Source organism: Mugil cephalus, chromosome 1 (genome assembly GCF_022458985.1).
Source record: "Mugil cephalus isolate CIBA_MC_2020 chromosome 1, CIBA_Mcephalus_1.1, whole genome shotgun sequence".
In the NCBI taxonomy this organism is placed as follows: Eukaryota; Metazoa; Chordata; class Actinopteri; order Mugiliformes; family Mugilidae; genus Mugil; species Mugil cephalus.
The window spans coordinates 8,757,874-8,991,549 of record NC_061770.1 but is presented as its reverse complement, the minus strand read 5'-3'; the positions used below and the strand labels follow the sequence as shown (position 1 = coordinate 8,991,549).

The following is a 233,676-nucleotide window of genomic DNA, read 5'->3' as shown; positions in this document are numbered from 1 at the left end:
TTTTTCTTTCTTTTCATTCTCCAAAAAGGAGGCCCAGTATTTCTCCTAGAGGACCCAGAATCCTTTGCTGCGGCCCTGTCAGGCCTGTGCGTGTCATTTTGGGTCCGGTCTGGTCCGGAGAGCAGGAGGCCAATTACATTTAAGACAGTTAGTTGTCAACCGGAGCTCCTCTCTGCGTCCACGCCGGAGACAATGGGCGCGTTTTACATGAGAGACGCTTAGAATAAAACATCTCTTTCAGGTCATTCGGTCCTCGATGCTGCACAGATCCACCTCTCCCTCCCTCCCTCCCTCCCTCTCTCCCTCCCTCCCTCTCTCTCTCTCTTTCTCTCTCTCTCCGAATAAAACCGACGGTTTCCGCGAATGTGCGAGCTGCCTCCTTGCAAGCAGCCATAATTGGGATTATTCAGGAATAATTCGCCTAATCCTGCCGTGCTGTTTTTTTTTTCTTTCTTTCTGTTTTTTCCCCTCTCATTTTAACATCGTGATTTCGACAACGTGCGCGATGTGAAATCCCGGATCCGTCGCTGGATTTCTAAAAAAACAAAAAAAACAACAAAAACAAAAAAAAACAACAACAATGTATTTGTTCTGTCATGGAGGATTTTATTGTGGACCATTAAGATGTAGTCCATCTGCGCCGGACAGCAAAACAAAGACTGCATATTAACGTTTCGGGGTAAATACATCGCCTTTTTTTTCTGACTGAAAAGATGGGAAAAGAGACGTATCGAGGCGGTTGTCTGTGCGGACTAATTGTCCTGGTGCCACTGGCCAATATACATGCCAAGACGATTCATTTAAGGGATGCGCGATCCTTTTTTTCCTCTCTAACGTTTGTGGGTGGGTTATTATAAGCATTGAAAATCTGACATCATTTGGATACATGAACAGATCGAGATATGTTTTCCATCGTTCCTAGCCTGCTGGAAACCCTTCTTCGACGTGATGCAACATAAAATGTGTTTTCTCGGATCATATTCAGACCAAATGATCCCATCCTTCTCTATGAAACTGTGAAAAAAAACGGGGGGTGGCGGTGGATATATAAATATATATATATATATCTTTTTTTGAACCTATCTCTTAAATATGGCTTAACATCAGCGCTCACCCTGGATTTGTTTGATCAGCTGTTGATTATTAGATAGCCTCTGCCGTCTTATGTTTATTATATGTTGCTCGATTCGATTTCCTTGCGATGGATTTATGCATAACAGGTGTTGTTCGAGCCCGAGAGCACAGCGCAGGCATGAGGCTTTATTGTGTGTTTTTCTCTCGATTTGACAAACGGTGAATCGAAGCGACTGGGAGCATTTTTTTTCATTATTATCATATTTTTTGTGCCATATATTTTTTTTCTTCTTCCGTGAGGGAGCAACAGCTTCAGTAAAACAGAGATGAGGGGATGAAAGGTAGGTTATCTTCTCTGTGTTTCCTTTCTCTCTCAGACACACAGTAAAAAAAAAAAAAAAAACAAAGAAAAGAAAAAATACACAGCAGAGGTGATTTTGACACCTGTTCATCTGTTTTTCACTCCACCCTGTGTTCCCGGCCTAGCTGACATGGCAGCCATTTAATCAGGTGAAATGATGTTTGTCAAGGTGGCAGAGGGCTGTTGTGTTTGAAGAGAAACCCAACAGGCTCACAGTTACAGCAAATCATATCATGTCTCATGGCCTACATAGACAAGGCCCACCCAGACGAGCACGACTGTGCATTGTTGACATCTTACGTCCATAAATTAGTGCCGAGGCCTCGAATTGGGTTTATATTCAGATGTTCTGTTTCTGTTTTGGCTTGGGGCTCATTTAAGGGTCCTCGCTTCTTCGCCGAGGCCTGACTGCGATCACTACGGTCACATTTTTCCTCCTAATGTTGAGTAAAATGCCACATTTCACACGCAGGCCTTCAGCATGAACCAAATGGCTGCCTGCTCTGCCATTACATTCTCATATTTGCGATGTGCTATGAACGGTACACCCTCTGCTCTTTAACTGGCTGTCACGCACAATCACAGGGAGACAGAGGGAAAGCATAAAATGTTCTTTGCTCATTTACAACATCTCTGTTTGTTGGACATGCCCAGTGTTGGTTGTACTGTGTCTGCTCCATCCCCCTGTACACCCCCATGCATTCACTCAAACACCCACACTTGCACAAAGTATGTGAGCTGTTGTATCTTAGCAACGGGCAAGGTAATTACTGAGAGAGCCAAGGAGCTGGCATGCTGTAGAGCTGCTGATCTGATCCCAGCCTTAGAGGAACAGGAAGGCAGAGATTTCCACTGTGTTGTCCAACACAGCACTTCTATATGCCCATGCTGTCAAATGTAGGTTTTCTTTCCATTTAGAGATGATGAGAGGGATGCAACAAGCAGGTCAGACATCTTGTTTTTCATTCTGCAAAATGTGTCTGTGTTCGCAGGTGGCGAGGTTGTGGACAAAGAGGAAAGATGATTCTGTCTTGTGGAAAAGATCCTCACGGCGTCTCCTTGTAAAGACGAGAGAGTCGTGGGAGACAGCGGCAGTAGGAGGACCGGTACTGTTTGTCAAGAGCCCAAACCGGGCAGGCTCTTGTGGAAGGTGATAGAATGTCTAACCAGAGCTTCGCCATCGATGGCCCTGGCAGTTTGCTGGCTGTGCTGGCTTCACAGAGTGGACTGGCTAGAGGCGGCAGCAGCAGCAGTGACAGCAGCAGCAATAGTGGAGGAATCTCAGCCACAGATGTGTCTGCCTACTTTAAGCTGGTCTTCTTGGGGTTGATCATCTGTATCAGTCTAGTAGGAAATCTTTTGGTCTCCCTGCTGGTCCTGCGAGACAGGACACTTCACAAGGCTCCTTATTTCTTTCTCCTGGACCTGTGCCTGGCCGATGCAGTTCGCTCTGCTGCCTGCTTCCCCTTTGTGCTGGTTTCCGTCCACAACAGCTCGGCCTGGACTTACAGTGCCTTGAGTTGTAAAGTTGTGGCTTTTATGGCCGTGCTGTTTTGTTTTCACGCTGCCTTCATGCTGTTTTGTGTGGCCGTCACTCGCTACCTTGCCATCGCCCACCACCGATTCTACGCCAAACGCATGACCATCTGGACCTGCGCCGCCATCATTTGCATGGTGTGGACCCTGGCAGTCGCCATGGCGTTCCCACCTGTCTTTGATGTGGGGACTTACAAGTTCATCCGCGACGAGGACCAGTGCATTTTTGAACACCGCTACCTGAAGACCAACGACACTCTGGGTTTCATGCTCATGCTGGCTGTGGTCGTCCTGGCCACTCACGGTTTCTACGCCAAGCTGCTGCTGTTCGAGTACAGGCACCGCAAGATGAAGCCTGTCCAGTTGGTGCCGGCTATCAGCCAGAACTGGACCTTCCACGGTCCTGGAGCCACAGGTCAAGCCGCAGCTAACTGGATTGCAGGGTTCGGTCGTGGTCCCATGCCACCCACTCTGTTGGGCATTAGGCAAAATTTACACAATCAGCACCGGCGGCTGCTCGGGATGGAGGAGGTGAGGTCAGAGAGGAGGCTGGGCAGGATGTTCTACACCATCACCCTGCTTTTCCTGGTCCTCTGGGCACCCTACATCGTCGCTTGCTTCTGGAGGGTGTTTGTCAAGTCCTGCACCATCCCACATAGGTACCTCTCCATCACAGTGTGGATGAGCTTCGCCCAGGCTGGAGTCAACCCCATCTTCTGTCTCCTGCTTAATGAGGACCTAAGGAAAGTGCTGAGAGCTCACCTGCCCACTTACTGGAGGACTAAACAACACCTGCCCCAGGATGAGGCCTACTGCATCATGTGAGAAGAAACAAGCGTAATGAGGGGAATGTTTCAGGTTTTAAAGGGAAAATTTGGAGAATGGAAGTGTTGAAATGCACCTTGCTAAAGGGTCAGTGTCTGTTTTGTTGTTTTGCACAGCAAGATCCTTTTTTTTTGCTAACAAATGCAGACATGGTGCCGTTGTATGAAGAATGTCGATAACTGAATAAATGTGCCATTTGCAGTGGTTTTGGATGGGGCTATAGCTAGACCTCACTTTAATGGTTTGTATTACTGATGATGTACCGTGTGGTTAATTAATAGGAAAGATCACAACAATCATGACTCCAATTCAAGTGTGACAGATGCCATTTTAAAATAACGTTGCCTTATTTCAGAGGGACACACCCTAGATCTTTCAGCTGAGTTTCTGTGTCATGAAAGGCACAAAACAGACACAGGAGAAGGTTGAAATCCTTGAAGAAATGTGCCATTGCTGTGAATAGAACGTGTTGATCAGAGCGTTACTAACTCTGAAACACATCAAGGAACTCAAAAGGTCTGAACGGATTGATAGACCACCCTGGACGCCTTTTTATGTGATTCAAAGGAGACTGCAGAACATCAAGTGGACCCAGTAACCTTGGATAAAATTAAATAGCTGTTGTGAACCCAGAAGCCCCTAACATGCTTGATTTTTTTGGACTTGATTTAGGGCGTGTCAGGTTTCTTTGTATCATAAAAAAAGAAAAAAGAAAAAAAAAGAAAGAAAAAAAATTGCCTGTTTTCCTTTATTTGTAAATGATACATGTTAAGCAGATGACACTATTTTGAAATATGACTTGATTTCATATTGTATAGACTGTACAGGAATGTCTATTCCTGCTTGTGTGTTTTTATATAGCATTCGTGTGTATGTGTGTGAAAGGGGAAAGGTAGAAAAAGGGGAGGGAGGCAGGAAGAGACCGACAGAAACGATGATGACAGAACAGGTTCCAGTAACACAGAGTCAATATGAAAGCAGCCTCATCTTGTGGTCTCCAAATCCTACAAAACTGAGCGTCCGTCATATGGAAATTCATCCGTCAAATGGATTGCTTTAACTGGCCTGATGTTTTAAATGCTAATGTGCAAGTAAATGTGAAGTACAGATGGAAAATGAAAAGGCAGACAGAATAATTAGAAAAACAACACTTGTACTCTGCAAACAGGCCATGGGATTTAATGACTTGAATGATGATGTATTTTTAAAAAATCATTAGCAAATCTATACATTTGTTTGCAAATGATCATCTTGGGAATGTTTTAAAGTACTGTTACGCTCTCATAAGAATACAAAAAAAAAAAGAAGAAAAAAAGGAATTGAAATGGCATTTAATGTGAAGGAAACTTGAATGTTACCATTGTCCTCTTACATTTTCCCTCAGCATAAATGTCACCAATGGAGTGTCTGGATTACAGTATGTTTAAAATCAAAACCTCTTCGGGCAGGAAACGACCCCCGCGTGTAATGTACGGAAACCGGCTTAGACTACACAGAGCTGTCTCTCCAAATTAAGATTCATGTAATGCAAACGTCTGACTTACAGTATGTTAGGCATAGATATATTTGTGCAGTCAATTTTCTAAATGTGGACACTTGCACAGCATACTGTATTAGCATGCATTCCACTGCATTTCATAGATTCAAGACTGGGGATTACAACTTGTACAGATGTTGACGCGGAAGTGAAACGTGAACAGAGGTCCATAATTTTTACGTCTGGCATTCCTTCGCGAGATGATATTCTGTAACTGTACAGTTTAACTGAGGTGGTTCTTTTACCCACTCATCAATAAAGACTCTACTTTTGATGCACTCTGAGTTATGACCTGGCTTCACCCTGACATGGCCTGTGGAGATCACTTCACAGCTAAAGTACACTTGAAGGTACATGCAGCACTGTTTTACATCTTGTGTGCATTTGAGTCATTGGATATATACAAAAAAAAAGAAAAGAAAATCTGAGGCATTGCAGAGTCAAAAGGATTAGTTATTTCTTTCTGTGTAGGTGGGTGTCTAACGATGCACAAAACCTGAGAAGATATCAACAAATCTGCATTGTCTTACAAGGCTTGTACTTAAGGGAACTCTAAATGTGGCCGGATCCAACAAATGTTACTGGTCCAACATAAACTACTCTTATACTGATGTATTGTACTTATGAATTTAACTTTTTATACGTAAGGCAGAGACTATGTTCTTTCAGTTGTTTCATAGACTCACATCACAATATAGAGTTCAGAGAAACTTGAAATGTGTCTTGAAAACATAGATGAGGAGAAACAAAGAATTAGAGGATTCAGCCATGAAAAAACATGCAGAACAGTAATAAGTAGTTAATTGTCATTCATAAATACATATTTCAAATTTGCCATAACATTTAATGCAGCACGGTATTGAAAAATGGAGTCTGTTAAAACTCATGTAAATAAAAGTAGCTGCTCTTTTCTTCTGGGCTTTTCAAGTGGCAGCTGTTTCATCTTTTGTGCAAACCGAGGAATGGGTTTAAGGCGGTATCCGGGCCCTCAAAAGACCAGAAAAACACATTTTATTCTTTGAAACTGACAAGCCCAGTGTTTATAGTGAGATATTTGGATGAAAGAAGATTAATTCTACAAGCACTGCGCTCTTAGATGAAGAATAACCAAACCGTGAATAATACTGCTGCTCGTAGAAAGCATTTCGAATGTAGTTGTAGGTTAAATCAGGACGAGGGACATGAAAATCCCTATGGTGGTAAAAAGAAATCATACTGATTCCACGTGTACAGCAAACCTTATGCAACCATGCTGCATAATTATTCCTCTGATGTAATAAAATAAAATGGGGAGTACAAGAAATAATAGAAATGTTCTGTTTTAATTAGGGCCTGATTCAAATCCAGTCATTGCAGGATTGTGTAATCTGCCGATAAACAATTAGCCTATATTTTGAATTTGAACGGGAAATAATTTCCTTTGTCTTTATTTGTTCAGATTGCTGCGCAGATGTTTCCATAGTGAACACCCTCTGAATAGTCCAGGTTTGACGTGCGGTATCCATCTGTGCCTTTCTGCCTGCCCAGAACTGGTCCTGGAGGTTCATCTTTCTCTTAGTTTCCCTTCCACTTCTCATCCCTCTATACCACAGCAAAGGCTGTCTCAGTCATTTGTGACCACTGTGCGTTATGAGGATGCCGACTGCTGGAGAGGCCTCGTTGCGGCGTCCACATGGGTTCACACATGGATGGGTTTCTTTTCTTTGATCAGCACCTGTCCGGTCTGTTTCAGACAAAGCCCAGTCCTGACCTTTCCGGGCTGCAACCATTCATTGTGTGTTCCCTCCCACACTGCCGCACATGCACGCTACACAACTCTCACAAACTTTGAGATGAAAGTAACAAGTCTGAAGGTGCTGCATTTTAAATGGGAAACTACAGGGTTTTCTCGAACACCGTGCTTTCTGGTGACCTTTTTCTAACCCATTGTAGCAGTTTTCATTTGATTGTTTATTTTACCAGCACTGCGGTGGAGCTGGAATGGAGGGAATAATGTCTTTCATGGCTGTGAAACGTCAGGCGGACAGTGTGACACTTACGTATCATTATTACAGAAGTTTCTACACAAGTATGTATTCGTTCCAACTCACGAATCAAGGGCCCCTTAAATTTATTTTGTCTGCCAGTGACTTTTGTCACACAAACTAATGCGTATCTTTCTTGTTTTTATATTAGAACATAGTATTTAATCATTATTTCCTCTTAAGGAGTTTCATATCAGGTTTATTTTTATTTTAAATGATGTTCTTTGCTGCAATCATCTCCATCAACCCAGTTACTTCATGTGTCTCGCTCCATTTATGACTATCAAATAGAGACACACTATGCTAAAAATAATCAACAATATTCTCTGCCTTACAAACCAAAACGCAGTCACAAATGATCAGCTACAACATTAAAACCACTGACAGGTGAAATAAATGGACCATTTTGTGGCAATACAATGTTCTGCTGGGAAACTTTTGGACCTGGCATTCATGTGGATGTTACTCAGACATATACCACCCACCTAGACCAGACCAGACACTCCCACAGCATAGCAAAGAGACAGCAGCCACCCCCAGCAGGATGCAGCCTGACACACACACACACAAAAATGGTTTAGGAAAAACTAAAAAAAAAACAAAAAACAAAAAAAACATGAACAGCACAAGGCGTTGACCTGGCCTCCAAATTCACTAGATCCCAAACTGATCAAGTATCTGTGGGATGATCCATAGAGGCCCCTCCCCTCAGAAGACCCATGTCCATTCTCTGATGAGTCACAGCTGTTTTATAGAGAGAACTACACAACATAAGAAATGTGCTCATGATGTTATGCCTGATGTTATTGTGTGAAGCCAGAAGCTTTGAATTTACAGCTAATGCAGTAACATGCATACGGTGACACTCTACATATACTCATCTATGTATTCACCATGTTAGTTTGATGTGTTAGCATGCTAACAGTTACCAATCAGAAGTAAACAAGTGGAGCTGAGGTTCAGGAGAGTCTTGTTAGATTTGGTTATAAAGCGACGAGTTGGGGAAACTGGATTTGGACCAGATGATGATGTAACACAAAAAGTTATGGTGTTTATCCTCTGTTTAAAATAGCTGTAAAACACGTCAAAACAATATATGTCTAAAGACATTTCACTCAAGACTATCACTTTCTACAACTAGGTGGAAAGGTAAGGTCAGCATTCAACCTAAGGGGAAGTCGCAATCAAAATGGTGGACTGACGAATAATCCACTGTAGCCTACTGCAAGGAAATGTTATTATCTGAACATTACTAAATTTTTAAGACCACAGACATGGTCAGTGATATCACAGGAACTCAGATATTATATATATATATATTTCCATGCAGTGTTTTCTTGTAGGGGAGATTCCTGGGTAGATCTCACGCTGCCACACAATGACTAATCTTCTCCTACACCGTTACGTTTGACCACCCTACTACTCCAGGAGCTTCTGACATTGGCGCCTCTACTTTTAAATTGTTCGTTTGTCGTATATTTTGTGAAGGAGGGAAGCGAAGACGTCGACCGACAGTTACAGTAGTTTATTGTGCATGTGTGAAATAAATTATATGAATCTGCAATCAGTATGAACAAACACACGCACAGATAAGTACAAACACGTAAAAACACACTTGTTTATCGTCTGTGATGATCTGATATGCCTACTGACTGTTTCTGATCTCAGTTTCATGCACATGTCTCCAATGCAAACAGGCAACTGAAAGCAAATAAGGCTGGTTTACTACACTTGATTACACTGCTTGAATAACAGTTACATAAATAGTGAACTAGATCTATGCCAGAGGGACTGTCAGTGTGATACAAAGTGTTATTTCTTTTCTGGAAGATTATGCTGCATCCCCTTCGCATGAATTCAGTCACGTCCACACACGTTGGAGGTAAGCCATGACACATGCATGGTAGTAGTGCTCTTTCTTCTCTCAACTGCAGCTGTAGGAGTACTGACACACAACCGCCCTCCAACCACATGAATTTCAAAGACATCCCTACCACCTACACAGCACGGGTTCCTATCTGATTGCACTTGAGTATCATTTACACTTATGCAGCCCCTTACATTCCAGTGAAAATCTACAGACTTGTTATTGGACGGTTAAGGAGGAGCAGGCCTTTAATATGCAGTGGATGGAAGCTTTTTATTGGTGGATCAGTCACTTTTGCTCCCGCCTCCAGATGATGACCATGCCCGTGGAATCGGCCGACGCCAGCAAACTCTCGTCACAGTTGAAGCTGACATCCAAAACCGGTCCCCCGTGACCCTGCAGCTTGTTCACTATCGCCTTGGTGTTGCGTTCGACATCAAAGAAGTAGACGCAGGCGTCCTCGCTGCCAGTCACTGCGACAGAGGGTGAAGCGCAAGAACGGAAAGTTAAATGGCAAGTAGATCTTACAAGGACTACTTGATGAATAAATGATGGCTGGCTCATTAAAACAATTCATTTTGGAGCAAAACCAAGTATCTCAGCAGTTCATCCTCCTTCTAATTGCTCTCAAGAACACAGTTCTTATTGTGACAACATTCACCAAAAATCCCCTGGTGTATTCAGTGCTTATTAGTTCATGTCCTTTTTGAAATAATTAGTCCACACCGAGAGATGGGTCTGTTAGTGTGATGGATGCGCGACTGGTTGGTTTGTAGACGTTGGGTCACGGCGGCAGCCACACATTGAGAATTTGAGCCTTAATTTGTCACACCATCTGAATTTTACCACAGGCGATCTTTGGCAACAATCACTGAGTTCACAGTGAGATCAAAGAGCCCTGGTTTGGACCAGAAACCACAGATTAAACAACATTTCCCCTGTGGTTGTCAAGTAAGATCTCAGACAGATAGAAATTGTATCATTTGTGATGGAAAGATTGTCCAGGGAATTCTTACGAGTGAGACATTACGTAAAAAACAAAAAAAATCAATACTTAAAACAATAAAATGAAGAACTGATTAATAGGGAATGATAGAGGATTAAAAGAGGAGTAATGAGAACTAGATGAGGTGGAGCAGTGCTGATAGTGATACTTTCATGTTAGCAACGTCCTGCATCCTGTAAGGAACGTTCCTGTGTTGCTAAAAGACGGCTAATTTGGGAGTTTTCATCCAAAGGCAGCAGTATGCTATTTTTGTCTGTTTTTTCCCCCTGCTAGATAGCCTGCAGCAACCAATAAACTGTGCTCTAAATTTCTATTCAAATATCACAGCAGGAACACACAGAGACCACAGCAGGAACACTAGGAGGCTTCTTACCCACACAGGCCCCCTGTCTGAAAGACATGAGGGGGCAGAAGATGCTGTGAACATGCTGGGATCCGTGCTGAATGGGGAAGCTTCTCTTCAGCTGTAGTGTTCCTTCATTGTCTACCACCCTGTCAATGGGGAGGTAAACAAAATCCAATGTGAAGTCACAAACGCACATCATGAGCCAAGATGGAAACAAAACTGCTTATTAATAAGCAGTGACTCGCCCCAACCGACTGACCTGTACAGCAGCAGCTTATTGACACAGGCGTTGACCAGCAGGGAGGGGTCTCTGGCCTCTCGGCTAATCCAGGAACGAGCAGATATGCTGCAGATGGAGCTGCCTTCACTCACCACCAGACGCTTGGCTTTGGTTAGCTTCCCTGCGGGTGAGAGAGGTGGGGGTGAGGAGAGACCAGCAGAGGCACATCAACCGGATTCCCTCTCAGACAGAGACACTAAAAATGTATCTGAATTTTAATGTGACCACGTTTCACTCTTTCAAACGGAAGTGCTCTGAGTGTACCTGTGGCCATGTCAAACAGGAAGGAGAAGATGCTCCCCCTGTCGTCCCCGGCCCAGAGGATCCTCCCAGGAGCATCAAAGGAGAGAGACAGCACGCGGCCTGTCAGCTTACTGGAGCCCCCCTTCACCTTCTTCCCAGTGGAGATGTTAACCACCTGCAGGTGGTGCTTGCTGTTTCCCACCTAGAACACAGAACTAGGAGTGAGTACCTCCTTTATTACCACAGTGCAGCACTGCAGAAAGACACTGGTTGTATGGTTTGTTTTTCTTCCTGCTACAATTCAATTCATGTTTGATGAAATGGCTCTATCTGTCCTCATAAAGCAAAGATAAGTTAAAATTACCCAAGACATTTTCCACTTTTGTTTAACTTCAAAAGGTGACATATAAGTTACTGAATACTGATCTACGTCTGTGAATTGTAAACATTCATGTTTATTACTATTATATTCACAAAAAGGCAGTGTTACATTCAATTTATCTCACAGTATTTCATAAACTTTAAATAGGAATTAAAATCTACATATGTTAGACAGACAAAATTTTCTTATTTTTTTCCCAAAATACCACAATTTCTGAACGTTTGCTGGAAAACTGAACTACACCTTTAATGTATGAAGAAAACAAGAAAGATGTTGCAGTAACACAGCAAGCGATCTGTTAGCAGATGCATGACAAGACCTGTATTTAGTTATTTTTCAGGTTTAGCCAGTGACTCTCAGTAGGAGTCCACGCTTGTCTTAACATTATTCTTCTCTTATCTGACACAGGCGCTACTGGCAACGGTTTAAGATCTCTGCATGAAAATAAATCTGCAAAAGTAAATAAATGCATAAAGCTACAACACGTACCGTAGAGTGTGATTAAAGATCAGACCTCTGAAATGTCCAACTTACACGGTAAACACTTTGATTACTGACAAATCAGTGAATTAGAGACCTCAGTGACACATGAAGCAATGCGATGTTGCAGATAATTCAATATTTCTGCTTTTAGATTCATAAAAATACTGAACTATTAATGAAAATATCCCATCTGACAATAAATGCATAAACTGAGCACAAAAGAAAAAATTTTTTATTTGTGTTTGAGGCACTGAAACAAATATTAACAGGATTTGTCCCTGCAAATAAACTGTGGTTTCCTCAAAGAAACCAGTTCAACCAGCCCGTCAACATTTTTATAGTAACACACTGAGTTCTTATCTGTTTAACTGTATAACTACAACTGTTTTTATGGTACCACAGAATCAGTCCCGGAGAATGCAGATTCACTCCATATCTGAAATGTCGACTCACCACAGTAAGGTTATTATTCATGGGCTGGAAGGTGCAGCAGAGCAACTCGCTGGATTCTGGGTCTCTGACCTCTCGGATGCACCGACCATCCTCTGTGTTCCAGATGCGCAGCGTCCCATCTAGCGACGTCGACACAATGATGTCATTGCTCAGGGACCAGGCGAAGTCTGTGACGGGACCTCCGTGACCTTTAAGGGTCACCTTCACACTGGCAGGGGGCGGGGACAACGTCATGATGGACAGGGTGCCGTCCAGTGAGCAGCAAGCGAGGAGGTGCTTGTCATCGTTGGCAAACTGCAACCGTGGGACTTAAAGAAGAAGAAGCGAGTGGAGAGTGAAATTAATCTTGATGTTTATTGTTTACCACTGAATGACCACAAAAAAACAAACTATTTCTTACCAGCGGAGTCTACATGTTGGTCAAATATGTGGTGCATGCCAGCAAAAGCATAATTTTCACTCAAGGTTGTGTCCCCTGCCATAGCGCGACTGGCCTCTGCCACTGAGGTGGGCACCAAGCTGCCCGGAGGCCTGTGGTCAGAAATGAAAGCCGCCACGTACGCATATGATCAATATCACCATCAATACGCGCCTCACATCTCTTGCCCACCGCTGACAACTCAATATAAGAGATCTCATTGCTCAGTGCGCCCGAACCAGAATTACAGCCACTAAATCGTACAAGACGCAACAGCTCAAAAGAGAAGTAAATCAAAAACGACTCGGGAGCTGTAGGCAACGAGACAAGGCGCCGGATGGAAACTGCTGATCTCCGTTTGGCACTATTCTGGGTACCTCTCATCGTAGACGGCTCTGTTCATCTGGGCCTGTAGCTGGTAGGACCCTCTGCTGACAGACCGGCGATGACCACGAGCCCCTTGAGCGCGAGGGTCCTCCTCAAAGTCCTGCCGGAGAGGAGAGTTAGCGGAGCCACGTGGGACAAAACAACTCATTGGAGTGTGAGTGTGAGTGTAGACATCACAGAAATCATTACATGACCATCAGCAACTATTAAAAAACAAAACTTACACACTGTCCATATACATATATGGGCAATGCCAGCCATTTCAACCAAGCTGCTCAGCTTAATATGCAACCAAAGTGTTGCTTGGCTATGCCGCTGATGAAATGTTTATCCTTCCAGATGGCTCTCATATGTTTTCTCCTATAGTTTCATTCCAACAAAAGATATTTTTACAACTCGTGTCCCCAATTAGTACAGACACCCCCCGCCTATTCTTTCTTCCTCTTCTACTTCCCCCCTGTTCCTTTCTGTTTCTTTTGGGTCTGACCTCCATGCGGTCCAGTGTGGTGCGGGAGCTGCGCACACTGCTGGCCCTGAAGCTGCTCTGCTCAGACAGGGGCCCGTAGCGCAGGGCCAGCAGCTGACTGCGCAGCCTCAGGTACTGCCTGCGCAGCCCTGGCTCAAAGCCACACTTGGCGTTCTCTCTGAGCAGCTGGCTGCGTCGGCGGATGTACTGAGTTCGGAACTGTGGGAACGTAGGCGTGCGGTAAGCATTGTACCTGGGGAGGAAGGGAGGGAGGGGAAAGAAGTGACACAGCGCACACAATAACTCACAAATGATCCATAAGCAATTACACAGCTGAACAGCTTCTTCATCAGTTCGGACTGTTAAAGCCCACGGCCCCTACTGAGTCTCACCTTGCGTCCACTGCCAAAACCTGCTGCCAAACTGCTGCCATTCCACAAGCACTCGGGGTTAACAGGAAGCCACTGCCAGGGCAGGCTCCTGTCAAAAACACGCAATTCAGACTTTTAATGCCAACTTTAACAGGTAATATTCACGTTCGGCCATTGTCTGAGAATACAGGTCATGGGTTCTACATTGACAGAAATGCCACATCGCCCACACCCTCCCATCCACCAGCCTTGAATCAAGGGATGCAGAATATAACGACACCATAGCGACAGGACCTTGTTACAGACTTGTGTTACGTGCCGTGAGTTTGACAACAGACAATAACCACTAATGTGACCCGCGATGATCATTTGCGGCCAGAAAAGTAGCGGTTTGGTCAGTTTTAAGCTACATATATTGCTATATTCAGCCTTCTTGACAGTCGGGAAGCTAACTTGGGTTAGCCGTTAGCAATTAGCCACCACATCGTAAGCGATTTCCTCCCGTAAAAAAAATCTGTTTTACATTCATACTCAAATGCAAATGATTAATAGATCAGCTGGCGGTTCGTAAAGAGCATACGGCGAGTGTTGTGAGCGCAGAACAACGAAACGCGGAGGAATATGTTAGAAAGCGGCTCACCTTCCTTAGCTTTTCTCCATCGCTGCTTTTTCTGTCGAGTCACGTGACTCAGAGTCACCAGCCCACTTCCTGGTGTGGAGATGCAATGATTCACAGTGTTTACATCCAGGCTACTGTTATGTCTCCAGAATGACTGGTTTGATTAGATTAAAATATACAACACACTAGGGACCGCTGTTCTATTAACATCATACTTTTATGGTATAGCATCTGTAAAAAATAGCAGAGCATGATTGATGCATTATGCTCAGATTTTTTTTGTTCTCCATACAAAAGTACAGTATCATAACAATTGTACTGCAGGTTATGGTGTATTAGAGACTATAGGGGTCTTCTCAGGGGCAAACCAATCAACTGATTAATATAAGAATACAGAGGATGGCAAATTTATGCAACAATTAATGATGCCTGCCAAAACCTCCTCTCCTGAAGTGCTGACAATGCTAAAGACCTGTTTAATGTAGTCGTGTGTAACAATAAAATCTTCCATTAGGGTTTCGTAGGATAAAATGTTATCCTCTATATAGATCAATGAGAAACAGCATGAATGATGACTGAGTGAAAATCCCAAATAAAAGATAAAATACAATATCCCTCTAACATGATGAAAGTGCTTTCTTGTCATGCACAATAGGTGAACGCACAGTTCCAGTAGGTTCACAATGGCAGTATTACAAGGTCAGCTCCGAGGTTTCGCCTGGCTCAGCAAAGATCTGCAGAGCTGTGGGGCATGCTGCTCAGCTGACAGGGCTCTTTGCTTGTTCATGGCGCTCTTTCTCGAAGGGGCCCCAGTGACAGAGCCATTCACAAGCACGGGCCATAAATGACCGGGTCAAACAGCACATTAAGCACTGCATTCTCAAAGAACGGCATCGACACTGGAGCACAGCCAAAATGCCTGGAACGAAAGGTAAGTTACATGACCCAAAACAAACAAAACAAATTTTGTTCAGTTTATTTGGACAGCAGAAGAGTTATATGTTCAATAAAATATATGAATGTGAAACATTAGTCATTAGCAGACGTGATCTTCTTGTGAAATGCTTGACACGTGAATATTTTCACTATTTTCAGGTAATAAGTCGGACAAGAAGTCAGCTACCAAGGTAGGAAAATTGCTACTAATCCAACATCCAATCTTTCCTTATTATTATCTTTTTTTTTTGCAAAACTTCATTTTTCATTTAATCTCACAGCAACCTCAGAGTCCTAAAGAGCAGCCGAAGAAAGGTGATCAGAAAGGAGATGACAGCAAGAAGCAAGGAGGTAAGCATTTATATTAATTCCTTGGTTTTCTGCGTGTTATTTTTAAATTGAATCAAATATGCGCAGACTATGTTCGTTTCAAACAAAAATAAGCTACAGTTTTGAGCAGAACTGACGTTGGACCTCAATAGGATTGAGACGCTACAATCTGGTACAGAGTGGGGAGATGAGTTGCTGTGATTGCTGTGTCCCCAGTGAAGGTATCTGTCTGTGTTTTATCCCCTCGCAGGACAGCCGAAGGGAGAGAAGCAATAACTTCCAGGCGTTTGTGAAGATGGCTTTGGAGACACTGCTGGGGTCCTGCCGTCGTAAACACGGGGGTCCTCGGGGCAGACAGGGCTGAGCGCACCTCCTCTCCCATCCACATTCTCCCCCCCAAGAGTCCGCAGACTGTGCAGTTGTGTGGCCTTGCAATACAGCATCTGCTCACCTCTCACTGAGGCATAAAGTGAACCTGATCTCTATCCATCACCATCTGTTGTTCAACCTCTGTTCCTGCCCCTCCCTTCTCAACCTTTCTCTGTCCCCTTCCCCACACTGTCCTCTTTCGCTTATTGGATGCTCGGGAATAGAATCCAGGTTAGACGTGGATCATGGCTTTGAGCAAAAAAAACACACACGCACACACACAAAAAAAACTGTTCAAATCCTTCCTCATCTCACTCTCACTCCACAATTAACAGTAAATACACTCTTTTTGTAAATAATGATTCAAATAAATTATTTCTTACAGCAGTCCATGTGCATCCGAATTTTATTCTTACCTCACCTCTTCCATCTCAGAAATGTTCACATCGAATTAAACAAAGACAGCATTCCAGGTTTCATGTAAAATTTTATAAAAATATCACAGGTGTATCAGTGCCTTCACATTTACAGGGACGAAACCTAATATAAATATCGGAGAAATATTTAAAATATTTGCTGTACTGATTGGGCCTGCAGGGACTGAGCGCTTCCTCTCAGGCGTGAAGGAACATTCAGGCTCTAATCTAACACCACATCTTAGTCAAGAAGCAAATCCTTTGTCGTCCAAGTATCTCCGAGAAAGATACAGACAGAATATGATCACGATCTGATGCTCACGCTCATCCATCACGGGATCATGACTTACATAAAGGAATAATTAAAGAAGTTATGTAGTAGAAATCTGTACTCAAGGATGAATATTTAAACACTGCAGCGTACTGCATAAGTTCAATTGAAGTCTGCAATATAAAACTGAAAGAGAAGTTTAAACATTTACACTCAACAGTAGTACCCTGATTCTAAACTTTTATTTTCAGAGGAAAAAAAGTTTTAAATACTATTAAGAACCTCTCTGAGTAAATAATTAGATTTAGGGGAAGTATCAATGTAACACAAAATATAATACAAACACCATTTAAAAAAAACTCCACCACAAAAATGAAAAATTCATTGACTTACTGAATAATTTTCTTTATCTAAAAGTCACTAAAGGGGGAAATCTTTACTCCTGACCGTAAGATCGCCGCCTCATAACCCTAACCTGTGCTCTTCAATTCAAAAGTAAACCTTTGTTGTCTTACGCATGCTCAAGAGACGAATCCTGTCAAAGGGTGCATTGAACATATTTCTCACTTCCAACAAATCCCATGAGAAGACTAAAAAACAGTGAACTGGATCTACTATCCACCATCATCTATGTTATTAAGGACTCAACTCAAAATAATCCACAGCCACTTTAGGATCTTTTAGCCTTTCCCTAAAAATCAAAGCATACAGAGCCTCAGGTAAAAAGCCACAGACAGACGAGCTGGGATAACAGAAAGTATTGCATTATTGATTTGGGTCATTTCATGGGATTTGCTGACTATAAGAAGACTACAGAATACCACCATTTTTTTTTCCGTCAGACCTAAAACTATGATGTAAAACACTTGAGGTGAAGGGGAAAACACATCTGGAGGACATCTGCTGCATTGGAAACCTAGATAATGGGCTCTATCGTGTGTGTGTGTGTGTGTGTGTGTGCAGAAAAGAGCAGCCGATCTCCGCCATGCTGATAGGTATTGATTGTGACTCACAGTGAGACGCTGGTAACTGCTGTCACGACATGAGGGCTCGACAACTGCGGCTCAGACAAAAAGGATGCGTTATGGGGGCAAGTACGGAGAGGCAGGCTATCGTTTCATGGATATCAAAACTAGTCCCCAGCAGGTTAGAATAATAGATTACCCAGCCAACATGCGGCGCGACCTGAACACTGAGTGCCGGTTTATTGTTGCGTACAGGTTGATTCTGTTCTCTTCGGTCCGATGACGGATAAAGTCACAGTGCAGAAGAGGAGAATCGGCTTCACATCACACATTATTGCTTCCTTCACTCTTTCTTTGCCCCCTCCTGTTATTAGAGGATGAGGCGATAAAATATCCAGCATCCAAACGTGACCCAGTGGCTGGTCCAGCTCAGCTCTGACCACTTCTGAATGGTATGATGGGTGATGTCGTCCTGTGGGGGGCAGTACGTACAATGTCAGCTCAATAAGAGGGAGTAGAGTATCACCTAAAAAAGATCCCTACAAATAAATGATAACAAATATTTGATTACAGTCATAAGAACAATATTTCTTCAAAGATTTGATCTTCTGATCAAAGATTCCGACTTATGGACATAGACATTTAATAAAATGATCCGATAATACGTGTGTGTGTACATGAGCCAAAAAAATTTCGACACTTAGTTCTGTGTCATCGTTCATCTATGCAAACAGACCAGATCTGTTTTGCTACTTCCATGTTTCCCACTCTTCCCACATGTGGCGCAAATTTGCAGAAAGATTTGATTCAGTCCAACCAGGAAAAAAAACGATGAGATCAACCATTCACACAGTTATAAAGTGCTAATATTTTCTCATTGGACTGATAGTGACAGCGCTTCACATAGTGTGCTGTAAGTTTTAAGAGAGGCTGTACAGTATATACACTACAGTATGCAGTACAGATTACACTACAGTACACAGTACAGATTACACTACAGTATGCAGTACAGATTACAGTACACAGTAACTCAGTCTTCTGAACAAGTTGCAACTTCCAGTTTCAGCGTGACTCACAGCTATTTGCATATAAGACACAACTCCTGTTTGCCCATATGGTATTTGAGCAGCTTCCCCAAGAATTAATTATTTATGTGTAAGGACAAAGTGTTGTTAATTTTGTCTTCTGAATGCCATTTATATGATTTCTTATTCATTTTCTCATATTTCAAAAAAGGTCCTTTATAGGTTTCCTACATTCTCCTATCTTACCTCATCCTCCTCCATGTAGTCCACACTGGAGTTGAACACGGAGCCCAGGTACGTCAAGTGGAGTATTGCTAAAGCACTGAATGCTACGTTAATGATGTACACCCATAGCTCCTGTAATGAGAGAAGAAATTATGTAAGTACGAGGAACTTCCTTATTTTTCATGTACATATATCCATAGTATTTTCACCGTAACATGTTGTTTTTTGAAATGCTATATTTTCAGTAATTTTTTTTTTACAAACACCTGATAAAGAATATGTATTTTTGCCAAATTTTATTTAAAAATATAAAGTAATACTTCTGATTTGACATCACAATTTTAGGTTTTGGTGTATCTTTGTTTAAATAAGACCAGGCTGCTTTTCCTTGGCATACATCATTATTCCCCGCTGCCTGGGGCTCTGATCTGTGCAATGTAAAGGATTTTTGCTGGACATCTTGCCAGCACCTCACCCCACCCGATGGCCACACTCACTCACTGATAAATTAGGTGCATAGTCATCCATATGATATTCACTTAGCTTTCCATTGTTAGTCCTAAATCAGGTTAAATCACGATGAAATATGATTTAATTCTGATATTTTTATCCATGTGGATGATAACAAAGAGCCAAAGAGCACCTCTGAATGCTAACTAGGCCAGAAGTAGGCTTCCTCTGAGCACCTCCTGCTCTTACAGGAAGTGCCAGTAATCCCTGTGCCATTTGCACACATATAATAGCTGGAAGAAAACCAAGCTCAGTATAGAACATGTTAAAAAAAAAACACCACAGCTTTTTCGGATTTAAGATTTGTATATGTGCATATTGTTCCGGTGGTTTAAAATGAGATGAAAACGAACAGACCAATCAGAAATGAAAATAAACACCATAAAGAAACATATAGCCCGGAAGTAAGGAGTAGCTACGAGCCTAGGCATGTCTAATACTTATAATATATTACAATCCTATAGTGCAGTAAGTAACACTAAAATATGAACAATTTCCACTTTTCCACATTTTTTTCATTACTTAATTAATGTTTGTTTAAGTTGATTAAACAAACACAATTTAATTCTGAAACAAAACCTTGCTGTGTTCAGTCTTTTTTTTTTTTTTTGCTAATTTAAACTGTCTTTGAGCTGTAACATACCCTGAAATTGATATCAGTTTGCTCAACTTACAAATCTCAGTAAGAAAATAGTGCTGTCAAACGATTAAAAATTTTAATGAGATTAATAACAGGGTTGCTGTGGATTAATTTCGATTAATCACGATTAAATATCATTAATTCTTAATCTATATTAATCACATTTCATTTTGCATAAGCAAACAGACTCAAGAAAGAAGGGGATATATCTGCATTTAATGTGTTGATTAAATGGTTTCAACAAAACAACTTGAAACAACTGAACTGCTTTTTGTCTTATTTTAAAGCAACATTTGTCCACATTAATGTGTCCTTGTTGCTACTTATATCCAATGTTGCTGGAACTGAGCAACGCTGTTTGCAGGAGTGGATACATATTTGCAAGCCAGCATTGCCAGCTTGTCTTTGTTTTGGTTTGTCTCTGTGAAGCTGCATTAGCCAAAGTGCTAGCAGAATCCCTGACTAACATATGCTGGGTGTTGATGTGCTATTTTCAGCTGGAAATGCTTCTGTGAAAAGAAAACTCCTTCCCTTCCTGTAAAGCGTGATAATACTTTATGTTGGTCCACTGTTCCGTCTTGTTTTTTTGTTTTTTTTGTACTCAAATGTCCCATGTAGAGGACGAGCGTGCTGTGTGTGTGACAGGCAGCAGAATCAACCAATAAAGATGGAAGACTTAGCGTCTTCCATCTTTATTGATTGGATCAACTGCACATTTGCACATGCGTGATGGTAACTCTACTTGGATAAACTGCCTTAAATGCGGTCAGAATCATTCTGAGCTGCAGATGGATTAACTGCGTTAAAGTTTTTAATCAGATTAATCGTGACGATGGATTAATCTGAGGTAATGCCTTGTGCATCTACTATTCCTTTAACATTCATGGAGATCTGAAGAGCTTCCTGCAAATTATAGCTGTACGGTAACAAGGGTCCTTTGTTTCACCGCAACAGAGAGGTACGTGTTACCTTTTTGTTCTGGTGAGTGCAGTTCGGCTGACACTTCTTTGACAGAATACAGGCGTTAAAAATGGCTGCAAGTCTCTTCCGCAAGACTGAAACACAAAACAAAGCCTTAGAACAAAACCGGGGAACAAGCTCTTATCCAAACAAATTACAATCACGCGACTGTGAGCACAAAACTGCATATCACAGAGAGCACAATTAACTGTTATGACAAAGCTGAGCACGTTCGCTCAATAGAAATGTACTAATGTGAAAGAGGAGAAAAACATTAAACAGACTCTTACCATGCTCGATGTACGTGATGAACCCCAGAGATATGAGCACTGCACCCAGATGAAAACTCAAACCCTGTCAGACACAAAGGAGTTTGGATCAAAACAAACCGCTTGTTGACAGTAATACTGCACATTAACAGAGTTAACGATGTGAGACTTCCAGGTGGTCCTCACATGCAGAAGGGCGCTGGCTGTGTACGTCACCATGATGGCGGAGAACGTGCCGAATCTGAGCGCGCTCTTGAACACATCTGCGAGATGAGACCATCGGCTTGCATGAGAACGTCTGTTTAAACGAGCCATCATCATTCCATTCATGATGACAAAGAAAAACAAAAACTGCTGCCGTCGAGCAACCGCTTCTAAGATTAGGACTCACAGGTGTGCAGAAAGCGAGACATGGGCAGGTTCCACGACGTCACCACCTCCACCATCGACCGAGGAAACTCTATACTGAGGGGCTTGGATACGGTCATATCCCTACGGGAGAAAATGTAAAGGGTTCTGTTATATATGTGAATGAAGAGAAACGCACTTTATCTTAACAGTGCTCACGCAGTTCTGACCATTTGAGGTTTTCCTTCTCTTCCGTGAAGCCGGCCCCGGCGAGAGTAGTAGTAGTCTCGCTCAAGTAGCCAACAAAATAATTGCTGAAGTGGAACGACATTGTGTTCTCATACGCCAGCAACCACCTAATGAAAAGACATGAAAAAGTCAGAAACAACCTAATTTCAGATAAAGCCTAACTACCTACTATATGTGTTCTATAATAAACATGGCCCAGTGCTATTTATAAATACACATTATTATTATTATCATTTTGCATTCAATATTAAGCTATCCCTTTACTAAAATATGTTGTATTCATGTTAATGTCTATTTAAAGAAATTTAAATTTGAGGGGGAAAATTAAAAAACATATAAAAAATGTTTAATCAACCAAAGATTTTGCGACCCCTCTGCAGTACCTCCGCGCACCCCCTGGGGGTCACGGACCCCCTGTTGAACAGGGGGTCTACAATGTAGAAGATTTCACACCAGAATAAAACACCTACTTTGCCACTGTGCCTCTGAGAAGCATTGGAATGAAGAGAGTGTTAGTTAGTGACACGTTTCATTTGAACAAACAAACAGCTTCAGTGACTCGCCTTGTGATGAGCTACATCTCATGAAGTTTTTAAGGATGTGAAACAGTTGTGATAAATGAGACGGTGAGAGGTGGGGCTCCTGGTACGCATGCAGCTGCACACAGAGGGGCGAATGGTGTGGATGCGGGTGAAGGCTTTGCAGAAGACAAGCATGCAGTCGAAGAGTGAATATTATGTGGAGAGAACAATGTTCAGAGTCAATGAGGTGGAAAAGTCATTACCTGATCTTTCTCCTCTTTTTGCTGCAAACAAAGCAGGCAACAGAAACATTACCCTACAGATGAATCAGCCCGAGCCATCAGCGTCGAAGAACACATTTGGGTGTGTGCATCTCTGCGTTCTGCTCACCTTCGTAGCAGCTTGTCCCCATAGACGGGGATGAAATAAGGGAAGAGGTAGGGCGCCACGCAGTTAGAAATCACGAGGCAGATCTGGCTCTTCACCCAGCTAACAGACACTTTGAAAAGCCACGAAAAACTCTGAGGGGAAGATTAAAAACAAAGACTTGAACACCCCTTACATGCCTCCTCTTATAAAAAGATACCGCTTCACACTTACCAGCTTACGTCCTTCTAAAGCCTCTTTGTAGCTGTTGAAGCTGATCCAGGGGCCGAAGATGACCGTGCCCACAAAGTAGATGTAGCCCATGAACTCAATGGGGGAGGGCACGCTGGCCACGACACCTCTGTCCAAGTCGAAGGCCAAAGAGATGGCCTTCATGGCAACCACCATCTGTGAACCTGGTGACAGCAGCAGCGCTCAAATAGTCGCTAAGTATCAAAATAAACAGTCGCATTTATAATTCCCTCAGGAAACATAGTTCACCTCTCATCTTGTGCCAGTTGGTGGTATCCATCATATGCAGCTCTCTGATGAAAACAGATACGATTTTTTACAGTTCTGATGCAGTTCTCATGCAGAATTTAAAGAGTTAGCTTCAAACGGCGACTTGATGTGTGTCACTAAACTCTCAGGTGTCTGAGGAGGACGCGCTTACCCCAGGAGCAGGTAGATGAGCACGGTGATGGAGAGGAAGGTGCCTCTGATGGTAGAATGACGGCACAGGAAGAGGAAGAGGTAGCACAGGAGGCTGAGAAGCACCACCCAGATCATGTGGAGCTCAAAGAACAGGTAGAGGGTGTAGAAACCTCCGGCCATTGTGCCCAGGTGTTTCACAAAAGACGGGAGACCTGGGGTAGCAAGGCAAAAGCAATAAAACACAGGACAGCACACGAGGATGCGAGCAACGTGAAGAGTGAACAACAACGAATGGGTGCAAAATAACTGGACTCTCACCCAACATCCAGAGAAGCCGACACAGCAGGCAGATAACCAGCAGCTGCCATACTTGCTCCAGGCCCTGCTGAGCGGTGGGCAGCAGGCAGCCATGAGCAAGCTCCTGGAAAAACTTCTGTCGGCTGAACGCTCCCATCACTAGACTTTAAAAGCAGAGGGAAGCCAAACGCTGCCTTTAACGTGGATCCATGTTTGTGGCTTGTAACGCTGTAATCCGTGCATTTAGGCAATCATGTGCAGGCAAGCACAATCTGCTCCCTAAACCACTGTCAACACACAATTTCAAACTTCAAGTCCCAGCATGCAAAGCAGCTCGCTTCTCAAATCTGTGCAATAGGTGCAAGAGTTTCAGCAAAGGTCCTTTAATGTTGGTGATAACATTCGTGTCCAAATATAGATCAAATCACATGTCCCTCTTTTAATAAATGAATAGCAAATATGCAAAAATGATGAAGACTGCATCAACAGAAATCAGGTCATGTGATCGCCCACTCTAGGCATATGTATGAAGAATATTAAGACACATGCTATTCTGCAAGGCATGCTCTCTCCGCAATGCAGTCGACCGAGGGGATGAGTTGACTCACAGCTGCTCTCCCACAACAGCTGCATTAAGAGCACCGTGCCTTCAAGCGTATGCATCTTAACTATATGCAGGGAATGGCAGAGGCAAAGGTTCCTAACCATGCCTCAGTTCCCCAGAGGGATTAATAGTCTTTTTTACCAACATGCTTCAGAGCTGTCCCCCAGCCCCCCCTCACATCAGAAACAGCTAACCGGACGCCAACGACTGTGTCAGTAAGTATTCACTGGTAAAAACTCACCCTATCAGAGCAGCAGCAGCAGATTTGTCCCCGTGTCTCCGCTCAGCTGCTTCTCCGTCCCCTTTCCGGTCAGCCGCTGTGTTTTAAGCAAACTCGGTCCAGATGATGCATATCTGGATGACTCCCATTGTCACAGCATCAGCACCACTGGCCTGCCATCTACGAAGCTACGCGAAGACGCGTCGACCAATCGTGTTTGGGGTTTCGGGACGCGAGCCAATCGCTGCTGTCGCTGGGCTTGGATGACGGCCGACACGTCCAATCAGAACCGTCGCCCACCGCCGCCGGTGAGTCCGGACCAATGAGACGTGTACAGCGTGCAGACGGATAGATGGACGGATGGATGGATGTGGTGCAGCAGGCTTCGGGGGAATGCCGTCCGGATATGAGTTATAAAATCAATTTAACTTTGCTTTTGTAGTTTGATAATAGATTCAGTCGTTTTCATTTAACCTATCCCATTTGATTGCATCAATGCAACGCTTCTCAGTTTATTTGCTCCATACAAATAAAGGGAAATGTTTCCACTATCCAACGAGGAACTAATGACCTTCATAACAGGATCTTATTATTTAATAACTAATCACTTATACAGTACAATTATGCAAAGTCACACATAAAGTACAACGACTACTCTTAACAATAACAATAATAACCCATCTGATCCGCAGCTACTGTACGTGTATTAATGCACTGTACTTTAAACATTGACAAGTTACTGCACCATTGTGTCTCTCATTCACCAACCACTCCTGTCACACATCAGGACACTTCAGCATGCGGTAGAAAGCCGGGGATCAAAGCACCAACCCTGCCACGGTCTCTGCCTCAGAGTCTACAACGACCCATCAAGTCAGCAGTTGTGAGAGGCAATAAATGATTAATCAATTCATTTCACCAAGGCGCTGACAGGTTAAAAACACCAGAGAGATTTATCTCAACCTGGCAATGGTTGTTTCTATAAAAGCCTTATGATTAAGACCTTGACTGAAAATTTATTTCTTCCATTATTCATCTTCACAACCAAAGAAGCATTTCACTGCACAGGTTGTATTATTAAGCAGTAGTGCTATGCGGCATTTGGGAGTAAAAGGTACTTTGACATCTATGTTTTGGTTAACAGTAAAGCCAGCAAATGAAAGGACGGACGTGCCTTTCGTCATTGCGCCGTTGTCCTTTTTTGTGCAGTCAGACTGTATCGCAGCTCACGGAACAAACCAGTGATATTAATTCAAGATGACACTCTGATAGGATGAGTCCAGGAAAAGCAGGCAGACACTTTTGGGGTCAATTTAACAATAGTGCCACCACCAGGACAGATCTCAAGACATATAGTGTGGTTATTTCATCAAATGTTATGTAAGGACTATATGTCAGACGTAACGCCTGGTGTACTGTTTATTTCTTTCATCCCTCGTGATGCCCTGTTGCCGTCACAAATGCAGTGCCTTTGTAGTTTAAGGTGTCCTCAACCTCGGAGGACGAAGTATTTTAGACAAATTCACCGACAGTCAACATACAAAAACACCATTCTCAATCTTGATATCATTTTGTTGGTTTAAAAGCTATTTAAAAACTCAAGAGTAGGTCACTGTGTTGCATCCAAAGCTGCACACACTAAAGTGAATGCAATCCAGTGTAGTATGTTTGACACGTGTCTCATCAGAGATTCTAGGCTGCAGATCAGCTGCCCTGCAGCCAGCAGAGAGCTAGTGTGCTGCTTGCTAACAGTGTAGCAGGTTAGACACTTGTTGTACTGGGAAAAACATGTCTCTAAATGGTAGCTTATCACCCTGCCTTCTGCCACTGCTAGATACACACACAAGCCAGCTCATTTGCTGGAACAGCTACATTTGAGCACGTGTGGAAAGACAATAATGCACATTCTGTTCAAATACAGTATATTTCTGTAGTATAAAACAAACAATCTCCGTGTTTCCACTTAGCAGAGGTAGATTAGAAAACTGAATCCAGTGGTAATTCTTACCTGGCTGTCGGGATAATATTATTGGTCCTGTTTGGAGAACAGTTCATCCCCTCACACACTAAAAGGGATTATTACCTCACAAATTGCCAAGTACAGAATATAGTGTGCAGCTCAAATGCCATCGGGTGCAATTTTACAATCCAGGTCAGTTACATTCGACGTAAACAATATTTATACAACCTTAATGTCTCACAGTAAAAAAAAGAAAATAGCAGCAATACAGGTTAAACTAAATAAATCAATGTGCTCTACAAAGTTAGGCCTAACTAACGAAAGAGTAAGCAAAACATGTGCTTCGTGCCCCAAAGGCAGCAGAAGCATAATAGTAAAACAAGCTTATATTTGAGGAATATTTACAGAACAGCTTATAAACTTGTTGATACAAAGAACCATTCCTAGTTTAGTAGTGAAGTGTGAAAGACATGCAAGTCTGAGGGTAAGGTTAAACTGTAGCTGAAGTACAGGATTGGTCCTCAGCTTCAATCTCGATCTCAAGGTCATAGGCAATCCTCCCACTTTCTTCTTGTTTGACCCTGTCCTTGTTTGGAGAAATCATCAGCGGCTCACACGGTTCCTCCTTCACAGTATTTACAATCTTAACAGACGGACGAACCGAGTTTTGCCTCTTTAAAATGTATTCATAATTTCTTTTAACCTCAAGTAGCGCTGATGTGAGGACCTGAGGTGAAAAGATCGTCAGTGATGATGGCAGCTGTGGATGTTGCGGGAGATGGGGCTGAACAAAATTGGCAGGGTAGTCAGGCACTGGCTTGAGCTGAAATATGGTACCTGGTTTCCTTGAGTATCTGAGTTTTGGAGAGGGTGGACAGGGCATAAGAGAGGTTTCCGTCGGCATCAACACGGGGAATTCTGATGAGATTCTTGTGTGTGAGGCTGGAGGTGGCATCTTAGAGTTGTTAGATAAAACTCCAAGGACAGGGGAGGTAGGTTTAACTGTTGGTAGAGAAGAAGTCATTTGAGGTGTAACAGTTTCTGAGCTCTGAGAGTTGTCAAGCATTTCCATCACAATGCTTTGCTCCAGCTCGCTTGGCTCCAGCTCATTCAACTGAGGTTCAGCGATGAAAGACTCATCCTCAGACTTTGCATTAGCTTCAGCTTGAGGCAGATATAAAATGTGTTTGTGGCGCTGGCAGAACAGCATGCCACACCAGATGCACTTCCTGCCATCTTTGACGTGGAGCAGTTTGTGCCGCTTGAGGCGGTGGATGGTGGCAAAAGATCGATCGCACATGTTACACGGAAAGGAAGGCTCATGAGGACAGTGGTGTTTGGTGAAATCAGCGTGACTCGTGAAACACTTTCCACAAATGTCACACGTCAGATCTTCATGCAGTTGCCTGTGTTTTAGAAGCTGGGACACAGTAGCAAATATCTGGTTACAAACCTCACAGAGGTAGCCACCTGTGTGCGCTATTACAGATTTTAGGAGGACAACAGGATTCATTTTGCCAAGCTCTGAGAGGCCTGCAGGTGGTTCAGATGGTAGGAGTTTGGTTTGGTTGGTCGTTTTGTCAGCCTCTTCAGATAACGGTTCAACCTCATCAGATAAGATAATTTTCCCTTCCTGGAAAACATACATAGAAAAAACTTTAATGTGGGAAAGAGAGAGCAAAGAGAGCAAAAGTTTCCTCTTATAACACATCTCATGAAATGACTACATCAAGCCTTCCAAACACAACAGCCACAAAATAAAGTCATGTCCTGTAATCCAAAAGCATGAGGAAATACTAGTTGTGCCTGCTACCTCTGGCAGTGATGGCCTTGGTGGTGTTTGCATTTCTTCTGAATGTTCAATTTCATTTTCCTTTAAAAGCGAGGACGGGAGGTCGTCAGGAGAATCAGATCTAGGTGGAGTTGTTTGTTCTGCTGCATTGACTGTACGGCGGCGACTTTTTCTACAACCGTAAAACCTTTGGGAGAAAAACAAACTGATCTGAACACAGGAGTATAAACATGTTATATATTTTACATTTTAATTTTTTATGGAAATATGTAACCAAAGGAGAAAAGAATGAAGGGATAAAAAGCACGTTGATTAGCTATTCCACCACTATAGAATAGTAATGGTAATGCATATGGCGAGAACAACGATACCTTTTCTAATGTGCATTATGTGCCCCACACTTGGCAAAGTGCTGCAGAAAACGTACACACATTTCAGCTACGATAAATACAAACCCTACTTTTTCTAATGATATCTCATACCGGTATGCAAATAGTTTTCAGTGCATACAAAACCACAATGTGGATTGCAGTGTTGATTGACAGGGATTTTGTGACATGTGATTACGTTGCAATTACTAATAAGTAAACATGTTATTTATCCAGACAGATGGTGAACATTTTAGATGGTATCAAAAAGATGCTTGTTTCCATAAATGCTTTTTTCCCTACTTGTTCTATTGGGCTTGGTTGTGATAATGTAATGTCTCCAGATACAGAAACTGTCCAGATGTGCTTGAGCGGCATTTTCTGCTACAGTGTCAAGTTGCTTTCCACCACTCTCCTGCTCCTTTAGGAAGCTAGCAGCAGTGTTTTACTACACATTTGGAGCAGCCTGTACTGTGTTGTTGTCTTTTACGTTAGAGGCATTTTGCTTTAACGTTTTCTACTTCAATACAGTGTGTGTCACTGCAGGCACTGTGACTTGCATCATAAATACAGTGAGATTTTACAGTGTGTGCTTGAAGACGTTGCCCTATCTCAATAGCAGTCATCTAACAACATTCATTTACTTTTCTTACCATTTCCTTTTTTTCTTGGGACTCTCTTTAACGCGTGTAAACACCGAAGGCACAAAGTCAGGATTGTCGTGATCCATAGACGCTTCTCCTTTAAAACACACACGAAACGTTTTTAGGGAGGGAACACAAGATCTTCCATTAAATCAACCTATTCCAGTCAATATATTTGAGAGCCTGGTGGTTTTCTACTAGTAACGTTACCTGATATGAAATGAGCGCCACAAATACGAGCATGTAGTTTGAGCTTCTCGGTGCTGCCGTTCGCTTGTTGTATTACTTGCAGCCATAAACGTCTCCGGTTGGCTTGAAACGGCCGAGACCCGGACGGTATCCTGTAAAATTTGAGGCTGCTGCCTGTCGAATGTCGACTTTTACAACCAACCACGCAACAAGCCGACATTTTGCTTTAAACGTGTTGCTTAAGTGTTTAGCATTTGTTAAGGAAGTTAAGGAAGAAAACAAAACTCGACTTCCGTTGCCAAGATGCGCGCGCATCCTCGACGTCTACGTCACCCAGGACCATGGTTTATTTTAACGTTGAAGTTAGGTTCAAACAGTAACACTAATCGAGATATTTTACGTTTCCGGTCCGATCTGCCTCAATTATTTGAGAACTACTGACAAAAACAACAGCTTAAGGAGAACTCTATGGTCCCAGTGAGTCTGTTTGTACGTGACACACAGCACCACCACCACCACCACCACACAGTGTCCCACTGAGGACCCCTACTGGTTGGTGCAACACCGACAGCTGTGACCCCTCAGATTCTGTAACCGGAAATGTTTCTTTTAATCAAACCTTACCAAAAACAAAAAGAGACACGCACCGAGCAATAAGACTGAAAACTGTCTGGATCTGTAGTGTTTATTTTTATTGATAGTTTTGAATAATTTAATGTAGTCTTTCTTCTTCAAACCCCTTTACCATACAGTAAAAAGTAATAAACCATTATTTTAAAAAATAGACATCCGATCGATCCTTGAACAGGTATAACACTGTCTGACCTGAGTGACCAAATCACTTTCAATCAAATGTGCTGAAATACAATAAACAATGTTTAAAAAAGATGCACAAATCCTAATTCCTTTATGGAATAACAGCAACAACCTTACAACCATTTTACATATGCATATGAAAATAGCTTCTACAAGGTCAAAGTATGAAGATTAATTCTATTACTTCTTGCATCTGCTAAAAAAAAAAAAAAAAAAAAAAAAAAAAAAAAAAAAAAATCACCAGCTTCTTTACAACAATATATTTTATGTGTGAAGCAGAGTAGAGATGGAAAAAATAAGTGGCATGTTTTTATGTGACATTTTGCAGCCAGATTTTGTTCTGGGGGGCATTAGCATGCAGCTCTGTCTGTTCTCAAGGATTAAATGTCCTTGGTTCTGTCAATAAAGATTTTATTGGCATAATTTTAAATCAATCAATTGAGCAAACCCAGAGTGTCTTCCCAAATAAATCCAAGGAAACTTTAAAAAATGAAACATTTTAATAAAAGATTTCCTAAACAGTGTCACACATAACAGCAGCTTTGGCCATTAACAAACCACACAAAGGTGCCAGTAATTAAGACAGACACTCATACAATGTGAGGTGTACTGATCCAGCTTGTAATTACTGGTGTGATTACCTGTTTCATATTTCCTCTGTTGTCTTCTTATATTTCTGTTACCGGTTAAGCCTTTGTGGTGCTTTACGTTTATCCCTCCCGGTCCCAAGACTCTCTCACCACCACAGTTACTGCTTTTTCATTTAGCATTTCCATTCCAGTTATCACTCAGAAACACATTGCATTTAAATTGTCCTTGGGTTTGAGTTACTGCACATTAACCTGCTTATTTTGGTTAAAGCATGGTTTGAGTTTTCTCCACCTTTAATGGTAACACTTAACAATGAGACACACATAATTCTGAGCAGTTACCAGCTAATTAATGGGAATTAAGCCCAGAATCAATAAGTAAACAACAATTAGGCCCTGAATTACTTAGGACCAGGAATCAAAAAAAATGGTGTGAAAAGGTAATTGTGAAACAGTGACGAATTGATAAAAACTTAAATATAGGCAGCAACCGATGGCAATATGAATGATGCATAAAGAACATATTCAAGTCAGTATAGATAACTAGTTCTTCATTATCAAGCAGTCCTGTCATTTATTATTTGTTACTCTCTAATTCCCTCGTGTTCACTCTTTGTTGAGGTTCTTATGCACCAAATCAATTTCCTACCATATCAAGTCAAAGTCAGAAAGACCTAAGATGATTGGATGACTTTGCCAAAGAAGCATATGCTCCCAAAATCAAATAAAGATAAAGGATTATCCTTCTTTCACAATCAAAAAAGATCAAAATTAACATCAGAGCCCAGCTTACACACACAATATTTTATTTCTTTTTGGACCAAAACAGAGGTCTGCACTACAAGGGAATAACCCCACAAGGCTTTGTTTGCACAGGCATTGCTTGTTATGCGAATCAATTCATTGTTAGAGGATTTGTTCACAACATGAAAAATATACAGTGGAATATGATCTGATTTATCCTCTAAATCAGTAGCGGGATTTCACCAATAGGTGTCACTGTGGTTTAACGTGTTGGGGGAAAGGCTTCTTCTTATCACTTTTAGGATTTTAAAATTACTGTAAAACATCAGAAACACCACTTCATAAAATAATAATTGTAAATAACCTAATTTTACTTTATAATCAGTGGTGCAAAACACAACTTATGATTAATCCTCCCCATTAGAGCAATTCTCAGATTCCAAAGCTGGATCTGCAGCCTTGATAAACATTAAATCCGGGGGAGCTTAAGGACAGCAGTGTTGTGGACTAAAGCGGCCAGGACTTCTCATTGAGTGCGCCTATATCCTGGAATGAAGATCAATCCATGTAGCTGTGCCTGAGAGTTAAATCAATATCATTTCATTTCTACTAGCGCCTCCACTGAGAGAGACAGACCAGAGTCCTACTGACTCCAGTGTTTAGTCCCACGTTTGTACCACAAATAGACATAAATGTCGGCCGTAGCTGGATTGTTCCAGGATTCCACGCGGTTGTTTTGTGCTATAACCTTTTATTTCCACAACTTGTTTCAGCTTAATTGGTCTTTAAGCGTGTTTCTCAGTATGTACAAGCTTATGAACTGAAAAGAAATCCATTGGCATTGCCACCATGTCCCTTCCCTCCTCCTTCCCCTCTCCTCCCTCAAGGTGACTCCTCCATCTGCACCCTCCCTGGTCTTGCCAATCCCTTTCACTGCAGTAACCATGGTACAGTAACTAGGATCTGATATCCTGCATGTTTCCTTGCTTTTTTGTTTATTTTTTATTTTTTTGGGTGTGTGTGTGAACTGTTCCCATTTCATCTCTTCCACTGCTTGTCCAGGAGCTACTGTTCTGCTTTGCACCTGATCATCGCTCATGGGAGAGAGGCAGAGGTTATGCGAGTCATCAAAGCTAGCTATTTCTGCTCCCCATGTAACATGTCCATCTTGAGATCTGAAGCAGTGTATTGTTTACCTTTTCCTGCAGCCTGACGGATACATCAGGACGGATTTGGCGGAGCCCAGGGCAAATGTGTAGGAGTACGTGGGAGGAGAGGAGCCGCGGCTCGCGGATATCTGAAAACACACCGAGTCCTTTTCATTCCATTCACATTTTCATCTGCTCTGTTTGCAGTTGGGGTTGAGGTGTGTCCCTGCGCTGGTTTCATTTCACTGCACAGCGCTCCCATTTTAATTACCCTCTTCTTCACCCCTCCTCGCGTTGCTCTAAGTGGAGGGAAAAAGGAAGGGGAAAGAAAATAAAGAGGGGGACTGAGGAGTGAATATAAAATAATGGTGAGCCGGGCGGGGTGGGCTGTGAGTGAATGGGCGGCCTGTTTTGGGGGGGCAGAGGAGAGGAAATAGAACAGAGAGAGGGAGCCCAATCCTTCACTGTCTCTGTTCACAAATGGCCCAATAATAGAGTCTCTATTTTCAGCCGACAAAATATGGACTGAACTTTTCCCTGCACCTGGTCCGGTAACAAGTTTTTATGCTTTACACGGCTCATTCATGCAAGCCATGTTTGACACTTCGCGGCAAGGGGTGGGCGCGTGGCTACCTGGTGGTAGGTGCTGGGATGCGCACGCGCCTATTCTGACACTCTCCTCTGTTTACTCAGCGGCATAGCACGGGCTCAGACACCTCCGCTGCGGCTGTCGCTCCCTCCAGTCACTCCGTTGTTCAGGGGTTGAGCCACTACAACGCAATTACACATTCATTTCACCCGCACAGTCAGCCAGCCACGCTCCCCTCCCCCCTCCCCCCTTGTGCTCCCCATCTTCCACTCGCTTTGCTCTGCTCTTTCTTCACCCACCCTGCTTCACAGCCCTGCCCTCGCAGCGCCATCTCCATCTCTACCTGATGCGGTTCAAATTCCACCCATACACCTTTAACCCCCCCACCATTCCTCCACCTCCTCTCGGTTTTACCCCTCTCTGTCACGGTTTTCAGCAGTGGATGCAGAGAAATACACAAAGGACAGAAGCAGGTCTGGAAAGAGGAGGAGGGAGAGAGGGTTGGGGGTGGTGGAGGCCAAAGGAGTGAAGATGAGAGGTGAGGTAAAGAAGGGAGGAAAACAGCATGAAATAGTGTGAAATGTGAGGGGATGACAGAGTAAGAGTGGGCTGGGAGGTAGGGGAGGTTTTCTGGAGGCAGAGCGGGGGGGAATGGGGAGGGGGGGCTTTCTAATGATATATTGATTTGCCTGAGCCTGGGGGCAAGTAAGTAGGAGTATGTGGGCGGGGAAGCGTCACAGCCAGCAGATGCCTCAAAAACACCTGGGTGGGATAAGTTTGGCTCATTGTGCGCTTATGCTGAGGGGTAAAGACACACAGACATCATCTGGTATCAGAAAAAGGAAAAGGATAAACTACAGTGTACACAAAAACTCTAGAGCATCATTTTTTTGTTTGTTTGTTCGCTTGTTTTTATAGGCAAACACAAGCTGTCTGGCAGAGGTCTGAGCTTGACCAGAAAAATATCAAAGCTCCTGGCTATAAAAACATTTAGATGGCGGATGGTCATCGGGGATCGCATTAGGTGAGATCCGGAGGGAGTGGGAGATGGAGGAGGGATGGAGTGGAATTAATGGGATTTTGCATCCTTTCTCTTAATGTGTCATGTGTCCTTGCACTTGCGTCCCTGCAGGCAGGCAAGATAGGTGAGGATGTTGATATTGATTATTAAACACATTAATGATATGGTCTTTATTGATTGAAGATGAGGCATCGTAATGGGAAAAACTGTGTGTTAATAAACACAGCCGGCAGGTTTGAGTATTTCTCAAGTCCGACATGTTTAGTCTAGAGTCCACGCTGAGATCTTGTTTACTCGATATTGTCCTTCGCGCCGCGCTAATGTGACGCCAGGTTTCCGCCCATGCTGTTACACAGGCGTTCAGATGTAGCGCTGTGCAGCCATCCAGGCGGAGGAGATGAAGACGCCATGTTGTGACCTCTGTATTAGAGCTCATATTAATTAGGCCACTCTAGCTAAGTCTCCCTCCTCCCCTGGTACCATGGTAATCACCATCCCCTTTGGAAAATTCAAATCAACGCCCACCGCACTTCTTTTGTGTTTTACTCCCTCAAACCCCTGCTTCTCTCCCCTTCAAATTCTCCTTCCTCCCTTTGTTCATGTATTTCTCTTTTAATTGCAAAGATGTCACGAGCGGCTCTCTGAAGGGTCCTCGTTAAGAAGAAGGCGGCCCGGCTGCAGGTTAGCCACAAATCTCTTCGGTCTAAGCCCGCACTGCATTCATTTCCACTTCACAGGTGAGATGGAGTTGTTCCAAAGCAATTCCTTGATTACCTCCTTTAACCTTATCTCTCCTTTATCCCCCTCTCTCACATGTTGCACGACACGTGGGATTTGGGAATAGAGGGTACGCGGTTGCGATGAGTGAGGATTTGAGAAGAGTGATGGATTGACATTGGGGAATAAGCCTTCATCTCCCTGACTACTGCAAAAAGCCATTAATTTGTGTGAGAGCGACTTACATGCCCCACATGACCGCCAGCCCCTTGTGATCGACGGAAAATTCAAGGCTTTATACTTCTCAGCAGCTCCAAGCGTGTCTGCTCGCCTTTGTCTGATTTCTCACTCCTTTCGTGTATTTTTTTTTCTGCGATCAGACCTGTCCTTTCAGCCTACTTTAAATGTGATATTTCATGTTAAAATGAAAATTAAAAAAATCAAGCTAAAAGCTTTTCTTTTGTTTCATTTCTTATTCTGGTAACCTGATTTTATTATCTTTCCCACTGAGATATTATTTTGTAAGAGTCAAAGTAATTTACCAAAAACCTTAACCGAGACCACAATTACAGACACTATGGATACATAGTTTAAACTACAGACTATTAAGATATATTTTTTAAATTTTAAATAAAAAGTAATTTAAGAAAACATCTGTTGCACAACAGTCTTGCCCAGGCCATTGTTGGTATGGAAGTTTTCAGGGCTAACCTACTGTGTCTTGTAGCATCATGACTGTTCATTTTGAACTTGAAAATCACCTAGAGTATCAAACGGGCGTTGTGGAAAAGAGGGTAAACTGCAGGATATCTCCACAAACGTTTTTTTACTTCTGGTCTGAAATGAGACAGAGCCCTGCTGCAGAACAACAATAGCATTTAAAAATTTAAATTCACATTTAAATTCATCTTTTGAGTGCGATTTTTCAACATGCTGTTTTTCCAGACATTTAACCAAATTCCATTCACTAAATATTTGGAGTGTGTTCCTGTACTATCATTTATTGAGTGGGAGCCTCAAAGGTTTGTCTCTCTGGAGTTTGAATGATTAACAGAGGTCTAGAGGTCAATCGCATACGGTAATGTATTCAGAAAGCTAAGTTCACGATACAGTGATTGTACGGTGGATGACTGATAAGTTCACAACCAGTATTTTCAACACAGCCGCCCCCCCCTGCATCTTCACATTATGCAGCAGTCATGGAGCATGGAGATCCCTTCCCTGTAGAAGTCTTGGACCTCGAGAAAACTGAGTTCCTTCTTTGTGAATTCAGCAGCTAACTTCGTTTTAATAAAGGGGCCGACCCAATCGTTGCCACTGTGTTCTTACGGGCGTTGGGTGATGAGCCCTTGAGATTGAGGCGGTGCATGACTTGTAACTTTCAGACAAAACTAAACCCACTCCATACAAAGATTCAACTCCAAAACAATGCAATCTTCTGCCTTTGGCATAAAACCTACCAACCATTGCATTGTTCATTATGAAGACAGTTTGGGGGACCTAATTTTGAAAGGCAAAAGCATAGAAGCGAGAAGAATACCATGCTATTTTAACCATCTGTAAGCAGATTAAGTGGCTGTGTAGCAGTACTCTTTTGTGTATCAGCTGTCAATTCACTGTGGGGTCTGCGTTCTTCAGCCGCTTAATTAGCAAGTTCACCTTTCAGTCGGCCAAAGTTTTATCCACTTGGGTACGGTGAGCTCTCTCCATTCGCTCCTCTTCCCTTCGACTCCTTTTCCACTCTTCATTTACTGTCCTCTTCCACCTCTTAAGTCCCCATTCATCATCTGCCATCTCCCCGCTGCTTTGTGGCAGCTGGCCCTCATCGTTTCCTCTGTGAAATAGCTTTCACACACACAGCGACTTCTCCAGAATATGAATGAAGTGGCTGCGAGGGGTCATTTTTCTACTACCTGTCACTCATAACTCTTACTACTACATGGCAGTCACGCTTCATGCACACACACACACACACACACACACACACACACACACACACACACACACGCATGAATGCACACACACACATATGCAAAAAAACCAAAATGTGGTTCTTCTTGCAGTGTATTTATGTACTGGCAGTCTCCTCCTCACAGTAGTAAATAAATAATGAGAACACTGTTAAAATTCTGCCAGTATTCCACTGCTCCGTTGCTATCAGCCCACTGGCTCCCTGGAAACAAAAGGAACGCCTCAGCGGAAAGAAAGAAACTATTTTTCTTTTTTCTTTTGTTTTTACATATGTCTTTTCCTTTCGTTTTAACAACTCCATTCATCCTTCTCTCCACCTCTTTCACTGCTACTTCTGCCGTTTTATTCCCCTTGAAAAACTTCTCTGCTGAGTCTCTAATGCTGCTGTCGCTACTTTTCCTTTTCCTCATGTGTGCTTAACATTTTTCGTTCACATTTTTTCCAGACGCTCACACTTCTTCCCTCTTGTGCATTGTAACGATGCATCGTGTGGCGCCTTCTCCAGTGGAATAAAACAGGGAATCTCCGATATTAATACCTTTATCTTTTTCTCTGCATTGGTGGTCATTAGTCATGTTGAGTAGAGATCTGTAATGGCCTCAAAGCACAGAGCAGCAACTGGAGTTGGGCAAAAAAGGGATTTTAAGTTTGAAGGCACAAAAGAAAAAGTTATAAAACTTTACTTTTCCTAGTCTCATTGTTCATCAATCTGAAATGAGCAGGAGAAACCCAGTAGGTCATATAAACGCTAAAATCTGGATTTCTTCTACCTGTGTTAAATACGTTTAAGATTTAAATGTACTTATTTAAAATATGCTAAACCTCATGAATTTCACTAGATTCAAAGGCTCCAGTAGCTGTTGCTCAGCTAAGCTAGGCTAGTTAGCATCACTACTGTCAATTGAGCTGTCACATTAGTGTAAAACAACAGGCTGAAAAGATGTAGAAGTGTCTTAACTGTAGTTTTAAATACATGGTACATGGAAAAGAGATCGGTTTGTTTTAGCTAGTTGTCCTACCAGGTAGCTGTACACCAATCAGGCATTACATTTTATTGTGAAGGTCTCCCCTGTGCCTCCAGAACAGTTGTGACTCATCAGATAATGGACATGGGTCTTCTGAGGGTGGCAAGGGTGGTTGAGGGGAGGGGACTCTGCGGATCATCCCACAGATACTTGATCAGTTTGGGATCTAGTGAATTTGGAGGCCAGGTCAACACCTTGTGCTGTTCTTTGTGTTTTTTCAGTTGTTCCTAAACCGTTTTTGTGTGTGTTCCGGCATCAGACTGCGTCTTGTTGGAGACGGTTGCTGCCATCAATGAGTGTCAATGCCAGGTCCAAATGTTTCCCAGCAAAAAGTATTCTCACAAGATGGTCAATGTTATTCACTTCAGTGGCTTTAATGTTTGGTGTCTATGGCAAGTTAAAAGTTAAAAAAGACATCTGATTAATGTCACCTGTGACTGCATTCTGGCGCAGAAGAGGTTCAGCAGCGTCAGGGCAAAGGTGGAGGAACAGAAGGGCGGTGACTTACAGGCTACGCGCCCTTAGTTCAGGAGGAAATGAAAGAAGCAACAGTGGATGATGTGAAACGACAAGCGTTGGTATTTAAGCTTGAAACAGATCACGACGGCTGTTTAAATGTGATGATATCTGCTTTTGTGGAATGGGCAGTTGATATTTCAGAGAATCGTGCTGACCTTTCGTGTTCAGATGAAGATCTGAAGCGGACAGATTGGGGCTGAGTGTGCGTCAGATAACGAGACGAGGAGAAGTCTGTGCACGTGTGAGTAACTGTAAAGTGCGCGGGGTGCTTTCGGCGTCAGCGGCGCGCAGCATTGTGAGACGGGCCAAAATACGTGTAAGCCTGTTGAACCAGACACAGCCAGCGTGAAATCCTGTTTCAGACTGGCTTACAGCAATTACCACCGAAAGGGAAGGTTGGATGTTTGTGTGTGAGCGAGCAGCAGATAAACTAAGTGACACAACAGTGCAAGCTTACAAAGGCTGTCCTTTATTCATTGCAGTCGATAAGTAACTCTGGTGTAATAGAGACTTCGTGCACACAAAGGCGTTTAAAAGAAAAATGGTCGCAAATGGGCACTGAAATCTCCTCAGCATGTTGGTTTCTAATGAATGCCTCTTCAGCCCTCAAGTATTTGGCGTTGCAGTAAATCTGCCAGCAAAGCCGTTTTTTAAAACAGAAAATTAGCCTTTGAGTGATGTTCTGTGTGTAGAGAGAGAGAGAGAGAGAGAGAGAGAGAGAGAAAGAACAAGAAAGATGAATAAATATCTCCTAGGCCGGGCAGATACTTAAAATGAAATGTCTCCATATGCCTCTTCGTCGTCCCCCTTCAGCAGGTCATTTTGATTACTGCAGAAAACCGTTGTTCCACCCCATCTCCGCTTCGCCACTGCTCACCCACACAGTCATTTGCATTTTCTCTCCTGGCTCTCTTCCACATCTTTCAATTCATCCTGTCACACCTGTTATTCACTTGTTTTTCCTTCTTTTTTTTTAAACCCCCCCTCTGTTTCTTTTGTGGCAGCGCAGAACCTCATCGAAATTCACAGCCACTCACGGGCATCTCCACCTGCTTTGGTTAGAGGATTTTCACTGATAAGAAAATACGTCCCACACAAGCATAAGGTGACTCCGACTTGCTTAAGGGCCATATTCCCTGATTTTTGAGATACTGCTGCACATGAAAACCTTAATATTTCATTCTTTTTTTTTTTTTGCTTGTTATCTCGTCCTGTTTTGCTCAGACAGAATGCGTGGACTTTCTAGCACTTGCTCTCTTGCCTGCAGACAAGCACAGACAGAGGCAGCGGAGAGGAGAGAGTAAGGAGGAGGGAGAGGTTAGCAAATGAGGTGTGGGTAAAAATTATGGGGAGCTAGAAGGGAGAGCCGTAGCCCAGCCCTGGGTGTGGAGAAAAAAGAGGGTGGTGGGTGGGGGGAGAGATGGAGAAAAAAAGGAGAGGTTATGCGGTGTAAAATTCAGAAGATTCAGATTCAGTAGTAGTGCGGCGTGCGGATCAGTGAGCTCCTTCACCACTGGGGAACAGCCGCCTTTTGTGTTCCCCCCTCTTCTGCAGTGGGGGAGCGCGTTTACCGCCGTGCCCAAGGGGGAGAAGCCAAGGAGTATCCTCCAATCAGCCGTCAGTGATTTCTCTCATCGTGCGAGGCTGCTCGTGGTGATTTATCACTGACCCGAGACAGGAGCTGCGCTCTGCTCAAGACTCCAACCACCTGGACTAGTCACCGTGTTCTTTTTTTTATGTTATTTCCTACAAAATAAGCACCCTCCTGTGGATATTTCAAAGAGAATGACCTGAAGACAAGCGGATGATTGAAATGGACTTACTGACTGATCCTTTTCCCCTCGCTGCAGACTGAAGATCGACCAACTTTTTTTCCACATGCAGCTCTGCCTCCCGAGGGCGTCTTTTTACATGCAAGGAGTTGTTTTTTCGTGCCATGCCATGTTTTATTCTGAAAGCATGGGGTCAGCACTGTAGTCACTTCACTGCAACAATCATGTAGGATAGCAGGTGGATAGAAGTAGATGATGATGATGATGATCAGGAGATGGAGCGCGGGGACGACAGTTGGTGCACACCTGCCTGCTGAGCATGTCTGGCACCTCACTGTATAGCTTGATAGGCTGCCAGCTCTCAAGAGTTTGACTGTCGGCTTGTTTTTTTTTTATCATGCTTCTCGCCGAGTGGAGATAGCTTTCCCGTGTGCCCGTGTGTGTGCGATATGTGGCTGAATGTGTGTGGTTTCGGAGCCAGACTTTGGGATTACACAGCCTGTGGAAAGGATACAGGCGCAGTGGAGTCTTGAATGAGGATTAGCAGCTCTAACACCTTGTCGCTGGCGGCACCCACAGAGAGACGGACCATTGAGGCAGATCTTCCGAGCCGCGGCTGCTCGGCGGAGGATTGAAGATAAAGGTTTAGCTGACACGATGAGACTCAGAGGGCAAACGAGGGGACGGGAGCACAGCAGAGAAAGTTGCGGTTAGATTCTGTTCCCTTCTCATTCAGGTTGTCCCTGAAGGATGCAGGGTGAGTCTAATCTCAGAGGTCCATGTAAACAGGCCGAGGCCATTTGTAAGAGCTTGACAAGGACAGTTAATATACCGAATCAGGAGGAAATGTATTTCAGTAAATATTAAATTTGAAAATAGAACCTGTTTTTGTTGAGTTAGGGTCAGAAAACAGCTGATGACACATCGATGATATTTGTGATAATTAAGGTTGAGATTTGTAATACGGCAGGAAGCACAAAATCCAATTGATCCACGAATTGGTTTTATATTGATTCCCCTACATGGCCAGGATAGAGTCGTGTCTGATCTCTGCTTAAGAGGTCACTAATTTAATTATAATCCATCATTCAGTCTCACCCTAGAGCTGCTAGTCAGAGTGCTGAGTGGGCTGTAGCCGAGAATCAATATTTGTCATGATATCTGACAGCACATCAGATAACTGCTGCAGTTCCCTGGGACAGTCTGCAAAGTTACATGCTTGGCGTGTGTGCCTTTTTTTGTTCGGAGGGCTTGTATGAAAATTGACTTCTCCACCGGCGGCAGTTCTGCTGACAGTTACAGGAAATTTTGGCAGTTCGTGCTTGTAGCTGAAAGACGTGTGTGTGTTGTTTCCCGTCTTGATGCGTCTGCAGGTGTGCATGTTTTGTGGGCTCGTGTCCCCGGCGCGCCGCTTATCTTAGCCGTCCAGGAAGGGCTTACAGATCCCAGCTAATGTAATGGCCACCACCTTACACCGCGCCTACCTGCCCTCTATCCCCTCCATTTGACGGGGTTCAACAAAGTTAAATTAGGAAATGGCTTCGACAATGCGTTGACGCTTAAGTGGAGGGCCGAGGCAGGTGAAGAGGGTCCTGGCAGACACAGCTTTTAAGGAAGTTATCTCAGCAGCCACAGTCAGCAGTCCTACGGCAAACCTGGAAAGCAGGGAGTGATGTGGGTGGGAAGCTCAGTGTGGCAGCGAGGAAAGCTGAAGGAAAAACAGGGCTGAGGCGAGCTCTTTGATCGTTGTTTGTATCTAACTTGTTCAAACAGCACTCCTGAAAGTGTGCCGTTTGGAGATTTAGCGCCGCTAGTGAGAAGTCGCAGGAACAGTGTGGGGGAGTTCATCTAGAGTTTTTAACATTAAAGAACCAATGTGCTGGGGCAGGATACAGCAAGTGTGCTGTGTGATCATCTTTGACAACCTCCTGGATGAGCACCGGATCATCTGAAACAACTAGCAGGACTCATACAGAGCGTCTTTTTGTTTCTTCTCCAGATCCAATCATCAATCCTTCCTCTTCTAACTATGAGACAGTAACAAGAGCACACGCAAGTTGATTTTCACCTGCGATGGAAGCAGAAACAAATATGTGGGCGTGCTGCTCTGAAAATATCCCCACCTTTGAATTGATTCTGGATTACAATAGCTGAACTGAACTGAACACGACACAAGACAAGAGAACAGTGACGCAGCCAATTAAAGCGAGGTCTTTCCCGGTAGGGATGCACTGTGCGTTACTGTGAGGAGGACCAGTGTAATGTACCAGGGTGGGGCTCTCCCACTGCCTCAGACAAAGACCGCACAAAGAATCCTGGTGTAAGCACTGGTCATCCAGGGCAGCTGTTGAACCCGCACAGTCCAGCGCAGTGTCAAAAGTCACAATGGGGTGCAACATGTGTGTGGTTCAAAAGCCCGAGGAACAATACAGGGTAATGTTCCAGGTGAGTGCCCTGCCTCCTCTCCTTTCTCTGTCTGTCTGTCTGTCTGGCTCAAGTTTCTCTCTTTGAGTCTCTCTCTTATTCTCTCTCTCTTACTAAGTTATATCTACTTAGTATTCTGTGGTGTGCTTTGTTTTCATCTCCGTCTTACAGTGACGCTGCCGGATGAGTGACAATCACAGTTTTTGTGATAAAGTTCCTTTGTGCAGCAGAATTCAGCCCGCCATGTTGGCACAATCAAAACATTCATTATACACGTGTCCTGTAGCAAGTTTGGAATCCAAGCAGACATTTGTACTGATGAACACGACAAAAATAAACGGCATCATCTGGTTATTTCAAATTAAGTAAATCAGTAGCACCACATTATATAATCAAAAACATTAAAATATCATTACAACCACACCTACTGGTTGATGGCAATGTCAAAGATAAAAAAAAATCTGATAATTTATGGATAAATGCAAGTAAGACATTAGCACCACGATTATTAAACATGATAATAACATTATACTGTGTAATTAATGAAATTAATTGATTGAATCAAACCAGTGAATGCATTAAACGTGACAGATTGGATACAAGCGCCAGATCATGTGATGCATGTAATCTGCTGTCTGCTTGGACATGTATTCCTTTTTGTGCATTTTAATTAGCCCAGTACCTCTAGACTGAAGCTATTAATTGCACCGCACTGTAGCAGTGAGGGTATGACAATAAAAGTGACAATTATAATCACGGTACTTGATCATTACGACGACACGGTCGTATGACATGCAGGGACACACTGGCTCCGAGAAAGTAGATCTGTGCTGCAGAGCCACAGAGGCAGAAGGATGGATGAGTTGTTAAACTGGGCTAAAGTGTTATGGGAGAGAGGGGTTGCCACGGTTACAGCCCCAGCACCACCTGCCAACTGGGACCCCGGGCTGCATGTGAGCGAGCTCATCTGGCCGCGCGGAGCCCAGGGTTGGTCCTGCTCGGCAGCTTGATGATGCACTCGTTGACCAAAAGGAGCCCGATGCTTACTAAGCATGAAGGAAATGCTCAGCACTCGTGGGTACGCGGCGCAACACTTTTAGTATCTGTGGCAACAGAAGCCTCGGCCGGGTCTCTGTTGCATGTTGGAGTCGGGGGTCCGGGCCAGTTAACTGGGCTGCATCTGGCGCCAGAGGCGATGCCAAGAGAGGGGAAAACAGGAGGAGAGGCAGAGTCCAAAATAGTGGTAATGAGTCGAAAAGGGAGTCAAAATAAGCAAATTAAAGATGAAGGGGAGAGACGTTTTTTTCTTTTCTAAGTAATTGATTCAAGCGCTTCGAGAAGCTGAGGGGAATATAACAGCTTGAGTGACTTTACAAATCCCTTGGGCGGAGGGTGGAGGGTGGAGGGTGGAGGGCGAGGTGTGCTAGTCTGGTATGTGATCATAAAGCCAGTGTTCACCCAGTGTCCTTATCTAACAGGAGTCAGAGGTAATGACACCAACCGCATGCGGGTCAACGTGGTGCGAAGTGGAAATCAAATGATTTCACTCGTGTGAGGTCAACTGCACGTGAAGGTTGTGTCCCTAGAAACATGTCATCCCAAAGCTCAGACAGACAGGTGTGGCGAGAGGTGAACGGAGACAGACAGGAAGCGCGCTGGAGTTGTCACGTTGAATGCAAAGCCGCCGGGGGTCGTGGAGCAGAAAAAGAAAACGACGTGCACCGCTGTCTGGTAAACCCCAAACAATGCTGAGAACAAATGGAGGCGAAAGAGCAGAGCCAGAGCTGTTGGCTGTGAGAGGTTGGGCAGTGCACGTGCAGTCACAATGAAAACCGGAGGTCTCAGTTAGGAAAGAGGAGCTGTTGCTGCGAAAGCCGTAGAAAATACGTTAAGGGAAAAACAGATAAACTGAGCAGCTGATCAGTAACAACATGCTGCTTTTCCCATAAAATTCAATCTCAGCTATTACAAGTAATGATTACAGACAGTGCAAATCTCGCTGTGCGGATATCTAATCGTTAAAAAAAGAATCATCAGACATAATTACATTTTCTCCGCCACATTTTATGGCTTTCCACGCTGCGTGTTTGTCCCTTCAAAGGTTTTCAGCTTTGAGCTTTTCTCCTTAGCTAACATACAATTACACCTTCCAATTAGATGCAGTCTACTGACTAACAGTGTGTGTCTTCAGATAATAAATACAGCATTAAACAGCTTCTGGCTAAATTGTGCCATAAAAAACAGGCTGTTAAATTTGACGATATCACAACACTTGCTTCTCTTGCCAAAGGAATAAAAGTCATGCATTATACATTGAACCTCTGCTTCACATACGCCGCACACTGATGGTTGAAACACACCCACAGGAGTGTCTCTAATCAATATTACCTCCTATAGCCAGAAGTAAAAAAGAAAAAAGAAAAAAATGGCTGATGAATTACAGACTCGGTTGGCAGAAGCCGTGCGTTCGCCACAAACCGCTCTTGAGTGAGAACTTGCATTTTTCCATACATTTTGCAGCACCACGCAGTGGACCTGCGCCCCTCCCCATCCCCACAGCCGCTCCCTTCTTTTTTCTCTCCGCAGACACTGTAAAGCAGGAGGCTGTTTCCATGGCAACAGGCGTCATTAAACAAACCCTAATGTGCTTTCATTCACAGTGACACGGAGAAACGTGCTGACATTCACAAGAGGGCAACACATCAGAATCAATATAGACCGGCGGCCGGCAGACATGGCCAGATGAGTGCACAGCGGTGTTCACGTGTAACAATGACACCACCTGGCACACACACAAATAAAACGTAATTGTTCCAAAAAAATAAAATAAAATAAAAAATAAAATAAAAGTCCAAGACATGCTGTATATTAGGAATATTGTTAATTTGTCCACTCCTCTTAATATACAGATGATGATATATGATATAGTCTTAGTGATTACTGATCCTTAACTGGTATTTTTTCTATTATTCCAAGTCAATGCCATTGGTAACAGTTGAATTTAACTCATCAATAATCAATGGATTAATGAATATTAAATAGCTTATACATAAAATATATTACAATGCAGTTAGTTCACTTTAATAAATCAAAAATGATGGCTTGTCTGTTATGATGTTCAGTGGATGTTGAAACAGGAAAAAAAAAAGATTTAATTGTTCATCATCATTGTGGAGGATGTAGTTTATGGTGTGGTTAAACTGAATCAAACACATTCTGCTAACCCTAACCCTAATCCTAACCCTAATCCTAACCCTAAACCTAAACCTAACCCTAAACCAAAACCTAACCTACTGCCTAAAATGGGGTTGTCAAAATAAAAGAAACATGTGTACGATACAATCTCCTGAAGATTTCTGATTTAGTATAGATTTAAAGCAGGACTGTTTTGTTTGCACTTAATGAAGTGGCAAGTGAGTGCTAAGATAACAATTTGTTCACGTGCAAAATTATCTCCTACAAATTATATATATACATCCAACTTTATTATACACCAGGCTTCACAAGGCTGATAAATGCTAAATGCCAAGTGTCAAGTGAAGCAAAACGCTAACTGTTTGCAACCGGTTGATCAGATCACGTGACAAGCAGCTTGTTACCTTTTTGAGTATGTGTGTTGTTGTTTGCCAGGTGGACGTGCCAACAGCGTGTTTGTGTACAGTTGCATGAGTTTGTCAAGTTCCTGATATCTGGCTTGCAGATGTCTGAGACATGCGATGGGAAAAAAAGGTCTGTGACGGATGGGATGTCTCTCTCAGCGCTCATTCAATAACACTGGGAGAAAGAAATATGACCTGATGCCTTACTGGTGCTAGGTGATGTAGTCGGTGGCATTGTCCTTCAACGATCAGTTTGGTTTCGCTGCGTGCACTCCTTCGGATGTTCTCACCATCAGCAAAAACATCAGCCCATAACTCATCTTTTGCTCTCACTGATGAACGTATCGACGAACCGGGCGTGCGCCACATACTCCCACTGAGGCTTGTTAGCTGCATCGCCATCGTTTCTGGGATTGTTTGAACAGCCTTTTTAATCAATATCTCCTGGCTGTTATCAGTTTATATTGCTCCCTGCTTGTCTATTTAAATTAGCTCCGTGATATCAAACAATTGGGGTTATACCCGGAGTAGGTCAACTCTGTCTCCAGATTAATTGATTTTCTGAGGAGGTGACTGGCGGAGCCTTCAAAGCGTGGGAGATGAGAAAAATCAATTACCAAACAAGTGGAATTCAATATGTTGGGGGTGCAGGTTTCGGTCAAGCGGGAGATCCTGCATGAATACTGCGAGAATGGCCATAAATTTAATCTCTGGGGGGGAAAAGTGCAGTGAGAAGTGCTGAGAAGATTTAGCATGAGGGCACACTTCAGGTTGTTTGTTTTTACCTACACTGAAGACTATGTGTGCGATATCGCTGAGCGGTTAGTCGTTGCCTTCCCCCTCTTTTTCATCTCAGCCTGTTGTACAGCACACGTGATTAATTTGCTCTTTAAAGGGCTTTCAGATAAAAACTAATTATGCATCAACCACTTAGTGATTCCCCATGAGCACCCATTGTGTGTGTGTTTACATGCAGCTCCTGAACCCGGAGCCAGCCTTGCTCGCTATTTACATTCACCAGACAATTCCTTGAAAGCCTGTTTTCTTTTTTTTTTTTTCCCCACTTTCCTCCTGCATCATTACCCCTCTCCTCACCCCCTTTTCCCCCTCGCTCCCTCCGCACTCGCCTGCCTTGCTCTCACTCCCTCTTCACTTTGAACTCCTCGCATCTCTTTCATCTCAGCCCACATCATCCCCACCCTGAGCTCCAGAGCCGATACCGCCACCGCCCCACCCCCCACTCCCCTTCCACACCCGCTGTGAATTTTGGAAACAATTTTTCTGAATTTTAATTCCGTTTGGAACACAAATATTCCGTATCGGGATGTGCGTGGCTTCATTATTTCCATGGCGTGTGCAACTCATAAATAGTAGATGTGCGTAATGACCTACTAACCCAGAGATAATAGACAACAGTGCAAGGTAAGGGTGTAATGGATTCTCCATCAAGTCAAGTCCAAAGAGCTGTCTAACACACGACAACCATTACCCTGCATTAAGTCATCTTCAAAGCAATCCCGGCACCTCTCATTGATAATGAATGAGAAACCCCCCAACACACACTACCTCAGTATTCATACCTGTCACTCATGACCATGAGGCTGTCTCCTAATCGCCTCTCCGTCTTATTCTTGAGAGCACACGGCGCTGAAACAAATAGATACCTCCCGCTGTTCGGAGAGAAAAAACATCAGAGGGCCGAGATAAAGCTGCATCAAAGTGCAAACTATATATATTTGTTCATGGCCAGTGTGCCATGTACAGAGGAAGGATCTTATTTGCTGCTCATTAAGAAAGACAGGGGGATCTATGGAGGAACATTAGTATCAGGAAGGACAAACACGCACGAGGAGACGAGCCGGCTGAAATAGATGGAACCAGAGGAGGGTTAGTTGTTATCTCCAGGGAGGGGACAGGGCGCGCAGAACTGCTGAGGCAGCACAGAGAAGGAAAAAGAAGAAGGAGCAAGAGAGGGTGTGGATGTGAAGACGGAAGAGAAGGGGGAAATTATTTTGAGGATAAAGGAGCGAAGGTAGACCGGCTGGGTGGCGGTGCTGCAGAGAAATGGAGAAAAAATAAAGGGAAACGGGAGCTGAATGTGGCAAGAAAGTTTTAGTGCTTGGCTACGCAGGGGAACATTGATTTGACATGCAATTACTGGAAGGGGACAAGAGATGAGAGAGGGAGTGGGAGAATGGAGCAGGGCGGTGGAGATGTGGAGAGTTGCAGACAGCCAAGGTCAGCGCAGTGTGCACCATGAATGAAAGTACACAAAGGCTGTCTGGCTCAGTGAGTCGTTGCAACACTCTGTGGCGCACGCATGTCCTAATGCTGCCTAATATCTGTCTCACATAATGAATCAAGGGAAAATGTGCGGCAGCTCGGCGAGGCTGCACTCAGCAGAGCTTTGAGCCAGTGACAATGCTGTCTGATACACACCACTGAAGTAGTTCATTATGCTGCATGATCGCTAACTAACACGAAATGCAAAATAAAGTTGAGGATAATGGGGATAGTTTTAGCAAAAAAAAAAAAAAAATGTTGAATATGAAGGTGGAAAATTAAATTAACCTCCTGAGACCCTGTGTCCTCATATGGGGACAGTTTTGTCATGAAGCATCAATACACTTGTTTATTTATGCTTATTAATTATTTATTTCTAGTTTGATATAACACACAAATTTAACAAATTCACAAGTACTCGTTTGAGGACATTGGGATTTCATCGTTTCTAATTCTAAGAGAAACAGCTTCACATTTTGACTTAAATTGTAATATACAGTGAAATAATCCCCGTGTCCACATAGTTTCTTTTTCAACAACTACGTCCAGTTCAAAGATTATTTTTTATATTTCTTAGGTCCTACTAATCCCAAACATCTAAAGATCTTAATCTTATGTTAAAGAAACTAAGAAGCGTTCCAAACAACCGCTTGGGGCTCAGGAGGTCAAAGGTCACATTGCAGTGCACCATAAATATAAAGTTTTCTTCTCATAGTTGTTGAGAAAGTTTAGTCTGCACCAAATGGACTTATTCCTCAAGTAGCAAAAAACGCGCATAAATACTGAATGAGCCTTTCCCCTTTAGGTCCCGCCAGGTTCGACAATCATTGTTTTGTTTCCGTCACCTTGAAGTTTTGATCCTTTCTCCAGATTCATGTTCGATAATCTTTCATTTTTAATGCGCCTTTTCTCTCCTCTTTTCTGTTTGAACCGGCTGCTCGAGGAGCGAGGGGAGACGTTTTTTTTTTTTTTTTACGAGCCGCATGATTTTAAAACAGCACCGGCAGGAGGCACACACACACACACACACACACACACACACACACACACACACACAGGGATGTAGCACTGATCAAACGTGTTTCAGGATTATTTTCTTCATCATCATGGGCCCAAACAGAGAGGGAGCGAGAGCTCTGAAGAAAACAATGAAAAAATTGTCTCTGGCAAAAATTTGTTCCAGTTAATGCGCCTGGATGTTCCAGCACAAATGACTTCATAGTGTTTTTCAGTGAAGTTCTCCGTCCTCTAAAAAGCACAGAAATCAAAGTCGCTATTCTGGAATGTGTTATTACTGAATGTGTTTGTGGAAAGGAACCGCTTCTAATGTGCCTCATAGAAAAATAAAAGCGCTTTAAGGAGTCTATAAGCACAAGGCTGATGTAGCAGGGAAAGTCACGTTAATCTCTGAGAATACTGAAAGTATCTGAAGCGTTTGTGTTTACCACTTTCCAGCTGTTCACAGGTGCAATTGCTTTCTAAGTCCACCGTCTTTCTGCTTTGCTTCTTTCTTTCTCTCCACAGAAGGGTCACATAAGCAACATGCTGTGCTCTTTTGAGGCCGACGGTCGATTGAAGGTCTCAGTATACAGCTTTGTGTCGAAACCTTTTGTATAAATATGTTTTTTATGGTTTGTGTGTAGACAAGCTGTGTGGCGATTTAAATACTGTTCATGTGTATGTTCACGTGACAGATATTTCTTTTAATTGTTTTCTGTCGACTAACATAGTGTCTTTATTTTAGGCGTGCGTAGCTGTAGTTTCCCTTTTCTCCTGTGATCTAACTATTCCCCATCTGATAGAAACGCTGCAGCCTGACCTCGTGTCGTCTTCTCTTCTTGTCAGTCATAATCATTTTTTGTCCATCTTATAAGTTTCTCAGTTGGCTTTGTGCTTATTCTTTCTCAGTTTCTCGTGTCATGTAGTTAAAACTAAATGTAGAGAATAAGTCACCTCACACAATTTTATTCATTCAGTTTGCTCTCCTCTCGCACTCGTCTCTTTTTAACCCACTCTTTGTGACTTTTCCAGGTAAACGGGAAGGAGCTGTCGCGCCTTTCTGGGGATCCCACCCTGGACATACGGGACCCTGTGCTGTCCAACATACTTAGGAGGGGGGCGCGCAGACGGGCGGGCCTAGCGGGAGCTCCTGGAGGGCAAGTGCCGGTGACCATGGGCATGGCCGACTGTGTGGACAGCTGCACCCAAACAGACATCAGCTTCCAGCATATGTTGACTCTGGGCAAGAGCAACCAGCACCCCTGTGGAGCTCCACCTCCACCCGACCCTCCTCCTTCGCCTCCTCTACCGCCACTCCTAGAGCCATATCTATTCAATGAACTGTGAGTGGAAGCGGTCTAATAGGCCTCTGCTGCATGTCAAACTGTCAGACCAGAGCTCATCCACTGTGCCAGTCCCATTCGCACATTTGAAACCAGTAGCTGCCCCAATTACTGAAATATTTTTCTCCCGGATGTTCTCGTCCTCAGCTTTATAGAGCCTGTGTACTATGACCCCACTGACTACTTCGATATCACTCAGCATGAAGTGGACAGGCAGGATGAGCTGGAGTACGAGGTGAGAGTCCATAAGGTAGCTCATGACTGCGCTACAGAAAGCTGCCCCACTGCTCTCTGCCTAACATCCGTCAACCTTTTCTCTGCGGCAGGAAGTGGAGCTGTATAAGTCTCGTCAGCAGGACAAACTCGGCCTGACGGTGTGTTACAGGACGGATGATGAGGAGGACCTTGGGATCTATGTAGGAGAGGTGGAGATGGTGTTATAGAACCTCAAACTTTAGTAAAGTTTCAGTGAATCGTTTTACTGCGCTAAACTAACTCCCTTTTTGTCAGGTGAACCCGAACAGCATCGCTGCAATGGATGGCCGCATCCGCAAGGGAGACAGAATACTACAGGTAGATATTTCCTTCCTAATTACTTTCCTGGTGTTCACAATCCTTCTCTACGCTGCTATTATATGACTCTTAGATAAATCACGGTCCAAAGCAGACCTGCAGTTTGCTCACGTTTTCAAGAATTAACTGAATATTATGAATCAAATGAATTTTAATACCGAAGCGCTTAAGCTAAAAGGAGATTTCCATTGTAAGCATCTCTAAAGAAAACCCATTTCCCGAAGCCTGCACTTCAATTGAAGCTAGGGTTGGTATAAAGGGTGTTACATAATCGGGTTTATTCTCTTCTTTCCTGTGTCAGATAAATGGAGTGGACATCCAGAACAGAGAGGAGGCGGTGGCAATTCTCACCAGAGAGGACAGCACTAATGTCTCCCTGCTTCTCGCACGACCTGAGATAGAGGTGAGGAAATTGGATGCGCAGTCTTTGGGGAGGGAGGCTGCGAGGCTCGGTGTGAATACTGACCTAAAAAAGAGTTCTCCTCTCCATTTATCTCCCTCTTTATGCGCTAAGAAATTAGCCGGCTGGGAAGTAAAATTCCAGTTCAGCATTTAGCATTGAGACAAAAACAAAAGTTACTGGTAGAAAAGGAACCGGACATGATTCTCTGCTTCATCCTATCCTGGAAGGTGCCTTCTTTAAGGAGGCAGAGAAGCAAAAAGGTGAAAACACGTGATGGGAACTCAGATAGCACAAAGAGAGAGACAAAGACAAATAGGCCTCGTACTCACGGCGCAAACATGGCACCACTTTGTATCCCTCAAGGTCACTCTATTAGCAGATACAAGGGCGCGGTAACACACAGTAACACACTTAGGCCGAATTGCTTATCAACACACAAGCTGACACATGTTGACCCTCTCAAATGGGTTTCTCACTGCACAGCGTTATAAAAGCGTTCTGCAGGTGGAGACGGACTTGGTTCAATTGAGCACTCCAGTAATTTGTATGCTGTCTGAGGTACAGCGATTAAAAAAGGCCCTCATTAAAACGATCCAGGCCAAAGACACACACACACACACAAATAACCTCGTCTCTGTTTAAAGACGTCCTTGTGTTTGAACAGACAAGCGTGAGGTTTACCTGCGGAAGGCTGGTGAGATTTATACGGCTGAGGCATTGTCCCACATTAAGATTCAAGCAAGAGAGGGCAGGACGAAGAATCATCCGAGGGAAATGCACAAGTAGAGATTAAAGCTTGATCTGTTGCCTTGGGGGAGAGAGAGAAAAAAAAAGAGAGTCGAGGGGGTCCTGAAAGAATAAGAATGAAGAAGCAGATAATCAATATCAGCAGTCTGCGTGCAGCACACATTCAAATCAAACCAATTAAGCAACGTCTGCCAAGAGGGGGAGGGTTTCATTGTTTTCTAATTTTAGTGTTGGTAATATGTTTGATTGGCTTTTCAGTGGATGTTAATCGAAACTGCAAAGAAAAAACGTGAGAAATAACTACAGTTATTAAACACATAAAAGACTGGGTCATCTAGTTGAACATTTCATCTTCTAATTCTGACTATTGTTATATTAATTTTATCACAAACAGATGTAGAAACACAGATTTTTGTCCATTACAAAGACAAATAACTCTACACTAAAAACTGAAATTATGTAAAATCCTCACAGAGCACTAGCTCCACCTAGTGATGGAAAGGAGCACTGCATTCATATCAATTCAGACATATACTGCAGACAAGCTGCTATAAACTATATTTACACATTACACATCAAGGGATCAGATAGTATCCTGATGCCATCACCTCATTTATTTGAAGTGTTGAGGTTATTGTTTCTTGCTCTGCAGCATTACTGCTATAAAATCATAGACACCTGAAAGAAAGACAGAAAGTTGGTGACTTCATCAAAGCATCTAAGAAACAGTTTAATAGAAACGAAAGCAAAGTCGTCAGAGTCAAAGTTTTAAATAGACGCTAATGTTACTCCACACATGTCCACCTTAAATTAGTTGTGTTTTATCTGAAACACTTTAAAATATTGTTACATTCACTGTCAAATCTTCACATTGTAACCCTAATGTATGGTTTTACTTTGTCTTTCTCGTCCCTTCAACAACGTCAGAATGACAACCAGCTGGATCCGGATGAGCTGGACTTGGAGCCGCTGGACAATGCAGTCCATCTGGCCAGCAGCCACAGATTAAGGAACAGCCCGTCTATACTCGGTGCTGGAGCAGGCAGTGTCTCAGGTGGAGGTGTGCTGCGTAGCCATGGTCACTCACTGAACAGGGATTCGCCCGATCTGCTCCAGACAGTGCTGAGCAATAGCCAGGAGTTGGACAGTGGGGTTGGCCGCACGGATGAAAGCACACGCTATGAGGAGTCTTCAGAACACGACCTTCTGGGAGACGACCACACCAGTGCCTCCAATACAAATGCCACAAATACCCCGGGCAGCATGCGTAAGTTTTTGTCCGGCGGCAGAGGGGACACTCCACCCTTGCTGCACTCACAGGACCTCCAGTTTAGCACTGACTCCCTCCTAGGACTGGACGGTGTTAATGGAGGAGGGGTGGAACAGGTGGAGCGCCTGGAGAGGGCCTACATGGCAGATCCTGTGAGGATGATGATGCCTGGGCTGACTGAGGAGGAGTGTGAGAGGTACAAAGAGTTACTGGAAATCAAATATTACTACGAGAAGAACGGTAACGCTCTGATGCTACTGGGAGATCAGGGCTCAGCACAAGAAGGAGGAGGCGTGTCCCTGGACGTGAACAGGAATGAGAGTCTGACGCAGCACGAGATGGCCCTCCTGGAAGAGGAACTGCGCCACTTGGAGTTCAAGTGTCGGAACATCCTGAGGGCCCAGAAGATGCAGCAGCTGAGGGAGCGTTGCATGAAGGCTTGGCCTCTTGAGGACAAGAACGGGGCGAGTGCAGGGGCTGGGATAGGAGCTGGACGCATGGACATTAATGGCACTTTGGTCAGTGAGGAGTCCTGTCACCACGCTCTGTCGGATATCAACGAGCTTCCAGAGAGGGAGCGCTCAGATAAGGACAGCACCAGTGCCTACAACACTGGAGGGGAAAGTTGCAGGAGCACCCCTCTGGTCAACGAACAGTACCCATCACACTCCACGCAGAGTCTGGAGCGAGGAGAGTCTCTTTTCCCAGAAGTGGGTTCGCAGTTTTCAACCTCCACAAGGCAGAGAGAGAGAGGAGCCAAGGCCGAAAGAGGGGACGGGACACAGGCAAACCTGAACCAACCCTACTCTCCCCACACTCCCAGGAGAGGAGCTGAGGCTAAGACATCCAGCCCTGGAGCTAAGGCTAGGTCTCTGACCCGAGACGGAGGAAACAGGAGGGGTTCAGACGGAGGAGTGAGGCGTAACCCCAAATCCAACGGGACACCTGAGAAGACAGGCGGACGCAGTGCAGAAAACAGCCCTTATCTGTCCCGCCGTCAGACTGAAACAAAGCCGCCTCAGAGGTACCTGAGCTGCATGCAGCTGAGGTCCCCCTCCACCTCCGATCGGCTGGGTGGGCTCAGAAATGCTGTCAGGGAGGGCACCATGGAGACCGAGGGCGATGCCAGCCCCATGAGCCTGGGCAGCACATGTAGAGATGTTACCCAGGACACATGTGCCGTTTCCTTACCCCTGTCCCCTCCTCTGCTGCCTGCCTCCCCTCGCATGGAGTGGAAGGTGAAGATCCGCAGTGATGGCTCACGCTACGTGGCCAAGAGGCCTGTGAGGGATCGCCTCCTGAAGGCCCGCGCCATGAAGATCAGAGAGGAGCGCAGCGGCATGACAACAGACGACGACGCGGTGAGCGAAATGAAGATGGGCCGCTACTGGAGCAAGGAGGAGCGCAAGCAGCAGCTGCTGAAGGCCCGAGAGCAGAGGCGGCGCAGGGAGTTCATGATGCAGAGCCGTCTCGACTTCCTGAGAGAGCGAGAGCAGGGCGGCGGCGGGGGAAGCCAGCAGGGAGCGACGCAGCAGCAGGAACCCACCTCCATCCTGGAGCTGTGCCACCGCAGGAGCATGAAGAAACGCAGCCGCAGAATCCTGGACAACTGGATCACCATACAGGAGCTACTGGCTCACGGGACCAGGTCTGCTGATGGGAAGAAAGTGTACAACCCCCTGCTGTCTGTAACCACAGTGTGAGATCAGCCGGGAGAGACGGAGGCAGAGGGTTAGGAAGATACTGCCAAAGTGTTTTGAGAGGGCCTGTAGGGATGAACAGTTTACCTTGGCACAAACACTGTAAGTCTGCGGCGGCACAAGTGATGGCAATACGAATTAGCATAGCCAGCTTAAAATATCCAAATTCATGACAAGTCCAGCTGCAAGACAACACACATTTATAATGCCGTCAAACCATTTCAGAAGTGCATCAAAAATGTGCAGCAGTGCATTTTAAATACGCTGCAACCCAAGAGAGACTTAAAGACCTAGAAAACAGAGCACGGATTAGCATTTTTTTTTAACATTAATAGGTGGTTGGAGGGCCGTGACAAGAGAGATGATCACTTTCAACATGTCTTCTAACACAATGTGGAGATGCCGGGAGAGGTCACACTGTTTAGCCACGAGAAATGTCTCACAGCTGAAACTGAACGTTAGCATGGCCTCCATGAAATATTCATGATTGACAGAAAAATCTGAAGCCAGGCCCAGAACCATCCAACTGTGAAAACATGAACAGAAGTCACTTCTGTGCCATTAAACTGTATATTCAGCGTCCACAGAGGACCTTTGATGAAGCACATTGAGTCTGCTAATGTAGTTACATTTCTGTCATTCTTACAGCCTTCATGTACAAATGCTCCTTTGTTTTCGACGCTGAAAAATGCAACATCGCTGTTTTTTTGAGCAGTGCCTTCGTTTCAGGCAGATTTGACTGCACGGCGCAATTTGTTTTCAATAAGATCCAAAAATTACTGAAATGTTGCTGCCAAGAGAATAAATGCCAAAAGCACAGAGCAAACCGAGTTACGGTTTAGTTTCCAGAGAAAGGCACATTGAATCGTCAGAGCACAGGAAACATTTGATATCATTTCATTAGTAAAGGCACGTTTGCCATCTAAAGGGAAGAAACTAGTCAAAATTAGTTTGTGCTCAATTTCAAAATGTGCTACGTTTTCCTCAGATATTTTGGTTAGTATGCAATATAATTTATTTTAATGTTGACTGTGAGCAAGGCTTTTTAATTGCAAATAAAATTATTCTAGGTTTATTATATTAAAAAAAAAAACTTTTTAATTGGGTTCACGCCAACCGTTTTCACGTTTTCCTTAGAGAGACAATTACAGGCGAGACTGGAGAAATAAAAGCTGATTTTTAATTTGGCTCACATGCATGTTTGATATTGAGACTGGTGTTTTTCATGTACTTTTAAGATTGAAGGCCTTTAACATTCTGTAATTGTGTAAACGTGTCTTTCTATGAATTTGCTCAAAATCCTAGCATAGGAGAAAAAGAAAAACCATGGTGTGTTTGTTTGATCAATATTGTGATGTCCAGTGTCTTGCCATTTTACAGTGAAAGCTTTTCTAAATAAACTCTGTCATTATGAAAATGATGCCGCTGCTCTCTGTAATTTAATGTGGAAAAAAAAACATCCAAGGTCAGAAATGACGAGTCGGCGTTTCCTAAACAATTCTAAACCTTTATTTTTCTAACAAGAGTGAAAAGAAACAAAGGCAACATTAAAATGAAAAGTTTATACACAAACTCACAACTGTGTCTCCAATATCAATAATAATAATAATAATAATAATAATAATAATATAATTTGAACCCAGAAAACAAAATGAACAGAGATAAAGTGAGTTACAGTGAAGTTACCTTAATTTGCAAAGAGAGAGAGAATGAAGGAGGGAGCGATAGAGGTCATATTGAAAAGGAATAAAATAAGGAGTCAAAAAGATGGAAACTAAAAAAAAAAAAGAAAAAAAAAGGCATTAAGGGAGAGGAGAGGAGGTACAGATATTCATTTTGGGAAAGTAGCACCAAAAACATTAATGCCTGTTTTTAACACTTCCCAAAATTTACCCAGTTTATTCAAAATCCCCTCTGAACAGCATCAAACACAAGATTCAATACAAAAAAATACAAGTGTAACCACGATGCCGTCGTCTCAGATCAGCAGTCAAAATCCTCCGCTGTGCTTCAGCTTCAGGAATCATGTCCAAATAACTGTGGAAATTAACCCATAGCTTATGCCGCCTCAACGAGTGAGCTCAAAGTGAAGTAAAACTGCAGCTGCAGGCTCCAGTTGATCTAGCATTGAATACAGTTGGGATAACGTAGCATACTGACGGACCTCAGAGACAAGTCTAGACCAAAGACGCTCCTATAACGGTAAGTGTCACATCCGTCCAAACGCGGCCTTTATTATGTTCACAGGAAAGAATGGATCCAGGGAAATGTGGAGAATGAAGTTTGGGTAAGACAGCGAAAAGAAACGATGACGAGTGAGATATGGCTGAGTTAGGGATGAGACAGTGGAGTGTAGCATAAGAGCCGTGGCTCTGTTAGTGTCTGAAGGAGGGATGAGAAGGGCAGCGGGGTACGGGGGAGGGGATGTCCTGCATCTTTTAATAACTCGACACGGTCTTCTGGCACAGAAAGCTCTGTCTCTTGAATTCCTCCCGACTAATCCTTTCAAACAGAGCTCCAGTGTTGACGGCATCACAAAATCTGTCAAAAATAAACAAACAATTAGAAGTCGATATTTATGAATACAGCTTTACGAGTATTTCCAGGAAATGAAAAAAGCTGAGTTACCTCTGAATTGGTCTGAGCAGGTAGGGGAGGGGAGGGGCTGTGTTTAAGAGGACAGGTTTTCTTCGACTCTGAGGAATCCAGTGACCTCTCTCGTGCCCCCTCCCCGCTGCCACCTCGGTGGCTCTTTCGCTTCCTTTTGGTGTCCTTGGTTCGTCCACGACTCGCTCTTCTCTGCTCTTCAAGCTCAATCTGGAAAAACAATGAAAAGCATTTACATCGATTCAAACCAACCTTACACATACATTTCTAAACATTTTTCAACAGATTATGATAGTACACCTAATTAAAAATTTCATTTCCTGTGAATGATGTGTTCACTGTCCCTGACCTGAATGAGCGTGTGCAGTGTTTCTCTGGGAGGAGCAGAGGCAGCTAACAGGACCCTGCTGATGGTGTGTGTCTGGTCCAAGGACACCTCCAGCAGGTCTCCCTCCAGCTGCAGCTCCTCCAGTCGGACCGTGGTGTCTGGAGAAAGCTCCACAACCTGGCCTTTCAGCAAAGGCAGCAGGGGCTGCAGAGACCCCACTCCTGAAAAGTAGGAACAGATGCGGTCAATGCCGTCGTCTGTGGACCTGAGCCAACTCGAGTGGCTACGTTGACATACTCGTGCTGCCTCACCTGTAATATTTGACTTCTTGTTGATACCATTTTCACATTCAGCCTGACAAGTGGGAATAAATGATGATTCAATTATTTGAGGAATTATTACTGAACTGACAATTTTGAAAGCGTTCAGTCTGTTGAACGAGTAAAAAATAAAAGTGTTTACCTGCATGTTGCTTTCTTTCATGTTCTTTTTAGATGAATTCTCCTCTGTTAGATCAATGACTCCATCGTCTCCTTCCCCTCCATCAGAGTCTGACAAAACAATAACTGAACTCCCCTCCGTCTCCTTTTCCACGCCCTCCTCTGCTTCGTGATGGAGAGTCTCTCTGAGTTCTTGCAGCCTCTGAAGTGCCGCCTGCAGCTCTGGCGTCTCCAGTGCCTCCTTGGCTCGGCCCTGCCAGGTGATGGCCCTTTCCGTTAGACACTGCAGGGCTTCTCCTTCAGGCAGGCGGACAGGCAGCCTCTGCAGGGCCACGAGTAACGCCAGGATAGTCTCCAGGCGTGGACGCCGTGACCGCTGGCATCGCGGGCACAGGAAGCGCGAGTCCCAGTCCCACCAGCAAAGGGGGTTAATCGGTGGTCCGGAGGAGGGCAGCAGGGAGGGGAAGGGCACACAGCCACCATGGAACCAGTCCTTACACAGGTGGCAGCGGAGTTGAGGAGCGCGAGGCTGCCCGGAGCACACGCACACAGACTGAGGAGGGGTGGCGCAGGTGTGGTTGCTGTTTCCGTTCTCTTTTACAGAGTTCTCCGAGTGGCTGGATGCGTCCATCTCCATGGCGTCATCCCACCGCCCGTTTTCCTTGTCCTCTTTATTACTCGCGGCGTTAAGTCCTGATTTACACATGTTCACTTTCTGTAACCTCAGCAGTGCCTCTTTCTCCTGGTGCTCCCCTTCTTTGAATGCCAGCACCTAAAGACAAGGCACACTTTCAGACCTCCAGTGGTGTTGACGAACGTGTATCTACTCAGGCAGAAAACGTTAAAACCAACTAATGTTGCTCAGTACACTCACAATAGCCGCAGGGTCCCTCAAATCCTGAGCAGAGAGCCCTAGGGTGTTGGTATCAGAATCATCTAAAGGATCATCCAGCGGCTCTGCTGCATCTCGCCTCTCTCTCCTTTTTGCACAGGGACATAATACCTGCAGGGGAACAGGGAAGTTTAATGAACGCTTTCACACCAGTCACATTACCTGGCTTTTGAGAACAGAGCTGTCCTCTTTACATTTTCAAGTGTTGAGAGGTAACATAATGTTGCATTTTCTTTCGAGTACCTCTAGTAGACTGTGCTGACTGCTCTTCTTCAGGAAGGTCTTGCTGGCCTTGTCCCTCCAGGAGTGAGCGCTGGCCACCTGCAGCTCCAGCTGCCTTAACTCCTCCATGAAGACGGGCAAGTCTCTTCCAATAGCTACCAGGCCCTCGAGGTCATCCAGACATGGGTAATGTTCCCCATTCTGCAGAAAATTTCAGGTATTTCAATTAATTTTCACATCACACACTCAGGGGGCAACAATGGGAAAAAAAAAAAAAGAGCCAGAAATTATTTCTTCACCTGGATTTCCTCCAAGTCTGTTACCCAGGCGCGAGCTCGACTGAGACAGCCCTGTAGGGCCAGAATGTTGGGCAGCGTGACTGGGATAAGTTGGGCCTCATTTACTATGGCCTCCAGGGTGGAGAGAGGATGCTTTTGCCTGGAAGAGCAAAGCCAGTGAAACTTTGAAGTCTTTACAACAGGATAAACTGGCTGTGAAATGATGAAAGCCACAGTGACAGGTGAAGTGAATCGTGCGGTTCCACTCGTCCGTCTTACCGTTGTTCGAGGCAAATCTGAGCTTTCTCCTCCCAGCGTTCAGCGATCGTGAGCAGTTCCTGGAGCTCTGCCATGGCCGTCTCCACGGACGCACTCTGGGGCACATTGCAGCCCGCTTCCATCAGGTTCCTCAACACATCCAGCGTCACCTCCTGCCTCACCCCTCCGTCTGTGCCAAGGGTGCGCCTCACCTCCGCCAGCCAGTGGCCCTGCTCCTTGAGGCCCTGGAGTAAACCACACTCTGGGACCACAACAGGAAGCTGGGCCCCCTGCTCCAACATAGACTGCAGCTGCTCAGGGGGTGGAGAGTCCTTCCTCCAGTCCTTCTCATTGAGCAGCATCTGAGCTTTGCTCTGGAACTCCTCCAGTGTCCGCAAAACCGACTAGAAGATCAGAGGATAGAGCGGTCAGCCTTAAGGTGCTTGAATAATATGTGCTCAAGCTAGGAATGGTCTCTAGAAATGTATGTAGGAAAATAATAAAACATTCGTTACCTGCACTTCCTCCAACTGGTTCATTACACAGGGCAGGTTTTGCATCGTCTCAACCAAGGACTTGAACTCTGCCAACGTCATCTTAGTTTCACTAAAAAAACAGCAGCGACAAGTTAGGGCATGTAACAGAACAGTTAGTGTAGATGTGAAGTGTGTGTTCTGTCTTACCTAGTCTTTAAGTTACTGAGGAGTTCAGTGCTCGTCTTTTGGCAGTGTTTAATGTCCTTAAGAACAGTGTTGAGTTTACGGAGAAGTTCATTGTCTGGAAACTTTTTCTCTGCTGCTTCGCCCTTCAGTATCTCCAGGTCATTAATTTCTGCAAATCGAACAGGTCTATGTGTTAGCAAGCTCTTTTAAAACCCAAAACTGTTTATTTAAGCAATGTCAGACGTTTCAAGGCTTTATGCCGATGTCCCACCTATCTTGTTTCCTTCTTCCTGCTCCAGTGCCTCTTTAACTCTGTTGGCCCAGGAATCAAAGGACTCGGACCGGACCTTTAGTCGATGTAACATGGCTAACAACTCATCCAGGGTGTATCTGTACCTGCAGAGTGAAGAGGTAACCAAAAAAAATGAATAAAGACTGTGCATTTCATTAAAAAAATAACAACATCATTCTCAGCATGCAACAGATGGATACCTGAGGTAGAGTTTTTCAGTGGGACAGTTGCACAGATCCTGAGTGTGATAGAGACACACCAGACGCTCCGGACAGTTCGAGCAGGCCAGAGCAGAAAGGAAGCATGTGGTCTTACATTTATCACACTGTCTCTCATCATCAGGCAGCAGCTCAAACGCCTCGCGCTCTGCCTCTGTAATGCCCTGCAAATGCAACGCACAGATTTTCAGGAATGAGTTTTCCCGCACTCTCATAACAGAGAAACAGATTCACGTGTATCGGGTATCAAACCGAACCTTCATTTACTTACACAGATATTTAGAGACACAAAGAATCGTTAAGATCCATTTCTACGCCTCACCCTTTCCATCAGACTCTTCCGTAACTTCCTCTCCTCCTGAACAATAATGAACATTTCCCGATGAGTAGCTGCTGCCAGGTTGAGGTCTAGTTTCTCCGGGCTGGTGGCCATCTTACAGGTGAGCTCCTCGTGGGAGAACACACAATACCTCCTTAGACGCCGGTAATGCTCAATGCAGGAACGACCGGCAGGAAGCTGAAAGTGGTAGGAAAATGTTACTTTGATGGCGCGGTCTTCAAAAGACAAATGTAAACAGATGAGTTAACACAGCATGAGCAGACATACCCAGTCCGCAGTGCAGAAGTTAACAGCTTCAGCAAAGTTATATCCCTGATTGAATCCACTGTGGTAGGCTCTGGGGAAGGTGATGACGAACTCACCCGCACACTGGTTGGTGCGAACGACCTGACGAACAGAAGCAGTGGGGGGTCAGAGGAAAACTTTAACAAAATAGGTTTCTGGGGACCGTGATCAGTGCAGACATTTAACAGTAGGGAAAAGAACAGGTTACTGAATATGGCTTTTCACTTGCTTCTGCATATTCTGTTAGAGCTTAGTAGAACACTTAGTCGGACAGAGTCACCATTAATTTCTCCAGTTCATTCTTTTACACAATTCAAAAGATTTGTTGATATGAGACTGACCGGTACACCATGAGCCATGAGGATATTGGGGTTCATGATGGTGACCAGCTGATGCAGGAGGTCAGGCTGGTACTCAAACAGCTCTGGCGTCAGCTTCTTCATAACCTCCTCGAGTCGCTCAGCTGCCACAGAGGGAACGCCATACCAAGTCTTGGGTTCACCCCTGCGTGATAGAGACATAGCAGTTAAAAAAAAAACAAAAAAACAGCGCAATGTGTTCACTCGGACGGTCTCTTTTTCTGTTCCACCAAAAACACAAAGCAAACTTGTCGTACCAGTGCAGGTAGTTGATGGAGTAGCTCCAGTGATCCTCGATGTGCCAGCAGAAGGCTGAGAACACCATGCCCACATAAAGCCACGGCACCTTCATCCCAGAGATGTCTCCATTAATATGGCACAGCAGTGACTGCTCCAGCACAGGCATCACGTTCAGGTTCCAGCCACAGCGGGCGTATTCCTGTCAAACAGAAATAATGGTGTCCACTGAAAATGAGGCCCGGGCCTTGATTGCGAACAGCTTTGTAAATAAACAATTACTGCCTACATTTTTTTATAGCTCCATTTACAAGAGACAGGAAATCAGACGATGAGAGATAAAGTGGGGAGCTGACTGAAGCTGAACCTGCATCACTGCAGTGAGGATAAAGAGGCTCAGTTTACGGTGAACCTGCTCAACAAGGTGACCTATTTTCTATACTTTTCTAGAAACATCACTAGAATTGTTTTAGTCCAGCCTATAAATCCCGAATGAGACCTAACACACACGAAGAGAAACCACAATATTTTGAAAGCCAAGAGCTGAAACTATGAGTAGGCACATTTTTTTTATATTTTTTTACACATTTTTAAACTGACATTTTCTGTAGTTTTGTAATGGACACGTTTTAAACATCTTTTTGTAAACTAGAGTAATTTGCCAATGAATCCAAACTGCAAATAACCGTTTCATTTGTTTAATTCTGAGTTTAAAACTTTACCACTGATTTAAATACTGCTGGGTCGTGGGTAATTTCTTCCCCAGGATAAACGGTATCAAAAATATATTTTCCATTATAAGGTGCAAAGTAATTAAAACTGTATCTGACGCGCAGTGGAGTGAGATGGAAAGTAGCAGAGCCATGACAACGGAACGTAAATGTGAGTAAAACACAGAGTTTGTTTAACGCTTGTGAATGAACCACATGAAAGAAAGAAGTAGGACGTCGCAGGTAAAACTAATCCCAGGTGAATGCTGTAGTCATCCGGGGGTGTGTCCAGTAAAGTCAGCTATTGTCTAGTGTGTGTCTAAACCCTGAATATAATACAACCCCTATTTATAGGACATTTTTTTCAGGGAAAAAACGCAGTCTTATATTTGGGGCAATACAGTAGTCAACTTTTTGGTAACTCAATTATACTATTTCCACTAGATTGTGCAGAGATAGTATCAACCAGCAATAATACAACATTGGTGTTTTGTGCTTATTACTTTATTTTAAAATGTACTTCTGCTGGACTTTACTAAATGAGCAGTACACAACATCTGATGTGTATTATAAAGACCTGTTGAGAATACAAGAAAACAATGAACATACCTCCTCTTCCTTTGTGAGCTTCCTCTTGCCATTGTTCATTGGGAAGCCGCTGCCAAACTCTTTGGAGTGTATGTCGGCTCCATACTCCACAGTCACGTCCTCCTCTATACTACTAACTAACCTCCAGAACTCCCTTTCCACAAGCTCAGTGGGAACCATCTGCAAACACAAACACATTAAGACTAGAGATTAGTCTCTTTCCATTAACACCACACAAGGCAAAGGCATGCCTCTTAATCATTAGGTGACAACTTATGTCTGTGTGTGCGTGTGTGCTCACATGGACAGGCATGTTGAAGTAATCTGCTTTGAAGGCGTCTGCCATTTCCCCAAAACTCTGCAGCGTGTACTCTCGCGTAGCTTGCTCAAAGCCAAACGCCTCTGCAGGTTTCTTGCACTCCTGAAAATACAGTGCAGGATGTGAGAAAATCGAGATGGGTATTGAGAGTTAAGTAGCACAAACAAGTTGTTTTAAAGTTTTCCCACTTACTTCTGCCACACACTTTGGGCACCGCCAGTTGCTTTTGGGGGGATCTGTGAGTGGGGGTAGTAAACAATAAGTGTGGTAGTTATCGTCGCAGCCGTCACACAGCAGGAGTTTGTCGTCATCGTCTCCCCGGCCACACATCCGACACACGAAAGAATCCACCTGTGGATGTGAGTGAAAAGGCAAAATGAAATCTATCCACATTCGAATGGCGAGTAACGAAGAGTATAATTACAATCCTGAAAAATCATTTCATCCTGGCTGTTGCCGTTATCTGACATTAAGTTTTGTGACATTTATCTCAAATCTGAGCTGTCACCATGGCTTATCAGTCACTCCACTTACACACTGCGGGTTGTTGAGGTTGCGTCTAAGCCTCATGGTCATCTTGGTGCAGGGTCCGTCTTTATCGTCTACCCCCTCATCAATCCCTTTGCCATTCTCTTCCTCCGGTTCCTCCTTCTTCACCGCTGGCTTAATTGTAACACTATGGGGAGGCAGTTGGGGGCTGGATGTGCTCCCGTCACTCTGCTTCTCTTGAAGGTCCACCGGCTCCGGTTTGACGGACGTATCAGTGGGAGCGGGAGACGGGCTTTCCTTGACAGTAACTGTTTGAGGCAGCTCATCTATAAGATAAGGAAAAAGTGTTCAGAGTCCGAAGTGTTCACTTGTCACAGTCAGTAACGATTATACAGTGGAGGACTTCAATGGAGAAGATGGATGTATCCAAACCAAACATTTGCTGTTTGTGATCTCTCACAATTTATTTGACTGAGCCAGCGATTGAGGAATTGACTCTTTCTCATGAACATAACTGTAAAGGCACAAACAGATTACAATCTTATAGTGAATGCCAAGGAGGACAGTTAAATCGATGTCTGTAATGGTACTCACCCTTCTTCCTGATGCCTTTGTCCCTTGCCACTAGTCCGAGCCCCATCATCTTTGGCCCTGCACCGTAGATCTGCAGCTTCTTCAGTTCGGGGTTCTTCTCTATGTCTTCCTCTGTGGGTTCAGGCTGTGGATGGAAGGAAATGTTTGTCATGAAGGTACAGAGGGACGACAGCCACTCTCCAAAGCACACAGAGCAAAGCAAGGGTTGAGGCCAAGTGCAGAACGGACAGTCAAAACATGAGAGCGTAGCAATGCGTCACAAGAAGGGGTTACGCTAGGTTAGAAAGTAAGGAAGAGTTAACCTACATCACAGTGAAAACTTGAAGGTTAAAACCCACCACCATAACGCACAAATCACCAGCAGATGCAACCATACAGTTAGAGAGTAGGGTGAGATTTTACTTTGTATCATTTACTGTTTCATTTCCAGTGTCTAATTTAAATGACGAAAATACGTCAACAGCAGAGCTGAATTATTTTCAGTAGTTTGTTGGCGCCTTGTGCTCATCTGAGACATCTTTTAAATATATAATATAAACAATCTGAAGGGTAGGTAATGGTGGCGATACGCATTTATGCACAAATGTGTGGAATTACATACTACTGAATAAGCTAGCCTGGCTTCGAATCCTAAAATATTTTAGGCTCCGACATTTCACTTGTGCAACTTCAATTGTACATAATTACCAATCATTAATTATTCTCACAAGGAAAAAACGTGAAATAACAGTGAAAGCATATGCCATTTTCATTTAAAATGGGAACTGTTTACAATAAACATACAGTGGAAACTAAGTCCAAACCACAACCTGTATTGACACAGCACATATATCGTGACAACATTACTTGGAGCTGATCGCAGCACAAAAAAAACAAACATTTACAATGTCAGAAAACTTGCTGATCAAGATCCTTTTTTTTCCAAAATGGGTCACGGAGGAAAGGACGAAGTATGCAGCGGCACTCCCTTGATGTGTTAAGATTAATGTTGACTATACAGTCATCACTCAATAATGTCTGTGAACATAAAAGAGGCACCTTTTCCTGCCACCCAACCTTTGAGGAATAAAAGCAGTAGACATCAAAGCGGATAATTATGGCTTGATGGTGTGGGGCAATCACACAACAGCCTAGCCCTAAACAAACAAATCTAGACAGACTTACAGGCAAATAGCAATTACATATTTGTGGTGGACTAACGTTTTAAACGCTTGGATGGATTAACAATTCAGTATTTTGTTGTCCGTCATTTCACTGTGGCCCAAAATCCTTCTGTTCTCCTGTGAGCGCACTCAAAAGAGCATGCAACCAAACTGAGAGGGGCCACACAGCAGAAGTGCAAAGGCACAAGGACAGCCCAGCAATAAAGCATCAAAAGCCAAGTACAACCACAGGGAAAGAGCATGTGTTGAAGAGAAAAGGCTAGAGAGCACATTCGCTCAATAGCTACACTAGAGACTTTCTTTTAATTACAGCTCAATTTGAAGTTTTTTCAAGGATTCACAGCAAACTGTGATATTATGGATGTTAAACCATTAGTTCTCAACAACACTGGCATCCACATATTCAAATCCAACCCCCTTTATTAGCCTACATAAATCTACCCCCCCCAAAAAAAACGAACCTAGAGCTCTAGTCCTAGAGTTTGCTCGGCCAAATAAGAACAGATGAAAAAAGCAGGGACAATCTGTCCACTGTTGGATCTAGAAGAATTAAGGACTTGCCTTAACTATTATTATTACCGTCATGCCAGAGAAGGCTTTTAAGACATGTCAGCAACATATGTGACCATATTATATAGGCCGGCCTCCCTACACTGAGAATCGCAAAGGGTTATGATTGCATGTTAATGAAAATGTTTTAGTGGTTTATTAAAACAACGTCAAAAAAAGGAACATTTAGACAACGTCAAAAGGGGTTATGGTGGTCTAGGAAAAGAGGCAGGCGGACAGTGGAGGAGGGGGGGGCGGAAAGTGAGCTCATATGCTCGAGAGGCAGTACCGCAGAGATGAGTTGAGAGCCAGTGGTGAGAGGATGGGGGGCCAGATCCTCTGGACCCTGCAAGGGGAGACAATAACAGCAACAATAAACTAAGACAAGAGGAAAAAAAGGAGATGAGAGAGGAGGGGGGGAGAGCCTGGAAAGAATAGCCAGTAGTTTTAGGAAATATATCACTGGGGAACATGATGAGACATCTTATGTAGGATGTACAGATGCAGCAAACCGCCAAGGTTTTGCATACATGTTTAAGACGGTTGGGTTTCGTGTAGTTTGCTTTGAGAAAAACAAACAAAAGTGTTGCTTTTAATGAAAGCTGAACTCATACTTGACCCTATTTGAGGCAAACACTTCACTCACCTCAGTAACGACCTGACAAGATGCTGCCAAGAACTGGTGACTCAGATGTGGCACTAGCATGACTGATTTTAAATGGTGAGAGTGTTTGGTTATGGGAAGCTTTTGCTGACAAGTTTGTTTTAATGCTCAAATTTTGGCACCTCACGTATGTCTTACGTTGAATGCATTTATAAATTAAACATGCGCTCTATACTGGATGCCACGTGTACATTCCTAAAAAGTTCCCAGGGTAGTAAGCCATCACCTTGCTATTGTTCCCATCCATTCAGTATTTACTTAAATGTGCAAAAGAAAATGAAGGCCAGCACAATCAATGAAGAAAATTAAAAATTCACGGGCAAGCATTAGTCTGCGCGTAAATAGAATGGGATAACAGAAGGTAGGCTGTTCCAGTGGTTGCGCTAAGTTTTGGTGACGTTGAATAAAATAAACAAACAGTGATATGTATACGAATGGAAAAAAAAGGAGTGAGAAACAAAGCAGTGAACACAACAACACATGGAGCAGGGAGCGATACCAGCAGAGTTAAGCAGAGCAGCATGACAGGATGGAGAATAAGCAAGCTGGGATGCGCTCTGAGTGCACTGTCACATCTTCCAGACACCACACTGTAACCAATTCACTAGGGCACATGGATGACAGGAAAACATCTGATAACATGACAGCATGGTCCACAAGAGAAGACGTTCGTCCAACAAGCACTTGTTGGGTGGGTTGTTGGCTTGACGTTTTGTTAGCCTGTAGTGATGGAAGCTTTGTTATCATTTGTTTGGCTGATAATACTAATAGCATAAAGAGTTTACGGTGGTAAAAACATTAAATGAAATAGACTTAGAGTGACACTTTCCCAACACAACATATTTGGCACGTCAATCAATGGAACTGGTATGTTGATATTAAAATGAGGGCTGGGTATCGCTAGCGATTCAGGCAAGGTCCAGATTCTATCTGTTTTATATAGAGATATTTCCACTTTGAAACACCTTTGCTTATTCGCAGATTTTTACAAAGCTTATGTCATCATTGGTCTTGGAGATTTGTAGAATTTCCATAAATGTTTTTTCTCAAACTCTGTGTCGTTATACTTAAAACTCAATATGCTGTCACACATCAGCGTTCAGGTCAGGCTGTGGTTGTGGTCAGAGTTGTGACTTCTGTCACATCTTGGATCTTCCTCAAATGTAGACTAATCTTGTTGCACGATCTCGCAAGGCTAGTCATGCAAAGCCGGTTTTGCAACACCATAGCAACATTTCCACTGAGAGGATGCAGGATACGCAGTTTTTAAATTTTGAATCCAAGGTCTTTACGAAACAATACAGTGTAGAGATGATTTTATGTGGAAGACCTCATTTTAAAACCCAGCACTAGATGAATGAATTTAATGTCTGATTAAATGGTGAGCTATTGCTGATAAAAAAAAAAAATAGGGCAGTGAGAATGCCGCATAGAAATTCCCACCTTTTGCAAAATTAACACTGAAACCAAAATAATTAATTTTTTTATTTCTCTCAGATTCAATCTTTTCTAGGAGAAATATTGAATCGATAACGTGCATTTAGAAATGTGATCTGAAAAAGTATATAAGTGACCAAAGTAGAGTTCAGTACAGGGTTGCTGGTCACAATGCAAAAAGATATGCAAATTTACTGAATGATATGTAAGGCCAGGTGCTGCCACTCACATCAGGCTGGCAGCGGTTTGCTCTGCGTCCATAGCTGCTCATTTTGGATGGCTGCACAGACTGTCGCAGGGGAATGGAGTGAGGCTTATACTCTTTGTCCACATCTTCGCCGTCATAATGCTTTGGCTTGCAATGCTATAAATGACAGAACAATAAGAAAGGTTTCATGAAAACATGTTCAAACGTGCTACAGGGGATTTTAAAAAAAAGCGTTAATCATTGTAGATTCTTCAGCCGACCGGCCCTGGCAACGCAGAGAGGAGAGGTAAGAATGTGTAGAGTAATACCGGCAGGCTGGCACCAGACTGGAACATTTCGAAGGGATAGACGATCCTCTCGTAGTGCGAGCGCAGCAGAGAACCAATGTTCTTGCCTGGAGGGTAGCCAAGCCTCTGGGCAACGCGAGCCCAGCGCCGCTCTTTACACACCATCTCAAAACCGCCCTCATCTGTAACAATCTGGAACAGAACACATTTTCTTTTTAACCCACGATCGTAGCAACATGTGTAAAAAGAAAAACTTATTTAAAACTTTTTTTAAGCACTACAGCTTGATTCACACTGACCTTTGACAGGCTGAAAAGATCAAGGATGCGCCTTTCGATGTGTGGGATTTTTAAGGATGATCCCTGGATCTCCCAAAACCGGGCGATGCGGTCCAAATAATTTAGCTTTACTCTGGTCTCCGCCTTAAATGAGATGGGACCAAAATGATTAACATGGCTGTGTGATCAAAATCTTAAGTTATCTTAGAATAAATAAATAAAAAATCTTACCTCCAACTCATTAAGCCTCTGGATGCGGGGTGTGAAGTGGAAGCTATCCAGCTCCACTGAAAACGGGGGTTGCCAGTCCTATTTAGGACCAAAGACACTCAACTTAGGCGTTACAAAAAAACAACAACTGAAGATAAATAGTTAATGACATAGTAACCTCAGTCTGGCTTTAACCCCAGCTTAGATAAGACTTTTGGGTCCAAGAACTTGGCTCAGTTTAAACCGAGATAATCTAGTTCACCCACTCAAGAGCAAGAGCGATTGATGTTATCAAAAATGAAAGAACTGACATAATCTTCTGTGTAGGTCTTATGTTGTGTTAGTGTCTGTAAAGACGATAACTTCTCAATGTTCTTTTCAATTGTTGTTGTAATGTAATTTTCGCCTTTCTAATGACATAAATATCCATCAGCATCAATCATTTGGTGTCATCTTGCTCTAATTTTGTTGATACTGCGCTGTAAGCGAGCCAGACCGGGTTTCCAGGGTTAATTATGTTTTGCGAACTGCTGACTCAAAGCTGACGAATTCAACAATGAAGAATAGACAAGACAACAAGTCCCAACAACAAGAGGAATATGAGAATGTATTTACCGGCGGAGGTCGGATTTTACAGATTCCAGACTTTTCTGCAATGGGACGTATCTTGGCGATGTAGCCCAGGGGATCCTGAAAGTCCTCCCATGACGGCTCAAATACGGGACACTCCGGAGGAGGTACAAACTCTTCCCCTTCCATTGCCCTGACAACAGGAAAGTCAACAATGGAAATAAGTCAACTGGAACGGTAGCATCAATACAGAAAGCGTTATACACATTCAACGCATTCTAATGTAACAGTCCTGCACTAAATCCACCGTCATGACTGTCATAATGTTGAGTTTCCATGAGAACAGTCTCTGAAAGGTGGTAATTCAACTGGACAATCACTTAGGAGGATGTAGTTTGTGGAGCTGTTAAATTGGATTTAATGAAATATAAAAGTTATTTAGCCTAACTTGTGTACTAAAACAGGGCTGGCAAAATAATAGAAACAAACAAGTGTACGGAATAATAGTCTACAGATTGTATGCAGACATATCTTAATTTAAAACCATGCATGCTTTCATATAATCAGTTTAAATAATTGCATTTCGTTAGCTGAAATTATGGACATTTTCTATGCGACCTCCAGATAACATGGGAAGTTATGTGTAGAAACAAAATGAGTCATTGAGGTCACAGTATTATTTACATAATTTCTATCAATGTTTACAGTAAAATAAAATAAATGGATATACTCAGTCCTACAAGTGTTTGCCATTCATATTCATTTGAATTTCCTGAAACCGACCACACATAACAAAACACAAAACAACAAAATATTATGCACTTTCTACAAAAGATGATTGTGTCCGTTTAAGCTTGCCAAGTGACTACTTCCTTATTTCACCGATAGCTCTTTTCATGCGTATGTCACAGAGCCTCTACATGTTTCATAAGTGTCTCAGCAGTTTACAGTGAAGTCAATAAGGAGACACATGGGGAATCACAGGATGAGGATTTTTTTTTGTCCCTGAAGTGGTCCTTGCTAAAACCCCATCCCCCAACATCAGACACAACAAAACAAATGCCACACTCAGGAAAATCCAGGCCCCATGTGGGCAGGGGATACGTTTTAAAGGGATGCTCCATCAAGTGTAGTAAACAACAATAATCAATTTAGTAGCAAAGAAGTGATGGCAACATTTCAGCATGAATGTGAGCAACCAGCACCATTTAAGGTAATTCGGTTGTGTAAGAGTCATAATTTGGATGCAGGGATTTTATTGTTCTTGTTGTTGTTAAATCAAATGACATATTAAAAATGAACACATTCGGAAGTTGGCAATTGATACAAATGTACCCTCATCCATCTGTTTCTTCACGGGCCTTCAGACAAACAATGGCGTGGAGGCCATGAACCCTAAGGTATAGGAGGCCATGGAGGAATTACTACTCAAAAGTGGGCTGGGCTGGATTAATTAATACGCTTTTCCGTGACAGATGACAATAAATATAATGACTAGACGACAGATGCAACGCAGTCTCATCCAAATCTCGATGCTGTGTGGCATCCCAGTAATACATTTAAGTGTTAGCTGACAACTGTTAGCTACTAAACTTGGGAGAAGTGGCGTTAAAACTAACCCTACCTTCACGGGCAGACGGGACAAATGAAATGGAGAAAAGGCCTCTAGCTAAGCTAACCAAAGTGTTTCGGCTATGTGTAATTCCCACCTCTTCTTCTGCCAATCATGAGCTCTCTTAGCGTCTATTGTCCGGCTACCAGAGGCGATAACGCCGCTTACAGCTAACATTAGCATGGAGGCCTCTACTTTTTCCCATCGCCTCCCACGGCTCTAGGTAACTAGCACTGGTTGGCTAGCGTTAACTGGGTGACACGGGAAACCAAGTCAACAACATACCCACAGACCAGCTAACCTACATATGTTGACTCAAATCGACGCTAACAGACCCCTGGTTAATAATAGTCATATTATATGCGAGTCAAAACAAACGTTTTTGTTGTTACACTGTGATGTCTCGTAGCGCTCCTGTGACTGACCCGTAGACACCTCGATGTCCTGGGGTATGACAGAGGGATAGTGGCCGCTCTCCTTCCTCCTCCTGTTGTTGTGATGGCTGGTGGTTAGCTAACGCTGGCCAGCTGTGCTCGGTCCAGTCAGCTAGCTACCGTTGCCAGCAAAGTTGACCGATTTCAGCGTCAATCCGCCATTCACTCCGCTCTGTCAAACACACGGGCTCAAAGCATGGGTGGCCGATATTCGCTTAACACCAAACGAGCGTATCAAACTTTCTCAGTTAGGTCGTTATTAATCATTTCCAGATCTACATCATCAGTCTCTTCAGGCCATCCTATCTTTCTTGACGAGACGCCATCTTAGTTTTTTTTTTTTCTCACGACCGAAGTACAACCTCAAATCTTCACACCGCACGTCTCTCACGTTTACTCCCTGAAAGTAGTGCCCACGTATACGCACATAATTACAAGGGGACCGTCCACGGAGGGTGTAGTAGGCCTTAATTATTTTACGTAAGTACAACGCAAACGTAATCTTGTTACGTAAAAGTGTTTTAATGTGCTAATTCAATTAAATTGCATTTAAAAGAACACCGTGGCCCTACGGAAGAGTATAAGGGCCACCCATGAGAAAAAAAGAAAAGGTTGGGTTTTTTTTTCATCGTACAATTCAGAGAGAATGTGACAAATAAAATCGAAATGAAAGGTAGGCATTTTGATTATAAAAGTGCATAATGAAAAAAAATCTACCTCCTCTATTTATTTTTATTTATTTTATTTTATTTTATTTACGGTCGACCCCATATTTGTTCTCCTTGTGTGAGGAGGTATGTGTGAGCAAAAACGTCCCAAAAATGCGATCATCCCTCTAACTTCAAAACAAGGCAGTCTATGGCAAACTAAATTTAATATATGTCACGTTATGGCTTTTGTATCAATAAATATGTGAGCAGATATTTTAAATTATGATTCATGCTCTTGTTATAGCAGTTTATAAATAACTGCATGATTGCTGACTAATTTTATGAGGTTTCTTAATTTCTGTTCTTACCATATACAATTATACTGTTGTTCTTGAATTATAATATGTATACGGATAGTAATATTTGAGCAGACATGATATTGTTACACTAAAAATTGCCTTCTTTATGTTATTGTTATAAAAGAGCATAATATTTTTTTATACTGTTATAAAACTATATTGTAGTTGTAATATGTTCACCAATCAGCCACAACATTAAACCACTGACAGGTGAAGATGAAAATACAATGTTCTCCTGGGAAAGCTTTGGACCTGGCATTCATGGCGTTGTTATTTAAACATGTAGCACTCACCTACACCACACCAGGCACCCCCACCCCACAGCAATAAAACTCCTTGATGGCAGCAGCCGTCCCCAGCAGGATACAGCCTGACACAGGAAGACACACAAAAACGGTTAAGGAACAACAACAAAAAAAGGAAAAAGATCTAGTATCTGTGGAATGATCCACAGAGGCCCCTCCCCTCAACCCATAGGACCTAAAGGCCCCCATGGACCCATGTCCATCCTCTGATTTTGGAGACACAAGGGAGACGTAGATAATATTAGCTAGTGTTGTGTGAGGAGAAATGAACCAGATGGGCTGACGTACATTTTTCATGTTATTGTTATAACAATAAATTTACATGTTTTCTGGACTCACATGGTTGAAGTTAAAGTAATATACTTTACGTGAAAACCCTATTTGATTTCCTTCATATCCAGTGAATATTATTTGTATTATCTTTACCACTCAATAGTAAATGAATGGTGAAAGTAATTATTAAAATAACAATTAAGGGTACATGGCTAATTATCCCTCCTTATTTTCTAACAACGAAGCCTATGATTAACTCAATGTTATTTAAATCATTTTAAATGTTATATTAATAATAATATATTAGTATTTTAATATGTGAACAGAGCGGATCCATTGACGTGTATATTCTTCAGGCTGGTGTTATAATAATGCATGATTGGATGTTTTCTAGTTCGTGTGCAGGCAGGTTGAAGTCAAAAGCAAGTGTATTTCCTATTCAAGTACAAATGAGCCTAAAAAACATTTGCCCTCAAAATTGCAGAATGTAATAGATTAGACTTATTGCTACCACGCATAATAGACTGTCATATGAGATTTGAAAAAATAGTCTACAATCAAATACCATTACGTGTAACTTGTAGTATATATGCAAAACAGTACGAGTTTAAAATCGTCGCTGACATTATGTGTATAATTACCTTTCCAAGTGTCATAATAAATTAGCCTATGGTAAGCTTTTATGCACTATAAATAGTGATGAAATTGTGTCAAATGACCATAATGTCCCTTATACACTTTTACATTTGTCATATGTGCCTCTCATCTCATCATCCATATTATTATAATTATATTACATTATGATAATTTGGTTTATATTCAGCTATTAAGTGGTGGGAGTATGCTTTAATGTCACAGTAACAACACGCACACGGGTCACCTCACTGCAAGGACACTTTTAATTTATCAGAAGCAATAAATATTCACATCTCAATTCTCTATTCTTTCAGTACACATAATACATACACAAAGAAAAAACATTAAATCATTTCTTTAAAATAATATCAATAAGTGCACCGACATATAAACTGTTTTTTAGGCTTAAATTTATAACACGGCAACTCATTCTCTCACCTTCAGTCTGAAATAATAAGAAAAGAAAAAGAGGTCAATATTCCTTTTGCCAACATGTCCTGTCCCTGTCCTTATTTTATATGTACATACTTAGTGGCACTCACATGCACACACCTCAATACAGAATGGGAGATGTTCATCCCATGTTCATGATAAGAAGCCTATGTATAATATAATATGTACATTCAGGTTTATACAGTACAATCTATTTAATAAGTGCAGATATATTCATGCAAGAAGAGTCAAAAAGGACACCATAAAAAGAAAAGGATAGCCAACGCATACTTATAAAATATTCATTTTGACATTCTTGACTCTCCAGACCTACTTTCCGAACCTTCTTAAAATCCCATTTTAATGATTTGGATCTCAAATTTTAGCATCTTTTTCAGCAGCTTCTTCCGTCTTATCCTCACCCATTCATTCTCTCCTGAATCCAAATATGTATGTAGTTTTCCCTTGGCAATCAGTGGCACTGAAGGTAAACTACATCAGTGCTTCGAAAACTGCAGTAGCAAAAGGGATTAACACTTACACAAGGCCCGTGGAGAAGGGAAAAGAAAGGAACAGGAAATACAATATGCACCTGTAGGCTATTTTACATTCTTGAATGTTGTTGTGTTGTAAAACAATGAGCCCTCAGCTAGATGCCAAGGCATCAGATAAAGGAATAAGAGTTTTCTGAAAGTGGCAGGAGAGGGAGGATTAGAAGAAGGCCATTTTTGACTTAAGACATCACGTGGGCAAAACCACAAAACCTCATGTAAAAGCGTGCTTCATTCAAAACAAAGGAAAACGCACAATGACTAAATCTGCTGACTGTGAGAGGAAGCGGGGCACAGCGGCCCTGCATGGTTACGATTTTTTCTAATTTCCATAACCACATTTAAGCATGTTTTGCAATACTGAGAGAGTGAGAAGAAAAAACTGAGAAGAAAAAAAATTAAATAAAACACTAACTTCAATCTGCAAATTCAAGTCTTGTTAGTCACCCCCATTTAAAGAACAAAAAAGGAGGAATATAGTCAGTGTTCAAATCATTTTGAACGAAACATCCTTCATTATTTTCAACAGTCATTAATACTAATTATTAAAAGATGAACTCAATGGAAACCGTGGTACTATGAAAATAAATCACACGTCACATGTCAGAAAACCCTCCAGTGGTTATGGCAGACGGGAGGGAATTTGTATGTGCACATACTCTCTATAACCATGTACAAACATCTGCTGATATAATTAATCACTGATCAAAACAATTATTGGACAATATTCATCATACTCATAGCAGGTATATTATACTACCAATAAAACAGCAAGAAGCTTCAGAAACATTCAAAATATATGATTGTTTGTATCACTGATTCCGTTACACCCCCACAAGGAATGCATTATAAAGCCCGCTGACTCCTGTTGACATGTAAAAAGACCATTAAGCAAATGACTGTCCGGAAAACCGTGCACTGGTTGTAGAAGTTTAAGACAAAGCAACAGGAAGTGAGTGAAAAAAAAGAAAAGAAAAAAAAAGATGTCCTGACAGCGAAGCGTAACCTGCAGGAATTGACAGAGACACCATGAAGCCAAGAAAATTATTGCAAAGTCGAGGGGCGTTTTTTTTTTTTTGCAACTTTCTGCTGTTTTCAATGCCAAACTCCGCTGGAATGTATTTGGTAGTTTAGTCTTTATTTACATCTCCGTGTAAGCAGGTGGATACATATGGTCTCTGTTTTCTCACATTATCACATCTTGGTACTGTACATGTAAATCAATTAGACTTCAAACAATTAAAATTGAGGCAATATATCTATATCTATTTATATATATATGTATATATAAATTTAGTTTCATCTTAAATTATATGGCTATAGGCTTTTTTTTTTGATTGTGTGCAGAAATGTGTGTTTCTGCAGGTTTCCAGGATGTGTGCTCGTGCCGTCTGACTCGAGCTGTGCTTTGCTGTCTCCGCCTACATATGTGGGAAGCGGAGGTGGAAGTAACAGAGACGGAGCAAACTGCGTTTCCTCTTGTCGCTAGCGCTGCTGCTGTTACTTTCTGTCCGGGCAGACTTGGTTCTAGACCGAGACCTGCCCACCTCCTCCACTCTGTTATCTGACCTCTGAACCCTGGAGCCCCACATCCTGCTCACACCACGGTACTTATCCGGTTGATAGGCTTGGATTTGGAGCTGCCCCCTGTACCTGTTGCTCCAGCCCCCGTCACCTGCGGCCCCTGCTGAGGCTGCCCGGGGTGCTGGGGGGGGTGAGGGGAGAGAGGTGTAAGAGGGGTAAGGGGGGACGAAGGGGGGGGTAAAGGGGAGTGTGGTGGGGGAGGGGGGATGGAAGAGAGAGGAGGGTACTGGGGCAGATACGGGCCGGCGGAGGCTGCGTGATGCGCATTGACGGAGGCGGACGGAAGGTTGTGGGGCAGCGTGCCGAATATGAAGTGTGTTTGGTGGGTAGAATGGCTGGTTGGGTGTGGTGTGTGCACGTGTCCGGGGTGGGTTTGGGAGTGTGCGTGTGGGTGCGGGTGGGAGTGAGACAAGGTTAGTGGGGGCTTGGTACCAGGGCCGCCGCCCCCTCTGACAGAGTGTGTGGGCTGTGCGTGGTAGAGGGCAAACTGTGGGTTCTGGGATAGTTGGGAGAGAGGAGAAAGGGGGGGGGGACACCCCACCACCATGTTGGCGTAGCGACCCGGAAGCCCATGTTGTGAGAGCTGGGAGAGATGGGCCAGCTGTGGGTGCTGGCCGTGTGGCGGGCCAAGCGGTGGCCGACAGGGTAGTGGGCCTCTCTGTATAGTATGAGGGGGCACCCCTTGCAAAGGCGGAGGGACAGTTTGGACGTGGTAGCGATGGTGATGGTAGTAAGGTGGTGGCGGCTGCACGGTGCCCGCGTGACAGTACTGTGCGTGCAGTGCCTGTATCTTGGAAGCCCCCCCCTCCAACTGGCATAGAGATGAAGGGGAGTGAGGAGGGGGTCCTCCCGTAGTCGGTGGGGGGACAGGCGCGGGGTATGGTGGCCCCGGTGGTATAAGGGGCCCTGGTGGTTTGGCGCGTTTGCTGCCGAATAGTGAGCCCAGGAAGGAACCGCTGTTGTTGTTGCTGCTCCCCCCAGGGCCGCTCCCCGCTCCTGCTCTCTCTACACTGCTGGAGACTCCCCCAACTCCTGTCCCAGCAGTGGTATGTTGCTGCCCCGGCCCACCCCCCACCCCCGTTCCGGGGCTCAGGATGGGGCGGTGAGGCCGGAAGTCTTCTGTTCCGTAGCAGCCAGGGAGCACACCTGGCACTGGGTAGCGCTGGTGTGGCTGTGGGCTGCTAATGATGGAGCCCTGGGAGGATAAAGTATCATCAGGCTTTAGAAAAGGGTCCAACACAACTCACTTACGGAACATCAACAAACACAGGAAATTTGGGAACCCGGAATACATGCTTAAGCAAGTATGAACGCACAAAGTCATGCAGAGATGGTTAGTTCAGGACACACGCACACGCATGTACACGCGCACACATTATATGCACACTGTACACACACTGAGCGTGCTCACGAAGATAAAGCACCAATGAGGGGAAATGCAGTTCCACTGACGCACGACATCTAGTCTTACATAAAGACTTACTTCCATGGTACTGTCCAGAGAACCAACACTGTTCCTGCGACCACGTTTCCCTGCACCCCACCAGGAAGAGTCAGGTTAGCAAAGAGTGAAAGATTGGAAAGTTTGTCCATGTTTTTTTTTTTTTTTTTATAAGACAAGAGCTGCATAAGCCAATGTCAATGAGAAGAAGGAACAGGATGCAGAAATAGAAACCATAGCCAAAAAACCCACAGCCCAACCGTGTCTCTGAGGCGACGTCGTCTCACCTGTCTCCGATAAGTCCCTGAGAGATGAGCTGAGCGCCGTGCGTTTGAGACCCTCACCCACTGAACAGGTGTCATCAAAACTCGTCCTTCCAAGGGTGCCATTTACGACATCGCTCTTCACACCTACACCCCCTCCAACCACACCTCCACTCAGCAAGCTGGGCCGCATCACACCTTTCTGTTTCTCTAACTCCGCTGCAAAACACAGAGGGACCAGTGGAATATTAAATGAGAGAGAGAGAGAGAGAGAGACATGACAGAGAGATCCTTGACCATCACTGTACTCTAAACAGAGCCATTACACGTTCGCAGAATGGTTCACAGGAATGTCCAGCAGATGGGGTACTTACACTCTACCCTGTATTTCTCCATCTCTTGCACTTCAGCAATGCTCTCCCTGAGGTCGCTAACAAAGCGGGTGCGGTCTTGCTGACTGGGGGCCATAAAGACGATAAGAACCTTTCTTTCCCCACCCAGGACTGCTGAGGTCAGGCGAATGCCATGAGGGTAGTCTGAATGCAAACAAATATAGATCCACTCACCATCACACAGGGAAATTATAGTAGGAACAGTTGAAAGGTGCAAAAGCGAAAACAGTTTCTTACATGAGTTTTGGAACATGTGCACTTGCATCTCTACCAAAGGGAAAGATTGTCTGAAACTATAAGTCACTGAGGTTTTCTTCTTCTGGAAGATTTTGGTCACCTGGTACACAACATAAACGTGGAATGTATTAAATGTATTATTTGCCATATTATCTTAAAAGATGAATTAATAAGAAGCTGAATACGAGGCTTACCACCAGCAGGTCGTTAAAGAGAAAGACCTCTCGCTGGTGCACTCCTGTCCTCTGTGGTCTGTTGGGGTCAGGCACCTCATAGAGCTGGCAGCAACACACCAGCCTACGATGCGGAAGAGATAGCACCTACGTGGACAAAAACAGTAAAAATAAAAGTGTCATCATAACACAAAGCCCCATGTGATGCATTATTCAATCACAGGAACTCACAGGCTTCTTGCCCACAATGACTCTTTCAACTGCCTGCACTTGGGAGACATGGTCATCATTGGTCCGTAGCTCCCATTTTTGTATTCGCTGGTAGATCCCAACCAGCAGGTCCCTGGGTATATCCTGACCATTGTCTACACCTTGGGCGGAACCGAGTAAAAGGAGGGATTTAGAAAATTATGCACATTTAAAAACCGCCACACAAATCTCAATTCAGAAACACCAAACAATTCTAATAACTTTTAGCCTTTTAGGCAAATAAGTCACATTGCATACAACAGGTACACTCTGAAAGTTAGATGTGTTTCATGATGTAATTTAATGAGTGTATTTCTGTCCAGCAGCACCTCTCAAATTCTTGATGAAATCATCTAGCTTCATCTTCCTCTCAGCTTTGACGTTGGGACTGTACATGTCTGTGTTGAGGAGGATTATGGCAAAGGCCAAGATGAAGATGGTGTCGGGGTTTTGGAACTGGCGGACCAGCGTCGGATTACACACGCAATATCTCTGACTGGAGACAGAAAGAACACGTTCAAACATTTCGATACGGTAACAAAATCAGTTTGACTCCAGTCCTTTAACCGTCTGTTATGAACAAACCTGAAAGCCTCTATAAGCCTCTCCACTTTCTGGGCCTCTCCTTGAACTTTAATCTGAGCCTGGAACTTCCTCAGAGCATCATCCAGGTCCATTCCTGAGAAGTCCATCTCATCCACCACGCAGCTGAAAAACACACCAATGAGGTCACACTTAAAACGCTTCAACTCAACACTCTGGAGGCTCAGAAACGCTCCACCACTAGTGTTTCATGGTGTGTGCGTGTGTGTGTGGGAGTTATTTTAGTTTGCTTCAAGGTTACATCCATTCAGACTTGGCATGAAATATATGCGGTGAAATGTGGTACGTATATATGCCAATACATCTGTCTTTCAAATACTCACTCTAAAACGTCTTTGTTGAACTGCTTCTGCCGGTTTCCCAGAAACTCTCCAATCATCTGCCTGCTGAGACCCTTTCGTTCCAGGATGAAGCGAGCGATCCCAACAGGAGTGTCCGACACAAAACCTCTCTCTATCAGGTACTGGATCCCTTTCTCTGGCTTCCTGGAGGTGAAGAAACATGACCATGAAGTTTGTGGTCTTTCTAGTGTCCCTGTGCGAGCTTCATCGTAATAGTACACATGCAGGTATTTGAGCTTACTAGTGCTACATCTTACTTGTTGAAGAGATTGAGACCAATGCGATACTGACGTCTCTGCACCACATCGCTGTTGAAGGGCGGAGAGTCCCAGCTGTGGCGGCTCTCTCTCTGGTACGTCTGCTTGCCCAGGGGAGGCAGAGGTTCCCGCAGGCTGTCCTGAGACGAGGAGCCTGAGCTGCAGTTGACCGTCTCGTTGGAGTTGGTCGTGGAGTTGAGCGAGTCGTTGTCCCCGTCGGAGCAGCACGGCTGCTCCAGACCTCCAGGGGGCAGAGCTGTAGAGGAGGACGACGACAGAGGGGTGGTGGGGGGCTGCTGAGGGGAGGAGGACGACGAAGGAGTGTCGGGGTACTGATGGTGGTGGATCGGGTGGTGATGGTGGTGGTGGTGGGCTGCCACCTGGTGTGGGATATGCGTGGGTATGGGTCTTCCGGGAGCCCGGGTCTGACCCTGGGCGGCTGCTGTGGAGGAGGGACGGGTGCCCGTGCTGGGAGAGTGTTTGAGGGTTCCCTGAGGGGAGCCTGCACCTACCCCAGGCTCCTGCTCGTAGACCAGCTGTCGGCTCAGAGAGCCGCGGTCCGAGCGGTCGCTCATGTCCACCGAGCTGTCGCTGGGCGGCTCAATAGTGAGCAGAGGCAGATGTGCGCCCCTGAGACGATAGTCCCTGCACTCTGTACACGGGGTGCTGCGACGACTGTTGCTGCTGCCCCCTCCCTCCGTGTCCCGGCTGTCCTCACGTCCTCCCACACCCCCCCCGGGGCCCCAGTACTCTGTATCCGTGCTGCTAGGTGCCCGGTCAAGAGACAGCGGGGAGGAGGGCATGCCATCATCCATATAAAGGGTGACATCGCTGTACGAGGTGGCCGTACTGTCGCCATGCATACTGAGTCCGCCCCCGGCACCCCGGCCTCGTTCTCCCAGGCCTCTTTGGGAGGAGGGGTTGCTGCTGCTGCTCCACACGCACTCCCCAAAGTCTTCACTGATTCCCCCTCCTTCCCTGCTGCCCTCCTGGGAGTCATCGCGACCCGCGCGGCAGGTAAGGGCATCGTCTATGGAGTCAGCCAAGGACTTGACCTAGAACGAACAGAGAAGATACCGATTATTATTATTTTATATAAAATAGCACTATTTTTAAATCTTAGCTGGGGCTGAAAAGTTTAGTTTACTTTATTCACTGCGTACAGTTTGGTTAGGATTTCTGTTTCTTCACATTGTGGAATCATTTCTGTGTCTGCAAAAAGGCCTTCAGGTCGTACAGACCTGTATAACTTGGCATAAGAGAAACTTGAACAAAACTTTTAAATGCCGTCATATAAAGTAAACTTACTACGATATTAACCTGTTTGGAGAAGGAGTCCTCCAAGTGGGTGTAGTCTCCTGGGCGGTCTGGATCAGGGGAGTGAGGAGGCCCTATGGCCACACTGTGGGTGAAGTTGGTCTGTGTCTGGGCCTGCTGCTGAGGCTGTCGCTCATCAAAGGAGTACTGCAGTCTCATGTTGGACAGGATGATGCGGCGGGTCATGCGGCTCTCTGACGCGGAGCTCCTGAGACGCTCAAAGTTCTTGTTCATGCGATACTGTCTGAAGGCCGTCTGAATGGTCCTGGCAGCCCTGCGGCTTACAAAGGAGCCCCCGTACTTCCTCTCCAACATCTCCACCTAGCAAAAGGCGAAACAAGCAGAGGAATTAAGAGGGTAAGAGTATTTCGCACCACTATCTTCATCATCAACAGTGGAATGAAATCGCTGCTATTACAAATAACATCTTTAACACAGATCTTTGGACTGACAAAGCCCTCAGCGTTGATACCTTCTTATCCTGCAGATCTGTTGAGAGCTCATAACTGTCCGACAGGGCCTTGCATCTCTTGTTCTCCTCTTCCTCTTGCTTGCGTAGGGCCAGGCTTGCAGGTTGGTGGCGCGTTCGCAGAGCCCAGGCCAAGCTGGCTGAGCTGGAGGCGGCCACGCACGAAGGGCCCCTGGAACCGGATGGAGCGGCGCTGCTGTCACTGTAGTGCTCCGAGCCGCGAAGGTAAGGCGACTGGCTGAAAGAGCTGTCCTTGTGGGTGCCCGTCTCTGGACACTGGGACTCCCCTTCCACACTGCAGAGGAAAAGGAGCAGAAGTTGTTGAAATGAGTCATAAGCGCTTCGACAAAATATTACAACAAACACTTTAAAGTGTGTCAAATAGAGGCTGGGTGAATGACTGAGTCAGTCAGTTTTGTTGAACAGTGCTTAGAAGGACTTACATGTAAAGTTTACAGCGACGAGGAACTAACCATCTCTTCGGGGAGGTCATGGTGAACTTATATCACTGGTAAATATGTATTGCTTTCAAGCAACGCCAGCACTCAGACTTAACAACTTTTCTTGTCTACATAGTGAATTGGTAATCCAGTAGACACAAAACTTTCTGCTGTCTATCTCCTTCCTTTAAAGAGTCCAGAGGATTAGTTAATATACTACCCGGCTTTGCCAAGCCTACGAGTGTTCATGCACTGTTGTATTCTCCTTGTCTGACAAACACAACAGTGGTGAAACATTTTCAGTAGCAGCCAAAGACTAAACACACTCCTCCACCGCGACAAACTAGCAGCACCATACTGACAGGAAATACCAGATTGTTACATTGCCAGCAGGTGTAAAAACAGCAGCTTACTGTAAAATATTGTGACAAAATACACAGTTAAATTCCTAGATTAATTCTCAGATTACTACACAACAAAATAACTGCAAACTTTTCAAATGTGCATCCTATTTGAGCGTAGCGGCTAGTGATCGTAACAGCAATGCGGAAACTTATCAAGAATCAAGTCCAGAAATCCTCCAGTGTCCTGTTGTGCGGTTTGGCTTAGACAAAATCCACCCAATCGCTCAGTGTGTGAGAACAGCTACAGTCACATGTCCCTGCCTACATTTCCTCCTCGTCTTAGCCGCACCCCCTTTCGTCAGCCTGTGCCCTGTCCCACAACAAGGCAAAAGGGGTCAGGGATGTGTGGGAGCATTACATTCAGCACAGTGAATTGGCCAAGCTTTGCTTGTGTGGGTTCTACCTTTTGCACAGCTTGAAAGTATCACAAATGAATTAATTGAGATTTTTTTTTTTTCTTAAAAAAGTGAAATAAAGTCTTGTGCGGGTCATCCAGTTTCCCCCTCCCTCCCTCCTTGAGCTGTCGCTGTTCCATTGGATTGCAGAGGCTTCCTGTGTTGAGTGTTTGGTAAAAACAAGACAGGAAGAACAAAGCTTCTAAAGGAAAGGGTAAAGTATCTATGTAATATTTTCATGTGTTTCCGTTGTGAGGGATACAGTGGAAATAAAAAATACTTATATCGAGTCTGTGGATCTCTGGAGCGGGGAGAGGGGAAAACACTGTACAATGCCGCTTCTTTAGGCAGGACATCCTGTGCCTTCAAGCAACTCATGACCTGGCTAAATTATTGTTGAGTCTAACAACAAGTTTGAGGACTGCTCCATTATGTTGCATAACACAAGGGTCATGCTGAAGCCCAGAAATAAAATAAAAAAAGACACAATTCTGACACCTACAGGAAAGCCCATGCTACTACAGTTAAGTTCTGAACATTTTTGAGCAAATTCACAGATTTAAATTCAGTACGGCACTAAAAAGCCGTGTCTCCATTTAGAACAAATCAGATGGGAGCAACAAGCTGTTGCTGTGTACAACTCCGCATTACGCCGAAAATGTTTTCTACTCTGTGCAGCATCGCTTCTCATTCCTCCTCTTCTGCTCCTTAAATAGAGACACTGAGAAGGGAGGGGGTTGCTTGGTGACGGTTGCTGCGGGACCCTCGTGGGCGGCGAGGCAGTTGTTAGGATAAGAAGCGTAGTTGCTATGACAGTGTATTGATTGTTATCACCACGATGGTGGGTGTTCAAAATGCTCCGCAGGTTGTGAATGACAGTCTGCATAATACTTCCCATAACAGTTCAAATCAATTTGTAAAGAGTGAATCACACAAATATGGTTTTGTCTAAACTAGTTAGGTTTCTAAGAGAGAATGCCTCAGTGAATCATTACTAAAATAAATGCAGGAGACAAAGAGAGAGTTTCTCATAAAGTCAGAGCTGTTTCAAATGGCTTCTTTTAAGGAATGGAAACCAACCACATGAGTACCTCTGCAGAGAGCCAACAGGTAGACACTGACAGGGACTGTAATTTCCTGCTATGCACATCAGCAGGAGCAGATGGTATTTTCATTCAACTGAGTCACAGACATCTAAAGTACGCTTTGCAGAGCAACACTGGGGAGCCACAAACCTGGTTTTGTACGTTAAGCCATGAATATTCAAGCCTGAACTTCAGCCGTAAAACCTTATACACCTCATCTGTTCACATCTCATGAAGAAGAAAAGCCAAAACACAATCCTGAGACAAGGAGGTGGTTTCCTCAGCTTATTAAGAGGCCAGTTGTATTGATTATGCGAGGGTTTTTTGTGCATATGTCCATATCTAATTTAATTTATTTGTACGAGTGTGTGAGAGAATAGAAAGAATCTAGTTTTTCCTGACCTTAATTCCAACATAAAAAATAAATAAATAAATAAATCACCAAACCTTCTCATACAGTCGGCAGCAACTAGAATCACAAACCTCAGGAGAATTTTTAAATATAACACAGTGAGTCTCCTTGTCCCTATCGCCAGATCAAAGTGAGATTTCAAAAACTCCCACATGCTCCAAAACAGTAAATTAGAAAGTGAAAGAACGTCTTAGAAGGATGAGTCAGGAAACACCGGTGTTCTTGAGCCTGTCCTAAAAATTCTGAGCTGAGCAGGAAAAATGAAGTGCAACAATCACAGCAGATCTAGGCGGCCTCCTCCGTGAATGTGCTGCGCTCAGCAACCTTAGAGAAACTGCAGCACGTTGTGTTTTAATAACCTGGTCCTGGTCTCGGTGCCCCGGCGTGAAAAGTGTTAAAGCTTTTCATTTGGTGCAGAGCCAGGCAGTAAAATGTGGCGAGACGCGACGCGAGGATGACATCCGAGTAAAAAGTTGTTGTTGTATAAAACATGAGTGCGGCCATATCGCAGCTGGCATCTGAATCTCATTATTTATGTACGAAACCCTGTATTCCTGTTACAGTGCCAGAGAGAGGTTCTCTCTGGAGGCTCCTTAATGAAGACCAGGACGGAGTTTCACTACCTACAGCCACTTAATTGGAGCTGAAACAGATGGCTGGAATCTAATAAAGAAGAAAGTGATCGCTGATAAGAGTTTAAAGGATAGGAGAAGTGGACGCACAATTTGACGAGAGCTCACATGAGAGAAAAGTGAATGGAGGTGTAAAGAACAATATTGTTTCCATGCAGTCCCCGGCCTTCCTGTACCTCGCTCATTTAATATTGATGCGCTGACTGTGTGTGCATTTGTGTGAGAGAGCAGCAGTAGGTCTGACTGTGCTATTGAACCCGCAGCAGGACATGGAGGCTGAGGGATTAACCTCTCTGCTGCATGCCATGGAGACACCAATAATTGCATCGATCTGTCTGTGGACTCATTTCCACCTGAGCTTTGACTCATTGTAGTTATCTCATATCCACATGATCTTGAACTTAGTGTTGTTGTTTTTTTCTTATAACCTAATATGTGGAGAAAGGCCTTCAGCAAGTTCCCGGCTAATTACTTTACCGACGTGATAATATTTCCCATTATTTTCAGGACTTTTTCTTCGCATTTTCGTCAAACCCGTTCGTTCCAACGGCCAAACTGAAAGAAAACAATCAAATCATTCATGAAGCATTCCTCCACCGCCAACACTCGCCAGCCATTTCGCTGTCTCAAGCTGTGAGCTTCCCATCACACACACAAACACACACACATACATTGTTCACTTCATTCTGTGATCTCACAGCTCACGGCTCAAACTGCCTCTGTGGTGATGAGGATGCGGCAGATTCAGGTTGCGCGGATGTGCTGTTCGCGGGATATTTTGTAAGCACAAAGCCATCAGATGATCTCTGTCACTCAAGTGGGAAGGAATGAAGAGATAAGAGTTGTGTAAACAGACCGGCCGGCAAAATAATGTAAACTCCCGTTGGGAAATGACTTGGCTTTTCTCCTTTCTGCGCTGGTCTGTCTGTATTTAACATCTGCTTTGGAGACAAATTACCTGATTTGTCTCATTCACATCCAGGCTGCATTTGGAAATAATGCTCAACGACAAACCTTTGCAGAAGTGTTTTCACTTTACGTCTTTTGCTCCATGGATTGATACGATTAATCAGGGGTAACAGTTAAGCAAGAAAGCAAACCACCCTGGCTTTTAAAGGTATGCAAACTGTCATCTGAACGCCGTGTGCGCTTTGTCAGGCAGGTACCTCAAGATTAGACACATTCTGAAAATACACATGTGTGTGTGTGTCCCTATGTGATGATTAAATTGAACTGTACCTACACGGTGCAGCACCCAGACTGAAGGTGATCTCCTGTATAAACCAAATGTCACATGCACAGCATCACTGCAGTGGAGGCAGCGGACAGAAACACACCAGTCCAACAAGTACAGTCGTCCCTCTTAAAGTGTGTTAGAATGAGTGGAAAAAGCGGAGTTCTTACCATGCTGCTACTGTCAGAGAAAGGTCCAACACTAAGCGGAGCAGAGCGATAACAAACACACCCTCTCTCTCTTTCTTACTTTTTCACACACGCAGACTTTCACATTGGCTCTTGTTCGCCCTGCAAAGCCGTACCGGCTACATTCTTGAAAGTCTTCTGACAGGCACGAACTTCCCTCACCCCGTCTAGCCTCTCCCCTCCCTGCCTCCCTCCCTCCCTCCCTTCCTCCCTCCCTGCCCCGGATCCCTGACACATGCACAGTCACTTTTATTACACAACAGCGAACAACAGGCAGAGAGAAAGAGACACAGAAGACAGGGGATTCGTTTATTGGGAAAAAAAAAATCGGAAAACATAAGAAATAAATGTTGATTCCCTCCCTTTGCAGTTAATTAATTTCTACAACAAGTCCACATATTATTGCCTATAAATGTTTGCAGCGATGCTCTCCGCGGTTTACTAGTCTAAAGTGCTGATAACAGAGAGGAGATATGATAAGACGCAGCACCTGTGAAGATTTTTGTGATTTTCCCTTCAAATAAGAGACATCGTGCTCATCCTGAGTTAGTTCTTCAAATATATACAGCATTCACCCAACCAACGTGGACATGCTAACCAGGCTTCCGGCAAATATACTGTGTTCAGCAGGGGGAAACGCACCAGCATTCAAGGACGCACAGTCGACATGACGCTAAAAACAGAACCCTTCTAATTATTTTTTTTCGTGCGCTTTCTCTGTGCACGTTTCTCAGATGCGCGCACACTGCTTGCGGTGGAGATGAGTAAGTCGGAGGATGTGTACGAGCAGCATTCCACGAGGGCTTAAAACAACACAGAGCAATTACTGGAACACCTCCAGATATTTCAGAAGAAGGAAATAAAGCGTCTTCAGAGATCTTTATTTAAATCTACAAGACTTGATGGTCAGGAATAAACATGGCGACAGACAGGAGAATATTCATCAGACGGAGCGAGCAAAGTAACATGTTAAACGAGCTACATGGTGGGTGATGTCATCACAATCATTCATGTTGGCTTCACAGACAATCCGTGCTCTCAGGGGACAGGGGTGTGTGGCTGTTTTAACAGATAACAAATTGAAGACCACTGCACACATCCGAATGACATGAGTCAACTAGTGGGTCAGAGATAAGCATGAGCGCGACAGTAATGAGCAGACGACAGTGATGCGCGCTGACAGCTCGACATGGCTGCAAGACAAGAAACAAATAGTAAAGAATACAGAAATAACATCAAGATTCCTCAAAGTGTAAATCAGTGCACACACATGTACGGATGAATCAAATGCAGCAGCACACATAGAACAGACACCGCATGCGTTTCTATTTATATTCCTGGTGAAATGACTTTTGGTCCTTTTTGGTACTCAGCGAGGCTTCAGTTTAAACCGCGACAGGCCTTTCTCAGGTAAGTGTGCCGGCGAGTCGTCGCGCGGTCAGTCATACCTCGGCTCAGCGAGAGGAGGGGCTGCTGCAGCCCGAGGCTGAGCAACAGAACTGATGGGCACCCTCATCCTCACCCTCCTCTCTTGGAAGCGACACGGGGCAAATCAAAAGCACAGAAAGAAGCACAGGATAGGAGATAGGAAGACAGGGAGAGTAAGAAAAGGGGAAGGCAGATCGTGAAAAAAACAGCAAGAGGCATAAAAAGGCAGAGAAGGCAGAAAACAAAAAAGGTGCAAAGCTATAAGTGTGTCTTTTTAAGTCAAAACAAGCATCGTTTTTTTGTTTTTTTTTAAAGCTGATGCTCTGTGCACAGTGAATGTACAGTACGCATGTCACAGTCACTTAATGCCATTAGATGGCAGTCTTGGAGCGTCATGCGCAGACGTGTCTCGGAGAGGCATCGGCTGAGGGGTAAATGAGAGGATTCACCGGGTTCACTTGTGACTCAGTCCACCTCTGCCCCGCAGATGACTGCTTCATCTCTGTGTGTTTTGGTAGAATAGTCTATAGCTCCAGATATTAGTCACACCCAGGAGTGGTAGGAGACTGAAGCACAGGTTTTCATGAAGTGTGAGGGGAGCATATCGGGAGGCATGTCGGGAAAACAGGCAGACAGGGACGAAACGAGAAGAAGGTGATGAGGGACAAACGGGCAGGACTCTGAGAGGTCTGGAGGTTGCTGGCAGGCTTTGGGACTGTTGCGGGTGACTTGCAAGGCTCTGTATGCAGTTGAAGAGGTTTTTTTTTTTTTTTCGGTAGTCACTAGAATCAGGCCCCATGTCGGCCCTTACCTGTTCTCCTGCTGAAAGCTTTGGTCAGTAGAGGGGCAGCAGTACTGATGGAGACTGACGAAGCTGTGAACGGTCAGACTGGTGGGAAAGACAGTGGCACAGGCAGCGCCGCTCACCGCTGTGGGAGTGGTGGGAGCCGAGACGGGCTGCCCCGAGACAGACGGCGGTCGGACACTGACAGGAAAGGACCAGACATGGACACAGAGACATAGAAAGCAGAGAAACACAGACACATACGGTCAGCACTCAAGCAGAAGGAGAGACTGGAAGCTGCACATAGAGACAAATCATAAAGCGGCAATGGCGGAACAGAAATGGCACATTTACTAGAACAGAAATGGAGACGTGCGGCAGTTTGTTTAGACTCGGTGACAGCAAGGAGACGCACCCTCCCAAACCGAAACAAGTTTTGCTGGAAATGGCAGAGATTAGAGTTGCTTCAAAGAGGAGGAATTAAGGATACGGGAAGGAACAAAAGTGAGCAGTCAGAGTTGTTCGGTAGGAGTTTTGTTAGTGCAGCTCCAACCACTCTAACGGATGCAAAGCTCTATACCGGTCTACGGCGGAGGTCTTTGGTGCCTGATCTTGTACAAAAATGGGAAAGCACTTTGCGTAATGCATGCAAAAGTGCACATATAACACAAAAGCCTCTCCGATGTTCCTCTCCCCTGGCAGGAATTAGAGATGTTCCATCTGCAGATTGTGCGTAAGCAGCTGAAGAGTGAGCAGTGGTTGAGATTAGCATGTAAATGGCTGGTTTCTCACTGAGGCCAGCTGCTGTCAAGGACACGCAGTCCCTGTCATTTTAGCATGGAGACACTTTCAGAGAGGCTCAGAGAGGGAGACACGAACGCAGCAAAACGAGCCAGAGAGGAAGTAAGACACTGAGACACTCGAGCAGCTCTTTGAGGTTTGCCAGCTTGTTTTGCGGCCAGCTGTGCGAGACGAGGCGACCGAATTTCATTCATCATTCCACGCGCTTTTCACTTCTGGTTTGTAACACGAAACCGGGTTTTATTGGAAGAACTAGAAGCAATATCTTGTTTAGGTCTGACAAGTCGGAGGATGTTATATATTTTTCGTCCTGTCAACAACAGACTGAGTCTACTAACAAGCATGTGGTGCATGTGCAGCTAATAATAGCCCATTCCTGCGAGCCAGAGAAACTATTAAAATCACTACTATGAGGCACACCCTTGTGCTGAATGACATGTTCCTTCATTACGGGCACTGCGGCTTATTTTCAGTCAAACCTACACCCTCAAGCTGCCGTCACACTCACCAGGACATCAAAATAAATAATGAGTGTATTTTGCTACTCTAATGACATTTTATGTTTTTGAATTTGACCTCCTCTAAAAACATGGGCTACGATCACGTGTCCAGATCCGACATGATGGAAGTTTTCTTCCCAGTTTGATTGACAACACTCATTTCATTCAATAGAAGAAGATGACAAAGACCATTGTTATTTTGCTATCTCAATGTTTCTGTCCTTCCTGGACACCTGTCACACCACCTCAAGTTCCCATCCCAACAGTACAAACTATTTATTTCAGCTGTAGAGAAATGATTGAATCAACAGACTACATGGTTATTAAGCTTTATTATTAAAGGATTGAAACACCTCGCCATCTGATTTAACATTATTTCTAATTGGGTCTGTCTATTCTGATTGAGGTGGTGAAATTAAATATTTTTTTGGTTTGTTTGGGCTATAAATCCAATTATTAGGTGAATGCTAACATCCATGTAAACATAGCAGGTGACGGGGTTGTGTGCAGCGGTGAACTTCTAGTCACCCAAATGTGCAGCCCCCCTCAGCCTCCCAGAGAATCACTGTTAGTTTTCAGTGAACATAGTGGAGACACAGATTAAAAGCAGAGCTAAAATTGGGCGAGTTAGGGATTTACGCACACAGAAACTCCGAGTGAATGATCTGTAGGTGTTGGATGTGTCAAATACTCGAATGTTTGACAATAATGCTGCATCCATGTGCTGTCGGAACAGAACTTTTTTCCAGTTATCAACTCACAAGTCTTTCGCCGTACCTGTTTAAAAAGTGACTATATGTCATATGTCATCATCTACTACTACTCAGCACTTTTCCCCAAACTGAAAAAAAGGTCTCTTGGTGAGACCTGAGAAAAATGCCTATAGGTAGCACTGGGTTTAAACATTTCATGTATTATCCTAAAATAATAGGAGCCTTATCCTTTCATCCACCTCTTGTCATGCATTTAAAATGAATTCTGTTTGCCTTTTCAATGCTGCCATGGTCGAAGAGTCCATTGCCCGTCTAGCGCAGCGAAGGCAGTTAGCAACACTTTATTGAGAAGGAGAGTGGGTAAAAAAAAAGTGTTTAAGGACATAATCATGTCGGTGGAGCGCTCATTTGCTCAGTGCACATGCTAAAATGTTCCAATTACATGACAATTAACTGTCAGTGGCTATTTTAACAGCCTGATATGGAAAAAGAGCACCTTGTTCTCCCCTGTTTATAAAAATTACACAAAGGTTACATGTCAGCACATCGATGAAGCAAGATTTGAGCTTAATTTTACAAACTCAGGCCGAACAACCCGACAACATATGACCTGTGTCTTCTTTATTTTTCTTGTTATTGGGTCTCTGTGAAGCAAAAACAAAAACCTAAACATTCAGCACAAATAAACCCGCTGACCTGCTCAGCTCCGGATGGAGATGCGGAGAGAGGCAGAGGTGCTGTTATGTAAGCCTGAGCTGTGCCTGTGCACACTGCCAAGATTTGTATTTTACAATATTTAACTAATGCTTCTTTGAAGAGTGTCCCCGGTGATATGAGTGTTGACAGGCTCATCTGGAAGCTGGTTTCTCCTTCATGAGCAGTTACCGCTGAATCCCTGAGCGCTACAAAATAGCTGTCCTCCTCTTTCTTCTACTCCTCCATGGAAAAACAAAACACACATGCTACCCACACACACTCTCTTAGTATGTCATCATGCATCTCTCATCACGTTATTAGCCGGCCCACAGCGAATAAACACGTAATAAAGATATCAATCGACACAAGGCAGGTCGAGAGATATTAGCGGGGATCAGGGAGGACGCAGGAAGTCCAGGGCTAAAAGAAAAAGTGGTACATTTGCCGTGTTAGGTGGTATTTAAAGCAGTGAGTTGACAGAGGCTGGAGGCAGGAAGAAGAGTGGGAGGAGAGAGAGCTGCATGAGAGTGGGAGAGGGTGAACACATAGGAGGGCAAGGGTGAAAATAATCAAGAGACGAGGAATGGGGAGGTAAGGAGGACGGCGAGGAAAATGTGAAAAATGTGGAGTGACGGTTGCTGCGGGAATCAGTGTTTCCTTGAACCTGAGCGGTGGGATGAGGGTGTCAGGGCGTGGGTGGGTGTCTATGTATAGATGCACAAGGAGAGTGGGAGCACGGCTCACATGCTGCAATCACAGGAAGTCATTCCAGCTGCTTGGCTCCCGTTCTGGCAGGTTTTGCGTAGCCCGACGCACGTTTCGCAAAGCAGCCCACGGCCAGAGAACACTGCCACTCGCATCCGGGAGGGATGGAGAGGAGAGGAGAGGAGAGGAGAGGAGAGGGGGGTGAATAAAATATTCCGTCCGTCCAGCGAAGCCGTGCTGTGAGCCACTCCAAAGTGTGCTTTCGCCATTTCTGTGCACGATTGTCTATGAAATAAGAGCGTGGGAGCGCACTGCGTCATCCCACCTCCAGCGCGTGACCCGACTGACTCTCGCTGACAAACAGAGATGTTTGAAAACCACACATGTGTCCGTTTGTAGCCTCGTGTTAAGTGTGTTTTTATCCCCAGCCCCCCCCCCCACAAATCCCCCTTCCCCTTCCCCTCCCCACCTCCATTCCACCAGCTCTTCCACAACCAACCCCTCCGGTTTGCCACTGCGAGCTTGAGTCTCCTGCTGCTTGGCAACAGTGCGGACTGCCTGTGTGGGCGTTTGGCGTTGAGTGCCAGGCAAAAGCACTGACAAGGAGGGGCACGGTTACAGTTACGATTTAAACTGTGCACACCAGGAACCTGCTGTACCCCGGGAGTTTGTGTGCACATGTGTGGAAATTGCGTACAGGTGTGCTGCGCGAATTTGGATGCGGTTGACTCAAATGAGGAGCAATTAAACCCAATTTGAAAGTGACATGTGGGAGCCACAGAAGAGGTAATTTAAGAAAATGATATTCATGCACGATCACCGCAGTCGGATCATGCAGATCTCGGCCATAAAGGATGACTAACTGGCGGCGGTGTCAGTCCAGAGAAATAACATCACCAACGTTCTGGTGTGGTGACGGGGGGGGAACCTGTGACCTGCGATAAACAAAGTGCCGCGGCGCTCATCAGTCTCCAGCACATCTCCTCCATCCCCATCGAGCCGTCATTCAATCCCGCTTCTGTCTTTCACCCTGCTCCTGCTCCCACTCCTACCCTCTCTTCACTTCTTTCCATCTCTCTATTCTGTGTCTCTCGCCCACTGAGTTCTTCACAGAAGAGCTCACGGCGTTCCCACGGTAACCAGCTTCCCTATTCTGTACCGATGCGTGCGCCGCGAGTGTTTGACAAACATCCCGCCTCAAAAGTGCCACTCGTCCGCGTTCAGGCGGGAAACACGTTGAATGGAGTCACAGTGAGAGTTGGGACCAGACCGGGGAAGTGAACCTGGCGCCGAGTCCAGTTTGAACAGCAGAGAGAGAGAGAGAGAGAGAGAGAGAGCTCCTGACACTGTGCAGGAGGCGGGGGCATGTTTAACCCACTGACGACAGGACGGCAGCTCAGCACTCTGCCCTCCTCAATAATGACAAAGCAAGACCCTTAATCTCTGCGCTAATTTACCACGGCTGCCTTTAGGGAGCATCTGCACACAGCTGCCAATTAAAACAAAGCACTAGGCACTGCTTGCTGTAAGAGGGGCAGAGGGAGGGCGCGGGTGTTTCCAGGATCAGGATACAGGTGAGCGCAGCGACAGAGACAGGAGGCGGACAGGAATGTAATATCGCAACTGTCTCGAGGACGGCTTCCCAGTTTCCACAGCAACTATAGAGTGTCCCTCGCGGCGCCGCCGCTCCGAGAACATCTCACTTCCTGTGAAAAGCTTTACATCACAGCCGCTCACTCGTCTCCTCGCCATTTTCGAGAGAGTCTGACGGCATGCGCAAATAGACGGTGAATGAAAAGTAACCGTAGATGACTACAACAGGGGCGAGGTTGTGTCACTTGTGTTTGGCATGATGCAGAAAATTCACCAACACCTTTTGTTTCATCTCTGTCACAGAGCCCCTTTCTTTCCCTCTGCCGAGTTGACATCTCCTTTTTCTGTTGCAACATCTTTTCCTATTTTTACTGCATATGTTGCTAAAACTGGTAAAGGAAAAAAAAAAAGTTTGAAACGCTTGAAATGTCAAAATGTGAATCTTCTCGTGTGTGCAATAAGGATGTCCAGAAACTAATTTTGTTGAATATGACCGCCCGCACCAAGGGGCAAGTCATTGGTCACTCTGGAGAAGAAATCCAGGGGCTTATTAGTCATCGGGGCCGGCAATATTTGAAAATATGTGTCCTCATGTATCTCATACGGCTAAATATAAAAGAATGAGAGTGTTATTTATTTCCTTTGTACAAACCGCATGAAGCCACGAACACTTACAGTGCTCAGAAATGGTGAGTAGAAGGCAAAAAAGCACCACCCACATACAGTTGCCTCCCACACACGTCCATCCATCACTTAAATTCACGTCAAACTAAACAGCGTCTCTGGTAGTCAATAGCGCGGTTGTGATATTTAAATTCTCTGCGTATCGTTTAATCCACTATGTATAGTGAAACAAACACGTGACGGCTCAACGGCTGCAGGTTCTTATAGAAAGCTCTGACACATCTGGTAGAGATCCGACTGCCTCCCATCACATTGCACACACACACAGCAGCGCGTTAGGAACAGGTCAGCGCAGGCTCAGCACAGCTTTCCCACACGTTTGCCCGGGGCCCGGCGCGTTTTTTTCTTTAAGTTCTCAGTTACCTCAGTTACTTGTCGGATGCTGAGCACTTGTCAAGGAGCCAGCGTGAGCACTTATTTGCGCGCTCGTTATTAAAGCCAGGAAAGAATGTTCAATCAGGAACAATAACCGTGTCTCGGTTAAATGCAGCAAAAGGAGCGGGTGAGCACAGAGGGGAAGAGAAGGAGAATAGCGCAAAAGTAATTTCTGCAGCTTCTCTGAGTCATATCTGCAGCAGTGGGAAACAGAAACAGCGAGGGGGAGAGAGTGAGTGTACGTACGTGGGTATGTGAGAGTGAGAAAGAGTGTGAGAGAGACGGGGGTGAGGTGGGGAGGGGGGGTTGACAAGGGAGTGGGGTTAGGTGCAGTGGAAATTTGGCAAAACTGAGCTCCTTCTGGAAGAAAAGTCCGTCAGCAGTGTTCGGACACGGGCTAAACACCGGTACGTTGGCCTCCACGGCCTGAGCCGAGAGAGGAGACGAGGAGATCGAGCGCAAAGGAAAGAGGCGAGCGGCTTCACACGGCTCTTTGGAGTTTCCCCCAATGTGCCAGTCAGAGTGAAGCGGGGAAAGATAACGCAAATCCCTTTTTTTTTTATCCTTTTCTTTTTTAAAGTTACATAATAACCCTGCTCAGCATCGGCGCCGCTGGGGCTGTCACCGAGGCCTCCGCTGCCCCCGAGTCTCATCCTATGATTTGCACGGGAACGGCGGCACATATGTCGGCACATAATGAAGGATGCAATCTCTCACCCCGAGAGGAGTGTCACATCATCAGGACACGGCAGCAGGGCGGCTGGATATATAATAATGGACATCATCCCTGGTGCCGCATATTATATATATATGCACAGTGGTAATTGTCACCTGTAGGCCAGTGGTAATTACACTCTGGTCACACTAATTAATCTCTCATCTCCCTCCCTCTTTCACACATTTGTTCACAAACCTTACATAAAGATACACTCTTCCTCTGTCTCTCTTGCGCGCATGCCTCGGCTCGCACAGGGATGCGCTTGCACGACCTCTCCCAAAATAACAACAGCTAAGAAACATCTGCCACGCTCCCGGCGGGCCGCGCCGATGCCCTCGACCCCGCTGCTTTCTGGAAGGAGGGGACTCGTAATCTCATCTCAGCCCCGAGGCCTCGCGCTCCCATTGTTCGTAACGCCATTAACAGAGGCGGGCTGGCGTTTTGGGACAGCTGTTTGTGGGAGCACCGCTGGGAGGAAGAGGAGCAGACTTTTGTCGGGATGCAGCTCCTGAAAATTCATCTTCCGTGTCTGACATCAACAATTGCGGGTTATGTGAGGCACAGATAGAGAGAGAGAGAGAGAGAGAGATGAAGCAGTGATGGGGAGTCCTGCTGCAAGAGCGAAAACTAATTGGAGAATAACAAAAGCGGCTCTCGGAGCTTTTCCCTCCTCTCGCCCAGACTCCCCTCTCATCTCTCCCTCCCTCTCTCGTACTCACCCTGTTGACAGATGGCAAATCAGTGTGTGTGTTCCACCTTTTCTCTTTTAGACTGAGACACGCTGAGTAAGGTCGCTCAGTCACTTTCCTCCCCCTTGTCATCTCTCTCGTCTCCCCCATCCTCCTTCTGTTTCTCCCTCTGATCAGAGCCACATTTAGAGCCGGACGTCGCGGGCCCCTGACAATGAAGAAACTCGCGCCTGCATCTGATCCATTATTAGAGGAAGAGCGCGTTGACGCTGACCTGAGCTAATAGGCCAGTTTTGGGTGAGGCTGAGTCACAACCAGACGGGGACAATATGCCTTCCACTGTGCGGGTGACTCTTTATTAAATGTGACACTTCATATGATACGCTTGTCTGAGCCTGGCTCCAAAGTCAGCAGCCGCCGCTACAGGCAATTAACAAGGGAGGATAAGCAAGATCTACATTTGCAATTCATCGTTGCATTTAACACCCACATAAATAACTAATATGGGCTTCTGTGTAATGACTAAGGCACCTCCGGGGGACGAGGAGCGGGAGGGGGGGACCCTGAGAGGCAGACAGAGGAAGAAAAGACAACTCAGATCGATAAGGGATTTTCTCAAATGTGAGTCCGTCGCTGATAAGAGGATTGGGACCACAAGAAAAGAGATAGCCAGCAAAAACCCATTAATAACCGCGGAGATGGTTGCCGAGATATTCATATGCTCCAGAGCTGCAGCAGTTTATTTCACCATGTACTTTTTTTTCACATGAATCGCTGCCTACTCACAAAGCTTAATGCTTCTAGAACAAAAGCCGAGTCTCACTCTCTCTTTATGTGTGTGTGGTTAAAATCAAGGGCAGATGCACTTGTTGTTTGCCAAAGCCGTGTTTGCGGCACTCTAACTTCAGGTCGGCTTTGAGTTTGGGGGGAATGATGAAAAAAAAAAAAACATTACGTCTTTGAGGCCTACCAGCTGCAGAAGTGGGAAAGAAAAACACACTCTGAGAGAGCAGTGGGCGGGTTTTCATACAGGACTGTGGTCCAGAGAGTTAAGATCACATGTTGCACTTCTGTGTTAGCACAAACCATGCTCTCTGCAAAATTACACACGACATGATGAAATAGACACCTTGAGCACTTATCACTCTGCTCATAATCCTCCAGGACATCTCCTCATGTCGGTCCATTAAAATACCACTTCTTAGCTTTAGTCCCATTACTGTGAGGATTAGCACTGATGACTAGAAAGGCTGCTGCTGCGTACAGCCTGTCATTAAGTGGTCTTAGCGAATGAACGCTCTGTTAAAGCGGAGTGCTATAATTTAGAGCAGCTTGGACAAGATTGCTGACATGAAGGGGGAAAAAAAGCCAGCAGGAGGGGCCTGGGTGTCAGAGGAGAACTTACTTTCTGCGTAAGGTGGCACTGGTGTTGGTGTCTGTGCTGTCAGTGCGCTCTAGCCGATCCCTCTCTGTGGTGGAGGAGCTGCAGGAGAGGCCTCGCGTCAGCCTGGTGTGGCTTCTCCTCTCCCTGCTGGGCCCTGGAGTTGTGGCGGATCCGGACGCCACCTGAGGCGCCGAGGCGGTGCCGTTCCCGCCGCTGCCGCCGCCGCCGCCCCCAGCTCCACTGCCGTGTTGGAGCGGGAGGGACAGAGGCTGGCTGTGGTTGTGGTTCTGCTCCGGGGTGTCGGGTCCAGGGGTGCGCGGGCTGCGTTCCTGCCTCAGGTCCTGGTTCTCTTGGCTGACCCGGTCCAGCTGGCCCTCCAGCTCCTCGATGCGCCGCCGCTGCGTCTCCAGGAGCTTGGCCTGGCTCTCGATGATGTTGTTGAGCTCCAGGAGGTACTCCACTGCCCTGTTCGGGCTCTCTGGGCTGGTCTCCATGGTGGGAGCCCTTACCCTTGGGGTAAGACCACCACCAGATACAGTTTCGACCCCGAGGGGCCGAGATCCACCCCCCCCACCAGCCCTGATGAGTTGGGGGGAGGGAGGGACCACCGAAGGCTCTGGCGGAGATTGACTATAGGCTTTTGATGTTCAGATACAGGAAGTCACAGAGATGAAGAGGGTCAGAATTTCTGAGTGACTACATGTCCCCAAATGTGAGGGCGAAAATGAGCATTATAGCATCTTAGTAGCCTTTGAAAACGTCACAGAGCAAAGAAGAGAGTTCGGCGCTCAGAAAAAAGCTCATGATTGTCTGATTTCCTGGAATCACAGTCATTTTGAAATCAGCATGAGATGGGTCAGGAGTTTGGGTCGTCATGATTAATGATAATTTACAGAACAAAATGATTAAAAACAGACTCGGATTAGGAGGGGAGGGGGTGACAGACGTGAGTATAGTCTAACTGAAGCTTCAAAATGATCTATAATGAACTCACACTTGCCTTGGTGGTCGCATGATCAAAAAAAAAAAAAAAATATCCACTGATCTTTGACCCGCTCATACTTCTGAAGCCCAATCACACCGACATCAACCACTCTTTATTCTCCTACACATAGAGGGGGGAAGGGGTAGTGGGGGAGGTGATGCTGGATATGATCTACTACTAATGATCAGGCGTTGTCAATCATTACATAACACAGAAAATTCCGCTCCTTCCCACGTTGAATGTCCCCGCAGTCTACCATCGTCGCCTTCAACCCATGGCTCGGCGGGTCTTTAAATCACAGAAAGTGGCCAAAGGTTTCTTACGAAGTTCATTCCTGAAGTCCAAATCCTCCTTCTTCTGCTCCGCGCAAAACTACATCCCGGATCCCGTGCGTTCAGGTTAGATCCCCAAGTGTGCGCCCCTGGGCTTTCTCATCCAGGAACAGCGCGCAGTTTACCTCCGCTCCACGCGTGCATACAGACCGATCCTCGGAGTAAAAACTTAACGCGTCTTAAGGGAAGATCCGCAGTATTCTGGACTTGTCCTAAAGTCTCAAAAGACTGAGTTAAACCTGTAAAAAAAAAAACTGTACTTTTGCGTCGGCCGCTTTCGACGCTGATGCGAATTCGGTCTTAAGCGACGGAGATGCGTCCTCTCCTGCTCGTGTGAGTTCGGGCTCTACCAGGACGGTAATCCACGCAGGCGGCTCTCACGTGAGGTGGCGCAGAAAATGAGCAGTTTCGCTTCTTGCGCGTCTGAACTGCAGCGATTCGTGCGGCTTTTCCCTCTGGAGCGCATCACCGAGAAGGCAGCGAGAATGACGAGCGACTTCCGGACGACGCCGTCACAATAAAAGACCCACTCATGACCACGTCAGCTGAGAACCGAGAATATATACGCAGGACGAAAGTATCCACAATTTTGATATTGAAAGGCCAAATTAATTGATGTGGCCTAATTGTATCACAAGACATCTCAACTGCTTGAACCAGAACAATAATGGTAAATCCAAAATGTTGTTTGGTATGGTTAGTGTGACTGGTTTAACAAGTAGTTCAAGTCTTATTAAGTAGCACTGTTGGTGTATGTAGATCAAGGTGTATCCTACAGAATCCTTGTACACTTGATCACTGGTTTAACCTCTGTCCATGATGAATTTAAGGCCAGTTGCCAAATGGCACACAGGAAACAGACAGCTGGGTAGACTACACTGTAGAAGGGAAAAAGAAGGAGAAACTGATAGAATAAGACTGTTAACAGATTGATCCAGTAATCATAACACACTGTGCTAATTCATAAAGTGATCATAGACATGTATCCAGTGTTAACTAATCACAGTAAATATGTAAGTGAAACCTTACCATGGACGTGTTGAGGAATTCTGAAATCAAATAGTAGCTTATTTTTGTGACCACAAGAGAAAATGATTAAAGAATGTTGCTAATATAGCTGACCTCATCTTACATGAACTGATTGTGAGATTTCCAGACCTCCACGTCTGCAAGAAAACTCTCAAATTACAGACTGCAAACTTAAATTAAAACCGTGAATTAAGATAACAATTAAAATAGATTCCGTATTGAATTTGAGATTAAGAGTCCACTTTTTGAACAATTCTTTTGAAATTTTATGAGAAATTTTCGTTATGTTCATTTCATTGTCGTTTTCATTTCTGTCTTTTCAAGGCGTTGGAGACAAACACACACTTCAGAATATATCAGCATGAATAGTAATTTAATATGAATTTGATACATGAATTGTTCTCAAATCACACAACTCACATTTATCATTCATGAAGAGCAAGAAGTAACCTAATACAGAATAGATGGGATAAATAATAATGTAAAGGCCTCATGCGTATGTGTAGATGTGATTTCTTTAAATTGAGAAACAAAACAAAAATTAGACGGCATTTTATTTTGAAAGCACAGCCAGAGCCTCTGTTGGCGTCTTTGTAGCTTTACACGCGTCAGGGATCCTGTTGAGCGCCAAAACGAATCCGGGGTGCACACAGGTAGCAAAACATTGAACACCACAACACCTTTAAAACAATATAAGGACCTGGTTTGTTCAAACGCTTAATCTGAGGTCGTTTGAATGATTTAATCCGCTTCTTTAAATTCACATTCCCTTGCAGTTGAACGGGATCAGCACTACAGACCTATTACTGCGGTGATTTTCTTTTATTCTTCTTCTTATCATTAGTATTATTTTAGTTCTGATCCGACTCGAACAGAAGGATGCGGCTTAGGACAACGCGAGAGAAAGGCAGGCCTCAGAGCGATGTTATTTTTAGGTGGTAGTGCTTAAGTGCTCATATCTGCACGGAGACACTATAAATTCATCCACTCCTCTCTCTCTCTCTCGCTGCCTCTCTCTTTCTAGCTATGATAGCAGGTAATGATGCTCTACTGTACAGCACAAGAAACTAATAATAGACCTAGCAGAGAGGGTGGATTGCAGCATGGGAAATGTGAAATCCGTGTTGGTTAAATAATTGATCTTAAGGAAAGTGGACAGATTTTGACCTCATATAGGTCTCAAGAGTTTTTTTTTATTATTATTATTTATTTATTTATTTCATTATTTGCACCTATTCGATATGTGAGATTTATTTCTCTCACACACCCATCCTGATCTTTCCAAACACCACCTCAACGGTCTGTATTTTTGCTGCCATCTGCTGTTCACCACTCTCATGGTATTTAAAGAAGACGTGCACGACCACAGAGGAGATTGGTTCAGCAATTTATTTGCAGTTTTATCAGAAGGTGTTTACAGATCAGCCATACAACCCCCCCTTTGGGAAATGAAAGTATTTTTTTTTTTTTTGTAAAAAAAAAAAAAAAAGAAGAAGAATATTAGCAAACCTCAGAAATAACTCTTACATATAGGCTACCAAGCTACACGGTCATTGGTTGGAGAGTAACAGTATGTCCGCTTGGTCGTGGTGCGGCCTTTCTGGGCTGCACAGCAATGCAAACAAACAGGGCACACCGAAGAAGCAACTCATTTTAGTTCTCTGGTTTGTTCCTGTGGGCACAACTGAAGGACTGACTTCCCTCATAAGCATCAACTTTATGGATAACAGTCTGCGTCTCCAAGTGCTGCCGTAAAGAATCACTATAATATTGCTTTAAATCATATGAATCCACTCTGAAACCACTCTGTAGCTTTTTTCCCCCCGATGGCTTTTCTAGAGCAAAGTATCCGAAAACCTGAGTATATCAAAAAAGATAATTTCATAGAAAAATAACATCTCACAGTATCCGTTTAGATTCCTGCTTTGTTTTTATCCATAACAGAATTTCCATTTTTAAAAAAGAAAGAAATAAACAGAAAGAGCAAAGGAAAACAATGTGCTATTTCACAGTCCGAGACTCTGAGCTCAGATTTTTGCAGATTTCTGTCGTGGACTTAAAGTACGGGCCTTATCTTCTTAAATTTTCCATTTTGGCATGAGTGAAATTACTAAAGGACCCACCCACCTTGAGCATTAGACACCTCAGAGCAAAGGTTTTCACAGTAAGAAAAATCAGCGGTTAGGATAAAGTGGTTTATGTTACCAAGGCAACTGTACGTGGCACAATGGGAACAGCACTCTCTAGAACCTAGACAGTGGTTTTTGTTCTGACCCCACATACACAATATTAACAGTACTCGAAATATGCACACGCACGGGAGCATATTTTTGGCATCTTTTGCGGACTTGTGAAGTACAACATGGAGAAAGAGAGAGACGGAGCATCCTAATCCACACCCAAGCAGCATATTACAAAACATTCATTTATGAACAGGGCAGGTACCGTATAGTTCTTAAGCCCTCACGACAGCTATGTAGGTAATAAATAATATGAATGATTAGCTGTTGTAATATATAGATATACTGCATATATTCAAAGACATGTATATATATATATATATATATATATACACGTATATACACACACATATATATTTATATAATTTTCAATACAAATCCAGGCTTGGCTCCATTTATTTACAATAAGTTCTGTTCTATTTCTCTACAAATATTTACAGAATATAGCTCTCACACCTGCTTTCAAAAGGGATTTGCATTTATCACAATAAAATATACAGTTATGTACGCGACAACATTACAAGGGCCAACTGCACAGACACTGATTCCTTTCAGAGCAGAGCGACGCGGCTGCCTCGTAGCCTCAGACAGTTTGCATTATTATTGCTCGGCATCTTCGTGAGGTATAAGTGGATGTGTATGCACGCGCTTTGAACGGTGGGGGGTACTTAAAGGTGGACAACCCTGCTAATGTGGTCTGGAGAGCGGGTTAAACCGAGGTGAAAAGCCCCACTGTCCCGGAAACATCTACCGCAAATGCACAAGGAGAGGACGCTGAGGTGGAAGGCAGAGGGGGAGGGGGAGAGAGGGGGGTGAATCATTTGTTATTTACAAGTTAAAATGTGAGAGATCAGCTGTAAAAAGGCACAAAGAATATGACTTCATACGCCTGTTGGTATCAAAGTGAACATGTCGGTGGTGTGGGCAGCTGCAGAAAACAACACGTCGAGGTCGAACAGTGTGAAACTGACAGAATCTGATACAGGGTCATATGGTCTCTGCACGATCGGCTCCCTGTTAAAAGTCAGTCAGGAGACGGGGCTTCTCCCTCCCCCCTGCACAGTCGTCCTCCCGGGCTGCCCGTTCCCCTGTGTGACCGGAGGCATCCTTTGCTGGCTGGGTTTGAGCCAAGGGCCCGGGAGCACGGCGGCCCTGCGCCCGCCTGCTGCCGCGGCGGCCACAGACAGGCCTGAGATGCTGGCAGCTGACACGCTGCCGTCAGACTGGCTGTCTCCGGACTCTGACTCAACGTCCCCCAGCTGCTCCTCGGACAGAGCGGAGGTGAGGAAGGAGAAGGGCTTCCTCTGTGACGCCGGGTCTGTCGAGGCGACGCTTGGTAAAGGCTCCTCGAGGTGCCAGGCGTGTGCGTCGCGTTCACCCTCGCTCGCCTCGCTGATTTCACCCTCACCGTCATCCCACGGCCCCCCCTGCTCCCACTCACTCTCCAGCTCGTGTTCACTCCTCAGCTTCCTATACTCTGCTGCCATGTCGTAGTTTTCTTCACTCTCCACCTCCCAGATGTGTCTCGGTGTAGGTAGCTTTGAGTTAGGACTTGGAACGGGCAGGAAAACGTCCTCCTCGCCACCCTCATCGCTCTCTAAACCCACCCTTTCCACAGCACGCTCCACAGTTTCTTCCACCCTCTCCTCAGCCGCAGGTACGTCCTGCTCATCATCCTGCTCCGACTCTTCCCCCTCAGCCACCACCCTCACCCTCACCCTCTCCTCGCTCCTGCTTTTCCTGTCTCTGCTTCCGCTCCTCTCCCTGTTCCTCCCCCCTTTCTTTCCCCTCACTGCCCCCTTCTCGGTGCCACTGTCATCGTGTTTCCTGAGTTCATCTCTGGGTAAACTCTGAGACTCTCTTTTTGTCCTCCTCCTCCTCCTCCTCCTCCTCTCCTGAGACCTCTCTCCCCGCTCAGAGATGGGACTTTGTAAACCAGAGGCCTCCCCTTCCCCTGAGCCCTGCCTCCTTCTCCTTCTCCTCTCCTCTCTTTCATTTGACCTGCCTCTCCTCTTCTGCTTGGAAGTGTGCCCCCTCCGTCCGGAAGAGTCTACTGCAACCAAACCCTGCTCCTTGGGGTGACGCAGGGAGGAGGGGGAGGTGATTCTGTGCTCACGGCCTGGACACACGTTATGTAGGGGAGGGGGGGGAGAGGGGGAGAAAACAGACTGAATAGGCAGGTAAGAGCAAAAGACAAGCAAAATCTCTGGCAGAGAGCGTTATGTAATATGTTATTAAAGAGCTCTGAAATCCAGAATGAGTTTTTTTTTTCTTTTCATACGCCGCATTAGGTCGGCTTGTGCAACAGCAGCTGCTTTTCTGTTTAAGTGCAGTGTTAATTGGTGAAACAAATCACATCTGACTATCAGCATTTTCTTTCACTGCGCAATCAAGCCAATTTACGAGGCGAGCTCACATACTGCAATACGGCTGGAGAGTTCTGTTCAGAGGCAGGTTTAACATCGTTAGCTACTACGTTACTGATTACGTCGATCATCTTATAACAAGGAGACCCAGTACAGGCTCTCGTGTTATCTTTCCCTAAGTGATGACGGCGGCGGTGACTGGGTAGAGGGATGTAGAGAGACAGAAAATGGGAGAACTAACAGGAACCATTACCAACCGCGTATTCTCTGTCCGTCCAATGACATAGAAGCAGGGCTCGCCCAGCTTGGAGTTGGTCATACATAGAGACAAACTGGAGAGCTCCACTGAGAGAGGGAGAAGAGAAAGGGGGGAATAGAGACGAAAGAAAGGAGTGGAGCAGGAAGGAGAGACGTGTTCGGGAGAGGAGAGGAACGGAAGACAGGCAGAGGGAAAATTGTGGCGTAGGACAGAAGTGGTGGGTTAAAAGGAGGGAAACACCAGAAAATAGAGAAAATGTATTTAGGTTAGAATTAGTCCCATAGCCAAGCAGAAAAAAAGGAGACCGCATGCCCAAGACATATGCATCACATGCAAAAGATACTAAGCTCCCCATGTTTGAAAAAATCTCATATATTTCCTTTCTTTCTGTTTATTCCTAACCCCTCCCACACTCTGTCTCACCATAGTCGGGCACGTAGCCGTTCCCTCTCTTGAGGACCAGGTGGATGCGATGGCCTCCTCTGCGGATCTGCTCGACGGCCTGGCTATGGGTCATCCCGGCTGTGCTGTCCCCGTTGATCTCCACAAGCTGATCGCTCACCTGCAGCCACAACAACCATGACATCGTTGCCAAAAATTGTAACAAAAAAACTGGTCACAAGTCAATTAAAAAGACACTAAAAAAAATCCAGGCACCACAGCCAAAGTAAGAGGATTACCAAAGATAGTTGGACTTTCCCTGCTAAACTCTGAGGAGAGTCGCAGTTTATCATCTGGTAACTCATTTTTAATATTTTTTCTTTCAATAACTTGTCTACAAGTTGTCTTAGGAAGAATATCAGTTAAACAAACATATTACAATGAACAAAATACAATACAGGTTTATGTATTCAGAAGCAGGCAGTGGTGACTCCTGACAAATCTCTCAGTGGAGCTAATTGTTGCACTGAAAGCTAAGATAACCTGTTCAATGGGTAAATTAATGGTAGACCAACTGTGCACTGTCATTGTATTAAACAACTGCTTTTTGCTGTTCAGCTCAGTTAGCAGTACCATCTGTAGCCACTAGAGGGCACCCGTTTATCAGTTCTGCACCTTTAAATGTAAAGGCAACAACCAAATTAAGACTCCTCACAATCCTCTGAGTTTAATTTAAGTTTAGGTGCAGCAAATGCAGAATAAAGAGTAGTGGCACTGGGGTTGAAATATTATATTTAAAATTCAGCCATTGCACTTCCCGGTGATCGAAAACAAAAATGGATACAAATGATAAAATCACATGCTCCAAGAAGCCATTCAAAAAAACTAAACTGTCTTAATATGAGACTCTATAATAATAAAAAAAAAACTATTTACTCTGCAGCCATATTGAAGGACCTCCAGCACATCATGAAACACAGTCGCTGACAGCGAGGCACTAACTGTGGTAGAATTTGATAGAATTAAAAATCCTTTGGAGTTGAGTTACCCCAAAGGAGAAACCAATGAGTACATACTGTTTATGAGTCCAATAAAGTTTAAGCTGATGCTGTGATGTGTTCAAAAGTGTCTTTTTGGGAGTGTATAGCTAAATATGCTTAATACAATATTAACAGCGTGAGAGAGATGATTATATAAATGTGGTACCTAACACTCAGCAAATATGCTCACCTGCATCTTTTGGCTCCGTGAGGCAGGTCCACCCTCCATCAGTCCCAGGACGTAGAGCCCCATGTTGTACTCACTTCCTCCTCGGAGGCTGAACCCGAAGCCTGAAGGTCCACGATCCAGATCTACACTGTAGTACCTGGAGTCACGCTGGGAGACAAGGGTAAATGGAGGAGTGACTACCATCACTGCATGAAACATTATACATTATATTTAGCCATGTCAGTGATCACAAGGCTCACACACAACACAGTCCTTCCCTTACTTTTGGACGTGACCTCTGACCCTTTCTGCTTCTGTGGCCGGGGTCATAGTCAGCGGTGTCTGAAAGGCTCGACGTATCTGAAAAGATGAGACGTGTGAGGTTACGAAATATGACTCGAGCTGCATCTTCACGTCCATGTTCGGATGCTTTTGCCCATGCTTACAGGTGCTCGGACGGGGAACGATGGTGAGGCGTAGGGTATTTCCTGCTCGGCGAAGTATCTGAGAAAGCTCCCGATGCGGCAGAGTCACCACCGAGCGACCCTCCACTGCCTCCAAGCGATCTCCGGGGCGGATCTGGCCGCTCTTCGCCGCCGGACTGCCACGACGGACCGTCACAAACCGGTGGGGGAGAAGAGAGGCAGCTGGAAAGAGGACAAACTCAATGAGTTAACACTTCCCTAAGTTCATGCTCATGCTGGAAGTTACAGCTGGGACACAGCCACTAAACTTTCCTTTTAACTAAAGGCCGTGTGCAAAAAGTTGGGTCAAAAGTTGATACATTTAAAAGGAGGAAGATTTATATCACCAGTGCACGTGCCAGATTTTTTAAACAAGCTGCAATTAAGCTTTGAATTGTTCCTGGCAGGGTTTACTTTAAAAATTACTCCCTACACACACCCTTTCTTTACACCTCCCCCACTGTCTCCTTGAGACACTCTCTTCTTCTCCTTCATCTACCCGTCCATCAACCCAGCTTCCCATCAGCTGACGCACCTGGAACCATTTCTCGCTGCTCCGTAATTTGTCTTTCACCTCAAGAACAAACTGTCGAGCTTCCCAGCAGTACATTTCCGCCCTGATTCTGTCACGCCGCACAAGACAACAGACTTAAGATGTATACACTTCACTTTCTGAAGCACCGGCTGATTCTCAAGGGCCGGCTCTATTAAGATCCCAAAAACTGCAGGATTTGCAAGCACGTATTAGTGTCCCGCTCGCTCATAAAATGCGCGCGCAGCAGGACTTTTATTTTTTTATTTATTTTTTTGGTGCTGGCGCCATTAAACGTTATCGTCCTCTGCATGAGAAAATGCCGGCCCGCCGTCATGTCCCCGCCTCACACTCATCAGCTGTGACACGCAGCGTGAAGCCAGATAACAAGGGCAGTTTAGTCTGTTCATTAGATTCGACTGCGCTTTGATGTGAAAGAAAGTAATAATCGGGGGACAAATAGCCTCAATGTATCGTCAACTCAATTAGACTTAGGCTCTCATCAAACCTCGGCCAGCGTCTGAGGTTGATGAGAAAAATATTGAGCTGCCTAAAAATAAATTTGCCTCCATTAATCTCCTGCACCAACTACAAAGCTTCTTATAGTTTTTAGCCGGTCTGCTTAGACTTCTATCTTCTGTATTATCATAAACTCCCTATTACTCCCTACCTGACCCCTTTTTGAGGGTATGCTCGCTAGGCTTTGGTGACAGCTGGCCCCTCTAGAGTCTTGCCAGTGGCCTTATGTAACCCTTCAAGCAGCATAAACATTGTCGCTACTGTTTTTGCTTTATAGCCCCTCCGGAATAAAAATAGCACGTTTGAATGGATTTTAAAGGGCCAAATGAATTGCTTGTGAACAAGTTAAGATTGTAATTAGAGGGCTAGGAATGTGTCAAGTGAGATGAAGTGCAGTGGGATGATGATTCAGTTGAAACGCACACACTCTGTAAATCAGAGCCAAGGGACACATCTCCGATCTGGGCCTAATCTGGGTGACCCAGGCAGAAACAGCAATCAGGTCAAATCAGAGCCGAGGCAGCTTTACAAATAGTCTTCTTATCATGCACAGTACGGCAACAGTCGCCAAATGCATGAATACACATGCAATAGCCATGATCACATGCGCGCGCACACACACACACACACACACACACACACACACGTGCGCAGTGACTCAAACGCAGAGAGATTGGGACAGATGCGCACGCTTAAATTACACACAACACACAGGCGCATTCAAATGGAGTGCCTTTATATGCCTTTTTCCTCTGGCTCTCCGTGTTCTCCTGTCCACAGTAATCCCACTGCAGTATGCCCAGCAGCCAGCCAGCCATCACTGCTCAGGAATGGTGGCAGACCCCCCTGCCTGCCGTCGCAGCCGCCCGGATGAATTGGTGGGTGCATCGTCACGGCAGCCTGCAGATGCTCACTGCGTGATGGAGGAGAGAGGGCTGTTGATCTTTAGCAGGAGACCTCACACCGCAGCGCGCGCGTGCAGGTTAGCTCGTGATGGGCAGCACTTAAATCCACCGAGGTTCACAGCCCGCTGATGGCTCTGATAAGCAGACCATTACCACATCGACACGGGCTGCTTTAAAGCCTTTCCGTTACCTCCAGCCATGAGGCAGCGCAACCGTAAAAGCGCAGCACGCACAGTGTCTCTCACAGTGTCGGCATGACCGCAGCCACAACATGTGAGCCTGGAAGATGAAACTTTCACAATGTCAACACATCCGACCGAGCAAACTTCAGCACAGAACACAACACCTCACGCACAAAGCTGAACGTGAACCACTGCACCAAACCAGCACCCAACCACCTCCCCCCCCAACAACCACCACCACCTCACTCACAGTCCCTGATAAACACACAACAAGAAGCGGAGCGTATAATTACGTTTAGACTCCTTCACAGTTTTCAAAGCTGACTGTAGTCTCTCCAACATGGCTCTCTGATTAGCATGCAAAAACAACAACAACAAAACAATCCAAAAAAAAAAAAATCCTATGATGTCAAGCAGCTTGAGGGTGTTGAGATTCACATGCAACGGTCAACAGGAGCTAATACACAGGTTTGCTGTCCTCTCTGTTGCTCCTCGTAGAGGGAAATGTGCGGCGTAGCATTTCCCTTAAGCATTCAGAAAGAGGGAGAGAGCAGGAGGCAGGAGGGAGGGAGGGAGGGAGGGAGAGAGAGCAAGAGAGAGAGAGAGTTTTAATCTTTTGAAAAACCAGCCTGGATGCTTTTACTGCAGAGTAGAAGGGGTAAGAGAGAGAGAGAGAGAGAGAGAAGGGGGAGGCGGGAGCTTTTGAGTGAGAGACAAGCGGCGGAGAGCAAGAAGGATATGGAAAGAGGAAGTGATTAAGGAAAGAGGGGGATGTAGAGACCTCTATTTGTGGTACAACAAGAGTGGAAAGCGAAGGGGTGAACGAGGACATGGTGGAGGTGCAGGTTTACAAGAAGAACCTCAGGGACAGGTGCACCTACAACCTTAATCTCACCATCAAGGTGTAAATGTGTGTTAGCCCGGGCCATAAAGCAAATTGAACTGCATCAAGGCGGAATAGAGCGGCCGACACGAGACGTTGGAAGGGGAGCGGAGGTAATACATCACGAGGACGCAGCGGTTAACCTGCTATCCATGAGACCGACACTAACAAGTAATAAAGACAGGACATGGTTTGCTTCCCCGACTGAATATAAACAAGCCCCGGTGTCCTGTCTGGTCGGAGGAAAAAACATTCAAAGACACATTCGTGCTGACGAGCTGAAAATATCACGGTCAAAAGAGAGAGTCTCATACTTTGATGACTTTGGATCAAGGTTCATCTGACTTCCAGTCTTCTGCCGATTAACACCACCAGGGATTGTAAGGATCCAGCTTTGTGAAGTAGGTTTCTTAATGTTTGCAATAAAACTGTTCTAAAAAGATGGTATTTGTTGCAGCAAATAACATTTGATGTTTTTGATTCTTGGATGATACTGAGTAACCTCCTTCCAGCCAGCCAACTAATAAAGCATTCACTGAAAAATAGTGGAAATGGTTTCCTTCACCAATGCACATAAAAATTAAAAAAACACTTTACAGGAAAAACGTTGATGATGCAACGTGACTCATCTGGTGGCACGCAGCCATGGTGACCCCTTTTTAATCTGTAATTACCTAATGGTGCTTCTGTCCACAAGGGCATCCAAATAAAACCCTTGGGCAGGTAACCAAATGCTTGGACCAGAAAGGTCCAATGTCCGTCCAGTTGTATGTCTGGTCCATATATATAAAAAATTACTGCATCACAAACCAAAACGTGCGCTGCATGTAAAGGCTTTAACTTGACACAACATGATTAGTCACCGTGTAGTTGGCTCTTACCTTTACCGTTCTCCACATCCTGAGAGGCGATGACAAACCCAAAGCCCTCCCCCGGCTTTCTCCTCAGCTCCACGTCAAACCCTCGGAGGGGCCGAGTTCGTTCGCCGCCCTGCTTCTCCAGGACGGTGTCAGGCACCGCCTCGTCCTCCAGGCCCGTGTTGATCCAGTCTTTGGGCTCCATGGTCAGGGTCACCGGAATCGACTCCAGGAAGCTGGTGCTCTGGATCAGCGAGGACCGCGTCTGGGCTGGGGAGGGAGGGGTGCTAATGGAGGTGCGTGGCAGGGGCAGAGCCTCCAGGAGCACAGAGTCTGAGCCAACAGGTGGAGGAGGGGGCCGGAGGAGAGGCGGAGGGAGTCTCCGGACTGAGCCAGGGGAGACGCTTGAATGATAGATGCCTGATAATGGGAGAGATGAATTTATCCATGGTGAATGTTTTTTTTTTTTGTTAATTTGTAATAAATTTAAACCTTTTACCTCCTCTGTAAACCAGTAAGACGACCTCTCCCTGTTTGGTGTGTTCCTGCAGAATTGTTTGTACCTGTCAATACACGGAGAAGTGTGTTATTGTCTTTTTTGAAATCGCTTTTGTTTTTAAACCTGAAAACCACACTGGTGATTAGCATGTTTTAATCTTTTCAAAGCTAAAAGCAGGGACAACAATCTAAGGTTTTTTGTATGAAACAAAGATTCACCCCACAATTTATTTCATTTTTTTGCTAGATTTACCTCTTCGTGATGCTTTTTACTGATATAAATACTGCAACATAATGCGTCTTCAATACCTGTGCAAAGCTGAGACTCTGGACATCAGCTCCATTGATTTTGACAACAGCATCCCCTGGCTGCAGGGAGTTGCACTGCTTCCTGTCCCAGACTCTTTTCACTACAGTCATCCTGCCTCCGGGTCCACCAGCTGTCACGCTGAAGCCGAGGCCGCGGCCTCCTTCGGTCTGCGCCAAGGCCACCGGCACCAGCTCCCCTCCGCTGAAGCCGCCGACTGCACTGCCCACGCTCATCGCCCCGGGAGAGGACACGCTGCTGGGGCTCGCAGTGGGGCTGGTGTTTCCATGGATACCGTTGAACCCGCGGTGGCGAGGGCTGTCCGGGGTGGGAGGGGGTCTGAGGTGGGAGGCCTGCGGTCTGAAGAGGTGGGAGTGAGCGCTGGCGGGCCCGCCGGGCGACGACGAGGGTCTTCGTGGTGACTGGGGCAGAGGCAGGCGGGACCCAGAGAAGGTGCAGGTGGACAGGTCACTCTCAGACGACTTGGATGTTCCGTAGCGGAAAGGATGAGGCGGTGTTGAGAGGGAGTTATTGTTGTGGTTACGGATCATTGATGCCCTGAGGGGGAAAAGGAAGGAGGGGGGAAAATCAATAATAAATAATATTAAAACTTCTACCACTGCAACTCCTGTGCTGTTAATGGGCTCTCCAACGGGAGAAGTATGTATGTATTTTGTACTTCTGTGTTGCTTCCATTGTTTCGCACCCAGTCACACTGGTGACAAATAGAGTGATTGATTGATTGATAATTTACTTTACTCATTAAAAGTTGCTTATTTTCCCAGTTATATCATATTCGAGACGATGAAACCTTTTTTTTCACTTAAAAATAACATTAATTCTTCAAAGTAGTGACAAAAATAATCCTCTTTGCTCGTACTCTTATTACTGTTTCAGATATGCAGTCTGCTACAGACAAAAACTGAATGCTTTTTCTTGTAACTAGTAAACAAACCATAATGAAAAACCCTAAACTGTTACTGGGTAAAATCAGCTCTGAACATTTGGATGAGGGTGTGTCTTTTGAATAATTACATTTCATTACGACAGAGGCAACAGATTGTCTCCTGCTATAAATATCTAGGCATATGGACAGACGACTGCCTGTCTGTGAGAAATCCTCTCAAAAAGCTGAGGGTGAGGCTGGGGCTTTATTTCGAGGCCAGAAAGAAATTAATTTCTCCAACCTTTTCACCTCTTCTTAATTATGGGGATACTTTACCCATTGTTCGAGGATGTTGGACATCAGCATCACACTGCTCTGAGATTTGACGCAAACTGTAGAGTTCTGACTCATCACTGTACTACGTATTCCCGGACTGGCTGGCCCTCATTGACTATGCGAAGGCTCAGTCACTGGTACCTGTTCATCTATAAAGCCACACTAGGCAAGCTTCCTTCTTATATTTGCTCTTTGATTGCCCAGAAAGCTGGCGGTAGCTACAGCTTGAGATCACAAGATGAGAGTTAAGTAAAAAAGGCCTCTTACCTGGAACAGCCTTCAAAAAGACCTGAGGTAAAGTTCTCATTACCTCAATGATAAACACATCGGTCGGTGCTTGTCATTGTCTGTTTTTATTTTAACTACTACTTAAATTGCATATATTATTACTTCAGAATTAAAACCTTTGCAGGCACTGTGTCTGTGTCTTTGTTTGTGATTTTTTTTTTACCTGTGTGAACCAATCGCAGAAACGACCTCGCTGTCACTTTGGCTGGCCAGCGTCGGGTCGAACGACTGCAGCCTGGCCAAACTTCTCAGGGAACGAGGTGGGCGAACGGGGGAGGGGGAAGACGCGGCGTTGCTCATGCTGGAGCGCCTGTACGGGGGCAGCGGTCTGGAAGCGAAGTACGTGGCATTTCCGTTGGCGTCCAGGCTCACGCCGGGTTCCATGTAGCTGCCGTCACCGTGCACCCCGTTGAAGTTAAAGTGCTGGGCCTGGGGGGTGGGTGTCGGGAGGCGAGGTAGCTGGTGAAGAGGCTGGGGCTGGGTGGTGGTGGGTGGCACGATGGGGTCCCCGCTGTCCAGTAACCTCGGCGGCGGCTGCTTGGGACAACCGTCGGAGTTGTAGAGCATAGGGTAGCCTCTTCTAACCTCAACGTCCACGTTGTGGCCAACAGGCACTGACTTGAGCATCTCTACGACCTCTTTATGAGACACTCCCAACACACAGACGTCGTTGATGTATACCAGGATGTCCGCTAATAAAGAGAGTAAAAAACATGCTTGAGTACAGACATCAATATAACATATATACATTATAATGTTGTTAAATCAGGTTTGTTTAATCAAAATGTAGCTATCATTGTACCTCTGAATGAATTTAGACAGATTTCACAGTTCCGTTTGAATTTTTTTTTTTTTAACCATTTTCATATGCTTCAGCGTGCAGATGTGTGTTTGCAAATGAAATACTGCCTGTGAGTTTTTACGTGGGCGTGGACTAATCCAACCAACAAATCCCCATAAACCAGCCTATTAACAGATATGAACTAGATCAGTCCCTGCAGAAACAGCCTGTGCTCGGGCTTCCCAGAGTAGTACTACGCAGTGTGTGTCTGTGAGACCGGGATGTGCGCCGCTGCACATGCATGTGTCATGACAGCTGGATTACGGTGTCATACCCCTGAGGATTAAGGATTTATTGTGATATACACTTTGAGTGGGAGATTAGAAAATTAATGTTAGATAGAGATAGAGAGAACAAGATGGAGAGAACACACTTGGAAGATTTGGTCTGCAGCTATGACTTACAGTTTTAGCGGTAAACAATATCTCACGCATCTTTTACCTGTCTTGAGTGTTGAGGGTCCACTGGCTGTCACACTGTAGACCTGGAGGAACTCTCCTGGCTTGCTGCCACCCACAATATTGAAACCGAACCCTCTGGTACCCTTGATCAAGTGTGTGTGGACAGGGAAACCCCTGAGCTCCGCGGGCTGGTCGGTGAACCCTGGTAGTAACCCAAACAGATACAGAGACAAACAAGTAAAGACGTGAAAGCAAACAGATCCCGGGTGTTTACGTACAGCTGAATCGCCTGTACTGGTGTGTTTTAGGAATGAAGGAAAAAGAGAGGGAGTCCTTATAGTGCAAACCAATCGCCAGATGGCTTTTAACAAAATACCACACAAACCGAACGATACGATGGAAAGACTGCATTAAAAGCAGACTCCATTACCACCTTAAAATCTGCAACATAATCCATTAGCTTGACCCAGCGCAGGACAGTAATCTAGGCCTTTTAATTTACTTTGCTTTACAAAGTCTATGGAAAATGTTAAAATACATATTCCTTACATGTTCACTTAATCCTTATTTGTTACAGTTGCAGGAACTTTTACAATCAAATTACAATTTCAGAAACAGTTTGTACCACTTGCAGTTACCTCTGACCATAGTGAATATTCTATCTCCTTCTGCTGGTGAGAAAAGTGTACTGCAATTTGCTGAAACATAGCTCAGATAATTGCCTGCACAGTTCGTAATAAACACAGAAAAACATCAGAAACTACATTACGTCCTTGCGCTGTGAACGTCAGATCACATCATGAAATTACAGACATGCGGCGTCCACGTGTCGACCCCTCCGGCCCCTGCGGTGAGTCTGGCTGTGTGTCAGCGGCTCAGAGCTCTGGGCCTTAATCACTCATCCTGCGCGTCTCCGCTCAGCTAAAAAGCTCATTCCATCTCATTTGACTCTAACAAGCTGGCTCTGTCTGCGGCTTCCGTTCTCGTCAGATACGTTGCTTAATTTGGGCTGTTCAACATTTAAATGTGGCGCCTGTGTTTCTAATAATTGCACGGAGAAAGAGGGAGGGAGAGAGACACAACGAGGCTCACATTCATTTTTGTAGACGGTGTCTCTACTTGAGGCTCGAGGACTCTGCCAGCTGGTTCTCTTTGGGCTGCGTCTTGGAGAGACAAAGGGGGGGAAAGCAAAAAGAAAAGACACCCTCTTCAGAAACATAATGGTGTTGGATATAACGTGAACGCAGTGGAATTAATTACACTTTGAATTTGCGACAGACATGCCTGCCACAACTAGCTCTACTGTATTCACGGCATGCTTAGACTTTATTTATTTTTTATTCTCCTTTTGGAGTTGAGATGAGAAGATCGATCACCACTCTCATTTCTTTCACCTTTACAAGTCACTAATTAACACGTCATATCTCATTTCTTTTATATAAGGTTGCTGTACAATTGCATGTACAATTTGTGAATTTTAAGTGTGCAGGTAAGCATGATTTTACACCCTTTATTTCTAGGCTTTATGCTATGCTAAGCTAACTGCCACGTTTATCAGAAAGCCCGAAAAAGTGGTATCCATCTTCTCATCTGTGTCACAGTGAGAAAGTGATCGAGGACATTTTCCCACAACTAATCCTTTCACAGACTGGTGAAGAACAAGGTGCTCACTCTATGTAAAGTGGCTCTCCTGGGTCACTGAAGGCCTGTTCCCAGTGATCAGGCATCACGCCTCTCACTCTGGCACAGCTCCTGCTACCAATGATCCCGTTCTCTATGACACAACCATCGCCCCCGCTGCTGGACGCCCGGGGCCGAGCAGGTGACCGGTGGCCGAGAGGGATTCCTCCGCTGACGCCTGCAGAGCCTCCTGTAAAGACAGTTGGTAAACAAGAGAGACCAGCTATATATTATTCAACAGATGCTGTAGGTGAAAAGTTTCTTACTGCAATCTGTAGTGACCTTATGCTCACTATTCTACTGGGGGCTGTCAGGCAAAAAAGACCTGAGGTCAGCATCTCAGCTGTCTTTGTCCTCCGTCTCTGAGGAGGAAGAGTGTGTGACCATGCATGCCATACTACGAGCAGAAGAAAAATAAGCAGATTTTTTTTTTTTTTTTCGCCAGCTGTCCTTGTAGCTGTCCTTCACGTACGAACTCCAGCGTGGATCTGAGGGACGCCCGGACATGAAGCCCTGCTGCACACGACAAGTGCTGTCGAACCCGCCCGCCCACGCGGTTTCACTTCAAAAGATGACTCAGCAGAGGTCAGGGTGTTGGATGACTCTTCTCAAACCCCATCCTGCTGCATCCTGCATTCAGTCCCCACCGCCTGCTGCCGTACCTGACTGCTTGGAGCACGTTTTGAAATACAGTATCTGGATCTCTGCCCGCCTGCATTTTCTCACCTCCCGCTCTGCCCGCTTCTCTCTCTTATCTTCTGTAACATTTTGGCTCCCTGCCTTCACCCTTTCCCAGCGTTCCTACCTGCCACCGCCGCCGCCGTATGCTGCTGCCTCGCTCCCTTTCCCTCACCATCTAATCTTACAACTAGCCTTCTGTTCAGCTCCCCGCTCCAGCTTCTCGCTACCATCAAACTCTCCTAATATTTATTGATACACTTTTAGGGTACTTGCATTTTACTATTTTGTGTTTGTGCTATTTTATACTTCTACCCTTTTACATCTCAGTTGAAAATGTTGCTTGCCTGCTTTTCTTCTGCCTCTCTACTCGGCTATGTTTTTTGTAATCCCTTATGAAAAGTGCATTGTTAGGATTTCAGACACTTAAAAATAACTATTTAAGAGTGAAAGAACTATGTCAACTCCACAAAAAGTGCATTATTGCAAGGCATCACTTGTAATGAAGTATTCTTCCATATTTGCATTTTCCTTGCGTAAATGATCTGGATGTTTACTCCCTCGCTGATGATTAATAAGCCCTTTGAGTATTATGTATTGCACCACAAACGGTCATCAATCACATCCAAAGCTTAAAAAGTTTCTTTCTGCTAAAAACCTATAAGGCCGTGTGTTGCAGTGCTGGGGGAGCCTAATGATTTTACTCACACAATTCTTCTTCCATGTCATCCGCCTTCCTAGTTTTTTCCTCTTACCTCCCTGAGTGCACACTTGCCTATCTGCTTACCCCTTCCCCTGCTCAACCTCCAGCATCCCGACCTTCCTCTGGAGGTGATCCAATGATCGATAAGGCCACAGCCCCACTGGGAGTTTGGAGCATACTAATTGTGTTAATGATTGATTAATTTGGGCACCAGCAACAGCAGCTGCTGGATACTGTGCAGCAGAAGATACGTTTTCTTGAACTTTAAGAAGGACCTTGATAACTTCAAATACTCCAGACGCCATGTTTTTTTTATTTTTTCTTCTGTCTGTTGCGACACTGATCACACCAGCCATCATTTAGCTCAGCGACACTAGCGTCGTCCTCACCGTTCAGGGCTTCCTCTGCAGTTTTCTCCAGGTTGCTGAGCGATTTGCTGCGTGTGCGGAAGTTTCTGAGCAGGTTGCGGTGCTCCTGGTAGGTGATGGGGGGGCTTTCAGGGCTGATGTGAACAGGCCGGGGCGTGCCGTAGTAATTGCCTGAGACAGGGGAGGGCAGGAGAAAGACGTCTTGGCTTAAGAAACGTAAATGGTGTGAACGCTTCAAGTTGTAAAGTGAGATAAACAGAGCAACATGTACTTGCATTTGGTTAAATAGAAATGTCAGTATGATACGGGCAGTGGAACTGATTGTAAATGAAATCCATTGGCGTAAATCTATAAGACAGGCAGTGCACACAGTCTGCATTAACATGCTCCAACCTGACATCATGAGTCATGAGGTAAATAAGGTATATTACAATTTATATAATACTATGTTACATTAGGATATTCAGAAGCAGAGCAGGCTCATATGGTTATGTACATACACACCACAATCTGCATATATTTGAGTGTGCATAATGCATCCCCCGAGACCGTATACTGTATTAGTTCTGTATTCTCAATCTTCCCCTGCAGCTAAAAAAGAAATGAAACTACATCTACACATCTATTTGGCCCACGGACATCCAAATGGGTTGAGGGGAAACATTAGATTAGTGAACTCTGCAGCAAGGTCACCAGCCGCCACCATTTACTGCGGCTTCGGCAGGCACAATGCTGCTGATGCTCCTGATTGCTTTTCAGTAGCGATGTGTCCATCAATGTCACATGCAAGGCAGGTGAGGATGACATTCATTGCTCCCATTAAACCCTTATGAATTATGGATGTTAATGTATGGAGGCTTTTTAATCAGACACAGCACTCTGACCCTTATGGGGGGAGGAGCCTGCGGGAATATACGACCTGAGAAACCCTCATTCACATATACACCTAGAAACGGCTCTCGGACTGTACTGCCCTCCTGTTATGAACCGCGCTAACCTTATTCACCACAACAAAAACTATGTGCCCCTTGGAAATATGGAGAAAATGGTCCTGCCCAGTGTTCTATGATGAAATTGATCCCACTCACATTCCTTCACATAAACAGAAGGCCAGAATACATTTAGCTTAGCTTAGCTTATCTGGGAACGGGGGGAAAGACGCTAATTCACATATCTCATGTGTGTGATTTGGACAGGAGCAGGGGAAGTAAAAACTGTGAAAGCCCTCAACTGGTTGCTTTTCTTTTTATCATACAGAACCACACTTGCTGGTCCAATCTGTTTCCAGTCTTTATGCTAAGCTAAGCTAACCACTGACTGACTATACCTGCACAGAAACGAGACTGCTATTGAACTTTGAACTAACTCTATGGAAAAGATAAGACAAACAGCAAAAATAATCATGTTGCACTTTCATCTTATAATTTAGAGCGATGTAACTTCAGTCATATCCAGGCTGTTCAGTTGTAACTAATAATCCAGATAAATTGTCTTCGTATAAGTTTCTTGCTGAGATTTTAATGAAAAAATTTTGAAACTGCAGATGCTGCTTATAACTACTCTAGAAAAACTTGAAAATTAATTATGAATACCAGTAGCAGGACAGGGATTCATAATTCATTGCCCAGGCAGATTAAAAATTGATCCTCACCTTTGAACTTTCCACTCTCGAGCAGGGCTCCCGACTCCTCCAAGGAGAAAAACTCCTCAATGGAGACAAAGTTGTAGTCTACCCCTGAGATTTCCCCCTCTCTGGGCTGCCTGGTTGTACCTAGGAGAGGAGATATTATGTCATACATCAGACTCAGGAGACTAGATACACCAGCAGCACTGACATGGATGATGTATCACTTAATCAAGGCCTTTTCCTCACATCAAGGCTCCTCAATCTGTTAAAACAAACTGCAATTCAGCAAACTATAAATAGCCCAGGATTACATTAGTTTGACAAACGACGCAGGAACAGTCCAAAGGTAACAAACTAATGACTCAAACCATGATGTATTTATAGTGGTGGCTACAAACAAAATTTAAAAGACTAATTAAATCAGATTACAACATGAACTTTTAATTTCAGATATAAATGTTGAAACACAGCGCTTCCATCTTGTGGAGAAAATCAGGCCCAGATCAACAGAGCTTCCAGCCACAAACCAAAACTTGCCCTTCAGTATGAAGAGCACAATGATGACAATGGGCATTTACCAAGGCCTCTTTATTTTGACCGGATCGATAAGAACAGAATTAAACATTAATGAGGCACTGGGAAAGTCTTTAAGTCGTTCTATCACCATTGTGAAGATGGAGCACTCAGATGATCGATGGTCTGTCATCATAATTGATTCACATTGACCTTGGCCTGGAAGAAGCAGCGTGAGCAAACAGCGTTAGGGAAAAAAACATCTTGCTCCATTAAAGAGCCAAAACAAAGCGTTAGACTGCAGATCTCCTAACACATGTGCAGGCATGTGGTGCGAAATCTATCACATTTCTGCATTTCTCATCAAGTGAAAACTAGCAGTATCTAGCATTTTCATTTGCAAATTAAGCTATAAGGTGCCCATTCTGACCTTCGGATGAGTCATTTCTTTCCCAAGACACAACCAAACCCGAACTAAGGACAAATCTCTGTCCTTCTCTTGGAGGACCACATGTGATGTAAATGTGTGGGGCCAGCAGGAGGGACTCACACCCAGCTACCCTATAAAAGCCATGATTAATGCACTGCTGTCCTGGGAGCAGCTCTCCCAGCCACCATGACACATGCAGCACTGCGCAGAACATGCACGCAAACACACACACACACACACACACACACACACACACACACTGAGCACTCAAACACACACACACACACTGAGCACTCAAACACACACACACATTGCAGCCAACTCACACATGTGGACACACAGACACGAAGGACTGGACACCAAACATTAGAGAGCATGAGGCGTTGCCATCAGTCTGACCTGTTCTTTCTTTAGAACACAGTGTGTTTAATGTGCAGAATGTGTCCCGGTCGGCCACAGAAAGTGATTCTCTAGGCTCTGATTTTGTGCCAGAAGAAAAGCAGTTGTAATGCTTGTTGCATTACAACTGCATCGACATCGCGTAACGTTATGTCCACCTTCCTAATATTGTGTGGGTCTCTCTTGTGCCTCCAAAACAGTTAACTTATCAGAGAGTGGACATGGGTCTTCTGAGGGTGTCCTGTGGTGTCTGGAAACAGACTGTTGTTAGAGAGGGCCTTTTGGGTCCTATGGGTTGAGGGGGAGGGGTCTCTGTGGATCATCCCTCAGATACTTTATTAGTTTCAATCTAGTGAATTTGGAGGCCACGTTCTTCATGTTTTTGTGTTGTTCCTAACAGTTTTTGTGTGTGTGTCTGCATCAGGCTGCATCCTGCTGGGGATGGCTGCTGCCTTCAAAGACTGTCATTACTATGGGGAAGGGTGACTACGTGGGTGGTGCATGTCTGTGTATTCGCACGAATGTCAGGTCCAAAGGTTTCTCAGCAGAACATTGAGTTGTTACACGATGGTAAGTGTTATTTACTTCTCCTGTCAGTGGTTGTAATGTTAGGCCTGATCAGTTTATATCCACATGTTCTCTGTATATAAATACTCTCTATAATCTCTAAGTTTGACCCTCCCTGTCCACCTCATCATAAAGCTGTGTCCATTTTTTTAAAGAGGATCAGAGGGGCTGACTGCAGTGATTGTTGTGCTGGTATTGGTCCTTTTTTTCAGTTTATGCCATTCTCCACATTGAGCGACCTCTGGTCTCCATAAACGCCTCAAATTTGTTCTTACTTATAGGAAATTATAGGTCTTTGTCTAATTAAAGATCTGATCGTAAATCGCCGGATGACACCTGACGTGTGTGTGTGTGTGTTTGTGTAATTCTTCTCCTCCCCTCAGGACACGTGGTAACTCTCCAGCTGATGTGGAGCGAGGCAAAGATTCATTATCTATGCACCATCCTCGGAGATATATATGACATGTCAGCGGGGAGACAGGACGGATTATTGACATCTTCTTCTTCCCCGCCTGTCCCTGTGGGCGCCGTGCACTGATCCCCCGGGACGGGGACGGGTGAGGGAGGGATTGAAGAGGTAATTATACAGAAGTCCGTATCAACACCCAGAGAGAGCTGTCTGTCAAGATCACCACACACAAATAGCTGACAATGAATCCTGCAGTTGAAAAGGCCACAGACAGTATGCCTGGCATGCTGGAGCGAGCACATTAAAATAACTAAATGATGATGTTTCTTATCTCTGACTCATTCTGAAGACAATTAGGAAAGTCTTTTGTGGAGGAGACAGAGCCTTGATACCATGACATTGGCTCTGAATCATCCAAGGGCACATGTACAAGTGGTTACTGAGATTAAACAAATATGGATGGGAAAGTTGTGGAGTATTGTGTAAAGTCTCCAAACCCTGAACATGGAAGAAAAAATAATATAATTAAAAAAAAGTAAAGAAAGGAAAAAGAAAAAGAAAGGAAAAATTACACAGTCATAACCCAGAAAATATGGGTTACATAAAATGGTTTGCCATAAAGGGACTAAACACAACGTGTGCCGCTGTTTGCTGATCATGTACATGTACCTGCTCATACACAGACAGCATCCTGTCTGCCGCAGTACGAGGACACAGGTCCATTAGACCGCAGCCACCCCCTCCTCCACTTTGGCACTGGTGGACATTTGCTTTTAATTTAATTCTCCCTCTAGATTATTGATACAGTAGCCTGCATTCACTTAATTCTGTCATTCATTTCCATTTTTATGCACTACCCCCCTGACTGAGCCTTTGTAATATGATTTCTTGCATCGGTGCCAGCTCCAGTATCAGAGATCACTGTCTCATCAAAGGGATTCCAGGACTGAAATACTCTCTAAATAGCACAGCAGCACTAAGCCACATTTTCATGGAAATAAATAGCATCTAAAATGAATAAATAAATAAGGAAAGAAGGAAACAGAGACGTCATCTCAAAAATCAAACTGAGGCTAATTGATCTAAATACTGTTTGATTCATACAATTATGTACAAAACAACAAACTACAACAGTCAAGAAAGAGAGCAAGGTGAACATACATATGGTCCTGAAGGGGGCCACAATGAGCCACTGATGAAAACTCCTCAGCTTTGCGTTCCTGTTAAACTTCTTCTGTTAAGCCTCCTTCACATAAAAAAAATAAAAATAAAATAAATAAATAAAGGGAAGAAAATGTGTCTTCTTTATATAGAAATAAGATGCGATGGTTTCCGAGCAGTCTTGGGATCAGACAAGCCGGCGCGTGTTGGTGTCAGCATGAGAACAACAGCATCTTACAGTGTCATCTTCAGTAGATCAGGGGATTACACAGCCAAGGGCTGAGCCTGCCTTGTTGTCACTCTTAGTAAAATAAAGCACTCAGAGATGGGGAGTAGTTTGCAAAGTTTGGCTCCACAGGGGAAGGGCAGGGGAGGGCTGGACTGCTACATGTAAAGTAGTGCAGTATCACATCATCAAATAAAATCCATACACTGCTTCCTGAGAAAACTGCTCATCAGATTTTATATATAACGGTCCCATCCAATTTACGAAATCGCTGAAAGCAATAATGTTAATTTGGGCGATTTAGTCCCCGAGCAGCAGCTTAATTCACAATTAAACTATAATGTGATTATGCATGTTTTATCCCGAGAGAGACGGCTCTTCTCTCTTACACACTTCTTGACTTTAGTGCCATGTTCTGCCAGCGAATGTGGTGTGCGGTGTGGTGGCAGACTGTTCAACTTGACCTACTTCCTGGACTAAAGGAGAGATTAGCAACAACTACTACACTACCACAGGAAGGTTGAGACTATGGACGGGCTGGGTGGTCTCTCGCCTCCATGCAACCGCTCGAAGCAGGAGAAAAAAACAGACACAATTCGAGCTAGAAAATTACAACAAAAACACAGATATGCTCCTCAGCTGTTGTGTCCTCTAGCAGTTTTTCCACTGACGTCACATTATAGGGGATTAAGATAGCAACAGATGTACTACAACTAGCTGCCTTTGGCTGCCATTGTGCTTGATTTTATGCATGAGAACCACAATGAAAGGGCCTGTGCAGACCACGGGCTTGTTTTTTCAGAAGAAAAAAAAAAAAAAGACAGAGAACCTCTTCAGCACGACTAACATTACATAAATCCCCATCTCTTCACCACCCAAACAAACAGCCTGGAGCTCAGGAGTGAGAACTGTAAGCGGGAGACACCCACTGAGGATAAACCCAATGTTGTGGCAATAGAGACTGCTGCAGCGGAAATGTCCAAACTGATTACGCTTTTCACGGTCAACAAATCCAGTCCCACTGAAATTAGATTTAACATTTTATTCATGTAACCAAACCCTCCTGGTATGCTGGGTTTTTAGCATCTTTATATTAAATGAAATCACCCCCTGTGCTAGCATACATTTACACGAGGAAGTGTGGGAAACAGTTCTGCAGGCTTAAATGCCAATTAACACCAAGCTATTCACATGGCAGCAGCCACGAGATGTGTTATCAAGGAATTAATGAGGCCGGTAAAAACAAAAGAGGTACAGTGTGCCCGGGTATATTAATGCTGTGAGCCTGGTGAAAAGACACTTAACATCAAGGATTAAAACATACGTACATGACAGGGCCAATGTCTGAAAAGGAGCACGAAAAGGGCATGAAACTGCATTAGACACATAGAATATATTAAAGGCAAGAAAAGAAAAGCACATAAAATGACTTACAAGGTACAGCGCGGAGGTAGAGGTTCTCTCTGATGACCTGCTGAAGTTGGCTGTCCACTGAGCCGGGTGTGAAGCACTTACTCAAATACAACCTGAGATCCTTACACAATGTGGAGCCTGAGGGAAGGGCAAAGAAAACATGACTTATGATATACGGTTAAATGCATCTCATCTTCGCTCCTGCCTGGCTTGATTTAACACATTTACTTTACAACCTAGACTTCCACAGTCACACCTCCTGATCCCTCTGTATCACCTCACGTAGATCCTGACTGTGAAATGTGTTTCCCCAAGTCCCTCATGCATATGGCGGCCCACAGAGGTTAACTGCTCCAGACACAACGGCTGAAGCCGTCACCAGCGGAGGCAGAGCTGATCGCCGGGGCCCCGTTTCCTCCCTCTGATCTCTTAATATCATCTCGAGTGCTTTACGGCCTCTGATGACGGGCCACTTGCTGTTATGGATGGGCTGAGCACAACTCCTGCTTGTCAGTCTGACAGACGACCGCTTTGTTGGAGCCTCCCCTGAAGGCTGACGCCCAGCCACCCCCTACATCCGCTGTCTGTTATAGAGGTTCTGCCCAGCAGCAGACTGAATTTGCTGTGCGCTATTAAAAAAAAAAAAAAAAAAAAGTCACAGTGGCATAACTTTATTAGTGGAGGCAGCCAGCTGCATGCATGTATGGCTGGTCACATATGGCGGCTGCCTACGAAAGGAAATGAATCTAGCCTGCTGCCTTTTGGGAAAAATTATGAGCTTTTGTTCATCCCGTTATGAAACAGCTGCTTTCTTTCTAGCCCGTTGAAGAGCAAAAATTCAGACGCGAACATTAATTTTTCAGCGTTTGGATTTCGTAGCAAAATCTGAAATCCCTTGAACATTCTGCAGACATCTGTCAGATGTCAGAGGCAAGCGCGATGCAAAGGTCGCTGTCGCAAAAAATACTGAATAAAATTTAGCATGCGGCGCAACATATCCACTCTTTGTTTTCGTTCCCCGGCAATTCTGCTAAAACCTTTTTAAAGTGCTTTGTGCCTCTGGAGAATGTGTCCCAGTGTCCTGTATTCGGAGGCTGGAGCAGAGGGAGTTGTAGTAGTAGTAGCAGGAATAGAGGAGGAGGAGGAGGAGGAGGAGGAGGGGGAGGAGGTGGTGGTGGTGGTGTGGTACAGCAACCCAGAGCATCAGCTCATCCATCACTGTCCACACCACATGTAGCCAGGCTGCTCAGAGATGGCAGGACAGACTTCAGAAATGATAATGGATCTAGGAGTGGCGGAGGGGACCAGGAGCAAAGGTCCCCATTTACACCCCTGTGGCCAAATCAGCTATCAATCTCGCTAGCAAGGCCATCGGGAGCCACAGTCAGGTGACACTCCGGTGACATATTGCCCCGTTCTAAGCCAACAAAGATAACCGTTTCCCCAGCCCCCTGTTCTTAACACCAAGGCTCCTCGTGGGTGACAGACAACTGTATCGCCACACTCTTGTCATGGGTCATCAGCAATTTCAACCCGCTGCCCACATATTGACCAGCGCCCTTGACAAACCCAGACTAACTGACGGGTACAAATCAGCATCGGAATGTCCCACGCTGCGGATTTGGCTTGAGAGAGCCAGGGGAGGGTTATTGTGTGCAGTTATTATGGATGACAGCTTGGACGCCAGTGTGACAGATTGTTTGTGCGGAGCCTGATGAAGCAAGCGCAATGGTGTGCAGGATAAACAGCAACAAGTAAAACTGCCTGCAGTCTCGGTGAGAGGACTGATGCGGCACTGGCGGCCTGAGCAGGAGGAAGGCCCGCCTATGTTCACACCTTTTCTTGGCTGTGAGGTGATCATTTTCCCCATATCTACTAAAACACTGAGCTGCAGACTAATTGATATGTGAGTCATACCTGGTGACACAGTTTTGATACGGATAGGATGCGGGCAAGAGCTGAGAACGCCGCGAACATCTCCTAATGTCATCCCCAACACTGGCGTTCCCCCAATCTCTAGGATGATATCACCCACTGTGAGGACGCCGCCCGGAGCCGACGTGACAAAAGGAAACTCTCCATAATCTGCTCCTCCACCAACGGATATCCCCAGCTCCCCTGACGAGCCGAGCAAGGGGACGAAGCTGTCCTGCACCTTGGAGCGCCAGTGCAGCTTCTTCACCGCTGTCTTAGACATGGCAAATGAGCTGGGGAGGAAAAAGACACAGGAGCGCAAGGTGTGAGACAGCAGAAAAGGAAAAAAAAAAAAAAAAAACTGTCAACAAGCGAGGGAAAGATCCTGCGACGTTATAACAACCTTTGTCAACTGTTGACGTCGGCAATCCCAGCTTCGCATATTTTCTCGGAGAAGACGATAGCTTGAAAGTCTGAAGCATGGGAACTTTGTGTCATTGTTTTATGCAAACATACCGCGAGACACGAGTGTCCAACCAAAAGAACAAGAGAGACTTTCCCTCATGTTCGTCGTGCTTGCTGCAGGCTGACGTTTACATGTAAACATAGACGTTAGTTCACATTCCAGCACATCCACAATCACATGGGAAAAGCATGTTTGCATGGGTCGGAGGCACAAGCCACTGAACGCACACACGTTTTGACAGGTAAAACAACACCCTGCAGTCAAATACTGCTGTATCTACAGTGATGCATGACACTTTCACACAAATACAGATTCTGATGATTTTTCTGGACAATGAATGATCACCCCATTTGTTGCACACTCCGAATGGCAGCTGGTTGCGGTTAAGGTGAGAAGACTTAAGGCGAAGCTGTTCTGAAAATAATGTGTTTTGTGGCAACTTGCTTCCTGGAGAGCAGCTGTGTGTGTGTGTGTGTGTGTGTGTGTGTGTGTGCGGGGGGGCTGAGGATGTAGCTGACACGGTGAAGATTTGTCTGAGTCGTGCGTGATGTGACAGCTGAGAATCCGGAGAACAGACAATGTTCCTCTGATGTTATCAGAGCAGCGCTGTCATCCCAGCGCTCAGGAACACGCGGGGAAGGATATCAAAATCAAAAAGATATATATATATAAAAACAAACGAAAAAAAAAAAAACATGTAGAATCAATGACAACCAAGACTTGTTTAAAAGGAATTCTTTGAATTTGGGGGTGGAAATCACTTCTTTATATCTTTGCAAGGGTACAAGAAGATTGACACCAATCTCAGATCTGTCTGTTGAATAGGAGGCCGGAGACGGGAGACAGTTAGCTTAGCATTAAGTCTGTAAGCCAGGAAACTGGGAGGAGGTCCAGATCTAGCAAAATCCATCCACAGGCCCCCCTGACGCTTACAAAATAACACTTATATTGCTGCAGTTTACATAGGTTTATGTCTGACAAATTATCACACCTGGCCAAGGAAGAATTCTGAACATGACACGCCATAAAACTGCCATTTGTCATTTTCATATTTTGATTTTTGGTCCAAAAAAACAGACGAATATTATGTATTACACCGACGCTTTAAAACTGTTAGGAGGCTAAGCTATGCTGCATCATTGCAATTAGCATAGCAACAAGATAGCGTTGTAAATCTTCTCATTTTCTGCTCGGATGTTATTTCTTACCGACCTGCACTGAAGGGAACTTGCTTAAATACAATATTCCAAATGGACAAGTGTGGACAGGAGATTAGCAATTACACATCACCAAGATGCAATCCTCTTAAATGACTGTGGTGACCCTCGACTGGGAGCGGATAACCCTGAGTGAAACACCAAACCCGATAACAGGAGCCCCCCTCGAGTCGTCTGGCCCAGCAGATCTAATAAAACCGCTTTAAAGAGTGAGAGAAGGACAGGATATATCTAATCCTTTCCACTTGAGTGACCATTCCTCTGGCAGATCTGACAGAGATCCTCTTCTTTCCAATGAAGTGAGGTCTCTGGTGGTTTATTTCTGCACAAATGGACAATCACGAAAAGAAAGGAGGTAGGCAGCGCAGCTAGATTGAAATGTAAAGAGCAGAACCGTGTCACGGTGTAATACAGATGGATTGTTTGTGTTTTTGTCTTGCTCTCAGAGCGTAATCGGAGAAGAGTAAAAAAAAAAAAAGAAAAAAAAAAGGGAAGTACAGAGGTCAGATAGAGATCGAGAGGCGCCACACAGCCTGAGGTTGGCATAGGACTCGCTAGTTTGACCTTGCAGGGCTTGAGCTCAGGCGACATGAGTCAAATTTAGCGAAACAAAGCAGACAACCCCAAAACATATAAGTTGTATTTCTGTCTATTTGTCACTGTTGCTCTGCTACTTTTAAATAAAAATGAATCAAGCATGCAGTGTTATTAATGGTGGCTATTTTAGTGTGAAATTATGTTTATCATTTCCTCCTTGCCAAACAGAGCCCCCAGTCCATCTCCCTCTACCCTACTGTGAAACCTTCTGCAGCAACATTGTCGACCTGCTTCCCGAAAGCCAGCCAGCCATCCGCCCACGCAGAAAACATTTAATGCGTTGTACGGAAATACAAACAAAAGCAACTTTTTTTTTCCATCTAATCGTACGCAACCGATTCCCATGCGCATCAGTCCTGAATAATCATTCTTTAAGCCGCTGGTCTCTTCATGCTTTATCTAAAGATTTCTCAGAAGTTCTCAGCGGTAAAGATTAAAAAGCTAAAAATAAAACAACTGATACGTTTGGAGTATTATGCAGTCAGAACTGCACAGTGGCATTGTGCATCTGCTTAGCGCACGTAGAGGCAGAGTGTGTCGGCCGAGATGTGCCTGTTGTCTTGACCTCCCGCGTCTGACGGGGGTTTAATGAGCCACAGCCTGTCAGGTCCGCAGAAGCCCGGGCTCATCCTGCTGCAGACACACACTGACACCGCTCTGCTCTCTCTCTCCCTGCTGTTGTGTGGATGCCACGGTGCAAACAGGCCCATCGCACCGTGGCCATTAAAAACACAGCGCTGGGCTGCCATCAAGGCTGCGGATCCGTGTAATTTAGCGGAGTAGTCGGTAATTTGCAATGAATACTGTTTTGAATGTAATGACACCTGGTGTAAACAAACTGAATTTAAGCTGTCATGTGGAAATTTAATTTAAATTTAAGGCGCAATAAAACAATGGCTGAATGAAATGGTGACGTCTTATTATCTCTTATCTACAGCTGTGCTAGTCGAACTAGTACAGAATAACAACACACTTAAATTCTGTACCGTCATCACCATCTAGTTGCAGCTTTGTAAATTATCAACGTATAAAAGAAAGTGCCGGTAACTTTGTGCCGCTTGTATTGCAGGTATTTGGGCATTAGCCCAAGTATCGGATGAATTAAAATCACAGCACAGTGGATGAACATTTTCATGGGGTATAGTTCATCCTGAAGGGAACATGGATGTCCATGCTAAATATGAATCGTGAAGGACAGTGGGACTTATCTGAATCTGTTTGATAGCCGTTGAGATTCTGGACCAGGGTCTGAACCAAAGTCGTGGGCAGTCCGACGCTGCCAACCGCAGAGCCATGACCAAAAACAACATCCACTGTGAAATGCTCCAGGTGACTTACATAGCGTCCACAGTATCACAACATCCAGACTCAAGGATATCCAACACTATAAAAAGCTGCTCTATTGAGATTTGTGACCTTTAGGTCAGAAAAGAGCTGACCAATATGTATCCTGTTTCACTGACTTCCTCTCTTCAGCAACCTGCTCGGGATCTCTAAGGCTTGCAGCCCTGGCCGTCCAGTGTAATTTCAGACCACAGCAATCTGTCAATGGCAAAACACAAATCCTCTTGACTTGGAGGCTTTCCTTAGAGGTCATTTTCTTTTTTTCATTACCCGCCATATGTGTTTATTTAAAGAGCATAAAGTATTTGCTAGAGGCTATTATGACTCAGTGTATAGTAAAAACAGCTGCTCCACACACAGTTTTCTGACTTTTCGCCCCGAACTTCGTGAACGCTCATGCTTGTATTACCCAGAGAACATTCGGTGCTCTTACTTAATTAACCACGATAATTAATTTTTACACTAAAAGAGAACTGTAATTTAAGCTTCATCTCAGCGAAGTTAACATTTCTATTGCTGCACGGTAATAATAGCTCACGGTGCGGCCGCGTTAATGGTGAAATTTCAGGTCCCACACAATTAAATTCTTCTCAGTGATTAGTCTAAAAAAAAAAAAAAGAAAAAAGGCTGGGCCCGTTTTACCTCTGGCAGCCCGTAGTCATGAGCGGGAATATATTTATTACAGGACAAATTAACCAAGTAGTTATTTCAGGTTGGTTCTCAAGGGTTTTAATTTATTAAAGTTACAGAGATGAGCTTTGCCATGGAGCTCAATAATTCAAAGTCAACTTGAAGCAACGGAGCGCGGACAAGAGGGAATAGAAGTTAACGGTGGGCCGCAGAATGTCTTGAAAGACCTTCAGGAATAAAAAAAAGGTTGTAAGCAAAGCACATCAATTAAGACGAATGAATAATTGAGTTGCCAGGTAAAGCGTGGCTTTGAAAAGGACAAGAAAACAACAACAGCAGCTTGTCTGGACAGATGTCCCCAGCAAGGTGGACAGTCTCCCATATAAAACAGCACTTAAAACCGGCTCCTCTAAGAACACAGCTCTTAGCAATGAATTTAACCTTCATTTTGCAGCTCAACACCTTTTCCAGTATTCTCCCTTTTCTGAGCGTGGCGTTGCGGTGAAAGCGGAGACTGTCAGCTCTCGTGATCCTCCACATGTTCCTGATGTCAATCTAGATGCCGGCCCTCATCCCCGTCAAAGCCGTCTCTCAGCTCGTGATCCCTGTCTGACATAATCGACTGTGACCGCAGATACAGAGTTTGGTAAACTTTCGAAAAGACGAGAAACTTTTAACGCAATCAGCTTTTGCCGATGTTGTTCCAATCAAACACACGCAACCTGATTGTGATTGTGTGTGAATGTAAACGTTCATGCCTGGATTGTTTGTCCGAGCCGTACGTGCAGAAGAATCGGTACATGCTCATGAAAGCTTCTGCTGAACTGGCTTGGTGGAGCCAGGCACGCACTCCCACCCACAATTTTGTTTCCGCTCCGAATGAAGCCCATGCTCATGAAATTAATCTGTTCAATTAGCTCAGCTAGAACGCTCTATGAATGTATGAAGGCTTTAAACATGTTCACTGGAAGTTAAAGGCAGCGTTAGTTGTTAGTTGTCTTTCCTAAATAAGTGACTTTTGCTGGATATTGATGGACTGACAGTGTGTTTTGTCAGCTAGAATGCGATGGGCATGACTAAGAGCTCCACTGGTCCGTGTCTCTGCAAATGCCGGCAGCGAATAGACAAACAAAAGAAATAATTGAGATTCTTTAAAAGTCTGCATCAGCCCATCCAAAGTCAGCACGAAGGACTGTTACATAACACTGACCAAGCCCACACCAAAGGCTGACCGACCAATACACTGTGCATGAACAGTATTCGAGTCCTTACTATTGATTTATATTGTTTCTGATTAATAATAGAAGATTATAACATATTTCGTACAATTCAGAGTTCCCAATTTTTCTATTAATCGGTGAACAAAGAAAAGAATACAGATGCAAATAAAGATAAGTAAACAGTAAATGCTGAGTACCTCAGTAATAATGGACCTACTGACTATTTGACTCAGCATTTGAGGAGCTTTTGGTCTGTTCATCCCCAAATTATAGGTGACACAATAACAAATTATTGATCTGTAATTTAAAAAAATCTTGTAAATACATAATGACTAATTATCGGTGAAATATTAGTAAAAATACACTTTTTTATATTGTAAACCCCAACACAAGCTGCAACTAACCAATATTTTATTTATATATTTACCAATAGATTTAATTACTTTTTAAATTTGGTCTAAAACTAGTCACATTGTGGAAAAAATTAAAGCAGAAAAAGACACCAAGAAAATATTTACAATATTTACACTAAATTAATCTGTTCAGCTCAAACGTTAAATTTAGAGAATAACCTTTAAAGCCACTTACAGAATTTCCACCAGCGGTGTTAAAATCCAAAATTACATCATGGTCGTGTTGTTGGCGTTTGCTACTGTAAAATCAAATCAGGGACAGGTGAAGAAAACAAACTCATCCCAAGCATCGAACGCTATACTCATGGCTTCGCTTTAACCTGCAGCGAAGCACACTGCTCCTTAATCTTACAGCATATTCCCATGGGTGGCGCGGGAGGTCAGCCAAGTAAAGCATCTTAAATTCACTCGGGATAAATAATGTATCCATCTATCTATCTTAAACTCATCAGGACCGACAGACTGGTGTGTGGTGGCGGGCGGGCAGATGGAAAAATGTGCAGGAGAATTCTCCCGGCTCCGACTTTATCGTCTTATCCGGCCTCCGCGTCCTGAACTCTCCGGCCACCAAACTGTGCAAGCAACATGGGGTGTACTAAACCTCCCTGATGCTCACTCCCTTTCAAATCTAGGGCACGGGAGTACTCAACACAAAACAGACAGCAGTGGCAGATTTAAAAATAAAAGATTAAACGCTCGTGGGTTGAAAAACACTAAATATCTCCCTCTCATGCACGGACGCATTTCACTCTCTTACAATGTAAAGTTAATACACAAAAAGCTGATAAGAATACATAGAATGAAAAGTAGATTCTCTGCACGACAACAGTAATTACAAAATCTAAAACGCGCTTGATTTTTATTACACTATTATTAAAGCAGCCAACACGCTGACAACGAAAAGGGACTTAGTATGAGATTAAAGCAATGCTGGCGATCCAAGTGGCACCCGCGCACACATGCACATACCTGACAGGATAACAACAGCTCTGTGATGTTCCCCTTGGGGAAACTGTATATTTAGAGTCAAGATCAAGGTCAAGGCAGGGGGCACGTGAGCAGGCCATGTTGTGTTGTGTACTCTCTGCACTAGTGAGGAACACCACTGTGACAACAGGTCCTCTTTCACTCAATATGCCAGGGAGCATTACACCCCTCACTGAGATCGCAGATGAGCTCTCATCAGGAAGAGGGAGCAGTTTAATTAAACGGAGCAGATCTGCTCCTCCGTGATGACGGATAAGCGAGACGGTGAGGGAAAAGCAGCCAGAAATTCGAAAAACGGGGGAAGAGGAGGGGTACAGAGCCGGAGCAAGTCAGAGAGGAAAAAAGAGGCCGGGGCCAAGAGTCAACACGGGGAAGGGTGTTGTAACCTTAAGAAAGAGTGGCTGAAACCATAACAACAAAATGAATAATGCATAAGGAAATGGAGGGAAGGTTCAGCTCACTATAATGAGCGTTTTTGTGAGGTCGCAGTTTTGTAACCTAAGCAGGCCTTCAAGTGTGTGTCTGTGTGCACGCTGCTTCGGTTTGTGTGTGTGTGTGTGTGTGTGTGTGTGTGTGTGTGGAATAGAGATACTGCTGATTCAGTAGGGATGGATGAAGGTGACCCTCGCCTGCTCCTGCTGCCTGTCTCACCACCTGATATTGATCCCACTTGTCCAACTCAGATCTGACTCAAGGATACATCGGATTCATTGCCGTCTTGACATTTCAAATATGGCACTGTGTAAATTTTAACTCAACACACTATCATTGATTGGTTATTGATCTGCTACCTCGGAGAGAGTGTAACACGGCTTAGCCAAGCCAAACTGAATCTCAGTGTGTACAGTCACGGACATGAGCGGCGGCTGCAGCATGGGTCTGTTGTTGTTGATATTTCATATCAGACTGCACATGAAGTGTTGAGAACTAAGAATAGAGCAGGCTACAACTGCAGAATTCAAATGCAGTGGCTGGGAGCAAAGGTTTGGACCACAGATGGGAGAATGTGCCTGCGTAGCCCTGCCCTGTCAAGGGTAAACCGCCTCGTACACGCACGCAAGGCCCACACACACACACACACACACACACACACACACACACACACACACACACACACATCTGCACTTTGTTTTCACCACACCTTAAAACGGCGGCATGAATATGCATGACGCCGAAGGACACAGGAGGTACACAATTAGACAATCAACAACTCCCACATGACATGCATTACTACGACAGAGGAGAAATGCGCCTCAGCTCATCCTCCCCTCTGATGAGCAGTTAAAGGGGAGCCGGGTTTTTTTTTACGTCAACATGCATCTCCACTTACTGGTGGTGCAAAACTTGGGCTGAGAACCGGGCGCAAAAAATAAGAAATCCAAAGACTCTGCTTAGTGATGGTGCAAAACAGGTGCCGTGCAATTGGAGGAGACTAATAGAAAACAAACAGAGAGAGGAGCAGGGAGCCTGAGAGCATGTGTAGACAGTCTACCCTGCCTCTCTTTCTCTAACAACAAATGAATGATTCATATTAACAGCACAACCTTGACTGCTCTCCAAACCCAGAGAAATGCACACTGTTAAGTCAGGGTCACGCATCCATCACTTCCCAACGAGCTCCTTGTGGCCGACCAGGACACACCCTAAACGAATAGCCTGCACAGCGAGCGGCAAGGCACTTGTTCCACATACATGCATGCACACTCACCTGGCTGTGAACTACAAAGCACAATCCGCAGGTCAGTCTATTTCTCATGCATGGCAAGATATGAGCAGTTGCACCGAACATTGGCTTCTGTTCATGTTTCATTAACACAATTTCTGGAAAGAGACTGAAAAGTGAAAATATGTATACAGATTTTTTTTTTTTTTTTTTTGAAAGGGGTCAAACTTTCCAAACATCACCATGAGTTCACAAGCACACACGCATGATCTGTTAAAGAAGACCTGTTAGAAAAAGATGAGCCACCAGTTCTTCACTCTCCCTCACACACAGGATGACTTGTTCACGCACACGCACAGTCACTCACCACCCCCCTGTCTCTCTCACACACACACTTGGATTACACAAAACAGGTTCTCACATTTCTCATATTTAGGGAAAATACTGACCTGCCTTGCCGCTGACACACACACATTCTCTTCAAGCAGTTCAGCCTTTCAAAGAGGATCCGTTTGAACGCGTCTATATACATTGGCCCGACCAAATAATGAGCCAGCACTTAAACAGAAGGAGTTGGCTTAAAAGCAGCTGCAACCTGGTTGTGTGATGGAAATGGGGAAAAGCAGCGGTGTTGCAAATGCTGCCACGGTGTCCCAGAGAAAGTCAGACACGATGTGCACGGCTGATGGGATATTTGGACACTAGTGATGCTCTGAGAGCTGTGGCGATCAGAGAGAGAGGAGAGAGAGGAGAGAGAAGAGAGAGAGAAAATAACACACATGCACACACGCGCACACACACACGCGCGCACACACAAGCACACACAGACACTATCGGGCAAATCTGACAGCGACCGCTCATAATTTTTTAGCAGCTGCTGCACCGCTGAGGGCAAAACGGCATGAATGAACGATGATTTAAAGCGCACTATTTTAACTTGTGCAAAGTGTCTGTCCCAAATGAGCAAAAATTGATGGCATTTCTTACCTTCATGTTCGATCTCCCCGGCGTCGATTCCCTCTTCTTCGAGTCGTTCAGGTTAATTATTGGCGGACAGATGTTTTGGTCGATGCAATTACAATAATCAACAAAAAAAGGGCGACCGTCGGTAAGATCGATTTGACCGGGTAGAGGTGTCATTGAACTGCAGGCTCGGTGCTCTCCGGGCGCGTAGCGTCAATTGGGGAAGATCAGATTAGATTAGGCTTTGCTGTCTAGTTCAAAGTGAGGCTGGGCTGGTGCTGCGGCTCCCAAAAATGCACTTTTGGTGGAAAGAAACAACGGTAAATGACAAACGAGAAGGTTATCTTGAGAAGTTGGAGAGCACGAAGGGGAGGGAATAAAAGAGTTAAAAAGTACCGCCCCTATAGTGTCTCTTTGTACCTGCATCAGCAGCATCACTTTTCGCTTACGAGTTACAACCGTAACTTAAAGGCGTGAGAACCGCATTTAAACGGGAGTTTGTACATCCTGCTTAGCACTGATTGAGATGTGAGCGATATGGATTGCTCATCACAAATCAAGAGGTTATGAGGTAAAGGGTCAGTTAAGATAAAACAGCAGTTAGCCCCACAAGAATACATGTAACACACATTGCATATTTATTATGCTCAGAAGACAGTACCGAGTAGTTTTAAATTATGTAAAAATGTCAAATTAAATCAAATTGCATTACACAAGTCAAAATAAAAGTGAAAAAGATCCCACATCGAATGTATTTTTTTCTAAAATATATCAAAAACACATATTCTTATCTTTTATTTGTTAAGATATATCTGTAAAACATGTGATTATCGCCTAATTTACTCACCTGCTTTAATGTTATACTTATACTTAATGTATAAGTAGAGTTTGTTTTACAAACGATACCAAACACTGTGCCTTTAAATCCTGCGCATGATGGGAGACGTAGTACTGCGCTGAGACCAAAAGCCGGTCAAAAATGTCAAAAAACTACAACTACCAGAATTCCCTCTTCCTGCTTCAGTCTCTACTAAACAATAATGGCGTCGTTCGGGGACGGTACAGGTACCTTCAAGTCTGTTGCTTCTGAGGACCCGGGGGAGAGAAAAACAGCGGGGGTGTCTTTTGGTTTTACTAAAACAGTTAGCAAATTTAAGCCGGGGACAGTCGACGCTTCGACCAAGAAAGATGACAAGGATTACCTGACTGGGGTTGATAGAAATGAATTACAAAGGTACGTGTGCTAATGCTAGCATGAATTGTATGGGTGTAGCGTAACAGTAACGTTTTCATTCTGACATATCCTAGATAATATAGTAATAATAAATAAATAAATACTATGCATTGTTATCAGTTTTGAGGTCAGTTGTGTATAAGTCATTGAACCAACAATATAAACCTAAATGTTTTTAAGCGGCCCGGCCTGCTAGCTCCTTAACTTTCTTCTGGCCCGCAGTACAAAACCATGTGAGAAGCCCAAGGAGCTCATCATCCCTCTGATCCAGAAGAACCGCTGGCACAGACCGGACCGAGTGGCCCAGACCGACGGAAATGGAGCCAAACCCCAGGAAACAGCCAATGACAGCGACTCGGTGGAGTCTCAGGCTGTCAAAGAGCTCATTGAAGGTACATGTTTGGAGACGTTTGTTTTTGTCTGTGCAGTGTGTGTTTGGTGAAATGATGAGCATTGGCACCATTAGCTCACGCTGTAACCTTTGCTTATAGATTCACGGAGGCAGCTTGAGCAGTGGCAGAATGGCCCTCCGTCAGAGAGCAACCTCAACCTGTCCATCCCGCTGTTGATGCAAAACAAAGTGCCAGATGGCTTTGAAGATGGAGACCAAGTAAAGGTGGACCTGCGGCCAGATTCTGTAAGTACAGGAAACAACACAGTATTTTGCTATAGGGCCAGAAAAAGAACATATTTAATTTGTTATTTTTGGAAAGACTTAAACAAGCAGGGTTATGTCTTTATTATACTTTCGACATCCCATCAGGATCTTAAAGTGTGCAGTCATTTGAGATGAGAGGTGACTCAGTCTGAAATCAGATGAAGCCATAGAAATTACAGATGTAAGGGACAGAACTGTCCGTAGACTGTATGGAGACAAAAATGTCAAATTGATGATGATGTAAAGGGAAAGGCCGTGTGTATAATATTGCAGCATATTCAGAAAATTCTACCTTTTTTCACGGTGTTAGATGTGAAGAGCAAAGTACAATCTACTGGAGAGGCATTTTAGTGGCCACATGAAAATGTCTGACAGTACAAAAATGTCTGGCTTTGACTCTGATTGAAATTTGAGTGTGTGAAAGTGCTGACTGTCAACCGGGTAGAATAACACCCCTGTGTGGTGCATGCGTATGGATGTGACTGACTTTGTCAGTGGAGTAAAGCTTTGGAGGAGGACGGGCATCAACGTTCTCCCCAGAGACACGAGGGCTGCCAATCGGGTTTATTTCTACGGCTTTTCATAACGCATGTCTCACATGTCTCCTCACTGTCACCCCATGTCTGCTCTCAATCACTGTAGATGTGACTGGCAGAACATGAGAGTCAGGGGAAAGTTGCTCACTCTGGCCCAGAGCTCATTTTAATGCAGCCCGCCTCTTTGAAAGAGGGCTCTTGGCCTCCCTCAAAGGAAAGCCTTGGGTGGAGGCAGGCATGAGCAGGGCCACTGCTCTGATGAGGGCGGCTGTAGATGCTGCCTGGTGACTTTAGTCATCCGGGACTGAGTATGACAGCCTGGAGCCAAAAAGCTGAGTAAGACCGACATTACAAACTGCTTCTTCCTGTCATTTGCCGCCAAGAGTTTTTCTGTGTTTCAGAATTCAAAGGTTACATAAGCGCCTCGTTTAGACCTTCAGGACATTTTAATGCAGATTATGGTTCTTTATTTGCAGATTTAATGTCTCTTGATTTATGTACAATAATTTCACTGTTTGTGTTTGCCAGTCGACAGACGCAGATTATGAGAGTGTTCCTGTTGAAGCTTATGGCCTTGCTATGCTTAAAGGGATGGGCTGGAATAAAGAGGAAGGCATTGGACGCACCTTTAAACAGTAAGACAAACAAAACAAATTCACCCTTCTGCTGCCAATTAGGCAACAAACGAAACCTTCAAGGGCATCTTCTGATGTTCTTCTGATGATTGTCTTTACTAACCTGCAACAATCGCATAACCTGTAGCATTTTTAGGAAGACTAAATTCTCAAGCTGTATCCACCGCTAACATGTTTTTTTATATATTATATGTAATGAAAATACAGTTTTCCTGAGGGAGTCATCCCAAAGGGATCAATAAAGTTGAGTCTAAGTCTAACACTGTTGATCCCTGCCTGCTGCAGAAACGTGAAGCCTATTGAGCACCAGCTCCGCCCTAAAGGTTTGGGTCTCGGAGCAGATCGTTCTGCAATCAAGGACCTGGATCCCAAAAAACAACAACGTCCCCCGAAACCGGGTGAAGAGCGAGAGAAGGAGGAGGAGCTGGTGATGGGTCCTGGGGGTTTTGTCCTGGTGCAATCAGGTGCACACAAAGATCTGTATGGCAAGGTAGTGATTTATGTTTTTCTGTTAACCTGCCAGATCTTAGTTTGGTATTTGTCTGATCATTTGCTCGGTACATCTAACTGACCTACTCCTATGTTTTATTCCTGCACTTCATCACATTCTTCTACGTGATGCAGATAGAAGGTGTTGACCCAGACAATGCTCGAGCTGTGGTGAAGTTGGCCATCGGGGGGAAAACTGTGACAATCAGCCAGTACGCCGTTAAAGTGGTCGGGCGCAAGGAATACGACAAATACGGCAAAGACCTCAGTGAGTAACAAAAGAAAGAAGACGAGGGCAGCCTCAGCAGAAAAGGATCTGCTGTGACTCCTGCAATGCGAGTCACATTAAATTTTACTTAATTTGAATTAATCAGGAAGGGAAGTGGCTGTTCGTCGCAGCTCTACTTTACATGGCTAAAGAGATTTATCCCCTTTTTCAGAGACATTTCAACCTACATGTTAAAACAGAGGTTTAGCGCCAGCTTGTATTCACGATAATTTAAACTGCCTTCTTCCTAGAATTAAAAACACCACTCACATAATCGCACACACTCACTAGACTGCAGAGTCTGCGTTTGGCTGCTTGCCACATTTTTCTAAATGCCAATCTGATAGCGCTGTTTTCCCACCAATCAGGTCGCCTCAGTAGAGCCCACAAAGAGAAGGAGAAGGAGAAAGAGCGAGAGAAGGAGCGACTGAGACAAGAGGAGAAGGAGAAGAGTAGCGATGGGGTGAAACACAAGTCTTCAGAAAAACATGGAGGAAAGGATGAGAGGAAGAGGAAACACAGAGAATCAAGTCAAGACAGGTGCATTTTCATGCAATGATGAAAACACAATGTGATTTAAATGTGTATTAACCCAAACTGAATTACATAATTTATCGGTTAATCATTCGATGTTTTCCAATATTAAACAGGCTGTATATTTGTCTTTTACCTGTGTAGAGATAAGCCTCCAGTGAAAGAAACACGGCGACCTCCAGCTCCCCCGTCCTGGCTCCAGAGAGACCTGAAAGTTCGCTTCATAGACAAAGCTTTCAAAGGGGGGAGATATTACAATTCAAAGGTACAAAGCATCTACTCATTGACTGTCAATCAACTGTTTAGATGGATCAATATCTCCATAAATGCGTGTTTTAATGTCTCACTAGCATGTAAATAGGTCGACACCATTGACTCGTTCTTCATCTTATTTATCGTGGTCTTCAGAAGCAGCCTGAGTGGACCGTGAGATATCTGTGTAGCCTCGACATGTAGGCTTTGTTCAGACTGGACACAAATCTGATTTGTTTCTTAAATCAGATCTGTAGGACAGAGCATGTACAATGTTATTTGCAAGTAATCAGATTGGACTCGTGTCCAGACATCACAAACTAATCTTGACTACAAAGCTACGACAGCAGACAGTTTATCTGTCCACGAGTGTTGTTCTTCATGTTTTGCTTGATGGATTCAGCTCAGCACTCATTTTGGATTTGACGTTGCTCCTTGAAGTTACTAAAATTACATTTCAAACCACTTCCACATGCGTGTTGTCCACCCAGGATGTGTCATAGGAAAACAAAACAAAACACACCAATGATTTAAATAGTTTATCCAGCACCAAAGGAAACTAAAACTCTGTACTGATAGCCAGAAATGCCATGGAATATGACAACTGGTAGTTAGAAATGTTTTCTTTCTGTATTTGCTCTTGAAATCGATCTTGTTTGTATCTAGATGCGAGTGGAGGATGTCCTGACACCATCCACCTGTGTGTGTCGAACTGAAGAGGGAAGACTGTTAGACGGTGAGTCATTAGTGTCATCTCTGAGTTAGTGTTAGCTCCCTATCTCTCTCCGTCTTTCCTTTAGTTCTACAGTACAGTCCACTGGGGGTGTGGGTGTTTCTGCTGCACATCTATGTTGCACCCCTCAGACGTTTTGACATTTCTGAAGAAAAATTAGCCAATATTACATCTCTGTGAGGTGAAAAAGTAAGTGCACCTCTAGGATTTCAGGTTCATTTCAAGGCCAAATTGGAATCCAACAGTTCGAAAGTGTTTTGTTTAAAAAAAAAAACATCAAAAAAAAAAAACTATCTGGGATTCGTCACAGTCTGATCTTCACAACACATGGAGCTCATGGAGTTGTAACAAAAGTTAACAAAACCATCTCTACAAAATGAATGTTTTGGAATTAACACCTGAACCTGAAGCAAGTAGGTTTAAAATCCCCCCGCCGCTCTAGACAACTGATGAACAGTTAACAGAATAATGTATTGCACAAGGGGTCACACACAAGGGGTCACACCAGACACTGAAAACACAGGTTGACTGACTGTTGCACCTCTTAGATACACGCAAATTATTCGTTTTCTCGAATAAACAAATGAAAAAGCTATTGTTAGTTTGGTTTGGTTCTCTTTGTCTACTTTCAGGCACTGTATGTCTTTATGGATAAAGCTTTCTACATAGTATAAAGCAAGACGTTTGTGGGTTTAAACTTGTTGACCAGCTGGGGCCTTTCTATGTTCCTGTTCCTGCCTCCATGTGTGTGTGTGTTTTTTTTTTTTTTTCCCTGGTCGCTTTGGCTTCCGCCCACAGTCCAGGGATATCCTCATTAGGTTAATTGGGATTGTAAATTGGCTGTCGGTGTGCATTTGTGAGAGAAGGGTCATTTGTCTGTGTGTTAGCCCTGTGATTGACTGGCATGAGGCAGGTGAGGTGTAGTACATATACATATAGTACATATAGATTATAAGTAGCAGTTATGCCTGTTACTTTAAGATTGTGACATAAGCCTTTTCTTAACACAGAGTAGTTTCTGTGGGACGTACATGGTTTCCAGGACTATAAGGATAAAGTGAAAAAGTGTTTGCCCGGTTCAGATAAATTATTAAAACTTTTCTCTCTTCATGTGTGGGCCAGTGCTCTTTTAACAGCGCTGCAATTAACAAGGAGGGCTGCTTTTTTTTTTCTTTTTTCTTTTAACCTTTGGAAAATGCCATGGCAGGAGTTGTAACTTGTTTCCATTCCTCATAGTAAGTTAATGGCCTCCATCTTCATGGTCTGAAGATTAACAGATTAACAGAAACTGTTATCAATTTTCTTGTCTATATCTCAACAAGAAAATGGATGGGCACCCCCACCTGCCTAAAAAGCTGAACTTATCCATTTAAACGTGTGTTAATTAATGCAGTAAACACATTAAGTTATAAACACAAGTTTTCTGTACAGTTTGATATGCATGTACAGTTTCAGTCTGTTCAGATTATAATGTTCCGTTATATCACAGTTTTTTTGAGAATGTAAGTTGTTCCATGTTCTTTCTTTATCATTGACCTTATATAGTTTATATAAGCTACTCTTGCCAGCCTTAGTCTAGCTGGATCGTCTGGAACAAGTTGTTCTATGCCTCTACTGTATTCATTTGATATAACTTGTACTGTGTGACTGCTCATCCATGTAGAGGCTGGCATAATGTCAAACTCCACACATTTAATCATTTGCACAGACATATTTAGCCTCTTAGGCTATTGGCTAACTAAGAAAATGTCTGAATCAGCTGATAACAATTGGTGATCAAGTAACAGTCCTGAGTTAATGTTGCTGTAGTTGTTACTAATATGAAAATTCCTACATGAGTAACACAGTATTTGACCTTTGTGTTGCAGATGTGAAGCAGAACATGCTGGAAACCATTGTCCCAAAAAGTGAAAATGACTATGTAATGGTTGTAGTGGGTGAGCAAAAGGGACAGGTGAGCAAACGATCGTCTTTCGTGAATTGCGTGTTTGCTGGTTTGAATGCCGTCAACTAATCACTACATTTTTGTGTGAACGTTCAGGTCGGTCGTATTCTTCAGCGCGACAAGAACAAGTGCAGAGCGATGGTCCAGCTCGACAGATACGAGGAGAAAGTGTTCACACTGGACTACGATTCCATTTGTCATTATGTCGGAGCAACAGACCACTGATCTCTGTTGTAATATATTCTGTCATGTTTCATCCCATCTCATTATGTTGTTTTTGTAATACTATAAAATAATGTATTTTAAAGCATTGCGTTTTTGTAATAAAATATTGTCAAGATTTTCATTTGTACAGATGATATCTCAACCAAAACACCGCAACAAGTCATTTTCACAGTAGTCTTTAAATTTATTATCAAGTTAATTGATGGTTCTAGTAACAACAAGAAAGTATGGTCATATAAAAACATATTTACAGCTGCTCTACATGTTTGACAAGAGTACAAATGAACTGGCTGCTCCAAAAGCTCAGCCCTTCTGTTCTGACGTATACATATTTAATGTGAAGAGAAATACTGTCAGTCTGTAGTAGCAATGTTTAGGACTGGAAGCAAACAGAAGAGTTGTGAGTTGCTGTCTTGGTGGGATCTTGGATCACTCTTTGGGCAGTTGGTTGGCTGCGTTAGCCCGAAGAACAGCTCCTGGACTGGGATACGGCCGCTGCTGGAACAGAGGCCCCGCGGCTGTGGTATCTGCACCTGTTTTTGCTTCATTACGTTTGGGCAGGCCAGTTGACCACGAGCCCCTGAAAATATGAAGAAATCCCTTTTAGTAAATAGTTTGGTTTCAAACATGATGATTATATCATGATGGGGAGCCTGGTTAGAAAACAGTTGTTGAGAACACTTTAAAACAAAGTCTGGGTTTAGAGATTAAATAGACCTTTATGGGTTGTCATAGCAGATGAAACACAACCAAGACTGTACTAAAAAAGAATCAAATAACAATATCACCTAAATTTTTTTATTTGTTTTTATAAAAAAAATAATATTAGGTGGCAATTTAAGAGACAGGGAAGGTCTAATGAAGAGATGCATTATGGGAATTGTAGGATCCACATTTGACCTATAGAAAGGTACCCAAAGACAGAATATTTCAGCCTCTAATGCTTTACTTTAGTGTGGCTCTCGGAGTCTCCCAGCTGTAAAAGTAACTTTCATACTAAATATTAATAACAGAAAAGTACTGCTACAGAAGATATTTGATTAATGTACCTTGGAGCATCAGAATAAGCACTTGGATCCATCGGGTCCATCTCATCGTCTTTTCTACCTGAATAGAAAATAAACAGTTAAATTCGATCATGTATAAAAAGTTTCTGCATATAAAATGTGATGTATGAGGCTGATGTAACATTACCTCTTTTACCCTTGTTGTACGGTGCCATGTCTTCTCTCCTCTGTTTTCTTCTGTCTCTGTCCCTCACGTCGTCCCTCTCTCGGTCTCTGTCTCTGTCTCTGTCCCGATCCCTTTCCCGTTCTCTCTCTCTTTCACGTTCCCGGTCTCGCTCTCTGTCTGGCTTCTCAAATGTCCTCTCAACTCTTTCATCTCCTCCATCAGCTAAAAATAAAATCAATCATGGCAGTGGTCACAAAACAAGGCATGGCTACAATCTGTCAAAAACAAACTGCATTCTGATTTTGCTTTTTATAATTATTATCATTATTATTATTATTATTTGCCAAATGATTCTTAAACCTCTACTGATTTGTGAGTCATATAGGAAACATAACAAATGGTGATGGGATTGTAATATTAAATTTAATTTCATCATCATCAAAATGTGACATTATGGAAGTTTAATAAAAATTCTACCTCTTATTTTCTTTGCGGGTTTTGTCACCACTGCAGATGGGTCATTTGGGGAAAGCCAGGCAACCAAATCTGTCTCGACATTCCAGTAATAAGGAAGACCACTGTGGATTAAAAAGCACAGAAAATAAAATGGTTTGATTTGCAGTCATAAAGTCCGTGACAACCACTGTATATCACAAAGTGTCTAAATAAAACATAAAACATCTGCTCTGTTTATATTTTAAATTGTTCTCATGAATAACATTAAAAATTATCTTGTATTTGAACCTCTGGAAGCAGTTACAATTAAAATAATCTAGGTAATTCACATGTTGCAATAACATACTGTAAAGGTCAAAGATACGTACCAAGCAGGGTCAAACACTTTGTACCAGTTTGGTGGTAGATTCTCTTGTCTGGTAGCTTCATAATCTACATTGTTGTCATCATAATCTTCAGCAATAATCTCCTCATCTGCCTCTGGATGAATCAGGAAAAAAGGTTGGCACAAGATGCAAGCAGCAGATATGAAACAGACAGAAAATTGTCTTAAGTTAAGGCCAGGATGTAGAGTCAATTCCACTACCTTGGTCTGTCGGTTTAACAATCCCTCTCTTGGCCAAGCGGGCCAGCAGTGCCGCAGGTAGAGGCATCCTGAAACACAGAGGAGTGAAGATTAACATGATCAAGTGGATTGGCCAATATGACTGATATTCCCATATACCCATCACTGAACAATTACGTAGATATCTAGTAGGCAACGCAATAATAATAATAATAATAAAAAAGCAATGCTCCGAATGTTTATATGTTGAGTATACAGACGTCCATAATAACTTAATAACTGTTAATGAGCTGCCATAGTAAAGAAAAAGACCAGTTTATTAATAAACAACGCAAGTAATCCTTAGAAGTAGTCCCAAATATGTGGTTAGGTAAACTTACAAAACTATTAACAAAGCAACAAGATAAAAATCAAACTGATGGGACTCCTAAAAGTTATCAGAGAACAAGAAAATGAATATATATAAGTCTCTGGATTTTAAACTGAATGGCTGAAAACATGGTTCACCCTCTGCATGCTACTTTTGTGCTCTCTTAGCTCCCGGTGAAACGCGTTAGCTTGTTGATGTAATTTAACTTTAACTGCCCGAGTCTGGTCTTTTTTCATTTTTGAAAGAAAGGGGAAACATATTGTGTATTTAGAAATAATTATCTAACAATAGCGTATTTATTTCCACCAAGAAAATTTCACCGCCAGGTCTGGCTCCGTGGCTGCAACTGAAACACTAGCACATCAAACGCACCTGTTCGCACAGAAAATAGCTGATAAACTACTCAAACGCCGAACTTTCACTTTTATGAAGATATTAACGAATGAAATTAATTCATTTTTACCCGTCTTTTTAAGAAAACCGCTCCTCTGGTCTTCGAGCAAAGCGATACGGATACGTTTGCCCAAAACAGCACACGTCGCGCACAATGATGACGTCGGAGAGGTCGGTCGCTTGACGACAACAAACATGGAGGAGTATGCGCGAGAGCCCTGGTAAGATTAGTTTTAAAACATTTGACTTTGGCTGTTTATTAAAAATGACTTATCTCGGCGGTAGTTTTGTCTTTTCAACGCAATGCTCAGTTTGTTGTGAGAGTGAACTGAAAGGCTTAGTCGGTTGTTCGGCTAGCTTAGTGAAGGGTCAGGGATATAAAAAGATAAAGCTGTTAGGATGTAACCTCTGCACACTCCTATTGGTGTCACCTTTAACGTCATTTTAAATGAATTCAACCCTGTTTTAAGGGATATTTGTATGAAAATCTGAATAATGCACTATACCACAGAACCTGTAATGTTAAAATCAGCTAATATAATATGTATCATGAATATATTTTAACCATCACTGACTTCTTTAACATATTTCTGTTCTCTCTAATATTAATTAATATAATGTTATATTAAATATTAATAGATCTGTCCAGGGTGTACTCTGCCTCTCGCCCAATGACAGCTGGGATAGGCTCCAGTCCCTAGTAAGGATAAGTGGTTACAGAAGATGAGATGAGATTAATATTAATATCAGTCTTAATAGTAAATAACCGCTCTGAACTAAAGAGGTCAACACTGCATCAGCAGCAACAGAGATGCTGATATTGCACCAGCAGAGAGTGAAACTCTGCCAGCATAATACTATCAATAATCATTCCCTGTGCCAGGAACACACACTATGACCGCTAAATGTAATGCATTAAAATGTGTCTGCAAATGGTTACAATTCTGGTGCATTATCATCTCAAGATTAATAGTTGTAGTCATCACGGTGCCTGTACTTTGGATACAAATTGTCTATGTTTCACCCTAAAGTAAAACACAAACGTGTTACTATTATAATATTCAGTAGCTCACATTAGAGTGGATCAAATAACGAGTTTCAGGTCAAGCCAATGGGCAAAAGTTTATTGAATTAATACAGTTGCACAGGGCACACGTGATCTCCAGGAATATAAGTTAAATACAAAAAGCCTTTATAAATGACCACAGAAGGAAATTTAGTTTATAAATTAAAATTTTAAAAATGAAAGAAAATTGGACCTGGACTTGTCGTGGTCGATAGTAAATATTGAATGACTGGAGGCAAAAATCTACACTGGGACATCCCTACTATACATTAACATGACACAGAAGACGTATTAAGAATCATATTTTTGCTTAATAAATTGACGCGTTGTCATTAACCCACTGTTAAACCCACTGTTATTTTTTTTATTCAGTGGATACTGACTTTACAGTTCAGTTTTGTCCAATAATAATAAATAGTTGCCTCTAGATTAGTCATGTGGTTACGTATGTGCTTTTTTATTTATTTTATTAGGCAAATTGAATATATACATTTCTTTGTCCATCAAATTTGTATCCATAATATCCTTTTTTTAAAATCCAGATCCTTATATTATAGCTTCTGCATTGCTCACATATACTTCTCTCCTTATTCTTTTTGCAGCCCCTGGAGGATAGTGGATGACTGTGGAGGGGCTTTCACCATGGGTGCAATTGGAGGAGGCGTGTTTCAGGCGGTCAAGGGCTTTCGAAATGCCCCTGCAGTGAGTCCAAAACATGATTGTTTGTTTTCTTACATTTTTAAAAGCACTATTCAACTGGGCTCTTAATGTTTCAGGGTGTTGGACACAGGCTGAAAGGAAGCGCAAATGCAGTTAGAGTGAGAGCTCCACAGATTGGAGGTGAGGAGGTTTGAATTGTTTCACTTACTGTAACTTTTGGACAGTTTTGGCATTTATTTAAGTCACTCAGTCATATAATGTTGGTCTCACTGGTGTTTATTTGCAGGTAGCTTTGCAGTGTGGGGAGGCCTCTTCTCCACTATTGACTGTGGTTTAGTTCGCCTGCGAGGAAAAGAGGATCCCTGGAACTCCATAACAAGCGGAGCGCTCACTGGAGCCATCTTGGCCGCACGCAGTAAGAGGACGTCCACTGAGACAATGAAGTAGACACACCTACACCTAACAATCCCTGCTTTGACTAATATTGTGCTTCTCTTCAGGTGGGCCTTTAACCATGATGGGTTCTGCAATGATGGGGGGAATTTTGCTCGCTCTCATTGAGGGTTTTGGTATTCTGCTTACCAGATACACGGCACAGCAGTTTCAGAACCGTGAGTGAAACTGAATGAGTTCTGCAAACTGTTTTCAGTAGCTAGAATACATTTCTTACATTAGCATTGTGTCACATGACGAGAAGTTTGTTGTTGATTCTGATAAGGAAAAAGTCTGACCCAAAACAACAACAGCAACAAAAATAATTGTTGAGGGAAAAAAAATAATAATAATAATAACCTGCTGTTTACAAAAAATGATAGCATAAACCAAGATGACACATGTTTCTCAGCATCTTTTGATGCTGTTTGACATTGTGAAATTATTTGCTGCTAAAATTTTTCCCTCGGTGTGGCGAATATTACACTAATGTTCAGTAAATAACAAGAAATGTGTCATTGAATTAGCTTTAATTGCAACCATTGAATCATGAGAAAATAACTGGTTTGTGTCGTCTGTCTCGTATTCTCCAGCTGTTCCGTTTGCAGACGACCCAAGTCAGTTACCTCCAAAAGATGGAGATCAGCAGGGGCGAAAGGGGCAGTTTCAGTAGCGAGCGCTAAGGAGTGAGGCCGGCTGTTGACACAGTGAGTCAAACCAGACCGCGATGGGAACGCAGAGACTCAGAGAACAGCAGCTGTGAGGATGATCAGGAGGAGGTAGCGGTCTCTACACTGGAATCAGGTAGTTGCACTTTGTGCTTATACCTCAGGGGTTAGTTACTGTGCGTGTTAGTAATTTATAAGTGAAGAGTTTCTTTGACAGACCTAATATTTGTACTGCCAGAAATAACATTTTCTGTGTTATTAGTAGGTGACTCATTGCTGTGACATTTGGAGTTAAATAAGCAGTTCAGAAAATGTATTATTCATTATTCAACATCTAATCACGATCTATGTACACTGATCAGCCACAACACTATGACCGCTGATAGGAGGAGTAAATATCATTGACCATCTTGTGACAATTCAATGTTCTGCTGGGAAACTTTTGGAATTGATATTTATGTGGACTCCTCGATGGCAACAGCAGGATGCAGCCTGACAGAGACGCACAAGAACCGCACAAGGTGTTGACTTGGCCTCCAAATTCACTAGATCCCAAACTGATCAAGTATGTGTGTGATGACCCACATAGGACCCAAAGGCCCCCACTTGCAACATTTTGGTGCCAAACAAGACCCATGTCCATTATCTGACTAGAATGTACATGGGAAAGTTGAAACTGCTATGGAGGAGGAGACGGGGGAGACCTACACAGTATCAGGGTCATAATGTTATGCCTGATCGGTGCATTACAGGAATTTAGAGGTTGACATTTTGATGTTTCCCCATCAGTGGCTCTGTCGTATTTGTTTGGTAAATATGCAGCTGAAGGCAGCAGCTGGAAATTTTCACTCATTAATGCTGCAAATCTCATTTGTTTCCTCTGAAAACATCAGTTTGCTGTTTTATGAGTCAGTGGAGGCCAAACTTGCTCAGTCATCTCATTTAACTCTTTGCTAAATGTCTAACTACTGCGTGCACTTTCAGAAATTTTACACAAAAATAGTAAACAGTGAAGCCAGTGTTTTCATAGCTACAGTGCAGTGTTTGTCTGTTCAGCAGGCTTTACTGCAGAGAGTGACCATCAGAGGACACGGTTTCACGTGTCAGCTGTGACAATCAATGCAAAGCATTGTGTATGTCTTTAAATTATATGTGCGTGTATGTGTTTAAGATCTCATTCCATCCTTTGTTTGCAGTTTCTCCTTATACGTTATCACCTCACCTGGCAGCTTCGGTAATTGTTGAACATTTGACGTCTTATATGTTGTAATATAAAAATATGCAATCTGTGATCCTGTGGATGAGTATCTAGAAGCTGGAATTACTTAGTTTTTTTTTCTGGTTATGCACACTGTGTCACTTTAATTGCTGCAGCATCAACCTAGCACTTTTTGAACTCAAAGTCTTTCTTTTCTTAGAATTGGGGCACTTACTGCAGCAAAGAAATGCTTCAGCACAACCCAGCGGTCTGCTGTCACACTCTGTATAGAAGAATATTTATTTTATCTTAACTTATTCATTGTGTAAAAGCTGATTTAAAAACAAAATCAATAAAAATATGAAATGTCATCTAAGATGTTTATTTGTGTTATGTTTTTTTGTTTAGTTTTTTTTGTCACGACCCTAGCTTTTATAGCATTTTGAATGATATTTCAAACAGAACAAAGCGTTTTAAACAATGCCGTCTTGTTATTTACTGTGGACGCACGCCCCCCTTCGCCGCTTCTTGAGTACTGCACTCGCTTCTGTCCAAGGTCCTGAAATAGATGTCTACAACTTGGTGCAGTTTTCCGCATCTCGACGCCACTCTGTAATATTCTTCTTTTTGAAATATAACATTGCAGCACCAAAAAAATAAATAAAAATAATAATGAATAAAAATCCCAGAGAGCCTCGACGCTTCTCCACCTCCACCTCCCCTTGAAAGATTTCCTCTGTCATCCTTTTAAACGGCTCAACTACTTTAATCCTGACGGCTGACCACCGCTTATTTGGGCACGAGTTTGCGTTAATATTCCTCGCCGCTGTGTGCCTGCGTTGATAAGAAGAAATTACACGTTGCAATTAGTCGCGGCGAGAACTTACCAAAACAAACAAACAGAAAAAAAAAGCGGCTTTAATTGGATTTCTGGGCTCCAAGCGCTCGGTGAGCCGGAATGGCCCGTAGCCTCTCAGCTGCACCGGAGCTCTGCATGTGGATATGAGATGACAGGCTGCACATGGTTCTTTCTTTTAACCTCTGGAAAGTTCGCGATTTGGAGGCCAAATTCGCATCTGTGATCCATTACGCATCACAGATCCGGTGTGGAGTTGATGGTGCGTTTTTTGGAGTGATTTCGTGGCGTTAAACTGCGGGGATGGACGCAGCAAAGAAAGGTAATGTCTCCGTGCTCCTGTTTTCAGTAGACTAGAAAGAAAGTGCAGAAATATTAACGAAATGAATGGACTGCAAAGCTGCCCAGAATAGAAATCAAGGAAACGTGCAGGCGGAGCGTTACAGTGAGAAATACTAGAAAATGCGCATCTGGCATTGTATTCAAGGCTTTCTTTCTAGGACACACCGTTTTAAGGTCTATATGCCCATATTTCTTTGGCTATTCCTGTGTGGTTTGTTCATGGATGAGTTGATAAAAGAACCCGCAGGCTTATTCCTTGTGCAGGGCTTTGGCAACAGGTGTTCATGGGCCTACTTGGGGATAGTGCTGGGCTAAGTGCCGCACCGTTCCCAATAAAGAAGTAGGTCACATCTGGTCTTATAATATGAGGCCTTCAGGACAGAATACCTGTCTGCTGCTGCAGCCACGTGTCAGATCCTCCTCTCAATGCGTTAGATAATAAAATGAGTCGAAGAAATACAATATTATGCTGGTATTATGTATGATACATATGATGAAAAAGTTGTATTCTAACTGGAGCTGGGCAAAAAATGTAATTTCATTTTGATTTAAGTAACGCACACTTGAAAAAATGTTTTTTAATCAAACAGAGTAAAACAATTTAACCCATCGCTCTTGTAATGCTTGTACCTTAAATTTAATGTTAATGATGTTTGACAGTGGAGAACATCACTCTAATTGTTTCATCTTTTGTCTTTGGGCAGATGCCCCCCCTGGGGGCGATGCGGGCAAGTCAGACACCCTGGGGTCAACTGGCTCCGCCAGAAAAAGAGGTGGGGGGGCCAAGAAGGCAATGCAGGCAAACAAGTCTGCCCTCAGGGCCCCCCGAGCTCTTTGCTGCCTCACTCTAAGCAACCCCATCCGCATGGCAGCACTGGCCCTGGTGGAGTGGAAATATCCTTGTTTGCAGTGTTTGCTGTGGGACACGTCATGTGTTTATACAAGTTGTCGTGCATCTGATGCTAATGCCTGATGTGTGGGTGGAATATGGTGGAATGCCTGTATTGTTTAGACTGTTGTGCGATGCATTCATGGTGTCTGTTGCAGCCTTAACTGCAGTCTTCAGGCCCTTTGATATTTTCATTCTTCTTGCCATTTTTGCCAACTGCGTGGCCATGGGCGTCACCAAGCCGTACCCAGACGATGATTCCAACGCTACCAATCACAAACTGGTGAGTTACCAGTGGAAAGATGAACTGCTGCTTCATCTAAGGCGCCACTTCACATTTTTGAAGTTACAGAAACAACACACAGTTTTCCCAACTTGGCTTTATAATACACAATGTGGTAAACCTTTATTTTAAAACTTAATTAATCAAAGTTGCCATAAAGACAAAATCACACAGCAAACGGGAAGATGCAATAGACAAATAATAAGCTCCCATACTGAGTTCAACACAAAGGAGTTAAAAACAAGCACAAGTTTAGTTGCTTCACTTAAATCCACCACTACATCAACAATGTGCTGCCTGTAAGGTGTTTTTTCCACATTATGATCCACAAGAACAGTGAATATTTTAGCTATCCAACCTCTGAAGGAAAGCTCAACCTTTGAGGTTATAACAAACATGAAGTATCTTTTGTTTCTTAGTCTCACTGGCAAAATCATTCTTAATGTTGATCCCTGACATCCCTGACATTTGCCTGATTATTAAAAAAAATGTAATAAATGTCAGTTTTAATAGTTTGTCACAATGAGAGAAACATTTCATGTTTTTTTAATAAAAAAAACAGGATAGCAAATTATTTTGCTAAATGCAGGAACAAACAGTGTAGTGCAGGTACGTGGAGGTGCTCTGGTGGGTGATAATGGCATTAGAGGGAAAAAGTTGAGGTCTAACCTCGGCTAGGTGACCCTGTCAAGGATCATGACTTACTTTAACGCCAACCATCTGTTCCTCCTCTCTCGTTCCGTCTCTCAGTCTGGTCACTTTTTGTTGGCAAATTAAAAATTGTGTGGCGGTCAAACTAAAAACCAGCTATATTCAGAATATGAGTCAATGTGACGAACGACAGCTGAAAATAATTCTAAAATGTGCAGAAGTCACGTTGTTCTGTTGGTTAAAGCGTGGTTTGAAACGATCTGCACACAGTATGCAGAAATTACAAGTGATAAAATATTTTACTTTGACCTAAAGTGTGTGTGGTTAAAAAAGTTAACATGCAAAACACACACACTAATCAGGATAGATGTTCGCGGATCTCTTTATCGGATTTCACAGACGACCTAAGCTGGTAGTTTAAGATATTCTCCCCCGAGGGGACCTTAAATCTGTTAGCATGATTATTTTTTTGGATCAGACGTTGCTCCTCATTTGTTCCTCATTTTGTTAATGCCACACATTAAACCACACATTTCCAGGATTGTTGTGTCAGTGTGAGGTAAAGTCCTACTGAGCGTGATTAGAAGCATTAAGCTGAAGGTTGCTGGAATGAGATCCGGTGGCAAACCTAAGCAGGCAGTGGGTCAAGAGGTTAGAAGGCCAGTGCTGTCAGCTCTTAACGATTGCACACTTGACTTATTGTGACGTATGATGAATCATTTTTAAATGTCAGCATTACACTGGAACAATAACTTGACATTTTCCAAAGTATTTTGTTTTATATTTTTTCCTTAAATACGCCCCCACTGACATTTTTTGTTTTTGCTTTCAGGAACAAGTCGAGTATGTCTTTCTCGTCATCTTCACCATCGAGACCTTCACTAAAATCCTTGCCTACGGCTTAGTCATGCACCCCAGCGCCTACATACGCAGCGGATGGAACTTGCTTGATTTTGTCATCGTCATCGTCGGGTATTTGAGCGCTTCGCCCAGTCACTATTTGCCCATCTAAGAAGAATTTGAGTGCTACAGCTGTTTTGTGACTGTGCTGCAGGTTGTTCAGTGTGATAGCGGAGGCCATGACGGATCACAAGCCGGGAGAGGCTCATCACGCTGCAGGAAAACCTGGAGGCCTGGATGTCAAAGCGCTCAGAGCGTTCAGGGTGTTGCGACCGCTTCGACTCGTGTCAGGAGTGCCAAGTGCGTTTATTATTTATTACAGGGGCCCCAAACTGATGGATAGATTGAGTAGGGACCCCCCCCCCCCCCACCTACTATATGTGTTCTATATAAAATTCGACCTAGTGCTATTTATAAATATACATTATTATTATCATTTTGCATTCAGTATTAAGGTATTCAAATACAAACATGTGCAACAGTAGGGTGGCTGTGCTAGAAAATTGTGGGGGAAAAATTTTAAAAAGTATCTCCACGGACCCCCTGTTGAAGGCCTATAATTTATTACAGTTTGTGTTTTTGCATGTGCGCTTCATCCCACATTGAACCGTGCGTGTTTGCCTCGTCAGGTTTACAAATTGTGTTGAACTCCATCATGAAGGCCATGGTCCCCCTCCTCCACATCGGTATGCTGGTCATGTTTGTCATCATCATCTACGCCATCATCGGCTTGGAGCTTTTCATCGGCAGGATGCACAAGACGTGCTACTTCGCCAGCACAGGTCCCCGCTCGCAGCTGATCTCACGCTCACTCTCATCTCTCTTTAGTGGATGTTTTTGTCTGACGGCCTACCGCCTGCTTTCTCTGCTCCAGGTCTCATGGTGGAGGACGACCCGTCGCCTTGCGCGTTTGCCGGGAACGGCCGCTTCTGTCTCAGCAATGGGACTGAGTGCAGGGGCAAGTGGGAGGGCCCCAACGGTGGTATCACAAACTTTGACAACATTTTCTTTGCCATGCTGACGGTCTTCCAGTGCATCACCATGGAGGGCTGGACAGATGTACTCTACTGGGTAAAGGAACCTTCCACACATTTCACTCTATTTCCTTGTTTTCGTTCGCTGAGTTGCACCTTATCTGTTCTCACCGCCTCTCTGCAGATGAATGACGCCATTGGCTTCGAGATTCCGTGGATCTACTTTGTATCCCTGGTCATCTTTGGGTCATTTTTCATCATCAATCTTGTATTGGGTGTGTTGAGCGGGTGGGTAGTCGCTGAACTCTTTAGATTTATTATATTATACGAAACCAACAGGCTTTTCCAAACAGTGTGTGTCCTGTGTGCCCTTCATGAAGTCTGCATGTACTTGTGTGCGCAGAGAGTTCTCCAAGGAAAGAGAGAAGGCCGTGGCGCGTGGGGAGCTGCAGAAGGCGCAGGAGAGCAAACAGATGGAGGAGGACATGATCGGCTACATGGACTGGCTCATAGAGGCCGAAGATGTGGACGAAGAAGGGAACAAACGTTAGTCAAATACATATTCCACATTCCAACGTGAGCCATTTGTAGCCTTGCATTAATACACAACGTGTTTCCGTGTGTCTGTGAAGGAGCTGCGATTGCGAAGAAAAAGATGATGAAGAAGTTCGGCTGGTACAAACGCAGTGAGGATGGCGGAGGTACGACGGACGTCACCGCCTCTTATCATACATCGATTTTATTTGATGCGAACTAACACATGTACATGTATTGAACAGAGTCGGACTCTGATGACGATATCGCATACCTCGACGACGACAATGGCTGCTGTGCGTCTCTCATGTAAGACAACAGCAAAGTGTCACCTATGTTACCCTGCAGGAGGAAATCATGCCTTGACATTAATGTCTCTCTCCATTATTTTCTTTCTTTCTTAGGGCAAAGATGATGGCCAATAGCTTCTGGTGAGCTTTTCAATACAACATACTGGATAGAAAACATTTTATTTGTTGTCTCTGAGGCTGGGATTTTTATCCACTGCCAAATCCGTTTCATTTACGAAACTGTTTCTGCTCCGTTCTCAGTGACCAGTTATGTCAGCTGAACCACACTTTAAGGAAGAACTGTCGTGTTGCGGTCAAGACCACCAACTTCTACTGGTTGGTGCTCCTGTTGGTGTTTCTCAACACTGTGGCCAGCGCCTCTGAACATTACGGGCAGCCAAAGTGGCTCACAGAAATGCAAGGTAATAATTAATTTATTTAGCCAACTGTTTTGGTTTGATTCAAGAAGAATCAGTTGAGGAAAATTAAAACACTCCACGTCTCCTCTGTCCCTCAGAGCGAGCCAATAAGGTCCTGCTGCTGCTGTTCACCCTGGAGATGTTGATGAAGATGTACGCCTTTGGCCTGCAGATCTATTTCATAGCGCTCTTCAACCGCTTCGATTGTTTCGTGGTGTGCGGCGGCATTCTTGAGACGCTCCTCGTAGAGATGGAGGTCATCCCGCCGATCGGCATCTCCGTGCTGCGCTGCATCCGGCTGCTCAGGATATTTAAAATGACGCGGTAATTAGAACCAGAGCTCTGGAAAAAGACGCTACACGAGAACAACTCATTCCCTGAAGTCTGTTCATGCTCTCTCTCTCATTATTTGTAGGCACTGGGCTGCCCTTTCTGATCTGGTCAATTCACTGCTCAACTCCATGAAAGCTATCTGCTCCCTTCTGCTGCTGCTCTTCCTCTTCCTCATCATCTTCGCCTTGCTGGGTATGCAGCTGTTTGGAGGCAAATTCAACTTCGATGAAACTCAGATGAAGAGAAGTACCTTTGACTCATTCCCTCAGGCTCTGCTCACGTGCTTCCAGGTGATTTACATCTTCAGAGTCTCTCTGTGGTCCTCTCTGCTTGTAGTAATCATGCTGTAGATTGTGTATATTATGGTATGGACTACAACTCTCTCCTTCTGTCTCTCATTGGATGATCGTGCGTTGCAGATCCTAACCGGAGAGGACTGGAACGCTGTGATGTACGACGGCATTATGGCATACGGAGGGCCAATCTTCCCTAACATGGTGGTGTGCATTTACTTCGTCATCCTCTTTGTCTGTGGTAACTGTATCCTTTTTAGTCAAGTGATCGACACGTCACTGGCTACTTCTGATCCCAATGCAGCCTCATTTCAAACCAAATCTATTCAAATTTGAATCCTTGATGTGTGGTGATCAGACATCCTGCTTAACGTCTTCTTGGCTATCGCCGTGGACAACTTGGCTGGAGGCGGCGGGAAGAAAGAAGTCGAGTAGGTTCCCGCGTTTACATCGATCTAGCAAATACATGCAGAAAAGTTACTTTAGGCTAAACAGTAGTGTTGTTTATTCAGAGAGAAGAAGGAAGAGGAAGAAGAGTGGGACGAGGATGAAGAGAAAGAGGATGAAGACGCAGGGGTGAACGATCTTTAAATGCTTTCTTGCACCATAATGAATGTTTCAAATAAATAATACAACGTGACAATGAGGACTTGATCTTTTGCCCCCGAGTGTAGAACGACGAGGATGATTGGCAGGAGAACGAGGAGCTCAGAGCCATCGAGGGACTGGAGGGTGAGTGTGATGGGCATCCCTCCCTGCAGGAGAAGCATTAGCCTCGCTCATTAGCCACTGATTAAAACTGTCTTTCTCGTTTGCTTTTTATTTTAGGAGTCGCTCCCTTGAAGCCGGAGTTCTCGGGGCCCAAAGAAAAGATCGTGCCCATCCCAGATGGAAGCTCCTTCTTCATTCTTGGGAAGAAAAACTGGTAATTTAAGATGACGCGCGTCCCACATCAACCCAAGAAGTTCCACCAGTGATATGCTGTAACACGCATTCCCCTCCCTTTCTTTCATTCATCCTTCAGTTTGCGAGTCGCCTGCCACAACCTCATCCATCACCCCTACTTCACCAACTTCATCCTCATCTTCATCATCCTCAGCAGTATATCACTGGCTGCTGAGGATCCAATTAAATCCCACTCGTTCAGGAATATTGTAAGCGTCACCTGCATCTCCTGCTGTAAACAGGCTGTCATATCCTATTCAAGCTCACCAACATCTGAACAAAACTGATCTTATTTCTGTCACCCTCAGGTGCTGGGATATGCCGATTATGTTTTCACTTCAGTTTTCACTGTGGAGATCGTACTAAAGGTAACAGCTACAGCAGAGAAGAGGCCGGAGTGGATGAAATGATATGAAGTCCCAGTTCAGAAGCCCAACGAACAGAAACCAGTTTCTAGCTTCACTTTCTCGTTCTTGTCTAGATGACAGTCTACGGAGCTTTCCTGCACTCGGGCTCTTTCTGTAGAAACGCCTTCAACCTCCTGGACCTGCTGGTGGTCAGCGTGTCACTCACATCTTTCTTCCTGCAGTGAGTAGACACAAACCGCTCGAAGCTTAGTCAGCAGTCGTCACCATTTCTGCACCAGTCTGTGGAAGCGGTGGAGTGTAGAGTTTAGAGAACTTGAAACTCTTTTAAACTCAATCTTTCTAAGTTTTTTTTATAGTCCATTAGCTCAGAGTTGTGTTTTCTAAATCGTCTGCCCGGCTGATTACAGCTCAAGTGCGATCTCTGTGGTGAAGATTCTCCGAGTGCTTCGAGTGCTCAGGCCTCTTCGAGCCATTAACAGAGCCAAAGGACTAAAGGTAAACAGCCGTGCTCTTTATCTCGTCACTTTCCTTCTTCCCCTCTTTATTAATTTACTTTTAAGTTGCTGTTCATTCAGGGTTTAGAGAGCGTTGTTTGTTATTTAAACACTTGTTGTCGGTTTTGTGGTTCACAGAATGTGGTGCAATGCGTGTTTGTGGCGATCCGCACCATCGGCAACATCTTGATTGTCACGACGCTCCTTCAGTTCATGTTTGCTTGTATTGGAGTTCAGCTTTTTAAGGTGCGCAATCACATTTTCAGCCTCGTGATTTCTGTGTCTTTGTTGTCGTTGTCGGCGTTATGACCTCTCTGTGTTTGATATCACAGGGACGGTTTTACAGCTGCACTGATGAAGCCAAACACACTCCAGATGAGTGCAAGTAAGTTTTGCTTCCTGCCTACGACATGAAGACAACGTATTGTGACAAGGGCTGTTTGTTTCCTAAAAGTCTGTCTTTATTATTTTAATTTTAGGGGAACATTTGTGGTCTATAAAGACGGAGATATGAACCACCCCATGGTCAGAGAGCGCATTTGGCAAAACAGCGATTTCAACTTCGACAATGTGCTGATGGGCATGTTGGCTTTATTCACCGTGTCAACGTTTGAAGGCTGGCCACAGTGAGTATGCTTTTGATGCACTTATTATTTGATTTTGTCATCAAACCTCATGAAAAGAAAGCAAAGAATGTGCATCTTCTCCCTAGTTTCTGACATCATCATCATCAAGGGGTCAAGGGGTGTCTTCAAGGGGCACACATTCACATCTAGTTCATAGATTAAACGGAGGTGAATACTGCACGGGACTATTTTCATGTGTGCATTAATACACATTTGTTCTGATTACATAAGAGATACAGACTGTCTTTTAATACTTTTTGTTCCCGCCTTAAAAATATTCGTCATTTCAGCAGCCGTTCTTTAAACGTTACGTTCTTTAAATCAATGTTTGACCAGGAATTTGTGTTTGTTTCCGTACAAAGGCTTCTGTACCGCGCCGTGGATGCCAACGCCATAAACCGAGGTCCTATTTACAACTACCGAGTGGAAATCTCCATCTTTTTCATCATCTACATAATCATCATCGCCTTCTTCATGATGAACATCTTCGTGGGTTTTGTCATCATCACGTTTCGGGAGCAAGGAGAGGCCGAGTTCAAAAACTGTGAACTCAACAAAAATCAAGTAATTTAGATCCATCCCTTTAGTTTAGGTTTCAGTTGAATTACCGGTCATGCTCGTGAGTGTGCTTGTTTTAACATGTTTGCCCTCTTCTTTTTGCCCCACGCAGCGTCAGTGCGTGTATTACGCGCTGAAAGCTCAACCTATTAAGATTTACATTCCCAAAAACCCGTCGCAGCTCAAATTCTGGAGAATTATCAACTCCAGCCAGTTTGAGTACATCATGTTTGTGCTGATTCTGGGGAACACCCTCACTCTGGCCGTACAGGTACAGTTTCACACAGATCGACGTTAAAAAGTACAGAAGTATTAAACCTGCGTCTGAGGAGGGATGTGACATAAGATTTCGTGTTTCAGCATTACGAGCAGTCAAAGCTATTCACCTCCATCATGGACATCCTCAACATGATCTTCACTGTGGTTTTCACCATAGAGATGATTATCAAGTTACTGGCTCTGCGGGTTCATGTAAGGATTCACTCTCTTATCTTTGAGAATAGCTTCCTCCACAGCTTCCACCCTTGTTGACTAACGGTTTGCTCATTTCACCTGTGCAGCACTATTTCATCGATCCGTGGAACTCGTTTGACGCCCTCATCGTCGTTGGCAGCGTGTTGGACATTGCAGTCTCTGAGTTCAGTGTAAGTTTGCTAAAACGTTTATTTCCACAAATCTGAAAATGGAGTTCACAGTTTCCTTCACTGCTTTGAAAAATATATAGAAATATATATATATTTTTAAATCAAATCAAACTAATGTAATAAAAATCCACTGTCACTGGTACATGCTTTATTAAAGACGTCATAAGGGCCTGGAGTGACACTCCAAAATGTCGCACTACTATTGAGACAAAGTGGATATTAAAGCTGTGATTTTATGTTGTGAAGTTAATATCTGAAGCAGCTTCTCAGCTACAGCTGATTAAGCAACTGTAACCCTAAAGTGGCAATTATGAATAATTTAAATGAACTAACTGTCACTTAAGTCACAATCTACGGTCATCAAGTGGTGATTGGCCCACGGAGCTAATGTTGCAGAGAGTCACAATTTGTTTGGAGCATCTCGGCTATGTAGCGCGCAAAGTATTTCAGTCTTAAGTTGACGAGTATTTCGTTTTAAGAATTAAACCATTTGTGCTTGTTGGCTTTTTCGTTTTCTTTTCTCCTGCATGCCGCTGCTGATTGATTGAAATACTGATGCAGGGAGGAGGCGGCCACGGTGAGGTGAGGACCCAACACCGTCACTGAAAACAGTGACAGTGCTTTATTCTCTTTTATTTTATTCTCCCCCTGTCTAATGGCACGCAGTCTGTTGTCTGTGCTTGATATGTGACAAAGTTCTTTGCTGACCCGTTTGTGTGGACGCGGTTTTCTCTCCAGGGCAGTGGGAAAGAGAGCGGTAAAGTGTCCATCACGTTCTTCCGTTTATTCCGAGTGCTGAGGTTGGTTAAATTGCTCAGCAAAGGAGAGGGCATTCGAACTCTTCTCTGGACTTTTGTGAAGTCCCTCCAGGTCAGCGCAGCATAGAGCACTGAAAACAATAATAACAGTTACACTACACTGCATGTTCTCATGAATGTTTCCCATCCACTCAGGCCTTGCCTTATGTCGGCCTCCTCATCGCCATGATCTTTTTCATCTACGCCGTCATTGGTATGCAGGTGAGTCTTGTTCAAGTGGAGGGTTTTAATTAGAGCGAATCATTTCACGAACTATAATTAACTGCTGATTAATTAATGCCTCTCATCAAGTGCGACGCTGTCTGATTTCCGTTTAGACGTTTGGGAAGGTGGCTGTTGATGACGACACGCACATCAACAGAAACTGCAACTTCCAGACTTTCTTCATGGCCGTTCTGGTACTTTTCAGGTGAGACATTTAAGCCAGAAAGAGACGCATGCAGCTAGTTCACGTGTACAACTATTTCTTCAGATGTTAGTCGTGACGCTTTTATTGTGCTGCATTTAAAAACAGAGCGAAAATTTCCTCCTCAAACGAATGCTTCTCCTTTCTGGACTACATCCATGCGTCGAGGGTAGATGAAAATCCTTCTCTGTCTCCATCTTCCTGCAGGTGTGCCACAGGAGAGCAGTGGCAGGAGATCATGCTGGCAGCTCTCCCTGGCAGACGCTGTGACCCGGAGGCCGACACTGAGCCCGGTGAAGAGTTCAACTGTGGAAGCAACTTGTCCTACATCTACTTCATCAGCTTCTTCATGCTCTGCGCTTACCTGGTGAGTGGGGATTAAAGCTGATTTTTTTTTTTTTTTTTTGTCATTTCACTCTCAGTTCATGTGTAGCAAGACAGTCTCTTGACTTGAAATTAAGTTTGGGTATAATTAATTCAAACTGTTTTACACACTATCGGCTCAAGTGCAAACAAAGTCAGATGAGAGTGGGGAGATGGTATTACCACGGCAGCGTAGTCGCAGTTTAAAAGCTTAGCCTGTCTTCTCCAATTCCCATCTCTCCAGAGAACTCCCGGCCGTGGATTTTGATAATCCAGGCTGCAGACTCAAATCACAAAATCCAGATTTAGAAAGGGTGCAAACATTTTGGTAACATTTCTATGACTGCTGTGCTATTTTAAATGTGTTAGATGAAGGCTAACACGAGAGAACATTGTATATTATGAAGAATGGGAACAGATTACAGATTATCTGTTTAAAGTCATTAACAGTGCTATATAATAATATGTCATTCAGTGGAAATATGAAAAGATACAGATATACAGATGTGTACAGTGTTCCATCTTTAGTATTTCTCTTCCTGTGCATTAAATATTACACATCTAATACAATCCATATATTTTAATTAAAAGATCCATTTAATCTGATTGTTAGTTTGCCACATTCTGCTCCGCCATGACAGATTTACAACGACAGTGTCCAGGTTCATGTTCAGAGCCGATCCTCGTGGGTGTCCTGAATTCCTTCTATGGTTTCCTCTCTTGTGGACAGCTGACATCCATCAGTCTGTGTGTGGTCTGCGACCTTTAGCAGAAAGTCGCTGAGACCACCCCCAGCACCTGAAATAGACCAGGGCCGCTCTGCCCTGCTGAGTTTTGCTGCGTTCACGGAATTGAATGGACCGACATGCATTTAATTACTCTAAACCTCATTAACTGATGTCTGGATGCAAACAGCTACTTAGTCATGCAAAATATTGTTGGCTCCTTCCTTGTACACATGTAACTACTTTTATTCACTTTTATGAATTTGTTTTCAAGCGCCTGTGACACAGTATTTTCAGATTCTCAGTTTTTTTTTTTAATCTAAATACTCACTTTTTTTTTATTTAATTTCACAGTGACTTCTCCTTTGTCCTCCTTTCTCAGATCATCAACTTGTTCATTGCCGTCATCATGGACAACTTTGAATATCTGACGCGAGACTGGACCGTGCTCGGTACTCACCACCTGGACGAGTTCAAGAGAGTTTGGTCCGACTACGATCCAGAGGCCACGTAGGACCCGTCTTTCTTTCGTTCTCTCCTGCTGTTGTGGTTTCCTGCTGTCTTTCCCTCTCCCTGCAACCGTCACTCCTCACTCCTGCGTTTGTCTGCCTCCTCCAGCGGTCGTATAAAACACATTGACGTAGTCACCATGCTGCGCAGGATTCAGCCGCCTCTTGGCTTCGGAAAACTATGTCCTCATCGTGTAGCTTGCAAGGTAAGAAAACACACATTCAGTGCTACAGACATACCAGTGGCTTGATAGCTCTGACTCCCTCTGCCTCATCTTTGAACTCCCAGAGACTGGTCGCTATGAATGTCCCACTGCACCCTGATGGGACAGTCACCTTCAACGCTACTCTGTTTGCTCTCGTGCGAACCTCACTCAAGATCAAGACTGAAGGTTGGGCCTCCCGCATATGCGCACACACATCCCCTTTATACTTTGAACTTGAGTTACCTCACGCTCCGGTGTTAGGGTGCAGTTTTCATCTAATAATGTGTCCCTCTCAGGCCCCATCGATCAGCAGAATGAAGAGCTGAAGGTGATCATTAAGAAGCTCTGGAAGCGCACCAAGCCGAAACTCATTGATGAGGTCATTCCTCCCCCTAGAGGTAAATCACAAAACTGCACAATCTTCTGCTAATGATGAAGTGGTAAAGAGCCCCTGAACAGCCCAAATATTAAATAAATCTTCTGCTTATCAACATGTAGTGGGTGCCAGAAGCAAAAGGTTCTGATATAAATCTCATCATCCGGGAGCAACGTTTGACTGCTCGGTTTTTCATTTTCTCAGGAGACGAGGTGACTTGTGGCAAGTTTTACGCCAGCTTCTTGATTCAAGACTATTTCAAAAAGTTCCGGAAGAGAAAAGAAAGAGAGAGGAAATCCAAAAAGAAGGACAAGGCGGCTTCTCTGCAGGTACATATATATATACAGTATATGTGTATTCTTTGATGCCATTTTTCCAGAAACACAGTTTAATTCAATAAATACTAACATGACACATAATCTTTGCACTATGTCAAAAAAGCCAGAATGTTTTGTTTAACAACAGGTAACAATTCACTTCCTGCTTCACTTCCTGCTTTACTTCCTGCTACCATTGTCAGTGTATGTGCACTTGAGGGTTTGTGTTATCACTCACATTGAGGCATGATTAGCTTCCAAATTACTGGTGAAACCAAAACCAAGATTCTCCGTTAAACTGCCCTTAAAGGTTTAACTTCCTAGCACACTGGCTATGTGCTAGGTAATTAATTACTAAACACACTTTCTGTCAGTGTATATATTTGTGTCTTCCTAGCAAGGGCTGCGGACGCTCCAGGACCTGGCTCCAGAGATGCGTCTGGCGATGGCCTGTGACCTGGAAGAAGAGGAGGCGGCGGACGGAGAGATGACAGGCGACGAGATATTTGACAGTGAGGCCGGAACGTCTGCGACCAACACTCGAGCCAGCACGCCAATGCCAACTCTGGACATGCTGGTAGAGCAGACGGCCGTGTTCGTCGAACCCGAGCCCAAGGTCGCCAACGGGGGGGTGGTCACCGAGCAGGTGACGGGTTTGCAGGATCACCAATGGCCGGGATCGGAGCTGGCAGGTGTCAGCGTTGTGAGAGAGCAGCCAGTGAAGTCCGAACCCCTGCCCACCAGGTCACACCGCCTTATGAGTCAATTCCACCGGTGGCGCTGTGATCTTTGAAAGTGATGTTGTAATGACTCCTGACTTTTCTTTTCTCTCCCCAACAAACAGGGTGGACTCCATCAGTGACCTGCCACCTCCTTCTCCTCTTCCTCCTCCTCCTCCCCCTGAGGTACCGAGTGGAGGGCAGGTCGCAGCTGAGGAGCATGTGGCTTATGGCAGCGAAGTAGATGTTGCAAGTCTAGCATCAATGGACAGGTGGGAACTATGTTTGCAGTATGTGTGTGATAAATGATTAATTAGTGAAATCATTGTGAATTAGCTTAAAAGAGCAGAAACAAGGAAGGAATAAAATCAATACTTCTAAATATCTCTGTCTCTTCCATTTTTGTAGGTATGTGTATCCAGAAGCTGTGTCTCCCGTCCCAACCGAGACAGGCTACAATGTCCAGAGTTTGGAAACGGCGGGCAGCATCGGGGAAATACCTTACGATGGCCACAATGCCAACGGCTTTGTCGGCAACGGTTACGGTGACGCCAACATGAATGGAAGCAGCGTCGCTCCAAGTCCTACTCCCTACGCAACCGACGGATACAATGGAAACGGATACGCCGGCTACAATGAGAACGGCAGCATCATCAGCAACAACGGCAACGGAAGTGCGATGAACGGCTTCAATGAGAATGGCAGCATCGTCAGCGGTTACAATGAGAACGGCTACAACGAAAGTCAGAGCAACGGTTCACACTTCAGGAGGCGGCTACTTCCCAGCATACCGAAAGGTCAGAGACTTACATCTTATCTGATTTTGCTCCACCTCCTTTTAAACTTTGAAGAGGAAGATTAACATTAGTGGATTATCTGCAGTATTTTTTTAGTTTTGTTTTGATAAATCGATAAATTAATCAAAAGAAAATTAGTTTTCAGAAACACTTCATTCTTAGAGTTAGTTTTTAAGGAAAAATGCCAAATATTTTATTCGTGAGAATGTGCTGCTTTTCCTTGTTTTACGTTATAAAATCATCTAGTAGGTTTTCTTTTGGACTTGGATTATATCACTTAGATCTAACACACTTTTTAATGTTTATGGACCAAATGATTGATCAGTATGTATTAGAGTCTTTTTATTTATTTATTTATTTGTGATAGTTGCGGTGTGTGTATTTGAATTTGTAAGATACTTAACAAGCCACTTAACTCTCACAAACACACACACACACACACACACACACACACACACACACACACACACACTCCCCACAGGGATTAATGTATTGTTGTACTCAGGCCTCCTAGTGTGTTAATCCATCTATGCAAAGTTGTAATTGTCCACACGCAGGTTCTCAGTCATGCACCCGAGGCCCATTTTTCTAACATCAACCTTCTTGTTGTTCCAGGTCATAAGCCGGCCTTTAACTTCCAGTGTCTGAGGCCACAGAGCAGTGTGGACAACCTCCCCATCCCAGGAAACTACAACGGGAACACGTCTCCATCCAGATCCCGTCTACAGGTAAAGCAAGGACGCGTGCAGAAACCAGCCAGCGCTCCCACCGCGTTTTCCCTTCACTCACCCTTCACTTCTTCTCTCCTCTCTCAGGCCCAGCACAGCCTGGACTCCCGGCCCAGCAGCGTGTCCTCCATGTCCTCTGCCTCCTGGGTGAACACAACAGCAGCTGGCACCACTCCTGTTCCAGGAATAATTGCCCCCACAGGGCGGAGGGGCAAACTCATCTACACGCCTATGATCCTGGTGGACGAAGCCACCGGTGCCAGTCAGCCGCTGTGGAGCGACGGCTCCGCCAGCCTCCCAGCAGGAAGACGTCCAGGCTGGTACCCCGGTCAGACCAAGACCTTCACCAGCGTGAGGATGCCACCTCCCACCCACCAGGGCTTCATTAACAAGGGCAGCGCGGACAGCCTGGTCGAGTCGGTGAGTATTCAGTGATTTTTGTGAATGAGAGGCCTCCAATGTGGAGTGTTCTGAATCATCATCCTCTGTCAGTCAGGTTTTGTGAATTTGTGATAAATACATTAACATACAGTATTAATAGGAAGACAAAAATATTCCACAAGTGTCTAAATATTAGCAGGAAAAAGATTTTAAGGATTTTCTTTGGCTGATTGTGGACTACTATGATGTTCTTAAAGGTATTTGTAATATTTTAAACCCATTTGTTCTCTTGAGAGGAGAAATAAAGAAATTAAATTGCTACTGTTATCAGAGGACTTTTCAATTTGACTGAGTGACTCTTTCAGCTGATAAAATTCTCTGTGCATTTGACATGACAATCAGCAAGACTTGCAATCTGATTTGTCATACCGCTTTTTCTTCTTCCCAAACAACAGATCTTGATCTCTGAGGGTCTCGGCATGTACGCCAGGGACCCAAAGTTTGTGAGCTTTGCCAAGCGGGAGATAGCCGAGGCCTGTCACATGAGCCTGGATGAAATGGAGAACGCCGCCGCCGACCTGATAGCACGCGGAGCCAGTCAGTCGATTTCTCGCTTCGAGGAGGAACTGGCCGACGAGATGAACTGTGTGATTTCTTACTGAGAACTGTGTGTGAGAAGAGGAAAAATGTGTAAAAGTTGTAATATGAAAAAAAGAGAACAGGGACATGTGTGTTTATATGTGTTATGAGGGTGAAAAAAAGCAATATTTTTTGGGGTTTTTTTGTTGAGCACAGTATGTCTCTGTTTGTAAATGCCAAAACGCACACACTGACGTTAAGAGCTCATGTCAGTGTGTGGCAGGACTCAACAAGGTTTCCCTCTGAACTGATGAACATGTTGACTTTACGTAGGAGTCCGCTGAATACAACAGCAAACTGTGGCTCTTAGCATTATTATATTGAAAGAGCTTCTTTTGTTTTGCATCGTACTCTCATTTTGTACTCACTTGAATTGTTGTGACTTTATACATTTGTGTGTCCAGTTGCAATTAACTGTAAAATAAGAATATATTGAACCAATACATGTAGATCTATGAATCCTCTTTACTTTTACACGGGTCCTGAGACCCAGAGTGTCCAACAGCTATTTTAGAGACACAACCCTTGTTGAATATCTTCTAAGGTGCAAACTTATTGTAATAATATGGCAGTTCTATGGCTAACCAATGTACATAAATAAAATGTTGTGTTTTCTCAAATGTTTTTTATTTTTATTTGTTAGTTGTTATTCTTTCGCAGTAACAGCGTATCTTTCTAAACACTGGACTGAAAGGATTTTTTTGTGAAAGAAAAGAACGGATGTGGAACCACTGTGAAATATGAAAGGTGAATTATGTAATCAGTCATTAATGGAGTAGCACAGATGGGCAGCATCTGGGTATCACTTCCCCCTTTAAAGAAAAGCGGAACAGTAAGCAGTCCGTTGTTAAATTCTGCGTTTGGTAACTCTACTGGTTATCAGAAAACACATCCTCGAAACTTAATTTAGACCTACCAGATTGTGTTATTTTAATTTGGAAAGTGTCTTGGCTTTACATTCATCTTTGTGTTTTTGTAAAGTCACCATGCATCACAGAGCAGCGAGGGCATCTTGTGCATCTGCTTTGTTTCTCGGAGATGGGGAGATGCGGCCGAGCCACCATACGCTGCACTGTTCATTATATTCTGCAGACATGCTAATGAACTCCCAATGAACTTCCCCCAACTTCTTTACGTGCAGGAAAATATTTCGTCTGTTTAAAGGGAACACGTATCTGTAGAGGGTACACGTCACGTCGTGTTCCTGTCAGGTGATCGTGGTGCTCGTTAATGACTAGAAGCAATCCTTCAAGCCTTTTTTTTTTTTAATTCATCTCCACATCCCTCCATCAGTCTACTAAAGCGTGAACAGTCTCCATGCGCTCCTCTCTCCATCATTACACCCCCACAGGCAATCTCTGCTCTCTTAGAATAAAGCTGAGCTGTGATTGGTCGGACTGCTCGGCTCGTCTCTCGTCCACGTCCAGAGATTGCTCTGACGTCACGACGCTACACAGGTCTTCGCACGGGTCGTGACGCAGTCCGGCTCCTCCTCCCGGCTGTTATCCTCCCTTGGGCTGTTCCGGATGAGACGCCTCCCTCCTTCCGCCCCTCTGATCCTCTTATCAGCGAGTAAGCGGCCAAGATGGATGTTGTAAACCAGGTAAGGCTTTTGGAAGGGAAAAAATCATCTATTCAATTGTGGTTTCATTTGGTAGCATGTACTTCATTCATGATGACTAATTGTCTTTTACAGTGCGTTTTATTGGGCTTTTTGATATTTGAATCGTTTTATCAGACATTTCTCCGAACGCAGCCCGTTTTCGAGCGATTGCAGTCAAAATAGTAATTTATTCATTTATTTATTTATTTTTAAATGCACGGCAGATGCAGGCGGTGTGATTTTTTTTCTCCCCCCTCCGCTATTGATGCTGCAGTGGATGTTGATAGAGCGGCCCGCTGACAGTCCAGAAAATGTGGAGGATGTCCAAAGATTGCTGCAGCAATGACATTTAAGCATAGGAAGGAGACGGCATCATCTCCGGAGATCCCCTTAATTGATTTAGATTGGTCACGTCTCAATTAGCCCGCCGTTGCTAAGATGACAAACGAGAATCAGATGAATTTCCCAGGCCCTCGGTGTTTTCGGACAGCCGCAGTAGGCCCTAACACAGAGGAGGGCGATCTCCTGCATCCCTGTGTGGCCGCGAACGGCTCCTGTCTCAGATAGGATTGTGATAAAGCCATCAAGGTTTTTTTTCTTTCTTTCTTTTTTTTATTTTTTTTTTTTTTTCTTCAGAGCAGGATTGTTTCTCGGTGCGTGCGTCACCTGCTTAATATGGATGTTTGGCATCCGCGACAGCGTCATGGATGCGCGCAAAAACAATGAGGGTGAGGATGAAAGTGTAGCTCCTCTGCTTGAGAGAAAGCCATCCCTGCCGCTCTTCCCTGTGCGGCCATTTATTGATGCACACAGAGACTCGCCGCCTTCTCTGCGGTGTCGCATTCACCTGCGCGCAAACGCTCCCTCATTGTGCCTCCTCAGTGAAAGACTGGATTTTTTTCCGCTAAAATAAATCGACTAACGACTAACGTGGAGGGTGCAGCGACAGAGAGGAGAAACCGTTGGTTAATCAGCTTTGTCTTAATTGTAATGCTGGCATGAGCTCCCTCTCCCCCCTCTCCCTCCCCGCGCTCCTCCCTCCTCTCTCTGACACACTCGCACTACAGCCTTTGAAGTCAATATCAAAATTACTATACTGCACTCCCACCGCAGCTCGTGAGCCCACAAAACAGACCAGCTATGTGGCAGGTTACTCACTTTATTGGCTGGCAGGTTGTAGCCCTGTAACAAACACACGCAGGTGCCAGCAGCAGACCAGGCCCTTGGGCTGTGGGTCCGAGCTAATCAGATTTATGTTTTTAACCGGCGTGGGAGGCGCAGACTTCAGGCAGAGAGTGTGAAAGCGTTAAACTTCTTTCTGATTTGTTGTGTGTCGACAGCTGGTGGCCCAAGGGCAGTTCACGATACTGAAGCAACCTCTGGGATTTATAAAAGCTCTACAGTGGGTAAGTGTATTTCACACACACACATATATATTCATCGGGTATAATAAAGATTGGAATATTTTCCATTTGAACGAAATCTGTAATAAAATGTTTGTTTTTATATGAAAGAAAGAACTCCTGTATGATAAATAATGTTCCTCACTGACAGACTTGTGACCTTCTGCCATGCAGAGGTCATAATGCTGCATGGTGCTTAATAATGGATGTACAAATTTATAAAAAAAAAAAAAAAAGCAATCAAACCCTCTCGTGTGAGGTTTTTCTGCCAGGCATTGTCCTTCATCTCTAAACACGAACTCCTTCTAAGATCCTGTTATTATTGAGGCATGTGTTCAAATAATAGCTGAGGTTGATGGGCCTCTGGTATCCTGACGGATATGATGACGCGGCCACAGCAGGCCCGAGCAGGAGACACCAGCAGGATGTGTTACGTCACTGCTATAGAAACATAGAGTCAGTCCACTGAGGAATATCATGACGACTTGTTAAATCATTTTCAGGGGACACGACCTCTGCATACATGAGCAGTTTAGTGCCATTTTAACCAGTGAGCTTCTGTTTTATTAGTGAAGCAAGACAGATTATTTATTAACAGATTCATCGTGTAATGGATATAAAGGACTGTAAGATGTCTGCATTTGAGTAATAATCAAAAAAAAAAAAAATTTGATTTTCACTGGTTCCCTTTAGGATCAAAAGATTGATTCATAAATTGAATTCTTATATCCGAATCCCAAAGGTATTAGATTACATAACATACCACATATTATACTATCAGCATCTGTAATGACTCGCTGCTTTCCCGTGTCTTGTTTCATTGTAACCCGAGTATCAAAACAAGTGATGTCACGATTTCAACTTGCCAAATCAGGATGTGTTTTTTTTTGTTTTTTTTTTTTTTCACTATAGTGGTCTGACAGACCGAACAATTCAAAATAATGGACAGATTATTGGATTATGAAAATAATTCCCAGAGCTGCTTCTTGTCACAGAGTCTCAGATAGTGGCAGTGTGTTGTTTTCCCCCACCATCAGCAGCAGCAGCAGCAAGCTCGTATTGGACAGGCTGCAGGGTTAACAGAGCAGAGTGCCCTTAGCTTAGCTTAGCTTAGCTTAGCTTAGCTTAGCTTAGCTCAGGCTTGGTTGCTGCTTATCCATCGTTACAAAAACATTTCATCATTTTAAAAAAATAGATGCCAGCATTTTTTCTCGTAAAATCTCAAATTTGACTATTTGTAATGCTTTCCAAGAGTAAACTAAAGGTAGTGAATAGAGGCCACTTTGGATTTTAATTGACAAAACAATAAATTGGATAGAAAATGAAATAATTGGCAAATTCAGTGCATCCTAGTCTTGGGCTGAATAATTTTAATGATCTTGTTGCTGGTAATTCATCATTAAGTATATATATGCAATTTAGTTTAGTATTGAGTAGCCTAATGAGCACTTTTCTAAGATCAGTTTGTGTTAATGGTTTAAACTATTTGTTATTAATCAAGTAGGCAATCATGTCAACCATTTTGATAAGTGGTTAATCCTTTAAGAAGTCCTAATGGCATTAATTAGCTCTATGTCCCTGGTAATCAGTCATTAAATATTTGCCGGCACTGATACTGTGTGTACTACTTGGGCAGGGTAATAACAAATGAAACTGAGCAGGGGTTGCCCCTCCTTTGGAAGAGCTCCATAATTCTTAGCTACTCCCCTGTTGATCGGCCTCAAAATGCACGTAGCACAACCCAAACGAAAACGTTTGTGCCAGAGCGGTGTTGACAGAGCTCCACGCTGTAATGAGCCTCTGCAGATATGCTCGGGAACAGTCAGAGGCACGAGTGTGCTGCATGACTCTGTAGTCCTTCCCTGGAGCTGTGTGAGTGTGCCAACACCTCATCACTGGCTCCCTGGGTCACGGCGAGCCAACCACCAATCAGCAGCTCGGGAGGCCGGGGTCCATGAATCATCTGTCAGAGGGCTTCGCATGCCTCAGCGTCAGTCTGGAGGAGGAGCTGCTGGAGCTGCTGCTCTTTCTGGATTTTTATGGGCATGCGTTACCAGCAGCGCAGCGTTTTTAGGAGGGGCGAGGGGAGCCACTCCTCACGACTGTTTGTTGACTATACTGAGCAGCAGCAAAAAAGATACATTTTTATAGTATGACCACACCGTTTTCATGATTTTATAAAACACAATACATTCAGCAATAAGTGCTGTTTTGGATTGTGTTCAAACATTTGACTTGTAGATATAAGAGCCACTGGAAATGGACCAGTGAAGTATGTGGGTGGGGGAAGCATGTGCGATTAAAACAGTTCCCTGTGTGTGAGTCATGTAGCAGTGCCCACCTCCACCCCACTCCACCCTCTCCCTCTCTGTCTGTCTGTCTCTGGGGAATAGTGCTGACAAAGTCTAGATTTGATGGATGTTGGAAGACACCGAGTCCTCAAATGCAGCTGATGTCGAGTGCGGCCGGGGAGCTCACAAACAGCCTCCTGTCCCTGTTGCTGCAGGAGGCCGGCGCTGTGTTGAATTTGATCTGCATTCAGATTTCTGCTCTGACTCATTCTCAGCGAGTGTAAAATGGGCTGTTTGTGAGAACACGCAGCAAACGTCTTATTCATTTCGACGTAGTCGCTAATGTGCAATAAAGGTTGTTGATTTTGTTGTAGCTTGAGAGGCGCTCGCTGTTCTGTACGGTTATTACTCCAGGGCTCTGCTGAGGGCTTACTCAACTTCTGTTTCCTCTATTTCCTCCTCTATTGTGCTCTTAGCATGAATTCGTTTTAATGGTCCAGTTTATTATCTAACATCTTATATGACTTATGTATAAAAAATCTGGCATACATAAAGAAAGAATCAACACCCGACATGACCTTTGTTTATTTTTCTTGTCAACTAAGAAGCAGCAAACCCTCCTTTAAGGACAGGAGTCTTATTGCATTGTGCTGCTAACCTCAAAGCGACAATATAGACCAGACTGTGAGCGTGGATCGATTTTCACGGCGAGAGAAACAAAGAAAGGAAGACGGTGCGAGAACAGCAGTAGCAGACAGCTTGTTGGCGTGTGAGTGTGAGGGATGGTGCATCTTCTCAGCACAGAAGAGATGACAACCCTCCAGCATACCAGGAGGGGTAGAGACCAGCCTCTGCCTCCTCGCCGTGTGATGCTGCCAGTAATGTTACCATGGCACCTAACACTCGGAATGTTTCTTCTCTCGAGCTGGCTGTCCCACTCCTCCGTCTCTATCCCTCCTCCGTCCACCCATCTATCACTGTAACAGTACTGCATTTCATTGCGCTATGGAGCCCTGTGCTTGGTTATCGCCAAACTAGGAAGGCAGCGCCAGTTGGTGAGTCTCTCTGGCGCACACTGAAATATCTCAAGAACTGTTAAGCTGGAAAGAGTCGATGGTGATTCTCAGACATTTCATTAGCCTAATAGCATAATTGCCTTAGACATTTTTTGACTTTCTGTTAGAAAAATCAATAACAATACTAATGTGCGTGCTTGTTTTCCGAAAACATTAGCAATTACGCTATTAGGCTAACGATTTGTGACCTTGAGCAGCATTTTTCATACACTTTCATTAGATCAAATAGGTGATCATTTCCTCAAAGTGTTCAGTGCTACTAAGCAAATGGCTCTTGCTTACACAGATGCTAAACTAAGATGTCAACCGTGGCAAACATGGCCGACGTTTGTGACCTTGGAGGAAGCATTAAGATGAACTGCTATAAATTCTTCAGTTCTTCATGTTATGATAAATTGTGATGATCATACTCAACTAATCATTTAACTCCACCATCAGATCAAATAATAGGACCAAAGCTGTTACCATCTCCTCAGTGTGTAGCACTAATTAGCAAACATTTTACTTGGTGACTTTAGCATTTAGTTCTTTCACCTCTGTGCCTAAACACAAAACACCTCAAATACTAGAGCTGCTAGTGATGCTACATAGTCTTGGCCAAATCACTCAAAAGTTTAGCTGTGTTTTAAACAAAGTTTACATTTTGATCAGTGTCTATTTTAATGTCAAACAAGAATATCCAACTGGAAGTAGAAATATATGAGACATGTACATATTAAGTATATATATAAGTACACAAACTGCACCCAATTTCATTTATCATGTTCGTATATTTATTACAAATTCTTATGGTGACTTCATGGTGTCAATTAAAACAATAAGTGAAGCTTGTTGCGTTGAAAAGACTTCAACACAAGCTACAGCTGAGGTACCAAACATTGCTGGTCCCCTAATTGATCGCTGTCTCAGACAAAACATTAAAGAACGACACTGCAAAACCATGAAGGCCCTCAACAGTAAAAACTGCAATAAAGCACTTAGACTTCAGAGGGATGAATATACATTTTTAGAACAGCATATACCACCGTGCTCAGTGCTGAAGAATTGTGCTTACACAGCATTCGCTGCACAAGCTGTGGGTATTGATTAATTGCACAGTCGCTGCACCATTTAATCCTGTTATCCAGTGGGTTGGAGTTTCCACTAAAAACACTGTGTAAAACATTCATTTTTGTAATCCAATTAATTCAGCTGTATTACCAGGCACGGTACCCTTTAAAGACTGTCTTGAGTGTTAATAACGAGCAAAACATGTTTGGATTTGGGCGCTTTCCAGCATGCCATCTGAGCAAAAACAGTAGAATGTAATCAGTAATTAATTAATTAATTTGCTTGTGAGGCCCGAATGCAGATGGCAACATTTTTTAATTTGCTTGGTATAACTGGGTTGTTTATCGGCGATATCATCCTCCCTCTCGCAACTGATGCTGCCTCTCTCATCACATCTAATGTCATTTGCATTGATTGTTAAAACCTGTCAATTAGCCTTTTACAAGTGACACCGAGTGTGTTAGAGATGTTGGGAGAGGACACGAGAAATTTAAATAACAAGACCCCTGCAGGAACTGGGAAGGATGAGTAAAGTGACCACAATGAGGCCTGCTTTAGGCGGCTAGTGTGTTTAAATCCAACAAACGAGCTTTCTACTCACATCGGCTGAAAGATTACTGTAAATAGTTTAGTGTGTTGATGCCTGCAGCAGGTAGACAGTACTACAAGGCCGGCGTTGAGAATGAAGTGTGCGCATGCCTGTGTGTGTGTGTGTGTGTATGTGTTGTGGTTGGCTTTATAGTAGCTTGTAGTTGAGTATTTGGTGACAGATGGCAGAGCACCTCAGTCAGATTAATAGCTGGATTTTCATCCAATCGGATCTACCCTGCCGCGTAGGGAGGGTGTGGTAAAAATAGTCCGGCTTCTCTAATCTGTTGTGTGTGTGTGTGTGTGTGTGTGTGTGTGTAAGAGAGAGTTTATCTCAATGCATGCCTGTTTGTGTCGTTAAGTCGGTTATATGTGGGAGCTGACCTGAACGACGCTCGAGAAGTGAAGAGGCAACAAATGCACGAATAGTGTTGGACCAGTAAATATGGAAAAAAAAATAATATTAATAATAATAATACTACAAAAACAACTACACAAGAGAAACGTGCGTAGTTGATAATTGTACTTGTAACCATGGCAACAAGGGCTGGAATCCTTGCTGTGTTACCTGTTGATAACGCTGCATTGACTTGCACACACACTGTGAATTTGTTAGCAGCTCGTCATGATTGTTGGACCATGATCAGTCTGCTCGAGGGGCGGTGAAGCACAGTCTGCAGATTTCCGTGTGAATGGGGCTGTCCCCTGGAGATCTTTGTTCACATCGTTACATCATCCACAGTAGACTGGAGTAAAGCTAATTTAATGTGATCCATAAAACCCTCATGGAGGGAAGGTTGATAAAATAAATCAATTTGTGCATTTTCTTTTCACCCGTTTGTTACAGTTTATCCAGTGTGTGTGTCAAAGGTCACTCGGATGAACTGTCACATCATTTTCTTTTCTTTTCTTCTCTTGCAGATCTTTGCGATCTTCGCCTTCTCGACATGCGGCAGTTACTCTGGCATGTTCAAGATGTTAGTGGAGTGCCAAAACCGGTCAGAAAGTGACCTAGGCATAGAAGTACAATTTGACTATCCGTTCAGGTTTGTATTACGCCATTTCTAATATTGTGTGTATGTTACTGCAAATACTAAACATAATTAATCAATGTGAACGAGTTGGTCAAATGAGTTGTCAAATTTATCCATCAGTATCTAATTCTATTGTTAAATATTAAAACTTTTAGCTTGGCTTAATAGAACAACTAGAAGCAGCTAGCATGGCTCGGTTTGAGCGTGAAAAGATAATCACTCAAGTGTCAAAAACTGCACATTGTGTTTAAAAAGTGTTCATTTGTAATGTAATGGTTTTTGAGTGCTAGTAGATGTGTTTAGTTAATACGTGACAGAGCCAATCTTGCTGTTTCTCCTCCTGTTTTGATGTTAAGCTATCATCTTTTTACTGACAGGCTAAGCTAACGAGTCAAGCTACCTTTTCTAATAACATGCAGGATTTAATTTTTCAATGTGTTTGGCTATTCCTCTCGATCTAAACTCCAAACTAAGCCCGTAACTGTTGAGTGGCATCGTGTCATGTTTCATTTATAGTCTACAGTAAAACTGTGACACCATCTGTCATATATCCTCAGCTCTTTTGACACTACTGTCTCTCTGTCTCTGTCTCTCTTTGTGCCGCTGTCCTCAGGCTCCACCAGGTTCACTTTGATGCTCCCACCTGTAAGGAAGGGAAGACCGACCGTCTGTTCCTGATCGGGGACTACTCGTCTTCAGCTGAGTTCTTTGTCACCATCGGTGTCTTTTCTTTCCTCTACTCTATGGCAGCCCTCTCTGTGTACTGTTTCCTCCTGGAGAAGTACCGCGAAAACAACAAGGGGGCCCAGATTGTGAGTTTCATTTCCCTTTACGTTTCTTTGATATGCGGAAATATTTAAAATAGTAGTCTCACAAGTTGACATTCTGCAGCCAGTCGGTGCTTAAGTTGGTTATCTTGTGCTGCTGACCCTCAGGACTTTGTTGTGACGGCAGTATTTGCCTTCATGTGGCTGGTGTCCTCGTGTGCTTGGGCTAAAGGCCTGTCCGATGTGAAAACAGCCACCGATCCAGACAAGGTCATCACTCTCATCCCAGCTTGCGAAGAACCAGAAAATCGCTGCCGTGAGGTGTATGACCCCAAGGTCTCTGGCCTAAACACATCCGTGGTACGTCCCTAATGCTTCATTGAACTACATGAAGATTTGATTTGAGAACAGCAGTTAGTAACCAAGGAATAAACATGTATCGTGGTTTTTTTTCTGCACAGGCTTTTGGCTTCATCAACCTGATCCTGTGGGTAGGAAACCTGTGGTTCGTCTTCAAGGAGACTGGTTGGTTGGCAAGCTTTTCTGGAACGTACGTCCCATCGCAGGAGAAGCAGCCCGCCCCTGATTCCTTCGCCCAGGGCGGATATGGACAACAGGACCCGTATGCCGGCTCCCAGGGAGGATACCAGCCTGATTATGGCCAGCAGGGAGGCTACAACGAGGAAGGAGGTTACAGCCAGGGCTATGAGCAGCAGCCCACCTCCTACTCTAATCAGATGTAAGCCTGCCCAGCCAAACCACAGCTGCAGGATGGTGAGTAGATCATATGGACCTGTCAGACTACAATGAAATGGGTCTCAGGGGCAAATATCTAGTGTCAGCTTTATTTCATCAACACATTAAGGGTGTCAGTATATTGACAGTATGTATTATTCAACCTAAACCTAATCTCTTTATTTTGGTCTTCTCAGTTTTCTTTTATGTTATGCTTCCAGGCACTATCTGCTATAGACTGTATAAAATATGTAATTATTTATTCCTACTCTCACAGAGCGGTTGGCATGGCAACAGGTAATCATCGTGATGTCACATCCCGTTTCTAAATCAAATAACAACAACAAAAACAAAATGAATAACAAAAATAGAGACTTGAACGTGCATCAGCATTATATTAACTGCCTAAAATGACAGAAGCTATTCTTGAAAAATAATTATTTGTCGTATATGTCAGTGTTTTAGTTTGACCTAACTCCCATCCACTAACATGGAGGAGGTGGAGTGTATCACCCGTACCGCAGCCAGTCACCAGGGGGAGCTCTAATTGCTTTGGCTTCACTTTTGAGGAGCTGCTCCATCTTTTTTTTTCTCTTTTTTCTTTTTTGTTTTACAGCCTGTGACATCTGTGTGATATACAAACATTCAACCTTGTCAGTGGGAAAAAAAACTACATAAAATGTAAAATGTATCAAATAGTAGTTAGAGGTGGATATGGAGACACGTTTAGCAGGTAATGGGCCAGAAGATTGCGTCAGGCTTTCACACCCCATCACTAACTGTGATATTACGCGAAGAATGTGTTTCTTAATGTCTCACCATTACTCTGCATTTTATTGGCCTGAGTATCATATTAGCAACAACAATACAACTGGAATCAAGATTAAGATTAATTAAGATCATTATTATTTCTGCATAATCATTTCTACAGTGATGAGTGCAGTAGGAATATTATCTTCTAAAACCCGTTTTCACAAGTTACAGTTACAGTATACACATACACCCTCTTTGCTCTTTGAATTCAACTACTCCCAGAAGTCTTAAAACTATGGTCAAAGAGCTTTTTGGTGCTTTTTGATGCTCTCGAGGCTAGATGATACTCCTTCTTACTGCTTAAACCCCACTCAGTCCTGAAATATTTAGAAATCTCTGACCAGAGCCCAGAGCGTCATGGATCAGAGTTCAGTGCTGAAGCCTCAGATTCAGGATTCAAGATCACTTTATTGATCCCGGAAGGGAAATTATTTTGTCCAAGAGTCACGAGAAACAAAAGAACATATATGAGCAAGACATAAGAACAAGAATAACATAAGATAAAAATAAGAATGAGGTACAAGTAAAAAAGTAAAAATAATAATAATAATAATAGGCCTAATAATAATAATAATAATAATAGTTACAGTCCAGTTTACATGAAAAATACAGTAAATAAAACATTTTAGCTAAAGTGTCTCAGTATAAGGTTCTTTACAGATATTATCAGTTATATTTCAGTAACGTCAGTGATATTAGCAATGTTCTGACAACAGTTTTACCTTCCCAGTACCTGTTGGCTAACGCTGATTATGAGTTTGATGACAACAGTTGTCTTAGGCTAGTCTACACAGAGAGTTGTGCAATTTGCAAAGAGGAATATATTTGATTTCAGCTGTTTGGCCACATTTTACACTGGAAAAACACGGTATCAGGTTGGTGCATAGGCCTCCATACTTAACAAAGAAAGTGTCACAAAGTGTAGGAGCGGAGGGAGGAAGCAAATGCAAGACGCTCAGTCCAGAAAGGCAGGACGAACAACTCAAAGGGGAGGCAATGAGGACTTACTGAAAAGGGAACAAAAGGTTTCAGGTTAAATCTGTAACACAAATCCAAAAACATGTGAAATCCACTCAGAAGAGGAAACGAAAACCAGGGAACGCAGACAGGAACGACTGGACAAGAAGTGGGTTACTCAACAGATGACCAAGGGCTATGGGAGAGGCAGGACTATACATACACACTGATCAGCCATAACATTAAAACCACTGAAAGGAGAAGTAAATAACACTGTATTGTCAAGTGTTGATCTGACCTCCACATTCACTACATCCCAACCTGATCAAGTGTCTGTAGGATGATCCACAGAGACCCCTCCCCTCAACCCAGAGGACTCAAAGGCCCCCACTATCTACATCCTGTTGCCAAACACCACAGGACATCCTCAGAAGGCCCGTGTTTGTTCTCTGATGAGTCACAACTGTTTTGGAGGCACAAGGGACAACTATTAGGATGGCGGTCATAATGTTAGTCCTGATCGGTGTATATGTCTAACTAATGACTAATGAGGCACGGGTGAAACGAGAGAGGAGGGAAAAGGGAGGAAGTAAAGTAAGACAACACAGAAACAGGAAATGCTTAGCAAAAGAGCCGTTACACTTTCTGATGACTAGACTTTGAAGTTGAAACTTCAGCCACTTAAATGAAACTTTGGTGCTTATTTATCTACGAACGTGCAGTTTTCAGCTTTTTATTTCTGACGCTTTAATGCAGCCTAAATAATATATTGTTGGTACTGTTTTACTATATTTAACATACATGCATCATACAGTACATTTGCTGTTTTCTCAATATCTTTCCCTCTTCTATGCCTTTTCTCCTTCTACCCAGGTTGACCTTGTGATTTTGGAGTGTGGCCCTCGACCGCCACTTGCATTTCCACACTCCTCTGTTTGTCTGTTTGTGTTTCTGTGAGTTGACAGGCGGAGGGAGGGAGGCATGGAGGGCAGACACTGGTGGGGTGGGCAGGGGATCGCCGCCGAGAAGCAGGATCGGGGTGGGTAAAAAAAAAGACGAAAAAAAAAAGAAAAAAAAAGCAGGGAGGGAAAATGGGTCTTTGCTGTTACATGATGTTTATTCTCGTGATGTATTTAACTGTAGAAGACAACAGAGGATTGTCTGTTTGGTTATACGAGAAAAACTTGAATACAAATACCAAAACATTCGTTGATGAACATTTAAGAGAAATCTTGTAATGGAAAAGACTTACATTTATGGAGAAAAAACAAAAAAACAAATAAATTGTAGTAATATTTAACTTGGGAGAATGTATTTGTCTGTGCTGTGTAAATATCGACATGCTTATATATATGATTATATGTACACAGTTGAATAATTGTGCACTCCATATTAGTTGTTATACAACAAATGTTGAGCACAGAGTTATTCAATTGCATTTACTTTGGTTCTGTTTAGGAGCTCACATAGTTTAGACTTTGCCCTTCGGTTTCGCTAACATTAACAACAGTTTTTTTATTTCTTCATCTCAGACTTTGAGCATCTTTTTATTATCATATTTCTGCTATGAGTTCTTTCTTATTTGATCAACATTACTGGCAGGATTTTAAAATTCAGGTTGAAGGCTACTGAAAATAGCATATGTGGCAACGAAGACAGATCTATCTATATGGAAAATGAGCAGAGAAAGAGTGATATATATATAGTAACGGCTGTGGTAATTGTTTCAACGTTGTGTTTTTATATATATTTTTCCATCAAATTATTGACGTCGAGAGGGGATGAATTGTTGCGATACGCCGAGTATTCAGACATATGAAGTCCAAAATGCGTGGGTATAAGAAGATCAGTGGAGCATGGCAGCATCTCATATTCGCCGCGATGTTTCAGAAAAAGCTGTAGTGTTGTCGGCACAGAAATCGTGAATCGGGGCAGTGACCAACAAGTTTTTAGCGACGTGTGCTTGTTTATTCGTTTTTTGGGTTTGTGTAATGGCATCCAGCAGATTTTGTCGATGACCCTCGTCCTGTTTTCGATCGCCTTTTATGTGGTCCACAAAGTTGTAAGACAGAGTTATATAGTTTTTTAACTGGTGTTTCTATCACGCTGTAATCGGTGACATGCATACTCACACTAACACGATCTGTAGGTAAATGAGAATTATATTAAATACCTTGGTCACGCCATGGTAACTACTTACTATTATGAGGCATTGTGAACAGTGTGTCTCCATATATGCATCCTCCGTCCTTCTTTAACTCTTCTCTTTCTGACAGCAAGCCAATTTACTGCATGCATCCTCTTCCTTATATCCCAAAGCATCCACAATTATATCTGAGAGGCTCAAAGCTGCAGGAAAGACTAAACCGTAAATATATCGTGGTATGGTTGCGCGCCTAGCGGTTACTGCACAGCACATACTGAACAGCAGCTCTGCTATAGTCTACCCAAAGCACAAAGTAAGTGCTGCAATAATTACTTCTTCCCACTTATAAATACACCTGCCCTACTGCCAGTCCTCTGTTTGGATATTCAAGATCGTGTTTGCCAAATGGTAAGAGATGTGTCTTGATTTGGTAGTTTTGCTTCCTCACCAGAATGAGTCGTCGTCCACCTCCGGTATATCGGTCCGTTGTACAGCCTTGGGTTCCTTCGTTTCTTTGAAAATAATCAGGGTTCTTTGATTCAGGCAGTGTAGAAGCACCTGACTTTCTCTCCTTCCTTCCCCTCCCCCCCACCTCCGTTTTGTTTTCTCTCTCTGTCTTTCTTTCTCTTTCACTGTAGCTCTTATAAATATGCTGAAATGAAATATACTCTGTTGTTAGTGGTGAATGATGTCTTGTGATACTCTCTACGCCTTTGGATAGTGCTGTGTTTATTGTGTATGATGTATTCATATTAGTATTTATGATAATGATAAGTCAGAGAAAAAAAAATATTCAAGATTCTCCAGAATTCTGCTGTATTCTTATTATATGGGATCCATGTGAAACTAAATGAAATAAACTTGAAATTATTCTGTTGAAGGTTAAAATGTGTGTTTCTGTTCATAAGCTTTTGGAAGCACGTGTTCGGATTCACCTGTTTGTATCTAGAACAGACAATATCTTGGAAACACGGATATTACGCAGGTGGATGTGCTGCTATTTTCAGGGTGTTACTACTGTTAAATGTTCAGTTAGCTCAGCTTTATTTCTAGCCAAATGAGGGTTATGGTTTGACCTAGTCTGTGATTTTAGGTGTTGTCCCCTGTGACTATCACTCATTTTGCTAATATCTGAGAATCTGTTTCTCCTTTTCTGCTGTCAACACAGCAGAGAGACGTTGCAATTTTAATGCAACAAATCAGATCTGATACAACAAAACCATCTCATGCATTTATAATGATTGCACATGGAAACTGAACAGACTATTTCCATGGTTCAACCTGAGCACATGTACAGGCAGATGCAGAGGTGTGCTGACAATTAGGCAATTATTTTGGGATCCCACCCAAAAGAAGGTTGCCACCAAAAGCCACTCCTGTTGACACATTTTGCAATGACAAACTCTGTCCCATCCCTTCTGTGCTGACACTATGGAGTAACTCCTAAAACCACCATGTTGGGCCTCTTTCGGCTAGCACATGATACGCTGGTTAAAAGGGGCCCCACTGAAGGGGCTGTGCACAGAACACCGGCTTGTTTCAGAAGGTTAGGATTGTTGCTGACTTCACATGGGGTCCAGTTCACTGTGTTCACATGGAACGTCCATGTGGCTGACGCTCATTCGTGGTGTTCACAACCTCAGGATTGGACAGTTAAAAAAAAAAATGTCTATTTTGCTGATGTTTCAAAAAATGGTGGATGGTAAGTGAATATACAGTATGGTGTAATTTAGTAAAATACAGTTTTCTTCATTTTTTATGTGTTTACAATCCCCAGCTACCACTTGAAGGCCAAGTATCTATGCACACAACTTCCCACGTTGTAACCAGGGGGAGCTGTGGAGTCAGACCTTTGGGACTGAACCCGTGGGGGCCTGTCCACACAGAAGGGCTCCTCCACGGCTGCTCCATGCCTGGCAGCCCACTGCCCCGAGTGTACACCGTACTAATGGTGGGATCAATATAGTATAACAAATAAATAAATAACACAAGCTCATGACTTGATTTAACATGCTAATTCGTGTTACACGTGTGTGTGTGTGTGTGTGTGTGTGTGTGTGTGTGTGTGTGTGCATGGCAACCTTTACTGCTATTTATTCAAATATTAGGTCTCATAGACGACACGGGGTTGAGGTTTTGCCTCTGTGCTCCAGAGCCTGTGGTTGCACCTGCATGGAGGCGACTGTCAGGGACTAAGTCCTGCTTGTTACCACAGAAACAAAACAAAATATTACTCAGCACAACCTAACAATTATGACATGACTTAAAATACGGTTCCTTGTAACTGCCCCCCCTCCCCTCCCCCCTCCACACACACACACACACACACACACACACAAACACACACAAACATAGCCTAAATAGTCTACAAACAACCAGTCCTTTAACCACGAGCAGTAGCAGCATTACATTACAATGGGAATAATAATTTGAGTTAATGATTAAATTTAAAATAACGTTCCTCCAAGTCCACATGGACACCGCAAAAGTGTTTCTGCGCTGTTTGTGCTTTCTCCAGTGCCAGCTTAGCATAGCATCTCACTCCCTCCGAGGGAAGCCAACGCCCCGCTCCGCTGTCAGCTCCTCCGCCTGAGAGCTCCTGTCAGCTCCTCCCCTCAGAGCTGCTGCTGTGCCACTGTGTATGTGTGTGAGAGAGAGAGACGGAGCCGGGTCAAGAAATCTCACCTCGGTTTATTACTGGAAAAGTCGGTAGATTCGCCTGCAGAGGGGAAAAACCCCCAGTGTGATCATCAAAAAGCGGCACTGGGACTTTTTTTTCTCTCTTTTCTTTTTTTCTAAAAATAACTCCACAGGTCGACTAGTTTGTTTGCACCCCGCCTGCCGTCCGTCAGTTTTGAACAGGGTCGCTCCCGTGACTTAGTCGTCGGAGAATGGCTGATACCACCTCGTCCAGCCCCGCCGCGGGCTGCGCGGAGAAGCTGAAAATTTACGTCAAGACCAGGAAAGGGTTCATCCTGGCCGGAGAGATAGTGAGTTCAACGACCTTTGCCTTTCTTAGAACCTTACAATATGCTGCGTTTCAGGCGCGCTTGCTACTAGTCAATATTTCAGAGTTGTAAAGTGGGTTGATGGTCAATAGATTCCTTTCACTAATGGGCCGTAATAGACCTGGATCATGTCAAAGTCAACGCATTTCTGAAACTAGTCAGCGAAGAATGAAAAGCATGTGCCGTGCGGGTTGAGGGATCATGAGCAGGGGTTAAGGGTTTCCACCTGTCACTCGTGCTCCTCTGTTTTCTCATTTGGCACCAAGGGGCCAAATGTTGAGCCTTAACGGCAGATGAGAAGGTCACATGGGTTAACTCGGCCCAGGGACTCTTGTCAGGCATCTCCTTTTGTACTTATACCAAAAGCTGGGTACTATTTGTAGGCAGAGTGGTAATAGTCCAAATATGGCAAAGAGAAAATGCAGTGGAAATCACATTCCTGCTGCTACAGGGGCACTTAAAGGGATTTTCATGCTCACACTTCTGGATCTGGGTAACAGGAAATGGTGCACAAATGAAAATGGCATGGAAATATCAGAGCAACACCTGTGATAAAGATATATTTCATTTGGGCAAAGTACAACAACTTCCTGAGTGTCATTGACAGCTTCACATTAGCGACACTTTCACTGTTCTGCCACTTGGACCTTAAATGCCTCATATAATTGTCATTCTTCTTAATAATTCTATTGAGATGTTTAGCGTGTTAAATTACACACAAAGATTTTAGATGTAAACCATGTAAATGTTGCCTGTAATAAAAGTGGCGTACGAGCTACTTAAATACATTAAATTAACTCCACCATAATAATGACAGTAATATCATTTTGATAGAGTTATCTGAATGCAGTTGCAGTTCGTTTAAGCGTTGTGCTGTGTGAATTCAATTCCGGTTCAATTCACTTTCATTTGTGTAGCGTCAATAACATTCAAATAACAATCCAACCCAGCGAGCACGTGCATCTGTGGTCTATTATCCACATATCCACCATACAAATGTAACACTGTATTTTTAGTGTCTAAACAGTCAGAGCACATGAATAGTTCCTGCAGTCACAACTCAATGAGCTCATTATAAAGCAGGCTCTGACATGTTAGTGGTCAGTGGTCCGCCCACTCTTTTTCCGCCCCTCCTTTGCCAAGGTAATGGAAATTTCAGACTGGTGTGAAGTTTAGGCCTGGGAACAAAGAATGCATGAACTGCTTAGCATACTGTTGTGGTGTAACCCATTAAGCTCTAGAGGATGTAAGCTGTGATAGTGGACTTCTGAAAACTGCCTGCGTAACAGGACTGTTAAACAGGAAGACGGGTGTTTAACAGCCAAACAACCAAAAGTCTGAAGGAGCAGATGGGCTTTTTCACTTTCACATAACACGGGAAGGGCAACCGCAGTGTCTTTCTGACAGTCTCAAGGATGGCTATGTTCGAACATGTTTCAAGTGCTCAGCAGCATACAGGACACAGTAACACACCCATGTAGTGCAAATTTCTGTTTGCCATGTGTCTCGGTTAAGCTGATAAGTTGAGGTGAGTCACTGAGCTGACTGTTCACCTCCCTGTTAATTTGCAAACAAGCGGTGACACCATGTCCAACCAACTGGAAACTAGACATTTCTTGGTTTTGTTTGTCTCATTTTTGGTATTTCTTACTCAGAATGCAGAGTGGGAGTGAAGTGCGATGAGGAATGCTAGTTGTGTAATAAGCGAGATACAGTAAGATTAAATGCTGTGCAGGATTATGAAACTGAGCTCTTCCTTTTGCTTTCAACACGCATGCAGCTGCAGTTTTGCGCAAAAAAAGGTGGGAAAAAAAAACTGTGACTTCCCTAGCAACTGTTGCTGTTTGGTGTGTCTCTGCACCACGGATTGGCTCTTGGCTCTCATGTTGCTGCTGACTATAATTAGCCATCAGTTCACAACCGTTTCCCTCCAGTTGATTTAAAAGAGCAGCTCATTATAGTGATGTGAGGAGACCCTGGTTGGGATCTTTTAAAGCTGCCCCGTGCACACAGATCCACCGCTGTGTGGAAAACATAAAGGTGTCAACATCTCAGAGCCTTTCTTGTGTCCGAGGGACTCTTGTGTAAAGGGTGTTCCTCTGTGTAGCGGCCTCCTTAGTAGCCTCTGCTCTTGGGGCAGCCGGCTCTGGATTGAATAGAGCTTCTTTTGTGCAGGAGCTTGGCCTCGGCCTCTTCTACTCCACAGAGGCAGTCTGTGCCAGTCTCGAGAACACACAAACTACTGATGCGTCTGACTCACCGGTCGGCAGTACGTTGCGGGTTAGGGGAGCAGCAGCGACACATGTAGGGCTGGTGTCGAGTCAGTTTGCATCATGTGTGTATCACATAAACTGCAGTGATTTGACACTGTCTGCTGGGTGGCCTGTGTCTGAGAATAAAATGTTGCAATGTGCGCAGCGTGCTTTTTTTAAATGCACGTCAGAGTTAGAGTCCAATTTATTTAGTAAGCATTACAAAAATAAACTATTGGGCTTGTCACAAGAAAGCGGAGCAAATGTTGCAGTGGAACACAGGATTTTATATCTTCAATGCTCTTCGTAGAAGCTTGAAATTAAATTGATAGGTGATCGACAGACAGTGTTACTAGAGATCAACTGATACAGATGCTTTTTACGTCAGCATAGACCGATGGCCAATAAGTGCCGCCGATTTTTCTGAAATGATATTTGGAGGTAATGGTGCCTTTTCTTCCCCCATTTACATGATAAAAACGACATAATGATAACAAATTTCAATTTAACCAAAAGCATAAACATTTGTTGAACTTAAAGAATATTTAACACTCTTATGATAGAGTTAAACAGTAAATGTTAGGGCTGTTGCTAATAACTGTAATGTCTTGGTGCTGAGTGATAACCTTTTTTTCAACTCCTACTTTTAGGGGTGCTCTACATGCCTATGAGTACAAGCTTTTTCCACCTTCCAGTTGCATGTACTCTGTTAGTGGGGGAGGGGCAATGTATGGGCTGCATATCTATATATATATATGTATATTGGCGAACACACCTACACTTCAGTCGATACCAGTAAAAAAACACAAATGTCGGCCCGATATATCGGCCGGACGATATATTGGTCCATCTCTAAATGCTCCCCATTTAATACTTAATGGTTTCCAAATGTAAACATTTCTCCTGCAGTATAGTAAAGTTATTGTCTTGTTTGTTTGTGTGTCTGCAGGCTGTGCCTTTCTGTAGTATTTATGCATTTTACATAAAATATAAATTTAGAAATGTAAAACGTGCAAACACATGCTCATATCACCATAGGAATGAATAATTCTGCGTTGTACAAAAGCCCATTAAAGAGCCACAGCTGAATGCAGTGTAGTGTGTTGGAGCGCGGAGCGTTTAATTCAGAACTAGCTGAAGTTTTTCACTCCTTCGCAGTTGTTGCACATTTTGTGTGAAAGCATCTGCCCACATAGTTTGACAGCAGCAACAATAGCGATACTGAAGGGAAGACTGGTAGTGAGTCGTAGGCTGCCTGGGTTTATGATTTCTCCCCGTTGGCAGGGTTTCAGTGGACTGAGAAGAATGCACGCTGCTTTTTTTTCCCTCATATGGAAAAATATGATGGAACAAACACTCGTTGTAAAGCTGAGATAAAAGCAGCATGTGATAGAAGTGGCAGACTGGGTGCATTATAGCCCATTCAGATGCCTCAATCTAAGATGATTTTGTATAGACTTTTTATTTTAAAAAGTGTGTCCAAACCTGACTTGTGGTGTAAATAGTGTCTGTTTATTTGGAACTAGTCGAAGTTGTCAGTAATGATGCCTTTGTTTAAATGATTTACTGTTTGACTGGCATCACTGCACACAGACTATTTTCTAATTTACACAAATCAAAGTGACCTGCAGAGTCTTACCGAGGGGAGGAATGCATGCGGCATCTGTGAGTTTTGTGGTCTAACTGTGAAGTTTTCTGGGACAACAAACATGATTCTCTCCTTTGTCTCATCGCAGCTCCTCAGTTTCATCATCCTCATCTGCTACGCCGCATCGTACTCAGGAGGCTACACCGCCGCAGCCATCTGTGAGATGGTCTTCGCCATAATCTTCTTCGTCGTCTTCATGATGGAGCTGGACAAGCAGTTCGCAATGGTCAACTGGCTGTGGAGTGTGAGTCCTCGGCTTGTTTTGCGGCGCACACGACGCATTTGTTGCGCTTATTAAATTGCAAAATGCGTCATTGTCGTCCTCCGTGTGTTGTGCAGGATCTTTTCCGTGCTGCCGTCGGCGCTGTCGTCTACTTCATCACGTCTCTGGTCTGTGTCACTTCAAGATACGCGGACGGAGCCGGCATCGCAGGCGGGGTGAGTTAATTCACGATGGCCTGAGCCTGATTTCTCAACTGAAACTCAGGTTTTATTGCTTATGCTGGTAACCATTAACTTTCATCTATGACACATTTCTATCATAGGTGTCCGATTTGGAGATCGGTGCGTTTTACAGCCAGTAGTTGTTTCTGTTGTGATGCAGCCTCTCATACACTCTCTGTGCCAGTTGTGTAATTTGATATCAGATCATTATCCTGCTTCCTTCCTGTTAATGTGTAGAGTAGACTTCTGGACGTTTGCCACAACTTGATTCTTTAAGAAAAAAGTTTAACAAAAGTAGACAGAATCTTTTAGCTCCCCCTGGCCACGGGTTATGCCAGAGTGCATCTTATTATTGTTATTATTTTCTTTTGAATGTTGCAGAGTTAAAGAAAAAACTATTAAGTGCCACAATCAGTGGAAATACAAAAAAGTTTAGACAGGCTAGAAATTAAACCAATTAATGCTATAAGAACTGTAGGAAAAGGAACATTAAAAATGAAGAACAGTTAAAAGCAATGACAATAAAATCTCGGTTAAAACTCAACAAGGTGGACTAAAGCAGGCTGAGATCTGCATTTGGTTAATGTGCCCCACACACCTGGGAAAGTGTGTGAAAAGGAAAACCATGCGACACATGTGCACGCACAACGCTTTTATTAGTGCAGGATACAGTCACTAATTACATGATTATTGCAATAAGACCTTCGGCCTGCTTAATATCCCAGGGGTAGTTCAAAGTCAAACATCATTATCTGTGCTATTTACTCCTAGATGTTTAGATTTTAGATTACATTTAGATGTAAATCTAATCCTGTAATTTTAAAACCCTTAACATGGTTGAAGTTCTGAGGTGTCCACAAAATGGAATAAACTCCCTCTTGCCCATGTCTATGAAGAATGAAACTCTAACTTAAATAGTCTGGCACCAACAGGGGAGCGTTCAGTAAAGATGCCGTCTCATCCAGCTCTGATCAAAATGAATGTAGTATCTGTTGTGTTTCACGTCTCCTAGAGACAAGTTCAGTAACAGCACTGTCACTGACTCATTGGCTTCAGTCTGTCAAATCCAAATCTCATTTTGACCTGGTGATGGGGACAAAGGAGGTTCACAGTATCTCAAATTCCCCCAAATGTATCGTTTCCAGTGAAACTCACCGTTGTATATTTTGGTCTTTGAGTTGTGGAACTGTTTGAACTGTTTGTGTAACTATGAAACAAGGTTTCAAGGATTGAGAGGTTAGAGTGGCAACCTCATAGATTTCAGTCTTGGTTGATATGACAGTTAAATACTGCAGGACTCACCATTCTGGGGGCAGCAAAACAAACAATTGGCATTAAGAAGTTAAGCCAATAATAGTCCTTTCCCTCATTCTGTTAATAACCGTGGTCTGATTTTATGCTAGACATGGAAAAAAAACAAAAAAAAAAAAAAAAAAAACAATGGGGTCTGACTCCTGAAAGGAACTGGTAGTTAGATGTAGTGCAGCTACATCTGACAGTTCACTGTGGCTGCTTCTTCTAGCAATAAGCTCCAAACGCGCCGACAAAATGTGATACATTTACTTCAACATATTTTTACCATAGGGAATTTTCCCTTTTTCTTTTTGCAGCAATATCTGAACCCGTAGGCTAATGAAGATTTAGCATTCTGTATTCAAATCTAGATATCTGCCTAGTGAAATTATATTAGAAGCACCTTATTACAGACACTCAGTTCATTATATTATAAGATATGGAAATATTGCAATACTTTCATCAGGGGAAATAGCTGCAATAGCAGTTACACTGAAGACGTCCAGTATGTTTTTATTAACCGTGTTTTGAACAGTAGTTTCTTGCTTTCTTGCTTTGTGACTGATGCCAGTGAGCTTTCTTTCATTTTAAACATAAACTGTACATTAGCATACCTGCATGTAAGCACACGTGAAGGATGTACACCGATTCGCTCTCAGATTGACGTCTTGACTCCTCCAGTTTCACTTCTGTAGTCTTTCAGTCATTCCACCTCGACTGTAATCCCTAAAGTCAACACGATAACAATCTGGGACTAAAATGTCACAGTAAAGTCTCCTAGGCTGCACTTAGCTTAGCTTTTGTGTGAAAACTGCTACCAGCCACCTGGTAATTATGTTTTCTTCTTTCATTAACCCTTGCATTACATTACTGACTCTGACACCGTCTCGTTTCTTCCCAGGTATTTGGCTTAATCGCTACTGTGCTGTTTGCATATGATACGTACACCATCTTCCTGCAAATCAAGAGCGGCAGTCAGCACACGGCAGCTTCCACTGGTGAGAGAAGCACATGCTTGTTTTTACGATTCCCTCAAAAATACGCCCTGTTTGAGAACTTTTGCCGTTCTTTTGTTTTTTTTCTTGACAGACGACAGAGTGTAAGCTCTCCCAGACACACGTACCTCTACTAAGAACGCAGCAGAAGAACAAAAAGAGGACACCTGTGCAGAAGTTATGAGAGGAGCGCGTCACTGAGGACGGTGGACAGTAAAATGAGCAGGTCACAGTTTGATAAGTAGTACTGTACGGCGTGGACAGGCCTATTTAGAGTCGTGTCTGAGAGCAGGATGATGTAGCCTAAGTGAGAGGCACAGTACTGTACATCTTTGCCTGCAAGTCTACGACATGAAGAATTCTTCTTTCAAGCTTTTATTCCAACTAAAAAGGGAAATCCGTCATTAATAGCCAATGTATCACTTTGGTTCATGTCAACAAGCAGCCTGTCTAATACACTTGTCTACTATTAATGGACTGCTCTAGTAAATAGTAACTGTGTTATTTGGACTTCAGAAGTAACTGACACAGAGGGTGGATGCTTTAGGAGTTGTTTAACATCATAATTTTGCTCTTCTTGTTTTCTGTTCAAGTTTAACTTCTCTGGTATTTAATCACTGTGCTTATGACAGTGTGTTACAGTTCCTTCAGTGTCTCATTCTCACTAATCAAAAGTGTTCATCATTCGTTCCTGAATCATAAACCGTTGAAGTGACCTAGTTTCATTGACAGAAATGTTTTGCACTAATAGCCACCCTATTAGTATCAGTAAGACCCATAGACAGCCATCAGCTATCAACCACGCGTTCATTATTTGAATTACAGTGTCATCCTCCACTTTGATTCTTGCTCAGGTTAAAAGTTTTTTTTTCTGTCTTACATTTGTAACACATTTTTAAGGTGCAAAATATTTAATCTGTTGACATTTTATAATGACCAGTAGTACAGTTTTTTGTTCTCCTTTGACTAGGCTGGTGAAGATAAATAGTTTAAATTTTATGGTGTACTGTAAATGTTCCCTCAACTATTTGGTGGTTACTTGTCCAAGCAAAAACACTGCCGTATTATTTTGATTTTTTCTAACATGCTTTACAAGTGCCTGCAGTCTGTAATTTCAAAACTTGAAGCAGTCTTGCTTTAGGGAATAAAAGCCATTGTTACTACAAAGAAAAAAAATCTCTTTTTTGCCATTTGCATTGCCCTCTAATCTTAAGTAGTCCAGATGTTTAAGAGCAGATTTGATCTTTGAGGATTTTGTGTATCTAGATAACATGAACATGTATTCTATATTATTGTCGCTAGATGGCAGCAGTCTAACAGTCATTATTTGAAGTGCATTACTAAATTGTAAAGCCTGCCCTTTCCCTGTATCTGCTGGGAAAGCTACCACTGTAAAACCACCAATAATCAACAAAGCTCTGGTGCTGTGGCCTCCAGTCTCCCATCAGGCTGTTCGTATTCCAATATGATGACAAATGACTGGATCTAAGTTGACCCGGTGCAGCATGTGATCACTAATCTCATCTGATTTATTTATTTTTTATTGCAGACAGTTGATGCATCCTGCCCCTACTCTTTATTCCGAGATTACATTGTGTTCATGAAAATCCTTTCCTATTTTGTTTCATGCTACTGCCTTTCAATTGCAATAACAATTTTATAACCCAGGTCATTTTTAAAACCGCCAGTGGAATGATAATCTCTTGTTTTGGAGCACGCTGGCTGCTATTAGACTACTTCTCCGTATCAATCAAATGTAATCATAACTAGTCATAAACCCACCTGTTCTGTTAATATTTATGTATCTATGTATGTGGCAATATTTATTTATTTATTTATTTATTTTGAAGTTAAAGCAGTGATAGTAGGTGTTCAGATGGATATAGAAAAGACATAGTGTTATTAGAATATTAGAATATTTGTAGGATTACTTTGCATGCATGTTAACTTCCTCGTAGCCTAGGTGAAGTTAGCCCAAACTCTGGGACAGTGTTCTGTTAAGGTCCGTAGCAGGACGGACAGGTAAAGCTGGAGCTTAATCACGACCGCAGGTAGTGACACTTCCGGGTTCAAACTGTCAAAGTAAAACCAACAACAGTATCTGTTGAGATCAAATTAAGTTCGTCAAAGATTATCACGAGCTATAAAATACATGTATACATATTTGGTAAAATTGTGTGTCTTAATTTAACATTCATTTTGCATTTGAGTAAAAAATAACTAACATTTTAACGAATGCGGATTTTATTTTGAAAGCAAAACAGTAAGTTACGTTTTTTATTCGAGCCAGCTTTTCAGCTCAAAGTCTTTAGCTAAGACGGACTGAAGAGTCCCGGGGTAGTTGGAGCCAAACAGCATGTAGTTAAACTCAGACGGCGTTGCTTTCAGAATTTAAACCTCGTTATTTTCTGGCGCTACGTTTCTTTGCCGGGATTCCGTTTTTAATATCAAGCCGACATCATGTTCCTGCGTGGGTCTAAAAAGCGACGGTCGAACCGTTCGGTAAGTGTCTGTCTGCTTTTTCTCCTCCATACATTTATTCCTTAATGACTTTCACTAGTCGCAAAACACTTTATGTAAGATCACATTCTGTCACAAAATGTATTTTTGGATTCTTTAAAACGTTTCGGCGCATTTCGTGGTAATAGTGGACTTGAACTGAACTTGTGGGGTTTGTAACACAGAAAACAGCCCGAGCGGAACTTCGTCCCACCTCCACCTGGCTTTTGTTTCGCTTAATTAAGCAGCAGCCCCCCTGAAAGGTCCTCCATTAAGTTTTCCTGAACAGAAACGGGGTTGTTTTATTTTATTATCCCGTGTGCCATAAAGTAGTACATTCTTTGTTTCTTGAGTCATGTCGGGCGCCTCAGGTGTCTCAGGAGGGGCGGGCCTACGTCACAGATGTGTTCCTGGGCAGGTAGGGGTGTTGTAGCTGTAACCTGAACATGTCTGGAACCCCTGTCAGCTCTTCACCATAAAAAACGACATGGACAACCGATGCTCTCCCTGAAACTTGTCTGAGTCCAAGACGCAGCGAGACTACAGACCAAATGGACACCTGTGTGGCCCTGCAGCTCACCTGGAAAATGTCCAGTTAGTGTGAATCCAGTTACCACCACTACTTTACTCTCTATTCCACTAATAAGATCACAGGAACATAGTCTGTGGTGGTGTTTGAATATTCTCTGTCTTGCCAGTTCATTAGGTACGCCAGTGAAAGCGATTGTATTGTTCTACAACAACATAGATTGGACTAGACTGATATAATGTTCAGTTTAAGCTCAAACTGCGTTAGAAAGTTTGGTAATTCATCTGTAAGATCACTTAGAGGGTGCAGTTTATTGTGCTGGTAAACTGGACTGAATTAAAAACAAAGGTGTTGTTTAGCCTATCCCACTGACACTGAAATCTGGGTTGCCAGAAATTATAATAACAATAGAGCCCCAAACCACAGCCTCCAAATTAAATAACACAGTTGAATCAACAGCTCTCGGTTATTGGACAAACGCTGAACACCGTACCCTTCAGATTTAGTGCAGAACTATTACATTAAAGTGCTCTTATTCTCCCTATTGTACCTGTTGAACTGAAAGATCTTAAGCATATAGGACACCTGTCCCCACCTACGATAACTGCACACAAGTGCTAATGATAGTCATCAATATTTTACGCAACACTCCCATTACAACAGCTCTAGAAAGTGAGTTTTCAGTCGTCTGACACCTCTGAATGTCCATCCTGCAAAACGTTATATTATCACAACTTGGTTTTTAAACCAGTTTTAAACTCACGTGGAGGCAGATTGACATTGAGATCTCAGAATAGAACTTTTCTTTTGAGTAAGCGAAAGTTTCTTTTTTTGGTTGAATACATTAAATATGAAATGTGTCAGAATAAATAAGCACTGAATTGCAAATGCCGTGTAATATCATTTTATATCACGAATTTCCACAATAGCAGATTGGTTTGCCTAAATTATTAATTCGATTAGTGAAGAGAATTCAAGACCCTGTGTATACAATTAGTAGACGAGGCCTGGAGCAACAATGGGCTCATTGTCAAGCTCATAATGTTCTTCCTGCTGTGTCTCAGATTTTGAAGGACTCATTCAAGTCCATACACAACCTGTAATGCACAATGTCAGCATTTTCCAGCCTAATTACATGCAGATATTCACTCTGGCTATTAAGTGCAAGTGCAGAGAACTCATCAACCCAGTGCAGCTCACAATGTTGCATGTGCTAAGAGAAATCAGATGTTACAGGCTGATCAACGAAGGAGTGTTGATGTGATATTCTCCAGTCTTTGTTAGCAGTGCAGGAGCTGTTTGCATAACATAATGTACACTGCACTTGGGAGAGCCGCTATCTACCAGCAGCGAAGCATTTTTATCTTAAAACATTTTCAAAGGCAACTTTCTGAAAAGACCAAAATGTAATTCTTTTTATCTGATTTCATGGTCCTGGTTCTCTGACAGTCAACGTTACCTATATAGTTAAAATGTCGTCGTTGTTTGAATCTTAAGGTATTCATCATTAAGTTTTAGCTTGACCCCTCAGAACGACATTTTTCATCCAGCAACAGGAAGCAGTAACGCATAAACCATAAGCGCAACAAGAAGTGTGTGTTTATCCTGTCCAGTGAAGGGAGGTGCAGCTACATGCCAAAACAGCGCAGGGCCTCGACCTGTGACCTCTCCTATTAATGTTTAATCCATCCAAAGCAACAACAGCAGAACGTAAATGACACCTAAATGTCATTTCTCCTAATTAACTCTCGCTGAGTTGTTTTCTCCTTCCTGGTGAACAACACGTAGCGTTTCATTTGCTCTGAACAACACAATTTAATCGTATTAATTTCACTCATATTATTGTAATGAATTGGCGGAGTCTCCATTGTTGTTGCAAGCTGATGTCCGATAACAAAGCTGGCAACCTTTCAGTTTGTCCATTACCTGGATACACTGTTACCTGGTAGCGAGAAGGAGCTTGAGCAAACCAAGGCGGCTCCACAACATTCAGCTACACGCCCACTTGGGGAAAACAATAGAGCCGAAATGAAAAATCTGACGCCGGTCTGTGTGAGCACGTGATCTGGCCTGAACGTGTTGTGAATGTGTTATTTACTTTACCCACACTTGGTTTAGAAAAAACTTCCTCCCGCCCTTCCCTTCACATCCTTCAGTCGCAGCACGAAAGAAAAACCTCATTGTTGGGACGCAAAGTTGACACATAATCGTTTGTGGAAAACTGAAGAAAAGACCAAATAAAGTCTCTGTGTAGCCTTGACATATACGACACCGTTACCTTGATAAGGAAACGTAAAACTAACTGGCAGCCGCTAATGTCCAAGGCTATAAGATTGTATAAGATATTTTTAAATGAAACTCGGCTACAACTTAGTGAATTGCATGTTCACACATACTTCCTACGTCGTTAATTTTATTTTAAATATAACCTAATTAAGTGGGTTGTTTGTTATGCAAACTTGAACATTTGCTGTCTCTTTTTGGAACGACTCAACATTTAAAGCTTTCCTCTGCATTCTTAATCCTTTTTCCTTCATTACATCTCTGTTGAACCCACACTCTACTCTAAATTGCTATTTGCCCTCAAGTGAGTGAACATTCGTGCAGTGACGTTAACTCCTAATCTGTTTTATGTCAAACTGTTTCGGAATTAGTCCAAACCATTATGCCGGATTTAATGATGCCATGCTACATTAAAGGAATGCCAGAGGAGCACAATTATCTGTCAGAAAGTAATCTCAGCCGTCAAGTTGGGCCTCTTCAAACTCACAACTGTGGTCCAGGATTTTTCCTCCTTTAAAACAAGAAATAATGCAGTTTACCTCCTTACGAATGAAAAAACGTGTTCATTAGCAAAAAAAAATTGCCACCTTTAGCTAAATATCGACGTCTAATCAATATTATTAAGTTTACGTTTTCCTCTTTTCCTTTGCTGTAGTTACTTGCCCATGACAATGGTTGTTACAAAGCTTAGATGCTTAACTGCTCTAATTTTAGTTATTTTATACAAGATCAGATCATGACTCAAACCCTGGAAGCCTCCATACACAAAGTAATGCCACTGCTGTTTACAGCAAAAGTTTCAGCAAACAGTTGATAAATAGGTAAATAAAGACGCAGGTCATTATTGAGGAAATATGTAACTTAACTCCACATGGACTTTACTTAGACTTTATTTGTCCCGGAAGGAAGACCTGTTACCCCTTTTACTGTCCACATATTGATCAGATTGGATAAGACAAGAAAGTGGTCAAATCCACAATGACTTACGACATTGGACATTAAATGAGGTGGACAGCAGACACAGGATAGAAGAAAGAAGTCATCAGGGTCTGTTATTTAGGGAGGCTATGGCTGCAGGTATTAATTTTGAGTTTTCAAACTCTGGTATCTATGACCTGATGGTAGTGGGATGAGGTGCTGGTTGAGTGTGTGTGTGTTGTCCTGTTTCATTGAGACATGATCATCTTTTGGATCTATTGCTCAGTTCTGTGAGGTTGGGTGCGGATATAGACCAATGATTTTGGAGGTGTGTTATATGTGTTAATTGTGTCCCGTTGGTGACTGAGAGCACGGTGTAGAAGCAGATGGAGCAGTAGAGGAAGACTGGCTGGATGATGCTATGGTAAAGGAGTAACAGTAGGAGGGGGCGATGTGGAGCGCTTAATATGGCTCAAGTATTAGTCACATGACTGTAGTGTTTTTCTGATGGGCTTCTCATGATCAGTCATTTTGTTGGGGTCTCAAATGTTTCCTCTGTTTCCATGTGGAGTTAAGATATGAAATGTTGTCTTTGTTCACCTTTATTAATGGAGATTTTTCTTTCACTGCTGCAAACAATGCAGCAGATATGAAGTTAGTAGTTTGTACAGTGGCTTGGACCAGGATTGGAGTTATATTCTGAGTTGATGGCGGTCTCTAAATAACTAAGGGCAGAGATAAATAAATAAGTAATAACTTTAGACGTGTGCTGTCAGTGAGTAAGAGTGACTTATTGTTAGGTCTCTCAGTTGTTATCACATCAGCATGTTTGGACACACACAGAAAGCAGTACTGTTGGTCATTCTGAAACATTAGCATCTCTTCGCACAATATTCTATCACATCCTGGTGTTTATTTGTATACAGAGTTCAAATGCTTGTATCGGACCTTGAGTGGAGGTTTTAGACGCATGTAAAGATGGGTTTTAATGCCAGGTATGAACACCTGTACTTTAAGTTGGCCACTGCTGAAGATACATGTTAATATCAGTTATGAAAAGTTCTAAAAACTGGTGTGTTGGCTCTCTCCTCCTGTAAACTGAAACTCCTTAATTATTTAAAAAGTCTTGTGTTTCACCTTTCCATGAGTGCAGAATCAACAAACTTCAACAAAAAATCTGAGTGAAGTGAAAGCGTTTGATCTGTCTGCCCAGTGAAATGTGTGAATAAAGTTATGCTTCACTTTAAGAACTGGGTCAAAACGTGTCAGAGTGTGGAAAAATGACAATGAGCGCTTGAACATATAAAGTGTCATTTCATTTCTTCACTCTATGAATGGAAAGGCAGCTACACCCTGTAGATTCAACTCCGGCCGACTTCAGTTTCCAAAAGTGTTTTTTATCCTGTAGCTATTTACTTTCAGTGTGTGTAACCTTAATAAAAGTAACATGTTGGAGTGAAGCTGTATGCCGGCGTTAAATGTACACACACTTGTAGTGTCAGCTCAGGAGCTCCCTCTGAAAGACTCGAAAGCCATCGCTACGCTTCATTTAATCCGTCTCGTCACTCTTCATACCTGGCTTTATTAATAACAATCTAAGTGGTGATTTACCAGGCAGCATGGAGCTCGACTCATCCAGGTGTGTGTCTGTGTGTCTTGCACGTCACACCGTGAGGCATTTGAAAACGGCATGTAAATTATTGTCAGGACTCTGAATGATAATTCTGGACAAACTTGTTTACGTTTCCATGAGACTGAATATAGTCATTGGCATAAATAACCAAACACATTCACCCTAGAACTGGTTATGTAACTCCCCAAAGGAAAATAAAAAAATAAATTATTTCAAGTTCATGTGTTTTTTGACCTTTCTTTTGATTGATTGATTTATTTATTTTGTTGGATCACTCATGCGTTTGTGGTTTCCCAGCACATTATTAAAGCACATCCCATACAACAACCGGCACAGCCCTCAGATATCAGTGAGATAAGGAAAACAAACTCGGCGTGGCTTTAATCAAAGGTTATTGAAAATGTTCATAAAGATCCCAGCACGGGAAAACAGGCTCGACTTGAACGCTGATGGCTTCGTGGTTAAGGTGGTTGGGGAAAGAAAGACAGGTGAGCAGGTATGCACACGTATCTTGCTCTATCACATATCTGCGTTTTATTGCTTTGCTCGTTAAATTCTGCACCACGCATTATTATGCGCACTTTGTGTTTCAAAGCAAGATTGTATTCAAGATACCTATTTAGAAAGCCCTGCTTTGTGGAGACATTGCGTGACTACACTTAATGGTGTAGCAGAAAACAATATATATTAAAATGGTGCTGTTGTATATTCACACACACAAAAAACATTAGGTTGACTAGTGAGAACAAATGTGTTGTAACAGCCGTTCACTAAAGGTTGGAAAGATGGAGGATGTAGTTTGTGGTGTTGTTAAACTGTTAAACGTAAGTATTGCTGTGGTCTAACCTAACACAATAGTTGTACAAACCTCCCGAGTGAAAACAGTTGAATCAACTTCTGTCTCAGTTACGTTTTTTGCTGAATACCTTCGTGAAGCTAAGATCTAACACAGAACTTTTCACTTGTGTACCTGATCAACTGGCAAGTGAGTGTATGCGTGTAGTTTTTCACCAGTCTGGAAATGACTTTCTTTTTTCTGTCAACACTAAGCCTTTCAAGCAAAACAAAGGAGAGGCTCAATAGAGCTAAGGCATCAGAGGTAAAGAAAGTCGTGATTGAGCAACCACATGGAGAGGGAAAGGGTGCAGCTCTCATCCTGTGTCTGCTTCCTTCCTCTCATCTCTAAAAAGAGGCCTGCGCTCGCAACTCGGCTGCAGGAGTACGAGTGAGATATGAGCTTGTTGGTTTAGCGCTGGGATCTGGAGCTGCCTTTGTCTGCGTCCAATGCACTGATCAGCAATCTGGGGGAAGACATTTATGGGATTTTACTCCTTTTATCACTTCAAAACAATCAGATCAGAGCATTCCTCAGACACACCGAACTAAACCTTCAACAATCGCTCTTTTAGTGTTTTATGCATAGACACAAAAACGCACTGTCTTCAGTCTGGCCATCAGTGCTGTGACTTCATCATATTTACTGTCTATTTAATATATATGTGTATATATATTATCTCTTTCTGCCGGCACAAGCTCTCTTACAGTATGACGCTAATGCAGGATATTAGTATAATGCAGAGATATTCATAAAGTGCATTGTGACGTCATTAGGTCACTCATACACAGCACAAAGTCCACAACAAAGGCTGAGGCGATTGAATTGAAGTCTATTCTGCTTGTGGCTTAAGTGGAAGCACGAGTCAACATAATGTTGACGTCTTTCCGATCATGTCTAGCGTACACGGTATGTGCAAGCCCTAGTTTCAACCGCACGTCTTCTGCCAAAAGCCATGAAATGTTCTTTGTGTTGACTTGTGTGACTTTGTGTTTTCAGCAGGAGGAAGATGACCCAGACAGAGGGCAGCCCTGTATGCGCTGCGGAGACCAGTGCCCCGGCTTCCGTGTCCATGGCTGGAGGTATGAACTGTAGGACTCTTAAACGCTGCCAGCGCTGCTTGTGAACTTTGCAGGAAATGTTTGTTTCATGCTGCGTATTAACCTTTGGTACAGGCAGTTTCTGGATCTTGTATAAACTCTGATAATGACTCATATGCCTAAACTCTAAAACCAGCATTTTTGAGGCTGTTGTGTCCCAAAGAAAACTGCCAAACGTTTGATAAACGTTTACCTTCCTAGTTATTTTAATACATACTTGCGTAGATAAAAACTGCATCTGTATACATGTACCGTGTAGCCTGATAAAAATCTGTTAAATCCGTTAAAAAGTTTCTCCAGCCAGCAGCATTTTAATACTCGTTGCTTTAATTTAGTTTTTTAACCAACTGATTGTGCGTCCTAACAAGCGCAGCAGCATTACTGCGACTTCAAATCAGCTTAGCTCTGATGTTTGTATGTGATGAGTGCAGATATACATTAGGAGACAACAAACATGACCCAGTCAGGGCAGCACATCATGTTCACCGAGCAGATCAGCCATGTCGACTCTGTGGTTGTAAAGAATCAGGCCTAAAGACTAATGAGTGCCATTAAGCCCCGTCATTTAGTCTGAGTTGACATCTCATGAGGAAACAGAAGCGCTGCAGAGCGGCAGGACGACCAGCAACGTGTGCTGTGAGTCTGGGCCGCAGTTACATTTAAGACCTGAAGATGTGGTCGTTAGGTATAGTCAAGGTTTCTAATGTGAAAAACACTTGGCGGCCACGTTGTGTTTTGGGTTTTTGTGGTTGTAAGAATATTATAAAGTGTCTCTTAATTCTTGGATTCCTTTCTCTGTAAATTTAACCACCCGCAGCAACTTTTTACACCTAAGAGTTTGACCGTAAAACAGACTTTAACAACTGACCAACAATTTATTTTCTGTCTGTGAGCCAGGTTTCCTGTGCTTTTCTTTGAGTCCCTTTTTCTTTTCCCTCTCTCGTTTAGTGTATATCCAGCTGGTTGGGTCTCTTGGCCGGTCTAATCCTGTCAATCACACTAATAAGATTAGGCCTTACTGCTGTGATAGTAACTCCCTCGACCACTTCATGGGCCCCCTCTGTCTCCCCCCTTCTGCCTTTCAGCGGGGCTTTCCCATTTCAGATGTGACTTTCATGTTTGATTAAATTTTAATGTACAGATTTTAAAAGATTTTAGTGTAGAAGAGTGAGTCCCTTCGAAGGAGAATTGTGAATTCAGTCTAGGCTGTGTTGTATTTAGTGCTTGGAGACTGTAGAGGACAATCACTGGCTTTTACAAACAGCTAAATGAATGAAGAACGATAGGAAGAAGATTTATTCCCGGATATGAAGGCTGCCTTCACGATCCCAGATGGGCGCTGCGTGACTGAAACCAACCGTGGCTTGATGATGGAGGGAATAAAAAAAAAAATGGCCAAGGAATGTGTACTTCATGTAACCAAAAGGCTGTAATTGTATCTAGTAGTTTTTTTTCTTACTTCTCTTCTCTCTATTCAGGTCAAGACAAAAGCTCAGAAGTTGCGATGTAATCTGAAACACGTGTGCTGTGCTCCAGCTCCAGCCAGCGAACGCATTGATCTGTTTACAGTGCGTTTAATCTGTGTAGCTTTAACATAACGCTGCGGCAGATTGTTTAAGTTTTCTGATGGTCATGTGTTTGGTTCGTGGACAGATCACAAATGACTTTGTGTGACTGGACAAGGACAAATACCTTGTTTAGATGCTTTAAGTCTCTCAGCTGATTACAGAAGAATGAGGAACATGAAAGTAATTAAGTGATTGAGATTTATAGGGGTCACGTTTTAAGACCCTCAGAGTCTGGTGCTAATTTCATCTTCCTTATTAACCAGTTTGGAGTCACACCTTCTCTGATGGAGAAGATCACGCAACTGACCACAGGCTCAGCTGCTGATGCTCGCTGAGAGGGAAGTGATCCATCTTCATCCTGATCTTTTTCAGACGGAGCTTAAACTGAGGTGGGGGGCAGATGGTGCTTCCGCTGCCCAGCAGCCAGCGAATTGAGTTACATCTGACCCACAGGTCCCCACCACGCTTCAGAAGTGTTCAAAGTCGGCATTGCTATTAGTCTGGGTGGCCATGCGGCAATTACTCAGTCACTAATTAGTGGCAGAGAGTTATGGGACAAGGCCCATCTGTTTCTAAGAATCAGATCTAAGGAGAAGTCACTGTTCTCCACTGCAGTTAGACTCCGATATAGATTATCACACCAGCAGCAAACATTTAAAGCAGAGGGTTCGCATATGGCTGCTGAGCTTAATGTCCCATGAGTTATAAAAACCATATACTGACCTATAATATATGTGCAGGCCCAAAGAAGTTCGTTGTCTTCAAACTGCTTTGTTTTCTGGGTTCGTCACTAACAATTATTGTTACTATTGATTAATGTGAGCAATTTGATCTGATTAATCTCCTACAAGGTGAAAGTAAACATGAAGGAGTATATATATATATATATATTATTCTGTTGATTTCAAAAACAGTCTTAAATTAAACTTTACTATAAGACATGATTAAAGGAAAAGGAGGATGTTAAGGCTTCGGTTCACTGACCTTAAAAATTGCTGTGTTCAGTAATTGAAACCTTTTATCAGAGATAAAGAGACATGAAAGTAACAAAGCACAATAATAAAGAAGTTGTATGAGCTGGTTGAAAGTCAGAGATGCGTCGTGATTTCACTGAGACTGAAAGCCTGTTGGATATTTCCCCACGGACACTTGGTTGTTATGCCAAACCATCTTGATCACATAATATGACAAATACTGCGTATCTCATGGGCTCAAAATCTGCTCCACTCATTTCTATGATTAATAACTGCATCATAGCTACAGTGGTCCATCTGTTATGAATCAGTTTCAGCAGTCTGGTCCGAGGACGAGAGACACACTGAGTTTACTCTTTGTGGTTGTCGCTTTGACTCCGATACTACCTATCTTCAAAGGCGTCGGGAGTAAATTGTGACGCGTAATTGAAACATTAGGTTTGTGTGTAGTTTAGCTTATCTTTTAAAGTAAATTTAAAAGTCCCAGGAGTTGCGTGGGCGGTGAGATCTGTGCTGGGTAGTGCATAGTTGTATAGTCAGTGTGATGAAGCCTTTTGTCTGAGCCCACTATCAGCACGGAGGAGGGTGGGAGTCGGGGCTGGCGGAGCTTTTATTGAAAAGAGCCACTCAGACAGAGAAATGATCACATGGAAAGGAGCTGCCATAGAAAACCCTGCTCTCACTGACACATAGGCTATAGACACGACTGGAATTCAAACCATTTACAGTCTCAGAGGAACTCAAGTCTGGCTGGGACAGCGTCAACAAGCCAACATGGACTAATCTGTCATGACTCCGGCAGGTAATGAAGGAACCTTATTTTATTGACCGACAGGATTAAAAGGACCAGAAACATTCATTAAGTTGTGAGGTGCGTGTCTGTTAAGGAGGCGGTTGTTCGTGCCATAGCCTGACTTTATGTTGTTTTGTACATAAAGAATTATCTTATGACGTTATATATGACGTTATGTGAAGGGAGGTTTGTAAGTATAGCATATGTGGCAGATTGTGGCAGAGATTATACAGTATGTTGGGCAGGTTAATATTTTACTGGTTTCTGTTTACTTTCCCATTTAATCCTCCTGTTTGGTCTGGTTGTTCTCAGTCCGTTATAATCTGGACTTTATTTAAATATGATTTAGTTACAGTAGCCAGTAAACTAAAAAAAAAAAATTACCTTGAGTTAGAAGCTGAATGACTTCTGATGTACGTTCACACACAGATGTACAGTATTTCTGTAAATGCTGTGTGTGAGCCCTTTTTTACTTTGTCAAACTGCATATTCTTCTCTCACAATCTTCTCCATGTTGTTTCAGTTAGAAGAAGATACAGATATTCAGATCCAGATATTGTGGAATTTGCAGAAGGGAAATCAATCACTACAATTTGAAATATATTTGCTTTTGGCAACTTTCTTGCTTTTCACATGTTTACCATGACTTTCAAAATATATTTGATTGGATGTTATGACCTTTATTATATAACCTCCTGTTAGGTTTGGACTTATTGTACCAGCCTTAAATGTGCTGCATAGCCAGAGGCAACACAGACTAGTTGTATTACATCACAGACAACCGAACAAGACGAGGCTAAGCAGCACTGCAGGACTTGAAGAACCCGACTGATTAAGTGTTTTAGAAAAAGTCTCCCCAGCGTCTGCTGCAGTTTCTAATTCACATTTTGTCTGTTTCCGATTATATCCCAAAATATCACCAGTTTCTTGTCTTTATATGGAAGAAGTGGTTTTTAAATGTCTGTGTCTGTGTACGAACCAGACTTCAACCCTTTTGGCGAGATATGTGCAGATAAACCAGCATGAAATGAGACTTGATTGGAGACACACATGCATACTTTCATACCCCAAACTCTCCCAAAGTGGCACTTTCCTAAATGACTGTAGGTTGCATGCGAGCGCTGGCACCTGCTGGTGATTAAAGCCCCTCCAAATGCTTTCACCGGGAGGGGAGCGGTGGGTTTAGACTGGGTGAGATGTGGTGAATCTGCCATCTGTCCCATCCATGCCAGGTCTCTGGCTGTGTCCTCCTCGTACCCGCTTACATGGGCATGTGTAACGCTGTCCAGCGTCTCCTTTAGTTAACACAGTCACCCACACACAGGCAAAGCTGGGACCAGATTTGTGCCAACATGGCTTAACCCAACCTGACCTCTCTGTGTTTACTATTACTTTTATTGGTACTACCTTCCTGGCATCTATGAGTATGAGCTGCCAACGCAAGACAGCTGCTCATTAGCAGCAAATACTTCCCTGGGCCTGAGAAAGGTACTTAGATCCCATAATAATGTTGTTGTCTCTGTTTTGTCAACTCCTCAACAATTAACTCGTGTTGGGTAAATGGAGGTGACATTACAAGGAATGATGTTATCCATGAGGCGATTGATTAGAGGAGGAGCACTCGCGTAGTTGACGAGCCGTTGTGTGTGCTGGTGTGCGATCTTTTTGGCCGCGTGGGGGTTGGGCGCTGGAATAAAGCAGCTTTGTGCCTTGTGAACTTGAGCCCCTGGTGCCAGCTGGCAAGCTGTTACGCAATCACAACAGAGATGTACACATGCAGTACACGGCGCATATGGACGCGATGGCGCATCCGCACAAACACTTGACACCACCCACACCTCAGTGACAGCCCCGGGGCGCTTCATTCTGACTCCACCGGTCCCACACGCAGCCACACCCACCGCCAGATTGAATGTGGCCAAGAGTCTGAGGACAAGACGGGTCGTAATACGATGCGGAGGGAGATTATTGCTCCCATCTTCACCTCCCTCTCTTAACTGCCCTGGATTGACAGCCAGGCTTATGTCAGTGACCTAATTTTCTGCTTATTTGGTAGAGAAATGTCCTGATGCAGATGCTGCAGGATGTTGGTGTGATGGGGGCATGAACTGTCTGACTTTGTTTTTCTGTTGATGGTAATCAGGCTGTGACAACTGTTGTGTTGTATTAGTAATTTTTGATGGCAGAGAGAGTCTGGTTGAGTCAATGTCAAGAATGTTTGTGGGCTGGTTAGTGACATTGACAGTGTCTCTGTCATATTGTGTGTTCATAAATAATATTATTACAAGCTGTGGGAGTGTCCCTTTGGGTGTGCTGTAAAGGAGAGTTATGACTTAGAGAGGCCTGCTGTTCAGATTTGTTTTAGGGGCTCGCCTTACTAGGTAATCTTAAAATACGTCAGACTTTGTTTTGGGTTAACCTTTAGGAAAATACACAACTTAACATGATTCAACCTTAAACTTATTTTCTTCATATGTCTTTGCCAGACAGAATAGGAAAAGACAGGTGTATATTTTACACCTTATTACCAGAAGCACCAGGAGAACCCACCCGTGAAAACTACCGAAGAGTCTGACATGTGTTCAGTATTGCTGGGTGTTATAAATCAGGTACGAAGTACCAGAAATTAAGCCCAAAGCTGTCTCTGTGTCCACAGGAAGATCTGCGTGCACTGCAAGTGTGTGCGAGAGGAGCATGCCGTGCGCTCCGTGCCGGGGCAACTGGAAAAGATGATGACAAAGCTGGTGTCAGACTTCCAGAGACACTCCATCTCGGACGACGACTCAGGCTGCGCCTCCGAGGAATATGCGTGGGTCCCACCTGGGCTCAAGCCCGAACAGGTAACAACCAGATGCAGAAATCAGGACATAAATTAATGCTGCAGAGGCGCACATGATGCTCATTTTCACTTGGACGTGTTCAAACATAGATGGATTTGAGAATTTCCGTAGGAAAATATTCAGTTTTTTTTAGATCAGTGTCAGTTGTTCTGTAATTGTTTCTCATTATAATGCGTTTATGTGAACAAACTTGTCTCCTCATACAGGTTTACCAGTATTTTAGCTGCTTACCAGAGGACAGGGTGCCTTATGTCAACAGTCCAGGAGAGAGATACAGAATCAAACAGCTGCTGCACCAGCTTCCAGCTCACGACAGTGAGGTAACATCCCTGTGGCTCCTCTGAGGCTCCGTGATCCATCAACAGAAATACTCTAACCATAAAGTCATTTTTGGAACCAAAATGCTTCTCTGATGTGCTCACAAAAAACGTATAATGTCAAAAAGCTTTCTGTTTTCTCAGTAACGAAAAAATGTGTGTCCATTAAAAGCAATGCGATAGATTCTTGAAGCTGGATCATTACGAGAAGAAAACACATAATAGTTCATTTTAACCGTTGTACCTTTTGTCCTTGTAAAGACACTTTTCACTCTTTTCTGACATTTTATACAACATGATAATAACTGACAGGCTTTTTGTTTATGAAAATAATCATCAGTTGCAGCTCTAATGGCAACTACATGAATGTCAGCATGAACGTGTGTGTGTTTCCTGCAGCCTCAGTACTGTAACTCTCTGGATGAGGAGGAGAAGAAAGAGTTGCGTCTGTTCAGTCAACAGAGAAAGAAAGAAAACCTGGGCCGAGGTGTCGTCAGACTTTTCCCAGTGACTATGACCGGAGCCATCTGTCAGCAGGTAGAGAATAGTTTTGTTTTTAGTTTAAGTAAACGATTCCTTCATGAGTCCGGTGTAAAACTCTGAACAGCTGTACCTCTTTCATGACGTTATCGCATGTCTGTGAACGCCTATTAATATACATCAGACTCTCATAGGCTGCAGTTACAGTGCAGGTAGGTACAAGCATAGCTCGAGGGCCACAGCACACTGACATTTAATGATTACAGGGCTGTATAGGCAACCTGGAGCATTCACCGTTTGTTAAAGGATATACTACCTGACTTCCTTCCCTCTGCACCGCACCCCCACTAAATACGTCTATTTTTCCAGTGCGGCAGACAGATCTGTGGCGGAGATATAGCGGTGTTTGCGAGTCGGGCAGGACACGGCAGCTGCTGGCACCCTCAGTGTTTCCAGTGTGCCTCCTGCAGCGAGCTGCTGGTCGATCTCATCTACTTCTACCAGGACGGACAGATATACTGTGGCCGGCACCACGCCGAGAGGCTCAAGCCCCGCTGCCAGGCATGCGATGAGGTGACTGTTTTACCGTAAACTCTCATCAAAGACGGCAGGTTTCTGAAAACAAAGTGTAGTGGGAGACAGAAGGAAAGAAAATTAGCATCTTACCGGTCTAAAAGGAAAACTTGTCTTCATTATGCCCAATTAAAATCTCTCATTTCTTAGTTCACTGTCAGCTGACTGCAGGAAATGTGTAGAAATGTCCTTTTAATTCAGTATATCCATTTTAATCAGTGCATTCTATTTGTAGGGGTTTCTGTTGGTCTCTTGCTGTGACTTAAAAGATTAGTTGAGATAGTTGACTAATGGCTCTGGCACGGCTGACCTACAAGAGTTCTTTAGACCCAGATGATTACTAAGCCGGCTGCAGGAGGGCGTCGGTAGCATCGTTGTCTTTATTCTGTTAACCCAAATCCTCAGCGTTCCACAGTATTTTTACTTGTTTACTTCTGTACGTGTGACCTCTCCACCTCTCTCTGTTTCAATGTCTCCTAGATTATTCTAGCAGACGAATGCACAGAGGCAGAGGGAAGATACTGGCACATGAAGCACTTCTGCTGTTTTGAATGCGAGGCTGCGCTGGGCGGTCAGCGCTACATCATGAGAGAGAGTCGACCGTACTGCTGCTCCTGCTACGAGTCCCTGTACGCAGAGTACTGTGATACGTGCGGAGAACACATAGGTACTGACTTTAATCTAAAACAAATGATTTCACGGTGAAGCTGATACCTAACAGGTCTAATACAAAGGCATTTGAGTTTCGAAATACCAAATGCTGCATTCACAATACCAACAACAAAAGTCGATCCTTTCCTTTTGTAAATGAACTTATTGTCACCACGTCATTGGAGAGAAAAATCAAAGCAAACTTTCATTCAGAATGAATCGTAACCTGAGTATGAGCGTAGCATCACTGCAAAGCCTGAAATTGAATTGACTATTTTCTTTTACCTTCTCAATGCAAGGATGTTAGTTATACCTATAAACTACAAGTGAGGTTTAATTGCATAGTGTGGGGCATTAAAAAGGCTTTCAAAAGTAACATAAAATTAAATTGGTGAACACTGCAGAAACCACACGTTTGAACTATGTGCTGTCAGGTTAATGATAAAACCACAGCAGTGTAATATTAAATATGCATAGATAAACTTTAAAATGCTGCCTTATTGAAATCATTCTATCATTAAGTCAGGTAACTGTGGACTTCTTTGCACAAAAATAGGAAAAGTTTTTTCATTAACACTTTATTTCTCATGTGAGGTGCATGAATAGAAGTAATAATAATTAAAAATATGAAATAAATGGAGAACCTTACAAGCATAGAAACATGTCTGTCATCGGTGCATGTTATATGTCTGACGTCTGTAAATGAACTGGTATGAAGACACAGTTATATGTTGTGACTGATACGTATTCATGCTGAGTTAATAGAGTTAGGTCCTCAGTTGGCATATGAATGTGTAAACCTGAGAGTGCTTCCCCTCAGGTATTGACCAGGGCCAGATGACGTACGAGGGTCAGCACTGGCACGCCGTGGAGACGTGTTTCTGCTGCGCCCGCTGCCGTCTCCCTCTGCTCGGGCGTCCCTTCCTCCCTCGCGGGGGGCTCATATTCTGCTCCAGGCCCTGCTCGCTGGGTGAGGACCCCGATAACTCGGACTCCTGCGACTCAGCACTGCAGAGCAAACCGCCTCAACATAGCAGACGGTGCGGGACAACAGAGAAACGCCACAAGCTACAATGTGGTTCTCCTCTGCAGCCACTAGAGGGCATCATCCCCACTATAACGCCTGCAAAACACTGCATCCATACTGCAGTGGAAAGCAGAGGTGAATATTAGACATTGCTGTTGCATTGTTGTGTAAATCCCACTGAGTTCACATATCTTACAGATACATTTTATTTCTCTGCTTCTCTCAGGTGTCCACTGCACTGCTCCAGTTCAAAATGGAGTTCCTTCACTGAGCAGTCATCCTCCTCCAAGAGGCTCCTACTCACCTCTGCCCCACATTCATCTAGGAAATGGCCTCGGTCCGTCCTGGCCCAGCGATGTTCCACACTACAGTTTACTGCCAGACGACCGTGGGATCAAACCTCCAGTCACTGGGCTCCAGTTCCAGGGAGAAATAAATGCAAAAACCTCAACGACCGGCCTTACTTCAAGAGGAACCTCTGTTGATAAAGACTGTAGGAACTGGGTGGAGAGGACCAATCAAGTTATGCAAGGTATCACAAATCACTGAAAAGAAACTCAGTTGAAGAAGCCAGGAGAAAAAAAGTAATTTCATCTGAACCGCAATGTGTTTTCTGATTTTTCTCTCCCCAGCGTTTCCCCCTCAGAAACACTCACATGTGAGCAGGCTCATTTCACCTGACGCGCCTCCCTCCCCACCAAACAGCACCTCCATGCTCCCCCCTCCTTTACCCGTTAAGTCTCGCGACTCGATGCCCCGGGATTCGCCCCCTCCTAACCTCCGTCAGCCGGAGGACGGACCCTCTGACTCTCCGACTCCGCTGACTCGCAGTGGTACGGCCAGAGTCAGCTTCAGAGAACCAATCAGCAGCAGCTACTCTGTTGACGAGGACGAGGATGAAGACGAGAATGAGGAGGGGCTCCAAGAGGGCGAGGAAAACCAGCAGGATGAAGATGAGGTGGAGGGAGGTTTTGGTAGCAGGTTGAATTTACAGAAAGGCATCCCCCCTCAGATGGACCTGCTGGGTAAGAAAAAACCTGGAGGGAGTTGAATATTAACTCAGTTTATTTGTTTATTATTCTCACGAATGATTTCTGTTTCCACTCAGACGGGTCCTCGTACCAGCAGCGCCACCTGAGGCGAGGCTGGGGTCGTTGCCGCGTCCCCTCAGACTCTTCCCTCCGCCCGCGTTCAGAGAGGCGCTCCCAGCGCTCGCGGCCCGACCGACCCCAGCTGGACACCCTGGACTGGAGAGCTGATAAAGACAGAGACGGCCGCTGGTCCACCAACGGCTCCTCCCTCACTCTACAGCCGGGCCAGTACAGACACGAAGACTCCTGTTCCACATGCTCCTCATCCTCAGACTCAGAAGAAGAGGGCTACTTCCTGGGACAGCGCATTCCTCTACCGCCACAACTTAGAAAGCAGCTGCCTGAGGAGGGCAAAGACATCGGGGCAGAAGAGGGGAGGGAGGTTCAGAGAGACTCGGGACTGAGAGGAAGCTTAAGGCGGAGAAGAGCTCTCAGCCTGGGTGCAAAGGACAAAGATAAAAACTGTGCTATCTCCTAACCCCAGATAGCTAGCATTCTATAACCACAGCATGTTATTTTTTAAAAAAAATTATGGTGCGCAGAAAGAACCAATGACCATCATTACACTGCTGATTATCTGGTTTATGATGCTGACGTAGTGTCGGCCCTAACACACACGTTCACCACAGTCATTGTCTCTCACCCACTACTTAGCGAAGGGAAGCAGAGTAAACCTCAGAGAAGCCTGGACCTCGTCATTATGGTATTGACGCCTCCAACTTTGGGGTGTGTCCGTGTGGAAAATAATGTAGCGATAAATCAGGAGGACTTATTTGTATCTGAAGACTCATGTCTGTGTTACAGCTAGGTTGAAGCGAGCCGTTAGCTTCATTTACATATGCAAACCTCCAGTAGCAACGGATGAGTCTGGGCCAGGTTTCACTCTGACTTAAATGGAACTAATTTAAACAGACTTCATTTCTCTGTTGAACAAAGCTACCCAAGTAGAGGTCATTATTCTTAAATATTTGTTTAAGTTAAAGACAGATCGTAAGTTAAACATAGATTGTAATGATAAAATTGTCTCTTTCGACATTTTATTGCACTTTTCCATCCCCCTTTTATTCCATAACCACAATCATGAGCTGTGTTTTTTCAGTTTTTTTTTTTTTTTGGACATTTAGAGCCAGATTCCAGTGGCTGAGTTGGCCTCAGCTTGTCTGTCTTTTGTTTTGTTAAACCATTTGAACTGAAATAAACTTAAGCAAAGAACAAAACTAAGACTGTGCCAAACTATGTTCGGCACATTTTTCCACCATCGTTGTAAAAAAAAAGAATATATTTTATTTCTAACTCTACTGTAACCATTTTTATCTGTGCTCTTATGTGCAATCTTTAAGTGGCTGTAGTATTTCACAGTTCTGAACACAAAATGGCCACACCAAGTATAATTTGTGTTCATTTCGGAGGTGATGTTCATTCAACAACACGTGTGTAATCACGTAAAGGTCATCTATTTTTATATACTCTGTGTAGGTCACTGTTCTTTTTTTTTGTTTGTTTTATTTGGGGTAAAGGAACGATTGTCAAGCCTTTCTGTTTCTCTGATTGTGTGCTGTTCATGGGTAAAACCTTGTCACGTGTTTGTCTAGATGTGTGATCTTTCTCCACACTCAACATGTTTGAATACCACAAACTGTATTAGCCTGTAGCGTAGACAAACAGTGATTTCAGTGGCAGTAAAGGAAGCAAACAATAAATTAATGAATTAACCAAGAAAGAGAACGAGGTGATATTTGCTTATTTTAAAGGGACAAGTACAGAAGAACATCACTTCACACGTGTTTACAGCCAAAGCTCATTTTCAACACCAGTCTCCTGATGGGCATCGTCAAACTGTCCTCAAGATACTCATCACTGTCTACAATCAACACTACAATAAAGGCGAGAAAAATTAAAAACTCTGCATCGACTTCTGAGTTCCAGAGCGATATCACCTGGATGTTAATGGGAGTATAGTGACGTCTAGTTGTGAAAGTATTAAAAGGAGAGAAATGGTGGAGACATTTAAATGTCGGTGTCAAGGGCCTGAATAAACCAGGTTATACTTTTTTAAAAACAATGAAATCTCTCTGGTTTCTTGCCCAGAACTCTCAGGAGGCTGAGATTTGCAGATTTGATTGATTTGCAGAGCTGTATAAAATGGTAAGCTATGTCTGATTCCTACATGAATGACACAGATGGCTGTCACACACCATGTCGACTGACTCACCTGACTTAGAACGCCTACTGCCACTGACCTACTTTTATGCCTCTGCTCCTGTTTATTATAACTGTGCACCCACTGAGCATTTCTACAACAAATGCTAAGAATAATGGCTCCTCCATTCCTCCCATAGTGTCTTCTCTGCACGCTTTATTTTTATCTATGATCTTTTCTGTTGCCCTATGAGGCTGAGGCATCACGGCCGCCCCGCATTAGCAGGTCAAGGTTTCTTCATGTTGAAGGGAAGTTATCCTTCTCACCATCAACTTAGTGCTTGCTCTGGGGGTTTCCAGCTCTTGGTTATGTAAAGCACCTTGAAGTGTTACTGACACTTCATAAATACAATTTAATTGATTTTCCAAAAATGTAAAGACTTAATAAGGCTTAGTTTGGGCTCTAACTCTATTAAGGTGTATAGCTGCTAACATGTTATGTACATTTCTGATTATACTGTGATACTTTCACTTCAGTGATGTGCTCCTTAGTTCAGTATTTTTAAAGCGTGGCTCCTCCCATTACTAGATACCAGGAAATAAAGTGCTTGTTATCTTCCTGGCAGTGTGAAACAAAGGTTCATAGGTCACGTGACCAAAGGAGTCAGTGTGCTTCCTTGTAGGAGACTTGCTTGGTCCAATCAGGAGTAAGGGGCCGGGCTCAGGAGCAGCACACATGAGTTGTCAAACAGGTTTGTCTTGTGCTGTTAAGTGGTTTCAAACACATTCTCCTCAACAAGACGCTACCGTGTGTTCGCTGGGCCGCAACAGGAGAGAGGTTCTGGAGCCCAGCGGGATCTGTCGAGGTGAGTTTCACTAGAAGGAAACGATAAAGACTGTCTTAACTAATCTCCTGCTTCATACAAACAGGCTCGAGCGTGTCAGGGCAAGACCAGTGCGTAGGCCTGAAGTCTCAGGTTGGGAATTTCCTCCCGCTTACCTGCCCTTTCTGTATGTCCCCTGCTTCCACGTTTGCTGTTTACTCCCAGCACAGGAACACGCCGGGGCCTGACTCATAAAACATTTACTGCCTCTGTTCTTGTTTGGCCGATCCACCTCCTGACATTCCTCTTTGGTTTGTAAGCCACCAAGGCCTTAATCGTGAGTTGCGCTGTCCTTTCTGGTGAAGGGAGATTGCGTTTGCTTTGGTAAACCCGAGGAGATCTGGAGTCTTCAAGGCAGGTGAGAGCGGACGCGCTGAAAGTTCCAGAGCTCTGTCAGCAGGAGTTTGGCCCGGCTCAGACTGGAATGGCAAATATGTCAAGAATTTGACTGTCAGACACAGACTGCTCGAGCGGCGTATTTCAAATAAGAACAGGGGGTCTTAATTATACACTGAGGCAAAGGAACGAAGTCAGACTTTGACCAGAGGTTTATAACCATGTGATAAGTTTGTTTTTTGACTTCATGTAACCCACCGAGACTTCAGCGAGGAGGCTGCTACAAATCCTGGCAACTGGCTGCTTTATTTAAAGATGCGGGATCATTGTTCCCATAGCAGCTGTTGGTGTGTGTGATCTGCTCTGTGTTGCCTCCAGACAATAGCTTGTTGACAGCTGTCCTGCTGCACCTCCCCATCACCCCTCACACACACACACACACAGTCCTCCGCTACTCTTTTCACAGCCCTTCTACTGACTGAAAATGAAGTGTCAGTTTTATTGTGTGTTTGTCTGGTGAGATGGATGACTGCGAGTAATTGTTTAAGTCCGACTGCGCTGGCGGCCAATGAACTAGTAGGAAGGAGAAGGCTTCGGGGCGAGCGATTGGCCGCTCTCTTATATGAATGGGGGGTTTATGGATGCAGGGTCTTTGTGGGGTTTTTCGAGGCACTAGAGTGTCTGAAAGAGAGATGTCTGCTCGTCTCTTGAGTTAAATGTTTTCTTTATGGACTGTTCTTCATTGAGCCGCTTCCTGCTCTGCTAAAACCATGCGCCTGTTTTCCACAGGAAGTCCGAATGTCAAGGACCTAGAGGTCAGCTGAGATGCTGAGCTTACATGCGTTCGGAGATGGAGCAGTGGTGGTCGTGAGACACACGTACCGAGGCACAGACAGAGGATAACGGCGAAGTGTTCCAGAAAAAACGCAGCAGAAGGACGAGTTCCACTGACAAAATGCCCATGGAGACACTGCAACACACGACGAGGCAACCGACAAGGCCGGCGGTTGCTACTGCACCCCCACGCTTGAAGCCCAAGGGTCCGGTGGGGCCGGACTTCTACCGGCAGAGCACGACAGCGGCAGGCCGGCCAAAGCAGAGCGCTGTGGAGAGGCTGGAGGCAGACAAGGCTAAATACGTCAAGAGCCAGGTGGCTCTGTCCAAGCAGCAGCCGGTCAGGCGTCCTGAAGCGAGGAAGCCTCCGGTAAACGCCGGCACACCTCTGCAGCCCACCAGGAAGACCCCGACCCAAACGAACACGAAGCAGGATGGAGTCCAGCTGGACTTGGAGCATCTCAGTAACCTCATCAGCAATGTGAGCGAGGGACCCCAGCCCAGTGCGGCTGTGAGATCAGAGGAAAGTAAAACCTCTGCTCCTCCTTCGCACAACTCTCCCTGCACGACTCCTGCAGGGGCACAGCAGAAAAAGGAGAGGCCATGTCCGCCTCCGCGTCCCGTGTTATCCACTGCCGCTAAGGTGAGATTAAAAGGTCTTGCCAAGGCAGAGGGTTCAGGCTCCCCTGGGTGCCCCACTGCCGGGACGGTACGCAGAGTGGACGTCATGCCTCAGGCCAGCCCTTCGAGGACCGCCGGCAGACCACCTCACAGCATCCGGCAGCCCCTCCAGCCTGTTCCTTTACATTCCCAGTTACTGCTCCGCCCGGCTGCTGCACACCTGCGACAGTTCTACACTAGAACAATGCCGGGGTCTTTCCCTCTGAAACCGGTTGTTGCGCCATCGAAACCTGAAAACCCTCCCTCCTCTCCGGCTGAATCCCCGCTCCCTACTTCACCTCCCCTCACCCTCCCTGCTCTTCCTCCCCCGTCCCCAGCAATAACCCGTCTGTCTTCCTCCAGCTCCAGGAAACGCCCCTCTTTGACCCGGTCTAAGTCAGACATGAGTGACCGGTTCTCCCGTGCAGGGACAGAGCTGGAACGCTTCTTCAACCTGTGCGGCCTGGACCCTGCAGACCTGCAGGAGCTGACTGGATCCAGCTCTGACATCGTGTCCCTGGCCCGGTTTCGCAGCGTGAGCGCTCCAGGGTCCGAGTGTGCGGGTTCTGGCAGGGAGGACGAAGACGATGAGGATGAGGCTGCTGGCAAAGCTGCAGATCGCGTTCCCTACGGCGTATCTGTCATCGAGAGAAATGCAAGAGTGATCAAGTGGCTGTACGGACTCAGGCAGGACAAGGACAATGCGACCAAGAGCACCAATTTATAGGGTGATCTTAAATAGATCTTTGAATCAGAAGTAAGTGTCCAAACTTCTCAACACAAACTTGGAACGTGCGTGAAGTCAACGGATCCCATTGTTTAACTGGAAATCTGTGACATGTGGATGAAGTTTGTCTGCCAAGTTCACTCTCAACTTGTTCTTTTTGTTTTGAATGTTTAAAACTTGGAAATACCATGTTTACCATGGAAATCTTTCTTTCTTTTATTATGTTGACTTTTGTTAATCTTAATACTGTCCTACTTTGAAGAGACATCAAGAAATCATCGTGCTGTAATTGGGTGGCATCAGAGACTAAACGGGGCAGTCGTCTAGTTGATGGGTTATAAAGACCTGCACCAAAGAAAAGACTTATTTCTTGCATCAGGTTGTTACTGTACACTCATCTGAAAATTCCATTACTGCAAATTTGTTAGGTTTATTACTACGGGTTTACAATTTCTAAACAAATTTCTGCAACTCAGCATATCTGTCAGTCAGTCAGTCAATGTGCATTGCCTTTTTTGTTTTGTTTTTTTGGACAAGGGAACATTTGATCCTCTATTCACTAAAATAAAATGAAAGAACTGACCTTTTGTTGTCATTTTATCATTTATTCATCATCTGTTACTGCTTATCCTCTAGAGGACTGAGGAGGGATGGAGCTTATCCCAGCTGTCATTCTTAGAGGCTGGACAGGTCTCTGGACTCATCAGTCCATCACTAACAGAAAGAAATTCTCACCTAACAACAATTTAGAGTAACTAATCTAATGAGCATGTGTTCGAACTGCAGGAAGAAGTCAGAGCAAAAGAGAAAGAGAGGAAAAACCCACCCAGACACGGAGACAAACTGCAGGCTCACAGCACAGTTGGGCCATGACTGGCCAACGCTAACGGATATGAACCCAGGACCTCCCTTCTCGGTGTGAAGTGTCAGTAGTTACCACTCCGACACTGACGACATTTTACCAGTTAATATATATCAACTAATATAGTAGGAGATAAGTGACTCTACTTGAAGCAAAGCTAAAACAAAGGCGACTCTTAACAAACCCTATAACCATAACCACTGAAATCCCAGAACAGAAAATCCCCACCAGTCGTTTAGGACACCTGGATGTCTGGTAAAATGTTTTATATATACCGTGACCTGGATGACGAGACCCTCCAGAGACGAATGGTTAATATTATGTAGGAATGTTACACCGATGGTCCACAAGAGGTCAGAGTGGTCCACGTTGCTTCCTCTTTTTTCTTCACTACCAACATCTGAAATGTCCTACAGGTCTAGAGTGTGAAGAAATCGTGACGTTTAATTACGCATGTTGAATTTCTTACTTTTCATTTCATCATGAGCAGAGAATTTAATTGTAGTTATCTGCATAGCACGCGTAGCCCTACAGCAGATAAAGTCACTTTAAACGAGTGTGGAATAAACTCTTTTTTTTTCAGAGAAAAATGAAGTGGTAATAAAATCAACAAACACATGAACCTGCTCATAAAAAATATGAGTCAGTGTTCCATCTAATCAGTCAGCGTTGACTAATGACTGTTGTCTAATGAGTCAGTGTTCTGTGTAGTTACATGTACCTACAGTTACTCAGGTCAAAGTTGACAGATATAACAAGAACGTTTTCCACATTTTATCAAAGGCTGCAGAGGTACAAGAAATCCTGCGTCGAATCCTCTCATGATGCAATAAGTTCAGCCAGCCTGGTTCTGATATAAGGGACGTCCTCATTATTCCATGCAGTATTGTAGCATCTTTAGTTGGGGGTGGGTTAGAGATTAAAGGCCTTGGGACCCGCCCAGTGTAGCAGTGTATGCAGTTTATGAGTCACTTTAAATTGTATAAGTTGGTGTCTAGAGCTTGGATGGCAGAGAGGCACGATTCCCAATTATCATCACTTATCGTGACACCAAGATCTTCCTCCCAAGCCTCGTTTAGAGTGAAATTTACTGTTCATTTATTTTTCTTGAGCCACTCCTCTCATTCTTAAAATATGAGCAGTGAATGAAACCCTCACATTCAAACACAAAGGAGCTGCTCTACCAGATTCCAGACGAGTAAGTCTTAAGTACGACTCTGTGTATGTGCGTGAGTGGAAGGTGCTATTGTCCGCGAATACGCACTGAGGTACACATGTGGCATTATTCTACCTGATGTTAAATAATGAGCTGTCTTAGGAAACTCACAAACCAAATACAGACATTAAACAATCAGTCATTAAAGCAGAATACTGACAGGAACGCCTGCGACGAAGATCAGCAGGAGGTAAGAAATATTTCTCCTGTAATTCTGCATTAATATTCAAGATCATTTTTGGTGTAGTTTATGAGAAACATCCTTCCTTAACTCCCAAAATGAGAAACAACCACCTTGTTTCATGTGTAATCATTTAGTTAAATTGAGTTATTTACATAGATTGTACAGGGCATTGTCGAATTTTCTTATCTGACATTCACACAGCCCTGTAACAGAGTTGCTTCACCGTCCTTTTTGCATCTATGTTTTGGACAATTTACCTGGTTTATCTTCTCATGGGTGGTTTTGTATAGATTATAGGTTTTTACTTACAACACAAGAGAAATAGTTTTCTCTGCTTTCCAAGTTTTCACTGAAGCGAGACAATGTCAGATACACAGAATGAGCTGAATGCTTTCTTCTCGTCTGCTCCCCTTTTTGCTCCTCGTAGGGGGTGAGGGGGATCCCTCTCTCCAGGAAGTTGTGTTATGCTGTGGGTGGGGTCCCGTATCAGATCACCACAGTGTCCATCGGCATCTCCCTGCAGATTTTCCTATTGGATGTTGTGCAGGTAATCTTTTTTTCCCCATCATTTCAACTTCAAGCTAAAATATACAACTGGTCTTTATTTAATTATTTTTCTAGTGGGTGCCCTTACGTGACAGTAACAATAACAGAATAACACTAAAAGATACATAAGATACATGGAATGAAATGCATGATTCACTAGTGCTTCACCCTGTTAAAGGTTGTTATGGCTGCAAGTACCAAAATTGTGCCACAGTGAATCTTTGCTCTACCTGAGCTCAGAGGGCAGGACAGTAATAAGGTGGTTAAGTGTCATGGCCTGTCCTGTTATAACTCTATCGATTTATTACTGAGTTCTGATAAGTTTGGGGCTGGAACACTTATTATCTTTACAGCTTTGCGGGTTATGAATTTGTCCTGGTTTGTAACAGAGAGTAGGTTGAAGGGACAGATGGACTTACTAGGAGGAGATGGGGACAACACAGAGTCCTTCCAGTTATTGAATGGCTTCTTCTAAATCTACAACAAAATTATCAAAGCTGAGTTTATTGTCCAGTGTGTCCACTCCAGCTGTTTCATTTCTGATGAGGATTGGATTGTGGGTACCTAATTCTTTTGTCATCCTGACACTGAGATGAAGCTGTTGATGGCCACACCACTGGGACAAGTGTGCAACCAGAACAGCTTCTGAGTGTTACTAAACTGTTCTACCAGATTGAGGCCTTCTATGTGTCCCTGATTTTATTCGTGAGTCGGGCCTGGGACGCTGTGACCGACCCTCTGCTCGGATATGTGGTGAGCCGCAGTAACTGGACGCCCGTCGGCAAACTCACGCCATGGTTTGTTTGGTGGAAACGCATGTCTGACACGCACTTCATCTTAAATTTAGCTACGATTCGTCCTCCGGCTCTGTATTCAGCAGAGCATTGATGTTTGTCTCATAGGCTGGTGATTTCCACCCCATTTGCTCTGCTGTCCTATCTGCTGCTGTGGTTTGTGCCGCGAGGCTCCATGTCTGAGGCCGCCAGCGTGCCGTGGTTCCTCGTGGCTGCCTGCCTGTTTGAGACCCTCATGAGCGTAAGTCATTTACACGGGCTTCTTAGCAGGGGCGTCACTAGGTTTTAACGACAGGGGAGGCTCAGGCCCCAGGAGATGCACAGGATGTGAGCGAACGTAGCGCGTGATTTCACACACAGCTAAGAAAGACTGAGAATTTATTTCAGCCTGTTTTTAAACACACTGCAACAAGAAACACACATTCCAAGAGTAACTATTAGTAATTATCAACCCAGAGGCATGGCTGTAACTCACAACACAATAATTGTTTGCTCTCAAATATTTTGAAGTTGCGCAGATTATATTACTAAAATGGTTGCACTTTCAAGCCCTGAAAAATATTACTTAATTACTTAAATTAAATTAATATTAATGAGTGGAATGGATTGAATGCACTATGAAGTGAGGGAAATGGACATATTTATCATTATATTTAAGTAATCATATATAATTATTTATCGAAGCTCATATTGTGGCCATTTTATATTGAATTTGTCAGCAGTTTTTCCAGAACCAAATTATTTGGGAGGAGCTTAAGGATATTTCAGGGCGCTGAAATTGGCCTAACGATGCCAGTACTTCTTACACATTTTGCTTGAAGGATTATATTTTAGTATTTCAATATTTCTTCACCTTATGCTTTATGTTTTAGGTATTGACATGTTTCAATGTAAAATTTAAAGAAAATATGATATAAATCGTTTACCTAAAGCAATGTCTACTTGGAGATCCTTGTCACCCTTTTATATGTGTCATTTCAGTCGCTGTTTGATGCCCAAAGAAGGAAAATGATCCAATGTTTCACCCCCCCCCCCAAAAAAACTTGTGGCCCTTTGGAGGGGCCAGACCCTCAGTTTAGAAACCAACAGACTAAATCAGTTTGTCTATAAAGTGATTAGAAGCATCAACAACATATAAACAACAATGACGAGACATTCATGTGGAAATGTTTTGAGTACTTCTTCCAGTATCTCTCTATCCCCCGTCCTCCATCTTGTGTGTCCTCCTTCGCAACAGCCGTCGTTCTTCATTTTTCCCGTGTCGCCATGGTGACAGAGTCTCCCGCTATCCTCGTGTCACTGTTTCTGCTAACATTTCGCTCCGAGCTGCGTCACCATGGCTACCGAGCGCCACGCGGCCCATGTGCTGGCAGCTTTGGCGTCATGTTTTCCCTCCTGTCGTCTGTGAACAGTGCTACAACGTCCCCTACCTCTCACTCAACATGTTCCTGGGGGGAGATCAGAGAGACAGAGACTCTGCCACCGCCTACAGTAAGAACTAACCACGCTCGACCCACGCCTCTGACCCGTCAGCAGCCAGTCTCTCTAAAGTCAGACCTCTCTGTCCGTCTTTGGCCAGGGATGAGCGTGGAGATGGTGGCGATGCTGCTGGCTTCAGTGATTCAGGGACAGGTCGTGGCTGTGTACAACACAGAGAAGCAGGAGTCCTGCCAGCAGCTGGACCAGGCCCATGAAACAGCGCAAAGCACGTCTTCACCACTCGCCGCTTCCCTTCAGGAAACGGTAGATACTGTCATCAAGTAAAAACATTTTAAGTGAAATAGGTTTTTTGAGCAACCAGGCAGCTTTACCTTGCCATTGTTCTCACACAGTCCCAGGGATATCCTGTTACCCTGTAATTTAGTGCTCTCAGCTCGACACAGCCATTGGTGTGTGTTTGACTACTTGTCTTACTCAGGTGGTGGGGTTTCTGGTTGTGGTCAAATTGAGGGAAACCAACGTCCATTTTAGTGGAAGAAAATAAAGGTTTCTGTTATGTAAGTTGTCAGGACAGTTCAGGATAAAGATAAATCTCCAGGAAACGAATGGAAGTCAGTGTTATTTCCTCCTAAGTTACAATAGAGTCCAGTAGAGGGTTTCGCTTAGCCAAGCAAAGAAGAAAAACTAGTTGAAACACTGAAACAGCCGTCCTAGCTCTGTCCATGGACAAATGTTGCATCTTTTCTCCTGCTTTTTGTGCTAATGTGCTAACCCCGTCCAGCTTCTTATATTTGCTACAGATTCGCTCTCTGCAAGAAAGTGAGGACAAACATGTGGAAGTATAATCACTTTAGTATATCTGAAACCAAACTAAAACAAATACAACTCTAAAAGACTGAAGTTTTTTATGTGGGACATCTGTAACCGACATCAATCTGAACTCACATGACCAGGGTCTGTTAACAACCTGTTCTTTCAAAACACATTAACATGAATCCAACTAATTTTTTGTAAAGGGATAAGGTGTAGCTTAATATTAAATGCAAAATTATAACAATACTGTATATTTATAAATAGTACTAGGACAAGTTTTATATAGTTTTATAAGTCATATAATTAGGGGGTCCCTTACTAATCTCTCCATCAGTTTGGGGGTCTTTGACCTGAAAAACGTTGAAGACCCCTGTTATATACCAAACAATGACGCAGCACAGACATGATCCTGCTAGTGTTGATTATAAAGCTCAGTTTGCTTTGATTCAACATGAAGTCAAAACAACACAGTGCAAGTTTTAGTCAAGAAAGCATTTGACTCGTGTCATTGTGTTGCGTTTATATCTAACAATTTCATGTGTGAATATCACCCACAGCAAAAGGCTTTCCTGACCTCGGCTCTGGTGATTGGTGCTTTGTTTTTCCTCTGCAGCCTGGTCCTGTTCCTCGGCGTGAAGGAGCAGCGGGGTGAGTCAGTCAGAAATGGCCAAACAACGAGAAATAGCACATGTATTTGCATTTAGGGGTTGATGTAAGTTGTAATTTATTTCAACAGCAATATCTAGTGCATGTTTCATTTATTTACAACCTTTATTTATACAGGGTGATCCGGTTAGAGAAACGTTTTGTGGCTACAACTGAATTTTGACCAAAGACAATTAAGCTCAAAGATGAAGAACAAATATTGTGCAATCCTCATGGATGCGATAAACCCAAGTAAATCTTATGGTCTACAATAAACTTTGTCCAAAGCAAGTACAACCCATCTGCTGGGGGCAGCTGTGCATACAGATGGTTCACAAATGTGCCAAAATATCCTGTTTGGAGAGCTTATTCCCTTACAACAGGCAACTACTAAACCTCTTCTGCTTACCTTTATTAAAACCAGTCTTGGGTAATGTTGTTCTGTTACAGCTTAGCTTAATGTGACTCTATAGACGCTATATTCCAATTCTTCGTACACCTCTGCTGAGAATAATAAAGCTTGCAGCTGCTCAGATATTACTATTTTGTGAATGTCAGTTTAAAGCAGAGAGTCTGAGAGAGAGGTTTGGTGTCTAGGAGGTTAAAACTTAAAAATCAAAATCAGGTCATTCAAGGGAGCAATATAACAAACCTAGTATTCCACTCTTGACCCCTTCATATTTATTTCTAGCCCCTATGTGCTCCGATGACAGTGTGCGACCCTCTTATGTGGCCTCGCTAAAGATGCTGATTTGCCACACTCCCTACCAGCGGCTGGTGCTCGGCTTCGTGTTCAGCACACTTGCTTTTCAGGTAGAGTTGGTCTGAGTTGTGTGGCTGTGCTGAATTCCCCTAAGCTCAGATGAAGCACTGAAAGATTCGTTATTTAACAACAATTCCAGTCCTTGCACTTTCTTAATGTTGCACTTATTAAAGTCACTCGTATCATTTCTTCTCCCTCCGTTTCATCTCAGATGTCCCTGGGTAATTTCGCGCTGTTCTGCAGTCATGCAGCTGGACTGGGAGCCAAGTTTCAGCACCTCCTGCTGGCTCTACTGGTAACATGCAACTAGACCGACTGCTTACCTAGAGCTCGTTGAGTCATTTCAGTTAAATGCCACCATTAATAGACAAGACTGAACTTGAATTTAATTTTTAATTATTTATTATTAAAATACCTCCACAGGTTTCTGCATCAATATCAGTCCCTCTCTGGCAAATAGTCCTTTTGAGAATTGGAAAAAAAACAACAGTGTTCATCGGACTGTCTGTAAGAAATCTGAAATATCTGGATAAGAGTATTTTTTTAAGCCTTGTATCTTCCCTGACCGGTCTGCTTTTATCTCCCTCAGCTCTACATCCCAGCTGCTGTCGTAGTTGCCTGTGTTCCCAGTAACTTTCCTGTCTTTATGACTATGTGCGTTCTGATGGGATTCAGCGTGGCGACCGTGTTCTTGCTACCCTGGTGAGTCAGCTCCCGGTTTGGACGTGAGGTTTGCACTTCTTTCCAGGAGCCCTGTCAGATTTAATCAGTGTCAGAAGTGAATGTGCCGCTCATGAATCATTCACATCGCTTTCACCTGACCCTGGCCAGTAAAGATTATTCCATCTGGTTTTCTTTGAGCGGTAAGTTCATGTGTAAGTTTTATGTGAGCATGTGCTGTATGTGCTACAGGTCAATGCTCCCAGATGTAGTGGATGACTTTGCCATGAAACATCCCTCCTGTAAAGACCTGGAGCCTGTGTTTTTTTCTGGCTATGCCTTCTGCAGTAAGCTGGCAGGGGGACTCTCTGTTGGAGTCTCAACCATGACACTGCAGTGAGTCAAGCGCCCGTCCGTCACTCAGTGTGTTTGTTGAGTGTATGCATCACATTTTGTGTTTTCTCGTCCTGCAGGCTTGTGGGCTACAAAGCAGGAGCGTGTAGCCATGGTGATGGAGTGGTGACGGCTCTGATTGTGCTGTTCTCACCAGTTCCCATCGCACTTCTGCTGATTGGGATGGTATTTTTTCACTCCTACCCGATCAACGAGAGGCAGAGCTCGCAGCTCCGGGACAAAATCCAGTAAAAGCCATTTCTGTGCTAATTTTTCTCTGAGGAGATTCACCATTTGTTCCAGACACGCCATCTTTAAAGGAGCTATAATGGAGAACAGTGTCATCTTAAGCCACATAAGCACTTTTACACAGCGAAAGCTAAAATCCCACAACACAACAGTCACAGTTACCTGTTTGTTTGTGCTCATAGTGATTGATTTAACTGCAAATATCTGACAAACATTTGCATATTCTCTGGGAGTGGGTAGAAAGCCACATAAAGCTAACAAGCTAAAGATATATCAGTCTTGTATTCGTAGAGTATATAAACCTGCTACTTTCTAAAGCTCTGAAACATTCTTTATGTTTAAATTGTTACCATTGCTGCTGCACTACTTAGATCTTAGTTTAGAGGCCAGAAACAGGAAACAGTTAGCCTGACTTTACTAGCATCTCTGAAGCTCACAAACATCTGCATACGCTATATATATATATATATATATATATATATATATATATATATATGTATATGTTTGGTAAGCCACACATAAGATAAATATCAATTTATCAGCCCATCAGGTCGATTGGGGTCAAAGTCGTGACCACACAGGCTGTTTTCTACATCCTGACAGACTATTGATGTCACATCCTTTTCTTTATAAAAAGGCAACCTTCAACAAACTGAGAAGTCAAACATTAACACGACACCTTCAAAACTAAAAGAAGATTCCAACGGTAACCTTTGTTTTTATTCTTCATTTAGACTTGAAGCTACATCATCATCATCATTGCCAGCCAACCCAAGAGAAGACACAGAGCTACCAATAATTCCACAGCAGCCTGATGCAGTTGATGCTACATCGACTTCACACAATATCCATTTACACAAGTCAGATTCTTTGCCGCACGGCCGCAGACGGGATAAAAATTATCCAGTAAGGTCATCCAGCTGTTCACATGTATCAAACGGTCCTCATGGAAATACCAGCAGGTGTAAATCAGATGTCCAATCAAAAGTAAATCCGTGTCACAAGCAGATACTCAGATGTCACCAGGAGTCAGGAGAAGCTAAACTAGGCCGGACTAATCCTGGGTCTTTGTCTTCCAGCTCGCAAGTGAAATCTAAAGTATCTTGGGTGTAAGAAGGAATTCTTTTATAAGATTTGGGAAATAACACATTTCTGTTGAGAGACACTACTACTGTTAATGTCAGTGCATTAATAATAAGCTTTATTGGTGATTAGCTTAGGTTAGCATAAAGGCGGGAAATTGGTGAGCTTGTGATTATGAAAAGGGAAATCGCGTATGCAATATTTAAACTATATATATATCAACTTTAGATCCTGAAAATGCTAGCTGTGTCTTTATGCTAAGCTACGCTAAGGTGAGCATGCTCGTTTAAAAGTGTAGACCTGGAATCGAGTTTCATAAAGGTGGTATTTCTTGCAGGACTTTTTTATTACGTTGATATCTAACTCTCTGTGGGGCTCAAGGGCAGCGTTTTATGGCCTGGTTTGATTTAAGAACTTCTGTGCCTGTGCTAAAACTGGCTGCGAGGGGAAAAAGCACTTAAGATAGAGGAATCTGGTGGTGAACATTTGATAAACCTCTCAAAACCAATTTTTATGAAAGCCATTTGGATGTCACTGTTGTGGCTCTTGTGAATTTTAGTAGGTGGAAAGACGTATTATTTCACACCACAAATCTAAAAGCTTCCCACATAAACACACACTGACTGTACAGAGTGGTGTTTGTGTGTAAGGTTATCCATTATTGATAAGAATGATATTGTTTTAAACATAGCATTTCGAAGCTGATCAGTTGAAATGACCAAGAGATCCTGATTTCTGCTGTCGTTTTAACACTTTGGAGCACAATAAAAGCACAAGTTCAGTTATGCAAACTGTATCTCAGCTTGCCATCTTAAGGAAGAACATTTTTTGAGCTTTCAGTGATAAGCAGCCGCTTTAACTCCAGAACAGGAGCCTACTCTTGTTGTCAGTGTTTGCTCTAAAGTTGCATGAATAGCTCTGTATTTAATGCTCACAAACATTACATGTTCACATTCCATTTTTTCTTAATTTTCTTGTCCTTTCCTCAATAATTCATTTTTGTTAATAAAATGTAAATAAAAAAGGTTGGCTGTGGCTCAATAGATCTGCAGGGACTTACAAACTGCTCACACATGCTACTTTAAGTGTTACGTCAGTCTGGATAAAAACGCTGCTTGGCCATTATTATGGAAAAACATGGTGGAATTATTTAGAGATGCAGGAACAGTTCATCTCAGAGGTGTCACTGTGGACATAGCTGATCATCTAATGATGATTATCCCAAAACCAAACATATAGGAAATGTAGGTGAGGAACTGTTTGCTGTTTGCATTTATAGATCAGACTGAAACATAAGGATGTGTTAATTTATGTTTTTTTTTTTTTTTTTTTAAAAAAGCTAACTGTTAGACGAAAGTCACAATAGGGCATAAATGAGTTAGCACCTATGTCAAGGATGTTACTGTGTTGTGGTATTTCTGATGATATAGTATATAGTCATGGATTGTGGGTTCATTGTGTTGCATGGTTTCAGTGTTTTGTTCACTTCAGTCTATATAAGTGCTGTTTATGAGGCCTTGGCTCAGCAACCGCCTACACATCGTATCATCACATCCTGGTGACATAGCACCAGGACAACAACACTAATAAGAAGTCAGATGGGGTGAGAAATGTGGGCTGTGAAGGTGCCTTTCAGATTTTGAATAACATGCTCTTGGTTTGGAAAAAAAAAAATCAGATATTAGACAGTGGAAACATCGATCACAGGTTACAGACTTGCTTGTTTTTTTCTGAGCCTGGTGATTTGGATTAACACCAGCGTTTCGTTTCCTCTTTCATTTATTGAACTAGAAAACTGGTTTACATAACGTGGTTAATCGGTTGTTTACCATCTGTCTCACAGCTTATGCCCATCAAATTTTCTTGTAATTAAATTGCCTTATTCCCAGATCCCAGGAATCCATCAGAAATACCAAAAACCACAAATAAATACCAATCCCCAAACTTTAACGAGTATCAGAGCTGATTATGAAACATTCTGTTATTTAGGGGGAGCTTAAATGGAAATAAATAAATAAATAAACCTATGAAGTATCTCTTTATAATCACTACATCAGAAATATTATTAATCACTCCAAGTATATTCCAGTAGTGTGTCCAGTAACACCACCTAAGTGCTAATAATCATTCAGTTCCTTAGAGTTTTAATAGAATAGAATAGAAAACTTGTATTTGTCCCACAGCGAGGAATTACAGTTTGCAACAGCATACACAGTGCAGAAAAGTAACAAGAACAAAGAGTGGACTGTGTAAAAGATTAATAATAAGTTTTTTAAAAAAGTAGAATAGAATAAACAATATATAGTAAATATATAGAGTAAGTATTGGCATATATATAAAAAGTAACGAATTGCAACAAAATGTAATTGGATTGTAACAAAAAGTAATGCATGACAAACTTTAAGTATTGAATTGCAAACAGATAGTGACTACCGAATATTGCCCAGTGTTGTACACAGTACAGAGTAAGTAATGAATTACAACAAAAAGTAATTGGATTGTAACAAAAACTATTGTGTGACAAACCTAAAGTATTGAACTGCAACAAAAAGTATTGAATTGCATATACAGTGGGGGAAATAAGTATTTGATCCCCTGCTGAATTTGTAAGTTTGCCCACTTCCATAGAAATGATCAGACTCTGGTTTTTATGGTTGTTTACTGGTTATGGGTATAGACAGAATATCAGTCGAAAATGCATAAAAAACACACAATCTAAAAGTTATAAATTGTTATGTATTTTATTAAGGGAAATAAGTATTTGATCCCCAAGCACAACACAAGTCAGTACTTTGTAGAGAAACCTTTGTTGGCAAGCACAGCGATGAGACGTTTCTTGTAGTTGGTCACCAGGTTTGCACACAGCGCAGGAGGGATTTTGGCCCATTCATCTTTACAGACAGTCTCTAAATCCTTCAAGTTTCTTGGCTGCCTCTTGGAAACTCGGAGCTTCAGCTCCCTCCACAGGTTTTCGATCGGGTTAAGGTCTGGAGACTGACTAGGCCACTCCATGACCTTAATATGCTTCTTCTTGAGCCACTCCTTTGTTGTCCTGGCAGTATGTTTTGGGTCATTGTCATGTTGGAAAACCCACCCACGAGGCATCTTCAGTGTTCTTGCTGAGGAAAGAAGGTTTTTGTCCAAGATGTTACAGTACATGGCTGCATTCATTGGCCCCATAATGCGGTGAAGTTGCCCTGTACCCTTTGCTGAAAAACAGCCCCAAAACATGATGTTTCCACCTCCATGCTTAACCGTGGGTATGGTGTTCTTTGGGTCATACTCACGTTTTTTCATCCTCCAAACACGGCGGGTCGAGTTAATGCCAAATAGCTCAACTTTGGTTTCGTCAGACCACAGCACTTTCTCCCAAGCCTTCTCTGAGTCATTTAGATGTTCACTGGCAAACTTAAGGCGGGCCTGTACATGTGCCTTCTTGAGCAGGGGGACCTTGCGGGCACTGCAAGAGTTCAATCCATAACGGCGCAGTGTGTTGCCAACTGTTTTCTTGGTGACGGAAGTCCCAACTAATTCCAGATCATTAACAAGCTCCTGCCGTGTTGTTTTAGGCTGCTCCCTCACCTTTCTCATCATCATCATCCTCACTCCATGAGGCGAGATTTTGCGGGGAGCTCCAGACCGAGGACAGTTGATGGTCCTTTTATGGGTCTTCCACTTGCGAATAATGGCACCAATAGTTGTCACCTTCTCACCAAGCCTTTTGCTGATGGTTTTGTAACCTATACCAGCCTTGTGCAGGTCTACAATCTTGTCCCTGACATCTTTTGACAGCTCTTTGGTCTTGCCCATGGTGCTGTAGAAGTTGGAATGTAAGAAACTGATTCTTAGAGCAGGTGTGCTTTATATACATGACGAGTTAAGATCAGGAGTATTGGTAATTAGTTGACTGAGCACAGCTGTGTGCCACATGCGCACCAGCCAATCTGTAGGAGCCTGAATTCTAAGTGAATTGTTGGGGATCAAATACTTATTTCCCTTAATAAAATACATAACAATTTATAACTTTTAGATTGTGTGTTTTTTATGCATTTTCGACTGATATTCTGTCTATACCCATAACCAGTAAACAAC

The 233,676-nt window shown here is 43.7% G+C and overlaps 16 protein-coding genes across 27 annotated transcripts; 10 read left to right on the top strand and 6 right to left on the bottom strand.

The window, feature by feature from the left end:
- The first annotated feature begins 356 nt into the window (after positions 1-356).
- LOC125022311 (probable G-protein coupled receptor 173) lies at positions 357-5,611 on the top strand. Of its 2 annotated transcripts, none has more exons than XM_047608856.1 (2): positions 357-679; positions 2,428-5,611. In XM_047608856.1, exon 2 carries the CDS (start codon positions 2,594-2,596, stop codon positions 3,794-3,796), a length of 1,203 nt encoding a protein of 400 aa, XP_047464812.1. In that variant the 5' UTR covers positions 357-679; positions 2,428-2,593; the 3' UTR covers positions 3,797-5,611. The 2 variants fall into 2 exon arrangements, with proteins under 2 accessions (XP_047464812.1, XP_047464805.1); XM_047608849.1 differs by having other exon boundaries at positions 357-1,415.
- Positions 5,612-8,867: 3,256 nt separating this feature from the next.
- On the bottom strand, positions 8,868-14,782 carry wdr13 (WD repeat domain 13). The gene is made up of 10 exons (XM_047609001.1): positions 14,700-14,782; positions 14,081-14,168; positions 13,710-13,941; positions 13,213-13,322; positions 12,818-12,948; positions 12,418-12,725; positions 11,121-11,301; positions 10,836-10,977; positions 10,604-10,722; positions 8,868-9,697 (listed from the first exon to the last, which is right to left on the bottom strand). The coding sequence occupies exons 2-10, from the start codon at positions 14,119-14,121 to the stop codon at positions 9,513-9,515; spliced, it is 1,449 nt and encodes a 482-aa protein (XP_047464957.1). The 5' UTR covers positions 14,122-14,168; positions 14,700-14,782; the 3' UTR covers positions 8,868-9,512.
- A 1,659-nt stretch (positions 14,783-16,441) lies between these two features.
- On the bottom strand, positions 16,442-30,271 carry LOC125019271 (protein-serine O-palmitoleoyltransferase porcupine-like). 3 transcript variants are annotated; one of them, XM_047603955.1, is made up of 18 exons: positions 29,828-30,269; positions 29,627-29,714; positions 28,627-28,792; positions 24,875-28,446; positions 24,051-24,193; positions 23,752-23,944; positions 23,580-23,623; positions 23,313-23,494; positions 23,103-23,233; positions 22,976-22,996; positions 22,662-22,676; positions 22,173-22,298; positions 21,986-22,086; positions 21,781-21,857; positions 21,616-21,679; positions 21,335-21,420; positions 19,237-19,347; positions 16,442-18,437 (listed from the first exon to the last, which is right to left on the bottom strand). In XM_047603955.1, the coding sequence occupies exons 5-18, from the start codon at positions 24,184-24,186 to the stop codon at positions 18,336-18,338; spliced, it is 1,389 nt and encodes a 462-aa protein (XP_047459911.1). In that variant the 5' UTR covers positions 24,187-24,193; positions 24,875-28,446; positions 28,627-28,792; positions 29,627-29,714; positions 29,828-30,269; the 3' UTR covers positions 16,442-18,335. The 3 variants fall into 3 exon arrangements, with proteins under 3 accessions (XP_047459911.1, XP_047459919.1, XP_047459903.1); XM_047603963.1 differs by lacking the exon at positions 22,662-22,676 and having other exon boundaries at positions 29,828-30,271; XM_047603947.1 differs by lacking the exons at positions 16,442-18,437; positions 19,237-19,347; positions 21,335-21,420; ... (9 more) ...; positions 23,752-23,944; positions 24,051-24,193 and having other exon boundaries at positions 26,759-28,446; positions 29,828-30,268.
- Positions 30,272-40,024: 9,753 nt separating this feature from the next.
- LOC125002157 (PDZ domain-containing protein 4-like) lies at positions 40,025-57,479 on the top strand. Of its 2 annotated transcripts, XM_047577287.1 has the most exons (8): positions 40,025-43,163; positions 50,549-50,602; positions 51,056-51,366; positions 51,514-51,601; positions 51,693-51,791; positions 51,877-51,939; positions 52,241-52,342; positions 54,017-57,479. In XM_047577287.1, the coding sequence occupies exons 1-8, from the start codon at positions 43,104-43,106 to the stop codon at positions 56,060-56,062; spliced, it is 2,823 nt and encodes a 940-aa protein (XP_047433243.1). In that variant the 5' UTR covers positions 40,025-43,103; the 3' UTR covers positions 56,063-57,479. The 2 variants fall into 2 exon arrangements, with proteins under 2 accessions (XP_047433243.1, XP_047433248.1); XM_047577292.1 differs by lacking the exon at positions 50,549-50,602 and having other exon boundaries at positions 40,026-43,163.
- A 66-nt stretch (positions 57,480-57,545) lies between these two features.
- Positions 57,546-73,972, bottom strand: kdm5c (lysine (K)-specific demethylase 5C). Of its 2 annotated transcripts, XM_047577272.1 has the most exons (29): positions 73,581-73,972; positions 71,589-71,736; positions 70,995-71,072; positions 70,785-70,907; positions 70,507-70,677; positions 70,220-70,354; positions 68,179-68,235; positions 66,178-66,301; positions 65,629-65,909; positions 65,287-65,445; positions 65,077-65,196; positions 64,797-64,955; positions 63,498-63,679; positions 63,223-63,385; positions 62,864-62,983; positions 62,579-62,773; positions 62,239-62,420; positions 62,018-62,142; positions 61,768-61,915; positions 61,600-61,690; positions 61,106-61,488; positions 60,848-60,986; positions 60,570-60,749; positions 60,309-60,437; positions 59,457-60,206; positions 59,306-59,348; positions 59,016-59,215; positions 58,688-58,876; positions 57,546-58,600 (listed from the first exon to the last, which is right to left on the bottom strand). In XM_047577272.1, the coding sequence occupies exons 2-29, from the start codon at positions 71,730-71,732 to the stop codon at positions 58,592-58,594; spliced, it is 4,779 nt and encodes a 1,592-aa protein (XP_047433228.1). In that variant the 5' UTR covers positions 71,733-71,736; positions 73,581-73,972; the 3' UTR covers positions 57,546-58,591. The 2 variants fall into 2 exon arrangements, with proteins under 2 accessions (XP_047433228.1, XP_047433232.1); XM_047577276.1 differs by lacking the exon at positions 68,179-68,235 and having other exon boundaries at positions 73,581-73,971.
- Positions 73,973-76,057: 2,085 nt separating this feature from the next.
- Positions 76,058-101,790, bottom strand: iqsec2b (IQ motif and Sec7 domain ArfGEF 2b). 3 transcript variants are annotated; one of them, XM_047584886.1, is made up of 14 exons: positions 100,003-101,790; positions 84,125-84,416; positions 83,644-83,973; positions 82,336-83,390; positions 82,061-82,222; positions 81,720-81,842; positions 81,464-81,630; positions 81,117-81,256; positions 80,907-81,032; positions 80,713-80,812; positions 80,458-80,619; positions 80,108-80,302; positions 79,863-79,912; positions 76,058-79,574 (listed from the first exon to the last, which is right to left on the bottom strand). In XM_047584886.1, the coding sequence occupies exons 1-14, from the start codon at positions 100,473-100,475 to the stop codon at positions 78,393-78,395; spliced, it is 4,557 nt and encodes a 1,518-aa protein (XP_047440842.1). In that variant the 5' UTR covers positions 100,476-101,790; the 3' UTR covers positions 76,058-78,392. The 3 variants fall into 3 exon arrangements, with proteins under 3 accessions (XP_047440842.1, XP_047440850.1, XP_047440860.1); XM_047584894.1 differs by having other exon boundaries at positions 83,656-83,973; positions 100,003-101,789; XM_047584904.1 differs by lacking the exon at positions 100,003-101,790 and adding an exon at positions 84,565-85,189.
- A 2,016-nt stretch (positions 101,791-103,806) lies between these two features.
- LOC125023709 (membrane-associated guanylate kinase, WW and PDZ domain-containing protein 2) lies at positions 103,807-138,607 on the bottom strand. 4 transcript variants are annotated; one of them, XM_047611193.1, is made up of 18 exons: positions 137,756-138,215; positions 128,773-129,062; positions 126,877-126,993; positions 121,762-121,881; positions 120,132-120,281; positions 118,353-118,551; positions 117,774-117,844; positions 116,722-116,883; positions 115,603-116,131; positions 113,932-114,487; positions 113,624-113,687; positions 113,149-113,544; positions 109,229-109,429; positions 109,066-109,142; positions 108,804-108,950; positions 107,616-107,754; positions 107,191-107,278; positions 106,542-106,686 (listed from the first exon to the last, which is right to left on the bottom strand). In XM_047611193.1, exons 1-18 carry the CDS (start codon positions 137,836-137,838, stop codon positions 106,680-106,682), a joined length of 3,396 nt encoding a protein of 1,131 aa, XP_047467149.1. In that variant the 5' UTR covers positions 137,839-138,215; the 3' UTR covers positions 106,542-106,679. The 4 variants fall into 4 exon arrangements, with proteins under 4 accessions (XP_047467132.1, XP_047467123.1, XP_047467149.1 ...); XM_047611176.1 differs by lacking the exons at positions 107,191-107,278; positions 137,756-138,215 and adding an exon at positions 138,294-138,607 and having other exon boundaries at positions 103,807-106,686; XM_047611167.1 differs by lacking the exon at positions 107,191-107,278 and having other exon boundaries at positions 103,807-106,686; positions 137,756-138,212.
- A 686-nt stretch (positions 138,608-139,293) lies between these two features.
- gpkow (G patch domain and KOW motifs) lies at positions 139,294-145,893 on the top strand. The gene is made up of 11 exons (XM_047602608.1): positions 139,294-139,503; positions 139,726-139,895; positions 139,995-140,140; positions 141,226-141,332; positions 141,618-141,822; positions 141,957-142,089; positions 142,458-142,629; positions 142,768-142,888; positions 143,542-143,611; positions 145,477-145,562; positions 145,650-145,893. The coding sequence occupies exons 1-11, from the start codon at positions 139,310-139,312 to the stop codon at positions 145,776-145,778; spliced, it is 1,533 nt and encodes a 510-aa protein (XP_047458564.1). The 5' UTR covers positions 139,294-139,309; the 3' UTR covers positions 145,779-145,893.
- A 48-nt stretch (positions 145,894-145,941) lies between these two features.
- Positions 145,942-148,935, bottom strand: pqbp1 (polyglutamine binding protein 1). Its single transcript, XM_047602619.1, has 7 exons — positions 148,806-148,935; positions 147,994-148,061; positions 147,776-147,887; positions 147,429-147,529; positions 146,973-147,173; positions 146,828-146,885; positions 145,942-146,358 (listed from the first exon to the last, which is right to left on the bottom strand). The coding sequence occupies exons 2-7, from the start codon at positions 148,058-148,060 to the stop codon at positions 146,208-146,210; spliced, it is 690 nt and encodes a 229-aa protein (XP_047458575.1). The 5' UTR covers position 148,061; positions 148,806-148,935; the 3' UTR covers positions 145,942-146,207.
- timm17b (translocase of inner mitochondrial membrane 17 homolog B (yeast)) lies at positions 148,892-153,135 on the top strand. The gene is made up of 6 exons (XM_047602629.1): positions 148,892-148,956; positions 150,404-150,503; positions 150,578-150,641; positions 150,748-150,876; positions 150,962-151,072; positions 151,487-153,135. Exons 1-6 carry the CDS (start codon positions 148,931-148,933, stop codon positions 151,564-151,566), a joined length of 510 nt encoding a protein of 169 aa, XP_047458585.1. The 5' UTR covers positions 148,892-148,930; the 3' UTR covers positions 151,567-153,135.
- Positions 153,136-153,559: 424 nt separating this feature from the next.
- On the top strand, positions 153,560-170,762 carry cacna1fa (calcium channel, voltage-dependent, L type, alpha 1F subunit a). Its single transcript, XM_047575946.1, has 47 exons — positions 153,560-153,937; positions 154,662-154,851; positions 155,024-155,129; positions 156,613-156,752; positions 156,835-156,980; positions 157,310-157,462; positions 157,555-157,751; positions 157,839-157,942; positions 158,058-158,200; positions 158,287-158,355; positions 158,434-158,497; positions 158,593-158,619; positions 158,740-158,900; positions 158,996-159,221; positions 159,313-159,520; positions 159,650-159,770; positions 159,882-159,954; positions 160,036-160,099; positions 160,198-160,255; positions 160,352-160,448; positions 160,548-160,677; positions 160,777-160,836; positions 160,950-161,056; positions 161,244-161,331; positions 161,469-161,576; positions 161,663-161,715; positions 161,810-161,956; positions 162,319-162,520; positions 162,627-162,785; positions 162,875-162,985; positions 163,075-163,158; positions 163,720-163,740; positions 163,897-164,028; positions 164,112-164,177; positions 164,294-164,385; positions 164,590-164,749; positions 165,853-165,980; positions 166,089-166,185; positions 166,269-166,371; positions 166,482-166,583; positions 166,766-166,890; positions 167,276-167,622; positions 167,723-167,869; positions 168,006-168,394; positions 169,010-169,122; positions 169,210-169,542; positions 169,959-170,762. The coding sequence occupies exons 1-47, from the start codon at positions 153,919-153,921 to the stop codon at positions 170,163-170,165; spliced, it is 6,177 nt and encodes a 2,058-aa protein (XP_047431902.1). The 5' UTR covers positions 153,560-153,918; the 3' UTR covers positions 170,166-170,762.
- Positions 170,763-171,642: 880 nt separating this feature from the next.
- sypb (synaptophysin b) lies at positions 171,643-185,482 on the top strand. The gene is made up of 7 exons (XM_047576033.1): positions 171,643-171,745; positions 173,086-173,151; positions 179,075-179,199; positions 179,801-179,999; positions 180,123-180,314; positions 180,416-180,728; positions 183,333-185,482. The coding sequence occupies exons 1-6, from the start codon at positions 171,728-171,730 to the stop codon at positions 180,695-180,697; spliced, it is 882 nt and encodes a 293-aa protein (XP_047431989.1). The 5' UTR covers positions 171,643-171,727; the 3' UTR covers positions 180,698-180,728; positions 183,333-185,482.
- Positions 185,483-187,217: 1,735 nt separating this feature from the next.
- Positions 187,218-195,421, top strand: plp2b (proteolipid protein 2b). Its single transcript, XM_047580842.1, has 5 exons — positions 187,218-187,595; positions 191,602-191,757; positions 191,853-191,951; positions 194,152-194,248; positions 194,340-195,421. Exons 1-5 carry the CDS (start codon positions 187,497-187,499, stop codon positions 194,351-194,353), a joined length of 465 nt encoding a protein of 154 aa, XP_047436798.1. The 5' UTR covers positions 187,218-187,496; the 3' UTR covers positions 194,354-195,421.
- A 147-nt stretch (positions 195,422-195,568) lies between these two features.
- Positions 195,569-216,076, top strand: prickle3 (prickle homolog 3). Of its 2 annotated transcripts, XM_047580810.1 has the most exons (11): positions 195,569-196,747; positions 203,942-204,024; positions 210,034-210,217; positions 210,424-210,537; positions 210,934-211,071; positions 211,384-211,587; positions 212,068-212,254; positions 213,059-213,400; positions 213,492-213,797; positions 213,898-214,290; positions 214,374-216,076. In XM_047580810.1, exons 1-11 carry the CDS (start codon positions 196,706-196,708, stop codon positions 214,832-214,834), a joined length of 2,454 nt encoding a protein of 817 aa, XP_047436766.1. In that variant the 5' UTR covers positions 195,569-196,705; the 3' UTR covers positions 214,835-216,076. The 2 variants fall into 2 exon arrangements, with proteins under 2 accessions (XP_047436766.1, XP_047436773.1); XM_047580817.1 differs by lacking the exons at positions 195,569-196,747; positions 203,942-204,024 and adding an exon at positions 207,241-207,386.
- A 1,118-nt stretch (positions 216,077-217,194) lies between these two features.
- fam110a (family with sequence similarity 110 member A) lies at positions 217,195-220,518 on the top strand. The gene is made up of 2 exons (XM_047580830.1): positions 217,195-217,361; positions 218,505-220,518. Exon 2 carries the CDS (start codon positions 218,671-218,673, stop codon positions 219,934-219,936), a length of 1,266 nt encoding a protein of 421 aa, XP_047436786.1. The 5' UTR covers positions 217,195-217,361; positions 218,505-218,670; the 3' UTR covers positions 219,937-220,518.
- Positions 220,519-221,595: 1,077 nt separating this feature from the next.
- Positions 221,596-228,932, top strand: mfsd2al2 (major facilitator superfamily domain containing 2a-like 2). Its single transcript, XM_047603286.1, has 13 exons — positions 221,596-222,204; positions 222,626-222,745; positions 223,417-223,541; positions 223,647-223,779; positions 224,951-225,029; positions 225,118-225,281; positions 226,349-226,439; positions 227,128-227,249; positions 227,411-227,494; positions 227,623-227,706; positions 227,789-227,901; positions 228,112-228,255; positions 228,333-228,932. Exons 1-13 carry the CDS (start codon positions 222,103-222,105, stop codon positions 228,502-228,504), a joined length of 1,533 nt encoding a protein of 510 aa, XP_047459242.1. The 5' UTR covers positions 221,596-222,102; the 3' UTR covers positions 228,505-228,932.
- The last annotated feature ends 4,744 nt before the right edge of the window (positions 228,933-233,676 follow it).

What these genes read in the sequence shown, in the direction of transcription:
- LOC125022311 (XM_047608856.1), top strand. Translation starts at nt 2,594, where the DNA reads ATGTCTAACCAGAGCTTCGCCATCGATGGCCCTGGCAGTTTGCTGGCT.
- wdr13 (XM_047609001.1), bottom strand. Translation starts at nt 14,121, where the DNA reads ATGGCAGCAGTTTGGCAGCAGGTTTTGGCAGTGGACGCAAG. An exon ending in AGAGCCGTCTACGATGAGAG is followed by an intron (nt 12,949 to 13,212) that starts GTACCCAGAATA and finishes TTCTGACCACAG; the next exon opens with GCCTCCGGGCAGCTTGGTGC. An exon ending in AATAAGCTGCTGCTGTACAG is followed by an intron (nt 10,723 to 10,835) that starts GTCAGTCGGTTG and finishes CCCCATTGACAG; the next exon opens with GGTGGTAGACAATGAAGGAA.
- LOC125019271 (XM_047603947.1), bottom strand. Translation starts at nt 30,026, where the DNA reads ATGTCGGCTTGTTGCGTGGTTGGTTGTAAAAGTCGACATTCGACAGGC. An exon ending in CCCAAGAAAAAAAGGAAATG is followed by an intron (nt 28,793 to 29,626) that starts GTAAGAAAAGTA and finishes TTTCTCCCAAAG; the next exon opens with GTTTTACGGTTGTAGAAAAA. An exon ending in CAAGGCCATCACTGCCAGAG is followed by an intron (nt 28,447 to 28,626) that starts GTAGCAGGCACA and finishes TATGTTTTCCAG; the next exon opens with GAAGGGAAAATTATCTTATC.
- LOC125002157 (XM_047577287.1), top strand. Translation starts at nt 43,104, where the DNA reads ATGGGGTGCAACATGTGTGTGGTTCAAAAGCCCGAGGAACAATACAGG. An exon ending in TTGGGATCTATGTAGGAGAG is followed by an intron (nt 51,792 to 51,876) that starts GTGGAGATGGTG and finishes CCTTTTTGTCAG; the next exon opens with GTGAACCCGAACAGCATCGC. An exon ending in TCGCACGACCTGAGATAGAG is followed by an intron (nt 52,343 to 54,016) that starts GTGAGGAAATTG and finishes CAACAACGTCAG; the next exon opens with AATGACAACCAGCTGGATCC.
- kdm5c (XM_047577272.1), bottom strand. Translation starts at nt 71,732, where the DNA reads ATGGAAGGGGAAGAGTTTGTACCTCCTCCGGAGTGTCCCGTATTTGAG. An exon ending in GTAAAATCCGACCTCCGCCG is followed by an intron (nt 71,073 to 71,588) that starts GTAAATACATTC and finishes GGTCCTAAATAG; the next exon opens with GACTGGCAACCCCCGTTTTC. An exon ending in AGCTCACAAAGGAAGAGGAG is followed by an intron (nt 63,680 to 64,796) that starts GTATGTTCATTG and finishes TCTGTTTGACAG; the next exon opens with GAATACGCCCGCTGTGGCTG.
- iqsec2b (XM_047584886.1), bottom strand. Translation starts at nt 100,475, where the DNA reads ATGGAGACCAGCCCAGAGAGCCCGAACAGGGCAGTGGAGTACCTCCTG. An exon ending in CCAAACAGGTTAATATCGTA is followed by an intron (nt 83,391 to 83,643) that starts GTAAGTTTACTT and finishes TGTTCGTTCTAG; the next exon opens with GTCAAGTCCTTGGCTGACTC. An exon ending in TCTTTAACGACCTGCTGGTG is followed by an intron (nt 80,813 to 80,906) that starts GTAAGCCTCGTA and finishes GTTGTGTACCAG; the next exon opens with GTGACCAAAATCTTCCAGAA.
- LOC125023709 (XM_047611167.1), bottom strand. Translation starts at nt 137,838, where the DNA reads ATGTATATAGACGCGTTCAAACGGATCCTCTTTGAAAGGCTGAACTGC. An exon ending in AGAGTCTCAGCTTTGCACAG is followed by an intron (nt 113,688 to 113,931) that starts GTATTGAAGACG and finishes GTGTATTGACAG; the next exon opens with GTACAAACAATTCTGCAGGA. An exon ending in CTTACTGGTTTACAGAGGAG is followed by an intron (nt 113,545 to 113,623) that starts GTAAAAGGTTTA and finishes TCCCATTATCAG; the next exon opens with GCATCTATCATTCAAGCGTC.
- gpkow (XM_047602608.1), top strand. Translation starts at nt 139,310, where the DNA reads ATGGCGTCGTTCGGGGACGGTACAGGTACCTTCAAGTCTGTTGCTTCT. An exon ending in AGAGAATCAAGTCAAGACAG is followed by an intron (nt 142,630 to 142,767) that starts GTGCATTTTCAT and finishes TTACCTGTGTAG; the next exon opens with AGATAAGCCTCCAGTGAAAG. An exon ending in GGAGATATTACAATTCAAAG is followed by an intron (nt 142,889 to 143,541) that starts GTACAAAGCATC and finishes GTTTGTATCTAG; the next exon opens with ATGCGAGTGGAGGATGTCCT.
- pqbp1 (XM_047602619.1), bottom strand. Translation starts at nt 148,060, where the DNA reads ATGCCTCTACCTGCGGCACTGCTGGCCCGCTTGGCCAAGAGAGGGATT. An exon ending in TGTTAAACCGACAGACCAAG is followed by an intron (nt 147,888 to 147,993) that starts GTAGTGGAATTG and finishes TGATTCATCCAG; the next exon opens with AGGCAGATGAGGAGATTATT. An exon ending in AAAGTGTTTGACCCTGCTTG is followed by an intron (nt 147,530 to 147,775) that starts GTACGTATCTTT and finishes TTTAATCCACAG; the next exon opens with TGGTCTTCCTTATTACTGGA.
- timm17b (XM_047602629.1), top strand. Translation starts at nt 148,931, where the DNA reads ATGGAGGAGTATGCGCGAGAGCCCTG. An exon ending in GAGTATGCGCGAGAGCCCTG is followed by an intron (nt 148,957 to 150,403) that starts GTAAGATTAGTT and finishes TTCTTTTTGCAG; the next exon opens with CCCCTGGAGGATAGTGGATG. An exon ending in GGCACAGCAGTTTCAGAACC is followed by an intron (nt 151,073 to 151,486) that starts GTGAGTGAAACT and finishes CGTATTCTCCAG; the next exon opens with CTGTTCCGTTTGCAGACGAC.
- cacna1fa (XM_047575946.1), top strand. An exon ending in TTTGTCATCGTCATCGTCGG is followed by an intron (nt 156,753 to 156,834) that starts GTATTTGAGCGC and finishes ACTGTGCTGCAG; the next exon opens with GTTGTTCAGTGTGATAGCGG. An exon ending in CTGTGGAGATCGTACTAAAG is followed by an intron (nt 160,837 to 160,949) that starts GTAACAGCTACA and finishes GTTCTTGTCTAG; the next exon opens with ATGACAGTCTACGGAGCTTT.
- sypb (XM_047576033.1), top strand. An exon ending in TTATAAAAGCTCTACAGTGG is followed by an intron (nt 173,152 to 179,074) that starts GTAAGTGTATTT and finishes CTTCTCTTGCAG; the next exon opens with ATCTTTGCGATCTTCGCCTT. An exon ending in CTGGCCTAAACACATCCGTG is followed by an intron (nt 180,315 to 180,415) that starts GTACGTCCCTAA and finishes TTTTCTGCACAG; the next exon opens with GCTTTTGGCTTCATCAACCT.
- plp2b (XM_047580842.1), top strand. Translation starts at nt 187,497, where the DNA reads ATGGCTGATACCACCTCGTCCAGCCCCGCCGCGGGCTGCGCGGAGAAG. An exon ending in TCATCCTGGCCGGAGAGATA is followed by an intron (nt 187,596 to 191,601) that starts GTGAGTTCAACG and finishes GTCTCATCGCAG; the next exon opens with CTCCTCAGTTTCATCATCCT. An exon ending in TGGTCAACTGGCTGTGGAGT is followed by an intron (nt 191,758 to 191,852) that starts GTGAGTCCTCGG and finishes TGTGTTGTGCAG; the next exon opens with GATCTTTTCCGTGCTGCCGT.
- prickle3 (XM_047580810.1), top strand. Translation starts at nt 196,706, where the DNA reads ATGTTCCTGCGTGGGTCTAAAAAGCGACGGTCGAACCGTTCG. An exon ending in CTGGGCTCAAGCCCGAACAG is followed by an intron (nt 210,218 to 210,423) that starts GTAACAACCAGA and finishes CTCCTCATACAG; the next exon opens with GTTTACCAGTATTTTAGCTG. An exon ending in GACCAATCAAGTTATGCAAG is followed by an intron (nt 213,798 to 213,897) that starts GTATCACAAATC and finishes TTCTCTCCCCAG; the next exon opens with CGTTTCCCCCTCAGAAACAC.
- fam110a (XM_047580830.1), top strand. Translation starts at nt 218,671, where the DNA reads ATGCCCATGGAGACACTGCAACACACGACGAGGCAACCGACAAGGCCG.
- mfsd2al2 (XM_047603286.1), top strand. Translation starts at nt 222,103, where the DNA reads ATGAGCTGTCTTAGGAAACTCACAAACCAAATACAGACATTAAACAAT. An exon ending in TCCTATTGGATGTTGTGCAG is followed by an intron (nt 222,746 to 223,416) that starts GTAATCTTTTTT and finishes CTGTTCTACCAG; the next exon opens with ATTGAGGCCTTCTATGTGTC. An exon ending in ACCTCCTGCTGGCTCTACTG is followed by an intron (nt 227,495 to 227,622) that starts GTAACATGCAAC and finishes ATACCTCCACAG; the next exon opens with GTTTCTGCATCAATATCAGT.